The sequence below is a fragment of the Lissotriton helveticus genome, chromosome 5_1 (genome assembly GCF_964261635.1).
Source record: "Lissotriton helveticus chromosome 5_1, aLisHel1.1, whole genome shotgun sequence".
In the NCBI taxonomy this organism is placed as follows: Eukaryota; Metazoa; Chordata; class Amphibia; order Caudata; family Salamandridae; genus Lissotriton; species Lissotriton helveticus.
In genome coordinates, this window is record NC_136065.1 from 1,957,508,363 (window position 1) to 1,957,796,720 (window position 288,358).

The 288,358-nt window shown below is 48.6% G+C and overlaps 1 protein-coding gene and 1 long non-coding RNA gene across 2 annotated transcripts; one reads left to right on the forward strand and one right to left on the reverse strand.

The window, feature by feature from the left end:
• Positions 1-19,736: 19,736 nt before the first annotated feature.
• On the reverse strand, positions 19,737-35,254 carry RPL23 (ribosomal protein L23). The gene is made up of 5 exons (XM_078645623.1): positions 33,026-35,254; positions 31,390-31,473; positions 29,449-29,577; positions 21,982-22,095; positions 19,737-19,862 (listed from the first exon to the last, which is right to left on the reverse strand). Exons 1-5 carry the CDS (start codon positions 33,036-33,038, stop codon positions 19,780-19,782), a joined length of 423 nt encoding a protein of 140 aa, XP_078501749.1. The 5' UTR covers positions 33,039-35,254; the 3' UTR covers positions 19,737-19,779.
• LOC144756095 (uncharacterized) lies at positions 33,301-238,775 on the forward strand. Its single transcript, XR_013595074.1, has 5 exons — positions 33,301-33,432; positions 129,141-129,202; positions 130,461-130,505; positions 238,175-238,243; positions 238,581-238,775. It is a non-coding gene; the product is annotated as an uncharacterized LOC144756095 (long non-coding RNA).
• The last annotated feature ends 49,583 nt before the right edge of the window (positions 238,776-288,358 follow it).

Sequence of the window (288,358 nt, forward strand, 5' to 3'; positions counted from 1 at the left end):
CAGATACGATTTTTCGTGTTTTTTATAAACAGACATAAGAACGGAGACTGAGAAAACCTATAACAATATAGAACGTTCTAGTTATGTAACACTCAGGCAAATAGGGACAAAGAAAATTACCTTATTCCAGATCAAAATAAACACAGAACGATCTAACAAAGGGTACATCTTACAACACGTGGATTACATAAGATCCTAAGACTGTCTTTGATCAGAATGTACATGTATATATGTATGGTATATTATAGCAACCTTAACATGACCAATGGTTACAAAAGTTACAACTATGCATCTTATTCATACATGTATTCACAGTCCACTTAACATATATCCTGAACAAGGACCCCTTCATAAGCACACATGACCAGAAATCCATCCGCACTTGACACCATAGGAATATCTAATTGACAGCTTTTGATATATATAAATCTCCGGGAGTTACACGGAATGGACACACACTGCCAATAACAACATTTAGACACCAAAACGTTTTTTTGATAAATAAAAATAACATCTTCAGATTTTCGAACCGTTACAATATTCAGCGTTTATCTAATAGTCCGGTTATTATGGATATACAATAGTTTCAGATGAAAACTAGGTAATCAGTTTACTTCAAACACCATCTTAAGATGGCGGCGATGTAACAAGTTAGGTTCCACCGTTGATGGGTAGTCCGTTATTTGTGGCTACATAGCGAGACGCCGACTTATTACGATCACCTCATAGGAATCCAACACCTTCGTGAACGCGAAAGCTGCAACCCAAAATTAAACGCGGAGACAACGTTTTTTAGTTAAGCTTAGAAAGTTTCGTTCTCGCATGGTAAGAGGGCATAGTCCGTGTTTGAGTACATGACGAAAACTTGTTAAAATGAGTTTCGAGCGTAATATGATCCACCACGGTTTTCTAGAAACACTGGTAGAGCTGTGAACCTGATCTTAAGAGCGGTCTCTTGTATTTTTCCGCAGATCCCTAAATTGGAAAAATCACAGGTATGCGAACGAGATCATTATTTCTATACAAGCGGGACCTTCCACGAGTAAGAAACTAATATTGTTTTCACACGATCTCTTGTTGTTATTCGGGTTAGAAGCAGAGAGCAACAGGCACAGGTAGGACATTTAGTCTCATTAGAGACAGTAAATCAATAAGATTCTAATGTTGCAGAGATCTATATCTTGGCATTACGGGATGAGATTATCTATATGTATTTTTTTTATTACAGCACATACGTTGATACACTTCTGAAACGTATCGTTAAGCTATCCATAAATATCAGTTAGGTTCAGCCGTCGTTCCATAATCAGGAACACAACACTGACCTTGATATGTATTCATTATAGATTTCACACGCAAAACCCCAAAACTCACTAGGTATGATTATATACGGTGAGTTATTAAAACTACATGAGCATCCATGTGCATACAAGACAATCACTATGGTTTTTAATTTTTTTCTTGTAGTGAGGCCCCTGAGGAAGGCACCAAGTGGGTGCCGAAATGCATCTGGCATGTGATTAAGATATGTTATGTGCTTAAAAGCTGGTTGTAAATTACGAATAGGAAACATGACAATGTAAAGTGACTGTTCAATAACATGTGATTTAAAACATGAATTATTTGAGATATTAATGAAGAAATAAATGAAAAGCAATTGATTAAGCATCGATTACGCTGAAAAAAATATAAGGTGTGGGACATCACCAAGTGAACAGTGTGTGACTGGACTGACACTCTAGTTGGTCTAAACTCTTATCATACAAAGGACTGACAACCCTTATCAGTCTCAGCACCGATAGACTAGTAGGTTAACCCAAAACATACTAGGAGTGCTCCCCACGAACCTCATAATAACTTCCCTCTTCAGACCACAACAGATTGCTGACAAGGAAAAGAGACTGGTGTCAGCCCTGACAAACGAGGGGGCAAGAAGCTTTGTTTGCCAAGCAACAAAAGCGAGAAGTGCAAAAGAATTGAAAAAAAAATCCTGCATTTATGTGAGTCATGCTGAAAACAAAAATGTGTTCATAACGTTGACAGTCTACAATGCCAGATATTACGGCCTAAAAACTTCAACACCAACCTCTACAAAAAGAACGACTAAATGAGTTTTATTACAGGAAAACGAACCATAGAAATACGGAAACACGTGTATAGGCATTGATGTGGACAGCTGAAAGAAAGACAAGGTAAAGTAACAGCGTTTGAGCCTCAATGTTTACTCCATGCAATGGATAAAAATCTTTGAAACGAAAAAAAAGCAGCTGCAAAAGTGAAACCGACAGCGTTGTCTTTCGATGGTAAGATGATCCAAGGGAAGAATGCAGATGCCACAATGCACGCCGCTGCTCGCTCCAGTCACCAAAACGCTATGGGAGTGAACATTTAGACAAAAGGAGGGGCAAACGCACACCTTTAGCCAATTGCGTGCTTTCATTTTTGAAAGACACATGCAATGGCCAATGAAATTGGTGGGAGTTTCCAACATATCAGACAATTTTAGGGGAAGTTTTGAGTGCTCACAAGAAGCCTCCCACAGAGCAGAGCATGCGCGCTGCGCTAGGCTTGACCTAAAACTGAATGATAAAAAAGCTTCATTGACACTGTTCTATCATTGGTTTGGGTGCTCTGTTATTTCCCCTTATACCAGCTTTTTCTAATTACAACTGTAACAACATTACAGTCTTGGAGTGAAAAGCAGCATGGCTGGTGTCAAAAGCATTGAAGGGTAAAATGTCCCAGGTTTTTCATTTGTGAATTTAAGAGACAATTTTCTGCCTGCTTCAAAATGGTGGTGTTAGTTCTGAAGGCAGTTTCTCCGTAAAAACAAAACAAAATATTAAAAACATTAAATATATTCTGCTGTCAGGATTGCTTCATACTAATCAGTTTGGGCATTTTAAAGCACAGCCACCTTCAGATTCGGTGAGTAGTGTGGCATCTTGTGTTTCATCAACTAGTGACAAGGCCCAAAATAACAGCAACAGCTCCTCCATTAGGGCAGAGGAGAATAGCCCCACTGCTGAGAAACAGCAAATTCAAACATAAAAAAGATAAAAGAATAAAATTGTATTTTATATTTCATCCTGCCGCAGGGAGGGGGAGTGGTGGGCACTGCAAGTGCGCATGTCTGTTTGTCCAGCTCTGAAAACAGCCAAACCGACAAGCACACTTCGATCTCTCCAGAGTTGTGATGCACAGCCTGGTGGAGAACACGTTCTGGCTCCCAGCCCCTGGGTGAGCCCCTAACCAGCCCACTCAGATTAATCGGGGCGCTTCTCTCATACTGGGTAATAGTATTACCAGCATGATACCAGCATCTGGATTGGAGTAGGGGAGTCTGTGAGCCTGTGCACCAGCCCATGGACTACTAGGACAGGAGAAGAGCAAAGAGGGAGCAGCCTTTAGGTAAGGAATCTTTAGTGTTAGTTCTCCCTCGTTTCCACCCACCCCTTTAGTTTTCAAGAGGCTGGTGCCTACTGCCACAGAATTGCATAACTGACCTATATCAAATTCAGCCTTTTCACCCTAAGGCTATAAAACAGTCAGACCCCAAAGTTCTCATCACCAAACTGACCACCACAAACAAAAGCAAACACCTGACTGAATGGAAAACTCACCAAAGGCACATCGACTATCATGAAAACGGTACAATCTTGGCACCTACAAATCCATGCCCCCCTCCCCCATACATCGGAGGACCACCAATCAATAGGGCCCTTAACCATATTATCAACACCTCCATTACATATGCCATTTTCCCAGAAGACTGGAAACATGCAGCAGTCAGAGCCCTCCTCAAAAAACTATTGGCCGATCCTAGCGAGTTGAGCAACTTCCTTCCCATCTTTCTGCTCCCTTATTCAACCAAAATGATGGAGAAGGCCATATACAGACAACACTCTAGTCACCTCCAACACCACAACCTAATGGGCTACACGTAATAAAGCTTCCGGAGCAACAGGGCCGAAACAGCATTCACCATTGCCACAGACAGCATCTGCACTATACTGGAGAGGAGAGAAACCACAGCCCTCATCCTACTCAACCTCTCTGCAGGCGTCGATAGTCTCCCACTACACCCTCGTCAGGAAAAATGCACAACATAGGCATCCAAGGACCAGCTCTCAACTGGATAGGATACTTCCTCACAGGAAGGACCCAGCCAGTCAGACTACCAAAGTACACATCAGAATCCAAGTAACTAATCTGCAGAGTCCCTCAAAGTTCATCACTTAGCCCAACCCTGTTCAACATCTACAGGACCCACTCTCCAAGATCTTCAGATCCAAAGGCATCATGATCATATCCTGTACCAATGACATCCAACATATCCTTTCTCTGACCAACAAGTCCACCAACTTCTTCAACTGCATGATAAACATAGCAGACTGGATGAGATTGAACTGCCTGAAGCTCGACTCCGAAAAGACGAAGTGCTGACCTTCTGGAACAAGAACTCTCCATGGGACTTTGGTGTCTTTCAGTGCTGAGACCAACACCCACTCCAACGGACCATGCCAGAAACCTAGAAATCACCCTGGATGACAAGCTCAAATTACAGCAGGCCAGCCCCCCCCTGCCTCCCTATTCTTTGCATACTCCAAAAGATAATCAAATAGCTACCCTTGAACACCAGATGCACATTCATGCAAGCCCTTATAACTAGACTACAGCAACGCACTACGCCACGATCTCCAACCACCTCCAGACAACCCAAAATGCTGCGAGGCTCATCCTTGCCATCCCACTGGCTACTTATCCACAAAAGCAGACAATGTAAACTCCTAACACACTCGTACAAAGCACTGCACACCATAGGACCCGCATACCCGAACCACCTGCATTTCCAAGCAGACACCTGTGCTCAGCCACACTCATCCCCGTAGACAAGATAAAAACAGAAATTGAGCATTCTCCTACATCAGACCCAAGACGTGGAACAACCTTCCCCAACACATCAGACCCACCTCATCACACCATGAATTCTGCAAAAAGCTGAGGACCAGTCTCTTAGACTAATTTCTGTGGCGCTGGACACCCGACACCTTATTCCCATGCGTGCTCCATCACCTGGATACCATCATGGGTGATTAGCTCCGCCATACAAATGTACATAACGCTCCTAGGTGCATGCATATCAGCCTGTTCTACCACAAATCCATCTTTGCTCTGTCAAGATATCTCAAGGTCTCTGAACACTGACAGACTCGTACTTTGGTGTAAACGCAGTGCACTTTGGCCGCAGCAGAGAATTCTAAAACGATCTCACACATTTCACCTCTGCAGCAAAGATTAATTTTATACATGTACAGGTCAATACATATAGCACTTCACACTGTTGATAGTTTAGTCAAACAGCTCTTACACGGATAATATGACCCAGGTAGATGAAGTACACAAAAACGTGGTGGCTTGAATTCAACTCAGCCACTGGTAATTACTCGGGCCACATCCCAATCCATCCTTAATTTGACAATTTCACAGTGAAAGTGTATCAACACAGTACAATTAAGTTCATAAGTAAGGATCAATTATTCTTGTAGGTGGAAAGATTTAGTCTTTATGCTAATTTTCTTTAAGTCAAAAGAAACCAGCCAACACGTGTTTTGTCTCAAATGGAAATTAATTCCGCGACATCCTCGGGCTGAATAATGGATACAGTAATGTTGGTAGTCGCTCCACCGGAGATAATTCCAACCCGGCTGCCCAGGATAAAGTCCCAAAATAATGGACCGCTTCAAAATTAAGGATGAACCACAGGAATGATGATCCGATTGTTATAATATGCCGTGAGACCTCCGAACACAGTGCGTGGTTCCATGCGCGCTTAGGGTCTTCACGTGCAAAAACCCGATAGAGGGAGATGCAACCCCCAAACAATAGCCAGTGCCTGAAGTTAGTTTAAGCATTCCATCAATCATATTGACGTTATTCTAGGTAGGTGAAGTTACTTGCTCAAGATAAAATGTAGTAAAGAGCAATTATGACTTAAAATATAAATCATTTGAAAAAAGTATGTATGAGTGCAAGGGGTAATGTGGAGGTTGTATCATCTTAGTAATTACCCATCATTTTTAGCATTACACCAGATATTTTATATATTTTTTTTAATTATTCCTCCTACTGAACATTGCCTGCTTTTTCAATTTTCAAAAGTAAAAAAACACGCATTGGCAAAGCCAATAGGTCTCACCTGTGCAAGAGCTATTGGTTTTGCCAATATGTTTTAGACATGTTGTACGCCAGCAAGGCAGCTGTTCAGCATGGCGAAGTTAGTGAGGTAGAGGAGAGTGATCTAGATAAACTAGCTTTATTCGATTTCTATTTAAGAGAATCATAAAAGCACATAAAAACATACCATACAAATCACAATCATCTCATTGTTTAACGAACTATTAAAATCTTAGATCACTTACTTCCACCTTATTGTTAACGCTAGGCCATTATAGTTTAGCCATCACGGTATTATCGATTTCCTACATTTTACAATACTTTTCAGAAACATTGATAAAATCCATATCATATGATCATTTTCTAAAAACTGTAAAACTAAAAACACAGGGCGACATGGTCTCAAACCAAGCTTCTTTTAAAGAGGTAATATCCACTTTTTTCATTGTGCCTTATACAATTTACAAAAGAGAACCGCATGTAGTGTCTGCTGCTATCATCAAAGGGGCAAAATTGTATCAACCTGGTCCAATCAATCACATTTGGTTAACAAATTATTCTGTGTAGTATCCAGAGTTTAAATCTGGTCAGCAGTGATCTACCGGGGTAGGACGCAACCACCTCAGATGCATACTACTCAACACCCGCCCGGCCCACAAATACGCCATCGAACTATGGGACCTACTCGACTCATCCTCCCCAGATGTCGCCTTCCTGACGGAGATCTGGATGAACCCCTCCTCAGCACCAGACATAGCCATCCCGGACGGCTACAAGATCACCCACAGGGACCGCACCAACGGAGCAGGAGGAGAAATCGCCATCGTCCACAGGAACACCCTCAGAATCTCAACCAGCACTGATGACTCCCTCCGTGCCGCCAAACACCTGCACTTCCAGATCCACATCGACCCCAACACCACCATCAGAGGAACTCTCGTCTACAGATCTATAGGACCCCGGCCACAGTTCAGCAAATCCATCGCCGACTTAGTCAGCACGCATGCCCTTGCATCCATGGACTACATCCTCTTCAGAGACCTGAAATTCCACCTTGAGAACACCAACGACCGCAACTGCACCACCCTGTTCGACAACCTCATACTCAAACAGCTCGTCCTGACTCCCACCCCCTCAGCCGGACACACGCTCAACCCCATCTTCTCCGCCAGTAACCACGTCACCTTCAGCCACACCATCGAACTCCACTGGACTGACCACCGCTGCATCCACTTCACCTTTGAGAAACCCACCACCACACACACCGGACCCCCCCGCCGCAGCTGGAGCAAAATCACTGAACAGCTTATTGCTACCCTCGCCCTCAATCCACCAACTGACACCGTCGATACCGACACTGCCACCCACAACCTCAGGCAATGGATTGACTGCGCCAACACTCCCGCCCCAATCAAGAAACCCTCAAACAGACGCACCGACAGAAAAGCCAACTGGTTCACCGCCGACCTCCAGGCAGACCTGCCGAAGGATCAAGAAGAAGTGGCACCACGAACAGACACCGGACAGCAATTCAGCCCACAAGAGTGACATCTGCAGACACCAACTCATCCGAACCGTCAAAAGGACCTCTGTTGGACCCGGTCCTTTGGGCAGGTTCACCCCGAGACTTTTTTGCTTTTTCCCAGCCTGTTTTTGGAACCTGGATTGGTGTTTTTAGGCCTCTGCGCACTTTTTCACTGTGGTACAGTGTAAAGTGCGTGTGCTCTCTGTGTATGTGTGGTGAGCGACCTGCCCACCCATAGGAATGAATGGGGAATATGTATGCCCATGGTAGATTCCTGATGCGTGGGGAGTGCAGGGTCGAGTTTGATATGTGTGAACTCATGAGAATGAATGCTGCATAATGGTATATGCGGCATGGCTGTGTCTAGTCTAGAAGTGTCACTGTTAGAAGTTGGCATAATTGTGTAGTGAGTCTGCTGGCACGTGATTGGCTGATGAGCCTGGCCCAGGAGTGTCTGGGCCTGCTGGTGGATGGACTGTCTGTTTTGAGTAGGACGGGGTCTGCAGGGCCCCGGAGGAGGGGGTCTGAGTCAGCCGTAGATGAAAGGCCCCCATCTGCTGTCAGGGATGGGAGGAAAGAGCTCTGGTGGTGCCAGGCTGTGCCTGTCGGCCCACCATGCTGGCTCTCCCTCCTGATGGCCCACTGTCACCTCTGACCTGAGGCTGACAGGAGAGGGAAACCAGATACACCCAGGGCTTAGGGCTCGCTTACACAAAGACTTCAAAAGACTTCAAAGCCTTTTCTGTGTATAAGAAGGGGCTGTGTCCCCTTCCAAAATGTTCTTGCTCTTGAGGCGGACTTGAATCTACCAGGGGTGGGCGCTGTCCAGCCCTTGGATGCCTGGATCCCTGGACTCCTGGGGGACCCCTCTGCCCTGCCTGGGCTGATGGGGGGACTTGGCTTTGCCCCACCCTAGGAAGCTTTGGGACCGTTGCAGCATGGAGGAGCTGCATTTTCCTGGGGAGAGCGCTGGAGCTGTATTTCTAGCGCCTGGAGGCGCTGCGCTTCCCCCTGAGCGCCTGGGAGCGCTCTGCCTGTGTTCTAGCGCTTAGGAGCGCTTAATGCTCGTTGATAGCGCTGGACGCGCTGAGGTGTCTGGCCCGTATTTATTTAATTCACAAGAGCCCACCTCGCTTTATTATTCACTTTGATCGAGAGCCCACCTCGATTTCATCCCCGTGATCGCCGCCCGCCGGCCTGTCTGGATCGGGCCGCCGCGCTGCCCGCGGCGACCTGGAAGTGATTGACCGGCCGGCCAATCCTGTCGCGGCCGGAAGTCCCACCCCCGCAGTCGGCGGGAAGAAGAAAGGAAGGCGCGGGAGATGGCGGCCGGCTAACAGGGCTCCCGTGTGCCGAGGGAGCCCTGCAGCGAGAGAGGGAAGCCAGGATGTTTTCCTTCCGGTCCCCCGTGAGGAGAGGGAGACCAGAGAGGCCCGCCGCCGAGAGGAGGAGAGCGGCGAAGAGCAGCTGAGCGTGCAGGCGGGGCCCCGTGGTGGAAGAGGAGCCCCGCGCTGCCCAGAGGAAGAGAGGAGAGAGCGTCGCCTGCTGCTGGGGCTCCCGTGTGCCGAGGGAGCCCCGGAGAGAGAGTGATGGCTGGCGTTCCGCATCGGAGTCCCGGTGAGTCTGACTGAGGACCGGGCAGAAGAGAGGAGGGGCGCCGGGACACGTTGTCGGTGTCGGTGGCGCGAGCTTGCGCCTGTTGCCAGTGCAAAGCCACGAGGGCTTCAAGGGCGGCCCCAGTTGGCAGTGGGTCGCCCCAACGTGTGTGAGCCCAGAGAAGCTCAGAGGGGCCATATTTTGTTTAAGAGCCTGTTTGGCTCCAGAGAGGCTCCCCGTCCACAGTTGTTCTAAGAGCCTGCTAAGCTCAGGGGGCATATTTGTTCGGAGCCTGTGTGGCTCTGCTTTGGCCAGTTGTTTGAAAGTTCCACGGAGGACTTGGGGGTAGAGGTATTTCTAGAGCCAGATGGCTCCAACGCCCCACAGCTGTTTCAGAGCCTGTGTGGCTCCAACTTTTTGCGCAGTTTTGTTCTAGGGCCAGTGAGGGCCCGGCGCAGTTTTGATTCTCCAGCTGCCCAGCAATTAGTGGGCAGCTGCACCGTTTAGGCGCAAGATGGAGAGAGAGTCCCTGAGAGGGACAGAGAGGGCACATTGGTGCCAGGCCTTCCCAGCTGCGCAGCACTTAGTACCAGCTGCAGCATTTAGGCCCTTGTGAGTGTTCCCAGGTGCCCAGCAAGTAGTGGGCACCTGCATCGTTTAGGCCCCTGACATTGTGACTCAGGGCGTTCTAGCCCCAACAAGGCCAGTTGGCCTAGGGACTGCCACAGGTGGTGGCTTATGTGAGGTTTTGCGCAATTGTATGGTTATTGCACCTCTGAATGTATTCTCTTGCATCATGTGTTATTCCTGCACCTCTGAATGTTTTAGACATCATGTGACTTTTGCGCTACTGTAGTATTCTGGTACCTCTGAATGTATTTGTATTGCATCATGTGCTTTATTCTTAACACCGCTGAATGTGTAGGTTTATGTATTATGTGTTTTTCTTTACTACTCCTCTGAATGTGTTTTATACATCATGGGTAACGTGTTCTTTCTTAGACCCCTAAATGCTGTGTGATACTTAGGTGGTTCTTTTTAGTACAGGTGGTCCTAGTGAGGTCCTGGTCCCCTGCGTGACAATCTCCTAAGGGTTTAGTGTTGCGTAGGTGGTACTTACCTGTCCCCAGTAGTTACTGGATGTGATCTATAACTGTTACTTTGTGTTACAGTGATTTTATACCCTTTTCTTCTAAGTTCTATCAGTACTATTTCTAAAAGTGCTGATTATGACAGTAGCCCATGTGGCCCTGTCCTGTGTAAATAATCCCTTGTGAATATTGCTGTGTCAGTTGGCACAATGTACATGTATGATTTCTATCCGATATCTTTTGACAATACAAAAGTTATTTTAATATAACCTTGTGTGGAGTCTCTTTTGTGGTGTACCTAATATGTTGTTGCTGTTGTGCGCTGGCGCAAATGCTTTACACATAGCCTCCGAGTTTAGCCTAGACTGCTCGTGCCAAGCTACCTAGAGGGTGAGCAGGGGTTATCTTGGCGTGTGACTTCCTTGCCCTGACTAGAATGGTGGTTTCTGCCTGGCTTTGGCATCAGCCTTAGCCTACCAGAAATAGCCGGTTCTAACATTGGTGGGTCAGCGGTGCGGATTTGGACGTGTGTTTGCGCAGTGCCATAGCAACAACTGGCTACATTACAAAACTCTGCATTTTTCAGATAGTCACATGTTTGGGATTATTGTTTTGATTTTGTTTTTCCTCAAGAGTGTCATTTTCAGATGGTGTTCCTGCGCTTTATGTTTAGTGGCAGATGAGAGAAAATGACAGGGCAGGACGCCAGTAGAGAGGGGAGGTTCCCATAGATTAGGAATATCTTGCTGGGTCCAGTGTCCAATTCCTGTTCCTGTCCCTGTGTGGGTAGATGGAAGAGAGGGCGTGTGGAGGAGAAATTGCTTGCTTGGGAGGGTGGTTATCCCCTGAGTGTAGTGTGTGTGTCTGGATTCAACAGTATGGTAGGATCCAGTGGTGGCAGCTTAAATGTGTCCAGTGCGTGAATTCCCATTCCCAGTTCCAAGAGTATGGTGCCTGGTGCTCTGTAAGAGGGTGACAGGTTGAGAGTCAGAGGCAGTGAGGAACTGTCTCACCAGTCTGGAGGGGGAGTGCGTGGATGAGTGCTGTGTTGAACTGGGGGAGTTGGTGTGAGTTTTTGTTTTTTTTAAGGAGCTTGCACGTGAGGTGTACCTCTGGTGGTGTGCTGGATGTCTTACAGAGACATTAGGGAGTGATTCTAAAAGTAGTGGCTTGTGTATCTGATGATCCTGTGTAGGTGAAGAGGTTCATGTGTAGCCCAGCTAGGTCCCATTAGTATGGTAGGGGTGTAGGGGCTCACGCCCTGTCTCAGTGGAGGCGGAGTGAGTGTGGGACGGTGTGTCCCACGGTGGCCCGAAACCCTGTCTCAGGGCCTGGAGGGTTCCCTAAGGGAGCGCCAGGTCAGGGGCCTAGGCTGTACTTACAAGTCATTTGAGGAAAATCTTCCTGTGTCTAGAGGACGGGGAGTGTCTGTAATCAGAACTCCGGCGGTCCTGGTGTTGGGCAGTACCGCTCCTAAGTGGAGGGTGCAGAAGTCCTGGTTCGCTGAGCATTTGACCGTCTAGAGTGCTTGACCATTTGTGGGGCCTCTGGAGGTTGTTCCCAGAGGAGGGGGGAGGCCAGGTTCAGCCTGACCTGGAGGGAAGGGCATCTGTAATCAGTGTCCTGACCGGTTGTTGGCTTCCAGGGGTACCGCTCCAAGGTGGGAGGGTGCAGAACTCTGGAGGGGGGTGCAGAGGGACGGTGTCCTTACTTCTGACCCCGGTGGGAGGAAAGTGTGTTGCTGATACGCCGCCGGCGTGTGCTCTGTCTAGCCTGGAACATACTGAGAATCACACTGATAGGGAGTACTGGAGGAGAGTGTGTCGCTGCTACGCCGCTGGCGTGTGCTCTGGCTAGCCTGAGACATACTGGGCCTGTAATCATGGAACTGGAAGGGGGTGCACAAGGACGGTGTACTTCGGACCCCGGTGCAACTTGAGGGTTTAGATCCTAGGTTGGGAGATTAGGAAACTTCTAGGTCAAGAGGAATCTCTACCCAAGTAGATCAGCTGAAGAGACTGAGGGGGCTGCCCTTGCTGTGTGTTCTGGGGCCCACCTGCAGTTTGTTGTTTCCACTAAGGTAGAGGAAAGGGGGCTTTGCTGTGTGCTGTGCCCCCCCACCTGCTTGAAGAGGGACTGTGCTGTGTGCTTGTACCTCAGAAGTGAAATAGTTTCCAGGTGGTAGACCAGTGACGGAGTGAGGTCCTGATCTGGTAGGAGAGTTGTGTTCTGGTGAGTGCTTCCCTGTGAGGGTTATTCCTTCCCCCTGACTAGAAGCAAGGGTCCCTACTTGGTCTAAGGTACTTACCTCTGCCAACTAGAGACCCCCAGTTCTAACCTTGGTGGAATAGAGGTAGGGTGGGGCATTCTTGCCGTGACCTCTGGTCAACCTGAGGGTGTGGTCCCAAGGTTGTTGGATCAGTGGTAGTGTAGCTACCCTGAGAGAGAGAGTGGAGATTGGCTATTGTGTGCCAGGGGTTACTGCCCCCACTCTGTGGATTGGTTAGGACCTGTGATATTTGGATGGCCTAGGGCCTGGTCCTGGCTGTGGATGACTAGTGGGTACCAGTGGGTATCCTAGTTGTGTCAGAGCTTTTGTTGAGGGAAATCTATGTGGGTTCAGAGTGGCGAAAAACCGGAAGGTGGCCCTGCCGTGCAGGCCCGTGTCCCGTGTTTTGACGCCCAAAGCAGTGAAGCCCATCAGTGTAGTGATTGGTCTACCCTGCGTTTTGGCTGGAAGGGGGATGTGTTGGACCCGGTCCTTTGGGCAGGTTCACCCCGAGACTTTTTTGCTTTTTCCCAGCCTGTTTTTGGAACCTGGGTTGGTGATTTTTAGGCCTCTGCGCACTTTTTCACTGTGGTACAGTGTAAAGTGCGTGTGCTCTCTGTGTATGTGTGGTGAGCGACCTGCCCTCCCATAGGAGTGAATGGGGAATATGTATGCCCATTGTAGATTCCTGATGCGTGGGGAGTGCAGGGTCGAGTTTGATGTGTGTGAACTCGTGAGAATGAATGCTGCATAATGGTATATGCGGCATGGCTGTGTCTAGTCTAGAAGTGCCACTTTTAGAAGTTGGCATAATTGTGTAGCGAGTCTGCTGGCACGTGATTGGCTGATGAGCCTGGCCCAGGAGTGCCTGGGCCTGCTGGTGGATGGACTGTCTGTTTTGAGTAGGACGGGGTCTGCAGGGCCCCGGAGGACGGGGTCTGAGTCAGTCGTAGATGAAAGGCCCCCATCTGCTGTCAGGGATGGGAGGAAAGAGCTCTGGTGGTGCCAGGCTGTGCCCGTCGGCCCACCATGCTGGCTCTCCCTCCTGATGGCCCACTGTCACCTCTGACCGGAGGCTGACAGGAGAGGGAAACCAGATACACCCAGGGCTCGCTTACACAAAGACTTCAAAGCCTTTTCTGTGTATAAGATGGGGCTGTGTCCCCTTCCAAAATGTTCTTGCTCTTGAGGCTGACTTGAATCTACCAGGGGTGGGCGCTGCCCAGCCCCTGGATGCCTAGACTCCTGGGGGACCCCTCTGCCCTGCCTGGGATGATGGGGGGACTTGGCTTTGCCCCACCCTGGGAAGCTTTGGGACCGTTGCAGCATGGAGGAGCTGCATTTTCCTGGGGAGAGCGCTGGAGCTGTATTTCTAGGGCCGGGAGGCGCTGCGCTTCCCCCTGAGCGCCTGGGAGCGCTCTGCCTGTGTTCTAGCGCTTAGGAGCGCTTTATGCTCGTTGATAGCGCCGGACACGCTGAGGTGTCTGGCCCGTATTTATTTAATTCACGAGAGCCCACCTCGCTTTATTATTCACTTTGATCGAGAGCCCACCTCGATTTCATCCCCGTGATCGCCGTCCGCCGGCCTGTCTGGATCGGGCCGCCGCGCTGCCCGCGGCGACCCGGAAGTGATTGACCGTCCGGCCAATCCTGTCGCGGCCGGCCGGAAGTCCCGCCCCCGCAGTCGGCGGGAAGAAGAAAGGAAGGCGCGGGAGATGGCAGCCGGCTAACAGGGCTCCCATGTGCCGAGGGAGCCCTGCAGCGAGAGAGGGAAGCCAGGATGTTTTCCTTCCGGTCCCCCGTGAGGAGAGGGAGACCGGAGAGGCCCGCCGCCGAGAAGGGGAGAGCAGCTGAGCGTGCAGGCGGGGCCCCGTGGTGGAAGAGGAGCCCCGCGCTGCCCAGAGGAAGAGAGGAGAGAGCGTCGCCTGCTGCTGGGGCTCCCGTGTGCCGAGGGAGCCCCGGAGAGAGAGTGAAGGCTGGCGTTCCGCATCGGAGTCCCGGTGAGTCTGGCCTGAGGACCGGGCAGAGTGGGGCAGAAGAGAGGAGGGGCGCCGGGACACGTTGTCGGTGTCCGCCCCCCCCAGTGGCACGAGCTCGCGCCTGTTGCCAGTGCAAAGCCACGAGGGCTTCAAGGGCGGCCCCAGTTGGCAGTGTGTTGCCCCAACGTGTGTGAGCCCAGAGAAGCTCAGAGGGGCCATATTTTGTTTAAGAGCCTGTTTGGCTCCAGAGAGGCTCCCCGTCCACAGTTGTTCTAAGAGCCTGCTAAACTCAGGGGGCATATTTGTTCGGAGCCTGTGTGGCTCTGCTTTGGCCAGTTGTTTGAAAGTTCCACGGAGGACTTGGGGGTAGAGGTATTTCTAGAGCCAGATGGCTCCAACGCCCCACAGCTGTTTCAGAGCCTGTGTGGCTCCAACCTTTTGCGCAGTTTTGTTCTAGGGCCAGTGAGGGCCCCGGCGCAGTTTTGATTCTCCAGCTGCCCAGCAATTAGTGGGCAGCTGCACCGTTTAGGCGCAAGATGGAGAGAGAGTCCCTGAGAGGGACAGAGAGGGCACAGTGGTGCCAGGCCTTCCCAGCTGCGCAGCACTTAGTGCCAGCTGCAGCGTTTAGGCCCTTGTGAGTGTTCCCAGGTGCCGAGCAAGTAGTGGGCACCTGCATCGTTTAGGCCCCTGACATTGTGACTCAGGGCGTTCTAGCCCCAACAAGGCCAGTTGGCCTAGGGACTGCCACAGGTGGTGGCTTATGTGAGGTTTTGCGCAATTGAATGGTTATTGCACCTCTGAATGTATTCTCTTGCATCATGTGTTATTCCTGCACCTCTGAATGTTTACATCATGTGACTTTTGCGCTACTGTAGTATTCTGGTACCTCTGAATGTATTTGTATTGCATCATGTGCTTTATTCTTAACACCGCTGAATGTGTAGGTTTATGCATTATGTGTTTTTCTTTACTACTCCTCTGAATGTGTTTTATACATCATGGGTAACGTGTTCTTTCTTAGACCCCTAAATGCTGTGTGATACTTAGGTGGTTCTTTTTAGTACAGGTAGTCCTAGTGAGGTCCTGGTCCCCTGCGTGACAATCTCCTAAGGGTTTAGGGTTGCGTAGGTGGTACTTACCTGTCCCCAGTAGTTACTGGATGTGATCTATAACTTACTTTGTGTTACAGTGATTTTATACCCTTTTCTTCTAAGTTTTATCAGTACTATTTCTATTTCTAAAAGTGCTGATTATGACAGTAGCCCATGTGGCCCTGTCCTGTGTAAATAATCCCTTGTGAATATTGCCGTGCCAGTTGGCACAATGTACATGTGTGATTTCTATCTGATATGTTTTAACAATACAAAAGTTATTTTATTATAACCTTGTGTGGAGTCTCTTTTGTGGTGTACCTAATATGTTGTTGCTGTTGTGCGCTGTCGCAAATGCTTTACACATAGCCTCCGAGTTTAGCCTAGACTGCTCGTGCCAAGCTACCTAGAGGGTGAGCAGGGGTTATCTTGGCGTGTGACTTCCTTGCCCTGACTAGAATGGTGGTTTCTGCCTGGCTTTGGCATCAGCCTTAGCCTACCAGAAATAGCCGGTTCTAACAACCTCCTTCAAGGAACGCATTGACAACAACGCACAGCAGCAAAGAGCTCTTCAACATCGTGATGGAACTCTCCAACCCCAGCTCCAACTCATACATCTTGCCATCGCAAGACCTCTACAAATCCCTGGCCACCTTCTTCCACCTCAAGATTGCAGACATCCACGACAGCTTCAACAACCACGCCCCCCCTGACACCTCAGACTCACCAGCTCCCAGCCACACCTACCACCTGCTCTCCTGGACCCACTTCAACACCATCAAAATCGTGAACACCATCCACTCCGGCTCACCATCAGACCCCTGCCCGCACCACTTCAACAAAGCAAGCTCCACCATCGCACCCCACCTCCGCAAGATCATGAACTCCTCCTTAGAGACCAACACCTTCCCGGAGAGCTGGAAGCAAGCAGAGATAAACGCCTTATTCAAGAAACCCAAGGCAGACCCCAAGGACTTCAAGAACTTCCAGCCCATCTCCCTACTCCCATTACCGGGGAAAGTCATAGAGAAGATTGTCAACAGGCAACTGACCCTCTTCCTCGAGGAGAACATCCTGGACCCGTCCCAATCCGAATTATGGAGTGATGTGGAGCAGGGTTGAGTGGCATGGACTGCCATGGAATGGTGTGATAGAGGGAGTAGTGTCGTAGATTCCGCAACAACCACAGCACCGAAACTGCCCTCTTTGCCGCCACCGACATCAGGACCCTGTTGGACAACGGAGAAAGCGCGGCCCTCATCCTCCTGGACCTTTCGGCCGCCTTCGACACAATCTGCCACCACACCCTATGCACACGCCTCCACAACACAGGGATCCACGATAAAGCCCTGGACTGGACCATTTCCTTCCTCACCGGCAGAACCCAGAGTGTCGGCCTCCCTCCACTCCGATCTAAAAACCCCAAGGATCATCCCTCAGCCCGACACACTAACGTCTACATGGCACCTCTCGCTCACATAGCCAGACATAAACATCATCTCATACGCTGACACCTAACTGACCCTCTCCCTCACCAAGGCTCCCACCAACGGCAAAACCAACCTCAAGAAAGGAATGAAGGCAGTTGGCGAATGGATGTACAGCTGCATGAAACTGAACTCTGACAAGACTGAGGTCCTCATCCTTGGCTCCACCCCCTCTGCCTTAGTACGCCTCCTGTTGGCCGGCCACGCTGGGAGCTGCACTGACACCCACTCAACCTGGGGTTCATCCTGGAATCATCGCAGTCAATGACCCAGCAAGTCAACGCCGTTTCCTCCTCCTGCTTCAACACCCTCCGCAAGATCTACAGATGGATCCCCACGGGAACCAGAAGGACAGTCACCCAGGCCCACGTCAGCAGCAGACTGGACTACAGCAACGCCCTCTACGCAAGAACCTCTGCCAAACTCCAGAAACTACTACAATGCCTACAGAACGCCTCATCCAACATCCACATCACACCCCACCCGAGACCTCTGCACTGGCTCCCCATCAACAAGAGGATCACATTCAAGTTCCTCACACACGCTCACAAAGCACTACACCAGACCAGCATACCTCAAACGACACCTTCTACACCCCAAACCGCCAGCTTCACTCCGCTGACCTCCCCTTCACCACCATTCCCCGCATACAAAGAGCGACCACTGGCAGCAGATCTTTTGCACACCTCGCCACCAAGAACTGGAACACCCTCCCCACCCACCTGCGGCAGACCCAGGACCCGCTGACCTTCAGACTTCAAGACCTGGCTGTTTGAGCAGTAGCAGTAACCCCCTCCTCCCCCCACCGTACCTGGAGACCCTCACGGGTGAGTAGTGCACTTAGATGCATAATTGATTGATCATAAGTGACACAAACTAGAATAAGGTATGGCTGAATACTATAGGTGGTCAAGATCAGTTGGTTATGCAATACTGTAGGCTTAGATATTTCCTCTGCTACTTTAAGTGATTCAAGTAGGGACAAACGTTTAGCCTTCAGCTCTTTTCTTGACAGTCTACTCATTGGGCTTGGTTCATTATAAACTCTGGATAACCCAAGTCATACAGAAAGCCCTCACACATACTTCAGCCATTTCATAGAGGAGTGTCATAAAGTGGAGTAGATTGTGGTGTTATGGAGTGATGTGGAGTAGGATTGAGTGGCATGGACTGCCATGGAACGGTGTGTGATAGACTGAGTAGTGTCGAAAAGTGGAAGGGACTGGAGTAGTGCAAGTGTGTCCTGGAGTAGAGCAGAGTGGCAGATAGCGTGCTGCATGGAGTGGCATAGAGCGGAGTACATTGTCAGTGTCGATATAGAGGTGGAGGAGGGATGTAAAGTCGAGTGGCGTAGAGCATTGTGGCAGAGTGGAGTAAAGTGGTTTAGATTGAGTTGGACCCTTGTCCTATTGCTATAGTTATTTTTTCAAACTTTTAGCGTGTTTTTAATCTTGACACTAGGATAGCTTTCATTAAATTCAATTGTGTGTCCTAGTAGTCATTTTTAACTTCTCACTTTTCCTTGCAATACAAATCATCAGCACCACTGTTCGAGATTTCATCTTGGCTGGACTGATCACTTGTTGCAGATTGAGTGCAGTTTGGTTCTGCCTTGAGAGTGTGAACGGCACTTACTCGTATAATCCTGTCCACTCCCAGATGACGATGCTCCGCCAGTGAGGTGGGCTGATGGGGTTCATCTTAATTCAGCGAGGCTGAATACAAATTGCTCTATGGTTCAAGTTATCCTCATCTAATCTTCTCTGTCTCTGGTTTCTTTGACCGATAGTCCCCTCTTTTGTTGTTGGAGTATTGATCGGGGATCCGAGACTATTGGGCCGTTATCTAAATTATCCCTAGGACCCTCTTTTGTAAATATGTGTTTTTGTTTGTGAAGAATTACCATAAAAGTACTCATTTGTGGGCGTTCACAAACTAACGCAAACAACTGTTTGGAATGGCAAAGAATGTCCCGAATCCCCAACCTTTGAGTGGTATAACCGGTTCAGAGATTGCGCACTTGCGGCACAGAGCTCTGTAACCATCAAAAGGTGTATGTATGCCCATCAAAAATCTTTGTGAATTCCTGGCTGGTTGGTATAGGATATTTGGTTGTAAAGTTACATTCACAATAAAATGTACGTTTGTGAATAGGTCCCATACTCCTGTCTGCCAGCCAGATTCTGCACAAAGCTGAGAAAACCACTAGAAAAACAATTAAGAGGGAAGCTTGCTTACAACATCCTTGTAGGGTACATCTTGGGCAAGTTGATTTCATGTATAGTAATGAACAGGAGCACAACAATCAAAACTTTCAAACAAAATTCTCCTTCGGGTAGCTGTGCGCTTTTTTTTACATTTCATTCATCCATCCATCCATCCATCCTTGGGGCCTTCATTCAATGATACACAGCTGAGAAGTAATCCAATGGCTGTGACAATGTCAGATGCTATCAGAGAGATGTCCTCGTTTGGTCGGTACTCAAATAGCATCTGGAAAAAAAACACCAATGCTAAGAAGTTGGTGGAACCACTTTTTATTTTTACAAGCAGGAAGGCAAAGTTTATGCAATGCTGCCAGCGTTGGAGGCTATCCTCGGCCAAAGATCCGCACATTCCTTTGCAACAGGGCCCGTGATTGCAGAACCTGGAGGGGAAGAGAAGGTCAGTCTTGAATTTCCACAATACCAGACTTGACAAGTCATATCAAAAATAAATCAGTGAGACTAGTACATCAAGTCAGAGCCCACAAGCTATGTTTTCAGCATTCGTAGAAAATTAAACACGTGTAGAGCACTACTGGGTTCTTCTAATTAACAAGAGTCATTGCGGTTTGTTATCACGACACTGGGTAAGAGAACATCGGACTACCCAGTGTAGTGGTAAGGAGTGGTTTGTATTTAAATGTAATAATGGCCCGGAAAGGATGGGACTGACATTTAATAATAAACAAATTAATGGCCCGGAAAGGACGGGACAGACATTTTTGAATAATGTGTGGATGTAAAGAACTTCGACCCTTGCCTCGATGCCCTGGGGTACGTGACCTGTCTATCGCTTGGTCCAATGAAACAGTCTTATGGAGACCGGCATCGTTCGTTTATCTGGCATCAGTACAGAGTTGTAACTGTGGGTTTAATGTGGAGATTTAAGAGATGCTAAATTGCAGTAGCAAAGATTAGCACACGATATACCCAGGAGCAGGGAGGAGCATGTGGTAGGTGCATGTTTCTTATTGTGCTGTGAGGCGTATGTACGCGCGAGACGGAATACGATGCAATGGCTGCCTGGTGACCTGTGCTATCACAGGGGACTGTGGTATTTTAGTCTTCAGAGTACTACGATAGAAAATAAAAGAATCTGCACATTTGAATGAATGATGCTCCGCTGATCCATGCAGCATGTTATGTCCTCACTCCTACATGTGGAAGACAAAACCGCTTGAAGCACATTAAAGCCTGATCTGTCACGCTGCGGATTGAGGTCAACGGCACACGCAGCAGCCACCTCACCCAAGAGCAGGGTTATTTCTTTGCCCTTCCACGACAACTCACTGAGGCCACTGCAGAGGCCGAGCAAGTGCTTTTTAGAAGGGATCTGAGAAGATGGGATCATTTCCAAAGCTCGACATAGACCATGGTAAAGAGTTTATCCGCTAGGTAACACTGGTTTAACGTGTATGTGCCTTGTGAGTGATAATTTAAGAAACCAGCTACATGCCAGTATTAGTACCCACTGAAGGAAACAGAATTAGAAGCACGGGCCTCAGTCAGAACAATCCTGGGCTTTAAAGCTTGGTTTCTAAAATATTAACAAAATTGGCTTTTTAGCGTCTTTACAGGACTTATTTATTTATTCAGAGTTTTATATAGCGCGAACAAGATCTTTACAGATATCAGAGCGCTTCACATAAACAGGGGGGGTGACGATAGCATGAGGGTGACGCGACATAATATTGGGTGCAATATAAACTTCAGTAGCATGATCGGATAGCAGTCATGTTCTAATAGAATGTCAGTAAACAATCAGATAAGCGAAAATAAAAGACGATACTGAGTCTTACATACAACTACGATAAAAATCAGGAGAACTTATACTACAAGTATCTAAAAGTTACAGGGAGCAAGGGGAAGGGGCCTCGATATACAGTAGGCTAACATGAATAGTCTAATAATAGATATTTAGTGAGTAGCATAAAAGGATCGACTGACCATCATGTACTTGTGGCAAACAAGAGGAATAAACAAATCTAGATCATGCAAAATATGACATTATTTGACATTAGACAATCATGAAACCAGTAATACCCAAGCGGCACGAAAGTCAATGAGGAACAGACATTAAGGTTCAGGTGAACTTAGCCATGAGGATGGCTTTCACCTCTTTCTTAAAGAAGGCCGTGGAGGAGATAAGCCTGGTTTCGGGAGGGAGTGAAACCCAAAACATAGTACCCCTATAATGAAAGGCGTTCTCACTATACAGGGACTAGTTTGGACTGCACACTTACCTAGTGAAATGTTTAACTCCCAACAGTGCAGCTGTCCCATACTAATGCAAGGTATGCACGCCATTTCATTACAAATCCCTCAACTAGAACATGGGACAATATATAGGAAAGCTTTTGATTATAAACAAAATTAAATTCACCACTAAACAGGGTGCTTTTGGTCTACTTTATAAAGTCCATGGTTCTACAAACCACTTTCAGATCCCAGAAGATCACCCCAGGGTGTACTACTCTGCTCATACATAAACAGGCAGCATACCTTTCATTTCTCCTTTGTTATTTACTATCACCCCTGCATTGTCTTCAAAATATAGGAATATGCCATCTTTCCTCCGATAGGATTTCCGCTGCCGTATCACCACCGCCGGATGCACTGAGAAAGGAAACAATGTGAATTGTAAATATTATGCATCGAGGACAATGGAGGTATTAGCTAACAATACTGACTAGGGTACTCACCTCCAATTACAGCTATTCACTAAAACTGCACGAAAGAAACCCCCTCTCAATAGTTGTTAATCTAAGATTGCTAAAAAGAGTTCCTCCGATAAGTAAAATCAATAAATAAAAATTTCAAACCCACAACACTAATATGAAGTACCTGCAAAGCTTTTGATGCGAATGCAAATGGGATGCGAAAAATATAAATACAAATATCAACACAAAATCTATAATCTCTAGTATTGAGAATATGCTAACTTTTGGTAAGCGACCCCATGCACAGAAGGTCATGAATACTTCGGTCTGATCGCAGACCAGCTAGTTTTCATATACATTTAAGTTTTTAACCCCCACGGACTCCCTAGCCTAGACTGAGCAGGGTGTTTTTTCTGCCGCTCAGACCAATCCTTGTGCTGCAGGATTGGCTGGGAGTCTGTTCCAGGGGCTTCTGGGACCCAGGAAACAGCCAGCAGGAGCAATCAAACACTGGAGGTAGCGTCAAGTACGCATTTAAAATTATTAATGCCCCCGCAGTCCCCCACCCTTTGTTACTGGGGGTCGCTACAGAGAGACAGCACATTGATAGTTCATAACAGACTTAGCCTTGTGGTACAAAAATAGAGCATTTTTACATATGATGGTAACTCTTTATTTTCTGAAACCACCATGCATGTTAATGTTTGTCGTTTGAATTGTTAATTGTGGCGGTCTTAATTAAGTTGCATTAAATTACAGACCTTTGAAGAGAGAAAATATACATATATATCACAAAAATAAACCGAGCCTCCACATCAGCTTTTTTTGTTAAGCGCTTGTTAAACAAGGAGAGTATTTCTTCCATGGCATTGGCATCAATGCAGCTACCTCTCAGTCAGAATGATACTGGAGGGCTAAAGGCCCTGTAAGGCATTTGTTGGGCACAGCGGGCGCTGAAATTAAGAGGCCTCTCATATACTGCTGGTGGCCACTCTGCACACAGTGCAGCAGGAACTACTGACACGTCCGGATGACTTTTGATTGTAGCCACATTCAACATAAAACCCAAATCCCACATAACAGCAGCGGTTGGGTCCGCCTGGATTCCCCATCTTTCCAAAGACTATAAACAGGTACACCTAAATCCAATCAACTGCTCCCACGAATATCCAGCATGTAACGCTACAATTTCAAGCACTCAGTCCATGTGTCTTATTTTAAAATTATGAACGAGTCCATTAAACACCCACAAAGATATCCTTAGTCTCTTTACTGCAATATAACCAGGGCCACAGGATTTAAGCTGCAGGGTTGACTAAATTATGCAACATCGTTTACAGGATTAGTTTTTTTTTTTACAACTATTAATACTGCCTGGGTAAATATTTCACTTCATTAGTACCAGTTTAACAACTAAATACAGAAATATTAACAACTAAATACAGAAATAAGTAACTGAAAGATGACAAGTTAACATTTGCAAAGGGCCTTCCACTGTGTGCCAACATGTCACCATGTTTTTAGTAACTTTTGATCCATTTGAGCTACAATTTTGTTTAAGCCTGCCAATTATGCAGCAGATAGGTCATGTGACTAATGCAGCAAATCTATAATTATGCAGAAAGAGCTGTGACAGCAATTCCAGCGGCACTGAATATAAACGACAAGCTGATTAGCCACTAAATTTCAGGGCAAATAATGTAGCAAATAAAAATGAATAAATTCATCAAGCGCCTAGACACCCATGGGTATACGCGCGCTATACAAATTTAATATAACATAAAGCAGTTTTCTTTTAGTACTATTTGATTGACACACCAAGCAGTCCGAGATTTCAGCTGGTTGTGTGCTTCCCCTCCCCAATTTCAGAAAATTTAAGAGATAATGTAATATTGTTTGGCATCACTAATTAGTTAGGAGTATTAAGTGTGAAGGCGCCCCAAATATAATTAAGATACTACTGCTTATTCAGAACGTTGTAATACATAAAAATTATCCATTGACTGTTCCAAGTAAATGGATTCATCATCATCATCATCATCATCATCTTTTTTATTCGGCCTTTCAATAACACCATAAAAGTACAATATTAAAAATATACAAACATTTCTTTAAGGGGAACATCCACTATAATACATCTCACTTAGTTCATCAGTCATATATAAAAGCAATGTTTTCTCTCTGCCCTTTAAATCAAAGTGTTATGGTATCATTTCTCCCGTTCCAGTGGTAGCCCTTAATCTAACTGAGGTTCTTAAAAAATTTGTCACAAAATAGTCAGGGGATCTCTGGACACTTTTAAAAATACAAGGGCATCCTTCACAAGTCTGAGGTTGGCCTTTTTAAATAGATCTACTAAAAAGCGACGCCTGGGCATTTGATAAAATGGGCATAATACAAAATGAATGGTATCCTGCGGAGATCGATGATCGCAGCTGCAGGGACCCTTTGACTCAACTAAATTAGTGAAACCCGCAGGCTCAGCTAATAAATGATGGAAGAGGTTGAGTCTAAAGCGTGTTAATAAAAACCTATCCTGGGGATTATATACAAGGGCATGGTATGGCTCCAACCCGCTGCAGGACCTTACTACAGTGTGTGCCTGAACTGACTGCTTATTTCTCACTTCCACTTCCCTTGCTGTAGCTTTATGTTTAAGGAACATCTCATTTACTCTGGCTTGATCCTGTTTAGTAATACGAAGTGGGTTTAAAAATAGATTTGCACAACCAATACTCTCAAGGCCCACCTTCACATATTTCAGCCAGGGAATAGACATTCCTTTCTCCCTACCCATACAGTCTGTAATTATCTACGGAGTCAAATTGGCTTCCTGATTGACCCATATCTTTACCAGGCAACAAAGGGCCTGTTCCTCACCCTATCCTCCAGATGCTTACAGCCTAGTTCCTCGTGTACAATGTGTGATGATACGCATTGGGGGACTTTAAGGAGCCTCCTCAGGTATTTATTTTCCTCTATCTGTAATTTAGTTATATCCGCCATCCCCATCAGTTCTGCCCCATATGCAACTTTGGCGAAAGTGCTCGAGTTATACATAGTCAGCATTTGCTCTGGGCACCATCGTCCCAATCTGCGGCCGAAATTCATTACAGCTCCTGAGCTAGATGCAAACTTATTACAGTGTTCCTCGTTCAACGGTTTAAAACTCAGATTCCTATCAGATAAAATGCCCAAATATAAAAAGGTATGTACCTTTGCCAAGCTTGTTGAGCCTATTCTATAGTTAAAAAAAATTCCTAGAGTGTTTTGGACCCACCTCCATAACATATGATTTAGTCAGATTAGCAGATAAATCTAGACTATTCATAAACTCTACAAACCCATCTATCAGACGCTGCAGTCCCAATGGTGTGCGAGCCAACAGGACCGCGCCATCCGCGTAGAGCAGGACGGGGACTAATCTGCTTCAAATTCTTGGTGAGTCCACTTTTAAATTAGTTTTAAAACTTTCTAAGACCATTAATATAAACGGAGAACAGGAAGGGTGCCAATATGCATCCTTGCCTGACCCCACTCGTGCATTTAAAAGACTCAGTTTGACCTCCCTCCAAGTTATACCTCACTTTTGCAGTTGTGTTTTGGTGAAGGGCTTTCAGGATATTAATGAGACCAGCATCGACCCCTAGACCAGACATTACGGCCCACAGTCTTACCCTATTCACACAATCGAATGCTGCTGCCAGGTCCATGAAAGCTAGATATACTTTTTCATTACTAGCTACTGTATACTACGTGACCAATAAATATAAATTTAAACACTGGTCTGTCGTGGATCTACCAGCCCGGAAACCATACTGAACATCTGTAAGGATACGGTTTTCCTCTTCCCAGCTCATGACACGGTTCAGGATAGCCCTACCCATTACTTTAGCGGTTACATCTATCAAAAAGATGGGCCTATAACATTGGGGGCTATCCCTACTAGCCTTCTTAAATATTGGTACAATTGTGGCCGTCTACCATGAGCGGGGTAGGCCCGAAACTGTGGCCGCATTTATAACTCTAGTTAATACCGGACCCCATAGTTCTACATTACTTAGAAAGAGGTCCAGCGGAATCCCATCTGGACCTGGGGCTTTATTTCGAGTGAGGCCCTTGATACCCCCCTCAATCTCCTTTAATGTGAATACTGTCGCCACTGAGCCAACTGATTGTTGGAATCAACAAAACACTTCATAGGACTTTCAACCTGCAGATTGAGGTAAACAAATCACACAACCCCCATCTCGCCCAAAAACAGTATTTGTAGGTATTGCCTAGGCAGCGCTTGCGGGCTCTTCAAGACATGCTGTATTCAGGATATGGGTATGAAGCTCTGCCCATTTCTTTATTGGCCCGTCACTGTCCTTTATAAATGGTGGCTTTTCATTGGTCAATAGGGTTGGTAGTCCCTCCTTAGTACCGCCTTTTCTCTTCTTGTAACCTCCCATGAGTTCACTCCCAGTTACAGGTGTTGCTACTCAGTACCTTTTAACTATAGCCTTGAGGTAATATTTTCTTACATGCATTTCTCCTGCCTGCGACAGGTTCTCCAGCAGCCCTTTTTAGGTCTCGCCTGTCAATGCGCATGCGCATTGAGCAGAGCGAGACTATAGGGCTTTAAACAAAGTTTACCTAACTGCGGCGATTTGGTGCTGTGCCCGTGGCTTTTAGGTCAATGCGCTTGTGCATTGACCTAAAATGCGCGTGCACATCACCAAATCGCCGTCTGTTCCCTCAGCCGCATTCCTCCCACACCTTTTGAAGTGAAGTTTAGCTTCACTTCAAAGGCCCCGGCTGCTTCACACCCACATGCCGCTCTCCCGCTCCGCCCCCTCCCCGCCGTGTCGCATTTCTCCTCCCCCCCTCCCCACAGCAATGCCCTCCGCCGTCTCTCGTGTTTCTTTTGACTCGTTTTCGTTAGGGTTGGTGCTGTCTTTTCCTGCTGCTTCACACCACCTTTTGCAACAATACTTGTGTCTTGATTTGGGATTTTATCTTTTTACACCGAGTTGCAATAGGTTCGTGGTGAATTCACATGTTATATTGTTCAGCAAAGTGGATTATTATTATTCCAATCTGTAAAGTTGCAAAACAACCCCCAGTAAGAAACGTGAAACTGTAACTCGGGTCAAGAACTGCATCTCCGTCATTACCGCATGCGTTCATGCTTCACCGTGTCACTGATTAAGGTAAATCAGCAGTTAGCTGTATCTTTGAATTTGGAGCAAAATGTCATTGGCAAACCTCTATTTTTTTTATTAGACTGCATCATCTAAAGAGCTCCTATGCAGAGCGAATAATCAGGTTATGCCGCCTCTCCCGATACTAATTTACTGGAAGTTTCTACTAGACAGCTTTGACTATCTATCCCAGCTGATACAATGTCAATCAGAAAAGTGAGCGAGTCACGGATTTTAATCATAACTATTTTTATAACCCTTTTAACAAGACACGGTTTTATGGGCAACTCAACATTTCATATAAAAAATAGGAGATTAAATTCCTGCTGCTTCACACCCTCATCGTCTACACACACACCTACAAGCATTCCTCCAAGTTGTCTCTCTCTCTTCAATCATGTGTGTTGTATCCTGCACGAGCGCCGCGTCAGCTGTGACCCCGCTCTGTGCATGTGGACGCTGTGAATGTCCCTGCGTGTGCGCTCCACTCGTGTCTTTCTATGCAGGCTGCCTTCTGCTGTGTGCATGCGTCTGCTGTACTCGCAGACTGTATGGGTGCCTATTTGGGACTATGCCTGCAGGCGTGCGCCATGTTTTGTATACTCTAAGTGTGTGTTCTCTAAAGGAATGCATTTACTGTTGTAGGCACAGTTTGTGTGTACATTCACTTCGTCATCTGCTATGTAGGTATACCTTATGCACGCTGTGTGCGTGAGCCTTCTGCGATTGCCGTACGTGCAGCCTCCTGTGTGTGTTTGCGCCGTCTGCTCTGTCCCTCACCCTCAACCCCTCACTCACCCTCAACCCCTCCCCCTCACTCACACTCACCCTCAACCCCTCCCCCTCACTCACACTCACCCTCAACCCCTCCCCCTCACTCACACTCAACCCCTCCCCCTCACTCACACTCACCCTCAACCCCTCCCCCTCACTCACACTCACCCTCAACCCCTCCCCCTCACTCACACTCACCCTCAACCCCTCCCCCTCACTCACACTCACCCTCAACCCCTCCCCCTCACTCACACTCAACCCCTCACCCACCCTCAACCCCTCACCCACCCTCAACCCCTCACCCACCCTCAACCCCTCACCCACCCTCAACCCCTCACCCACCCTCAACCCCTCACCCACCCTCAACCCCTCACCCACCCTCAACCCCTCACCCACCCTCAACCCCTCACCCACCCTCAACCCCTCACTCACCCTCAACCCCTCACTCACCCTCAACCCCTCACTCACCCTCAACCCCTCACTCACCCTCAACCCCTCACTCACCCTCAACCCCTCACTCACCCTCAACCCCTCACTCACCCTCAACCCCTCACTCACCCTCAACCCCTCACTCACCCTCAACCCCTCACTCACCCTCAACCCCTCACTCACCCTCAACCCCTCACTCACCCTCAACCCCTCACTCACCCTCAACCCCTCACACCCTCAACCCCTCACTCACCCTCAACCCCTCACACCCTCACTCACCCTCAACCCCTCACTCACCCTCAACCCCTCACTCACCCTCAACCCCTCACTCACCCTCAACCCCTCACTCACCCTCAACCCCTCACTCACCCTCAACCCCTCACTCACCCTCAACCCCTCACTCACCCTCAACCCCTCACTCACCCTCAACCCCTCACTCACCCTCAACCCCAACCTCACTCACCCACCCTCACCCACTCGCCTGTATGCATTTTTTTGTTAATTTATTTTGGTTTACAATAGCACCACCTGTGGTTTAACTTTAAGCATCTTAAGCGAGAGTGCCGTGCTCGTTGCAAAAGTAAAGTGTTAGGAATGTAATTTTGCATGTTTTCCATTTCCTTACTTTTGAAGCAATCTCGGCAGCCGCGTTTTAGCTTAAGATGCTTAAAGCTAAAGCAAGGGTGTTGCAATGCATTTGGAATGCATTAGCTCTCACATTTCTGAAGCCTTGAGCTATTTGCACTGCATTCCTATTAGCAACGCCAATAGCTCAAACTTTCAGGATTGCGCGACCGATTGCATTGCTTATGTTTTTGTTAACAAATCACTATGTTACTGAAGAGAAACCAGGCAAGTGTTTTAACAAAAGGGGTACGAGCAAGGTCTTACAATTTTGATACACACTACTGTGTTCTCACCCTTTTTTCTGAGTTCTGGTTTTCCTTTCTTCACTGTGGCCATCACCATGTCACCAACACCCGCAGCTGGCAATCTGTTCAGGCGACCCTTTATTCCTTTAACAGAGATGATGTACAGATTCTTGGCCCCTGGAAAAGATCATGTGTCAGACAAGCAACATTAAAAACTCTAAACTCCATCGACCATAACAATTACACAGCACATCAGTAGACAGATTATGTGTACAATCTATAAAGAAGCAAATTTATGGGCACATCCAAAAGAACTTTATCCAAATGTAGAAAACGTATCCCGTCACTGATTGAGGTCAACAGCACATGTAGCTACCACCTCACCCAAAAGCAACGTGGTTTCTTTGCCCTTCCACGACAACTCACTGGAGCCACAGGAGAGACTGAGCAAGTGCTTTTTAGAAGGGGTTTTGATCATCATCAACAAATGCAAGTTCATTTAAAACCACACAATGCAAAATCCAAACGCATACCAATTTGAACAAGAATGAAGCTACTGCACATTCGTAAAGCTTCTGGCTGCTATCGACACTTCAGACTTCATCTCACTCTTCTCAATCTACAGAGCTATCCTACTGACAACCCCAAACTTCTTCTCTGGACCAACTCTCGCCCCAAACCCCTATTAACTATCCAAAACATTAAAATGGCAATAGCAGTTAATATTCCTGAAAGTAAGACACTGATACAGCAAATAAGCTAGCATGCTGCACTGTAGATTCAAGACCTAAAGCTAAGATTCACAAAGACTATTATGGACCAGGACTGCCTCAATACAATATATTTTCTTAAATGCCACTGCAGGAGCCATACAATACTATTTTACAAAGGGCCGGCTCCACAATGATGCTGAATACCTTTGTAGGCACCCCCTTTCATAATCACACCTGGAAAAGATAATGTGCTAGACAAGCAACATTATAAACTGTTGAGTATTTCTAAAGTTGTAAACACGGATGCAACTGTTTTTGCACAATAGCACCCATTGTACCGAGCTAAAACTGCTCTTGTTGATACGAGCATTGCAGATTAAAAAAAGGGGCATAAATATGTAGGAGTAACTCATTACACGTACCAAATGAGCACAAAAACAAAGTTGTTCCTCTGTAGAGTGAATGAATAAATTTGTGTGGTTACTCAAAACCATTACATTAAAACCGAAGTACAAAACTACAAAAGTTAAAAAAAAGAATCAGAGAAATCATCTTCTTTAAAACAAGTCTGCATGCTCAAAATCTAGGTGCTTGTGAGCAGAGAGGGTTAGAGTCTGTTTTCTTGCGGAACATGCATCGGTTAAGGCTCTGGGCATTTCAGCTCGTGATGGCCATCAACTTGGAACGAGTCTGTTGAATGAATTTGCCAAAAGTAGCCATCTGTTTAACTGTGTTCAGTGTGTACAGTTGATAGACCGCCTCCTTCGTGGTTCGCGTCCCCAGTTGTAGGATGATGGGCCTGAGGTAGAGGAGACGGGCTGTGCGCAGGGCCGGGCAGCAAAATAGGAGGTGGGCCAGGGACTCCTGTTTGTAGTTACAGAGCCTGCATTCCTTATTCCCTGAGCCTGTTCGTTCAGTGGGGTATAATTCTTTGAGGGGCAGGGGGTGTAATCTGTAGGCTAGAATTTTATATAAAGCTGGGCGGCCCACTGCCTGCGTAAGGTGTTGTTTAGCGTTATTCGCCGTGTGCAGCAGGCTTTGGGTCTCATGGAATCCTCTTTTTACCAGGGACTCCAAGTCCAATGCACGAGAGTAGAGGCGGACTTGTTTTTTAATTGCGTTTTTAATAGCAGAATAGTGGACTAGCTCAGAGCCCCAGTCCTCTGTAGTGTGCGCACCAAACAATATTCCGCACAGAATAAACTCTCACATTCTCTTTTGGAATTAGACACTGCGTCTTAACGGCGCTTAAACAGTTGCTTTCACCGGGACTTACCTGTGTTATCTGCACAGTTGATCACGGCTCCCACAGGGAGCCCAAGTGAGATGCGAAACTTCGCACCCGACGAACCACCACGTCCTGAAGAAAAGAAATAAGAATACAAATTTTAAAAAAATAGGCCACAGCAGTAATTTTATACTGAAAATATCACTCCGATCTCCATGCAAGTTTTACAGCACAACTGACTTCAGGCACTTTCACTGAATTTACAATAAAACATCGAGGAAGTCACACTCACTCATGCAAGGCTGTCACGCAACGGATTGAGGTAAACTGCACACAGCAGCCACCTCACCCAAACGCAGCGTGGTTCCTTTGCCCTTCAACGACAACTCGCTGAGCCACAAGAGTCCCAGCAAGTGCTTTTTAGAAGGGGGCATTCAAAGTACCAGTTGTGTGCGTGTCGGGCTATCAACACGTCCCTTTCTATTGGAGTCAATATCTAGCACAAGTTAATGTGAGGGATTAAGCACACAGATCAGATTTAACATCGCTTCCGTGAAAGAAACGGAAAATGAGGTAGACATGATGTGGTGCAACAACTGATCGAACTTCACAAAACAATAAGTACTGCTGCACGGTTTGCACTTTATCACAGATGCAACGTGTTTAAGTTTCCATGGGCAAAGCATTTTAAACATTTCTGGTGCTGACAACCAGTGTTATGGGAGAATAAAGCATGTATGGTCGAGTGACTTAGTACCAGGGCAAGTTCAGTGTGGCAGACGTTGCTACATTATCTTTCTAATGGTGGTGTCTAAGTTAAAGAATAACGTTGGCTTGCAATTCAACTAACCTGTCCGACATAACCATATAACAATTTCTAAAACACAGAAAACACAGCCTCTCTGGAAAAGGTCTCAACGCCCCATGAATGGTCATAGAAGTATAAGGGATCTAGGTAGTAAATGCAAAATTACTCATTGCTCGCACAAAACATTGAGACTTACTTATCACTTCCCCTCAAAGTCTAACCTGCCATTAGGACCGTGACATTCCCCAAAACATGTCCAGTAGGTTTAGCCCTAACCAATCAAGTAATTCATTAAAGTTCAGTCATAACCCAGTTCTTAACAAGTTAACAGAGTAAAGTACTTTGCTAGCTGTCCCCTAGTAGCTCATCAAAACGGCACAATCAGTAGCTAGTCCTGACATTTCTAATAATAACACAGACATGCAACACGTTTCGGTCAATTCCAGAGTCATTCGACTGCCGCTACACAAGCGCTTGCATTAAAGCAGGTATACTTCCAATACGGTCTCCCGATAACAAACGTACAGACTCATATTCAGCTATCTCCATCCACGCTGTACCCCAAAACTGAACGGCCCCAATATTGTGTTAAAACCACCTCAAACACACGCAGATTTTTAAAAATCAAACTTAACCCGTTCCCCCCTCCGTAATTCCCGGATCCCCATGGGTTAAACATGGCTGCACGGAGCCCAGCACAAGAGCTTACATCGGTTAGCTGCTTTTCATCTCTGGCTGCAGCGTTCCGTAAACATATGGGCTCCTGGGGATGGTAGATGCCCTTCCCTAGCAGCGCACGCCATTACTTGCGACATTCGTGTCCCTCCCGCAGGAGATGGCAGTAGATAGCACAGCGCAGAATAAAGTTTCCCTTACCTCTCTTAGACATTTTGGTTCCCGGAAAGAGAAACCGAAGCGCAAAGGACGCTGGGATATAGAAGCGGTCGTGTTGCAGCCCGCGGCGGGCGCATGTTTGATGACGTCAGTGGTTGGAAGGCACTTCGTAATGACTCTGCCAAATCGCCAATCTTCCGGACGGAGGAGTGTTTATCACGGTGACGAACGATTGAAATGGCTATTTTTCCATTATATAGCGCGAAATAGACCCGAAGCTATTAGAGCGCATTTCATGGGCACCAGTTGCATTATAGAGGGACACATTCATTTTTTTGCACAGGGAGATTAAGGGATTTGACCTGAATCACAGGATGTTTGATCCTCTCGCCAGACTGGTTCCTCAGTTTCAAAGTAACATCGGTCACTGTAGAGAAGACAAGATGCAGGTAAGTAGTAGATCCTTTATTAAATGTAATACACCTGACACCAAGGTACGTCTGACCGCTAGACTCAGAGGCTACAACTCACCCAACTGTCAGCCTGCCGGTGATCAGGTAGAACACCCTGACGTCATAGTGCACCGGCAGGCAGCGCGTGCAAGGAACATGCTGCGCGTGTAAAGGGAGCAAAGCAATAGTTAAATAAACACTACACATCTCCCTTCCTAACCAGCAAGGGACCCAAAGGTAACAAGAGTGATTGCAGATGGGAAGAGCATAACCCGCAGCTAATCACACACGTAATCTTGTAATTTAGCTGGAGGCTTAACTACTCTTCCAAATCGGCTTACACTGGGTTCCTCCACACAATTGTCGTCCTGAGACGCAACATCTTCATAAATTGAATCTTCGGAATCTGAACTAATATCACTGTTGGTCAGACACCTGTACTTTTCTAATGCTACCTTGCTCTGACCACTACTGCCGTCTTCCAACCGTGACGTACCTGAGTTGTCCTCAACCTCAGAGAACACCTCGTATGTACCCAAAGATACAACGTTGGTACCCTCTGGTCGGGACCCCTCAGCTCCACAACGGTCCAGAATCCAATCGTGGTCCTGAGAACAGGAAGCTTCATTGTCTTCCATAACAGAATCGTAAACACACTCCCCACCTCCCTCCTTGCATAAGGACAAAGCAGAAAAATGCCATGACTTCCCATCGCTTAAGAGGGCTGAATTACAAAACACTTTTTTTACTTCCATAGGTTGAGAGTATTGTCTTTTTCCTTTCCTGGTGATCCTTGCACTTTTCACCCTCACATAGTCGCCTTCTTTAATGCTGATTCTCTTACTAGCATGTTTACTGTCAAAGTACTTCTTGCAAATTGCTTGTGATTTTTTTACATTTTCCTGTATTATTTCCGGAGACCACGTGACTCTTTCTGTTTTGGCCCAACTTATGTTATCCTTTGTGATTGGTGTTCTTCCTCTCAAAAGTACAAAAGGACTGGCACCAGTTGAAACACACGGTGTAACTCGGAATGACCAAAGATTCTTTACTATTTGCTTCCTCCATGACATGTTATTCTGGTTTGCCAGTTGGATTATTCCTTTAACCACTCGATTAAACCTCTCTACAGCACCATTACCAGCCGGATGGTACACAGATGTAGTTTTGTGCTCAATACCATGTTTCTTCAGAAACTCCTTGAATTCTTTAGAAATTAACTGTGGGCCGTTGTCCGAAACGATGCATTTTGGCAGTCCCTCTCTCAGGAAAAGTTTGCGCAAAAACCCTACAACACTTTTTGCATCAGCTTCCTGCACCACTTCTACCTCTGGCCACTTTGAGAAATGGTCTACCAGAACAATCAAGTACAACAGTTCATCTCTTTCTCTAATCGGACCACACAAATCAATACCCAGTCTGACCCATGGCATGTAGGGACATGATAGTGGTTGAAGAGGTGGTCTCAAAGTTTGTTTTGTCTTATCTGAATTTTCGCAGGCCGTACAATCTCTTACCCTTCTTTCAATATCCAAGTCATACCCTGGCCACCAGTAAGAATTTCTGACTCTACTCTTGGTCTTACCAATTCCAAGGTGTCCTTCATGACAAATGTCTAAGAGTTTCGGACGTAAATCCCTGGGCGGAATCATCTTTCCACTCCTTAAAACCAGTTCACCTTCCACTGACAGTTCATTTCTGAGTTCCCAAAAAGGACGTAATTGAGCTGGTATTTTCCTCTTGTCCGGCCAGCCCGCCCTTATGTATTTCTTTACTTCAAGTAAAGTCTCATCCTTTTCCATCATTCCTGCCCATTCCCCAACCGAAATACACTGCACCTCCTCCAGAATGTTTGCAATACAGAAATTGTCTATACCAGAAACCTGTTCTTCATCATACGGTAGGGGCAAACGGCTTAGACAGTCTGCCACCTTGTTTCTCACACCAGGAAGGTATTCCACTTCATAGTTATATTCTAACAATTTCATGGAAATCCTAGATAATCTAGGGGAAGCAACCAGGAGTCCCTTCGTGGACAACACCTTTATCAAAGGTTTGTGATCGCTCCTAATGGTGATGTTATACCCCCAAATGTATTGTCTGAAATGGTTAAGTGCCCACGCACACGCTAGTGCCTCTCTCTCAATCACGGAATACCTCACCTCCGTGGGAGTGATTGACCGAGAGGCAAAAGCAACAGTAACCTCTTTACCCTCTCCATTGACCTGCGAAAGAACTGCACCCAACCCCTTGTTGCTAGCGTCTGTGGTAACTATGCTCTTCAGGGAAGGGTTAAATCCTTGAAGGGGTGGAGCACCACAAATGTCTTCCTTTATCTTCCTAAACGCCTCATCACAAGCTGCATTCCATACAAATTTATTATTTTGCTTAATGAGTTCCCTTAAATGTAAGGTTTTAGAAGAAAAGTTTCTCACAAACTTAGCATAGAATTCAGATAACCCTAAGAATGCTCTCACCTCATCTTTATTCTGGGGCGAAGGCGCATCCCTAATTGCTGCCAGCAGTTCTTCTTTTGGTCTTATACCATTTCCATCAATTTCATGCCCTAGATAGGTGACCTTATTGGCAGCAAGTTTGCATTTACGTAGATCTGCCGTGAGCCCATGATGTTCCAGCAACCCTAGGACCCTGTTCAATTTAGCATCATGGTCACCTCTGCTTTTGCCTGTTATCATGATGTCGTCCTGGAAAATCAATAAATCTTTTTCACCTTTAAAGAGCTCACTCATTAATCTCTGGAACATGGCCGCAGCAGAAGCCAGCCCAAAAGGTACTCTCTTGAATCTATAACACCCCATAGGGGTCACAAATGTAGTGAGACTTCTGCTATCGGGATGCAATGCCACCTGGTGGTAAGCAGAGCTTAGGTCAATTGTTGAAAACCATTTAGCACCATTTGTAAGGGACAGCATCTCACTAATCTTAGGCAAGGGAAATTGATCTACCAAAATGTTTTTATTCAAATCGCGAAGATCAATGCAAAGACGAAGCTTGCCATTTGCCTTCCTCGCGACCACCAATGGCGAAACCCACTCTGCAGATTCCACCGGTTCAATAATTCCCTCCCTCTGCAACTTTTTTAGTTCATTCTCCACTTCACCAATGATAGATGGGGGCTCGTGCTCCAAGGGGCAAATGTTCGAGTTATATTGCTGGTCAAAGTTACTCTAGTGGCCGGGGCCCGCCTTCCAGCGGACCCAGACGCCATTTTGAGGCCCTACAGGGGCCACTCTCGTCGAGTTTGCAAGAGTGGGAGAGATCCTTCGGAGTGGAAGGAAGAGGTCTCTGTTTTGTGAAAGCGGGACGTTCGGCTGGGGTGCAGCTGTGATGCCCCCACCTGGGGGGCGAGGGAGACTGGTTCGCATCGTCTCCTTCTCCCGGTGCACTCCAGGCCGCTCCTTTTCATCGCCCCGCATGAAGGTTTCTCCACATCCGGTGTTCCCCAAGACCTGTGCTCGGTGCTGTGGGAGTATGGCCACCATTGTACGTTCAGGTGCTGCGCAAGTACTGGGGTGCCACCATGGTGTGTTCGGTGCTGTGGAAGTATTGGCACCATCGCCTGACTGGGGGTGTTCGGCGTCGGGCCGGGGGCTGGGAAACCTCCTATCGGTGGAGGTGGGAGAGGCTCGTCCGCGTCGCCTCTCCCTCCCAGCCCAACTTGGACAAATTGTTGTGGAGGTACGTGCAGGACATCCCGCCGTCCAGGGCTGCTGCGGCTGTGACGGAAGAGAAAAGGAAGAGGTGCCTCGTTCTTCTCTGGACATGTGGCGGGACTGCTTAAGTCTATCCAGGCCCGTTGCGGCTGGCCGAGGAGACATGTGGCGGAACTACCTACAACTGTCCAGGCTGCTGGCTCCTGCCTCTCCTCCGGCTCCCCCATACGTTAAGATTTCCTGACCAAGAGTTGGCGGCCGGGCCCGCCTTATATGGGTTGCCGTTGGTTGGGCGTAGCCGTAACCCTGCCCTACTTTGGAAGGTTCCAGGATGGGGGGGGCGAATGTTCTGTTTGACTTTCATTTTCTACAGTTTACCGTTATTATTCCTTGTTTGTTGTGCTAAATTAAAAGTTCAAGTTCATTAATGGTCTACGGATTTTGTTTTACCATTTCTTTCTTTTCAGGTTGCTTTTATGCTAAGTTTCTGCTAACAGAGGTTGAGTAACACGGAAACACGTGTAGAGGGATGACGCAGATTTGTACATTACATACACATAAACTCAGACGGGGGACAGTACAAGTACGACATACAAAGACCCAAGACGAATATAAAACAGTTATTGGTCATAATTATCTCTTTCCGTCTGTGAATTTGAAACGAGGCTGGGTTCCCGTCTTGACGTTGCCCGACCTAGGAGAACTTGAGCATGCCGCTGAAATTGTCCTGGCGAAATCTGTGCCATCGGGCATAATCAAACGTGGTGGTTCTGTCTGGTCTGTCTATGTAAGTCGGGTTCTTCTTTGTCTCGCGCTTTTTCTCGTACTGCCGGTCTGTCGTTCTTGTCGGCCCTTTGCCTTTACTCACGCTCAGTAGAGTCGGGCATTGGGCTTTCCAGTGTCCGACATACCTACAAAAAGCGCATTGGTTTTGCCCTAAGTCTGGTCGTCTTTTGCATAGTGTCGGGGGATAAGTTGTGGGTAGCGGTGTCCTGGGGTTGTCCTGTCGGTATGTTTCTCTACTTGGTTTGTCCTCGTCTTTTCTCTGTCGTTGCATAGCCTCTCTGCGCCACATACCGAGACTGTCGAGCATAATCGGCGTTGTTTTATTATTTCGAAGGGCTATTTCTAACGTTTCTATTTTATCAAGGTCAAAGGATCCTGCCAGTGGCCACTGTTTGTTTTGACTATCTTCGGTATACCTGTGCCACAATTTATTATAGGCTATGGTGACTAATCCATAGTTTATGAACATGTCCTTATTAGGGGTGCCTTCTAGTGGAGCTATATGGTCCACCTCTAATACACGGTCCGGGCTAAACAGGCTATTAATCAGTGGGGAGAAGACAGACATGACGGCTCGTAACGAGGGACTAAAAAGTCAGCACTGCCTATCTTATCACTAGGTGCAAAAGACCGGACAGAATATTTCTATTCAACGTTGTTTGCAGGCAGTGAATACCTCATGGATCAAAAATAATAAAAAGACCAATAAATAACAATGGGGAGAATGAGTAGGTCCGCAAAGATCTGCGTTACCTACCCTTTTCACTATCTGCAAAAAGGGTGGTCTCTTCCCTGTTTGCAGACAGGGAATCTCCAGGAAACAATAGTTTTGCGAACAACAGTTCAGTTTCAAGTAATTATTGAGTGGGGGAGAAAAAATAAGCACGGCTGCTGCCCTACCTATCCTCCACTGCTTGCAAAGAGAGAGCCCGTTGTTTCTCCGTTTGTAGACAGTGAATCTCCAAATAAATAAAAAAAAAAGAGCAATACTAGTATTTTTAAACAATCAAGCAATCAAGCAATCATTTCGCAACTTGTCGTGATTACACGACCTTACCCGGACCATGTGGACAGTTTCTTGTCTTCCGAATCCAGCGCCCGATCGTCCTCTTTTTCTCGTATTTCTCACGGCACTCCTGATGGTCCCCAGTCAGGACCGTAGATCACTCGAGAGAGGTCGGTTCGGAACTAGTGAAGTTCGGATGATCGGCTGCCAGACGAGGGTCTATTGGGCAAGAGCTCTCCCGATCGTTGCAGTCGTTCACTCTGTCGTCGGGACCTCTCCCACTGGATCCACGAGTCGCTGATGGGCCCCACGCTTGGGACGCCAATTGTAAAAACCTGAGGCGGGTCGGGGGCAATCGATATTTGCCCGGCGGTATTGCCTCTGTGACCCTCTAGTTATTTAATCAATGAAGAGGCAGGCGCTGGAGACTGGAAAGCAGGAAACAAGGTTTTTTTTATTCTCTCCGGAGGAGAACACAACGAAACGGACAGAAGGTATCGTTCTGAGGTGCTCTAACTGCATCCCTGAGGCCTGGCCTCTTATACACAAGTTTATGACTTTATTGTACATTACACATTCATGTTAAAGCTTTGATGTATGAAAAAGACATTCCCGGAACTCCCTTTGAGCCCGTTCCCACGCACATTTACAGTCGAAGTCCCCACCCTAGTCACAACAGGTGATGAGTATCACGCAGCTGGATATTCCGCCGATTCACGGAATGTGGGGGTTTGATCGGATCTCATGGAGTGGGGGCTTTGATCAACCCGGGGATCCTTTGATGGGGGAAGCTTTCTATTGTACGGGGAGGGGCAAGGGATGGTATCGGCAGAGCTGGGTGTCGGCCTGGGAACGGGGAAGACAAAACGGGCACACAGGGAAAAAAGGGGGTTTGCATCTAAGGGCCGGAGATCATGAAAGGGAAGCAGGGAGGTGTCGCGCTGGGAACAGGATGAGGGCCTGGGGCAGAGCAGCGCCGAAGAGGGGTTTATGACTCAAGGCAGGTGCAAGCAGGGGGTGGTCAGCGTGCAGGCTTAGTGAAGGCGAAAGGCTATGTCAGGGGCCAGCGGCATGCAAAAGGGTTCGTTCTGATCGGGGCATCTAACAAAATGGCGGGCGCGCACGACAAAAGTGTGGCATCAGGGGGAGAGGCAAGATGGCGCAGATAATGTTCACCGAAACGTACTAATTTTCAACAGTACTGAGTGTGCTGTAATGCTCTTACCTGCCCAAAGATTGTATCAAACCCAAAAAGGAATCCATGGAATAAAAGTAATATACGAACCAAAAGATGGGTAGATACTTTGGTCTCTCCAGAGAAATGAAATAGTTCCAAGTGAGAGTTTTTTCTGGTAAATAGTTCTGAATTACCTCCCAACTAGAAGTGTCCAACAAATAGAATTGCAGGTAAGCGATAATCCTCGCTGAGCAGGCAAAACACAAACAAAGGTCACCAAAGAAAGTCTGTTCACAGACGTGGGCGTTTCCACAAAAGTAAAGTAAACCGGCTATTGTCACCCGGCTTACCTTTGAACCAAAAGAAACAAGAGAGGAAAATACGCGTCAGCACTTGTCTTAGATTCAAACAAAATGCCAAAAAGTAGCTGCAGACATCCACAGCGTTCGGGTCCGAGGGTGCAGGGCAGCAGAGGAGTGGCTCACGGGACAGAGTAACGCTTCCTAGCGCCACACCTGTGAGCCGTTAAGACGGCGGAGGAAACCAGTTTCAAATACGGCGCTTGCAGCGGCAAGGGATTCATGCACGAAATGCCGTAGAGTGAAAGTCCTTAGAGTTGACCGCAAGAACCCAAGCGGCTTCGCGTAGCTCTCGCTCTGGGAGGAATGAGGAGGAACCAGAACACAAGTCCAAGGGAGCAAAGGAAAGTATCGAAGATACTCGGGTCGGGACCCAGGCAGGAATCCAAACGAGAAAACCAAGCACCGCCAGGAAGAGGGAGGAGGCATATGAACCTCCCAATCTGCATCTGATTGGTGCAGAAAGGAGCATGGTCTCCCTAGAACGCCTCAAGGCATTCTGGGACTTGAAGTCCCGGTTAGGCTGAAATCACACTACAACACACTCAGAACAGACACTAAAGACCTAGGCCCTCCCTAAGAGCTCCGGGTTCTAACACTCTGGCTCCTCTGGACCGTGATGGTCTCCCCGGAGGCTCATAGAAGGATAAAAGAGACAATAGTGGAACCGTCAGAATGGGGTCCTTAAGATTAGGATAGGTTATCCCTTCACCACACTGTTGTGCTCTTGTCTAAACTCTCCGGTATGTATAGAGAGATTTATGAGAAACAGAAAACAAAAGAGCTCCCCTAAAAGTAGTTCAGAAATAAAGATTCAATGGTTGTAAACCTTATGTGCCTAAGGAATAAGATACAGCGTGCAAAAACGTGCAGAGATCGACGACCAGTATGCACTATACACTTTGTATCCGTGTACAATAACGGTAGAAGTGTCCAGCTGTTAGCATTACAACCGTGGTGTCCCTCCCGCTTCCTTAAGCAAGCAAAGACCGTCTAACCAAAATTTGTGACCTGCCCCCCCCCCCTTATCTGCTTCTTCCCCCCCTCCTCTCTCCGTGTGACCCCGAGCCGTTTACACTCACCGGCTCTGCCGTAACTCTCCTGAGTTACGGCCGCTCTACAGCCTCCTCCAGACACCACCAGTCCTCCGACCAGCTTTTCTCTCTGTCTTCTGTGTTCCCTGGCGTTCTGGCGTCCTCTGAATCGGGTCCCGCTTCTTCTCTGTCACCCACGGGTCCCGTGTCTTCTCTATCTTCTTCTTCTTCGCTCCGGTGTCCTACTCCTTCATTCACGCCAACTCTCTGCCTCTCCCTTTGACCCTGCGCGCATTTCATTGGTTCGCGCTCGTCTCTTCCGGGTTGTGGGGGCGGAACTTCCGGGTCATGCCTGTGGTCCACTTCCTCCTGCGAAAACACGGTAGATGAACACGGACGTTGTAGTCCATTGGGGCGCTGTGGATATTGTACTCGTAACCGCGGTCCCCCCCCTTGGTGCTGCTATACTGGTGAGTGTCGGGTCCTTCTCACATCCAGTTTGAAAGATTGTTGGGTCTCGGAATTAACTGGTCCAAATCGATGGTCTTTCCACTCACAAAGTACACTAAGGAGGTTGAACTCGATTTCCCATTGTCCTGGACCTCTGATCCCGTAAAGTACCTAGGAGTACGGGTGCATCGAGACCCCACAGTGGTGGTTACTGAGAATTATGGGCATACGATTACTCGCATATCTGAGCAGGCTGAGTGGTGGTCCCACCTCCCCTCTCATTGACGGATAGAATAGCAATCGTAAAACTTTTTGCCTAAGCTGCTATATTATTTTGATAATATACCCATTCGACTCAACATAGTACTGTTCCGCACCCTGCAATCGGCTCTTTTGACATTCGTGTGGTGAGGGAAACAGCCTCGATGCCGATGGGATCTCTTAGTGCAACCATTTCACAGGGGGGGGGGGGGGGGCTTTGAGGCTCCGGACATACGGTTATATTATTTATGTGCGCAGGCTCACTTCGCACACTACTGGCATTTCCCAAAGCGTTTTCAGCCGCATGTGGCTATGGAAGCGGATGCAGTGCTGCCTGTCTGGCTGCAGGCGATGGTCCTGTCGGGCGGCTCTGGTGGGCCAAGAATAGAGATAAACCCTCCACAGTGCACGTCTTGAGCTTGGCGCGCGCTGGCAGCCAGGGCTCAGCTGCCCTACCTGTATGCCCCACTGTTACCTCATGCATTCCACCCGGAGATATCAGCGGCGCGTGAACCAAATGCCCTGAAGCAGCTGTCAGCTGCGGGCATTACTAGAGTGGGGGATTTATATTCGGAGGGCCGCTTTAAGACGCTACGTGAGGCACAAAATTGCGTGGAGCGTGGTTTCATGTTTAATTTTTCATATGCCCGTGTACGCCAAGCTGTTCGGGCGATATACCCTGATTATCCGGCGGAGCCAACTGCGCTTCGTGCACTACAGGCTCGTCGGGTGAAGACCGCAAGGGACTCATTACTAAGCTTTATAATTCCTTGTTGCTGGAACGGGATCAGGAAGAGTGCTCCTCGTGCCTGCGCTTGCAAGCTGCGATAGGCCAACTGATCCTTCCAGAGATCTGGACGGTGTGCTGCCAACTCACAGGACGACTCACGGTCAATTGCAATCTCAGAATTATTCACTTTAAATACCTACATCAGGTTTACTACTCTCCTGTGCAGTTATACAAATATGACCCGAGAGAATCGGCGAAATGTATGAGATGTGGGGCTGCACATGCAGATTTTTATCATGTTGCATGGTGTGCGTGGTGTGTTTGTTTTTTGTACTTCGGTGGTCCGCATCCTGTCGGATATGGTGTTGGAGCTGGTGAGCTGTACGCCTGAGCTGTGCTTGCTGGGATATGTAAAACAGTTGAAACCGGCTAGCAGACGTATTGTGGCGATCTCCACTTTGTTTGCAAAACGGGCAGTGGCGCAGCGCTAGGGATCCAGATCAGAGCCCACTATCAAACAGTGGCTCCGGGATCTAGTTTATTGCAGGGATCAATTGAAAGTGTATGAGGAGGAGATACCCGAATCCTCCCGCCCTAAGGACTTTTGGGCCCCTGTCATGTCCTACTTGATGTCTAACCCTGATGTACTCTGAATGTCATATCTCATAAACTAGTTCTTTCTATCCACTTTGGACTGCTCATGTATGGGACAATGTGCTGCGCCTGGCCTCCCTCTGGCAGACAGACATTAAGGCGATTTTCCTGGGGCCTGCCTTTCATTTATTGATCATTTTCTGGCATGCAGACCATGTGCAGCTATATCTATGTGTAGAAGTGATTATGTCCTGGATAATGACTGGGAGAGGGTTGGGGGTGTGGGTCGGGGTGTTGGCTTTCTTTGGGAATGTAAGTTCCGATTCTGCATCTGTGTTTTCTGGACATCTTCATTGTATGACCTGTTTGAAAACAATAAATAAATTAAAAAAAATAAAAAGTGCTCAAATAACTTCTCTTCAGGGTAGATTTGAGAAAGGGAAGTCTTTCATAAGTGCCTAGGGAAATGCAGTTAGGTGAAAGGGGAATTTTAACCAATGTACGGTTTCTCAGAAAACCTCAGAATTACAAATAAATGAGGCCACACGGAAACAACCTATTCTTTATATGCCCCACATTCAAACTAATGATGCCACACGGTAATAACTTGTCCGTTCTATGGCCCACGGTCAAACTAAGGAAAAGAAACAACGGACAAACATACGGATACTCGTTTGCCCATTCTAGCGGTCATAGATGGTCTTGCCACAAACTAAAAATGATCCTTCTACCGCATTAACCAAAGTAAGGATACTGTTGTAATTTACCTTTTACTCAATGCACTCTCCCTACAGAAGTTCTCTCCTTGCTGCTCAGCCTATGATGAGGTCAGATAGAATGTTGATTGTGTTTGGATTGGAAGAGTGAATCAGTTGGTGTGGATGGGCTGAACAGTGAAGAGCCTGCTCCTGGTGGGGCACTTTAAAGGATCTTACTTGTAATATCTTATACCTGTAACTAAGAAGTGATCCTGTGAATAAAGCTGAGAACTTATCTACATCACCTGGTCTATGCAGTATTCATCTTTGTAACAGATACATTACTCAAAGAACCCCTAGTTCCCTACCCGCCTCCCTCGTACTACCCTGCAGTTCCCTCGAGACGCTTTCACTCACCTTCGCTCCCCAGCATCCTCCGGAGGGCACCACCACTCCTCACACCAACGCTCGTCCGGCTCCGCATCTACTTCTTCCACAGCATCTCCCCTCCTCGGGTCTTCTTCGCTTGTCCTCCTGCAGGGTCCATCTTCTTCGGTCTGTTCTCCCGACATCGTTGCTGCTGTTTGCGCGCCACCGGTCTGACTAGCCTCCCCTTAGTTTTCTTCTCTTTTCATTGGTCCAGGCAAGGAACTTCCGGGGTTACACCCGCCCACTTCCGGGTTCACGTCGGCGTCTCTCTGTGGAGAGACAGGATAGTGGAATGGATTTCGCCTTTTCTCGTGATCCTGTATGTCCCGACCCTAGAGGGGCATATGAGCTTTAAGGGGGAGGTCCGCCCATGGCGATACACGGTGAGTCCCTCATCACAGGGTCCTTGGGGGCCAACTACACCTCCCATTACATCCAGTAAGTCCCACACAGCTGGATTGTCCGATGCATTTCTGGACCTTATCGTCCCTTCCTCAGGGGCAACATTAATAGAAGTAAAAACGTGGTGACATATCATCGTGTCAACTACCCTCTGCCTCCTCATACAAAGTCCCAACAATCCCCGTCAAGGTATCGTTGTTCGTAAGTATAAAACCCCGCTTGAGGATGCCAAATCCTTCGTTTCCAGTTTAGTAAATGTCTAAGCCCGAACCGCCCCGTTGGGAAAGTCAGAATCTAAATGTGCTCTTCTAACGCCGTAATGAAAAAAGTGTACAACCACCTCGAAAGGTGTTCGTGTTTTAAAAGAAGATAACAAAAGAAATGGGACCGCCGTGAACAAATATGCTTACGAACAACAATACCTTGACAGGGATTGTTGGGACTTTGTATGAGGAGGCAGAGGGTAGTTGACACGACGATATGTTGCCACGTTTTTCTTCTATTAAGGTTGCCCCTGAGGAAGGGACCATAAGGTCCCGAAATGCATTGGGCACTCTAAAAATGTTTATGAAGAAACGTTGTAAAACATTATGTTAATTATCAATAGATTCTAGCTTCTGTTATTATCTGAGACAATATGAATTGTCATGAATGATTTATGTTTATTGTATTGATTCAGGTCTGTTGTATTAAGAATATAAAAAATACACAGTTTACATGCCATAATCTAAGGTTTATAGTTCATTATTTGGCTGACCAAGAATAGAAGTAAAATTACAGGGTTTGTCTATAATCCAGTGAACAGTGCACAGTGTACACAAGCATTTTGGCTTTTATTCCTTCTGCTCCTGTCAAACCATAGCAAATTCTGCTATGCTTAAAGCAAGTGAAAGCAGAAAATGCTTTTGATTGCTGAAAGCGGAGCATGTGCCTGTTTCCCTGCTCGCTGTCAAGAAAACAAGGAAACAGAAAATTTGCTGTGAGATCAAGAGAGCTGCATGTTTAGCAGCTACCTGGGTCTCAAAACAATGCTTGCTCCCGCAGGGGGGTCCTCCAGACTCCCCCTGCGATCCCCAATATGAAAAAACTGGGTGCCAGTGGTGGGACCAGGACCTAGTACTGTGGCCAGGCCCTAGGGGATTGGCCCCCACTGTGGCCAGGCCCTAGGGGATTGGCCCCCTGAGGCCAAAATCAGCCCGGGTGGGGGGCCATGGGGCCCTCCTCCCTTGTTTTATAAATTAAAAAATATATAATATTAACGGACAGGCCCTGGGGGATGGGGCTCCTGGGCCAAAATCACCCCCAACTCTTGATTTATAAATTTAAAAAAAAAGAATATGGCAGGCCCCTGGGGATTGGGTCTCGAAGCCAAAATTGGGCAAGGGAAGGGCGACCACGTGCCTCCCTCTTTCCTTTATTAAAAAAAAGAATTAAAACAAAAAACGCTTGGCCCTGTGAAAATGGGGTCCCCAGGGCCATAATCGGCCCAGGGAGGGGTCCAGTGACCCTTCTGCCAATTCTAAAAATGCCTGACCCCAGGGGATGGGGTCTCCGGGCCAAATACGGCTCAGGGAAGGGGGGCCACACAGCCCCCTTTCCTTTATAATAAGAAAAAAGAAAATTACTATGGATGGCAGATCTGGTGGCTCAGTGGACTAAAGCGTCCTCTTCAGGGGCCTGTGTTCAACCTCATGGTCACAGGTTCAAATCCCGGCGGGTCCACTCAGCCTTTCATCCATCATCCATCCATCAGAGGTCAATAAAATGAGTATCATTGGGTAACAATAAACATCTGTTATTCTGCATCTAGATACCCTTCTGGGTGAATGTGTGCTTTACCAATACACATATTATATTATGTATGTTATTCTTGAGGCACGCACCCTTTCTGCACCACTATGCAATCACACCTCCTTGCATGCTGCTGGTTGGGGATGTAGTCCTCTTGTCTGCTGAGGGCCTTTATGGGCCTACGAGACCTCCTGTTACCCCCAGTAAGTCCCATAATGCTGGATTGCTGAGAGGTGGTCGCAGGCCCAGCCCCCTTTCTCCACCACTCTGCAAACGCCACTGCTACTACTTAAAAAAACATAGAAATTCACAGAAAACATTTGCATTAGTGACTGTTGTGAGGCATTTGGGAGTAAAATGTGATACCTCACTATCCTTCCATCAACAAGCTCTCTGTGTGGCCGGCACATGCTTCCATCTGATTAAGTCTCTTAAAAAGTGTTTTGATCTGTTACCAGGTGTGGCTAGAAAGACAGTTGCAGTTGTTCCGATCATGTCCAGACTAGACTACTGCAATAGCTTATAAGCAGACGCCAATAAGGCTGTCCCGAAGAAACTACAGATAGTTCAACATGCAGCAGCTCACCTGGTTTTAAAAACTACCTTGAGGGTTTTCAGCCACAGCAGCCTTAAAATCCTTACACTGGCTGCCCATACATGAAAGAATCCACTTCAAGATCCTGGTAATTACTTACAGAGCTTTCAGGTCATTAGGACCCATGTACCGTGGGACCAGAATCAAACTGTATGTGGCGCAGAGCCACTTTAGATCCTCATCAGGAAATCTCCCCACGCCACCCAGCTTCAATCTAGTTGCCAGACGGGGCAAATCAATGGCAGTCCTAGGGACCAAAACCTCAAACTCTCTACCTATCCATCTCTGGCTCTCTCAGACAGAATCCGTTTTCAAGAAATCTCGGAAAATGTGGATCTTCGGAGCCTCAGACAATTTCGTTTTCTCACTCATCTGATCTAGAAGAATCATTCCGCTGCTATCCTCTCTTGTCTCGTTTCTGCTTTAGTAGCATGATGCTCCCCGGAGTGATAGTTGCGCTCTATACATTTCATCATTCATTCGTTCATTCAAGGTTTCACTAGATCCAAGTGAGAGAACTGTAGGGGCCCATACAAATGAGGGCTAAACTGCTTATTTGCTGTCCATAGCAAGTAGGGAGGAAGCAGGTAGATAGAGCCCAAATTGCCAGTATGTTTAGAGAGGGGATGCTGTCCCCCTGGATCTAAGACAGAGGCATCACTTTATGCCCCTGTACTGAGTCTGTTTAGACCTGCAAACACTGCATGACTTTACATTCTCTTGCAATGTGACATCATGATATATTTGAGAGACCATCCTCTGATACCATCTGCGAAAATTGGCCAGGCGGGGTTTAACTGTGAAGGATTGATGGAACTGCACAAAATTAACCCACCTTTTAAAGAGGCGGAATGGAGGGTCCTTTTATGCTTTAAAATTGGTGATATATCGGAAAACTGTTAACCCTTCAATGAAATGTGTTAGTCAAATAACTTTAAAGTATGACACTTAATTTCAACCATTGTTAATTAAAAAAAGAGAAGGATGCTCACACATTGGAATCATGGTACTAATATGCACTATCATCCACACAGAAGAAGGACTTGCACACTTCTAAAACTAGGGCATTGTGAATGCTAAATACCTGCTAGTCACTGCATGACTTGTATGTTTGTTTTTAAGTTGAACAATGGTTTTATCCACTTTAAAACCATCCCAAAACGCGAAACAAAATACATGGTATAGAAATATTAACATATGAACTCCAAATGTAGACAAGCAAAAACACATCTTAACTAACAATGGACAAACTTAAGCAAAAAAAGCAACTACGCTCCCTCTGTTATGTAGATGATAAGGTTTCTTTGATTGTGTGCAAGTAACCTTCTCTGGCAAAAGTTATCATCTAAAGGCACCCCGGTTCATCCTTTAAAAGCCACACAGTTGCTGTACACAGAAACCTGGGCAAAGATGCGAATTGGAGATGGTTCCATTTTATCCATGAAAATAAAAACGTTCCAGGGCCTAAAGCAAGGTTGTGTATTGGCACCATATTTGTTTCTTTTTTAATTAGCTGACCTATCGTCTATTTTGGATGCAGTAAATTCCCACGCCACTAAAATTGGTTCCATGCACATTTCCAAATTTACTGTATGCGATGATGTGATCTTGTTTAGCCAGACAAAAATTGGGCTGCAACGACTTATAGATAAACTATTCTTATTATCTTCAACCAATGATATGACAGTGAATCTAAAGAAAACAAAGATTATGGAAGTTTTTTAAAGAAACGTCACAAATGGTTCTTACATGGTGAAAAATTGGAGCTGGCAACAACCTTTAGATATTTATGAGTACTTTTTGATGATAGCGGCTCCTTTCAACAGTACAGAAAAGATTTAGGGATAGATGTGCAACGGTATTTAGCATGCGCAAATGAGTTTTTGACCTGTTTGCGCCTGCTAAAAACCTGTGGCAATGTACAAACACTATTTTGTGAGTTGCAAATAAATTGCGACTCGCAAAATAGTGTTTAGCGACTGGCTATTAGGAAGGGGCGTTCTCTTCTTAATAGCGACAGCAAAGCCATGTACCAATGTTTTGCGTCCACAATTGCGGTCGCAAAAAACGTGCAAATTATCGCAAATGGGAAGGGGTCCCCAGGTGACCCCTTCCCCTTTGTGACTGTCTCAGAAATATTTTTTAAGGGCAGGCAGTGGTCCCAGGGACCACTAGCTGCCGTTAAAAAATTAAACGAAAATGTTTCATTTTTTTTAAAAATGCATCCTGTTTTCCTTAAAGGAAAATGGACTGCATTTTTTTTAAAAACTGCTTTATTAGGATGTATGACGTTACAACGCATGCTTTTACCACGCATGCTGTTACAACGCAGTTTTTACAACGCAAACCTTTACAACGCATAGCGCTTTGGGGTGCTGGATAGTGAATAGCTTAATTTACTATTCCAACTCCAGTCCCCGTGGACACTAGGGAAGGTGTCGGATAGTAAATGAAATCTATTCCCTATCCTAGAGCGCCCCCCAGCGCAATGCGTTGTAATGGTTTTCGTTGTAAAACCTGCGTTGTAAAAGCACTGCATTGTAAAAGCTTCGTTGTAAAGGATGTTTCCCGCTTTATTGGAAAGCAGTACCAGACATGGATGCCTGCTGAGCGAAACACGCCACCGTCCCTACAAGGGCCAGCCATTCCCAATTGGGTCGCAAATTGCAAGTGGCTCATTAATATTAATATGCCTTGCATTTTGCGACCCCATTGGGGATCGCTAACAGTGTGTCTGACAGTGTTGTACATTTGCTTTTGTGACTCGCAAATTGCGACTCCCAAAAGCAAATGGTTGTAAATTTGCCCCTTGATGAGGAGAGGTAATGCTTTGATCCTGGCCTTCTGCACCTTACAAAGAGCTTTGTATGGACCAAGTTTTCTACCTCTACTGAAAGTAATACTGGTAAAACCTTTTTTGAGTGTGGCGTATGGAAGCATAGCACTCCGGGGCAGAGGTGCAGCACTGATAAACTCAGTTTCATCTAAAGCATTTTGATTGTTGTTTCGCCACCCACCAAATGTCTCCCCAGCCCACATAAAACTGGAGTTTGTACTATTAACCTCATCACTGCGGCGCGAATTCCGCCACAGTGCTGAACATTCCGATGGCGGGCCTGGTCATGACGGCTCCCGGCCGTCATCAGCACACACCCACCGTGACTCATGACGGCCGGGAGCCGTCATGAGCATGGAAGAGGTTAAATCAGCAAGGAAAGTTGATTACATAAAAACCTGGAAAAGGATCAGGTCTGCCTCAGGAAGTCAACTGCACCAAGCTCTTTGGCAGGAACTGTAAATGAATGAAACTACACCTTCCCGTCGTTAATTTGACCTGGCCATTAAAGATCTAGGGATTCACACAGTATGGGAAATTTCCCCCTCTCCAGCTGTCTTTAAAAAAGTGGTCAATGTTATTATGAAGAAAACATCTGTGCTTAAGTATAAAAATACACATGCAGAGTGCATGCCTGGTAATTTCTTAATGAATTTAAGATACTTGAGTGCCAGTCTTACATAGAGGCCGGGTGGTCAAGACAATTAAAAATGTATTTCATGCATTATCACTTCGGCCTTCAACCAGGAGATTTCAACAGAAAATCGTGGAAAAGGTGTTTGCAAAGCAGTGTTGCAGATTGTGTAATTCTGCAGAAGAAAATATTATACTTATTTGTGCCCAGCTTTATTACAAGAAAGAAGACAGTTGCTGAAAGTTCCTTTTAATCAGTGCAGAAGGGGCGTGGCCAAGATGGCGGAGTGAGCGGACGTGTCTCGTTCAAGCTCTATCCTTGCCGGTCGTAAGCATAGACACGGAACCCTAGACCTACCTCACAGGCTTCCCCACTACTCAAGGGCTTTGATCCGCTGCCGGGGGTAGCTCTTCCCCGCCGCGCAAGGGGATTCGGAGAGACAAGCCCCGCACATGTTTGTGGCTTGCAGAGCTTGCGGCCGTCCATGCTGAGAGGAGCGGAGTGCTTTGGATGGGCTGCCTGTGACGGCGCCTGTGCCTAAGCTGATATAGGGACGGCGGGGGGTTCTTTAACGGAGCCCTTACCTTCAGTGTGCAATCGTGAGGAATCAGCAAAGCAGGTCACTGGACTATGAGGAGGTAGACCGCGACTGCGGTCGCTGCGACTCTGGGCCCGTGCACCATAATTAGTGCACGTTCTCGTGCCGTGGCTTGACGGTGTACATGGCCTGATGGAAAACGCGGCCTCCTGCTTTCCTGCTGCCTGGGGCTGATTTGGCACTGGGTCCCACTGGAGACTTTGAGGGCGCCTTACTGAGCTGACAGTGTGAGCCTGCTGTTTTTGGTGACCGGAGAGTGAGAGGGCGGTGGCAACCCACTGAGAGTGGCATGTGGGAGCGGCCGATGGTGCTTCAAGCGCTCAGCATGGGTGTCGCCTCAGCCTATCGGTGAGGAGACCCTGTACCCTGTTGCTTCCCCTGCCTCCTGCGAGTCCTTCCTGAGCCCGGCGTAAGAGAAGGGCTTCCAGAAGATAACACCTCAGGGACTGCATCATGGAGAAGATAGCTGACCCGTCCTGGGGTGCTGGCCCGTCCTGGCGTGGGCCCGCCCTCAGCAGCCCTGCGATCGCAGAAGGAGTAGGGGAGGCTGAAGATGGCATTGAGGCCCAGTAAATATGAGAGCTCCTGGAGGCCTCTGTTTAGGGGACTGCCCACTACTTCTCTGCTGGAACCGACCGATATTGACTCACTGGGAACCAGCCTAACCCTGTCCTGTTGTGGGGTATAGCTTTGCTCAACCCGCTGGTGGAGAGGAGTGACTGTCTGCTGAGTCTAGCATTTGGAGGGGATGCAGACGCTGAAAATTGCAGGGCCCGGGCCAGTCTTCCTGATCCATGGACAAATATTCCCCCGCGCAGGCGGGGTCCGGTTTAACTTTGCCCCTGGTCCATTGAGGTCGTGTAGCAATACTGAGGGTCCCGACGATTTGTTCCTTTGACAGTGGCTACCATTCACATACAGGGTCACGATTGGCACACAAATGTATGACGTTACTACGTCATCTATTACCCAGCAGTAGGTTACAACGCGGACGTTACATCGTCCGCATTGTTACCACGCATGGCTTTACATCGCAAGTCTTTTCTACGACTTGGGCTAGATGGCGCGCTGGACTTAGGATCAGTATATATTTCTATTCCTACTCCAGTTAGCGCAACGTGTTGGATTTAAAATCCTTCAGAAAAGGGGGTGGTGATGAACAGAGTGTCTGAATTAAGCAGACCACTCTTACCCAGTCCAAAGATCAGGGCTTGATCCATCACCGTTATTTAGCTCACTACCCCATCCCAGCTCAGAACCTGGCTATATGCAAATTAGTCTGTCCCTGGCCCAGTGCATCATGGCAACAGGGCAGACCAAACTACCAAGCCAATTCTTCACCAGAAAGGAGACAAGCTTCCGGGGACCGGTTTCTGCCATTTCAGGCGTCGTCGGCCCGGCTTGCTTGAATCCTGATGGAGCAGTGAGCAAGGGACTCATGTCTGAGTATACCCTTCCACGCTTATGGTGGACAAAATGATTCAGAAAAGGGGGTGGTGATGAACAGAGTGTCTGAATTAAGCAGACCACTCTTACCCAGTCCAAAGATCAGGGCTTGATCCATCACCGTTATTTAGCTCACTGCCCCATCCCAGCTGTGGTAAATAAATAAATAATACCTCTATTTTTGACTGGATATATAATAACAGATAGCTCAATAAATAAGAGTCAAGATTCGAGGTAGTAGGAGTTTGCAGGTTTTAATACAGCATAAAGGACAGGAACAGGACAACCTGCACGGGCAAGATCTGGGATGGCTAGCCAACGGGGGGGCCCCGACAGCTGTCGGGCAGGATCTGGAATGAGCGCGCTGGCTTTTAATAACAATACACAAGTATATATACTAAAACAAAATACATTACAGTACATACAGTAGGTGTGACAGTGGGTGGGGCCTGTAACAGTCGCGAGAGATAAGGGTGAAAGTAGGTGTAACAAGAGGCGTGAACAGGGCGTATACATAGACATGTGATGTAAACGTAACGGAATATGTCACAAATGGGGCGGAAACATGGAGGGGGCTACCTGAGGAGCCGGGACCTCTAACCTAGTGGTGCGCGCAAGCTGGCAATGACGTGTTACTAGGGAGAAGCTGGGGGCTATGACTTCTGAGCTAGAAGGAGAGACGAAAGTCTGGAGAGTCAGAGCGACATGTACCTAAACACTATCTAGTATCTGATGTTTAGAGAACATGTTGATAGAATCCAAAAGTTATCAGGGCAAAGGCTAACAGACACTAAGACTGGTGCATGCATTATTCTACATGTAGTGTGTGTTGAGGAATATTAAATGACCATAAATACAGTATTTCTCTTACATGGAGACGTAAAGGCTAGACGATGACTGAAACTATTGATGCGATTCAGTAGCTTAGGAATGCAGAGAAGGAGAGCTGGACTGATAACTGGAATCATAACATACTCTTGGCAGACTGGCAGGCAGAGCCAGGCCGAGCCGGGCACTGTGAGGCAGGAAGTAAGTGAAGGGTCAGGGATACAGGTGGGGGCTGTATCGCTCCTCGGAGAGGGTTCAGGAGACAGGAGCTGAATCTGAGTCCGGGCCCTTTTGAGGCCTAGAAACGGAGACTTTTCAATGAATTAAACGTGCACACTGTAAAACGTGGCAACATAACTTTACATAGGCCTGATGCTCGTTGTATTCACGAAAACTAGGAACTGGCATACTAGAGATGGACACAACTGTAATTGCGTCTTTAATCGATCATGGGGAATACATATGCATATTAATCATGCACATACAGCATAGGATGGGGAACACGTAGGGACACAGAACATGGCAAAATTTACTTTTCCACATTCCCTCCTTGTCACTACGTTTCCATCAGGAAACATCAATATTCATGATACCATCTATCATTTCATACAGTATCATTTGCTCGTCTCGAATTTTCTTGGAACGGGATCTAGGACGGGACTTGGGACTAGGAATACAAGAGGTAGCACAAATGCCGCAAATCGCAGGGCCACATTGTATACAGAGGCAGCAACTGAATATGATCGCTACTGCAATACCTAGAAGTGACAATATTTTCCATCCCCAGGCAGAAATAATACTCCAAAACCAACCGGACCATGTCCAGGTGCCTGGATCCTGGTGTAACTGATGGGCAATTTTATGAAGTCTGGTTATAGCTGAATAAACAGACGGCGCGTTATTTGGAATGAAAATGCAGCAACTAGATCCGATGACTCTACATGCTCCTCCTCTATCGGCCAGTATGACGTCAAGAACGAGACGATTTTGGAGCACGACAAATCTCATAGCAGATTGCTCTTCGGTTAAGTTACCTAGGGCAGAAGCAGTCTCATTCACTACTGCTTCAAGGGTTCTGGTCAATCTACGTATTAGCTTACTATTCTGGATAGGTCCTATAAAGAAAAAGAATCCTCTATTGAAATCTGTATACTGTTCTAGAGCAGTTTCAGTTTGGTCGACAATCGGGGACTCGATCTCCCTTCTATGTCTAATGTGTACTAGATGTGTGTTTCTGTGATAATCAGATGGGGCTAGGAAAACTGGTGGCAGTAGGAAGGCAATGTAACAGGTTCCATCCCAATCGAGGGGCAGACGAACATATGCGGTCTGACCACAAACAAAATAAGAATGACGTGAAGCTTTGAAAATAGATTTCCCACTGTCACTATACTCGACAATAGTAGTACAATCACTATGTCCTACATGTATGGAACCATTATTTCTGACACATAATTCGCCTTTGACTGGTAATACTGAAATAGCAGGTAAGTCTGGAGTAGGATCAGACTGAACATTCAGAACCATGAAATTCGAAGAATAATTACCCAAATTATAAACTTCATTTTCTAGATCTAACCCTGTTCTGTGGGGAAGACCTTGCTTGTCTGGAAAACATGTACTGTTCAGAAGGGACATATCATTTGAGGATGACGTTAACATGGACCAGGCTCCACATGAGCCATTATGTGAGAACGGATAAGGAAACAGTGGCAGAACTCCCTTCGGTGTCTGGAAAGGGGGGAGTCGACCACACACCCAACAATTAGTGGCATTGCTGGTCTGGTGTGAATAATGTAACATACGGATAAATGAATTGTTGCGCATAGCAAGACGATAGGATAGTTCATGAGGAGGTAGATCACTAAACGTGTGCTCTACTGTAGCATTAGAAGACTTATTTACATGAGAAATTGGAAAACATAAATGAAATGCATAACTCGTGCAGGTAACCATCAGGCTGAGAAACAATATAAAACTTAGAAAAACGATACATCGGATTGAGTTTTGACTAACTCTCTCACTATGGGGGTCTATTTCATACATGTCAGATACCTGTCTAACCGTTTCACCTAGGGGAGGACTTAGACAATTAAACTGGCTGACTTATTTTACTAGACCGTAACTTCTTTTTATACTCCTGCTGCGGAGTTTCCTCTAACAGGGGAGGCTTGGTATCAATGTCATTTGCGGGACAGTCCTTGAGAATAGTATTTTGGCAGTCTTTAGGTAAAATGCAATCCTTGGCAAAGTTCTTGGAAACAGTTTGTAGTCGGGATCCGTGAAATTTCTTAACATGAGACAAATGGACCCACCCCTTCCTGCCTTCCAACTTGACGGCAGTACGGGTGGTTAGAAGGACCAACTTCGGCTCCTTCCAGCGAGGCTCCAGCGGACTTGAACGATCAAAATTGCGGACGAGGACCAAGCTTCCTGGAACGATTTCATGCGGTTTCACCTCGGTATTGTCTGGAAATGCGGCGGCAACCTGTGAACGACAAGAGTGTAGGGCAGACATCAAGGAAGCTAGGTAATCTGTCAGCATATTACTGGAAACATCTGTAATACTTCGGGGTCTGGGTGTACCCCACACGTTCGGGGGACGGCCGAATACGACCTCATAAGGGGACAGACCTGATCTGGAATGTGCGACCATGCGCATATAAAACAGAGCGACTGGCAAGGCAACTAACCAGTCTACACCTTTTTCTTGACAGATTTTGGCAATGCGGATTTTCAAGGTTTGATTATGTCTCTCTACGAGACCGGCTGCTTCTGGATGGCGTACACAATGGAACTTCCACTGGTACCCTAACAAAAGGGAAACGTGCTTCATGAGTTCAGATGAGAATGGCTGGCCGTTATCAGAATACACGACCCTAGGGAGTCCATAACGGGGGAAGAATTCACGAACCAACTGCTTGGCAGTGGTCGCGGCTGTGTAATCTGGGACTGGATATGCTTCTGTCCACCTGGACAAAGCGCATACAACTACAAGGACATACTTGAAACCTCGACATCGCTCCATCTGAATATAATCCATCTGGAGGACTTCAAAAGGGTGGTCAGGGGGCTGGAATCCACCTTGTTCCACCGGGACACTTTTACCTGGATTGAACTGACAACATATCATACAAGTACGGACTTTCTGCTTGGCTGCAGCTCGTAAATGCTTGTTAAACCAAATGTTCTGGATACTGTCTATCATGGCTTTTTCTCCTAAATGTGCAGGACTATGTGCGGTATTAATAATGACTTGAACCATTGAGTCGGGGAGAAACCATGTGGCTTTTCCCTTTGTCACCCATCCCTGATCTGTCTGGACCCCTCCTTGTTCGGACCATTTCTTGATTTCTTCGGGAGTAGCATGTAACTGGATATCTATGACATCTTGAATAGGGTCCTTAACTGTCATACAAGTAGTCTGTTCTAGAGTGGATGTCGGTGTCTTGTTAACTGGTATGTCTGGTGTCTGTGCTGTAAGCTTGGCTGTTCGATCTGCTAGATCATTACCTTGGGAAATAATGTCTGTAACTTTCGTATGTGCTTTGCACTTCATGATAGCAATAGATGTCGGTAAATGTATGGCATCTAACAGAGCTTGAATAAGGAGACCATGCTGAATCTTGGTTCCATGAGAAGTCATGAAACCTCTCTCCTGCCAGAGCACTCCGAAGTCGTGTACAACTCCGAATGCGTAGCGTGAATCTGTGTAAATATTAACTTTCAGGTTCTTAGCGTGTATGCAGGCTTGTGTCAGAGCAACTAGCTCTGCTGCTTGAGCAGACAGGGTGTCAATACGGTGTGTTTCAATAACTTCAGTGTCAGTAGTCACTGCATACGCGGCTACTAGTTCTCCTGTACTCGTTCTCATACATGAACCATCCACATAAAGTGTCAGGTCGGGATCTGGTAATGGAATATCTGTCAGGTCTTGTCTCGGCTTTGTCATAGTGTTAACAACTTCCACACAGTCATGTGTGGCAGGATTTGAAGTAACTGACGGTAACAGTGTAGCAGGATTTAGAACGTTGCAGCTTCTGATTTCTATGTGTGGCTGGAACAGTGTCAGTTCATAACCTGTCAAACGTGCAATTGTCAAGTGCTGAGTCTGTGTTCGGTTTAAAAGAACTTCCACGGAGTGTGGAACTTGTACTGTCAGGGAGTGTCCTAATACTATGGAATCACTTTGTCTGATAGCTAGAGCTGTGGCTGCAACTGACTTGAGGCACGCAGGCAGCGCCTGGGCTACTGGATCTAGTGTGCTCGAAAAATAAGCACAGGGCTTGTATTGTCCGGCTTGATCTTGTGTGAGAACAGATAATGCAGTACCATCACGTTCTGTGACAAAAAGTGTGAAAAGCTTACTGTAGTTCGGTGTAGCTAGAACGGGTGCTTGGCATAAAGCTTTCTTTAACTCATTAAAACTAAGTGTATGTTCAGATGTCCAAGGGAGAACAGTCGATACGGCTGCCTCCTGTGTCGTTAACTGTATCAGTGGCTTGGCTAGAAATGCATACTGAGGAATCCATTGTCTGCAATAAGAAGTAAGGCCGATAAAAGCTCGTACCTCCTTCTGTGTCTTGGGCTGAGGAAGACTCGCTATTAACTGGATGCGATCGGGTGTCAACTGCCTACCCCACTTGGACAGTAAGTGGCCTAAGTAGATCACTTGCTGGACACAGAATTGAAGCTTTGAAGGAGACACCTTGTGCCCCATCTCGGCTAGGAAATACAGAACTGTAAGTGATGCTCGCTCGCAAGCACGTTCAGAACGGGCTGTGATCAGTAGATCATCGACATACTGGAGCAGGGCAGTGTCAGTTGGCATGTGAATGTTGTCTGGTTGTCTCTTAAGTGCTTGACTGTAAATACTAGGACTTTCTGTGAAACCTTGAGGAGCTCGTGTGAACTTATAGCTCCTTCCATTTAAACAAAAACCGAAAAGGTACTGGCTGTCTGGATGAATTGGAACACTGAAAAATGCGTTTTTGAGGTCTATGACTGTGAAAAATGTAGCCTCAGAATCAATGGCTGTCAATAGGGATGAGATATCTGGAACAACTGGATACTGGGGAATGATACATTTATTAAGTTCTCGAAGGTCAATCACTAATCGATATACTGGGGGTGCATTTGGATCAGTACGTTTCATGACTGGAATGATAGGAGAATTACATACATTGGAGTCAGTTTCTACAACTACTCCTTGAGCAATGAGCTTGTCAATAATTTTGGATAAGGCTGCTACAGCCTCAGGTGGCAATCTGTACTGTCTGATTCGTGGCAAGACTATACCTTGCTTGAGAGTCACACGATGGGGTGTGATTTGCATGAAGCCAACATCAGTTGGACCTTGCGCCCATAGATGCTGCGGAACATTAGACAATCTTGGATCAAAATCTCGTAAAACATAGTGACCCTTGAAGTCACGTAAAAACAAACGTATTCCCTCTGGGGAACAGCAAATAACTGCACCTAATTCTTTCAGTGTCTTAATGCCTAACAAATTTTCTCGACATGACTTTGTAAGCAGTAGATCAGTAGTTCGGGACAATGGACCTACTTCTAGAGTAACTGGTTTGGAAATCTCGTTAACAATTGGCTTTCCTGAAAATCCAAGGGAAACATTTCTAGAGCCTGAGAGCGGAGCCCCTGGAACCTCGTCGTGACTAATAGTCGTCCTACTTGCCCCTGTATCAATCAGAAACTTTCTGTCTTTCCCTAATACTTGACTGTGAACATAGGGACCCTCTTGATCTACAGGAATCTCGATGAGAGGCAAGCCTACCTCCCTCTCTAGGCTGTTTCATGAATACGCTTGATACTCTGGATACTCTGTCTGTGCATACTGGTACATCTGCTGTGTAACATGCTGTGTTGCAGCAATAGGCTGCGGTGCTGGAACTGTCTGTTGTGCATTCTGTGGCTGAGAAGTCTGTGAAACTTGTTCTTGTCTAGGCGGACGTGGTCTTTCTTTAGTTTTACCAGTGGCTACGTTGTGTTTCAGAACTGCACACTCGTTTATAAAATGACCTGGCTGTTTACAATAATTGCATGTCCCTTTAACGGGAGCTGCAGGATGACTGGCTTGATTCAGACCCCTCTTCTGACTGTCCTGAGGAACAGATTGTGCAACTAGTACTTTCATTTTCGTGTCTTTCATACGTCTCCTTTCGTGTTCTTGCTCTTCTCTGATTCTATTCTGGTGATACTGGAGCATTTGGAGCATCTGGGACGGGGTACTAGCTTGCCATGTACTTTCGACTTTCAAAACTCGATTCTTAACTTGTGGACTTGAATTCTCGACTAATTTAGTAACAAAAAGATGCGGGTATGACTCGCTACTCGTCTTCAAACCACTGTTTATGATAAAGCATTTCTCAAATCTAGAATAAAAATCACTAGTGTCTTCGTCTTGTTTCTGTTTACAGGCTGAGATTGCATCCCAGTCTTCCTTTTTAGTGGCTAATAATCTAGGCAAAACTTGTATTAACAGTTCTGGTAATTCTTTACATTTATCTCCAAGACCGGTACCTGGTACTCGTATCTTATCTTCAGCTTCTAGAGCTGTCCAATCGATCTTTTTCTCTCCCACCTCCCAATCTTTTTCCTTGAGTTTTTCGTATACCCCTGCGGGCAACAGGACTTTTAACATTTTAATAATATCTGGATACGTGTATTCTCCCATACGGAGCAGGTCTTTTAATTCTCGGTGGAACCCTGCTGGATCTTTGTCGTGACAGGGAATTAATTTCTTCATCTCTAAGAGTTCCATCTTTGTAACTGGGGTATAAACAAATACTCGTTGCATTTCACCATCTGGTGTCCTAACTGGGTGTACTTCTCGTAACGGATGCTGCCTGTCTATGTAAAACGGTTTACTTTCTGGAGGTGAGACATGAACAAAATGCGGGTTCAAAAACGTTCTATATTTGTGGCGCTGTTCTAGAATGACACTAATTAAATCGGTACCTAAACCTTTCCATCTATACTGGAGTAACTCGTTCAGGACATCATGTAACGGACCTGGATCAGAATGTTGATCCTCATACAGTGTAATGAGGTGTTGGATCATATACATACCCACCAGTCGTTGCTCGGCTGGGGGCAGTTTCAGAAACATTTGTGCCACTATTTCGTCTGGAAAAGTGGTAGAATCAGTAATCCATCGGACTGCTGATCGGGCTAGTTCTTGTTCATGCATAGTACTTAATTCACTGTAACCGATTCGTGATTTCAGAATTTGATCGGTAGCTTGAAATACTTGTTCTAGAGAACCTTGTTCCGGTGCTGGAAGATGAAAGACTTTCTTGTGTTCTAGGCGTAAATGTCGGTCTGGAATTCTAGATTTACCTACATACGCTATTCTGGCGGGATTCTCGTCGTCTACCTCTTCAGTAGAAGAGTCATTTTCTTTCTCGCTTACTTGTGCTTCTTTGCGTTGTTCGTGTAACCTTATTATTTCTTTACGTATTTTCTTGTACATACTCTCTATACTATTGAGTGTCTTGTGCTTACCCTCGGCTATATCATCACTCCACTTTGTCAGAATTCTCATTTCGGTCGGATCTTTAGTCGGGGAATCTTGTTCCCGTATTAAACAATTGATCAGAAACTTTAATAACATGAACTGGATCTCAGCTTTCCTGAGAGACATGACTTCACCAATACTTTCTGGATCTTGTCCTGTACGAATGAAACGATACATTCTGTCTAGATCTTCTTTCATATTCGGTAGGGTGACCAAATACTCGGACACCTGCCTTATACGTACGGAATATATAACCATACTATCCTCGCCTGGGACTGGATCATAACAGCATTCAGTAAGAAGTCGCCTGATTTCTGCAATGGACTTATATTTAGGCGTACGCTGTAACGCCCGTTCATGTAACTCGACTGCTCCTAGACGTCTACTTGGCGGCGGGGTACCAGGAGGACCTCCTCCCGCGGCCCCTATACTGGAATCGTCGACTGATACTCTTCGTGCTGGCAGAGTGACTGATGTGGCGGGAATTTGTACTACGGGCTGGACCGGGGGTACCGTAGCAGGTACTGCAACAGGTGCCCCGGTGACTGGAGGAGCAGGATTTACATTATTTACAGGAGCTAGCGGAGCAGGATTTGCATATTCTGGGACTGTGTCGTCCAAATAGGACGAGAGAAAAATATCAGCTGCGGTCGGGTTGTGACGTAGCTTGGTCGGAACTAAGGGTGGCGGAAAATTACATGGTGCTTCCGGGGTTGCTTTTGGCAAGCCCTCGGCAAGAAGAGGATACATACCCTTAATGAGGGCATTCCTCTGTCTGTCTGACTGTTCGGTTTTAACTCGTTCACCTATTTCAATTAATTCCCTTTCTTGGGCTCTTTCTAAGGATTCCCTACTTAATTCTGACTTTCTGATTTCTTTTTCGGTTCTGTTATGAGATTCTTTGCGCCATAACTCGATGGCATCTTTCTGTGACTGTCTGGCTTTCTTTTTCCATAATACTTCTTCTACTTGCATGATGCACTCGGCATCCCATGTACCCGATACGGGCCATCTATACTTTTCTTCTAACTGTTTGGTGTACTCCACCCACAAATCTAGATACAATATGGCGCTTATGCCATGCTTTTGATACATAAAATGACCTGGACTGTCCCTAGGCGGGACAGGAACTGCTTCTTCTAACAGACCTTTTCTAGTTTTTAACTGACGTAACTTGGAAAACAATGGCATGACTGGGCTGGAGTCTAGACACAATACAATACACAATGAACACGATAATTACACCACTTCCATACCACGACATTGAAATACATGAATGACATTTAAATTAACAGTTTTGACAAAATACTACCTGGAATACTGAAAACAGAATACATGAATTTCTCGAGAACAGAAAGGACTAGAACAGAAACTAGATGCACTGCTAAAACAGTACGAAACTTACCGGTCTCATAAAGAGACACGTCAGGACCCGCATCCACCTAAGTGGACACTTCGTGTTGGATCTGTGTACCCCAAACCCACGGACCAGAGACAATGCAATTGACCCTGTCTAGATACTACCCCAGCAACGGTACTCACCGGGCAGCAAGAACGGAAAGCCTCGGACTGGACTGGACTGCTACGATGACGGACGGACGAACTTCGGACTTCTGTTACGGGTGGGCCTCCGGATACCTCGGACCTTGGACTCTCGGCTTGGGCTCTGGTCGGGACTCGCCGCGTTCCTCCACCGCCTCGTCTGGATGCTGGACCGCAACCTCCGTCTCCTCCGTGGGCCTGAGGGATACTTGAATCAGAAATATCTGCACGTGCACGGTATGGTTCCGTCACGGCTGCAGAGGATCAGGGGGCTTGCGTGGCTTCACCGGCGCGTGGGGAAAGGGCAAGTCCCTGTTCGGGCGCCATTATGTGGTAAATAAATAAATAATACCTCTATTTTTGACTGGATATATAATAACAGATAGCTCAATAAATAAGAGTCAAGATTCGAGGTAGTAGGAGTTTGCAGGTTTTAATACAGCATAAAGGACAGGAACAGGACAACCTGCACGGGCAAGATCTGGGATGGCTAGCCAACGGGGGGGCCCCGACAGCTGTCGGGCAGGATCTGGAATGAGCGCGCTGGCTTTTAATAACAATACACAAGTATATATACTAAAACAAAATACATTACAGTACATACAGTAGGTGTGACAGTGGGTGGGGCCTGTAACAGTCGCGAGAGATAAGGGTGAAAGTAGGTGTAACAAGAGGCGTGAACAGGGCGTATACATAGACATGTGATGTAAACGTAACGGAATATGTCACAAATGGGGCGGAAACATGGAGGGGGCTACCTGAGGAGCCGGGACCTCTAACCTAGTGGTGCGCGCAAGCTGGCAATGACGTGTTACTAGGGAGAAGCTGGGGGCTATGACTTCTGAGCTAGAAGGAGAGACGAAAGTCTGGAGAGTCAGAGCGACATGTACCTAAACACTATCTAGTATCTGATGTTTAGAGAACATGTTGATAGAATCCAAAAGTTATCAGGGCAAAGGCTAACAGACACTAAGACTGGTGCATGCATTATTCTACATGTAGTGTGTGTTGAGGAATATTAAATGACCATAAATACAGTATTTCTCTTACATGGAGACGTAAAGGCTAGACGATGACTGAAACTATTGATGCGATTCAGTAGCTTAGGAATGCAGAGAAGGAGAGCTGGACTGATAACTGGAATCATAACATACTCTTGGCAGACTGGCAGGCAGAGCCAGGCCGAGCGGGGCACTGTGAGGCAGGAAGTAAGTGAAGGGTCAGGGATACAGGTGGGGGCTGTATCGCTCCTCGGAGAGGGTTCAGGAGACAGGAGCTGAATCTGAGTCCGGGCCCTTTTGAGGCCTAGAAACGGAGACTTTTCAATGAATTAAACGTGCACACTGTAAAACGTGGCAACATAACTTTACATAGGCCTGATGCTCGTTGTATTCACGAAAACTAGGAACTGGCATACTAGAGATGGACACAACTGTAATTGCGTCTTTAATCGATCATGGGGAATACATATGCATATAAATCATGCACATACAGCATAGGATGGGGAACACGTAGGGACACAGAACATGGCAAAATTTACTTTTCCACACAGCTCAGAACCTGGCTATATGCAAATTAGTCTGTCCCTGGCCCAGTGCATCATGGGAACAGGGCAGACCAAACTACCAAGCCAATTCTTCACCAGAAAGGAGACAAGCGTCCGGGGACCGGTTTCTGCCATTTCAGGCGTCGTCGGCCCGGCTTGCTTGAATCCTGATGGAGCAGTGAGCAAGGGACTCATGTCTGAGTATACCCTTCCACGCTTATGGTGGACAAAATGATTCAGAAAAGGGGGTGGTGATGAACAGAGTGTCTGAATTAAGCAGACCACTCTTACCCAGTCCAAAGATCAGGGCTTGATCCATCACCGTTATTTAGCTCACTGCCCCATCCCAGCTCAGAACCTGGCTATATGCAAATTAGTCTGTCCCTGGCCCAGTGCATCATGGGAACAGGGCAGACCAAACTACCAAGCCAATTCTTCACCAGAAAGGAGACAAGCTTCCGGGGACCGGTTTCTGACATTTCAGGCGTCGTCGGCCCGGCTTGCTTGAATCCTGATGGAGCAGTGAGCAAGGGACTCATGTCTGAGTATACCCTTCCACGCTTATGGTGGACAAAATGATTCAGAAAAGGGGGTGGTGATGAACAGAGTGTCTGAATTAAGCAGACCACTCTTACCCAGTCCAAAGATCAGGGCTTGATCCATCACCGTTATTTAGCTCACTGCCCCATCCCAGCTCAGAACCTGGCTATATGCAAATTAGTCTGTCCCTGGCCCAGTGCATCATGGGAACAGGGCAGACCAAACTACCAAGCCAATACTTCACCAGAAAGGAGACCAGCTTCCGGGGACCGGTTTCTGCCATTTCAGGCGTCGTCGGCCCGGCTTGCTTGAATCCTGATGGAGCAGTGAGCAAGGGACTCATGTCTGAGTATACCCTTCCACGCTTATGGTGGACAAAATGATTCAGAAAAGGGGGTGGTGATGAACAGAGTGTCTGAATTAAGCAGACCACTCTTACCCAGTCCAAAGATCAGGGCTTGATCCATCACCTTTATTTAGCTCACTGCCCCATCCCAGCTCAGAACCTGGCTATATGCAAATTAGTCTGTCCCTGGCCCAGTGCATCATGGGAACAGGGCAGACCAAACTACCAAGCCAATTCTTCACCAGAAAGGAGACAAGCTTCCGGGGACTGGTTTCTGCCATTTCAGGCATCGTCGGCCCGGCTTGCTTGAATCCTGATGGAGCAGTGAGCAAGGGACTCATGTCTGAGTATACCCTTCCACGCTTATGGTGGACAAAATGATTCAGAAAAGGCGGTGGTGATGAACAGAGTGTCTGAATTAAGCAGACCACTCTTACCCAGTCCAAAGATCAGGGCTTGATCCATCACCGTTATTTAGCTCACTGCCCCATCCCAGCTCAGAACCTGGCTATATGCAAATTAGTCTGTCCCTGGCCCAGTGCATCATGGGAACAGGGCAGACCAAACTACCAAGCCAATTCTTCACCAGAAAGGAGACAAGCTTCCGGGGACCGGTTTCTGCCATTTCAGGCGTCGTCGGCCCGGCTTGCTTGAATCCTGATGGAGCAGTGAGCAAGGGACTCATGTCTGAGTATACCCTTCCACGCTTATGGTGGACAAAATGATTCAGAAAAGGGGGTGGTGATGAACAGAGTGTCTGAATTAAGCAGACCACTCTTACCCAGTCCAAAGATCAGGGCTTGATCCATCACCGTTATTTAGCTCACTGCCCCATCCCAGCTCAGAACCTGGCTAAATGCAAATTAGTCTGTCCCTGGCCCAGTGCATCATGGGAACAGGGCAGACCAAACTACCAAGCCAATTCTTCACCAGAAAGGAGACAAGCTTCCGGGGACCGGTTTCTGCCATTTCAGGCGTCGTCGGCCCGGCTTGCTTGAATCCTGATGGAGCAGTGAGCAAGGGACTCATGTCTGAGTATACCCTTCCACGCTTATGGTGGACAAAATGATTCAGAAAAGGGGGTGGTGATGAACAGAGTGTCTGAATTAAGCAGACCACTCTTACCCAGTCCAAAGATCAGGGCTTGATCCATCACCGTTATTTAGCTCACTGCCCCATCCCAGCTCAGAACCTGGCTATATGCAAATTAGTCTGTCCCTGGCCCAGTGCATCATGGGAACAGGGCAGACCAAACTACCAAGCCAATTCTTCACCAGAAAGGAGACAAGCTTCCGGGGATTTAAAATCCAACATATTCCATGGTGTTGCATGCCATCTAGAGCAAGTCGTTGAAATGACTTGCGATGTAATGCCATGCGTGGTAACAACGTGGGCGATGTAACATCCGCATTGTTATCTACCCGCGTGGTATTACCAGCGTTGTAAATGCTGTTTCGCTTAGCACACATCATGATGTCGGCCAAAACTAACAAGCATTTACAATGCAACGGTCTCGCCTTTGCAAAAGTTAGAGCTATTGGCATTGTAAATGACAAAATTTTTATTTATGTGTTGGTTTTGAAACAGATAAATAAATGGCATTGTCATTTACAATGCCAATAGCTTCTATGTTTGCAGTTTATGTTTGATCTTTGGGGAAAACAATAGCCTGTGATAATGTGGAATGCAATGATCCTAATATCCACACATTAAAAGAGGGACTCTATGTTTGCATATTATGTATGACTTTTTGGGAAAACAATAGTCTGGTGAGACGCCTACAGCGGAATTCAAAGGCGAGACGTAAAAAATGTTTGGTACAGTCTGATTCTGCACAAGTATAAAATATATATATTCAACGCACTTAACAGAGAATCATTCTGCTCATTTTGTGGCAGCCTCTCTCATATGTATACAGCCAATTTTATACTGTGTGCAATTCGATTTAAACTTTGGCAACCTCTTATACTGTGTGGAATATATATTTTTTAATGAGTTATATTCAGTGTTTTCTGTTACAGGCTGGAACCTCCTTGCACCATAAATACATTTCATTATTGCCCAGTGCATCTTCAAGTACTCAAATCAGTGACCCTCTAGTTACACGGACAGACATCTGATGTTATTGCATTAATAAACCAAGCTTTCCTAGCAGAACAATGTATTTACCACAGTTTTACTTGTGTGTATTACTCATTTTATATAGTTACGTGCAAGCTGTAAATGAAATGCCTAGAATATAATTACATACAGTGCATTTTGTTATTTTAGCCACATCTCTGACCTCCCTTCCCACGCTTCCCGAGTCCTCCCCGTCGTACTCGCCATTGCAGTTACCATACCCTTTAGATTCGACCGCTGATCTCAACCCCCTGCTTGTTTACTTATGAGATGTAGAAAAGGTGCCATTCGCATCAGTTATTTCCAAACGCTAGTACACCCCGTGATTAGCAGGCAAGTAGTGGTGTACAGACCGACTGCATTGTGTATATGTATAATTGAATAGAGTAAAAGGTGACATTAAAGTTGTTAGGGCTTTGCTGTCAGACAGAAAGCCTTTACTGGTTTCCACAAGGAAGGCAATTGCAACTACCTGCGTTGCAATCACTGACAGCCACCCGAGGACAGATCTGACACCGCCGTACTCTAACGAACCCTAGCCCCACACCAGTAGTGTGTTTAGGAAACAAAAGTCCAAGCCGCAATACTCCCGTTACGTACATAAATCGGTTAACATGAGTCTTATAAGCAAGACTGCGCGAGAAATGTAAATAAAACAAACAGTACAAAGGAGAACTTTAAAACAGGCAAAGGGCCGGAGGCGCTGCTTCTCGCACAACTGCCTGGTTGGAAATGGATCCCTGGTGGTAGGTACTGAGCTCTCCTCACCTGCTGCCTCTGTTGATGACACAAAGGTGAAGTCCCCGTTGTGAGATGGGTATGCAGGGGGCTGCATGATGTCCTCGGGGCGGGCTCCACGGCCCCTCTCTACAGCTGGGGGCTCGTCTGCCTCCCTGGCCCTGCCTCTGCGTCTCCCAGTGACTTACGCACAGGGGCGGGTATCTGTTGCTCTGTTTTCCGCCTGCATTTTCGAGTCCACGTAGCGACAATATATTTGGCTTCCTAGTAGCTTATAAAGGTATTTTGGACGATGAGAGATTTAGCATATGTATTATAGCCTTTTGATCATTAGTTACAATGTCATAGATACTTTTAACATACACTATTCCTGCATCGATCTATGTGAAGCAAAAAGAAAACAAGTCAGGCGGCACACTATGCTAACTGCAGCCAGCCTGTTTATCAGTGCCGGCCCGTGCGCCTCGTGAACAGCGCCGCGCACCCTCTGCAGACTCCCCCTGCATTCCAAGGGAACTGTTCACGAGGCGCGCGACGCGATCCGATTCTTTCTGCCATGCAGAAAGCAGCAGAAGTTCACGTGCGCAACGTTATCCTATGGGACAACGCTGCGCGCGGCCAGGTCTTGTCTCCCTTCGTAGGTCTCAGACTGCTGAGACGACGACTATAGTTCTCGCTTGCGAGAACGCGCTTTCAGCGCGTTCGTCGTAGGCGAGCCCTAAAAAGGAGCTCTCGGTGTGCAAACTTCTTAAGTGATCCACAAGGCGCTGGTCAAGCAGCCACTGGAGAAGGCGCCCCGCTAATTCTTGGAATCTCTATTCACCTTGCAGCGAGAAGATATCCTGGCCATAAAAACGGACCTACAAGCACACCTGAGAGAGGTGCTGAGAGATATTGATGCGGTAGGTGAGAGAGTGACGGCCTAAAGGAATCCACAATGTCTAGAGATGAAGAAATCGCAGCTCTCCAGCAAGAGGTCATCCGGCTGCAAGATCAACAGCTTGACCTTCAAGCACATTTAGATGACTTGGAGAACAGGTCAAAATGGAACAATGTCTGTATCTGCTCCGTCCCCATAGGTGCAGAAGGCAACGATCTAGAGGGGTACGTTCAGGCTTTGTTCCAAGCGGTTCCGGGCACTCCTGCAGAGAACACTGCCAAAATAGACCGCTGCCATCGGGTGGGGCCCCCCCGACAGCCTAATCTCCCTCTGACAGATATTCTGGTCTGTATAAAGGACTTTAGAAAGAAGGAAGCAATTCTTAAGGCGGCTCGCTCCAACCAGGCGTTGCAATTTAGAGACCACTCTCCGCAGCTTTTCCAGGACCTGGCTGCCAGTACTCTACAGAAGCAGAAAGACTTCAGGCCTGTGACCAGTCATCTGCGTTTGGCTGGAATTGCCTATTCCTGGGGCCATCTGTTCTGCATCATATTCCGGTTTGAAGGCAAGCTCTAACAGCTTTGCACCCTAGTGGAGACCTGCAGGCTTTTGAATTTGGACCCTGATAGCCTGGCTTCCCAGTCCTCTTCCTTGGGGAATGGAGCCCCATCTGCCCGCAGGGTTGTGACTTGACCGCTTGTGCCCTGAGCCCCCAACGATAGTTAAAGAGCGATCTGCAATGATTCAAACTCTCTCCCGCGCAGAAGGGGACTCCCTGGTCTCTACCGAATGAGGTACCAATGAAGGGTTGAGGTGTTTTGCATGATTGTGCCAGCTGGGAGGGGTCGATTACTACAACGTTGAGAGATGTCTCTTGCTCTCTTGGCCGTATTTCCTGGCCCCCATACAGGACGGACATTTACAATATTTTTTCCCTTTTCCTTTGTATTTGGGTTGTTGTTTTGTTTGGGTTGTTTATGGGTGGGTAGAGATCCCTCTCCAATGATCATCTTAGAACATTCCCTTTAAGTATTGTCACTGATAATCACCGTAGCTAGACACCACACTTCCTTGTCTGTAGAGACTCAGCAGTGCAATAGCCACACCTACATAAACCTGCTGTCCCCACCATGTATATGGAGACTAAAATAATCAGCCTCAATGTTTGCGGTCTTATTAACCATGTTAAGATGAAAGCAATACTTTCCTTTCTTGAGCACTCTGTGGGAAATACATGTCTTCTACAGGAGAATCACCTACTTTCAAAAGACACACACAGAAGGCAGGCCATAGGGTTCTCATGTCAGTACTGGTCTTAAGGGAAGGGCAAGAAGGGGGGAGTGGCTATCTTGTTTTCCAGGCATTTCAGGGGCACGGTGTTGGGCTTGGTGGCCGAGATTAAGGATCGTCTACTGGCTTTGTGGGTACAGATGAGTGCCCTTCATATTACACTGTGGCTTCAATCTACTCTCCTAATGAGCATCAAGAAGATTTATTGATGGAGGCTATTGCCAAGGTGCTTCACACACCCGACCCAGCAGTTTTGGTGGTTGGAGATTTAAATTTGGTGATGGACTCGGTGATAGATCGCTCTGGTTTGAGGATGGGTGGGGCGGGAGCCCTGTCCTTAGCAGGTTGGGAATGGCTTGAGGAATGTGGGTTAAGAGATGTTTGGCATGGCTTGCACCCTGGAATCTGAGATTATACCTATTACTCTGCGGCACACAAGACCTATGCTCATTTGGATCACTTCTGCTGCCTGGTAACATACACGGGCTGCTACTATCGAAGCCTGTTTGCTCTCATTTCACATGCATATCACCCTGACCATGCATACTTCTCCCCCTTCATCTTCAACACCACAATGGCATCTTAGAGATTTGATGCTGTTGTCCCCGATAACTGTCAAGGCACTATGGACCACATTGAAGGATTATTTATCACTTAACAATGTTGACTCCACCGCCCTGTCCTCGGTGTGGGAGGCACTTAAATTGGTCGCTCGGGGGGGGCTTTGATTGCTAAAGCCGCACACAAGGGCTAAGAAGTAGGAGCTTGAAACGAGAGTGAAGGAACTAGAGGCAATTCGCCAGTGCTTCGGTGCACCCCGGATCGGGAGGCAACTTGAAAAGGAACGGCTCCACCTTCGGCACCTTGATTTGGACAGAGCAGGACACGCCGTAATGCGCATGAAGCACAAATATTTTGTAGGAACGAATAAGGGAGAACGCATGCTAGCGCATTGTCTGCGCAGAAAGAAACACGCACAAGCAGTTAAAAGGGTGCAATGGGCCCAGGGGGTGGAGGTGACTGAGGACCTTGGAATCGCTGATGCCTTCCAGGCCTATTACTCAGAATTATATTCTGGAGATCACTCGATCTCCTCAGATCCACATGCCAATGTAAATGCAGCAGCTGTATCCCCCTCCCCACTAGGGAGGCTGAAGATCTCGAAGCGCCTATACGTATCGAGGAGGTGATCTCTGTGATTGCCCGACTGATGCCATTGCCCTGACTGGCGCCGGCGCCATCAGGCCCCAGCACCGTTGAAGACGCCGGGGCCTGATGGGTTCAGCACAGGCTTTTATAAAACTTTCTGCGCTGAGCTAGCTCCCTTACGCAATGGTTTAATTCCTTTGCTGATACAGGTACACTCACAGAAACGATGCTCCAAGCCTCGATCACCATGATACTTAAGCCCGGTAGGGACCCCTCGCTTTGCAGCTCATATAGCCTGATCTCGCTGCTCAATATTGATGAGAAACTATTCGCTAGTATCCTAGCCCAACGCTTGAATCTTCTGATGCCCGGACTAGTGGAGCCGGACCAGGCTGGATTTATCTCCGGCCGGCAATGCGGAGACAACACTAAACGGATCTGTCACTTGATCGATAAGGTACAGTGGTCCCACGAGGAGGCCTTGTTGCTAGCGGTAGATGCAGAGAAGGCCTTTGATCGGGTGCACTGGCCTTATATGTTCGCTACCTTAGAGCTCTCCGGCTTGGGCACATGTTTTTGTAATTGGATTGTGAGCATTTACAGTTTTCCTAGCGCCTCCGTAAGGGTGAATGGAGTTTGATCAGGTGGTTTCGCAATCGGCAGAGGTACAAGACAGGGTTGCCCCTTATCACAGCTGCTCTTTGCCCCTTATATGGAACCCCTCACACAAAGACTTTGGGGCAACCCTAATGCTAGGGGCATTCCGTTTGGCGCCGACCAACACTTGATTAGTCTTTTTGCCAATGACGTTATTTTTTCCATCACTCACCCTTTGACCTCTCTTCCAGCCATTGTGGCAGACGTGCGTGCCTTTGGCAAGGCATCTGGTTTTAAGATCAACCTGCAAAAGTCACAAATACTGAACTTGACATCTACCCCACATACTGTGGGAATACTGCACAGTCAGTTTGACTTTGACTAGGTTCCAGAGGAGTTAACATATGTGGGTATGGCCTTCAATAAGAGTCTAGCAAAAACCGCTGATGCAAACTATTCTAACTTACTTGCACATATACTCATGGATCTCACACAATGGCAGCGGCTCCCTTTGTCGTGGCTAGGCTAACTGCTGTGAAGATAAACGTCTTGCCCAGGGCACTATATATTTTTCAGACTCTTTTGCTTTCACCGCCCCCGGGTGTTCTTTCTAAAATTCAAAGGGAGATTGAACACTTCATATGGGGATCGGTATCCCCTAGGTTACAGAAACATCTGTTGCAACAACTGAAGTGGGATGGTGACCTCGCAATGCCAAACGTGTCTCGCTACTATCAGGCATCACTTTTACGATTTTGGTGGAATGGAATCGCCCGCGTATGGAGAAACATTGGGTATTTATGGACCAGACGGTTGCTGGTCACCATATTTGGAGGGAGGTGTGGATGCCTAGATCTTCCTGAGCTTGGGGGCTCTATTCTTTTCCTGTAACGTGACCAACCTCCCAGGTCTGGGATAGGGTGGCCTCATCTGTGAACCTCACAACATTCCCGTCACCCATGTCCCCAATATTCTCAAATTTGGACTTCCCTCCTGCCATGGCCAAGGGGGCGGATGCTCATTGGGTAATGGGAGGCTGTAAATGACTGGGCTGCATTTTTGATCATAATGGCCCTATCCCATTCACACAACTTGTGGCTGATTATGACTTATCTACCTCGGATCAATCCATCCATTCACAAATGCTGCATTGGGTGCTTCCACACGTCCCCTTGTAAGCAGACCAATGTTTCCATTCGAAAAGTGGTTATTCCTTAAGAAAGACGATACAAAACTCATCCCTGAAATCGATTTATTTCTTAACTGGAGCACCGCAAAGTCAGATCAGTGGGTCAGAAGCGTTTGGAAGCGGAAATTGGCCTGGCACTTTCGGACAAAGAATGGGAGGACATTTTTTATAGGACTCACCATACTGCACACACCATGGAACATACTGAAATGTCGTACAAAATTATTTCATACTGGTACTACACTCCCTCCCGAATAATGAAGTAGAATCCTCAATGTGACGGTCTATGTTGGCGGGGTTGTGGTAGACCAGGCACTCTCCTCCATCTTCTATGGAATTGCCTAAACTCACATGATATTGGGATAAAATACAAGAAGAAATAGACAAAGCCTTTGACACTACCATTCCTAGTTTCCCCGCTTATACAATTTTGGGTTTGCCTAACACACTAACCTTTCCTCTTCACTCAATAAAAGGCAGGCAGATGGCCCTGGCATTCAATGTCGCCCATTGGGTGATTTTATCTTGTTGGGAGACTGATAGAATCCCGGAGCACACACAGTGGCTTCACCAGCTGTGGTCCCTTCTAGGCATGGGAAGACTATCAATGGCCATCTCGGAGGATAAATCCGAATATACAAAGATTTGGGCCCCCTTTATATCAATACTCTCCTGTGAATTTCGAGAGCTGACCTGCCCTGTCTACCTGCGCATTTTGATACTGACACCGGATCCGCAGGAAGGGACTGAGGCCTCTGCTTCTGGATGAAGATCATGGGGGTGGTACCACCTAGATGTTTCCCTGCAAGACTTACCCCTTGTTTTCCTTGGACTTCTGGCTTATTCGGAGAGGGATAGGGTGGGATGGGAGGGGGATTGTTGTCTTTTTTGTGTGCATGTAAGGTTTTTTTTGTTGTTGTTTAGCTGTTTCAAAATGGCAGAATTGAGGGCCTAATAACAGCCTCTTTCACCTAAAGTTACACTCAGTGGGCACCAAGCATAGTTGACATTTTTTTCTCCTCAATGACCGATTGTGAGATATGGCTAGCCTCCCCCAGCTTTTCCGTTGATGCGGCCGGCCTAAGTTGGGTTGTAGGCGGCTTTGTTGTGTAATTTACTTCCATAAGCAAATACTAAAATTACTTGCTTCATCTCCTTGGTGACCCTAACGCAGCCGGCCCACTGGATTGTGAGCAATTTGCAGCGTATTGTTTTCAATATATGCTCTGCTAATAAAACCTGCTTTAATTCTAATCAGCGCAGAATTCGGACCAGCAGGCAGACAGTAATGGCAAGATTAAAATCTACAGACCCCATGCTGAGCTGTCGGTATGCAACATTTTTAAATATAACAGGAAGAAACTGATTGCCATCAATGCTTTGCAGTCTTAAAAGAAATTTGCTTCCCTTCCTAGCTTTATATTAAAGTTATGAAATTTATATTTTATTGGTATTGTATGATTTTAAAGGGTATGTTCTGCACTGTATGATATATTTGTTTCATGCCTAATGTTGAAATGATGCAGAATGCACTTTTGATAGATGTATCTCTTTGTAACTTTTAGGGCCAAATTAAAGGATGCAGCACCTGATATGATAAAGTACCGATAATAGGCTTGGATAATCATCTGCCTTTTATATGAATTTGTTGAGTTTATAATTGCTATAAAAAGAAATTGTATCTGTATTGAATGATTTTTTAAAGTTTCTTTTTAACAAAATAATTGTAAAGGTTTTAATTACCTGTACAATAACTAATTTGACTTGATGCCTTAACTGGGGACCCATGTTTTAAACCTGGGACTTCTTGCTCTTCAGTTAAATGCTCTACCACTGAACTGAATTCCCACCTCTAAAGTAAAAAAAGAAAATCGGCAGATTTCCTTCACTTACTCTAAATGGAACTGTGAGTGGAAATAACTGTTTTTTTTATTTAAAAAATGTAGAAAATGGATGAATTGTGAGAGAGCAGCTGGAGACGCAACAGTAATAGGGTAGGAGAATAGAAGGGAAAAGTGAAGGAGGTAAATGGGAGAATAATTTTAGTGCGGATGTCTAGTAAGTGGGACTTCTGGATCTGTGACTCATTGATATCATGATTATTGGCTCCTGCTCATACCAGGAACACTCCCTGGACTGCAGCACAGGTACACTTCTCTCTACATTAAGGAAAAGGAACAGAAATATTTTACCAACAGATCAATCAAATTATTGGACAATTAATGTGACCATTGTTTTCATTTATTCAAAAAAGAGTACCCAGGCTTAAACTATCAAACGTCTTACTTGTGGTTCATTGAATTACTAAAGCAGCTGTTCCTAACGGATGTATGACGTTACAACGCATACTTTTACCACGCCTACCATTACCACGCAATTTTTACAACGCAGGATCCATTACAACGAATACCATTACCACGCATGTATTTACAACGCAGATACCTTTACAACGCATACAATTACAACGTAAGTATTGGTAAGTATATAATATTTTTTAAAATGTGATTTAATTAAAATTAATATAATGTAATTTAATTTAATTTAAATAATTTAATTTAATTAATTTAATGTCATTTAATTCAATTAATTTAATTTAATTTAATTTAATATTTTTTTAAAATGTAATTTAATTAAAATTAATATACTGTAATTTAATTTAATTTAAATAATTTAATTTAATTTAATTTAATGTAATTTAATTTAATTAATTTAATTTAATTTAATTTTTTTTAAATGTAATTTAATTAAAATTAATATAATGTAATTTAATTTAATTAATTTAATTTAATTTAATTTAATTTAATTTAATGTAATTTAATTTAATTAATTTAATTTAATCACTTTAATTTAATGTAATTTAAATTTAATTATATTTAATTTATACCCTGTACCTTTTTACCCAAAAACCCAAAACTGACCCTGAACCCAAAAAATACCCCTTTACCCAAAAACCCAAAACTGACCCTGAACCCTAAAAATACCCCTTTACCCAAAAACTCAAAACTGACCCTAAACCCTAAAAATACCCCTTTACCCAAAAACCCAAAACTGACCCTGAACCCTAAAAATACCCCTTTACCCAAAAACCCAAAACTGACCCTGAACCCTAAAAATACCCCTTTACCCAAAAACTGAAAACTGACCCTAAACCCTTAAAATACCCCTTTACCCAAAAACTGAAAACTGACCCTGAACCCTAAAAATACCCCTTTACCCAAAAACTGAAAACTGACCCTGAACCCTAAAAATACCCCTTTACCCAAAAACTGAAAACTGACCCTGAACCCTAAAAATACCCCTTTACCCAAAAACTGAAAACTGACCCTGAACCCTAAAAATACCCCTTTACCCAAAAACTGAAAACTGACCCTGAACCCTAAAAATACCCCTTTACCCAAAAACTGAAAACTGACCCTGAACCCTTAAAAATACCCCTTTACCCAAAAACCCAAAACTGACCCTGAACCCTAAAAATACCCCTTTACCCAAAAACCCAAAACTGACCCTGAACCCTAAAAATACCCCTTTACCCAAAAACGCAAACTTATAATATTTTTAATAAAATAATATACTTACCAATACTTACGTTGTAATGGTATGCGTTGTAAAGGTACCTGCGTTGTAAATACATGCGTGGTAATGGTATGCGTTGTAATGGATCCTGCGTTGTAAAAAATGCGTGGTAATGGTAGGTCGTTGTAAAAGTTGCGTGGTAAAGGTTGTATACCGTTCCTAACCACTGAATGACTATTGGAAGCAGGAGACACCCGTATAAGCAATTTTTATGATTTGAACTTTAAAGCAATGCACTCAATAACAGAAACAAGTACACGTCAAATAAATGCATACATTATGTAAATGATGAAATATTTGTTTTAATTCACAAAAACAACTACAAGGCCAATCAACCACATAAAAGTAAAAATAAATGCATTTCCGTTCTTGGCTTACTGGGCAGGCCGACATATTTTATTGTTTTGATTATCAAAGCAGCCATTACAACATTTATTCATTTATTTATTTATGTATGCATTTTTATAAAGCGCAGACTTTACCCGAAGGGGTCAGAGCGCTGGGTGGTTGCTGTAGGCACTGCCTTATTTCTATTTTAGCAATGGATGCCTACATAATATAAACATTTGAATAGAGATGATGAATTTCTCCCCATTATTGTTTAGGCTTATTGGAGCTACAGTGTCTCCATATCCTGCATTGTCTTATAAATATTGGTGATCAAATCTTATTTAAAAAAAATAACATTTTTAGAACATAGTGAGGAGGCGAACTTGACACGGATGTAGATGAAGATGGGGGCACAGCACCAGATTAGACCTTAACTGCTAGCGGCCCGGGTAAGACTCCTGCGAGGCTCTGTGAAGCATTCAGCCTTCATTAACTGGTACTTGGATTGTTTGTTCTCAAACACACAAAATGTCCTTGCATTGGTGCTTAGAAATAGCAGGCAAGGTATTCCAGACTTCAACAGACCATGTTGTCCCAAATCATGTATGAACATTTCCTCTGAAACTCAAATAATAGGCGTTTTATTTACTGATTCTACTAGAACTAGCATAGCGCTTAGAGGTAGCACAGCCGGGTGTACTAGGACTACAAAATTCAATGATCATTTTACAATTTTCTTTACTGTTTTTGCAGTTCTTGAAATGCTTTTCTGCTTTAATTTCTATCTTTAATTTCTATCTTCTGTGATGTTACAATTCAATATTGTGTGCATTAGAGGAGTAATTTTAAAATAAATATTTAGGTGGAGCAATGAACTAAGTCTAGCCAGGAGCTAGTGATCTGACTGTTGCGGCTTCGGGGAGGGAGCGGGGCAGCGCTTGGTGGAGCTCCAGATCATGCCAAGGGCCTGATGGAATTCTCTTAAGGAATAGCAGCTCCGTAACCTGAACACCTCAACTGAAATACTACACCCTCTACCGCACCTACTGTACTCCAATCTCAATATAGGTCCTCTCAAATGTCCATTCTGCACTCCCCCCGTGCACTCTCCCATCTCCACCCCCACGGTCTCAGCAGCACTTATTAATGTACGTTCACTCCCCAAACACAAAACTGAAATTCGGGACTTCATCGAGTCACACAACATAGACCTCTTATTCACGACCGAAACATGGGGTGATGACTCATCAGGCCCAGATTTCAAAGCAGCTATTCCTGAGAACTACTGCGTCTGCAGAAGAGACAGAAAAAAACGTAAGGGAGGAGGTATAGCCATCATATACAAAAACCATTTCAAAATCAAGCTTACAGACTCTAACCTTAGTGACTGCGAGGCTTCCTCTTTCTCCATCAGTATCTCTGACACCCAATCATTTACAGGCATCCTAATTTACCGCCCTCCGGGGCCCAGATCAAAATTTCTCAACAACCTCAACCATCTAATCGAGGCCTCTGCAGGCGCCCCACACTTCACCATACTGGGAGATTTTAATTTTCATCTTGAGGCCCTAGCTGACCCTGACACCATGGCGCTAACCAATGATTTAGCAGCCGCCGGTCTACAGCAAATTGTCGCCCACCCCACCCATATAGCCGGTCATTCTCTTGACGGACTATTCACTAGCAGTCCACACATTGAGATATCAAATGTGACCCCCCTCATATGGACGGACCATTCAGCAGTCTTTTTTTCAGTAAAATTGACAACCTTGCCTTCCCATTCATCCTTTCGTTCTCCTATCACCATCAGGAATTGGAAAAACATCGACCCTCTTCACCTCTCCTCTTTACTGCTCGACAGCTTCACCATCTCTGAGCAGGACCCCTCTTTGGCTTCAATCAATTACCTTCATAGCCTAAACAAGGCTTGTCACACCCTAGCTCCTCCCAAAACCATCTACCGCACTAGACGTTCAACTTCAGCCCCCTGGTTCTCAGAATCCCTTCGACTACAGCGACAACAGTGTAGAAACCTCGAAAGACGCTGGCGCCGCCACTACAACGAATCGGATAAAATCAACTATAAAAGCGCTCTCTCGCGATACAAAGATCTTATAGTTACGGAAAAAGCTTCATATTACACCTCCCAAATTATCCAGGCAAAAAACTCATCGAAAGAACTGTTTCAGGTGGTTACTCATCTCTCCAACCCACCTTCCCCTTGTTTCAACGGAACCCAATCCCTCTGGGATTCTATCGCAAATTTCTTCGAGGAGAAAGTCACAAATATTTTCTCAGCTTTCACCCGGATCCCTTCCACTACCTCCTCCAATCCCTCTTCCTACAACAACTCACCAAGTCTCCCATTCTTCGAAGCTGCTACAGAGGAATAAGTCCATCAATTCATCTTGGGCACCAAATCAGGATCACCTCTAGATCCTTGTCCCCCAGCCATTCTCAACCAGATCCCGGTAGCCATCTCCCCGGTTCTGACGTCCATTTGCAATGCCATGTTCACAACAGGCACCTACCCCTCAGTTTGGAAGGAGGCCATCATCAAGCCTCTACTAAAAAAAAACACCCTCGACCCCCTACTCCCTGCCAGCTACCGGCCCATTGCTTGTCTCCCCTTCCCAGCGAAAATATTCGAGAAGGCTATGAACATGCAACTATCCAACTACATAAACAAAAATAACCTGCTAGATAAGACCCAATTCGGTTTCAGACAGGGCCACGGTACCGAGACCGCGCTCCTAAAGGCTGCGGATGAAATCAGAATGACCCGGGATAATGGAGGAGCCGCAGTACTGATACTGCTGGATCTATCCGCAGCTTTTGACACGGTCGATCATGCCATCCTGATCGACCGTGTCTCAGCCATAGGAGTCAAAAACAAAGCGAGAGACCTCCTCGCATCCTTTCTAGCCGACCGCCCCCCAAACTGTCAAAATGGCCCAATTTACTTCTCAGACCTTTACCATTCCTTGTGGCGTCCCACAGGGCTCCTCGCTAAGTCCGACACTATTCAACATTTATGTTTCGGACTTAGCGAGGGTAATAAAATCCCACGGAATTGCACTGACAACCTACGCTGATGACACCCAACTTGTGCTTTCTGTACATAGTAACGGCCCTACAGTGGCCGCAAACTTCCAATCTGCAATGAGGGCCATCAGCTCCTGGATGTCATCTAACTGCCTCAAATTAAACTCTGACAAAACAGAGGTGATGACATTCGGGAAGCTGGACCCCATCTGGTCCCCTCATTGGTGGCCAACAGAGTTGGGAGAACCCCCGCAACCGGTCACCAAGGTCCGCAATCTGGGAGTCATCTTCGATGACAAATTGACATTTCAGCACCATGTCAATTCAGTGGTCTCTTCTTCTTTCTATATCCTAAGAAGAATCAAGAAACTGCTCCCTTACCTTCCATCATCGGCCGGCAAAACCTTGGTCAGCACCTTGGTTTTTTCCAAAACTGACTATTGCAACGCCCTTTTCCTGAATGCTCCAAAAAAATTATCAACCAACTCCAACTGGTCCAGAACGCGGCAGCCAGAGTTCTTCTAAACATCCCCAAATTCACTCCCATCTCCTCTCATATACGCCAACTTCATTGGCTACCAATTAGGAGCAGAACTGTTTTTAAGGCCCTCTGCATTACCTACAAAGCAATCAACAACGTGGGTCCTCAGTTCCTTAGAGCAGCGTTCTGCCCGCGCGAGTACTCTAGAACACTCCGCTCCTCTTCTGAACACCTGCTAAAAGTTCCTCGAACAAAGAAGGTCAACTGGGGTGACAGGTGTTTCACTATTTCATCTTCCAAACTCTGGAACACACTGCCCCTCCATATCAAAACTGCCCCGACCCTCCTCAGCTTCAGAAAAAAACTAAAGACGTGGCTATTCCCAGCATAACCTTCCCCCTCATCGATGGTTCAGTATTTAAGCGCCGAGACACCCCCGGGTATTTGCGCGCTCTAAAAATGGCATAAACATAAACATAAACAGATAGAGATGGAAATTTACACAGCAATTTCTTTTGGAAACTAGTTAATCGCATCACAATTTGGGATACTCCAGCTGCTGATCCCAGGTGGATCTTCTACAGCAGGGTTCAGAAGGCAGAGGGGTGTCATAGAAAGAGCGTCAGACTCCGTGGGCACAGAAGCAGTCAGATTAGTAGGACGTCTACATCCTATGGCTCTGCATTTATAAATTCCGTACCCCAACGAAGCAGCCCGCAACTTCACACAGTGGCTCACCAACTGCCCCGCATACACCACCAGTTGATCCGCACCACCAAAAGGACAACATTCAAAGAACGACTGGACAACAACACCCACAACAGCAAGGAACTCTTCAGCATCGTCAAAGAGCTCTCCAACCACAGCGCCGGAAACAACGACATCACACCCTCGCAAGACCTCTGCGACTCACTCGCCTCGTTCTTCCACCGAAAGATCGCCGACATTCACAACAGCTTCGGCGCACAGACCCAACCATCGAACCAACGTCCCCCACCACCACCCTCTGCAACTGTACCCCGGTCAGCACCGAAGACACCACCCACACGATGAACACCATCCACTCCGGCTCCCCTACCGACCCCTGCCCCCACCACGTCTTCAACAAGGCCGTCTCCAGGCCCGGACTGGTGAGTCCGGGCACCGGGCAATCCCCAGTCGGCTGGAGGGTTTTGGGGGCCGGTTTCCGAAAAGGGGGCCGGTTTTGTGTCTGGGGGCCGATTTTGCCCCTGGCAGCGTGCGTCACGACACTCACTTTGTTCACGGCCGCACTCGCACATCATCCTGTGTCTGACTCACTCTATGCATGCAGGTCACCGTCTGCACCGTGCACGAACACTGTCACTACCCCCCCCCCCAAGCGCTGCAACTGCAAGCCTCAGTATGTGCATGCAAACCGGGCCGTTACCTAACAATAAACAAATGGAGGATGAGGGGGGAGGTGCCTGTGCGCAGCGCGCAGAATTATGCCTGCCCCCTCCTCTGCCGCGTCTGCGCTCGGGCCGCGGCGCGCCTCTCTAGGTGCGGCTGGTGTAATTCTCCTCCTTCTCGCATGCCCATTGGCCGGCCTGCGCGTGACTGACGAGAGAAGTCTGCAGTCGCGCACGGAGTTGGAGAGTCCCACCAGGCCCAGGCCCATAAATTAATTTTATTCTAATGGCTGGCTTCTGGCAGTGGACTGGCTACTAGCGCCGCCGCCTAGGCCTAGCCCGACCCCCCTCTGCCACAGTGCCTGTGCCACCGTCCGTGACCCAACACTGACCGACCCCACCACCAACAGCAGTCAGCAGACACTGGACAGCAGGCCGCCGGCGCCGAGGTGAGTGAGTCAGTCAGTTTTAATTTCTGCCCGGCCCTGGCCCCCCGAGAAACTTGAAAGTAAAGAAGCAGGCAGCGCTGCGCTGTTTGCTTCTCCAGCGCTACGTCACGTGACCACCAGGCCCTGGTGGCAGTGTGGACATGACTGACTCATAGCTGCCAAGGTTTCAGATTAGTATGTGTGAGTGTGACCAGGATTTTGATAATTGCACTGAAATTATGTGTGACATTTCAACGACTATGAGTGACACTTGCTCGCGGACAAAATAAAGCAGTGAAGAAGAGGGAATAATAAATATCAGAAATAACAATCATTTGAGTAAAGAGAGAGTTTACGTTAGCTGCTAGCTTCACAGCATAAGAAATAATAGTTAAACAACTAATTTATCAGACTGCAGCCAACATTGCACAGCGGGGTGGCAACCCTCACACCTCCAGCCCTCGATGACCGGCTGTTAAGAGGTGCTTCGAAGGTGACTGAGAGGGAGGGGGGGCAACCCTCACACCTCCAGCCCTTGATGACCTGTTAAGAGGGGCTTCCAAGGTGACTGAGAGGGAGGGGCTGCAACTTCAGGAGCAGCGACATCTATTCACATGCAAACAGCCCTGAATGTGTCATGTCTCTGCTATTTAGAGGGGGGCTCACACATTCCATTTCTACCCAGGGCCCCAAACATCCGAGACTCGGCCAGATTACAGCCCTGATTACACCGAGGCAGCACGTGGTTCTGAGCGTAATTACTGTCACTAAATTGTAAGCGAACCTCGGTTCTTCAAACATGCAGTCTATAATGTAATAAAATAAAGAAATGGCACAATTGCACCCACACTGATTAACAAAGTATGGAGGACAATCACGTTCAATCAGTTCTCTTAGAGTATCTCCTGTAAGTACTGTACATCACAGTGGGAGATGGCATTTTGGACAGAGAGCCTGTCTTCTCGTTGTCTTGTGCAGGAGGGGGCGAGGAGCCCAAGATGATACTAGAATACTGCATGCCCACCCCTGTGCCCACCCTGGTGGATCATGTTCCCCCTCCTGTGATGGCTCCTGCCCTCCCCTCAGTGATGGCTCCTGTCCCCCCATGTGGTGGCTCCAGTCCACCCCCCCACTCCCTCCCCCGCCTGTGATGGCTCCTGTCCCCCCCATGTTGTGGCTCCAGTCCACCCCCACCTGTGATGGCTCTTGTCCCCCCCTGTGGTGGATCCTGTCTCCGCCCTGGGTGGCTTCTGTCCCAGTCCTGGAACGGCCCCTGCAGCAAGGGTGACGTTCTTGATGGGCCTCTTCTCAAAAGGGCTCAGCTCAAAATTAATATGGAAAGGTGGGCGAGTAAGTAAGTGAAGGGTTGGGTGAATGGCTGGATGAATTAGTGAAAGGGTGAATGGATGAATGAAAGATTGAATAAATGGATAATGAGAGAGGATGGATGGATTGATGAGTGAGGGAAAGGATGGAGAGAAAATGGTAAATAGCTGGATGTATGGGTGGAAGGGTAGCTGGATGATGGATGAGGAGAAGGATGGATGGATGGCTGGATGGAGGGGAAGGATGGATGGATGAGGAGAAGGATGGATGGATGGAGGGGAAGGATGGATGAGGAGAAGGATGGATGGATGGATGGATGAGGGGGAAGAATAAATGGATGGGATGGATGGATGGATGGGTTAGGGGAAGGATGGATGGATGAGGGGAAGGAAGGATGGATGGGTGAGGGGAAGGAAGGATGGATGGGTGAGGGGATGGATGGATGGGTGAGGGGATGGATGGATGGATGAGGGGATGGATAGAGGGGAAGGATGGATGGATGGGTGGGTGAAAGGATGGATGGATGGATGATGAGGGGAAGAATGGATGATGAGGGGAAGGATGGATGGATGAGGGGAAGGATGGATGGATGAGGGGAAGGAAGGATGGATGGGTGAGGGGAAGGAAGGATGGATGGGTGAGGGGATGGATGGATGGGTGAGGGGATGGATGGATGGATGGATGAGGGGATGGATAGAGGGGAAGGATGGATGGATGGGTGAGTGAAAGGATGGATGGATGGATGATGAGGGGAAGGATGGATGGATGGAGGATGGATGATGAGTGGGTGGGTAGAAGGATGGATGGATGGATGATGAGGTAAAAGGATGGATGGATGATGAGGGAAAAGGATGGATGATGAGGGGAAGGATGGATGATGAGGGGAAGGACGGATGGATGGATGGATGATGGGTGGGTGAAAGGATGGATGGATGGAGAGTTGGTGGGTGAAAGGATGGATGGATGGAGAGTTGGTGGGGTGAAAGGATGGATGGATGATGAGTGGGTGGGTGAAAGGATGGATGGATGAGTGGGTGGGTGAAAGGATGGATCAGTGGATTGGATGGTGGGTGGCTGAAAGGATGGATGAGTGGGTGGGTGGATGGTGGGTGGGTGGATGGTTGGGTGGATGATGGGAGGGTAGGTGGATGAGTGAAATGATGGATGGATTGCTGGATTGATAAGTGCAAGGGTGAATGAATGGACATATGAGTGAAAGGGTGGATGTAAGGATGGATGAGTGAGTGAAAGGGAGGGTAGATGGACAAAAGGATGAATAGATGTGTGAAGGAGTGAAATGATAGATGGGTGAGTGATAGGGTCAATGGATGGATTCATGAGTGGATGAGTAGATAGATGGATGGGTGGATGGATGGATGGAAGGAAGGATGGCTAAGTGAAAGGGTCGATGGAGAGAGAAAGGGAGGATGGGTGGATGACTAAAATAGTGGATGGGTGGAAGGATTAGTAAGTGAAAGGATGGCTGGATTGGTGAAAGGGTAAATGGCTGAATGGATGAGTGAATGGATGGATGGGATGAAGAGTGGATGGATAAGTGTACAGATGGATAGGGTGAAAGGGTGGATGGATGGATAATGGAGGATGAGTGAAAGGATGGATGAGGGGATGGATGAAGGGATGGATGAGTGAAATGATAGATGGAAGGATACATGATGTATAGGTTTGCAAATGGTTGAATATGTTTGGAAATGGCTGGGCTTACTTATATACTATTGCGCGACCTCTGATGTGTCTGTAAAACGTACCTATTGTCCTGAAGTTTTGTCCTGAATTTTGGCCTGCTGTCCTGAATTTGTGTCCTGAATTTTGACCCTTTGTCCTGAATTTTTACACTCACCGTCCTGAATTTGCACCAATGCCAGTTGGTCACCCTACCATAGGGTTTTAACCAAATGCATGTTACATTTTCCTGCCTGAGAAAAAACGTCCAGGATTCGTGCACAACAGGAGTTACTTGTTGAAACACAGCATGTACCAGACGTGACGTTCGATGACCAATGTACAGAACATTCTCGCAAACTTGTGTCTATTTTTGGTGCTCTCTGAAAGAATGCCTATGAATACATATGACTGGGTGGGTAACCTGATGTTCTTTAAGGTCATCATCTACTGTTTACTGTGCTTTGAAAGTTGATACAATTTAAATATGTAATGAAAAATATGCTGTAAAATTCACCATTTTGGTCTGTCGTTTTTCAAAATTTTCTTGGGGGGAGAACCCCATCAAACCCCCCTAGTGGCCGTCGGGCTCGCTCGCTGCGCTCGCTCGCTACGCGCTGGACGGGGGCTGGTCTGCTACGCGCCGGACGGGGGCTGGTCTTGCAAAATTTGCCAGGGCTGCTTTCAGTTCCCAGTCCGGCCCTGGCCGTCTCCATCATCGCACCCCAACTCCGGGACATCATCAACATCTCCTTCACCACCACCACCTTCCCGGAGAGCTGGAAGCATGCCGAGCTCAGCGCCCTCCTGAAGAAACCTACAGGGGACCCCACAGACCTCAAGAACTTCTGCCCCATCTCGCTCCTCCCTTTTCCTGCCAAAGTCGTCGAGAAGACCGACAACAAACAGCTCGCCGCCTTCCTCGAGACAAACGGATCCCTCGACCCCTCACAGTTCGGTTTCCGAGCTAACCACAGCACCGAGACCGCCCTCATCGCAGCCACCAATGGCATCAAATCCCTGCTTGACAACAGGGAAACAGCTGCCCTCATCCTCCTGGACCTCTCTGCAGCGTTCGACACAGTATGCCACCGCACACTAATACAGCGCCTCAGCAACACCGGAATCCAAGAGAAGGCACTGGAGTGGATCATCTCGTTCCTCGCCGGAAGAACCCAAAGAGTCCGCCTCCCCCCGTTTCTATCCGCGGCCACCGAAGTCATCTGCGGCGTACCTCAAGGATCCTCGCTCAGCCCCACCCTCTTCAACATCTACATGAGCCCCCTCGCAGCCATCGCACGCCAACACAACCTTAACATCATTTCCTACGCCCACGACACCCAGCTGATCCTCTCCCTCACCAACGACCCCGCCACCGCCAGAGCCAGCCTACACGAAGAAATGAAAGACGCCGCCGAGTGGATGAAGAACAGCCGCCTGAAACTGAACTCAGACAAGACGAAGTCCTCATCCTGGGATCATCCCCCTCCGCCTGGGACGACTCCTGGTGGCCCCCTGCCCTGGGCACCACCCCCAAGCCGACGGACCACGCACGAAACCTGGGTTTCTTCCTTGACTCCTCCCTCTCGATGACCAAACAAGTCAACGCCGACTTGTCATCCTGTTTCAACACCCTGCGCATGCTCCGAAAGACCTTCCGATGGATCCCCACCGAAACCACAAAGACGGTCACCCAGGCCCTCGTCACCAGCCGACTGGACTACGGGAACACCCTCTACGCTGGAACCACAGCCAAACTACAGAAAAGACTCCAGTGCATACAGAACGCCTCCGCACGACTCATCCTGGACATCCCCGCCACAACCACATCCCTGCCCACTTGAGAGACCTGCACTGGCTCCCCGTCAGAAAGAGAATAACGTTCAGACTCCTCACCCACGCACACAAGGCTCTCCACGACCTGGGCCCCAAGTACCTCAACAACCGCCTCACTTTCTACACGCCCACCCACCAGCTGCGATTGACCAGCCTCGCCCTCGCCACCGTCCCACGCATTCGCAGAGCCACCGCCGAAGGAAGATCCTTCTCCTACCTGGCGGCCAAGATATGGAAATCCCTCCCCATCCACCTACGGCTGACCCAGGACCATCTCTCCTTCAGGAAGCAACTCAAGACCTGGCTTTTGAGCAGTAACGGACCCCTCCCCTCCCAGCGCCTTGAAACCCTAGCGGGTGAGTAGAGCGCTTTATAAATCTGTTTGATTGATAAATCTGTTTGATTGAATTCCCACCTAAATGTAACCAGCTGTTCTGTATCTGCAGTGAATATGTTGCATGTTCTGCGTATCATACTTGGCAAGGATTTTTCTTGGCATTCTGGTATTTGTTCTGCTTTTAGAGTTGGATAAACAGGACCACAGTCCAAGACCACAGTCCCAGTAAGCAAAGTAAAAACCTGGATTCAACTAGCTGCTCAAGTGAAGACCTGAAGAACTTGAGAGACTTGTGCATAGGCTTTCAGAAGCTTTGCAGTCATTTCATCCATGACATTGCACAAAAATGACTCCAATTCGAAAATCCGTCTCACTGTATGGATATAATTGTTTTGTTCTACTTACTATAAATGGTCACTCCAGGTGTCACACATATAGCATTGAAATGTCACACATAAGCACACTCGAAACATGGAAACGTTTCACATATGCAATTTGAAAACTATGCAATAATTAATTTAATCGAAATACTTATTTAGTTTTTGAAACTGGTTTTGTCTAACAATAAGCCCTGTTCTTCGACTGCTTTCATTCAAACAAACACTTGATTTTCTGAAAAGTCCCTTGCGTTTCTGTGGCAAATTCATCTGTTGGAAGGTAGAAGTGTCCTCCTTTAATAATATTTAGTTTCATGTGAGGAGGCGTTGATTTTAGCCAGCCGTTTAGCACCTATCCATTCTGGAAACAGTAGTGACAGTTTAAGGCAGGACAAAGTGGTAAAAGCCCCACCTTTTATGGCTCTTTTGATTCAGTAGATAGAACATAACTGTTAAAGAAACAAAAGTATTGTCTTTTTTACTCTATTATTAGTCTGTGCCTCTCTGAGGGGGTTTTCAATGTTTGTCAATCTGCTTAGTGCGTATTTCCCGCAACATAACTCCAAGCACAGCCAGAACTATGACAACTGCGAGTTACAGCAATCTGTGGTATGGCGGAGTACTGAATCATGACTTTTGTTCCAGCCTGTATTTTTATTTATCAGAGCTTGGTGCAACAATGAGCTTGAGCTTGTTATTCCTACAGGAACGAAAGAGTGCGAGGGTAAGTCTCATATTGGAAGGATTACTGGTGTGTTGGTGTCCCCACTTCACAGAACTCTCCAAGCAGCCCCATGCAGTGGCTTATTTCTTGCACGTGTATCTTATGCTGCCTGGGGTTTGCAGTTTTGTAAGCTGCACTCTTGGTAACATATTTCTCCATTACACATCATAACTGCACTTTATAAACCTTGAATGAAGTATGTGTGCCTTGTGTATCTTGACAGCCGGTACATGAATCAACGGTACTGTCTTAGAGATACCACTTGGGCCTGTTGCTTTTCTTAATCAAACTGACCTGTTTACTATTGTATTTAATTAAGTGCATGCATTATTCTTTCTGCATGTTCTGTCTTATGGACTGTCCCTGTAATTATAGTCTGTACATTTGTGTCATAATGTACAGCCAGTGACACCTGGAGTCAGGTCTAAAGCACGAAATCAATAATAAATATTCAAAAAATCAGCCAATATACACTTGTTAAAAATAAGTGAAGCAAATACATGTCTTCAATATAGCTCTTCTAATCTAGAACAGCTTTAATCATTTCAAGAACATTAAACACTGCAGTGAAGATATGTAGACAATAAAATGTAGGTTTGCCTAGTAATCTAGGAAGGAAAGACTTAATTTTATTAAAGACACGTAGGCAAGTATTATGCTTCTCTAATCTTGCAATTTATTAAGAGCAGCAGCCAAGAATTCAAACAAACTACAAAGCCCATAAGGTCTAGGGAAGACTAGCTAATGGGAAACAAAACAGAATTACATCCAACCAATGGGATAACAGTAACACCTATCTCACTCCACTTGATACGAACAGCTCCTGTTTTCTTGTGCGAGAAGTCAATGATGGTCCATGAATAGAGAAAAATTAGATGAAATGATGAAACAGGCAAAGGTAAATGTAAAAGGTTCCTGGCAAACGTCTTAGAATCTGAGTGCCAAAGAAGAAACAGGATTGCCAGGGAAGAACACTCCAGGAAGGTCCGCAACAGGAGAAGTGGAAGATGAAGAACCAGAAGAAACTGGAACGTCCTTAAGATGGTGGAAATGCTGGAGCAACTACCCTGTGGGAAAAATACCAAGGTTATACAGTGTTGAGGTGGGATAATACTCTCTTCCATTTCTTTAATAAACTTAAGACTTTCTTCATAAATGACTAGGAAAATCTAAATTTGATTGCAAGACCGCAGGCTTCTATTATGCTTCTTCAGAGTAGGTAAATTACAACAGAAGATGCAGTGTGAACAGGTTTACAATAAGACATACGAAATACATTATCATTAACTAATAATCAGCTAATCTCAGAATGTCCTCAAGTCGGGAACCATCCCAGAAAGCTTTAGAGGCCATAGCACCTCCGGAGGAATAGGCACCAAAAATAGAGGTATTGATGCCAGCAAGAATCATAACCCATCAGACCCAGGGAGCCATGGTAGGAGAAGAAACAGGTTTGTGGGGTTTTCTGAAGGAAATAGGAAGTTGGGAGTGAGAAGACATTCTGAGGGCAATTGTTCTGTGTTCGTACACTTTTAAACATTGCCTAACACAACGTTTTGGTTGATCGGGAAAATAAGGGTTTATATTTGTCTTTGTACTTAGTAGACTGAGAAAGCATACATGTGGGAGTAAATTGAGAGAAGTACCATCTAGCGCTTTGACATCGGAAAGGCGTTTTATATAAATAAGGCATAACAGCATTGTAAGTTTTGCAGACAACATTTTTTGTGCGAGGTCAGAATTTTCAGGCCAAGATATAAACTTCTTCAAAACAACATACATGTCCCACAGTTTATTGTATTTCGGTACAGGAGGATTACAAAATGTTACTCCCTTCAAAAGATGACAGATGTGAGGATGATCTCCCACCGGTTTCCCGTTGATGTATGGGTGATTCATGGAAATGGCTGATCTGTACAAACTGATGGTACAATAGGTCTTATCTCTGCTAGCTTAATTTGCCAAGAAGTTTCCAATGTAAACTACATCAGCTGAAAAGGGATCATTAGATTTTCTCATACATCAGCTTTCCCAAAGAGAGCAAGCTGATTTGTAAGCCTTGGTGGTACAGGAGGCCAGGACTTGGTAATGTATTCTGAAGCTTCTGACAAAATGAAAGAGCAAGACTGGGCGATCCCGCTATTTTCCAAGCTGAAAGAGTGAGGGAGTTGTCTAATACTAGGTTGTGAGGTTGTACCTGTGGATCTAGAAGGAGGCTGGGAAACGACAGTAGGAGGATTGAATAGTCTATTGCTAACTCTAATAGAGGAAGGAAACAATCCTAAGATTGCCAGACAGGAACTATCAGTATTAGGGTTGCCAAATGACTTATGGTCTGAGCAAAAACCCTGTTTATAATCAGAAAAGAAGGGAGAGCGTAGTTGGTCGTGTGGGCTCAGTCCTGTAATACAGCATCTATAGCTAAAGCTAGGTGATCTGGGACCCAACTGAAGAAACTTGGTAGTTGGGAATTGAGCCTAGTGGTGAATAGGTCTATGTGGAAAGTACCCCATTTGTGCATACGCGATCTGAAAACCGAAGTATAAAGTCTCCAATCGCTTGAATCGCGGAGATGGCGGGAGAGCCAATCTGCTATTGTATTGACATCTCCTGGCAAGTATTGTGCACAAACCTAGCTGTTGTTGAGAAGACTGAACTCCCAAAAGCTCTTTGCCAGCTCTGCAAGTGGCCTCGATCCGGTGCCGCCCAGATGATTGATGTATTGGACTGTAGTAATGTTGTCCATGCGCAGAAGGATGGAACATTGCACTGTTTTATGCTGTGCTTTTGATTGCAAAGGAGCCTGCAAGCATCTCTAAAACATTGATATGCAACCTGTACTCCTTCAGACACCATGTACCCAGAGTCAAGATTGGTCCACATCGAGCGCCCCAGCCCATATGGCTTGCATCAAATTCTAATACTAGATTGGGGGCTGTCGCAAATATAGTCCTGCCGTTCCAGGCATCTAAATGGTCTATCCACCACTGTAGCTCTAGCTGGGATTCTGGTTCTAGAGCGATTACGTTGGAGTAGGCGAGACCTTTGCTTAAGTGACAAATGTTTAGCCATTGAAGGGCCTGATAGTGGATGAGACCTCAAAAGATGGCCTATATGGAGGAAGACAGGAGACCCAGAATGCTTGCTAGGGATTTCAGAGAAAAGAGGGAACTTTGGAGAGTCTGAAGAATCTCTGGTTTATGGTTTTGGCTTTTGACAAAGGAAGATGAAGAGTGGCACTGGAAGCTTAGAAATTGTATCTGCTTTGATAGGGTTTTTACTGACTTTTCTTTGCTGATAAGAAAACCCAAATCTGACAGAAGGGAACAAGTGAGCTGTAGTTGCAGTCGAAGAGTTTGAAGGTTTTGGCACATCAGATATTGTGTAGGTAAATGATGCGACCGATCTCCCAAGATCTGAGGTATACAACTACTCATTTTATTAGTTTTGTAAAGCACCATGGAGCTGAAGATAGACTGAAGGTAAGGAAGGAAAAACAATATGTCTGTCCCTGTCGTTGAAACTGAAGGAATTTTCTGGAACCGTGATGGATGGTTTTCATAAGATAAGCATCTTGGAGATCTAACCTGACCATTCAATTGCGTTGGAGTAAAGAGTCCCTGAGATGTTGTATTGTTTCAATTTTGAAATGACGGTATACGACAAAATGACAGACGGGTCTCATCCTTTTGTTTTTCTTTAAACTAAAAAGATGGAACTGAAGTACCCCGGCGGATCTGGGTGGAAGTGTTTCCTCTCTTGTCCATTCCTCATGTTTTGATTCTGCTAGTATAAGTAATTAAAGGCTTAAGATCAATTTTTTTTGTCTGGCTTCAATAGATACACTGATTTTGCTTTTGCTTTTGATTTCTAGATGGTATCACCTCTATGAATTTGATAGTGATTACAGGCTTCTTTCTGGGTCAATTTATGGTGTTACGGTGCTAAACGCAACATGAAGACATGCGATTGGATGCTGTTTTTGTCTGTGAACTGGCCAGGTCACCTGTTTCCGTCCTGGTCTACATTAAGATATGTTTTTGCTTTAAGATACATAAAGGTTTTTCAATGGATGTTGTTTGTGTCCAATGACTGGACATGCTGACCTGTTTCCTCTCTGGTTCACATTCAATTTATTTGCGCTTCAAGCATGGGAAATATAGAGGCTTAGAATTAGATGTTGTTTTTGTCCAATGATTGGCTAGGTTCACCTGTTTCATCTCTGGTCTTATTCAAATGTTTTGTGCTTCAAGCATTGGACATTTAGAGGCTTATGATAGGAACTTGCTTTTCTCCAATAGGTAAGCTAGAAGTGAATGGAGGCCCAGAATTGGCCAGCACTTTCATCAAATGAGTGTGTGAATTATTTGGTGCTCTCTCTGGTCTGGTCACACTTTGGATTTTTTGAGTAATAAATTACATTGGTTGATTTTAAATTCTGGACCTGGTGATGGACATACCTTTCTATAAGTAGTTAGGTAAAGAGTTTTATGGATACGATAAGCATTTGTATAGATGGGATTTGGTGCCATTCTTAATGTAGCAGGTAAGAAGAGCATGTAATTTGGAACTTGTAGGCTGAACATCAACTGAAGGAGCTAGAGTATGGTGTTTTTTGGCTTGTGGGGATTTGTGCTTTATTATTTTAAACATAAGGACTACGATCACATATTTTCTTCATTTATTCAAGGCTAGGATGATTAAACACAGGGAAATAGCCTTTATGTTATTGTAGAATAATATACTAGTTGTTAATATATTAAGGCTTTCACTAATAGAGTGCCAGTGTAGAATAGTATACTCGTTGCTAATAGAGTAAGGCTCTTATTATTAGAGAATATTTGTAAAAAATATGTGCCTTAGTTTATGACAATACTGGATTGGAGATATGTGTACTTTATGTTAGAATGAGATATAAATAGGAACTTATGGTGGAACATACATCTTGCCTATCTCATCAGGTCCCACTGGAATACATTCACTCTACGCCTGTATTTATATGGGATATCTCTATCCAGAAAAGTGTCACTAGAACCGAGAAGAAAAATTATTTTTCTAATGTGAGCAATTATAATCGTCTTTTTAGGTGACTTAAATAAACTCAATGAGAGTTATTAGTTGATAACTCTTTTTGGTTCTGAGAATGGACCTTAATGGTTTGACTACTTTTGTCCATTTTAAAATGTTTGGATAGGTTGCTTTATATTAACTGTCTAGGGAACAAATGTTACTTTGTTCATATTATCCCACAAGGAAGTATTAAAGATGGATGACATGTTTTTGAAATTACTGTCAATGTATAATGTTACAAACGATGTGTAGTGTTTCAATGGATATGTTCCTAACAGTAAAGGGTAATCATTGATGTTTTAATATTTTGTTGTAATACGTGGCAACTGATGTTTTATGTGGGTGTTGGGAGCCATTGTATGTATTTTTAGTGTACATTTGATTTGCACATGCTGGCTTATTATATGAATTTAGATGTTCTGTATATGTATGTAAATATATGTATTATTTGGTTTACAGCCCTGATTAAGTCCCTTTTAGGGACGAAACGAGTTGGCTGGGTTGCTGTTGGATTTTGTAAAGAATAAGTTTGCTTTGAAATATCATGCCTTGGCTCCTGTATTATATTGAAATCTATGAGAAGAATCTCGGTGTTTGAATGAGGGCAGCTGATTCTGGCTATCCCAAGACAGCTCCATCAACGTTGGGAACCAAGCTTGAGTTTTCCAAATTGGCATGATCATTACTAAGGATTCTGCCTGCCGCCAAACTTGGGCTGCTACTCTGGGTATCATCATGAATGAGGGAAACGCATAAGGATTCTCCATTGACCAGTCTTGGAGAAAGGCGTCCACTGGAGTGGCTTCCAGGTCTGGTCTCCAACTCACAAATCGTGGTAGTTGGTAGTTCAATCGTGAGGCAAAAAAGTCCAGACTGCAGGGTCCCCATCTGTCCATCAAAGCCAGGAAGACCGCATGATCAAGTTGCCAATCGCTGTAGTCAGAGAAGTTCCTGGAGTTCGAATCCGCTATCATGTTCTGCAGGCCGGGAAGGTACTCCGCTGTGACTGAGGTGTGTTTCTGGAGGCAATAGTGCCAAAAGTCCTTTGGCAGGTTGGATAAGACCTTCAATCGAGGACCACCCAGTCGGTTGATATATTGGACCGCCGAGATGTTGTCCATCCTCAACAGGATGCAACAAGAGCCTCTGTCCTTGGTGAGAGATTTCACCGTGAAGGATTCCACCAACAACTCCATGTTGATGTGTAATTGTAAGTCCTCCTCTGACCGTCTGCCTCCCATCAAAATTTCTCTGCATCGGGCTCCCCAGCCCAATCTGCTGGTGTCCGACTCTATCACCATATCGGAGGTTGATCCGAAGATCGCCCTCCCGTTCCAGGCTGCCATGTGGTCGATCCACCACCGGAGGTCCATCCTGGTTTCCTCCATCAGGGAGATGATTGCCGAATAGATAAGACCCCTCCGTAGATGTTGAGCTTTCAGTCTCTGTAGGGCCCTGTAGTATACTGGGCCCGGGAACATGGCCTGGATCGAAGAGGAGAGAAGGCCCACTATCCTGGCCAGCTGGCATAGCGAGATTCTGTCCCTCCATAGGACTTTAGAGAGTTCCTCCTTATCTTGGTCACCTTTGAAATTGGCAAGCTCAGGGACGCTGAGTCTGAATCTATGAGAAATCCCAGGAAGATCATCTGCTGTGCTGGGCACAGTTCCAACTTTTGTCAGTTGATGACAAAGCCCAGATCCTGGAGCAGTGCAATAGTCATGTTCACTTTGCGGGTAAGATGCACCAGAGACTGATCCATAATAAGGATATCATTCAGGTAGATGATCATTCTCTCCCTCCTCTAGCGGAGCGTCTCCACCAATAGGTGCAACAGCTTCGTGAAGCACCATGGGGCTGAAGAGAGGCCGAATGGCAGAGCCCGAAATTAAAAAATCTGGTCCTTCCAACCGAACTGGAGAAATCTCAGGTGAGGAGGGAAAATGGGGACTGCTAGGTAAGCATCCTTCAGGTCTAGTCTGACCATCCAATCCCCTGACAGGAGGATGTCCCGGAGCAAGTGTATCCCCTCCATCTTAAGTGGCGACAGACCAGCCACTCGTTGAATTCCCTCAAATTGATAACAGGTCAGAAGTCCTTGTCCTTCTTCTGTACTAGGAAGCGATTGCTTAGAAACCCGTGTGGGTGGAGTACCGACCTGCAAATAGGTCCTTTCTTTAGGAATTCCAATATCTCGAATTCTATCAGAACCTCTTCTGCTGGAAAGACCAATGGTCTGGGGCGTACCTCCTGAGTAGGGATCCCGATGAAATCTCTGTGGAAGCCCCTTACATTCTGCAACACCCACAGGTCTGTTGTGATCCTTCCCCAATTGTGTGAGAAGTGTAGGAGCCTCCCCCTAGATCTTGTGGGGAAGAAAGGGTAATTCTTACCAGAGGGTCCCCATGGAGCATTGGCGCCTCCTCTGTTGTTCCGTCCTTTCCCTCTGCCTGAACCTCTGCTAGGATAGAAGGTCCCTTGGTGGCCATTGTTCCAGCCATTATTCCTTCATTGTTGACCTCTGTTGGAGGGGCCTTGCTGGTGGATGCGGCCGGAGGAGCTACCCCTGCCTCTTCCAGCCCCGGCAAAAACCCGCCCCAGAAAAATCTTTTTTATGGAGGCCTGAGCCTTATCCAGGGCTGAAAAGGTTGTAACAAACTTGTTAAGTTCCTTAACGAAAGGCTCGCCAAAGAGCTTACCCTGAGCTAGGGGCCCCGCCTCAGAGGTAGCTAGGTCTCCTAATTTGTGGTCAATCTTTATAAGGAGAGACCTTCTTCTTACAGCTGCCAGGGCCCAGTTCACATTGCTAAGGAGGCATATTGCCCTTTGTGCCCTACCAGCAACTATGTCCGTAGACAAAGGGGATCCAGAAGCTTTTGAACGTTCCGCAAATTCTATAATTTGGGTCAAGGGACCCACCACATCCAGGAGTTTGTCCTGGCAATTTCTCCAGGACCTATCTATTCCTTTTTTGCGATCCCTCATTTATTTAGAAAAACATTTGCATAGTTTTTCATCTATCTCCGGTGTGTTCGCCACCTTCCCCTTAAGCGAGGGCTGGGGGCATTCTCCCCTCAGCTTAGACCTGACTTCCTTCTCTAGTGGTTGATGGATTTTTCCTGCAACATACTCTGCCACTTTGGTGTTAGGGATCCACTTTGCCAATCTAGGGTGGTAAATCTGAATAGGGTCGAACATATCTGAGTGGCCCCCGTCCCCTTCTGTGGACTCAGAGGAGTGGGAACCTGGACGCCAGGGGCAACCCGAATCCTTATGCTCATCGGAGGAGAAATCTCCCTCCAACACACCTTCCGCTTCAAAGGGAAACCTGCCATCGGGTTCAGAATTTGGGCTCCTTTTCCTCCCGACAGGGTGCATGTTTTAGCGCTTGCGCACTTTTAAGAAAGGTTTCCCTGAGTTTATCAAACCCTTCCAGGTACCCCGCGTGATGCTTCGTGGCCCTTTTATTTCCCACCTGGTAGTCACTGGGACCCGCCTCCGCATGGTCAGGGTCGCTGAATACCCCTGGGATGCTTTTTGTCAGCCTATCCACCTGATCCCTAATTGGAGCCGGCGCCCTAGAAATAGCCTGCGACAGAGCCTGGTCTACCACAGGTGGAAGGCATTGAGGGGGACATTCCCTTGACATTCTGGTAGGTCGCTCCCCCCTGCTGCAGCTCCGCCTGCACCCCCGCTGTCGCTGCTGCCGCCGGAGTAGTCGAGGCCCTCCACCACCCGCAGGCTCCACCTGCGCCTCATCCCTGGTGGCCAGTGGTGGCCTTAGGTATGTTCTCGCTGCCGCCTGTTGTCTTTCCTATTTCTGTCTGTGCCCCCTGCCCCCCGCTCGCCGCTTTGCTCTGTGCCCCTTTTATTCTGTACCCCTCGCCGTCCTCTTTACCCTTGTGCTGATTCTGTGCCCCCATGAACTTTGTGCCTGTATCTGTTCTGTGCTTTGTGCCCCTTTATATTCTGTACCCCTCGCCGTCCTTCGCGCTGACTTTTGTGCCTCTGTGTCCCGAATTGTACACTTTCTCTTCTGTGCCCCAGTCTCCGATCCCCATCCCCGCCGCTGCCTCCCCTACGGCCCCCCCCTCCGCGCCCATTCGTCAACCCGTCCCTCGCCTCCCAGCTTCACCTCCCTCCCCACCTTCCCAGATATATGGCGGGCGCTGCGCGGTGAGGAGAGCGACCCTTGACCTTCTGGTAGGTGGCTCCCCCACCTGCTGCAGCTCCACCTGCACCCCCGCTGTCGCTGCTGCCGCCGGAGTAGTCGAGGCCCTCCACCACCCGCAGGCTCCACCTGCGCCTCATCCCTGGTGGCCAGTGGTGGCCTTAGGTATGTTCTCGCTGCCGCCTGTTGTCTTTCCTGTTTCTGTCTGTGCCCCCTGCCCCCCGCTCGCCGCTTTGCTCTGTGCCCCTTTTATTCTGTACCCCTCGCCGTCCTCTTTACCCTTGCGCTGATTCTGTGCCCCCATGAACTTTGTGCCTGTATCTGTTCTGTGCTTTGTGCTTTGTGCCCCTTTATATTCTGTACCCCTCGCCGTCATTCGCGCTGACTTTTGTGCCTCTGTGTCCCGAATTGTACACTTTCTCTTCTGTGCCCCAGTCTCCGATCCCCATCCCCGCCGCTGCCTCCCCTTGCCTCCCAGCTTCACCTCCCTCCCCACATTCCCAGATATATGGCGACCGCTGCGCGGTGAGGAGAGCGACCCGTGACCTTCTGGTAGGTGGCTCCCCCACCCGCTGCAGCTCCACCTGCACCCCTGCTGTCGCTGCTGCCACCGGAGTAGTCGAGGCCCTCCACCACCTGCAGGCTCCACCTGCGCCTCAATCCTGGTGGCCAGTGGTGGCCTTAGGTACGTTCTCGCTGCCGCCTGTTATCTTACCTGTTTCTGTCTGTGCCCCCCGCTCGCCGCTTTGCTCTGTGCCCCTTTTATTCTGTACCCCTCGCCGTCCTCTTTACCCTTGCACGGATTCTGTGCCCCGTGAACTTTGTGCCTGTATCTGTTCTGTGCTTTGTGCCCCTTTATATTCTGTACCCCTCGCCGTCCTTCGTGCTGACTTTTGTGCCTCTGTGACCCGAATTGTACACTTTCTCTTCTGTGCTCTGGTCTCCGATCCTCCGTCCCCGCCGCAGCCTCCCCTGCGGCTCCGCCCCCTCCGTGCCCATTCGTCAACCCGTCCCTCGCCTCCCAGCTGCTCCTCCCTCCCCACCTTCCCATATATGGCGGACGCTGCGCGGCCGAAGGCGCGCCTAAGGCAAGCCCGTCTGCGCCAGTCCGCGCCTTGACTGCGCCAAGCGCCAGAACCCTTGGCCCCCGCAGAAGTCAAGATGTCCGCCTCCGCTACGACGCCAACACTCTCATTGGTCTCAACCCAGGAAGGACCTACACTTGCTGCAAGGCCACCCCAAGGCGCACCCACGGCCACTTCACCTTCCGGAACTGCAGCTTCTCCTGCCACGACAGCGCCAAGACACCCACCACAGCGGAAGCCAACCAGCTTAGATGCATCCTGATCAACACCTGCTCCGCACACAAACACGCCGTCGAACTCTGGGACCTACTCGACACCACATCACCGGACGTCGCCTTCCTGACCGAGACCTGGATGAGCGAAGCCTCCTCACCTAACATCGCCATAGCCATCCCAGACGGGTACAAGATCACCCGCAGAGACCGCACCAACAAGGCCGGAGGAGGAATCGCCATCGTCCACAAAAACACCATCAAGATCTCAACAAACACCAACGACACCCTCAGCACCGCCGAACACCTGCACTTCCAGATCCACACGAACCCAAAGACCACCTTAAGAGGCACCCTCGTCTACAGACCTCCAGGACCCCGGCCTCAATTCTGCGACTCCATCGCCGACCTCATCAGCACACACGCACTAACCTCCACCGACTACATCCTCCTCGGAGACCTGAACTTTCACCTGGAGAACAACAACGACAACAACTCCTCCACCCTGATCGACAATCTCGCCAACCTCGGACTGAAACAGCTCGTCACGTCGCCGACCCACAACTCCGGCCACACGCTAGATGTCATCTTCTCCTCAAGCCCCCTTCTCTTCAGCCACGCCTCCGAACTCACCTGGACAGACCACCACTGCATCCACTTCTCCTTCCGAAAACCACCCACAAACCACCGCACCCTACAGACCCCCAGCTGCCGCTGTGGCAAAATCACTGAAGAACAACTACAGACAAACCTCGCACTCAATCCCCGACGACCCCAACCAACCTGAATGAAGGGGCACTCACCCTCGAACGCTGGATGAAAGACTGCGCCAACCCCGTTGCTCCTCTGAAAAACCCCACCAACACAGACACCAGCAGAAGAGTCAGCTGGTTCACCCCGGAACTCCTCAACTCCAAACGCACCTGCCGAAAACTGGAAAACATATGGCACAATGAAAAGACGCCAGACAGCCGCACTGCCCACAAAGACGCAATCTGCAACCACCACCACCTCATCAGGACCGCCAAAAGAACCTCCTTCACGGACCGGCTTGACAACAAAGCACACAACAGCAAGGAGCTCTTCACCATCGTGAAGGGATTCTCCCCCCCAATCTCCAACGCCAATGACACCCCACCATCGCAAGCCCTGTGCGACTCCCTCGCCACCTTCTTTGACCGGAAAATCACCGACATCCACAGCTTCAGACTCCCCCTACTGACCACACCGCACTGAACCCACCACACCCCACCGCCCACGATACCCTACCATCATGGGCCAACGTGAGCATCGAGGACACAATCAAGACCATGGGAACAGTCCATTCCGGATCCCCATCGGACCCTCTCCCGCACCACATCTTCAACAAAGCCAGCAACTCCATCGCTCCCCACCTGCACAAAATCATCAACCTCTCCTTCAAAACCGCCACTTTCCCTGAGATCTGGAAGCACGCAGAGATCAACGCCCTACTGAAGAAACCCAAGGCGGACCAGAGCGACCTCAAGAACCTCCGGCCCATCTCCTTGCTCCCATTCCCAGCTAAGGTCATCGAGAAGATAGTAAACACCCAGATCACCCAGCACCTCGAAGGCAACAACATCCTAAACCCGTCCCAATCAGGATTCCGCAGCAACCACAGCACCGAGACCGCCCTAATCGCCGCCACAGACCACATCAGGATCCTACTTGCCAATGGTGAGACAGCGGCCCTCACCCTCCTGGACCTCTCTGCCACTTTCGACACCGTCTGCCACCACACACTACGCACACGCCTCCACGACGCAGGGATCCGTAACAAGGCCCTGGACTGGACCACCTCCTTCCTCTCCGGCAGAACGCAGAGAGTCCGCCTCCCCCCGTTCCGATCGGAGGCCTCCGAGGTCATCTGTGGCGTCCCTCAAGGATACTCCCTCAGCCCGACGCTGTTCAACGTCTACATGGCACCACTAGCACGCATCGCCCGACAGCACAACCTCAACATAATCTCCTATGCCGATGACACTCAGCTGATCCTCTCCCTCACAAAGGACCCCCTCACCGCCAAATCCAACCTCCACCAGGGAATGAAGGCCGTCACCGACTGGATGGAGGACAGCCGCCTCAAACTGAACACAGACAAGACGGAAATCCGCATCCTCGGATCCAACCCCTCCGCATGGGACGACTCCTGGTGGCCCACATCACTGGGGTCCCCCCCGGCCCCCACCGACCACGCACGCAACCTGGGAATCATCCTCGACTCAAAACTCTCCATGATCAACGCAGTCTCCTCCACCTGTTTCAACACCCCCCGCATGCTCCGCAAAATCTACAGATGGATTCCGACCTACACAAGGAAACCAGTCACCCAGGCCCTAGTGAGCAGCAGACTCGACTACGGAAATGCCCTCTACGCCAGAGCCCGGTCCAAGCTCATCAGCAGACTACAGAGAATATAGAATGCCTCTACACGCCTGATCCTCGACGTCCCGCGCCGCGACCACATCACCCCCCACCTGAGGAACTTGTACGGGCTCCCCGTCGACAAAAGAATCTCCTTCAAGCTCCTGATCCACGCACACAAAGCACTCCACAAAACCGGCCCAGCCTATCCCAACAGTTGACTTTCCTTCTACGTACCCAACGTACCTTCTACGCTCCCATCGCGCCGCCAAGACCTGGAACACCCTCCCCCTCGACCTGCGACAAACCGAAGACCTGCTGACCTTCAGGAGACAACTCAAGACATGGCTCTTCGACCAGTAACAGCACACCCCCCCGCACCCTCCCCAGCGCTTTGAAACCCTACCGGGTATGTCGCGCGCTTTACAAATTATGTGATTGATTGATTGATTCCTCTTCAGCCTCCTGGAATGAGGAGTAAAAATGGTCTTCAGACATTTCAACTATGAGGATGTGAACACAAAGAAACACACTTTATATTTATTGGGCAACCCCCTCGCTGGTGCTCTAGCAGCTAATCTGAAACTGCCTTGAGAAAGCTGTCAGACTGCACTGGATGCTAATATAGCAGTCACCACCAGGCAGCACTGCTGTCACCCGTTCATGACTGTGTGATGAGGAATAACCGTGTTGCGGTGTCAGTGCGGCGAGGGGTGGATAGGGATAGGACCGGCCACAGGCTCAGAGTCCTAATCCCTACACAATCGCAGAGGGCCGGCGGAAGTGCGCGACGGAGCTGCCTCACTCAGGCTATGCACACCTGACAGAATCTCCACAGAGCACGTGCGCCCAGCGGGAGGTCAGCGATTGCGGGGGAAAGCGATTGGGCGAAAGCCTGCTGCTCAATGAATAAAACGTGATATATATTATCACAGAGCAAAAACCACTACACAAATACAATCATAAATACATCAGATAAGAGAAAAGAGCTAGGAATGTCACTTAACTGACAAGCAGTGAAGAAAGAGGAAGCGGAAGGGAAGTCACATGATTATATGTTATGGACTGTTATAGGATTGGACTATGGTTACCATGGAGACTTCTCCCCCATGGTTCATGGGATGTGTAGTCTGTAATGTTTTGACAGGTTTTTATTTAATATTCGTTAAATTCTGCTATGCAAATAAAGTGAAGAAAGATATGCATAATCCTCGCCTCTGTCCTGACATAGAATTGAATTGAGGTGTTACATGTGGAATGCATAACTATGTTTATCATTGTGATTTCTTCTGTATTTGACATTGGTACGTGCCTCCCTCATTGTTTCTTGTATTTTATTTTTCATTGCATGGTTGGCGCCCAGGTGCACTGTTTGCTGTGTTATTTAGAAAAAGTTGAAAAACCACTAAAAAACTAAGATATTTATTTGTTAAAATTGATATTTTAATAGATTTTTGATTGATGTAATAAAATATTATATTTTTATTTTTCTCGCTATCTGGGTGAGTTTATAATTTTATATTAATTTATGTATACTTAATTTCTTATATCTTTTGATGCTTTTTGATAGTTGTTATTTTCAAGCAGTTTATTGCTGTTTCCAGGCAAGGGGGTTTCTTTTAGGAAGTCTATGTAAAAAGATAGAAGCTGGAAAGTATTTTATTAAATATTTGTTATTTTTAAGTTTAATAACAATTACGTTTTATTGTAAATGTAAGTTTTACTTATTTGGTTAAGTAGTTGTTGAAATGTATATATTTTTTTCTGTAATGGTTTGGGGGGAAAATTCAGCTGAGTTTCCTCGTCTTCCAGCATTTAAGGTTTTTGAAGTAGTTAGTTGTTTAAATTTGCGTGCCTTTTATATTGTTGATTTAATAGTTTGTTTGATTTTATTGGTTAAAGTTGCTTATAGTTTTATTGTATGGGTTGATTTAGTTTTAGTTTGAATTCTTTTGTTCTTTTTGGTCCTTCTATGGTAAATGCTAATACAGGTATTATATTTGTTGAACATAAACTGTCCCAGAGCAAAATCAAACAAATAACAATTCTTTAAGAAAAAAGAAAGTTCAGATTCTTTTCATTTCATATATTCAATAAATCAGTTCCTTTTATTTTCTTTTTTTCTTTTTTTCTTGTTAACTGTCAAATTTCCATTAGATCTTCAAACAATCATACAAATGTAGCCAAAAAAGGTAAAGCCGACACGTGTTTCGTCACGGGACATTCATCCATTGACTTCTTCAGGGCAAGAAATAATTTCTCATAGAGTAAAAGGTCACGGTTCAGGAAAACTGTCTACAGAACAGTACAGAGTCACTCTGGAATAATCTATGCAGCGTCATCCTCTTTCCATGTAAAGGTCCACTTGTCCATAATTATTAAATTCAATATCTTCGAATTCTTAGTAATCCAAGTTAAAGGAGTATATATATTCTCGGCGAGTGCGCCAATCCCCAACAGTCTTGCCTCGTAGAAAAAGGAGGGACTCTCCTTTTACTACGAGGCCTCTGAACACCTCTCTGCAACGCAGCTCCCTGGCGCATACTGGAGGTACCTGGTGGGCTAGTTGGCCCCCAGGAGACCTCAGGATTCAAGGGGACTTAATCCCCCAAATTAGAACGCGCCACGGTGGTGAAGGTAGAGGGCGGGGCCTGAGGTGATATGTGTGCAAACACACCCTGTGGTGCGTTTTTAGTTGGGGGATTGAGTCCTCTTGAATCCTGAGATCCCTTGGCGGCCAACTAGCCCACCAGGTACCTCCAGTAAGCGCCACAGAGCTGCATTGCAGAGAGGTGTAAAAAGGGGCGTGGCCTCAGAACACCTCTCTGCAACGCAGCTCCCTGGCGCATAATGGAGGTACCTGATGGGCTAGTTGGCGGCCAGGGGACCTCAGGATTTAAGGGGACTTAAATCCCAAACTTAAAACACGCCACGGGGCACGCTTGCACAGTGGTGAAGGTAGGGGGCGGGGCCTAAGGTGATATGTGTGCAAACACGTCCTGTGGCGTGTTTTAAGTTGGGAAATTAATTCCTCTTCAATCCAGAGGTCCCCTAGGAGTCAACTAGCCCACCAGGTACCTCCAGTAATCGCCACGGAGCTGTGTTACAGAGTGTTGTAAAAAGGGGTGCAGCCTCTGAATACCTCTCTGCGACGCAGCTCCATGGAGCATACTGGAGGTACCTGGTGGGCTAGTTGGCCACCAGGGGACCGCAGCATTGAAGAGGAATTATTCCCCAACTTAAAACGCCCCACAGGGCTGTTTGCACACCTGTCACCGCAGGCCCCGCCCCCTTCCTTCACCATTGTACAAATATTCCTCTAAAATCAGTCGAACTACGAATTCCGATTTACTCACCTGTTATCAGGAGAGAACTCAGTGCTGCATCTTTTAGCCCAGCACTGACCCTGAAAAGTCATTCTAAGCGTACTTACCAGTAACTTGTATTTCCTTCCATAGGAATCCATTGTGTGGTTTTCAGCAGAAAAGTTTCTAAGTGTCGATTTTTGAAACATACAAAAATTCTATAAAAATCAGCAGAACTACGAATTCCGATTTACTCACCTGTTATCAGGAGTGACCTCAGTGCTGCTTCTTTGAGCCCAGTACTGATCCTGAAAGTAATTCTAATGGTACTTACCAGTAACTTGTATTTCCTTCCTTAGGAATTCATTGTGTGGTTTTCACCAGAAAAGTTTCTAAGTGTCTATTGTCACAAACTAAAAATATTCCTTAAAAATTGCCTGTATTACTTAAACGCATTCTTTCGACTTTTTACAGGATCCACCACTGAGTAAGAAAAAGTAACGTTAACACTACTTACCTGATAAGTGAATTTCCTCCTATAGGATAACATTGGTGATTCTATGTGAAAAAGTGTCAACTTTTAAAATACAATAATATTCCTTAAAAATCACTACTGTAACCAAAACGTTTTTACTCAACTGTTTACAGGAAATATCCCAGGACTGAATCTAGGATCTAGTCTTGTGGTTAGAAAAGTAATCCAAAAAGTAACTAATTGCATTTAACTAGAAATTCACATTGAGCTCAATGTTGCATTGTGTCTGAAATTGTGTTGCGCATTACAACAACTGTAAATGCTGTACTTAAAAGTCTATTGCCTATTTGCAAAGTATTTAAACTAAAGTATTTCATTCTGAGAAAGTATATTTTGTAATGTAATGTATAATGTATTTAAAAAAATAAAATATCTAAAAATAAATAGTTTAAAAAAATGTAGTAAATCAGTATCAAAAAAATAAATATTAGAATTAATACATTTCAAAATTGTCATTTACAAAACCTTTGAAATTCACTGAAAAAAACATAGGTTTCAGACATGTTATAGTTAGGAATTAGCATTTGAAAAACCTTTGAAATTCACTGAAAAAAATATAGGTTTTAGGGTTGTTATAGTTAGTTGGACATTTCACTCGTACAAAACCATTGAAATTCCCCGTTATAGTTAGTTGTACTAACTATAACTTGCACGCCCGCAATCTACTGCTGATGATGTCACATATTACATCATTCATGACATGGTCAGTGACATCACTGATGACATCACTGATGACATCACTGTTGACAAAGTACAATAGACAAGTTCACGGGCCTGGGGGCCTCTGCAGTGGCGTCAGGGGGACGCCTAGTGATGTGCCTGACAATGCCGACTTCATGGACGCCATCACCCAGTTGAGAGACGCCCTGGATGCCAAGATTGGGGTGGTTGGATCCGACGTCATGTTGCTGCACCAAGATCTACGCAACACGGTGGCACGGATCACGGAGATTGAGATGAGGGTCTCTGGGGTGGAAGACGTGGTCGATACCCTGCAGAAGTGAGTAGCCTCCCTGGAGACGATCCAACGTGGGCTGGCATCCCAGGTGGAAGATGCTGAAGGGAGGGCCCGGCGCAACAACCTTCAATTCATTGGATTCCCGGAGGGGTGCGAGGAGGGTGGCATGGAGCGGTTCCTCACCTAGTGGCTGGAGAGTTGCCTCCCTCCGGGGTTACTGTCTAAGTGTTCCGTGGTGGAGCGCGCCCACAGGGCACTGATCCAGAAGCCCCCACCTGGGGCCCGCCCGAGCCCTGTTATTGCGAAACTACTCAACTATCATGACCGAGACATTATCCTGAAACAGGCTAGGGCCAAGGAACCACTGCTGTTTGACAATGCCCGTATCCTAATATTCCCCAACTATACTAAACTGGTCCAGCAACGACGGCAGTCTTTAATGGCGGAGAAGGCCTGTCTCCGAGAGCTCAAGCTCCCCTCTGCCTTACTTTTCCCAGCCAGACTGCGTGTGATCTATCGATCCCGCTCCCACCGGAAGAGGTCTTCCAATGGACAGATGAGACAGTGCATCTTTGCCCGCACACACCACCCCGGAGGGACTCTGATTCCTCGTTGAGCGAGATGGTGCGGATACAACCTACGCAGAAGGGGAACAGACCCTCCAGGTCCAGAAGCAGGTCTTGGTCTTGTGGCACCTCATCCCGAGCTGCATCAGCCCAGCGACTGCCTACCTCATCGGACTAACTTTTGGGGGCCGCGTTATTTCAATAGTTCCTTGATATGTTTGCCTTGACCAGGGTAGCACAATTGAGGGCCGATATCCTTGCAACACATCAGTTGACAGGGAAAGGGCCTGCTGACAATGGGCTGTAATTTGGGGATCCATTGGCAGGCGGGGGGCCTCCTGTTAGGGTCTGTCACTCATGCTCGCCGCGACAGATACTTCATTTTTTTTTAGATATAGGGTGGGGGTGTGTGGTGTTGGGATGTTTGGGGGGAGGAGGGTTTTGTTGTTTGATCGCACTGACCTACATTGCTTCAGAGTCACCTTATCCAGATCACATATTCTTGTCTAGACCACATTCATACCTCAAACCTTCTCAAGGCAGGGTCTTCTAGCGATAAGCGGGATCCCTCTGGGGCCCTTCAAATAATGAGTTGGAATGTCAGGGGAGCGCTGGACAAAATCAAGCGAGGCACAATACTCAAACAGGCGAAGCTAACACATGCAGACATTCTCATGCTGCAAGAAACACATCTTATGGGAACTAAGGCGCTATGCTTTCAACGCTTTGGGTACATGCATGTCTTTCACTCTGGGTTTGTGAGGGTGTCCCGGAGAGTTGCGATCCTGATACATATAAGGGTTACATAGACACACATGAAGACATGGAGGGACACGCAGGGTAGATATTTATTTCTTCAGGGGATAATAAGGACTGACTCTATAGTATTTTTATTTATTTATTTATTTTAACGATTTATAGAGGGCGCAAATACCCGTGGGTGTCTCGGCGCTAAAGGATCGTGGACTAGTTCAAATATCAGGGAGCCGCTGGCTGAGTAACTGGTTCTTGTCTTTCTTCTATTGGTTGAATAACCAGGTTTTGTCTTTTTTTCTAAAAACCAATAGAGATTGGCTGGATCTAATCTCTGCTGGTAAGGTGTTCCAGAGTTTTGCAGTGGCCACGGTGAAGCATATATCTCCCCAGGTAACAGTTCTTGTGCGGGGGATCGAGAGGAGATTAGCTGTGGAGGACCGGAGGTCTCTAGAGGGAACATATGTTTCTAAGGCATTGTTGAGGAAGAGGGGGCCAGCTTTTCGGGATGCCTTATAGGCAATACACAGAGCTTTGAACTTTATGCAGTTTCTTACAGGAAGCCTATGATAGTGTCGGATGATGTGCGAGATAGATTGTCGTTTCGGGGTTCCAGATCGCATTCTAGCCAGGGCGTTTTGCACAAGTTGAAATCTGCTAATGACTTTAGTTTGGGCGTTCATAAAAAGAGCATTTCAATAGTCGATGGTAGACATTACTAAAGTGCTGACCAGTGTTTTCCCTGCGTTTAGGGGTAAGAATGTGAGTAGTTTTTTTATCATTCGCAGCTTGAAGAATGAGGATGATACCACAGTATTTGCGTGAGGTGCAAAGGATAACCTGTCATCAAATATGACACCCAGGTTTCTGACTTTGGTGACAGGTACGGGGGGTGGACCCTGTGACGTAGGCCACCAACTGGGTGACCAAGTAGGCAGTAAATTACCAAATATCATGACCTCTGTTTTCTCAGAGTTCAATTTGAGACAGTTTGTGGTCATCCAACTGCTGATGGCGAGCATGCCCTTCTGAAACTTGGCTGCTACTATGTCACCATCATTATGTAGCTTGAGCACCAGTTGGGTGTCATCGGCGTAGGATGTGAGTCCCATCCCATGTGATTTGATGACTTTCGCTAAGTCCGACACATAGATATCAAAGAGTGTCGGACTTAGGGATGATCCCTGGGGGACGCCACACGGGAGGGCTAGTTGAGAGGAGTTAAAGGGGCCGATGTTTACCGATTGAGTACGGTCGGTAAGTAAGGAAGATAATAAAGCTTTGGCTGTCTGCTGAATGCCCATATGAGAGACACGGTCGATCAAGATGGTGTGATCGGAGGAGGAGCCAAGATGGCGACTGGGATGGTAGCGTAGGCCCCCGGCTCCGTGAACCTCCACATCCCGCACGGATATCCTGCATGAGATCCTGAGCCTGCGCTACATGCCCGTGATGGTGGTTGAGAGCGGCAACCGATCGTGTGCTCCTGAGGTTTCTGACGGCGGTACCGCCGGAGAAATGTTCATTTGCAGTTTGCGGCCTGTGCAACCCTGGAACCGGGACCTCGGGTGGACAACATGGCCGGGTACTAGTTCAACAACAGCGGCCATTGGTGACTGGGTGGAGTCGGACTACCGGAGTGGTGCGAATATTGGCCTGAATTTCGCTGTGGTCACTCCTACCACTGAGCAGAGCGGATCGAGTGCATCCCCGAGGTGGCAATTCCAAGATGCTTCTGTAATTGCCTGAGCCCTCGCCAGTGAGCTGCTCGTGACTCGTCCCGATTTTCGCGGGCCACTCCCGAATTGTCCGCTAGTACTGATCCAGGGTGAGGATGGTTTTACCTGTGACCGCACACTGAGCACATATTTTGCCCGCCCCCTGGACTCCTATTTGCAGTAACATGGAACTTGATGCGCTTGTGCCTGAGTCCTGGTCCCAATCTAAGGTGGAACTACCCTACGGCCATCTTGATAGGGTGGAGTCTATCATCCTGTTTACTGGGTCCCAGCAAGGTTGGGAGTGCGTGGCTAAGAGAAGCATAACGGAGCGGGCGCAAGGAGCTATGCTGGCGTATGGTGATCTTCTCGCAGCCCTCGGTGCCCTTCATTCCACCCTGGATCACGGCGCCCGAGTGTTGGGGAGAAAGCTTGATGATATTGTGTCAACGTCGAAACAGTTGAGGTCGGCCTGTCCCCAGGTACACAAGGATTTGCTTCACTTCACACAGGAGGAGAGTGTCGTGGCCGCCCCTGTGAATAGGGGAAAGCTGGAAATTTTGGACTATGTGGTCGGCTGGCTGTAGGTTTGGACTGTTCCGGAGGTTTTAGATTTGAGCAGAAGATGGTGACTTTGTCCCACGCACAGCCTCCGGCGACCCAGGCGATATTCCGGCAACGGTCGGCTGCTCTGGCTTTTTCCTCCTTCTTAGACCCTGTGCGCTTGGTGTGGAACACGTGTCCTGGGGCAGAACCGGGAAAGATGATACTCCATGATGATGACTGTGTTGGTGTCCAGCGACGTCCAAATTACACGTGTGTGTCGCTTTTTGGTTTCTTTTGGACGCTCCTCTTCCTCGTAACATCAGACATGGCAATGGGTCGCCGGGTATGCATTGGTGGATTCGCAAAGAGAGGCCAAGGATAAGGCTGATCCTTCAGGGGTTGTCATTTAATAGGCGGGCAGGCACGGGGGATGTGTGCTCTCACGGCATAACTGATAGTGTAGTAGGTGAATAATGCTCCCCATTTCTCTCTGACATGCTCGATTTTTGTTGTTTACTGTTTACCTTGGGGAGGAATATATTGTGCGGGAGGGAGAAGCCGGGGGCATGTTTGAAGGCCCTCCTCCAGTTTATTAATAATTTTATTATTTAGTGGATTCTTTGTCTTTCTCTTTCCCTCTCCTTTGGGGCAGTTCCTGGGCGACAGGCACGCTGTTAGTGGGGTAGGCCGTAGCCATTACAGTGGTGTAGGGTGGCGGGTGTGGGGGGGGGTTTGTTATTTTAGTTTGTTTTGTTCTATGGTCCCTTTCTTCTTTTTCCGTCTGTCTTTGGGAGGGTTCTTTACCTCTTTAGTAGGGTTGGCTGTCTTTCTTTCCCTTTTTCCTTTTCTTATGAGGCTTCTACACTCAACTATGCCTTTAGGTTACTGGGGGGCGGGTTTTCAGAATGGTGCTCTGCTATATTGCTTGCTGTTGTATTGTTTTTGCTCTAGGTCCGCCTCGGCGACTGTATTGTTTTGACAACTGTATGGTTCATCAACTGATTCTGTTTGCTCTGCGGGGTACGTCCCCCCCCTTACCTCTTCTTATTTTATTATGTGGTGTGACGCCATTGCTCCTGCAGCCGTTCCTACTCTACATAACTTTAAAAAAACGAAAACCTCATATAGCCTTATGCTTTGCAGTGCGCACTCACACATGACGTATCTATGATATTGCCTTTTTCGGTCGTGTTCTTGTTTCTACATCCTGATTCATTTGATACGCTTGCGGCCGGCCCCTGTGGTTGTGGGCTTGCGCATGTAATACTTTGCAAGTTTCAATAAAGGTTTTAAAAAAAAAAAAATTTAAAAAAAAGATGGTGTGATCGACCTTGTCAAAAGCTGCTGATAAATCCAGCAGTATAAGGACAGGTGTTCCTCCTTGATCAAGAGTGATTCTTAAATCCTCTGATGCTTTAATTAACGCAGTCTCTGTACCGTGGCCTTTACGAAAGCCAAACTTAGTATCATCCAGGAGTCGGTGATCTTCAATATATTTAGAGAGCTCTGTATTAATCACTTTCTCAAAAATTTTGGCAGGGAAAGGAAGACTTGCTTTTGGCCTAAAGTTCTTGGGTTCATTCATATCTAAATTAGATTTTGGGATGTGTCTATGCCCCACTGCCCCTTTCTTGGGGCATGGTGGAAAAACTCATGACCCTGTAGACAGACATGCCTGATGGGTTAGCTGCTGTGGGGGTGGGATTGGAATGAGGTGCTAGACCTGGTCGGGGCTCATTGGACGCAGGTAGGCCTACCAAGCTGCATTCACCGGTGACGGGTTTAGATTGGGTGGACCCTTGGTGACGTCTACATTGGGCGGCGCAGGGCTATACATACCTGTTGGCCGTCCATGGCTCCTTCTCCCGCCTTGATTATATCTTCATTCCCCGAGCATTAGACAACAGAGTGATTGCCACCAAAATTCTTGCGCGTGGACTCTCGGACCACTCGCCGATCACTCTCACATTACGTGTGGGCTGAGCACAGCAGCTGTTTCTGTGGCGTCTCTCGGCGTGGAACCTCCAGAAAGAAGATTATAGAGATCATATGGAAGGTGCCATTGGCCAACTTTTGTCATCTAACTTAGGGACGGTAGAGGGAGCTGACTGCCTTTGATAGGCGATGAAGCCCACGCTCCGGGGTGTGGACATTGTTTTCCGCAGCAGCTTGCACATTGCCTAAGGAGTCCCTCGTTCAGGCGGAGGCAAAGCAATTTGAATTGGAATCTCGCAGTAGAGATAGTGCGGATCAGCAGGCTTGCCGCCATCTCCTATTGATGCAGCAGGAATAGGCCAATCTTCTACTAGACGAAGCCCGGCAGGCGTGGCTGGCGACCCACAGTAGGATCTACCAGTGGGGAGATAAGTCCAGCAAGTTATTGCATAGGTTATGTCAGAGGTCGCTATACTCCCAGGCATTTTAGGAAATGGATGGGTCCTCTTTCCTGGGCCCCTCCACGATTGCTGTAAGCATTTCTATGTACTATGCAGACCTCTATGCCCCCAAGGAATGCCTCCCCGAGTTATAGTTGGTCGCTTCCTTGATGATCTCCCACCTAAGGCCCTTTCTGACGAAGTGTGCAAGGAGCTGGATCTCCCACTCATGGAGGAGGAACCAGGCGCGCCGCTGGGTGAGATGCAACCTGGAAAGGGCTCGGGAATGAATGGCTTCCCATGTGAATTTTTTAAACGCTATTTTCTGCAGTTGGGGCCCCATTTTTGTATAGTGGTGGAGGAGGCCAGGGAGCAGGCTCGCCTGCCTCGTGATTGGAGACACACAGAGATTGTGGTGTTCCACAAGCCCGGAAGACCTCCAGATCAGCATGCGTCATATCGCCCTAAATATATTCTTAATGTAGTGGGCAAAGTTCTGGCTAAGGCACTGGCCAATCGCCTCCATGCCCATAGTACATCTTTGGTTCATCCCGATCAGCCCGAGTTTATGCCCCAGCGGGCGACCCGCCACAATATTCGGCACGCACATGTTGCAGTGGCCACTGTCTATGGGTTGGGGGAGTGGGCCGCACTATTACTTGCGGACATGGATAGGTCTTCTGACTCCCTTAGTTGGGTATACCTATTCACACTTCTCCGTAGATTAAATTTTGGACCACGCTTCTTGTCCTACCTGACCCTCCACTATATAGACCTGACTGCATCCGTACGGTTGGCGGGCTCTGTCTCCTCCACGTTCTCTATTGGACAGGGCACCACGCTGTCCCCCTATCTATTTGCATTTGCAATGGAACCCTTAGCGTCCCGGGTGCGGATTGACGCCCAAGTGACTGGTCTTGAGTGGGCGGCGGGTCTGTCGGATCGTATTGTTTTGTACGCTGATGATGTACTTTTTTTTCTTACAAATATAGCTAAGACAGGGCTGCACTTACTGCGCATTATGCAGATCTTCGGGGAGACCTCGGATCTATACATAAACCCTTGTAAATCTACTCTATGGGTACTTGGGGGAGGGGTGGGCCCCTGCTCCTGGTCCTCCTGTGTTCAGGTGGCCTCTGGGGGGTTGAAGTATCTGGGAGTGTTTTTATCGCATTCGTCAATCACATCTTGGGAAAGGAATTTAGTCCCTGTGTGGGGTCGTGTGCGGGAGGATCTTAAAATCTGGTCCCATGTGCCCTTGCCAATATACGGCCAGTCGGTCATCTTTAAGATGGTATCGCTTCCCCGCCTCCTTTATCAATTACAAAGCCATCCCTATCCGATTCCTCCCAGATAGTTCCACTTGTTAATACGGCCTTGGGACAGTTTCCATGGGCTGGTGGAATGGCAAGGGTGGCCCTGCGGACTTGCTTCCAGTCCACATATTGTGGGGGACTGGCAACCTCTGATATCCTGTCCTATTATATGGCCTCCCATCTGCCAGTTCTCAATGAGTGGTGGTATGGGGACAGGGCGGACCCAGCCTACGCGGTCGAGAGGCAATGCATGGGAGATCCCACCCTACACACTATACTCTACTCGGCGCCGCTGCGCAGGTTACTTGCCACCGGCTACAAAACTTAACTTTCAAATGTGGCGACAGGCGATGCAGAGGACCGGGTGGTGGAATAACTTGACACAGGAGACTCCTCTTTGGTATAATGGGCAACTCCCGCAACTGGCTGCATAGTCTGGTTTTCGGGGCTGGGACTGTATCGACATCTCTACTTTTGGGAACGTCATGCGGGGATCGGTTATGAAGTCTTTTCAGGATCTACAAAAGGACTTTCAAATGCCTAAAACCCATTTTTCTGATATCTACAGTTCTGACATGCCATCACTCCCTATGTCGAGGGGTTGGGGTCCTATAGTCCCTGGCTGAGTTTAGTCCCATAGAGGCAAAGGTATTCATGGGGATCTCCATGACCACGAGATCTCCAAGATTTATCAGTCCCTGGTCACACATAGCTCCCCCACACTGCAGCGCCTTAGGGATACCTGGGAAGGAGACATAGGCTTCTTGGAGGAGGAGGACTGTGTGGAGGCCTTGGCCTCCCGCGGGGGTCAGCCATAGCTGTAAGCCTTCCCTTATCCAGTTTAAGTATCTCCACCCAGTCTATTTCCCTAGGGTTAGGCTCTGGAGGGCGGGATTGGTGGCCTCCCTGGTGTGTCTTCGATGCGAACATGAGGAGAGTACCTTACTCCATATTATCTGGCACTGACATTAGCACGATTTTGGCGGGGGGTTCTGTCGTGCCTCTCCGAGGTACTGGGCTGGGACCACCCCAGCTCCCTCAAGTTGGTCCTGTTGAATGTTATGGACGATATAGGAGGTAACATATACAAACGCCATCTTATGCTATTAGGGTTCACCTTGGCCAAAAGGGATATCACTAAAGCCTGGAAGGCTCCGAGGGCGCCCTCGGTATCTGTGTGGAAAAATGGCATGGATTTCTGTGTAGGGCTGGAGATCCCCATCTTTGTGGGCAGGGGGTGCCCGCTTAAACATTATAAAATCTGGCGGCGATGGGCAGAGTATCGTGGCCTAGAGCTGGAACCTGTTTCAGTAGCCAAGTCTCGTGGAAAAGGGTGGTGCACCGCCTGTTGTTTCTAAATCTTTTACTGTGCTGACATGGGAATCACTCCCCTCCTGGAGTGTAAAGTAGATAACTAAACTGGTAGCACCTCTATGAGCCCATAGGTGTGTCTCCCATGGCACCAGTGTCACTATTTGCTGTACTCATTAACAGCTCAGTTCGTGAGAAAAAACGAGTTTACAACATAAAGTTCTTTGTTTTCAAATGAATTGTATTTGTATATTCCATCCAATATTCATGACGTGTAACAACTCATATTAGTTCCAATGCATTTCGGTGTTTATATCCACCTTCGTCAGGGAACGTCTGTTAATTGAACAAAAATATATACAATGTAACGGTTCATCTTATCTACATATTAATTCATATGCTTTACTCAACATTCATACCTGTTGTTTTAATTTTAAATCCTTTTAACTCCTTTTAAATGCGCTTTAAATAATGCGGGAGAAGCTCAGGTGATTCGTGTTTATAAAGCGGCGCGCCCCTTTAAAACAAACGGTCATGAGATTGAATATGTACCGCTTCCTTTCATACAGTTGCTTAAAGTCGCGTTTATGCTGGTTGCTCGAGGGTGCTTGGCCTCTCTACAAGATTACGCTGCGTTACGCTCGGTTTAACCAACTACGTGCGCCTGCTCACCTTACTTGCTGTTAACGCTTAGTCCCGTCACTCTGTGTGAGTTCCAAACGCGGTATGCGCTTTCAGTCTTTTAAGAAAAACTCCCTCTGACGCTGCGCGGTGTGTGCACATGCGCAGAGTGTAACTTGCACTTTTTTTTAACAACTGATAGGTTTAACATAACGAAACTTTAACAATCCTACTTGTTTAACATCATAGACATTTACAACATCGCGTGTAAAGAGAAATTAATCGCGACCTCACTTTCTGAACATTTGCTCGTATGTAGTTAACAGTTTTCTCAGCTACAATGTCCAATTTGATCCAATATAGTGGTATTAGTAAAATGTTATTCATAAGTAACATAAAAATTCAGTACGATCATTTAACCCATGAGGTTTAAGGCTGTTCAAATGATAAATCCAATGGTTCTCGCGTTTAAGTAAGTTTTTCTTGTTTAGTGTACCTTCTTTCCTGGGAATAACCTCCAGAACACAAGCTCTCAGTTGATTCAAATTGTGGCGTTTTTCTGTGAAATGTACGGCGACTGTGGATTTAGTGGAGTGAGTCCTAATGTTACTTTTGTGTTCTGTTAATCTCACTTTTAACTTCCTTTCCGTATGTCCTACATAGACATATCCACAAGGACATTTCAACAAATATACCACATTGGTGGTATCACATGTGGCATTTACTTTCAAGGGTATTTTGTGTCCTTTCATGGGGTGACTGATATTTATCCCCTTCATGATGTTGTGACAATTTGCGCAATTTAGGCATGGAACAGTTCCTCTAAATGTCTGATGTGGGGTGGTTCGCTTAGGTTTCTTCAGTAGTTCCCCTATATTTTTTCCTCTTGAATGTGCAAATAAAGGTTCTTGGTCGAAGATCCCATTGAAATCCGGTTCCATTTTCACAATCTGCCAATTCTTGTGTATAATTTTTTTGAACCTGGTACTAACATTAGAAAACTTACTTACGCACGTTATTCTCTGTGTTTTGCAGATGGTTTTATAGGTGAGCAGCTCCTGTCTCGTTTTACTCTGTGCTCTTGCCTGAGACTTCTTTATCATTTCATCCGGGTAACCTCTTGCGGTAAACCTACTCGCCATCGTTTGTAGTTGTTCTTGGCATACGTGATCCTCAGAAACCACTCTCTTAACCCTGAGAAATTGCGTGTATGGAAGATGTGCCTTCAATGATGGAGGGTGATGACTGGTGTATTGTAACAAGTTGTTCTTATCAGTTGGTTTACGATATAGGTTCGTGGAAAGAATTCCATGATTTAGGGTGATTTCCACATCCAGGTATTGAATAATATTATCATTGATGTTCCACGTGAATTTGATTCTCTCATTTTTCTCATCCAAATTTTGCAACTGTTGTTCTAATGACTCCTTAGACCCTTTCCATATGATGAACATATCATCGATGAATCTCATGTATGTTAGTAGGTGGGAGGCCCACTCCTGATTATTGTAAATGTGTTCCTCTTCGAAGGCTCCCATGAATAAATTTGCATACACAGGTGCTGCGCAATTTCCCATGGCTGTTCCATTGAGTTGCATGTACCAACGTTTGTCATGGGTAAAGTAGCTGTTCATGAGCGTGAATTCCATCAATTGCATCAAGAAGACTTGTAATTCTTGAGGATAAGTGCTGTGTAATAATGCTTTCTCAATGGCTTCTAAGCCTTCTCTGTGTGGTATCGCTGTATACAACGTCTTTACATCTATGGTAGCCATGATGCAGTCCGTTTCCATTTTCACAGTTTGTAACTTAACCAAGAAGTCTGTTGTGTCCTTGATGTACGACAAGTTTTTAATCACCAGTGGTTGCAAATATTTGTCGATGAATTTTCCGACCGGTTCATGGATGCTCATCTTGGTGGATACTATTGGCCTGCATGGAGGTTTTTTTGGATCTTTATGTACTTTAGGTACTAGGTACATGGTTGGGCTCTTTGGGTTCTCTTGTGTCAGGTATCTTTTGGTTTTTTCGTTTATGGTACCGTTGTCCGTTGCTTGTTTCAATATTATTTGCAATGTTTTACAAATTTCCATAGTGGGGTCTTGGTCAATCTCCATGTATGTGTTTAAATCACTTAGATGGGTCTTCATGGCTTCATCATAAAACTCCTTGTTCATAATTACTAATGCCCCTCCCTTGTCGGCTTTTTGGCAAATGATTTGTGGGTTATTCGCTATGCTTTCAATTGCTCCAAATTCTTTTTTTGTCATATTCGGATTTTTGACCCTTTTGTTGGTGTTTATTTGGCTTATCTCTTGTTTACATAGTTTTTCAAATAGGTCTATGGTTTTATGTGATATTGGAGGCATGTAACTGCTGGTAGTTTTTAGTCCTTTCAATTCATCTTCTTTAGGAAGTGGTTGGTCAGTGATGACGTTCTCAAAAAAGTGTCTTAGTCTCATTTTGCGTGTCAACTTAAACAAACTCACTTCTAATTCAAGTTGGTTGGTATGAGTGCTTGGTACAAATGATAATCCGCGTTGTAACGTGTTAATCTGAAATTCATTTAAATTCTGATCTGAAATATTCAAGACTAAGTTCTCTGTTGTTATCAATGGTGTTTTTTTCTGTCTTTCCTGGTCGTCGCTGTTCTCGTTTGTGGTTGGTTTGTTTCTTTTGTTTTTGTTGCGTCCCCTCCTGGGTCTTCTATTGGTGTTTGGCCTGCGTCTAAAAAAGGCTCTGAGGTGGATGGCTTATCCGAAGGTTCTGTTCTAGTGGGTTGTCTTCTTTGTCGGTTCGTTCACTGTCCGTGGATGATGTGTCTGTTTGGGATGTGTATTGTTTGGTTTGACGTCTTCTGGCGTATACTTCCGCCCATGTATAAACCTCTTGTAATTTGTAATCAAGGGTATCCCTACGGTATTTCCTAAGTTTGCGTTCGTTGACTTCCTGTGTGTGCTGGGCTAATTGAGACTTGATATCATCTAGGATTTTCTGTAACTCTTCACCGGTTACTCCTTTTTTCAATTCCTCAGTTACCGTTTCTATTTCTGTTTTCAATTCTTCCAATATCTTAGCCAGTTCCTCTATAATGAGTAATATTAAATCCAGACTACATTTGTTCAATATAGCGAACCACCGTTCTGTGAATGGTTTTGAATTTTTACAAACTAAAAGGTGAAGAGTTACAGAAAATCCTAGATGATATCAAGTCTCAATTAGCCCAGCATCCCAAACAGACACATCATCCACGGACAGTGAACGAACCGACAAAAGAAGACAACCCACTAGAACAGAACCTTCGGATAAGCCATCCACCTCAGAGCCTTTTTTAGACGCAGGCCAAACACCAATAGAAGACCCAGGAGGGGACGCAACAAAAACAAAAGAAACAAACCAACCACAAACGAGAACAGCGACGACCAGGAAAGACAGAAAAAAACACCATTGATAACAACAGAGAACTTAGTCTTGAATATTTCAGATCAGAACTTAAATGAATTTCAGATTAACACGTTACAACGCGGATTATCATTTGTACCAAGCACTCATACCAACCAACTTGAATTAGAAGTGAGTTTGTTTAAGTTGACACGCAAAATGAGACTAAGACACTTTTTTGAGAACGTCATCACTGACCAACCACTTCCTAAAGAAGATGAATTGAAAGGACTAAAAACTACCAGCAGTTACATGCCTCCAATATCACATAAAACCATAGACCTATTTGAAAAACTATGTAAACAAGAGATAAGCCAAATAAACACCAACAAAAGGGTCAAAAATCCGAATATGACAAAAAAAGAATTTGGAGCAATTGAAAGCATAGCGAATAACCCACAAATCATTTGCCAAAAAGCCGACAAGGGAGGGGCATTAGTAATTATGAACAAGGAGTTTTATGATGAAGCCATGAAGACCCATCTAAGTGATTTAAACACATACATGGAGATTGACCAAGACCCCACTATGGAAATTTGTAAAACATTGCAAATAATATTGAAACAAGCAACGGACAACGGTACCATAAACGAAAAAACCAAAAGATACCTGACACAAGAGAACCCAAAGAGCCCAACCATGTACCTAGTACCTAAAGTACATAAAGATCCAAAAAAACCTCCATGCAGGCCAATAGTATCCACCAAGATGAGCATCCATGAACCGGTCGGAAAATTCATCGACAAATATTTGCAACCACTGGTGATTAAAAACTTGTCGTACATCAAGGACACAACAGACTTCTTGGTTAAGTTACAAACTGTGAAAATGGAAACGGACTGCATCATGGCTACCATAGATGTAAAGACGTTGTATACAGCGATACCACACAGAGAAGGCTTAGAAGCCATTGAGAAAGCATTATTACACAGCACTTATCCTCAAGAATTACAAGTCTTCTTGATGCAATTGATGGAATTCACGCTCATGAACAGCTACTTTACCCATGACAAACGTTGGTACATGCAACTCAATGGAACAGCCATGGGAAATTGCGCAGCACCTGCGTATGCAAATTTATTCATGGGAGCCTTCGAAGAGGAACACATTTACAATAATCAGGAGTGGGCCTCCCACCTACTAACATACATGAGATTCATCGATGATATGTTCATCATATGGAAAGGGTCTAAGGAGTCATTAGAACAACAGTTGCAAAATTTGGATGAGAAAAATGAGAGAATCAAATTCACGTGGAACATCAATGATAATATTATTCAATACCTGGATGTGGAAATCACCCTAAATCATGGAATTCTTTCCACGAACCTATATCGTAAACCAACTGATAAGAACAACTTGTTACAATACACCAGTCATCACCCTCCATCATTGAAGGCACATCTTCCATACACGCAATTTCTCAGGGTTAAGAGAGTGGTTTCTGAGGATCACGTATGCCAAGAACAACTACAAACGATGGCGAGTAGGTTTACCGCAAGAGGTTACCCGGATGAAATGATAAAGAAGTCTCAGGCAAGAGCACAGAGTAAAACGAGACAGGAGCTGCTCACCTATAAAACCATCTGCAAAACACAGAGAATAACGTGCGTAAGTAAGTTTTCTAATGTTAGTACCAGGTTCAAAAAAATTATACACAAGAATTGGCAGATTGTGAAAATGGAACCGGATTTCAATGGGATCTTCGACCAAGAACCTTTATTTGCACATTCAAGAGGAAAAAATATAGGGGAACTACTGAAGAAACCTAAGCGAACCACCCCACATCAGACATTTAGAGGAACTGTTCCATGCCTAAATTGCGCAAATTGTCACAACATCATGAAGGGGATAAATATCAGTCACCCCATGAAAGGACACAAAATACCCTTGAAAGTAAATGCCACATGTGATACCACCAATGTGGTATATTTGTTGAAATGTCCTTGTGGATATGTCTATGTAGGACATACGGAAAGGAAGTTAAAAGTGAGATTAACAGAACACAAAAGTAACATTAGGACTCACTCCACTAAATCCACAGTCGCCGTACATTTCACAGAAAAACGCCACAATTTGAATCAACTGAGAGCTTGTGTTCTGGAGGTTATTCCCAGGAAAGAAGGTACACTAAACAAGAAAAACTTACTTAAACGCGAGAACCATTGGATTTATCATTTGAACAGCCTTAAACCTCATGGGAAAAATGATCGTACTGAATTTTTATGTTACTTATGAATAACATTTTACTAATACCACTATATTGGATCAAATTGGACATTGTAGCTGAGAAAACTGTTAACTACATACGAGCAAATGTTCAGAAAGTGAGGTCGCGATTAATTTCTCTTTACACGCGATGTTGTAAATGTCTATGATGTTAAACAAGTAGGATTGTTAAAGTTTCGTTATGTTAAACCTATCAGTTGTTAAAAAAAAGTGCAAGTTACACTCTGCGCATGTGCACACACCGCGCAGCGTCAGAGGGAGTTTTTCTTAAAAGACTGAAAGCGCATACCGCGTTTGGAACTCACACGGAGTGACGGGACTAAGCGTTAACAGCAAGTAAGGTGAGCAGGCGCACGTAGTTGGTTAAACCGAGCGTAACGCAGCGTAATCTTGTAGAGAGGCCAAGCACCCTCGAGCAACCAGCATAAACGCGACTTTAAGCAACTGTATGAAAGGAAGCGGTACATATTCAATCTCATGACCGTTTGTTTTAAAGGGGCGCGCCGCTTTATAAACACGAATCACCTGAGCTTCTCCCGCATTATTTAAAGCGCATTTAAAAGGAGTTAAAAGGATTTAAAATTAAAACAACAGGTATGAATGTTGAGTAAAGCATATGAATTAATATGTAGATAAGATGAACCGTTACATTGTATATATTTTTGTTCAATTAACAGACGTTCCCTGACGAAGGTGGATATAAACACCGAAATGCATTGGAACTAATATGAGTTGTTACACGTCATGAATATTGGATGGAATATACAAATACAATTCATTTGAAAACAAAGAACTTTATGTTGTAAACTCGTTTTTTCTCACGAACTGAGCTGTTAATGAGTACAGCAAATAGTGACACTGGTGCCATGGGAGACACACCTATGGGCTCATAGAGGTGCTACCAGTTTAGTCAGTAGCCAAGTCTCCAGACTTGGCTTCCCTCCAATTCTAGTCGACATGCAATATTGCCCCTTGGATACTGATGTATCATGTCTGGATAGATGGAACTGTTCTCTTGTGGTGCTGCTCTGGGGTAGGTGTGAGTGCGATGGGGGTGGGTTATTTTTTTTGTTTATTTTCATTTTTTTCTTAATATTTCAAATGTATTGCTCTTAAGTTGTCCTATTTTGCTATTGAAATTGTCAAAGTCAATTCAATGTACATTCTACATGCATGAGTTGCTGGGTTACAGTGCTCTGCACTATATTTGTTATTTGACAAATAAAATCTGTTCTTAAAAAAAAGATTAGAAGCATAAAGGGGCTTCCGAGGTGACTGGATGTCTCATACCTAAAACTGGTTGCGGCGTTAGACGTTTCTTGCTTGATATCCTTGTGTGATTCCTGTTTTTCCCTGATGTATCGCACAGAATTTTCAGTCACCATGTGAAACACCCCAACTTTATTGTAAGTCAGGAGTACATTCTTTTTAGCAGATGATACTGCGTATTCCTCCTCAATTCCTGGAAACACCTCTGATGTTTAGCCTTGTGAGTTTCAGAGCTGGATCCGCGAAAGCTAAAGTGGAAAAGAAAAAAGATCTTTGCACTTCACAATTCTAGTTTGTGCAAGTTCTAGCTCGACCGCCTCTGGCCTGAAACTAGATGTTACATTTCAAGTTCAGTGACTATTAAGAGGTGTCTCCCATCACAATGGATGCTGAGAAATTGTAATAATTATGGAATGACTCCTCGCCATTGCTGGAATATTGTGGGCAAATACCCACCCTTGATATACTATTGGTCCTAATGTATCAGTTGGCATTAATGACATTAAGTGAGCATCCATTCAATGAGATGGTGTTGCATGAGAATGCAAGGCAGAATCTATCCGTATGTGGCAGCAGAACGTGTGAGCACTTGATGAAAATGATAAATTGATGCATTTTCTAGAATGGAAACCTTGTATTCTTTTCTTTTCTTTTTAAAAAATGTTTTATTTGTATTTTGCCAGAAACAAAAATGAGAAGAAACCAAAACAGAATCGGTTACAGTCGTGCAGAGACATACATATACAATCCATAACTCATATTACCCAATCCCCCCCCCCCCCCCCCCCAGGACGTCGTGAACCTGCAAGTCCCACCAGTTCACATATTTCCGCTGTAGTGACCCATGTTTCCTCACCATCTGGAATGCTGTTGTGCTAGGGAGTTGGGACCTATGCTTAGAATTAGAGGCAAGGGCCCCCACAGGACCCGCTAACCATCCCCCATGCCCCCCGTTTAGGCCGTAATAAGTCCTCCATTTGGAAATCTTGTATTCTTAAGAGAACTACTTCGTTTTTCCATGAAAATAATAGGAATTTGTTTGGGTACATTTTAGTTTGTTTTTCCTAAATGAAAAGCATGTTTTTCATCGCAAAATGAGTGCGTTTTTGTACACTAATTACCTGACGTTTGAAGACAAATGTTTTATATTCTCAAAAACAACACCTTGTCAGGGATGGTAAGCGCTATGTAAATGCCTCTTTTGTGGATTATACCAGGTTTGTTAGATATCAGTCCGGATAGGGTGTTGTTGATGATCAGTAGATGCCAATGTTTTTGTGATATTTTGTATACCTGGCTGCTGCAATTACTCTAAGGTATGTCGAACGAGATTCCAATTCCTATCAGTATTTTCTTAGACTTCTTTTTAAGTTCCCCCGATTTTTTTGTTTAGCTGAGTCTAACACCTTCATCAGGTAACCCCTAACTAGGAATCTTTTCTCCATTAATGTAAGTTATTGAAGTAAAATGTGGTCATCATTACAATTTCTTTGCAGGCGTGTCATTTCACCCAGGGGCATGGTCTGCACCTGCGGTGGGGGTGACAGCTCGTGGCAAGTAGCAAAGGGCTGCAAGCAGTAGGTGTTAGTATATTTGAATCTAATGTTGATATTGTAGGTATTATTATTAAGGTGTCTAATGACATTTTGGAAGGCACCAGCGCTCCCTGTCCAGATCCAAAAAATATTGTCAATAAACCTGCCCCAGTAAAGTATTTTATGTGTTGGTTCTAGTGGGCATAGTGCCCAGATGTGCGTGGTCTCATCCCATCCCATAAACAGATAGCAACCGACAGGGGCATTTTCAAGCCCATTGCCACTCCTTACGACTTTTAGTACTTGCAGTCATTGTGTAGAAATTCAATAAATCCGCTTCGACCCTCCATGAGTTCTATACAGATTTTGTCCTAGAACCTCAATGGTCTGCACGTAAGACCGAGAAGGGACAAGATTTTGCAATATCTTGGGAACTCCCCTGCGCAGGTCATTGTTCTCCAGGAAACAAACCTACTTAAGGAAGAGATTGTTTGCCTTCTTTAGAATAAAAGATGGGTTGGTTCCTATGTTAGTACTAACCAGTCAGCAAATATTAGAGGGGTTTTAATTTTATTTAAAAAGTCTGCCAAGGCTCGGATCCTATTACAGTTAGTAGACCCATGTGGCAGATGGGCCATAGTGAAAATTATTATTTCAGGGTTCCATTTTACCTTGGTCGGCTATTACGGACCCAACCAGGATGATCCCTCCTTTCTTAAGACTATCTTTTCTCACTTGCTGGATTTTCCTGACCCGGTAGTCTTAGCAGGAGATTTTAATATTGTATTAAATTCTTCATTAGACAAGTCGCCAAATAATAGGGTTAAATTCCCTTCCAAGTCTCGTTTTTTTTAAATTAGAGATGATGAAGCAAACCGCCCTTTCTGATATTTGGAGAGAAAGATCAGGCCTGCAGTTGGGAGTTTCCTATAGAAACTACAAGTACCAGCATAAATCAAGAATAGATTATGTCTTGATTAGCCAATCTCTAAGAGGTAGAGTTACAAATATCTCCTACTTGGTATCTCATCGCTCAGACCATTCTGGCATTTTATTAGATATACAGTTACCACAATCTAGCCAAGCCAGGTCATGGTCCTTTGACCAAGCCTTTATTTTTGGAGGAAGAGGAGATTCTCTTTCTATCTCAGGAAACTGAACATTTTCTGAGAATTAATATAGACTCAGCTTCGATATCAGCTGTATGGGACTCTTTAAAGGCTTTCTTGAGGGGGCAAATTACAAGCAGGTCGAGCTACAGGAATGGAAAATATAAAGAGGAGATCGCATCAATCGAAGCCAAGCTGAAGGCAGCGGAGGCCGCTTTAATTAGTCAGGCTAATTAGTCAGGCTCCACCTGAAATTCAGCAAGAACACCAGTCTAATTTTAATAAATTGAAAGGTCAGCTGGAGAGTACCCTGCATACTAGGCTCATTCGAAAATGGGAGGCAAGCAAGAGTGCTCATTTTGAATATGGGGAAGGGGCAGGAAAGCTGCTTGCATGGAAAACCAAATCGGACCGTGCAATAAATCAGATTAAAGAAATCAATAGTGAAGGTGGGGATATCACTCTTTCTTCGGATGTGAAAATCCAAGAGGCCTTTTTTTTAATTTCAAGATATCTATCGAGAGGACAAAGTGGTGGATAAATCCAATGTCAAAGGCTGGCTGGATAAAATCTCACTCTCTTCCATGATACTTGATCAGCAGGATCACTTAGATCGGGAATTTACCGAAGAAGAGGTTAAGAAGGCTATAACACTCTGTAAGAACGATAAGGCCGCGGGACCCGATGGGCTCCCAGCTGAGCTCTATAAACTACTATGTGATATGATTGTTCCTACCTTGACAAAGCTCTTTAACCAGATACGACAGGAAGGCTTAAAGCTCCCAGTTTCATGGAATGACGAAACAATCATCTTAATCTTAAAACCTGGGAAAAGTCCATCAAGTTGCGGGTCATATAGGCCCATTTCGCTTTTGAATGCGGACTATAAGATCTTTTCTTCAATTTTGGTGGCCAGACTGGGACTTGCGGCGGGCGATATCCTCCATCTTGATCAGAAGGGCTCTGTCAGGGGAAGACAACTATCCGAACTTACCTATGATCTTATAGGGGCGATTGATTTGGCCTCCACCTATTCACTGCCCTTAGCGGCCATCACCTTAGACGTAACCAAGGCTTTTGACAGGGTCAATTGGACCTACCTGATGGAAGTCTTGGGGAAATTCAACCTAGGGAAAAAGTTTTGTCACACGGTTCAGTTGATATATCAGGAACCAACAGCCAAACTTTTGGTTAATGGTAATATCACTGAATCCTTTAGGATCTCCAGGGGACAAGGCATGGCTGCCCACTCTCCCCTCTCCTCTTTGACTTATATATTGAGCCACTTGCCCATCAACTTAGGGAAGATCCTAATATTCAGTCTTTCAAGTATGGGGAATGGGAGAGGAAGGTCGCCCTGTATGCAGACGACATCTTTGTCTTTATGGCCAACCTGTCAACAGCACTCTCAGCAGTGATCGGCCTGGCAAAGAACTTTGGACTTGTCTCAGGTTATGAGATTAAAGCCGCAAAGACAGAGATTATGGTTTGGAATCCTGGGGGGACCCAGCATCAGCACTGGATCCGTTCTAATATGAGATACTTGGGGATTAATATCGTGCAACATATAACAAAGATAGCTGAGGTAAATCTAACTATGGTGGCCAGGGAGTGTCAGAAGCTGATGAAATCCTGAGCTGAACTCCCTTTATCTATTCTTGGGAGGGCGAATCTGGTTAAGATGTCGATACTCCCCAAGGTCACCTTTCTCTTTAATTGTATCCCTCTCCACTTCGAAAAATCAGCTATTGACAAGCTACAGCGGGATGTTAATTCCTTTGTCTGGGCGTACAAATCAGCAAGAATTGCTTGGAAAAAGTTGAGGCGCAGGAGAGAGAAAGGTGGCCTTGCTCTGCCAGATCTCCAGTTTTACGCTTGGGCTTTACAGCTTACACATTCATGTATGCTTCTGAAAATGCGGTCAGCAGGGGGGATGTTTCTCGCCATGCTTAGGGGAGCAAACTTACCCGGATATCTGTTTAAATTTGGTGACCCAAAGTTTTTTAAAAAGGTTAGCTGAAGGTCCTTCAGAGTCTTGCTAAAACTTGGGCCAAACTTAAATTTGCAGTTGGGCTCAGTTATTTGTCAAGCTTGGCCCTGCTTTGGGACTCCCCTGCTGCCCGGAGGGCCTGAGAGACAGTCTGGCAGTACCTCTAGGAGAAGCTGGGCTGACGGTCTGGGGGGACATGGCTTTTGAGGGTACTCTTATTTCATAGGAACAACTCACGGATAAAATCAGAGGAGGCCTGTCAAGGTTTAATTACTTTCAGTTGAATAGCTGGGCCAAACAACAACTAAAACGTAAGTACCCCATAGGGGGTGGCAATTTCATAGAGCATCAGCTTGTGGCTGAGCCACCTGGGAGGAAAGAGGTTTCCTTTTGGTATCAAGCCATAGTCGAGTCTGCAGACGGTGAATTTAAACTGGCTGAGAAGTTGTGGGGGGAATCTCTACCTGACGAACACTGCGACTATCTATGGCAGAACTCTTGTAAGATCCTACACGATGCAGTCAAACCAGCATGGTTGATAAAGAACCACCTGTTTACATCCATAGGGTCTACTTCTCCCCTCAAAAGCTCTCTAAAATTGTCAATGGTCCACCAGTTAGCTGCAAGAAATGTGGTCTGGCCCAGGCTTCAGATATACATATGTTCAAACAATGCCCTGCCTTGACTACCTTTTGGGATAGTGGTGGCAAATTTTTGGCGAGCACCTTGGGGTTTCCTATTCAGATCAATCTAGCCTTAATTATTTTTGGCCTCAAACATCAAGTTATGGGTCCATCTAGATCGCTGCTCTTTTACGCTATCCTGTTAGCCAGGAGACAAATATGCAAACGATGGACATAAACCACTCCGCCCTTTTTCTCAGATTTGCTGACTTCAGTGGTGGCGACCTCTAAGCTGGACCTAGCCAGATCTTGCAGGAGAAAAAAGACAGCATTATGGGACTTGCTGCAGTTAAGATTGATTTCAGACTTAACAAGTTAGATTTTTTTTTCTTCCCTTTGGGTCCCATGATTATGCTGCCTCGATAGTCGTCGGCTACTCCCAGTCTTTTCTGGAAGTATTACGACAAAGGTCATCAAGCTCACTTGAACTTTGCTGAAGAGTTATCTCATCCGGTTTCATTAGCACCCAAAGTCATGATACCTGTAGGCGGATCTTCCCCAAATTTCCCACTTCTGACAGCCTACTTTTCTCAGCATTCTGAGAATGGGTATAGACAGCTTGAGTGCGAATTGAAGTGAGGTTGGTGGCGAATGAGGATAACATTTTTTTTTTATTTAAAAAAATCAATACATGAAAAAATTGTCTAGGACAAGGGCAATCATGTTGATAAGCATATGTGTATGCTCAAATAGTGTGGCATCATTCTAGGACAATAAGTGCTGCATGGCATCTGGTTCTTTCTTCCTAGGGATGCCTGTACACAGTGAACATACATCCAAGGTTATAAAAGTAAGTTCATCTGATCATTGAAAGTCGTTGAGTTTCTTAAAAAAATCTTAATGTTCCTGTATATAAGCAGGACGATTCTGTATAAGTAGTTGGAGAAAGGAATCTATGTATTAAGATATTTCTTTTGTTGGAGAAACTATTCCTGAGATAATAGGCCTGCCTGGAGGAAATGGCCCGGGCTTATGCACCTTAAGAAGAATGTAAAGACAGAGCACAGTGGGAGATGAATTAAACATATTTGTATTCCAGATTAGTAATAAGGCATAAATAACGCCATTCTGATAGCATTTGCTCTAATAAGGTTGTTATTTTGTTCAGTGGCTTGTGATCTAGTTTGATGTAGGGCTGGTTATCAGTCAATTGTCAATCTGTTTCACCAATGTAGTCATTTTTTTTCATTATCACTGCATTTCTCCCCTTTTCAGCCTCCTTAATGACAATGCCAAAATCCTGAGTAAGGGATTTCAAGGCCCTCCTTCCTTCATAGGTGAGGTTGTGATTCTTTGATCTTATTTTAGTTGAATGTTTATCCTCTAATTTGTAAAGATCCCTGGTGACGAGTTTGTAAAACATGTCTATGGTGTTGTGGTGTTGAGGGTACAAAAGTACATTTAGGTTTTAAGGGGAAACATCCTTTACAATGCAACTTTTACCACGCAGTGCCTTTACGACGCAACTTTTACAACGCAAACCATTACAACGCATTGCGCTGGGGGGCGCTCTAGGATAGGGAATGTGTTTAATGTACTATCCAACACCTTCCCTACTATCCACGGGGACTGGAGTTGGAATAGTAAATTAAACAATTCACTATCCAGCGCCTAAAAGCACTATGCGTTGTAATGGTATGCGTTGTAAAAACAGCGTTGTAAAAGCATGCGAAGTAAAAGCATGCGTTGTAATGTAATACATCCGGTTTTAAGCCACTGTCAGTATTAAGATTTGGTGAAATGTCTAACTCCATTAGCAACTCCAAAATTGATGGCGCTGGTGGACCAGAATCATCTATAGATAATAGTAATCGCAGATTCTGAATATCCTTATAGATCTCTTGCATTCTAAAACATTGGTTGTATGGAGAATGGTTGTAATGTTTTTTCATGAAAGTATTTCTTCAATTTGACTTTGCATACAAACGTATACATATCAATGTGAATCTGTGTAAAGTTGTTCTCAACAAACAGAAACCACGGCCTTTGTGCAACACATTTATTTCATGTTGGTTTAGTGAATGGCTTGGCAGATTATTGATAGAAATGTAATTGGTAGGAATATTTGTTTCATCAGCACTCCCATCTGTATCATTTAAAGGAACCTGTGCCATACTTAGTTCCTTAGATTTTTTAAGGCCGCCCGTATCACAGCCCCTTGCTTTATGGGCATCTCTTGACCTGGTTTTGCCCCTTCTTGTGGAGTTACAGTGGGACCCTGTTTCTTAAAATCTACTCTGCTGCCCATTCGGTACATGTGGACTTCCTCCAAACAAGAGGAAGTTGAGGTTGTAGGGGTCAGTCACGCCTACTCTAGAAGAAAGGTCATCACTAGTGTTACTAAACTAAACCAGAGTGATCTAATTTACTAGTTGAGCCAGAAGGCATGGTGTTATCATTTTTTGATTCTTGTTAGTCTGTGGTATAATATTATCAAATCCATGTCATAAGCAAATATTCTTTCATTCTTGTAAACATTTTCACTTCTTTTTAATTTACGCATTTTCTTGACCTCTTTATATATTTAATGTTTAGCAAGGACATCCATCAATATCTTATCATTTTTCTCCTTGGCCTCTGGTAAGTTCAACCCTTTAATTTCTTCCTCCAGTTTACTAATTTCCAGTAATAGTGTGTTCTGTTTATGTTCAGCAAATCTATCTATTATGAATACTGCCTACCCCTTGCTAGCTGAACTTATAAACCTCTGCAAACAGAGCAATAGCACTGCTGTATGAATCTGGAAAAAAATATCAAGAGCTGCTGTACTGCTGAGACTACAATATTTGTATTTTTTTTCACACTGCCTCTTCCAATGCAATTCTCAGTCATACTGTATAATTGAAAATCTGCTTTGAAAGGGCAAAATTAAAAAAAAGTAGAAAGAAGTGAAATATTGAAGTGTAAGTAGATGGTGTGGTAAATGGTAGGCATGCACATTCCACTTCTTGAGCTTCCTATAACACCCATGGATCTTTAAAGGTTTTTAAGGCCATTCCAGTGACAATTCCACTTCTCCCTTAAAATCCTCAGTTAAGTTGATGTCAGAATATAAATGAAAGCACAAAAAAGCAAAGCGGGACTTCATCCAAGCCAATCTGGTTCCAAAGAGAAGACGCAAGGGTTTGAGTCACTCTCCCTTGATATTAGCAGCCTTGGAACCAATGCCTCAGCTGATGTGCCTCTGACAGGCTGGTGTCAAACCCCCAGCAAACTAAGCATTCAAAGAGGTCATGCTGCAAATCTTTGGGGAGCTTCTGGCTCCCTCTGGTGTGTCATTGGGTACCATGTGACTGCAGGGGCCTCCAGTAAGGTTATCACCAGTGGGCCCTCCCCCAATGCTGGTTATCCCTATGGGTCCCATTACCAGGCCTGTGCAGACTCTTGTATACACTTCCATTCTGGCTCCAAGATACACTCGGGTTCCCGTCACTGATACCGACTCCATCAGTGTCGATTGACGACCCGGTGCCAGCACCCATGTTGGCTCCCAAATGGACATCATCCTAAGCTTGACCGATGTCACACTACAAAATCATGAAATTGCAACTAGTATGCATCTAACTCTAAACTGGTGGTTCTACCACATCACAGATATCAGCAGTGTCCTTTTTACTTTGTATTGCTTAGCTGATCCAGTGCCAGACCAGGGTGCATCCCAAAGTACTGATGAAAATGTGAGTGTGATGACTTGCTCCCCCTTCATTAAACTTATGATACCTTGTACCTTAAATTACAAAATGCCAGTGAGCTTGACACCTACCCTGAAGCCTAGCATGACTCACCCCATGTGCCACCAATGGAAGAAAACCTCTCATTTGCAGTGTGGTTCGGAGAGCAGCTAATGTAGCAACGTTACAGATGCCCTGTGTTAGCCACATTGAAGTTCTTGCTTCCATTCAGTGGCACATTCATGGATGCCTTGAACGCTGCCTGAACAAAATTATGTTCTTGCACACATATTAGTCAGCAGGTGGCCAGGCAACACAAGCATGTGCTTCAAGAATGACATTTTCTTATCAAGCACCCTACTCTGGACAGGCACATTGCACAGGCTTTGACAAATAAGGTGAATCCTAACTCATTTCCACCCAACGCCTCCTTTTGAGAATCCAAAAGGATTGATGCTTTTGGCTAGTGGCACGCGCCCTTAGATCGTCCTCCCTGTTTAAAATGACTCTTCCTCGCTTTAAGCGGACTAGATTAGGGGGACAGTCTATAGCCGTGGTGGCTGCCAGGGTGTGGAATGCCCTTCCCCTTCACCTGCGCTCCATTCAGTGCGTGGGTCAGTTTAAGAAGAGGCTGAAAACTCATCTGTTTACCGGTGCGGCATAAGCTGGTCCTCTCGCTGTCTTTCTTTGCCTTTCTCCACCGCGCCAGGATACTCCCAAGTAATAGAGCGCGCTATAAAATGGTTTTATACATACATACATAGCGAATGTTTTATTCCACCAGCTTCGCACTGCCATCCAAAAACATTGTGTGTCTACTAGGCTGATATGTACATGCCCTATGGGACATGACCAGCAAGATTTTGCTGATAGTTTCCACCCCATATTCTTCCCCCACTAGAATTTCAGAGGAGCATCTGTTCATCCTACTTGAGGAGGTGCACCTCTTGCTCTCCAAGGGTGCCATACAATGGGTACTGGAATTGGAGAGTGGGAGGGTTGTTATTCATGTTCTTTCCTCTTCCCAAAAAAAGACAGGACTGTTAGGCCTATCCTGGAACTTCAACCTCTGAATGCCTTCTGGTGGAAATTCAAAATGCTTACATTTAGTCACATTCTATCTGCTGTGGTCTCAGTAGACTAGATGGTGTCCTTTAACTTGCAGGGTGCTTATTTTCATATGCCCCACTTGTAGTCCCACATACATTGCCTGTGATTCAAAGTGAGCCAAGAACACCTTCAATTTCCCATGCTTCCCATCTGCAACAGTGGGTGTTCATGAAGGTGATGGCAGTAGGTTCTGTCCGCCTTATGACCTTGGGAGCTTCAACACTCCCATACTTTGATGACTGATTGCCGAAAGAGAACTTGTTGCAGTGAACCATAGACCACTTCCAGATGACGTTGAGCTCCTAACATCGTTGGGGTTCACCATGAATGAACTGAAGTCTCATGTGCTTCCCTCTTAGAGTGTTCCGTCCATTAGGCCAGTGGTTCCCAAACTGTGCGCCGTGGCTCCCTGGGGAGTCATCAAACCTATCCAGGGGAGCAGCGCACCAAGCACTTTAATGCATTTAATGTTGAAGGGTCTGTGGGCTTCAGTTAAACTAATTAGACTTAAACGCATAATGTCAATGATTTGTAAGTGACATGCCTAAAGCTGTAATTGTAGTGCTTAATTGATGGCATTTCAAGGGAGATGACCTCCATATTTCACTGGATCCCCACGTTCCAACACTCCCAATGTAAGCAGAAGATGCTGGTTTTATTTTGTTAGACTTGTTAATAGTTTCCTTTTTTCCAAATGCATTTTACACCAATGCAAGTTATCAGGAAAGTACAATTATCCTGTCTATTAAATACACTAAGTATTATTAAGTATTGACATTTGTACTTAACCCATATGTGCTCATGACGAGCTCAGCTCGTCATGAGGCACAGTGCTCGTGTGCTCATGACGAGCTGAGCTCGTCATGACCACACCCATATCTATTATGGTCCAGCACAGCAGGCAAATATCTCAAGCAGCCAAGGTGTTAAATCATAGGTACTTTCAGTACACATTTTTTTAAGTAGATACACATTTTCAGACAGGCCTGCTCTCTCATTGAGCACAGGGAAGTAAAATACCATGTACGGCATAATGCCAACATTTAGAAGAAAGAAAGAGGGACATTAAAAAAAAAAATCCGAGGAATTTATTTTACTTGCATTGATTTGGAGGCAATTTTAGGGAGGAGACAGCAAAAATAAAGCTGTATGTGGTTAAAAAAATCGTGAGTCGCCCTGCTGAGACAGGTGTGTTGGCACGTATGACATGGGTAGAAATGGAAGTGCATGCAAATATTCTTCAAGCACAGAAACGCTTTGGCAATGGGCCTACATGCATAGGTGTGCTATCTAGCACTGTAAGTGGGATAAAAAAGTTTGAGAGGGTACTCTAAAAAAGGCATGGGCAAAGAAGCTTAACTAGGAATATTTTATTAGAGGCACTGCCTTTGTAATACGAAACACTCTGATTATATGATAATAATACCTTCATCAGCTTCATCCCAATTATTTTCAGGGAGAAAAATGCAAGTACTCCTGAGGCCGGGCTTACATCCGACCCACCCTAAAAAAAAAAAATACCAGTGGGGAGCCACGGGAAATGGCCAATGGGCCAAGGGAGCCACGGGTCGAAACAGTTTGGGAACCCCACTGCATTAGGCCAATTGTGTTTAACCCCTTCGATGCTCATGACGAGCTCAGCTCGTCATGAGGTATACCTCTCATGTGCTCATGACGAGCTCAGCTCGTCATGACCACACCCATTTCCATTATGGCCCAGCACACCAGAGGATCTTCTGAAGCAACCAAGGTGTTAAGGTGTTTCCTCCCTCATAGTGATTCCATGACATTTGACTATGATCCTGATACTCTAGGCTCAGTCCAGGATCCCAGTGAGGGTGGCTCTGAGGCTCCTTGGCCTCTTAACCTTGTGCATTCTCCTTGTCAACTGCACCAGGTGGCACACATGTGAGTCCCACAATGGAACCTGAAATCCTGCTGAGTCCAGCATCAAGGATTACCTTCAAACCCCATACAGGTCTTGGCTGAGATGGTCATAGATCTACAATGGTGGCTGACCAATCACAATTTGTCTTATGGAAGGCCACAAACTCTTCTCTGCCCAGCGATCACAATGGTGGCGGATGCATTAGTACTTAGTCGATGTGGTCATTTAGGGGATATAGAGATCAGAGGCCTCTGGGGTACAGCAGAGGGCCAGCTCCACACTAACATACTGGAGCTACGGGCTGCCTGAAAGTTTTCCTGCTTTCCATCAAGAAGAGGCTTGTGTTTTTTCTCACATACAACACTGCCGCTCTGTGTTACTGCAACAAGCAGGGCGGCCTGGAGTCCTGTGGCCTGTACAAAGAGGCTTAGCATCTTTGGCGCTGGCTGGAGCAGCAGTACATCTTTCCAGTCGCCAACCACCTGGGGAGGTCCCCGAATGCCAGAGTGGACGAATTGACATGATCCTGCAGGTCATGAGTGTTGTCTGCATCCTAAAGTGGTGCAGGACATATTGGATCAGTAGGAGAGCTCTTGCTAGATCTATTTGCCAAGAACGCACAATTAAGACAGTTTTCCATGTTAGAGTTTCCAGAAGATGTATTCTAACTGGAATGGACATAGGGACCCTCTACTCCTTTCCACCTCCTACTCTAAGTTCTGAGAAAGATTAAAAAACATCCAGACCCGGTTTATCCTAATTGCCCTGAATTGAATGAGGAGAATGCGAGACCTGGAATCCCTGAGCATGAGCATCTCCCCTTTTATTAGGCTACCTACTCAGAAGGACCTTCTGTTTCAGCTGCAGGGCATGGTCATCCATCTGAACCTCTGCAATTTATACCTCCAAGGGTGGAGATTGAGCAACAGCAATTGACTACATTTGATGCCATCTGAAGTAGGTGATGTCAGCCTTAATGCCAGGCATGTTTCCACAAAATCCATTTATTGCAAATTTTCTTAGGCAAGCTTGCAAGCTGGTTTGTACCCAAGACCCTGACCCCATATAAGCGGTGCTGTCAGACATCCTTTTGTTTGTTCTGTTTTTAGTGCAGCAAGGCCTTGTAATGAGCAATGTAAAATGTTATTTGTCAGACCAACCATCCTTGTTCAAATCACCAATTGTTATGAGGTTTATTAAAATGTTTGATGCAGATATTTCCTCCCAGATTTTTTGTAATACCTCAGTGGGACCTTAACTTGGTCCTGATATTTCTCATAGTTGCTCACTGCGTCTCTTAACTCTGAAAACTGTCTAATTGTGATGAAATCAGTTTGTCACGAGTGAATGCATTTATTTATTTTGATTATTTTAAGTTTTATTTACAGCTCATCCCACCAGACTAGCATTAAGTTACTTGAGATATACATATATAACAGTGCAACATGTCATAAGTTGCTTTACCAGGCTCAATAAAGGGAAAAATAATATAACAGCATAATGATGCAACCGAGGGTGTAGGGAGGGAATGAGGAGGGTAGAGGAGAAATCTAGGGGGGAGGACAGGAGGAAGAGAAATTAGGGGAGGGTGTTGTAGTTAGACTCTGACTTCAACAGGTTAACTTGTGATGAATGTATTAACACCAACCCTGCAGTGGTACATCATAAGCCAGCCAGCCTAACTGACTCAATCAGGGTTCACTGAGAGCCTCACAGATAGTAGAAATAAAGGCAGACTACTGCAAAAAAGGAAAGGAGAAAGATAGTAAAGTCAGAGGTGAAACATACTACTAAGTACCAAAAACCTAAAAGGAATGTAATCACCTTCAGAACATTTCCTGGGTCAGATTAAGGATTATGGCTCCCCGGCAGGCAGAGAGCCATGCCAGAGGTATTTAGGGGGATCATGGAGCTTGGACCTTCAAGGTAAAATCTAAATACATGTTAGGTGTTGTTCTCAGGTGAATTGGTAGAGGATTCTAGGAGCTGCTGGCGGAACCCAAAAAGTATTGTTTCAAGAGAAGGGAGGATCTGAAATTCAGTGTTTCTCGGATGAGAGAGCTCTAGCTTCTTGGTCTCTAGAGAAGGTCAGGGTAGCACTTGGTAACTGAGAAAACATATTTTGAAAGTTGACTCCTACTTCTAGTGGGAACCAATGAAGTTCTTTCAATATTAGAGAGATGAGGTCAAACCTTTTACTCTGTGTGATGAGGCCTGCTGTGCAGTGAAAAACTGCTTTTAACGAGGATAATGTGGAAGTTAGTAGGCCAGCTAGTATGGAATTCCCAGAATCTATTCTGGTTATTAGGAGAGTGGGGACAGCAGTTGATTTTAGGAGAGTAGGTGTTTTATTTTCTATAGCTGATGCAGGAGGAAGTTGCCGGATTGCTTTAACAGCGAAACATAGCAAGGAGTTAATGGTAAATGCTAGAGATTCAACACTTGCTGAGACAAACCCACACTCAAATAGTTCCAAGCTATTTTGTAAATGGATTTACGAGATGAAAGCAGGAACTCACATTTTGGGTGGTTCAGTTTCGAGCAGTGAGTGTTCATTCAGTTGTGTTTTGTCTTAAGGCCATTTAGTAGAGTGTGGATATGGTTGACAAATGATAGCTATAAGTACTGTTTGTTGTATGTCATCTGTGTGCAGGTGTAGTTTTAAGCCTGACTTCTTTAATAGTAGGCCTAGTGGTTCCGTAGATCATTTGAAAAGGATCAATGATAGCATGACTCCCTGAGACACACCACGTGTAACCTATCCTGGGTGACATGTGTATGGTCCTAGCTTCGTTATTAGTGGTCTGCCTCTAAGGAAGGATTTGCACCACTTTAGCACAACGTCTCTGAATCCCATTCTTTGTGGCAGGGTCTTTAATAGTAAATGATGATCCATTGTGGCAGCCAGCAGGTCTAGTAATTGAAGGCATGCTTCTCCATCATCCAGGATGTGGTGAATGTCCTCTATTACTATTAGTGTTGCCGTTTCAGCACTATGTCCATCTCTGAAGTCCAATTGGGAAGTCGACAGTAGAGCATTGGAAATATTATAGTTGTTTCATTGGATTTCTCAATGGTTTTTCCACCAAGCCAAAGAAGATTGATAATAGGTCAGAAGATCTCGAATACTTCAAGGTTAATATTAGGTTTTTTCAGAGTGGGAGAGATGTGGCCTACTTTTAGATTGTTGGGGAAGGACCATGGTGACAATCAGGAGGGAGGTCTTGGTTTGAGGGCCCTTCCTAAGAATGGGTATCAGTGTGGACTTAGTTTGTAGCCACATAATTGCAGCATTCCATAATGCAGCGCAGCAGTTATATAGTTACAGGTATTCACTATCAAGTAATAATCCTATCAGGTAGGCTATGTGGGGACAAATTATTAGTAGGAATAAGCATGCCGCCTTTAAGTATAACGCTTTTAGGGGCATATTACCAAGGCAGGGTATATGAAATTATAGCGGCGATAATTTCATCACCCTATTAGCAACAGCTTTTAGGTGAAAGCAAACGGTTTGGGGCCCGCTCTGCCTGTCAGCGATTTTTATCACTAATGACATGCAAAGTGGCTGTACCCAACCTGTTAGCGACTGAAAGCAATCGCTAACATCGCTATCGCCTATTGTCAACGCAGGCTTAGCGACAAAAAGATTAGCGCTAAGCGCGAATATCGCTGAAAACTAACGCCTGCTCAGACCAGTTTTTAGCCTGTATATCCAATGGGAGGTGGATATTCAGGCTAAGTCCCTATTAGCGATAATGCCTGAATATCGCTGGATTTCCAGCGATATTCACGCATTTCACCGCTATCGCCGGATTTTTTATCGCTTTGGAGATAAACGTTGCTAATAGCACGTTATCTCTGTGATGAAATCCGGCAATGCGCGGCGATAAAAAAAAATTCGCTAAGCTTATTTAGCGATAAATATCGCTACTTGTTGATAATATGCCCCTTAGTTCTGTAGTTCTGTAGCTTGGATGCAGTACATCAAAGTGGCCACTAGATTGCAGTAGTGTTGTTTGAGAACAGACCACTTAGCCTTTACATGAATAAGTATCTGACTGTAAACTTGTAGTTTTCTCATTGAAGTTGTGCTTTCAGATAATTTAGATGAAGATTGCCTCTAGTTTAATGTGGGGATTTGTTTGGAGTCCCATGGTTCAAAGAGCCTGCTTGTTAATTCTGATAGCGAAGCACCTTTAAGATGTCTGTCGAACTTCACAAAGTAAGTAACCTGAAGCAAGTGATGTAGCGCTTCCCCCCTGGTCTCCAATCTCAAGCACTACTGATGAACCAGGAGCGGTGTTAATCCTCTAAAGATTGTGTTACTCCACATCTGGACTTAGTCAACATATAAATCAAATATCAAATAACATTTCAGAGTTAAATGTAAAGCTCACTAGGTTTCACAATAAACACTGACAAGTATTATAATGGAAACCATGAAGATTTATTAAAAGTTTAAAGACACTACATAAAGCAAATAAGTGGCATAGAGTTAGTGGGTAGGCATGCATCATGTAAAAACATGAAACTCAGAAAAAGGGCAAATCAAGTCAATTCAAGTCAAAGATAGCTTTATTCGATTTCATATAAAACCATAAAAGCACATACAAAACAGTTTGAACAATTTAAAATTCAGTTATACAATAAATACAAAACAAAATACATAACAGGATAAAAAAATGCATACTCGGACTTCATCTATAATACATTTAGTACAACTATACTACTCATGAACGAGAAAAACACTACAGCCTCATACTAATATCCTGTTTACAGTACAGAATTTCATTTAACCCATAGTTGATCTGCATCTAATTGTAAATTTTAAAAACTTTGATACAGCATTTATAGTCATTGCATCCTGCAGCAGAAGGATCTTAAATAGGGCCGGGCTACATTGTCTTAGGCCCCAAGTCTTTAACAAGGGTATTAAATATATTGTCCTTCCCCATGCATAGAATTTGCAGAAAAGGATACGATGAATTGTTGATTGTACGGAAGAGTCGTCACATGGGCAATTAATTAGGTTTTTAGACCAGTCATTAATGACTGGAAAGGTAACCAGCCTAAAGTAACTGCCCATTCTCAACTGAGCTAATAACATTCTATCATAGCTAGACTGCTCAGGGGATAAGTAGAACTGCAAACCAGGGCCCTGCAATAATAAGTGATGTTGAATAACAGAGGCCTTCTTCCCCTCCACTAGCCAGCGTTGATCATCCAAAAAAGCAGAACATAATTCATTCAAAGCTTTTTTAGAGATAGAGGATAACAGTACGGGCGAATTAAAGAGCTCTGGATGCCCTAAATTTGTTAAAAAATCCTTAATGTAGGCAAGCTACTGAATGTTTTTAGACCTCTCAAGTTTCATACAGTCCGCAATGATTGCCCTGTTAAAGACTGTTTCAGTAGAAGTCCATATCTTGTGCCAAAGCAGCACTGGACTAATCCTAATTAAGTCCAATACATATACCAGGGCGAGTTCTTTATGACAGACATGGGTTGAGGTAGACTTAGGGACAGCCAACAAATATCGAAGAAAAGCATTTTCTTTTACTTGGATATCCTGACAGTTAGCAATGCCCCAAATGCCGGCCCCATATATGGCAGTTGACACGCATTTGGCTTTATAAATATCAAGCAAAATGCGTGTTGGCCTACCTCCTAGCTTATTGGCAAACTGTTTTAATGCACCAATAGCGCGTGAAAAAGCTAGATTCCTAGTGGTAATAGCTGTAGTCCAAGTTCCTTTTTTATTAAAAACAACCCCCAAATAAGAAAAAGTATCGGTGGTTTCTATCCTAGACTGATCTAAAAAGGTGTTACAGGAAACATTATTTTTTGATGAGCAGCACATGGTAAAAGTTTTCCCAATGTTAATCTTAAGGCCCCTAGATCTCATATATACAGAGAAACTAGCTAACGCCCTTTGGAGGCCTATTTGGGTTCTAGCCATGATAACCGCATCATCAGCGTACAGTAAAATCAGGACTGCGGCACCATCAATTTGAGGGTAGTCCACATCTAATTTAAGTAGGTGTTCTGCAACACTATTAATATAAAGGTTAAAAAGAAAAGGTGCCAAAATGCAACCTTGTCGTACGCCTTTCATAATTGGAAATTTTTCCGTGCATTCGCCTTTCTTGCCATAGCGCACCTTTGCCCCTGCGCCTCTATATAATTGTTGGACCCGGCCTCATGGCGTGGTCCTACCCCCCCGCGTGGCGGGCCCCGAACGACATCGGCCCTCCGCTGGGCATCGGGCGGCCCTTGCCCGGCCTTGCACGCCCCAACACTGCTGGTCCGGTTACCACCCCGGGCCACCACTACCGGCCTAACTCCATCCTGGGCCATCACGTCACGAACCACGTCCTGGGCACGAGGCCTCGCCCGACTCCATCTTGGACCCACCACGTCACGACCACGTGGCCTTGGCCCCGACCAAGGCCCCAGCGAAGCCCCGACATCGAGGCACCAAGATCCACCCAGGTGGTCGAGTGGCCACTCAACAGATCCCAGAGGAGGGAAGTTTCGATGGGCCTCCAGTCGTCCCCGGACGCCTGGTATCGATCGCCCTCCGGCCTCCCCGGGCGCTGACTCCACCCCCCTGCTGGGTGTCTGGACACCATCATCCCGGCCCCTCTGACCCCCAGGCGCGAGGGTCCGGACATCAAAGGACTCCAGTCCTATATCTGGGCCAGCCCCGGAGTAGGACAGCAGTTGTATCCTGGACTGGAAGCCCTGCTGACGCTGTTGCGGCCGACACCAGAAGAACTCTTTTGCCTGTAACCTGAAGAGACCCTGAGAGCCTGCTGGCGCTGCCGCGGCCTACCTTCTCTGAAAACCATCTTGGGAACCTGCTGGCGCTGCCGCGGCCCCCCTTTGCTGAACCATCTTGGGAGCCTGCTGGCGCTGCCGCGGCCCACCTTTGCTGAACCATCTCGAGAGCCTGCTGGCGCTGCCGCGGCCCATCTTCGCCGAAACCACCTCGAGGCCTGCTGGCGCTGCCGCGGCCTCCTCTCCGTAAAGACCACCTGTCGAGTCCTGCTGGCGCTGTCGCGGCTCGGCCTCTCGGAACCCCCGGCTCGAGGATTGAGAGCTGTGCGCAGGGTATCCCTTCCTACACCCGTACTGAGACTGTCCCGCTACCCTGTCCCTTCCTTTACGAGACTTTACAGATCCATCGATCTGCCTGTATATATCGCTAAGAACAAGCAACCTTTACTCTTGATAAAGCCTAAGAACTATCTTCTTGTGTGGTGTCCGTTTGTAGTGTTGTGGTTACTCTGCTGTACGATCCTTGGAGAGGGCCCTCACCCAGGAGGCCTCTCGGTAACGCTCGGCTACTTCTCGGCGGAGAGGTGGACCTAGGGGTGGTCAGTCAGACATCTTCTGCCTCCCCCGGGATCGCCTTTCTAACAATAATTCTTTAAGAAAGTTAAGAATATTTACATCAACCCCAAGGCGTGTTAGAGTGTCCCACAAGACGTCGTGACTAAGACAGTCGAATGATGAACTAAGGTCAACAAACGTCATAAATAAACTGCCCTTTTTTGCCACCATATATTTATTTGTTAGCATTGATAGGTTTAGCCCTTGTTCAACGGTGCCCAGACCTGGCTTAAACCCATACTGGAATTTCGATAGTATGCCTTCGTCCTTGGCCCGTACCTGTAATCTGTTCAATAGAACTCTGCCTGCTACTTTCATTAGGGAGTCAAGCAGCGAAATGGGCCGATAACATTTCGGGTCGTTATGATCGCCTTTCTTGAAAATGGGCACTACAATCGCATCCTGCCAAGTGGAAGGAAAACCTCTATCATTACAACTATTGAGCACATTTGTCAAAAGCGGTGCCCATAGGGTAATATTATCCTTATAAATGTCAATTGGAATGCCGTCTGGGCCCGGGGCTTTGCTATTTGAACTATCTGTAATGGCCAATTTCACCTCCGACATGGAGAAAACTATCTCCAGCGGAAACAAATTAGGAGGGGCAGTTTCTGTGGCTACCATCTGATCAAAATTTGGACTTTCTATACTAACCAGGTCGTCTTTTTTATAGAGCTCAGTAAAATGATTGACCCATACAGTCTCCTCTATGGCAATCTCTATTAGGTCGCAGCTCTTCTCAGAGAAAAAGGGGGCATTTACCGCTCTCCAGAAGGCGGAGTTATCTCTCAAGGAACATGCCTTAAGCAGGGCTTCCCAGGCAGCCTCTTTTAGTTAGTTTTTCCGTTTCTGCACAGCAGATTTGTAATATGCTCTAGCAATCCTTATCTCAGACATGTTTTTGGGCGTTTTTTTTACTGTTTGTTTCAATTTAGAGTGTGCCTTACTACACTCAGAGTTGAACCAGCCCTCAGCCTTATGTCTCACCCCTTCCCGTGCAGTTCCTGTTAGTTTGCTGCAAATATGCGCAATAATTCTCTGGAAAGCTGCAATAACCTCAGTTTGATCAGGGTTTTCCGCAAGGCAAATCATAAAATCAGAGAGGTGGTCCGTTACTAAGCAATGCAGAAAACTTTTAGGATCAACTTTACTCCATTTTAGTGAGTAACCATTAGTTCTATTCAGAGAAATCTCGTGACTATATAGGTTTTCAACTGCATTTGATACATGTCTGCCACTCAACCCGCTAGCGAATTTTATGCTAATCGGGAAATGGTCACTAAATGCAATGTCCTCTGTTTTAAATGAGATAACATTGCAATGATAACTTGAGGTGACCAAGATATAATCAATAACAGACTGTGATCCCCGTCCATTGAATGTAGTTTGAAAATTAACCTGGGGATCACAGAGCTCATTTGCAAAACCTGGTAAACCTGTGAAGTATCTATGGCAAATGATGAAGGAATAACCTTAGGTTTACCGTCTATCTGAGCCACGGATGCTGTGCAAACGCCTGTGCCCCCTATTTCTTCGCCTGAGTGATTAAGCTGAATCAGCGCTTTTCCTTCCTCATCTCCAGTGTGGTTATCAATCAAGACATTTATATAGCGCACTACTCACCCGTAGGGTCTCAAGGCGCTAGGAGGGGGGGGTGCCGTTACTGCTCGAACAGCCAGGTCTTGAGCTTCTTCCTGAAGGAGAGGTGGTCTTGGGTCATGCGCAGGTCGGTCGGGAGGGAGTTCCAGGTCTTGGCGGCCAAGTAGGAGAAGGACCTTCCTCCTGTTGTCGCTCTTCGGATGCGCGGGACGGCGGCGAGGGCGTGGTTGGTTGATCTGAGGTGGCGCTTGGGAGCGTAGAAGTTGATTCGGTTGTTGAGGTAGCTCGGGCCTTGGTCGTGTAGGGCTTTGTGTGCGTGGGTGAGGAGACGGAAGGTGATCCTTTTGTTGACGGGGAGCCAGTGCAGGTCTCTCAGATGTCCGGAGATGTGGCTGTTTCGTGGGATGTCGAGGATGAGTCTGGCTGAGGCGTTCTGGATCCGCTGGAGTCTCTTCTGGAGCTTGGCGGTTGTTCCGGCGTAGAGGGCGTTGCCGTAGTCCAGTCGGCTGGTGACGAGGGCCTGGGTGACAGTCTTCCTGGTCTCGGTGGGGATCCACCAGAAGATCTTCCGTAGCATGCGCAGGATGTTGAAGCATGACGAGGAGACGGCGTTGACTTGTCTGGTCATGGAGAGGGAGGAGTCCAGGATGAAGCCCAGGTTGCGTGCGTGGTCCGTCGGTTTGGGTGCGGTGCCCAGGGCGGGGGGCCACCAGGAGTCGTCCCAGGCGGAGGGCGAGGAGCCCAGGATGAGGACCTCCGTCTTGTCTGAGTTCAGTTTCAGGCGGCTGGTCGTCATCCACTCGGCTAAATCTCTCATCCCTTCGTGCAGGTTGGCTCTGGCGGCGGCGGGGTCGTTGGTCAGGGAGAGGATCAGCTGGGTGTCGTCGGCGTAGGAGATTATGTTGAGGTTGTGTTGGCGTGCGATGGCCGCGAGGGGGCTCATGTAGACGTTGAAGAGGGTGGGGCTCAGCGAGGATCCTTGAGGGACGCCGCAGATGACTTCGGTGGCCTCTGACTTGTACGGTGGTAGGCGGACTCTCTGTGTTCTTCCGTCGAGGAAGGAGGTGATCCATTCCAGTGTTTTCTCCTGGATTCCGATGTTGCCGAGGCGCTGCACTAGGGTGCGGTGGCAGACAGTGTCGAATGCCGCGGAGAGGTCCAGGAGGATGAGGGCCGCTGTTTCTCCGTTGTCCATCAGGGTTCGGATGTCATCGGTGGCAGCGATGAGGGCGGTTAGTAATTATAATGTCAAGGCTATCTATCTCCTTGGCTGTATGACAAAGTGTAATGAGGGCTACAATTTTATCTTTATCCCTTACCTCGGGTGTGGAATTAATATTACCATTTCCCGCCTGTTCTTGTCTACTGGTAGACATAGTAGAGCACATCCACCCTCTCTTCTGAGATTCATTGTTCGTTAACCGTCAGTCAACCATCTCGAGACAGCTAAAACTGTTGGCCAACGGGATTCCTCCCCAGTTGTCCCTGAGAGCTAGGCCCCTACTATGGTTACCCCCCCACTCCCCCCAGGCTCCACCCCAATCTCGATGCCCTACTCTACGCCAGTTCCCATCCAGATCTAAGTCGTGGTTAAGACAGCTCCTAGGGGGATAGAAGAAAGAGAGTCGTTTTGTTTCTATGCCATCATGTCTACCTTGCATGTTCCATGAGCATATATATTCGACCGTACGTGGATCTTCAAAGTTAATCAGGACACAATCACCTTGTATAATTTTCCTCTCATGTCCCACCCAGGCCACTCTGTGTACCATTAGGATCTTACTTGAGCAATGAGGCGGCAGTGGCCGACTTAAATTAAGCCAATGTTGGACCTTGTTTTTTAAAGACCAACTAGGTTCTTCCACAGCGTCTACAAGTTCTGGGACCCCCGTCATAACCACCAAGTAAGAGCTTGCCTCAGGCAGAAGATTGATCACATGTCTCCTTTCTGGGGCTCCCTTATTCTGATTCCCTTTAGGGTGCAAGCTAGAGGCCCTAGGTGAATTAACCTTCTGTCTGATAGGCGCGGCAAGATCTTTAGTTTTATCCGCAACCTTCTTAGCTGGGACTGTGGTAGCCTTTGGTTTTGCACTAGCCATTGGGACTGGAGGGTTTGTTGTTACTTGTCCTGCAGGTTTGGAATTGCTAGGTTTGTTATCCCCTGCTTTTATTGTCCCGTACATTTTTGGATTCTTGGAGAAAGCGCATAGATCGGCTAGCTGTTTTTCAATATGTATTAATCTTGTCTCAATCGGGCAGAGGTAATTTTTAAAAAGCTCACCCATTTTTAAGAATAGTAGGCTATCAACCTCATCAGTTACGTTTTCCCCTATCAGGCTAGGACTAGCGGAAGCTTCTACGTTTCCTATTCTCGTCACCTCCTTTATCACTTGAATACGGGATTGGTCATTCCCTGTATGTAGAATGTCATCAGATCCCTTCCCTCTCTTTTTATGTGGGGCAGTTGCCTTCACCTTTTTTGTCTTGGATTTTTTTGGGATAGCCCCCTCCCTTCTTCCCCTCAACTGACTAGTGCTTATGTCATCTGGAGTAATGTTAATAGCTAGTTCAGGAGTCTTTTCTAACTCCAGACTTAGTTGAGAGTCAGTAAATAGATGGGACGTGGATAGATCCACCATGTTTGGCAGACTATGCACATCGGCGTGAGCTACTAAACGGTCCACTTCCCTAACTTGTTCGGGGGTTTTAGCTAGTGCAAAGTGACCCATCGACGATCTTTTTGCCAAAGCGAGATCTTGGGATACTCTGCACTCCATAAGGGTAATGCCTTGGTCTATGACTGAGTTTGCCCTTATGATAAAATTATCTAGCGTGCCTGTTAACAAAGCCTCCCCTGCAGCCGTTTTACTTCTACTTCCGCGAGTAGACATAATAGAAAAGATGAAGACAATGGACAGTAGCAAGTCAACACGATTGAAATATGACTACAGTAAGACTTTAACATACATACAAAATCAGGCGATGACAGGAGTTAGAGGGGGGTCCGGTCTCTATCGGTCTTTAACGGGCTTAAACGGGCCCGCCCTTAGCCTGGGCTTCGCCCGGCGCGCACCCGCACGCGTTCCGCGGGGCGTGGGGGGGCCGTAAATAAGTACCACAAGTAGGCGGGGAGAGAACGAGAAGAGGCACCAGCTGCAGGTGATTAGGGAATGCTGGTCCTCGCAGTCCCTACCTCCCGCTCTGTAGGCCACCAATGTTCCAATGTTCCTCGGTTGCACCAATGGTCCGGGTGAAAGAATAACAGCTGCGGGCAATCCTAAGTGCTGAAACTGCTGCGAGCGGCTCCCGCGAAGCGGGGGCCGCGAGCAGTTAAGAGCAGGCAGGTACAGGTAGGCGGGGAGAGAACGGGAAGAGGCACCAGCTGCAGGTGTTTAGGGAATGCTGGTCCTCGCAGTCCCGACCTCCCGCTCTGTAGGCTACCAATGTTCCTCGGTTGCACCAACGGTCCGGGTGAAAGAATAACAGCTGCGGGCAATCCTAAGTGCAGAAACTGCTGCGAGCGGCGCCCGCGAAGCGGGGGCCGCGAGCAGTTAAGAGCAGGCAGGTACAGGTAGGCGGGGAGAGAACGGGAAGAGGCACCAGCTGCAGGTGATTAGGGAATGCTGGTCCTCGCAGTCCCGACCTCCCGCTCTGTAGGCCACCAATGTTCCAAAGTTCCTGGGTTGCACCAACGGTCCGGGTGAAAGAATAACAGCTGCGGGCAATCCTAAGTGCAGAAACTGCTGCGAGGGCAAATAATAAAATAGCAGAATAGAGTTTAATGAAGTGAAGTAAAATAGGTCGTAAATCAGAGATCAGACCAACAGCGTGTCGCCTTCTAAAGAGCAGGGGAGAGTGAACCCAAGGTTCATTTTATGGGGTGAAATATAATAAGGTTCATATATTTGGGGTGAATGTGCAAAGTCCTAGAAAACCCACCCAACCATATTACAGAAAGAACAATACAGTTGAAAATCACATTTGTCAGCACTGTCCAGCAGATTCATAAAATGTGGTTCCCATCCCTGTGCTCCTGTTACATCTTATAGTTAGTAACAGTCAACGTTAAGTTCTCATGAGAATCATACCTTGGTCCCAAATCGGTGAGTCCCTGGGAAAACATTAAGTAAGCTATGTAGGAGAGTAGGGTCTGCTTCCTATGGTCACCCCCACTTTTTGCTGTGATTTACTGTTTTTTTTACTTTAGTGTGGCTGTGGGCCTGCTAATCAGACCCACAGTCCAGCTGTTCTCTCTCTAAACTGATACCATGTACTTTAGGTACATACCTGATTGGGTATTGGGTCACCTTTGTGTGCCCCTGTATAGTGTACCATAAATACCCAGGGCATAGGTGCATCCAAGGCCTACCAGGGGCTGCAGCATGTATTATGCCACCCCTGGCTGGCCATCCAAACTGACACCACAGGCTGATCACTCAGCTTGGGGTAAGGTGGTGTAATCACCCCTTACTTGGATATAGTGTATCTATATCTACCTTATATATAGACACATAGTAACCTATAAGTCACTCCTATGGCAGGCCTTAACAATCCTGGAGGCAGAGGGCTTGGTTTTATGCGAGAGGGTGCCCTAGCATGAGCTGAGCCCCTCTGCAGCTTTCGGAACCATGTCCTTATAGCTGTTCTATGATATAGCCATACCATATACTCTTAAGTGCATTATAATCCTCGCGGTTAATGCTAACTTTGGTTTGGCTTCATCAAAACATGTTGTGTAAGGTGTCAAACACTTTGGAATACTACCCCCCCCCCACCAATTCTGGCGGCGGGGGTAGCATTCCACCCTTCTAGAGGATGAAGACATGTTGGTTACTGTTTTACCCGGTTAAAGTTAAACAGAGCCTCAGCATCACAAAATAGATGCTGCTGCCACAGACAAGAGTCTGACCTCCTGCTGCTGGACGAAACTCCGGCAGGGGAGGCCTGGACAATAGGTTTCCTGCCTTGGGAGGTGCTAGCACCTCCCCAGACAGGCTTTGCATTGGGGCAGGGAGGGCTGCAAAATGAGACACTGCCTGGGGCACACAAGCTGCTCCATGCATAGCCCGGTTCAAACCAGTTGCTGGAGCACTCCAGCCCCAGCTCTGGCACGAAACTGGACAAAGAGAAAGGGGTGTAACCACCCCCTTCTCAGGGTCCACCCATAGGAGGGACCAAACAGGTAATCCAGCCCCTTAGTTTAGTATAAAGATAGGAGCTGTGTCTAGAGACATTAGATTATCCTGGAACGAAACTACGAAACGGAACTCTTGGACTTCGACATTCTATGCTGACTAGAAGACTGAAGATATCTCCCTTGTGGTCAAGGAGGGACCACCCTGTTCAAACAGGCACCACCAGTAACTTGCCGGTGTGCTTTGTCAACGCTCCCGACGGAACCCGCCGACTCTGCTACTCAATTCGCAGATTCTCTGATGGCAGTAATACAATGGTTTCTCACAGTATGTTTGAGCATCTCAACTGATACTTTGTATGTCAATAGCATATGGCAGTTGAAATGTCCTTGATTTGGTAAGTGAGAGAAAGTCTTCTGGGAATACTCTGGTTATTATTGTATTTTAAGCCTTGCAATTTCTTTATTTAAAACAAGAGGTACACCAATAGTCATTACATGATATATTGTGAAATTGGTGCAAGGTGGAGGATAGTGTAGGATAGTAGAGTGTCTTACAATTTGCTTTAAATTTCTTCAACATTTACATCAAGTCTCTTTCTCTTTCTTCCTTTTCTTGCTGACAGCTTCTTATACTGACAATCCATACCTTTTCATGATGAAATTCCTTTGCAAAACTTAAAAAAGATAAGCACACATGCAATGCAAAATAATATGATCAAAAGAGCAGTTAGTAGCAATTTTAAAATGACCCCACCTACACTACCAAGCCACTCTCCTATCTTAGCAAATCCATTACCAACAGATCCACATATATATCCTAACCCTTCCCAGGTACCTGACTCTTCCTACTCAGTTAATTCATGCGTTATGTTTGTAATGTTAGTAATATAGCTGTCAGGCTGCTTATCTATGCTCAGTATGTAAGGACAACATTCCCCACCATGAATGACTGTGCAAATTCCACCTTCCTTTGCGAGAAGTAAATCCAACGCAAGGTGATTTAGCATATTCATGGCTCTTATTGCAAGCAATTTTTATTAATTAAGGTTTAAGCACCTTCTGTGTTAGTGGCAAGCTGATCAGCTAAAGTAGATACTTTTCTGATCTTTACATCTTTTAATGTCACCCTTATAGATGGTATAAGTGCTCCAAAATATGTAGCTAAGGATCTGTTTAAAGCTACGTTTACTCTTCCTTATATATTGCTCAAGAGGAGAATGTAGCTTGTTAGTATGATAAATCATATGGAAAACAAAAGCTACATAACAACTACCTGTCCAGTTGTATGATAACTGAATATAAGCTGTTTTACCACACACATATAGATACCCTTTATACTTACTCCCAAATTTGAAAAGTGTTTTCCCTTAACTAAATAACTGTGCTCACATTTACTCCATCCCAATTACTCAACAGTCTCATTACCCTCAGACTGGCTTCCATAAAGATCCTTTCTTGATGACATCCAGGCCTAATCTTAGGGGTGGTTTCTTTAGAATCTCTTTGGCTTTCCCAATGGTGTATTCCACACTTGTATTTCTCTACCCTCTTTCTTCATCTATCCTTATCCACTCATTCAATTAATCTACAAATCCCCTCTCATTTTTGCAGGTTACATCATACATGCTCCGGTTAGTAATGCTCAAGTTGGTCACAGGGGTAAAGACTTTCATCTTATATTCACACTGATCCTCTAGCTAAACCCTTTGTCAGAGCGAGAAGCATGTTTAGTAGCCCACAAACATAGATTCTCACCACAGACAGTACATTTTTTATGGTTGGTACTCACCAGTTTGCTCACGGTATCATCATTGGTCACTTTCATAACCATAAGGAAAGGAAAATATTGTGCCCAAATTTTATAAGAGGTGAAAAAGAAACTGTAAAGAAGAAACAGAATGTGATTACTGGTAAGTACCAACCAGCAGCTCCTTTGGTTTTGCTCTCGTGAGGTACTTTCTGACCTTTCACACCCTTTTTTTTTGGTTTTGTCTATGAGATGAGATGATGTCCAGTGGATTGACAAACTTTATTAGAAGTAGAACACTAGGAACTGGGTTCAACTGGCATTCTGGTGAAGCCAGCCTTTGGCAGGGATAGATTCAGACTGCCCCTGCTATTCTATAAGTGCACAGTGTTCATTCATAATCAGGTCATTTTGTGTATGGCTCAGTGAGTGGAGGGCGACCTGGTTATTTTCCCTCTATTGCTCCCACCTTTATTGAAAACATTTTCTAATGGACCAACAAATCTGAATGAAACAGTTTGATCAAATCCTCCTGATAGAAAAGATTCAAGAAGAAAGAACACAAAAAGGAGTAGGATAGGGGAAGCTGAAATACCTTTGGTTGCAGAGGCTGGAAGATAAGAGCAAACAATTAATCAATCAATCAATCAGGGGATTGTAAAGCACGGCTACTCACTCGAGAGGGTCTCAAGCCGCTGGAGGGGAGGGGATGCTGATCAGTCAGGTGTGGAGCTACAGCTGAAGAGCCAGGTCCTGAGGTCCTTCCTGAACTGGGTCAACGACGCAGATTGCTTGAGATGGAGGGGTAGAGTGTTCCAGGTTTTGGCAGTGAGATAGGCAAAGGATCTTCCTCCAGTCTGGTTTTGTGGATTTGTGGGACAGAGACCAGGGTGAGTTGGGTGGAGCGCAGTTGTCTGGCAGATGTATGGAAAGCGAGGCAGAGGTTCAGATATTCTGGTCCTGCATCGTGGAGGGCCTTTTAGGCATGTGTGAGGAGTTTGAAAGTGATTCTCTTGTTGATAGGAGCCAGCGGAGTTGTCAGAGGTGTTGTGTAATGTGGCTGTGGCGGGGGATGTAGAGGACCAGTCTGGCTGTGGCATTTTTGACGTTCTATAGTTTCCTGAGCTGTTTCTGGGTGACGCCGGCATAGAGTGCGATGCTGTAGTCAAGTCTACTGGTGATAATGGGGCATGGCTTGCGGGCAGCGGAATGGCTGCTCTTTGAGTGTGCTTCACCGGCCGAGAAAACATCCTGCATAAATCCGCACATGTTAAGGGGAAGAATTTCAGTTCCCAGCGCCCTCTGAATGTCAGGGGAACCGTGGCAACAAGCGTTGCTAGTTTGGGGTGAATCTGAAGCTGTTACAACCACCTCCGAGGCTCGCAAAGTTGTGAGCGAGGCGCAGGATACTAGGCTGTGGGCCCGGGTCGAGGCCGCTCAGAGAACCTGAGCACGTGGCTGCATTTTGAGCCTGCAGAGGCCTACGATCTGTTCCGGCGGAATTGCGGCAAGCTCGGCCTGGAGGACTGTCAGGGCAGAGGAAAGCTGCCGCCACCATTTACCAGATGAGGAAGTGCCCCCATGTCGTGGAGGGCGAGACTGAACGGGACCCTTGCGGTGGCAGCCGCCATTTTGCTTGACGGTGAAAGACTGCTGAGAGGGATATGGCGGCGGCGCTCCGAGAAGGAGAGAGGTCTGATTGAGGGGGCTGCCCGCGATGCGAAGATGCCGCTCATGCGAGGGGGCCCAGGGGCAGGTTATTGCCTGCAAGTAGATATTTGAGGTGGGCATGCGGTAAAAGACACTGGATGTGGACTGGCCACCACCTTAACGTAGGGTGGAACTGAGAGGCCCTGGAATTACATGTGATGGGGCTTCCCCTAAGAAAAGGTGATTTCAGGCATGCACATATTTGATTAAATAGGCTGAGGCTGCGAGGCACTGTACAACAATCTACCAGTGCAATTGATAGAAGACTGATGGCTGTCTGTCTGATCCTGCGGCAGATGGTCACTCCCTGACTAAGGTATGTGCTGTCTGTCTGCGGAGCCCTGGAGAAAGTGTGGTGGAGAGTGTAAGAGGTGACATACCCACACCCTGGGGGATTGGGAGAGCTGATTCCAGCGAGGGCAAGAGGACACCGCCCTTGGGGAAACTCAAATCTCGACGCCTGCAGAGGAACAGTGCCAGGCATACGCTACGACCTGGGATGCCTGAGTTGTTGCATCCTCATGGGGAAACAGGATGCCAAGCAGCCCAAGATCAGCTTCGAGCAGCGACGGTCGACTAGGCAAATGGAACCAGACGCAGAGTCGGCACCTGGAGGGGCAGCGTAGATGCAGCAAGAAGATCATGGTGAAGACATGCGCACCCTTCTGCTAGAAATGTGCTCCAGCTTGCGCACCATTGACTCAAAACTGGACACGCTGACAACCCAGATGGAATCTGTGAAGACCCAGGTTGGGAACACAGATTGGATGTTCTCGAGAATAAGCATTCTGACTTCCATGATTTCCAAGTCGAGACCAAGGACCAGCTATCGCAAATGGATAGACTCTTGGGTGTGATCCGAGCGAAGAACGAGGATTTGGAGGCACGATCGCGCCACAACAACCTACGCATTACGGGAATCCCGGAGACCACGGCGATCACTAAGATGGAAAGTTATGTTGCTGACCTTCTGAAAGACCTGTTTGATGAGCACTTATCACCTATGTTTGCTGTAGAAAGAGCACATCGTACCTTGGGAGATTGGCCACCGGTTGGGGCTCCGCCACGTCCTATTCTGGCAAGGATTTTAAACTATCAGGACCATGATGTGGTGCTACGTCAAGCTTGCATTAAGGGACCACGACGCACCAAGGAAATCAAGTTGCTTTCTATCCGGACTTCACTCCGGCGGTTCAGGTTGCCAGGAGAGAATTTTTGGCAGCGAAACGGATCCTATTGCAAGCTCAAATTCCTTATTCCTTGCTCTACCCAACCACACTTAAAGTGTCCTAGGTTGGATCCGCTCATTTCTTCACGGATGCCAAGTCCACTCTGAAATTTGCTAAACATGTAGGAGGCAAGAGGAAGAAATCTGTCCCTTGCTCTGAAGATGCTACTGAAAATCAGCTAAGTGATAATGACTGATGTATATGCTATGTCACTCCACTTACTATGCTCTACCTGCCTCTGTATGTTATCAGGAATTTTATTGTAGTTTGGTTTCGATGGTGGGTAAAAGACTCTGCACTGATATAAACTCTGATAAATATGTAGCATTGTATTGCCTTCGTCGGCTGTGATTAGCCAAATGCAAAATGTGTTTATTTGAAGTACTCTGTTGCTACGTTATTGAAAATGTAAGTTGTGTTTTGCCGATCCGACAAATGATGGGAGGTACATGATCGTAACAGCAAGGGAATGTGGGAGGAATTAATGCTGCTTGAGCCACGGGTTTGTTCTATTTATGACAAAATGCAAATTCTCCCTGCAGTTTCTTGGCCACCCCACTTCAGTAGGGGGTGTCGTTCGGTACTCACATGTCCCCATGGAAAGTTTCCCAGATGTGTCTTTTTTGTTGTTTTGTACGGGTGCGGGTATACTTCAACCTAATTGGGGGGTTGATGTGGATGGGAGGGTGGTATTGGGGAAAGTTTCATATTGGGTTGATAATGTGTGACCATGCTATAGTTGATATGATGCGCGGGACAAAGAGGCATTTGTGGTTGTGGTGGGGATGCATGCTGAGACTTGTGGTCGTGCCCTGACACACACAAGGCTAAAATAAATTGTATGACCTGGAACATACGCGGACTCAACAACAGCAGAAAAATCTGTATGGCACATACATATCATGCACGACACAATATTGATATATGCATGTTGCAGGAGACCCATCTCCGCTCCCCGACATCTGTGAAACTTAGACATAATAGATGGGGATCATCCTACACCTCAGTATACTCCAACTATTCCAGGGGGGTGGTTGTGCTGGTGCGCCAGCGACTTGACTGGAGAGAGCGAGAGGTTTATACAGACCCAGATGATACATTCTTCTAGTGGGATATCTGAGTGGCACTATTTTGACACTGGTGGTGTTATACGGCCCCAATGTAGATGCACCTGAATTCTTTCAGGAAATGTGGGCCAAGGTGAGAGCTACTGGATGTACCACGAACCTTTGGGGGGGGGGGACTTCAACGCCATTCTCCATGACGACCTAGATAAACAAGGCACAGCACGAACACACCACCCTGCGGCAAGTAAAGTTCTCAATGCTCTGCTGGACGATGGTGAAATGGTGGACATCTGGCGACTGCGAAATCCATTGACTAAGGATGGTACACGTTTCTCAGAACATCGCCATGCCTGGTCTCGTCTAGACTACTGGCTGATGTCCAGAGATATGGACAGTTGGGTGGTCGGGGTGCCACACTTGGCTAGAACCATATCTGACCACTCTCCGTGTCTACTGACTCTCTCTCTACCAAACACTACACGTTGTGCGTTCACATGGGGACTCTCCCCACATGCGCTTCTGGATGAGGCATTCAAGGAGGAAATCCGTAATGATATATCGGAGTCCTTTGCGTTGAACACAGGGTCTGTAGACACAGAGGCCTCATTGGGAAGCCTTTAAAGTGGTCATCAGGGGGAAATGCATATGTAGGCAAGCTGGAGTCCTAGAGGCGATTAGGACCACTCTGGGCAACATAGAGTCTCAAATAAAAGATCTAGAGACGTGCATACACAGTGGGGGTTAATCGGCCCTAATTGTGGATTTGAAGAACAAACTGTTGGAATATGAGGAGGAAGCACAAAGGGAAGTCACATTTTTAGGGGAAATATGCTCGTAGATATGGAGAGGGGGATAGACCCGGGCGTACGCTTGCCGGTATGCTTAGAGCTCCGCGCTCCATGGCCTTTGTTCCCGAAATTATTGACGAATGGGGTACCCCACTTAGAGGATCCCCGGCTATTTTAGATAAAATCTCATCGTCTATGCAAACCTATATACTGCAACTCAAACAGACTGCCCAGAAGGTATGCAGGTATTTTTAGACTCCGTAACGTTGGCTTGGTTCAACGATCGGCACAGAGAATATATGCATCTGCCTGTTACCGTTGAAGACGTCACTGATGTAATCAGGAGTATGCCACTAGATAAAGCCCCTGGGTCGGACAGGCTGATGACTGCATTTTATAAGGTATATGCTGAGGGGCTTGCGCCCAGGTTATTAGCAGTGTTTGGGGAGGCACACGAAACGGGAATATTGCCTCAATCTATGCGCGTAGCTATTGTTATTATACTATTAAAGCCCGGGAAACCTGAAAATGAGCTAGACTCCTATAGGCCATTATCACTTATAAATGTAGATGTCAAAATATTGGTAAACTGCCAGAAGCAATGTAGTTCCAATGTGGATCCCGCTTGAAGCGGCATGGGGGGTTGGGGAGGGCTGTGGATTATTGTCGACGTTTCAAATGTACTCACTTAGGATGACTCTTTCTAATGTTTTACAGGTTACAGGTTTCTTTTTAGTTTGCTGATGATTATGACACACGCACTGAAATCTGAAGATTCTTAAGACTATGCGCTAAAACAGACGTTCAGTTGTATAGCTAAAAGATTTGGCGCACTCATGCATTAGTCGCATAACATTCGTAAGACTAAATGGTGTTAGGCATGGTTTGCAACTGCACATATGTAAGGAAAAAAAAGTAGTATCATCCTGAAAAGACTCTTATGATTGTAATATGTACTTGCATCTTCAATAAAAAGTTTTTCAAAAAAAAAAAAAAAAAAGAAAATATTGGTAAACTGATAGCTAACAGACTGCAGCCTATGCTTCCTATGATTGCTCTACCGGACCAATCGGGCTTTATCACCGGTAGATCCACCTCCCATTATCTTTGTACGTGTTTTTTCAGTACTACACTAACTCCACCCTGATGTGCAGGCTGCGGTGGTGTTCCTGGATGCCACAAAGGCCTTCGACTCGCTCGAATGGCCCTACCTGTTTAGAATTCTGGAGAGGATGGGATTTGGACCACTGTTTCTCAGGTGGATAAAACTGCCAGGGTGCGAGTAAATAATCTTATCTCAGACCCGTTTCCGATCACGCGAGGCACGCGGCAGGGCTGGCCGCTGTCTCCATTACTATTTGCCTTAACGATGGAACCCCTGGCCGCGTGCATTCAACAGCACCACACTGACAAATGTATTGGGTTTAGTGCTCGGAGTCTTTTGATATAGCTATACGCTGATGACGTTACCCTGTACATATTGAACCCGGACGCAACTTAGATGTAGTGCTGAGGGAATTTATTAAATTTGGCGGCCTGTTGGGAATATCCATAAATTGGAACAAACCAGTGATATTTCCCAGACCCCCCAGGATATTGCGGCATGACTTAGCAAATTTAGCGGCACAAATATGGAAATTTAGCGGCACAAATATGGAAATTTAGCGGCATTTTTGCGGCACTTTATTTCACTCATAATCATTCATTTTCAGCCTGAAATCAATGGAAACTGTTTTAGCAGAGTATTCCACTTTGCAATAGGAATTTTTAAAGTGTCTGCAGCTCTATGGAAGCACTGCTCCAGTCCTAAACTCGTGGGAGTGAGCTGTATTTCTCCCTGGGATGTTCTAGTGCCCATGTATGCACCCCTGCCGGGGCACCACTGCCTCCCGGATCTAGGAGGCAGGACACCTCTTCCTCAGGCACCTTAGGGCGCAGGATCGTAGTGGCTGATCCAAATAAGTGAGACAGACTGCATAGGGAGGTCACCTCTTGCTTACCTGGTCCAGTCGTCATAGGTCAACTTGAGCATACACCAATAATGGCAGAGAATTAACAAATGGTCAGCTCCTCCACAATGCCCATCCTAACTAAGACACCAAGGAAGGACCCTTAGCATAGACAAATTAACTATTGTTGGGGTTGGTCATCCAGTTTGAGCAGTGTTTGGTTTCCTCAGACAGTCCATGCCTCCTCTAAGGACACTGTTTCCACACTTACTTGCCTGTGACTCGGACCAGACACATTTCTCCTTTGGGACTTAAAAGGAGACCTACTGGTCATGGAAAAGGAACTGAGGCTTGCTGGTAATAGCAGCAGGTATTTAATCCTCAAATGTTAGAGTTTCTGCTTTACTTTAAGGAAAATAGTTTATCTGTGTTGAGCTGCTGCTGTATAGTCAGGGGATATCCTGACCATGTTTTCCAACAGGTAATGCCCAACCCTTCTCACTCTTTACAAAATCACATCTCTGTCCCTGTAATTTATGAGTCAAGCCACCACCAGTTCCAGTGGTGCTAAGCAGGAGGTCTTCCGGGCACTCTGTGCTCTCTCAACAGTACAGAAGAACAGGCCTTACAACCCAACTGTCTGCCTCAGTGATGCTTCTAAGTAAGCTGTTAAATATTCAATGCTCTCCATTTTCTCTGGCAGCCCCACCGCATGCTCATGATTGTGCCAAGATCTTCAATCCAAGTCCTCAGCCATGTACTTTGAAAAACGGACTTGCTGAGGGAGGTCTTTCATTTTCTTTCTGAGTTAGGGCTGCAGTCAGTTTAATATGACTCAGCTCAGTTTCTGTTTATTTCTCTCTGTACGCGAGTATCCTTTAGCCATCCAACAACAAACGTACATCCTCTGCAACTGAGTCCATCAAGGAAAGGAGGGCATCCCTTGTGTAGTGATGGCCACAATTATTGTGCCAAGGGTATCATTGGCCATGCTTTTTTTTCCCAGAGCTAATTTCCATCTTCATGTCAGCTGGGCCCACATTTGACTGGGCGAAGTGAACAGGTTTCTTTGGACAGCCCCTGTGGTTTAATCGGGTTCGGTTTACCCATGTTGTGGAGCTGTGCACTGTATTCTCCATGGCCTCTGGTATTGTACTGAGGTGCTCTGCACATCTCTTAGCAGTCTCTTCATTGATAAGGACCTGTCTAATGGTTTGTTGGGCCTGCTCATGTGGCACCTCCATCTTGCCATCAACTACACTTTTCAATAGAGGTCTATCCTTACTCCAACTATGATGTTCCTTGCTCCAAAATAGCGAATTGATCACCCCCCGCTCACAACCACCAACTACGGGGTTCTCTATGCTAGGGAAAATTGTCACCGTTCAGTTAAATAATCTATATTCAATCTTAAGAAGATCATAAAAGTGCAGGATAAAAACTGTATAATAAAGCATATGAATAAAAAATAACTATCATGAATAAAGACCCTTAATAACATTCTCAGTTCATTCCTATTAGATAAAAATATTAAAAGCAATGTCAGTCTACGAGGATGGTGCATCATAAGAACAGCTACAACTTCTTGACGTAACACCTCTGAGCAATGAAGCGAAGACGAGGTTGCTAAGCAACATAGGGCACCATGCTGCATCTCCAGAAATGCCATTGTGCCATGCAACGGAAGTAAAAGATGAACCCTATTATTTATTCATTTATTCAAGAGTTTTATATAGCGCTGGCCAGACCCGGAGATATCAGAGCGCTTTACATGAGGTTCAAAAAAATTACATTACAAGATTAAATCAGTTCCATGTAACAAAGTTCTCTGAAAGGCTTGAGCTCTGATAAGTTAAGAATTTCAAATAAACTAATTTTAGGAATTTTTCTTTTCTGTGATAATGCATTAAAATAGCCCCTCTATTTATGGATATGAAGCAAACTTTTCCATTTGGGGTTTATCCTCTAACACGTGTCTCAACAGGCATTTTACCTACAATTCTCCAGTCTCCACCACTAAAGTCAACATTCACTTCTCTGCCACCCAGTTTCGCTTGTACTTTGAAAAATGAACTGCAAAAAGTGGGGAAAAAATATTAAACTAGGCTGTGGTGAATTATAAAAGCTATGTTTTTTTATGCAGAATCTTTAAGCTTTGCTAGAAAACAAGAAATGTAAAACAGGCCTGTGCAGTAATCCTTCTACGTCAAGATGTGAAGGCTTTCTGAAAAATACTTCGGTCTTTATTATTCAGCAGTTATTCTTGGAGGTTACATTTAAAATCATGCTTGTGAGACAAAACGTTCAATAATTGCTTGGCCTGCAGCGTGTGACGTGCATGCATAATATTGTGTATAAATAAAATGCGCTGGGGGAGCAGCAAACGTATTATTAAATATCGAGATGTGGCCGGGCCGAGCAGCTCGGTGTCTTCCCTCCGACGCCGGTGCATCCGCGCTGCTGCTGGAGCGGCTGCATTCGTTTTCTCGGCCCAGGAAGGAGAAAAGGCTCCGTTTCGAGCGGTCCAGGGACTTGTGGGGGTGCGGCGCCTTTATGAGGGACATTGCAAACGATGAAGTGGGAGTCTTTGAGCGGGTGATTTCGCCTCTCCGCTATGTGCCCTCCCGGCATAGCCGTTTCGGAGTTCATTTATGTGAAGCACAATGATGTAAGCCAGGGCACAAACAATCACACAATTTATTGGAAGAGACCTTTTTCCGAAGTCATTAGTGATTCAGACCTTCGCTGGGTGCATCGTTTGGTGACTCTTGCGGCAAGTTTTATTTTTTTATTTTTTATTTATACAAAATTTATAGCGCGCTCAGTTACCCAGGAGCATCCCGGCGCGAAACAGAAGAAGAGAAAGACAGCTGCTCAAGGCTACACGGGGAACAAATGAGTCTTGAGAAGTTTCCTGAAAGGAAGTTACCTGCCGGTAGACACTTTTTTTCTAAATATCGCGGCCAAAATTGTTAATATCGCGGCCATCGCGCTAGTCTGCCGATTTTGCGATTTTTTCGTGAATCGCGAAATCGCGAAATGCTGGAGGGTCTGTGTTGGACAGGCCACATGAAGGGCTCGCTCCCTCCCCGCAGGACAGGGCCCGGGCCACCGTCAGCACCATTGCCCGGCCCAGCCGCCATCTTGGACACGGCACCACGCGGCCGCGCGGCCTCAGCCCGACCCCAACCCTGGGCCTGGCCAGGCCCCGACATCCCGGCACCACCCTCCACCCAGGAGGTGAACGGACCACTTGGCAGGTCAATGGGAGTAAGAAGTGTCGATGGCTCTCCCCCGCCAGGTGCCGAGCACCCCCAGCCTCCTCGGGCGCTGGCTCCACCCCCCTGCTGGGTGTCTGGACTCCCTCATCCCAGACCTCCCGACCTCCAAGAGCGAGGGTCCGGACATCAAAGGGCGCCAGACCTATAACTGAGGCCGCCCCAGGACAGGAAGGCAGTTGTATCCTGGAGTCGAGAGACACCGCGACGAACTCATCCTTGACGGACTGCTGGCGCTGCCACAGCCCTGCCTTGTGGACTATTAGCCTGCCTGCTGGTGCTGCCGCGGCCCTCTGCAACCTTCATCCTCGTGGGACCTGCTGGCGCTGCCGCGGCCCTCTGCAACCTTCATCCTCGTGGGACCTGCTGGCGCTGCCGCGGCCCGTTGTAACCTTCATCCTCGTGGGACCTGCTGGCGCTGCCGCGGCCCGTTGCAACCTGCATTCTCGTGGGACCTGCTGGCGCTGCCGCGGCCCGTTGTAACCTTCATCCTCGTTGGGACCTGCTGGCGCTGCCGCGGCCCGTTGCCACCTACGACCTCTTCGGGACCTGCCGGCGCTGCCGCGGTCTGACCCATCCGAACACCGAGCTCGAGGATTGTGAGCTATCACCGTTACACCTCCGTACCCGTGGGTACCAAGACTGTCCCGCTACCCCCTTCCCTTACTAGAGACTAGAATTGAGAGGATCATCGTGTCCTAATCGCCTTGTATCGTACCACTCTACTACCAGAAGTGCCTATAAAAGGTGTTACCCTGATCTTTGTGTGGTGTCCATCTGTGGGGGGGAAGTTACCTGTCTGTGCGATCACTGTGCTCGGCCGACCCTCCAGGTCCCCGTCTAACATTGGTGGCTAGCGGCGCGATCCGAACCAACGCGTACCGTACAGACAGTAACTCACCCTACGACTAAAACCACAATGACGACCAAAGAGAGCGGATCGGCGGAGAAGTTCCAGATGGAAAAGCTGGAAGAATACAACCACCGAGAGCTCAAACAATTTTGCATGGACTTAGGCATTGCTACCACCGGGCTAAGCACAAAAGAAGACTTCAAAAACGCCCTAGAGGCCTGGACAGAGACAAATACCGCAACCCCCCGGGACCCCGCAGCCCCGGAAGTCAACACCACCCGGACGGAGGAACGGAGAACAGGCCCTTCCCGTGAAGAGATCCAAGAGCGGGAAAAAAATAGATTACACGAGTTAGACTTGGCACGACTCAGATTAGACGGAGAATTGAAACTGGCGGAACAAAAAATAAACTTAGAACACTTACGGCTCAGAGAAGAGCGAGAAGAAAAACAGAGACAGAGAGACCTCGAAGAAAAAAGACTGGCATACGAGCACGAGTGCAAACTAGCGGAGATAGAAATACGCAAACTGAACAAAAACCTAGGGGTGCCCGAGCAACCGCACTCCCCGGGTCCTACCGAGCAGAAGGTCCACATCCCCAAGGATGTGGTCCGAGAATATCACCGGAACGACGACATACAGCAGTGGTTCAAGGCCTATGAGATTGCCATGACCGCCCACCGGGTCGCTCGAAGTGACTGGGGAGCCGGTCTATGGGGGAGATTCGTCAACGAGGGTCGTGATGCCCTGCTGCAGCTTCCGGACCATCAAATGACGTCCTATGACCACATGAAGGCCGCCCTCCTCAGTCGATATGGGCTTACACCCGAAATGTACCGCCAGAGGTTCCGCAACTGCACCCGGATCCCAGGTACAACGTGGTTGGAATACGTGAACTATTTCAGCCGAGCCTTCGAGGGGTGGATCAAGGGTAACAACGTAACCACTTACGAACAACTCTTCAATCTCATTGTGTGGGAGCACCTCTCCAACAACTGCTTCGTCGAGCTCAGGCAGCACCTCCTCGACAGTAAATTGACTGAACCCCGGCAGCTCGCCACCGAGGCTGACCGGTGGGAGAGCACCCGAGTGGCCCGGAGTGGGCCGAATGAGCAGAACAGAACCAACCAAGGTCATCATCGTCCCCGAGGAGGAGGAGGAGGCCCGGGCCGGGGCAGAGACGCCGTCCCGGCCGCGCCCACTAACGCCACCCCGGCCCCAGCAGGCCGGGGAAACCCCCCGATGCGCCCGGGGTTCCGAGCTAACGTGACGTGTCATCGATGCCAGCGAGTCGGCCACTATGCCAGTGACCCGACCTGCCCGAAGAACCAGGTCCCCGGGCCCCGCCAGATGGCTGCCGCCGCCCTGGGAGAAGAACAAGTCTCCGAAGACACGGAGACCTATGAGTCGGAGCAGTTCGAGTGGGAACCCGCCGCCATGACCCTGGCATGCCTGGGAGGAAGAGACATGGTCCCGCGGACTCCCCTGCCCGCCAACACTCGGAAGTACAGCCAATGGGTGAGCATCAATGGGCGCCAGGCCGAGGCCCTGCGTGACACCGGGGCCAGTGTGACGGCCGTCCGTTGTCACCTGGTGACCCCAGAACAAATCCTACCAAACGTACTTTGCCCCGTCCGATCGGCAGATAACTCGGAGAGCCTGTGTCGGATGGCCTGCGTCCCCTTCGAATGGGGAGGAGTGTCCGGCATGCTGAGAGTAACTGTCCGCGACGATGCCCCCGTGGACTGCCTCCTGGGGAACGATCTCGAGAGCTCCCCGTGGGCCGCTGTGGAAAAAGGAGAGCATCTGGGGATGTTGGGTCTCCCGGACTGGGCGTGCGTAACCACCCGGTCCATGGCCACCCGCACCATCCCAGGACCAGAAGAACCAGAATGGGCAGCACCTCCGCCCTCGATCACTCCAAAAGAAGACTTCCTCCAGACCGACCACCCGGACCCCACCACAGAGGGGTCCACACAGCCCCCCGAGCTTCCCGACCTGGCTCAGTGGCGTCAAGAAGGGGGACCCACCCAGGAACAATTCCGGCAGGAGCAAAAGACCTGCCCCTCCCTCGAGGGATTGAGACAGCAAGCGCTCGCCCAGAGCCAAGGAGACACCACCGGGGCCCACTGGGTTTATTGGGAAAATGATCTCTTGTACAGCGAGCAGAAAATCGCAGAACTGGGGGCCGGGCGAGTGCTGGTGGTGCCCCTCCACTTCAGAGACTTCCTGTTGAACCTAGCCCATGATGTCCCCCTGGCCGGGCACCTGGGCCAAGACAAGACCTACCACCGCCTGGTGACTCACTTTTTTTGGCCCAAAATGAGAAATGACGTCTCCAACCATTGCCGGTCCTGCCCGACCTGCCAGGCCAGCGGGAAGAGCGGCCGCAAACTCAAGGCACCCCTACAACCATTCCCCGTGGTGACCACCCCGTTCGAAAGGGTGGGAATAGACATTGTGGGGCCCCTGGACCCCCGAACAGCACCGGGGCATCGCTTCATCCTGGTCCTGGTGGACCACGCCACCCGCTATCCTGAGGCGGTCCCCCTTCGTACTATAACAGCCCCAGTAGTGGGTCGAGCCTTGATGGGGATCTTCTCTCGAGTGGGCTTCCCCCGGGAAGTCGTCAGCGACAGGGGTACGAACTTCATTTCAAAGTATATGAAATCCCTCTGGCAGCAGTGCGGAGTCACTTACCGCTTCACCACCCCCTATCACCCCCAGGGGAACGGACTGGTCGAGCGGTTCAACCGCACCCTCAAGGGGATGATCATGGGGCTGGAAGAACCCCTATGCCGCCAGTGGGACGTGCTACTACCGTGCCTCCTCTTCGCCTACCGAGAAGTCCCCCAGAAGTCCCTCGGCTTCAGCCCCTTCGAACTCCTGTACGGACACCCCGTTCGCGGGCCTCTCAGCCTAGTGAAGGAGGAATGGGAAATGGCCCCCCTAAAGACCCCTCCGGACGTCTACAAATACCTCCTGACCCTCCGAAATCAGACCCGGAAATTCAGGGAGATCGCTAAAGCCAATCTGGAGGCCAGTCAACAGGACATGAAGAAGTGGTACGACCAACATGCCTCCTCCATCGAGTTTGAACCGGGTCAGCAGGTATGGGTGATGTCCCCCATCGAACCGTGTGCCTTACAAGACAAATGGACGGGGCCCTTCAAGGTGATCGAGCGCAGGAGTCCCGTCACCTATCTCATCGACCTGGAGTCCCCCCGGAACCCCCTCCGGGTCCTCCACGCCAACAGGCTCAAACCCCACTTCATGCGCTCAGAGCTCAGCCTGCTGATGGCGACCGACAGTGGCACAGAAGGAGACTCCGAGCCCCTCCCTGACCTACTGAGGACTCGGGAAAGAGATGGCTCGGTGGACGGGGTCCGACTCTCCGAGGCCCTGACCCCAGAGCAGCGTCAAGATTGCCGGGCCCTCCTGCTGCCGTTCGCAAACCTGTTCTCCCTTGCACCCGGAGTCACCTCCGGGTGCCTGCACGACGTGGACACGGGGGACAGTCCTCCTGTCCGACACCGGGCGTACCGAGTACCGGATCGGGTACGTACATGCATCCAAGAAGAAGTCTCCAAGATGCTCGCCCTCGGGGTCATCGAGCCTTCGGACAGTCCCTGGGCCAGCCCGGTCGTCCTGGTCCCCAAGGCCGCGGCACCGGGCACCACGCCGGAGCTCCGATTCTGCATCGACTATCGGGGGCTGAACGCGGTCACACGAACCGACGCTCACCCTATCCCCCGAGCAGATGAACTAGTCGACCGCATGGGGGCAGCCCGCTACCTAAGCATCTTTGACCTGACAGCGGGCTACTGGCAGATCGGCCTCACCCCCAGGGCCCAAGAACGTTCCGCTTTCTCCACCCCGGACGGGCACTACCATTTCAGAGTGATGCCCTTCGGCATGAAGAACGCTCCAGCCACCTTTCAAAGACTGGTGAACCAGGTATTGGCGGGCCTCGAAGAATTCAGCGCCGCCTACCTGGACGACATCGCGGTATACAGCCGCCACTGGGCAGACCACCTCCACCACCTCAGAGCGGTCCTGCAGGCCCTCCAACAGGCCGGCCTCACCATAAAGGCCAGCAAGTGCCAAATCGTCCAGGGGTCCGTGACCTACCTCGGACACCAAGTGGGGAGCGGTCTGGTGGCCCCCCTCCAACTCAAGGTAGCTGCCATCCAGTCCTGGCAACCCCCCGAAACACAAACAGAGGTCCGAGCCTTCCTGGGGCTCACCGGATACTACCGGCGGTTTGTGAGGGACTATGGCAGCATTGTGGGGCCCCTCACGGAACTCACGTCTAAGAACAACCCAAAACGAGTCAACTGGACTCCCGACTGTCACGCGGCCTTCGAGACGCTGAAGGCCGCCATGTGCACCGCTCCGGTGCTCCAGGCCCCCGACTACAGCCGCGAGTTCATCGTGCAGACCGATGCCTCCGACCATGGTATTGGGGCCGTCCTCTCCCAACTGAACCCCGAAGGAGTGGACCAACCCGTGGCCTTCATCAGCAGACGCCTACTGCCCCGAGAACAGCGCTGGAGCACCATTGAGCGAGAGGCCTTCGCAGTGGTATGGGCCCTCAAGAAGCTCCGGCCGTACCTCTTCGGAACCCATTTCCGGGTACAGACAGATCATCGGCCCTGCAATGGCTCATGCAGATGCGGGGGGAGAACCCCAAACTATTGCGATGGTCCATCTCCCTGCAGGGGATGGACTTCACTGTGGAGCATCGCCCTGGCCAAGACCACGCCAACGCGGATGGCCTGTCCCGCTTTTTCCGCCTCGACGAGGAAAGTCCCCAAGAAGATGGGTGACTCTCCCCGCCTTCAGCTGGGGGGGACGCATGTTGGACAGGCCACATGAAGGGCTCGCTCCCTCCCCGCAGGACAGGGCCCGGGCCACCGTCAGCACCATTGCCCGGCCCAGCCGCCATCTTGGACACGGCACCACGCGGCCGCGCGGCCTCAGCCCGACCCCAACCCTGGGCCTGGCCAGGCCCCGACATCCCGGCACCACCCTCCACCCAGGAGGTGAACGGACCACTTGGCAGGTCAATGGGAGTAAGAAGTGTCGATGGCTCTCCCCCGCCAGGTGCCGAGCACCCCCAGCCTCCTCGGGCGCTGGCTCCACCCCACTGCTGGGTGTCTGGACTCCCTCATCCCAGACCTCCCGACCTCCAAGAGCGAGGGTCCGGACATCAAAGGGCGCCAGACCTATAACTGAGGCCGCCCCAGGACAGGAAGGCAGTTGTATCCTGGAGTCGAGAGACACCGCGACGAACTCATCCTTGACGGACTGCTGGCGCTGCCACAGCCCTGCCTTGTGGACTATTAGCCTGCCTGCTGGCGCTGCCGCGGCCCTCTGCAACCTTCATCCTCGTGGGACCTGCTGGCGCTGCCGCGGCCCTCTGCAACCTTCATTCTCGTGGGACCTGCTGGCGCTGCCGCGGCCCGTTGTAACCTTCATCCTCGTGGGACCTGCTGGCGCTGCCGCGGCCCGTTGCAACCTGCATTCTCGTGGGACCTGCTGGCGCTGCCGCGGCCCGTTGTAACCTTCATCCTCGTTGGGACCTGCTGGCGCTGCCGCGGCCCGTTGCCACCTACGACCTCTTCGGGACCTGCCGGCGCTGCCGCGGTCTGACCCATCCGAACACCGAGCTCGAGGATTGTGAGCTATCACCGTTACACCTCCGTACCCGTGGGTACCAAGACTGTCCCGCTACCCCCTTCCCTTACTAGAGACTAGAATTGAGAGGATCATCGTGTCCTAATCGCCTTGTATCGTACCACTCTACTACCAGAAGTGCCTATAAAAGGTGTTACCCTGATCTTTGTGTGGTGTCCATCTGTGGGGGGGAAGTTACCTGTCTGTGCGATCACTGTGCTCGGCCGACCCTCCAGGTCCCCGTCTAACAGTCTGATTAACAGACAACACCAAGGCAGTAACTTCGGAATTCCCGCTAAAGTGGAACAATGACACAGTAAAACTTTCTAGGTTTATGGATTAGCTGAGATGTACAGGAACTCTGGAACCTCAATATGGCAGGATGATCAACTGGTTGGAGGACAAGGTGGCTTTGTGGAGCAGACTCCCATTGTCCCTGGCCGGGAAAATTGCGTTAGCCAAAATGATAATTTTACCTAAGTTTTTGTACTTGTTTGTAAACTTGCCACTCATACTCACTCAGTCCTTTTTTAAGACTTTGAGATCGTTGCTGATTTCGTTGGTGTGGTCGGGCGGCCAAGCTAGGATGTCGTGGGGAACTGTTGTCGTTACCAACCAGGCAGGGAGTGTTGGGTGCCCCGGACATGAAATTATATGCACTCTGTGCGCAAGCACAATTTCTACAATATTGGGTGCATCCGACGCCGTTTCAACCACATGTAGCTGTAGAACAGGATGCGGTGATGCCTATTCCACTGCGAGTGGCAGTCTATCAGGAACATAAACGGCCCACTGATGGGATCATAACGGCGAAACGCTCAGATGGACGTGGAAGGGTTTGCGAAGATGGGCGGGGATACCTATATTGTATGCTCCCTCGATCCCCCTTGTACAAAATCCTATGTTACTTAACGTCTGGGACGAGATAAGTAGCAAGATTGCACAAGCGATGACACTTAATATTTTTGCGGACTTATACCCAGGAGGGAACTTCAGGGACTATATGACAGCAGAGGAGGGAGAGAGGGTTCCTTTTGGGGAATTATTTCTATATCATAAACTCCGTGCGGCCTGCCGAAAGCTGCATACAGATTTCCCATCTCAACCCCCTACCCTAAATGCCCTGAAAAACGTACTGACCAATCCGTCCCCACGTAAATTGATCACCAGACTGTACACACATATGCAGACAGATGCACCTGGGGTGACTTTGAATGCTTGTCTTAAATGGGACACGGAGTTGCATGTCCCCTTGACAGACGATGAATGGACATACTGTTGTGCTCAAATTACTGATCTCTCACCTAACTATAAACTCAGACTAATCCATTTAAAATGTTTACACTGCTATTACAGAACACCTATTAGCCTACACAGGATGGGATTAAGAAAAAACAACTGTTGTTGGCGGTGCGGATGCTGAATTTCTTCCTCCATATGGCTTGGGAATGTCCTGCCATTAGTGTGTATTGGTCTCGCATTTTTGAATCTATCAATCAAATCCTGGACCTCAGGGTGCCCCTTTCCCTCACACGCACATTAAAAAAAGCAAATTGCACGTGCTGCTTTAGTTATTTGCCAGGCGACAAATAGCAATAGTCTGGGGGAAAAGAAGGGCGCCCACAATTAAAGAATGGCTGAGGGAAGCAACATGTGGTCAAACACAACTAGCGACGTACTGGGAACTCATGCCACCGACCTCCCGGCCTAGGGAGATATGGGAGCCATTTATTGAATGGGCTCGGACACATGTTGTTGACTCAGTTAATACTGGGGAGGCCGGGGATATAGAAATGCCTGTGTGATCTTCAGACTGCAATATGTAAAACAAGGTCACATGGAGGTTACAAGAAAATATTGAGTGTTACAAGAAAATAATAAGTGTATGTAATAATATATTCCCAGTGGATTTTATATATTATCTAACTGTCAAGTTGAGTCATATTGCATGGTGTATATCTACAAAGTTGGTCGATCTCTCTGCAGGTCTATAATGTCGCCGCTATCTTCATGGCCACGCATCGCTTGGACAATTGGGTGTGTCACATGTTCCCGCTCTGTATTTGATTGATTACACACCTCCGAACTGTTATGTCCTTGGTATTGTACTGTACCACTCTTTTGAAAATCAATCAATCAAAAAAAAAAGTATACTAGTGATGAGGGCGTGGGTGAACTGGATTCTGTGGAGAGCCATCTGAAAGTCTTTCGAAGCAGACGTAGCGGGTGGAAACAGGATGAGGATACTGCACTGATTTGGCCGTTCATAGAGAGCGAGGAGTCCAGTATGATGCTGAGGTTGCATGCGTGGTCCACAGGGGTGGGAGGGGTTCCTAGTACCGCGGGCCACTAGGAGTCGTCCCATGCTGAGGGGGGGGGGGGGGGGGGTGGTCCCAGGATCTATAGTTTGGTCTTGTCTGATTTGAGCTTAGCTGTCTTGCATCCAGGTGGCAACTGCCTTCATTCCATTGTGAAAGTTGGTTCTGGCGGCTGTGGGATCGTTGCTGATGTAGATGATCAGCTGGGTGTCATCAGCGTAGGAGACGATGTTAAGTCTGTGGCTTCTGACGATGGCTGCAAGGGGATCCCTCTAGACATTGAAGAGGGTGGGGCTCAGGGAGGAGCCCTGGGGCACTCCGCAGCTGATCTCAGTAGGTTCAGAGAAGAACAGTGGTAGTCTGACTCGCTGAGTTTGGCCAGTCAGAAAGGAGAGGCTCCAGTCCAGTGCCTTGGCGTGGATGCCGGCTTTGTGGAGTCTTGTGATTAGGATGCGGTGGGAGACGTTGTCGAAGGAGGCCAAGAGGTCCAGCAGGATGAGGGCTGTGGCTTCGCCCTGGTTGAGGAGGGAGTGGATGTCTTCAGTGACAGCGAGGAGTGCGGTCTCAGTGCTGTAGTTGCTTCAGAAGTTTGATTGGGAGGTGTCCAGGACATGGTTCTCCTTAACCCCTTCGCTGCTAGGCCTTTTCCCCTCCTGTGCTGAGGCTTTTTTTGGCGTTTTGGAGTAGTGCGCGCTTAGGCCCTTGTAACTTTTTGACCACATAAGGTATCCACGCCAAATTTGCGTCCTTTTCTTCCAACATCATGTGGATTCTAAAGGCGCCCAGGGTTTGTGGATTCCCTTGGAGGGGTCCCATAAATTAACCAAAATATAGTGATTTTTTTGTTTTTTTCAGAAAAATGGGAAAAACGGGCTGCAAATGAAAGCCTCTGGGTTTTTCCCTGAAAATGGTATCACAAAAGGGTTTGTGGGGCTGAAATCTCCATTTTCTCAGCTTTCAGGGAATGACAGACTTTTGTCAGAGAACCGAAATTTTTCACTCAGTTTTGGCATTTTTCTGGGACATAGCCTATTTTTGCTATTTTTAGAGCTTTCCACCTCCTTCCAGTTAATGGTAGAAATGAGTTTGAAAGCAATAATGGATCCTGGAAAGCTTTACATTTTCGAAAAGTAGACAACATTCTGAATTCAGAAAGGGGTCATTTGTCTAAATCCATGAAGGTTTCGTTATAGAAACTAACAGTTAGATATTGGAATATTTGAAATTTTGTTGAAAAAAACAGCCTTTTGTCTCAACGTTTTCACCTATAACTTTTTCTAATTTTGACAGCTCTTGGAAAGCAATATACCGTTACATTTGTTAGACCTTCCTGGTTGTGGGGATATATAGGACTTGTAGTTTCACCAAGAACCCGACGAACCCAGATCCAAAAACTGAGCAGCAACTTGCAATGGTATTTTTTCATTTACTGGGTATAGTGCACTTTGTCTTGGAAAATGTATACATGGAATAATCTGTATGAAAGACACCTATGTATTTCTGAATTGGGTACAAATTATAGAGTTCAGAAACAGTATATAATTGCAAATTTTCAAAGTTGGGAATACTCATACTAGCATGAGAATTATTGGTCATTTTTCATAAAGATTTTTTTTTTACACAATGTCTTTCATTCAAAGGGAGAAATGCATGAAAGCTCAATTGGTAATAACAGTTGATTTACAAACTGAATTACCCCAAGTGTCCCGATAAAAACGGTACCTCACTTGTGTGGGTCGGCCTTGTGCCTGCGACAGGAAACGGCGCAAAATGCAACGTGGTCACACCTAAATTTAGCAGTTACAAATTGACCCTTTTTTGGCAAAGTGCCTACCTGTAGTTTTTGCACCCTAGCTCTGCCGGCACCTAGGGAAACCTAGCAAACCTATACATTTTTGAAAAGTAGACACCCAGGGGAATTCAGGATGGGGTGACTCGACTGCCTACCACCAGGTTTTGTTACCCAGAATCCCCTGCAAAGCTAAGATTTTGACAAAATAAACACATTTTCCTCACATTTCTGTGGTGGAAAGTTCTGGAATCTGTGTGGATCAACAAATTTCCACCCACCCAGCGTTCCCCCAGGTCTCCCGATAAAAACAGTACCTCACTTGTGTGGGTCGGCCTTGTGCCTACGACAGGAAACGGCACAAAATGCAACTAGGTCGCACCTCAATTTCCCAGTGAAATTTTACGTTCTTTGGACAAAGAGACTACCTTTTGTTTTTGAGCCGTAGCTCTGCCAGCACCTAGGGAAACCTAGGAAACCTATACATTTTTGAAAACTAGACACCCAGGGGAATTCAGGATGGGGTGACTCGTCTGCCTACTCCCAGGTTTTGTTACCCAGAATCCCTTGCAAATCTAAAAATTTGACCAACAAAACACATTTTCCTCACATTTCTGTGGTAGAAGGTTCTGGAATCTGCGTGGATCAACGAATTTCCACCCACCCAGCGTGCCCCCAGGTCTCCCAAAAAAAATGGTACCTCACTTGCGTGGGTAGGCATAGTGGCTGCGACATGAAACAGCGCAAAACGCAGCATGGTCGCACCTCAATTTCCCAGTGAAATTTAGCACGATTCGGACAAAAAGACTACCTTTTGTTTTTGCGCCGTAGCTCTGCCAGCACCTAGGGAAACCTAGCAAACCTATACATTGTTGAAAACTAGACACCCAGGGCAATTCAGGATGGGGTGACTCGTCTGCCTACCCCCAGGTTTTGTTACCCAGAATCCCTTGCAAACATAAAACTTTGACCAAATAAACACATTTTCCTCACATTTCTGTGGTGGAAAGTTCTGGAATCTGCGTGGATCAACAAATTTCCACCCACCCAGCGTGCCCCCAGGTCTCCCGAAAAAAATGGTACCTCACTTGCGTGGGTAGGCATAGTGGCTGCGACATGAAACAGCGCAAAACGCAGCATGGTCGCACCTCAATTTCCCAGTGAAATTTAGCACGATTCGGACAAAAAGACTACCTTTTGTTTTTGCGCCGTAGCTCTGCCAGCACCTAGGGAAACCTAGCAAACCTATACAATTTTGAAAACTAGACACCCAGGGCAATTCAGGATGGGGTGACTCGTCTGCCTACCCCCAGGTTTTGTTACCCAGAATCCCTTGCAAACATAAACATTTGACCAAAAAAACACATTTTCCTCACATTTCTGTGGTGGAAAGTTCTGGAATCTGCGTGGATCAACAAATTTCCACCCACCCAGCGTGTCCCCAGGTCTCCCGAAAAAAATGGTACCTCACTTGCGTGGGTAGGCATAGTGGCTGCGACATGAAACAGCGCAAAACGCAGCATGGTCGCACCTCAATTTCCCAGTGAAATTTAGCACGATTCGGACAAAAAGACTACCTTTTGTTTTTGCGCCGTAGCTCTGCCAGCACCTAGGGAAACCTAGCAAACCTATACATTGTTGAAAACTAGACACCCAGGGCAATTCAGGATGGGGTGACTCGTCTGCCTACCCCCAGGTTTTGTTACCCAGAATCCCTTGCAAACATAAAACCTTGACCAAATAAACACATTTTCCTCACATTTCTGTGGTGGAAAGTTCTGGAATCTGCGTGGATCAACAAATTTCCACCCACCCAGCGTGCCCCCAGGTCTCCCGAAAAAAATGGTACCTCACTTGCGTGGGTAGGCATAGTGGCTGCGACATGAAACAGCGCAAAACGCAGCATGGTCGCACCTCAAATTCCCAGTGAAATTTAGCACGATTCGGACAAAAAGACTACCTTTTGTTTTTGCGCCGTAGCTCTGCCAGCACCTAGGGAAACCTAGTAAACCTATACATTGTTGAAAACTAGACACCCAGGGCAATTCAGGATGGGGTGACTCGTCTGCCTACCCCCAGGTTTTGTTACCCAGAATCCCTTGCAAACATAAAACTTTGACCAAATAAACACATTTTCCTCACATTTCTGTGGTGGAAAGTTCTGGAATCTGCGTGGATCAACAAATTTCCACCCACCCAGCGTGCCCCCAGGTCTCCCAAAAACAATGGTACCTCACTTGCGTGGGTAGGCATAGTGGCTGCGACATGAAACAGCGCAAAACGCAGCATGGTCGCACCTCAATTTCCCAGTGAAATTTAGCACGATTCGGACAAAAAGACTACCTTTTGTTTTTGCGCCGTAGCTCTGCCAGCACCTAGGGAAACCTAGCAAACCTATACATTTTTGACAACTAGACACCCAGGGCAATTCAGGATGGGGTGACTCGTCTGCCTACCCCCAGGTTTTGTTACCCAGAATCCCTTGCAAACATAAACATTTGACCAAAAAAACACATTTTCCTCACATTTCTGTGGTGGAAAGTTCTGGAATCTGCGTGGATCAACAAATTTCCACCCACCCAGCGTGTCCCCAGGTCTCCCGAAAAAAATGGTACCTCACTTGCGTGGGTAGGCATAGTGGCTGCGACATGAAACAGCGCAAAACGCAGCATGGTCGCACCTCAATTTCCCAGTGAAATTTAGCACGATTCGGACAAAAAGACTACCTTTTGTTTTTGCGCCGTAGCTCTGCCAGCACCTAGGGAAACCTAGCAAACCTATACATTGTTGAAAACTAGACACCCAGGGCAATTCAGGATGGGGTGACTCGTCTGCCTACCCCCAGGTTTTGTTACCCAGAATCCCTTGCAAACATAAAACTTTGACCAAATAAACACATTTTCCTCACATTTCTGTGGTGGAAAGTTCTGGAATCTGCATGGATCAACAAATTTCCACCCACCCAGCGTGCCCCCAGGTCTCCCGAAAAAAATGGTACCTCACTTGCGTGGGTAGGCATAGTGGCTGCGACATGAAACAGCGCAAAACGCAGCATGGTCGCACCTCAATTTCCCAGTGAAATTTAGCACGATTCGGACAAAAAGACTACCTTTTGTTTTTGCGCCGTAGCTCTGCCAGCACCTAGGGAAACCTAGCAAACCTATACATTTTTGAAAACTAGACACCCAGGGCAATTCAGGATGGGGTGACTCGTCTGCCTACCCCCAGGTTTTGTTACCCAGAATCCCTTGCAAACATAAACATTTGACCAAAAAAACACATTTTCCTCACATTTCTGTGGTGGAAAGTTCTGGAATCTGCGTGGATCAACAAATTTCCACCCACCCAGCGTGTCCCCAGGTCTCCCGAAAAAAATGGTACCTCACTTGCGTGGGTAGGCATAGTGGCTGCGACATGAAACAGCGCAAAACGCAGCATGGTCGCACCTCAATTTCCCAGTGAAATTTAGCACGATTCGGACAAAAAGACTACCTTTTGTTTTTGCGCCGTAGCTCTGCCAGCACCTAGGGAAACCTAGCAAACCTATACATTGTTGAAAACTAGACACCCAGGGCAATTCAGGATGGGGTGACTCGTCTGCCTACCCCCAGGTTTTGTTACCCAGAATCCCTTGCAAACATAAAACCTTGACCAAATAAACACATTTTCCTCACATTTCTGTGGTGGAAAGTTCTGGAATCTGCGTGGATCAACAAATTTCCACCCACCCAGCGTGCCCCCAGGTCTCCCGAAAAAAATGGTACCTCACTTGCGTGGGTAGGCATAGTGGCTGCGACATGAAACAGCGCAAAACGCAGCATGGTCGCACCTCAATTTCCCAGTGAAATTTAGCACGATTCGGACAAAAAGACTACCTTTTGTTTTTGCGCCGTAGCTCTGCCAGCACCTAGGGAAACCTAGCAAACCTATACATTGTTGAAAACTAGACACCCAGGGCAATTCAGGATGGGGTGACTCGTCTGCCTACCCCCAGGTTTTGTTACCCAGAATCCCTTGCAAACATAAAACTTTGACCAAATAAACACATTTTCCTCACATTTCTGTGGTGGAAAGTTCTGGAATCTGCGTGGATCAACAAATTTCCACCCACCCAGCGTGCCCCCAGGTCTCCCAAAAACAATGGTACCTCACTTGCGTGGGTAGGCATAGTGGCTGCGACATGAAACAGCGCAAAACGCAGCATGGTCGCACCTCAATTTCCCAGTGAAATTTAGCACGATTCGGACAAAAAGACTACCTTTTGTTTTTGCGCCGTAGCTCTGCCAGCACCTAGGGAAACCTAGCAAACCTATACATTTTTGAAAACTAGACACCCAGGGCAATTCAGGATGGGGTGACTCGTCTGCCTACCCCCAGGTTTTGTTACCCAGAATCCCTTGCAAACATAAACATTTGACCAAAAAAACACATTTTCCTCACATTTCTGTGGTGGAAAGTTCTGGAATCTGCGTGGATCAACAAATTTCCACCCACCCAGCGTGTCCCCAGGTCTCCCGAAAAAAATGGTACCTCACTTGCGTGGGTAGGCATAGTGGCTGCGACATGAAACAGCGCAAAACGCAGCATGGTCGCACCTCAATTTCCCAGTGAAATTTAGCACGATTCGGACAAAAAGACTACCTTTTGTTTTTGCGCCGTAGCTCTGCCAGCACCTAGGGAAACCTAGCACCTATACATTTTTGAAAACTAGACACCCAGGGCAATTCAGGATGGGGTGACTCGTCTGCCTACCCCCAGGTTTTGTTACCCAGAATCCCTTGCAAACATAAAACTTTGACCAAAAAAACAAATTTTCCTCACATTTCTGTGGTGGAAAGTTCTGGAATCTGCGTGGATCAACATATTTCCACCCACCCAGCGTGCCCCCAGGTCTCCTGAAAAAAATGGTACCTCACTTGCGTGGGTAGGCATAGTGGCTGCGACATGAAACAGCGCAAAACGCAGCGTGGTCGCACCTCAATTTCCCAGTGAAATTTAGCACGATTCGGACAAAAAGACTACCTTTTGTTTTTGCGCCGTAGCTCTGCCAGCACCTAGGGAAACCTAGCAAACCTATACATTTTTGAAAACTAGACACCCAGGGCAATTCAGGATGGGGTGACTCGTCTGCCTACCCCCAGGTTTTGTTACCCAGAATCCCTTGCAAACATAAAAATTTGACCAATAAAACACATTTTCCTCACATTTCTGTGGTGGAAAGTTCTGGAATCTGCGTGGATCAACAAATTTCCACTCACCCAGCGTGCCCCCAGGTCTCCCGAAAACAATGGTACCTCACATGCGTGGGTAGGCATAGTGGCTGCGACATGAAACAGCGCAAAACGCAGCATGGTCGCACCTCAATTTCCCAGTGAAATTTAGCACGATTCGGACAAAAAGACTACCTTTTGTTTTTGCGCCGTAGCTCTGCCAGCACCTAGGGAAACCTAGCACCTATACATTTTTGAAAACTAGACACCCAGGGCAATTCAGGATGGGGTGACTCGTCTGCCTACCCTCAGGTTTTGTTACCCAGAATCCCTTGAAAACATAAATATTTGACCAAAAAAACACATTTTCCTCACATTTCTGTGGTGGAAAGTTCTGGAATCTGCGTGGATCAACAAATTTCTACCCACCCAGCGTGCCCCCAGGTCTCCCGAAAAAAATGGTACCTCACTTGCGTGGGTAGGCATAGTGGCTGCGACATGAAACAGCGCAAAACGCAGCATGGTCGCACCTCAATTTCCCAGTGAAATTTAGCACGATTCAGACAAAAAGACTACCTTTTGTTTTTGCGCCGTAGCTCTGCCAGCACCTAGGGAAACCTAGCAAACCTATACATTTTTGAAAACTAGACACCCAGGGCAATTCAGGATGGGGTGACTCGTCTGCCTACCCCCAGGTTTTGTTACCCAGAATCCCTTGCAAACATAAAAATTTGACCAAAAAAACACATTTTCCTCACATTTCTGTGGTGGAAAGTTCTGGAATCTGCGTGGATCAACAAATTTCCACTCACCCAGCGTGCCCCCAGGTCTCCCAAAAAAAATGGTACCTCACTTGCGTGGGTAGGCATAGTGGCTGCGACATGAAACAGCGCAAAACGCAGCATGGTCGCACCTCAATTTCCCAGTGAAATTTTGCACGATTTAGACAAAAAGACTACCTTTTGTTTTTGCGCCGTAGCTCTGCCAGCACCTAGGGAAACCTAGCAAACCTATACATTTTTGAAAACTAGACACCCAGGGCAATTCAGGATGGGGTGACTCGTCTGCCTACCCCCAGGTTTTGTTACCCAGAATCCCTTGCAAACATAAATATTTGACCAAAAAAACACATTTTCCTCACATTTTCTGTGGTGGAAAGTTCTGGAATCTGCGTGGATCAACAAATTTCCACCCACCCAGCGTGCCCCCAGGTCTCCCGAAAAAAATGGTACCTCACTTGCGTGGATAGACATAGTGGCTGCAACAGGAAACGGTTCAAATCGTACGGTGGTGAATTTACATTACCTCATTGCAAAACTACCTTGATTTTGGGGGGGGGGCATCTGAGTTTGTGGCCCGGGGCTCGGTGGTATTCTTTGCAAAGTAGCAAACCCAAACAGTTCTGAAAACTAGACACCCGGGAGAGTCCAGGGAGGTATGGCATGTGTGGGTCCCCCAATGTTTTCCTACCCAGAACTCTTTGCAAACCTTAAAAATAGGTAAAAATAGCACTTTTCCAAACATTGTGGCGTGGGATCGCCGTGCCGGCAAAAAAGTCCTATCACCCTGCGTTCCCCTTGTTCTCCCGAGTAAAAGGATACCTCACTTGTGTGGGTGCCCCAAAGCAGAACACGGCAAAAATGAATTTTGAGAAAAGTAGTTTTTAGTCATATTTAAGTTTTACAAATTAAGCACCCCAGCCTGAGTCACATGCCTTTGGCCCACCCACACAAGTGAGGTATCATTTTACTCGGGAGAATAAGGGAAACGCTGGGTGGTAGGACATTTGTTCCGGCAGCGAGATCCCACCCAAAAAAGTATGGAAAAGTGGGTTTTTGGAACAAAATTTCAGGTTTGCAGGGGTTTCTGGGTAGGAAAACATTGGGGGACCCACGCATGCCATACCTCCCTGGACTTCCCAGGGTGTCTAGTTCTCAGAACTGTTTGGGTTTGGTAGTTTCCAAAGATGCCCGCCAAGCCCCGGGCCAAAAGCTCAGGTGACCCCCTCAAAAAATAAGATTATTTGGCTAAAGGTAATGTTTTGGTCGCCACAGTATGAATTGGGCCTTTTCCTAAAGCAGCCACTATGCCTACCCAGGCAAGTGAGGTACCATTTTTATCGGGAGACCTTGGGGAACGCTGGGTGGGTGGTAATTTGTGTGAGCCTAGTGATGCCACGCTTTCCCACACTAAAACGTGTGAAAAAACTGATTTTTTCCAAGTACAAAATGAGGTTTGCAAGGGATTCTGGGTAAAGGAACGTTGGAGGATCCACGCAAGCCATACCTCCTTGGAAGCCCCCGGGTGTCTCCTTTTCAGAAATGTGTGGGTTTGGTAGGTTTCCCTAGATGTCTGTCTCGCACGGGGCCAAAAACCCAGGTAACCCCTCTTGCAAAAGCTGGTGAACTTAACATTTTCACCATTGTTCCTCAAAGACACACACATACAGGTTGGATTTGGCACGAGGGCGAGGGATGGTTCAGTACATAAAATTTTATTAACAAGATATTTCAAAAAAATGAAATGGTCTGTCAATAAATAAATGCATAAAAACCGAACCAGTGACTCGCAACTCGTGAGCTGTAAAGCCACGACAAGGCACCAACCATTTTACAGGCCATTCACGCACCTTTCATACCTGATACAAACCAGACCATTGACAGCATCCGAATGGAAAAGCAACACATTACAACAATCACAATAAGGGACAAGGTACACCCTAATGCAGAAAGAGAAAAAAAACAACTATTACTGCACACCCATCTAATCCGCAAGCACACACACATACTGGTTGGATTTTGCACGAGGGTGAGTGATGATTCAGTACATACAATTGGATACGCAAGTAATTTCATCAAAAATGAAATACACTGCGTATAATTGAAAGTATGATAAACTGAACCACTGACTCACAGCTCGTGAGCTGTAAAGCCACGTTAAGGCACCAACCTCTTTACAGGCCATTCATACACCTTTCGTACGCGTGACACATACAAAACATTCACACCGCCAGCCGCGGACCCATCACATTTCAACACTCACACCAGCAAACAGCGCCATTCAAGGGCCCATCACTTTCACACGCCCACATTTCTGACACTGCAACTACACAAAATGATGGACTGTGTGGAGTGTCACTCAACTAGCAGTGTGTGTAGTGACCAACAGAAAGTAACGACTCACACACCGCCTGCCGAGCGCCAGTCCACCCACACCACCATCCAAGCACCAGACCATGCACACTGCCAGCCAAACACCACTCAGCGCACACCGACAGCCAACTACCACTCCACACACACCACCAGCCAAGCATCACTCCACGCACACCACCAGCCAAGCGCCACTCCACAAACACAACACCAGCCAAGCACCACTCCACACACACCGCCAGCCAAGCATCACTCCACGCACACCACCAGCCAAGCGCCACTCCACAAACACAACACCATCCAAGCACCACTCCACACACGCCGCCAGCCAAGCACCAGACCACGCACACCACCAGCCAAGCGCCATCCACTCACACCACCAGCCAAGCACCTAACCATGCACTCCGCCAGCCAAGCAAAAATCCACGCACCCCCCCAGCACAACTCCAATCCATGCACTATGCCAGCCAAGCACCAGACCACGCACACCACCAGCCAAGCGCCATCCACTCACACCATCAGCCAAGCACCTAACCATGCATTCCGCCAGCCAAGCAAAAATCCACTCACCCCCCCAGCACAACTCCAATCCATGCACTATGCCAGCCAAGCACCAGACCACGCACACCACCAGCCAAGCGCCATCCACTCAGCACCTAACCATGCACTCCGCCAGCCAAGCAAAAATCCACTCACCCCCCCAGCACAACTCCAATCCATGCACTATGCCAGCCAAGCACCAGACCACTCACACCACCAGCCAAGCGCCAGTCCACGCACACCAACAATCCAAGCACAATCCTGCACACACCACCATCGAAATTAGAATTTTTTAAAGAAATACCACAAATCAAATGTAGAAACCTACAAATCTGCTAACACAAATTAAAAAACTAAATGCTTTGCACTAATGCAAACCTAAAAGCAAACTAAAAAATATTACAGAAAACAGACCAGACAGTACACTTACAAGCTCAATGAAACTCCCAAAACTTCTTTTGTGTGTGGTACGATTTAAAACAAGCTGGCACACACAATCCAGGATTTGAAGGACAGTCTGGACAGTGCATACGAGACTCCCTCCGCACTTCTCTTCGCCAACAGACTCTACATCTTTTAGTGGGATTGTCTTTTGCAGTTGTGGGAGGAATGTATTCTGGAAAGTGGCGATCTTTCAGTCTAGCCACTTCCTCCACCACTCCAAATCTTGGCACACTTGCCTGTTCCACTAGTACAAGGCTGCCTATTATAGTCTCCTGAAACTTAACAAAAGGCATCTTTGACTCAGGACAAGATTTCTGGAAAACAACAAAAGCATTAAAGGATGCCAAGTGGAAAAGATGGATAGCCAACTTCTTGTACCAAACGTAAGCCTTTCGAAGAGCAGCATAAGGTTCCAACCTCTGATCTACTCTGTCAACACCACCCATGAGCCTATTATAGTCTAAAATGCACACAGGTTTACGCACTTCAGCAGTCTCACCCCGAACTGGCAGAGCTTCAGTGCTTTCGTCATGGATAGTAGTCAGCATGTAAACATCTCTCCTGTCTGAAAACTTCACAGCTAGAAGCTTCCCACATCGCAATGCAGTAGACTGTCCCCGCACAAGCCTTTTGCAAACAAGTTCTATTGGGAAACCTTTCCGGTTACTGCGCATCGTGCTACATGCAACAGTGCCCACTTTGGCCAACTCCTTGAACAAACGCACACTAGTGTAGAAGTTATCTACATATAAATGGTGGCCTTTGTTAAATAATCGTCTACCTAGTTCCCACACAATTTTCTCAGTCACTCCAAAAGTGGACGGACAAGCAGAAGTGTTAATGCTGGAATCCTTACCGGTGTACACCCTGAAATTATAAACATATCCAGTCTCACTGTCACACAGCATATACAGTTTGATGCCATAGCGTGCCCTCTTACTAGGAATGTATTGCCTAAAAACCAAGCGGCCCTTGAACAATACCAAAGACTCGTCCACAGCTATTTCTCTTCCAGGTGCAAAGATCTCAGGAAAATGATCAACAAAGTGATCAAGGACAGGCCGAATCTTAAAAAGACGGTCACAATCAGGGTGATCGCGTGGCAACGCTAAATCATTATCAACAAAATGCATCATGCGAAGAAGAAGCATATATCGATCACGAGTCATAACTGCTGGAAATATAGATGTTGCCATCAAGGGACTAGTGGACCAATAAGAAGACATTGATGGCTTCCTTAGCAAGCCCATCAAAAAAGTTAATCCCAAAAACTTCTTCATCTCTTCAACATATGTGGGAGACCAATGGGTAGCTCTAGAATGGCGCTTAAGGCTGGCACTGTGGTCCCTCAAATACTGCTCTGCATACAAATTAGTTTGCTCCACAATCTCCTGCAAAAACTCATCGTCAAAAAACAACTGAAAAAATTGAATTGGCAAAAAATTGTCAGTATTCACTCTACACCCTGGAACACCAGTGAAGTCTGGCAATTCCGGCTGCACAATGCCAGGGGCAACCCAGACGTCATCACTAACATCAGGAGAAGAAGCCACCCTAGCCTGCAGGCCAGATGCCTCTTGCTGCACTACATCAACGGGAACACTAGCATCCCCAGATGCCTCTTGCATCACTACACCAACAGGAATACTAGCATCCCCAGATACATTTTGCATCTCTTCACCAACAGGAGAACTCACATCCCCAGCTGCCTCTTGCATCTCAACATCAACAGAAGAACTCGCATCCCCAGATGCCACTTGCTGCTCAACAACAACAGAAAGACTAGCAGCACCAGATAACCTTTGGCGCACCACAGCAATGTGAAACCTTTTGGGCGCAGCCTTTACCACACTTGCCTGTTCCCGACGAGAAAAAAAGGGAAACCTTGAGGACCTAGGCTGCCGCTCACATGGCTCTTGCCCCTCTACCGGCACATCAATGTCCCTCTCTACCACAGGCACTTCATCAGCACTAGAAGAAGAATCATCATCCGATGATACCATGCGAAGAGAAAACTCACTGCCTGAATCTTCTGCACCTACCTCATGCTCCGAATCGGAGTCAGTGTCTGGACCATGGTTAGAGGAAGACTCAAAAAGCAAACTAACAACCTGCTTAGCAGTAATCCTGCGAGCAGCCATTATCCTTACAAATCAAGAAGACTACACACACAAGTGAACAACAACCTACACTGTGCAAAGTAAGAAGTAAACAAGGTAGAGTCTTCACACAAAAATCAATACACTCAAAAACAATTCAAATCTAACCAAATATAAGAAGACTCACCAGCACCTACTCTGCTGAAACACAGCAAAAAGAAAGGAAATCCCACTGGAAAGAAAAAAAAAGTATAGATTAGACAAAGTACACATCAAGCAGCAATACAAAAAAAAGTTAACAATCAAGAAACACAAAGCCACACAAACAGCAATAACTTCACTTTTCATAAAAACACATTTATCTAGGAAAAATAGTACAAAAAACATTTACTTACCAAGCACATGCAACTACACAAGCTGCAAAACCAGCATTAACCGAACCACAACCTACACCAATACAAACAGCAAAAGCCTGGATCAAAAACAAAGAAGAAAAAAAATTATTTAATACTACATTTCACAAACAACATAACAAATGAATAAACAATACACAAATTTACCCCCAAAATCACATCCACACAGATGGGCCATCAAAAAGGGCAAAACGGACAAAAGTACGGGTTGATTTGCCCACCGGGGGGGAGGCCAGAAAATCTAAATTTAAAATCCGACCCACCTGAAAGCGACCCTTGCCCAATGGGTCACTTCCTACAATCTAAAATAAAATCCCTGGTGCTAGTGGGGGCATTTCCACCGCACAATCGCAATGCTGTGCGCGACCGTGAGCCAGAAATGCCCTGCAAAGAGACATCAGAAGAGAGGAAATTCACTTACCTCTCCCCTGATGCCTCTTTGCAAACCCCCCCAAATATCTCAAAACCAACCTAACACCTCCAGGCGCAGGAAGCAAATGGCTTCCCGACCGCCTGGGAATCCCTGAAGATGTTGGCGCGTGCTGTGCGCGCTGACGTCATCAGGGATTCTCATGGGGAGGGGGACAACAGAATTACTGTGGTTAACTGTGATGCTGGACAGAGGCACTTGCATCCTTGATTTTCACAAGCGCAATCCAAAAACAGTTCCTATGACCAGGAGCTTCTTTCTCCCCATCTGCTGCTCTCATCAGTCTCTGACCATTTATACACATAAGAGGCATGTGAACTCACACAAAAGATCCCCGTTTGGCAACGCCCACCAACTAGCGGAGTGCACCATCTTTCCTAAATTTACCCACTATGATGGACAGCTCACTCAAGGGACCTGTGCACACATTGGTGCGATGGCATAGTAACACACACGGTCACTGGAGACAAAGCAAGCGCTCGAGTTGCAGCACAAATTCAGGGAAACATTCATCAGCCCAAAAACATTTGTGACCTTCCCACTATGATGGACAGCTCACACAAGGGACCCCTGCGCACATCTGTGCAATTGCATAGTAACGCACACATGGACACTGGAGACAAAGATGGCGCTCGAGTTGCAGCACAAACTCAGGAAAGCAATCATCAGCCCAAAAACATTTGTGACCTTCCCACTATGATGGACAGCTCACACAAGGGACCCCTGCGCACATCTGTGCAATTGCATAGTAACGCACACATGGACACTGGAGACAAAGATGGCGCTCGAGTTGCAGCACAAACTCAGGAAAACAATCATCAGCCCAAAAACATTTGTGAGCTTCCCACTATGATGGACAGCTCACTCAAGGGACCCCTGCGCACATCGGTGCAATGGCATAATAACACACACAAAGGTCACTGGAGACAAAGCAGGTGATCGAGTTGCAGCACAAATTCAGGAAATCATTCATCAGCCCAAAAACATTTGTGACCTTTCCACTATGAAGGACAGCTCACACAAGGGACCCCTGCGCACATTTGTGCGATTGCATAGTAACGCACACATGGTCAATGGAGACAAAGATGGCGCTCGAGTTGCAGCACAAATTCAGGAAACAATCATCAGCCCAAAAACATTTGTGAGCTTCCCACTATGATGGACAGCTCACTCAAGGGACCCCTGCGCACATGGCATAGTAACACACACATGGTCACTGGAGACAAAGCATGTGTTTGAAAAGCAGCACACAAAAAAAAACATTAATCAGCCCAAAAACACTAGTGAGCTTTGTCTAGGCAGCACAGGTGTGTTTTTCAGCCACTTCAGGTACACAAAAAATAAAAGAGATGAAGGACAGAGGCACTTGCATCCTTCAATAAAATCAGCACTACATTCACATTTTGAAAATGGCCCCATCTGGTTTTTTTTTCAACAAATGAAAATTTTTTCATACCAGAGGCATGAAAACAATTCAAAATTATTGTTACCCCAAAAAGGGGAGCGACCCTTCCCCAAGGGGCCGCTCCCCGAACAACGAAATTGACCACAAAAGAAAAAAAAAAAACTCCCTACCATTCCAGCTGCACGATCGCACGATCGTGCAGCAGGAATGCTCTAAACTTGCAAAGAGTGAAAGGAAAAGCCTTTCCTTTCACTCGATGGCCTTTTCAAAACTTTCCCCCCTGCCCCAGCCGCAAAACAAACCTCTGATTCCTCCGACGCGCAGGAAGCAAATGGCTTCCCTGCGCGTCGGTAAACAACAGGAACCCCCAGTGACGTCAGCGCGCCTCGCGCGCTGACGTCATTGATGACGCGGGCGGGGAGGGCGGGGGGAGGCAGGGGACGGTCTTCCCCTGCCATCCCAGCAGAAATCCTAACGATCGGGCAGACTCGGTGGGAGCGCTGGCGCTTCCCCCGAGGGTGGGGCTCATGACGAGCTGGGCTCGTCATGAGCGTGCGAGCGCCCTACTCCATGACGAGCTCAGCTCGTCATCAGCCCCGAAGGGGTTAAGAAACACGGAGAGTTGAGTGTTGATGGCCTTCTCAATGACCTTGGCTGCTAAGGGAATGAGCGAGAAGGGTCTGAATTTCTTGAGGTCTTTCGGGTCAGCGGATGGTTTCTTCAGCAGAGGGTTGATCTCAGCATGTTTCCAGTTGATGGGGAAGGTGGTGGTTTCAAAAGAGCAACTGACAGTGCGGCAAAGCTGTGGGGTGATGGAAGCGGCTGCTCTGTGGAAGATTTGGTACGGGCAAGGATCCAATGGGGCTACTGAGTGGATGCTCTTCATGGTCCTCAGTGTGTTGTTTGTGGTGAGCAGAGTCCAGTTGAGCACGATCTGTTGGGGTGAGGCGTAGTTGCGAGCAGTGGTGGTGGGCATAATGCCGGGCCCTGGGGTGTAGCTGTCGTAGATCTGCCTGCTCTTGTGGTGGAAGAAGGTGCCAAGTTTGCTACAGAGGTCTTCGGAGGGCAGGATGTCTGTGGTCTCGCTGTTGAGTCTGGCGAACTCCTTAACGATGGCAAAGAGTTCTTTGCTGTTGTGAGCATTGGCATTTATTCTGTGCTGGAGGGCTGTTTTCTTTGTTGTTCTGAGGAGAAGGTGGTGTGCGTTGATGGCGTATTTGAAGGTTGCGTGGGTTTGCGGGGTTTTGTTGTTCCTCCACCTCTATTTGAGTCATCAGCAGGAGCGTCTGGACCCATGGAGGCAGGAGTGAACCAGCTGGCTTTCTTGGAGTGTTGCTAGCCTGGTATCTTCTTGAATGGTGCCAGAGTGTCGGCACAGGTGGAGATCTATTGGTGAAGGTTGCGAGTTGCGGTGTTGGAGTCTGTTGGTGCGGGTGGAGTGGTGGTGCCAAGGAGGTCAACAAGATGTTCTTCAGTGGCCTTGTTCCAGCTGCACAGGGGGGCGATGAGGTCGGTGGTGTGCGTTAGGCATGGTGAAAGTGAGGTGTACGCAATGGTGGTCGGTCCAAAGGAATAAGGTGGTGTGGCTGAAGGTTAAATTCCCGCTGGTGGAGAAAATAAGGTGAAGGGTGTGTCCGGATGTGTAGGTCAGTGCGGTCACTAGCTGTTTGAGTCTGATGTTGGCAAGGTTCTCTAGTAGGGAGGTGGTGTTCTGGTCATTTGGGTTGTCCTGATGGAAGTTGAGGTCTCAGAGTAGGATGCATTTGGTGGATGCGAGAGCCTGGGGTGCGATGGGTCTACAATGGCATCTGTGAAGGGCGGGCGGGGGCCGGGAGGCCTGTACACAAAGGTGCAGCGTAGGGAGGTTTTGGGGTTGGTATGGATCTGAAAGTGGAGGTGTTCCATGGTTGTCATTGAGAAGTTTGAGTACATTTTCAGTGGGAGGGTGTTCTTGAGGACAATGGCGAGGCCTTCTCCTAGTTGGTTGGTGTGATTCTTGCGGGTTATTTTGTAGTCATCGGGGATGGCGATGTCCGGAACTGGGATTGATCGAAGTTTTCGATGTAGAAGGTGCTGCAGGAGAGGCTGCATCAAGGTGGTCCTCGATTTCTGTGGCATGCTTGTGGAGGTATTGCACTGTTGGAACCGGCCTCATGGGGTGGCCCTAACCCTCCCGCATGGCGTGACCAGGTCGACATCGGCCCTCCGCCGAGCCTCGGGCGACCCCTGTTGCCCGACCCTGCACACCCCAACACCAATCCTGCTGGTCCGGTCACCATCCCGGACCCTCACTACCGGCCTGACTCCATCTTGGGCCCATCACGTCACGAACACGTGGCCTCGGCCCCGGCCCAGGCCCCAGCAAGAGCCCCGACATCGAGGCACCAAGATCCACCCAGGTGGTCGAGTGGCCACTCAGCAAGACCCAAGAGGAGGGAAGTTTCGATGGGCCTCCAGCCGTCCCCGGACGCCTGGTATCGATCGCCCTCCGGCCTCCCCGGGGCGCTGTCTCCACCCTCCTGCTGGGTGTCTGGACACCCTCATCCCGGCCCCTCTGGCCCCCAGGCGCGAGGGCCCGGACATCAAAGGGCTCCAGTCCTATAACTAGGCCAGCCCCGGAGGGGGACGCTAGTTGTATCCTGGACTGGAAGCCCTGCTGACGCTGTCGCGGCCGACACCAGAAGAACTCATTTGCCTGTCACAGGAAGCTACCCTGAGAGCCTGCTGGCGCTGCCGCGGCCCACCTTCGCTGAACCATCTTGAGAGCCTGCTGGCGCTGCCGCGGCCCACCTTCGCTGAACCATCTTAAGAGCCTGCTGGCGCTGCCGCGGCCCACCTTCTCTGACCCATCTGGAGAGCCTGCTGGCGCTGCCGCGGCCTTCCCTCTGTAAAACCCACCTGTCGAGTCCTGCTGGCGCTGCCGCGGCTCGACCTCTCGGAACCCCCGGTTCGAGGATTGAGAGCTGTGCGCAGGGTATCCCTTCCCGCACCCGTACTAAGACTGTCCCGCTACCCTATCCCTTCTTTCTGAGACTTTATAGATCCCTCGATCTACCTGTATATATCGCCAAGAACCAGCAACCTTTATTCCTGATAAAGCCTAAGAACTTATCCTCTTGTGTGGTGTCCGTTTGTAGTGTTGTGGTTACTCTGCTGTACGATCCTAGGAGAGGGCCCTCACCCAGGAGGCCTCTCGGTAACGCTCGGCTACTTCTCGACGGAGAGGGGGACCTAGGGGTGGCCAGTCAGACCTCTTCTGCCTCCCCCGGGATCGCCTTTCTAACATTGGTGGCAGGCGACGGGATCCGAGCCGACGCAGGTCGTACAGAGAGGGATTCACCCACTACCGAGAAGAACACACTACGACCATGACTACGCCAGAAATTAGACCGACCACAGAATTCCAGAAAGAGAAAATGGAAGATTACAGTCACAAAGAATTAAAGCAATTCTGCAAAGACCTAGGCATCGCTACCACGGGCCTAAGCACCAAGGAGGACTTTAAATCGGCCCTACAAGCCTGGGTGGAAGCCGGTGACACGCCACCCCAGAACGAAGATAACCTGGGCCCGAACGGACGTCCGGAGACCGACGCGCCCCCAGCGGGAGAAAGACCCGCAAACCTAGACGCGGGCCTCTCCCACGAAGACGCCCGAGAACGAGAGAGGAACCGGCTCCACGAATTAGAGCTCGCCCAACTCCGGCTAGATGGAGAACTACAGCCGACGACGAAAAAGATAGCCCTCAAGCAACTACGGCTAGAAGGAGACCTAGAGGAGAAACGGAGACAAAGGGACCTCGAGGAAAAGAGACTCATGCTCGAGCATGAGCGCGGCTTAAAGGAGCTAGAAATCAAGGCCAAAACGAACGATGCCAACGCATCCGGGGGCAAGACCTCACCCCCTCCTATGGACACGAAGGTGCACATACCCAAGGACATCGTCAAAGAGTACTACAAGAACGATGACATCCAACAGTGGTTCAAAGCCTGCGAAGTAGCCATGACCGCCCATCGAGTACCCCTCAAGGACTGGGGCGCCGGCCTGTGGGGGAAGTTCGTCAACGAGGGGAGAGACGCCCTACTAGAGCTCCCCGATGCCGAGATGACCTCGTACGAGCACATGAAAGCCGCTCTCCTCACTCGCTACGGACTCACCCCCGAAATGTACCGGCAGCGGTTCCGAGACTGTAAAAAAATCCCCGGTACCACATGGGTGGTGTACGTGAACTTTTTCAGCAGAGCTTTCGAGGGGTGGATCAAAGGCAGCCAGGTCGCCACCTACCAGCAGTTGGTCGACCTCATTATATGGGAACATCTTTCCAACAACTGCTTCATCGAACTCCGGCAACATCTCCTCGACAGCAAATTGACAGAGCCACAAAAACTCGCTGTCGAGGCAGATAGATGGGTGAGCACTCGAGTCCCCCGGAGCCCGATGGGAGACTACGGCCGGGGTTCCCCGGGAAACCACCGACCACGAGGCGGAGGAGGAGGCCAGAGCAGGGGCCGAGATCCCCCCACGGGGTACTCCCCTACCTCCACTTCGCCATCCCTGGGCCGAAGGGGGGCCCCTCCAGCGAGACCAGGGCCCCGCCCAAATGTTACATGCCACAGATGCCAACGACAGGGTCATTATGCGAATTACCCCCTTTGCCCGATGAACCAGCGAACCAGCACCACCGGTCCTCCGAACCGCCAGATCGCGGCCGCCGCCCTGGGTACAGAAGGAGGCGCGGAAGAAGACAACGACCCCGAGCAGGCCGAGTGGGAGCCCGCCGCTATGATCTTGGCATGCCTGGGTAATCGAGACATGATCCCCCGAGACCCAATCCCAGGCAACACCCAGAAATACCGCCAGTGGGTCACCATCAATGGTCACCGGGCCGAAGCCCTCCGTGACACTGGAGCCAGCGTGACGGTGGTCCGCTGCCACTTGGTGACCCCAGAACAGATTCTACCCAATATCCTGTGCCCGGTACGGTCGGCGGACAACTCCGAGAGTTTGTGCCAGATGGCCCGTGTCCCCTTCGAATGGGGAGGGGTGTCGGGTATGCTGAAGGTGACCGTCCGAGATGATGCCCCCGTGGACTGCCTCCTCGGGAACGATCTGGAAAGTTCCGCCTGGACTCACGTCGAGCGGAGAGAGCATCTGGGGATGCTAGGCCTTCCTGAGTGGGTCTGTGCGACCACTCGATCCATGACCGCCCGGGCCTCCGCCCCGATCGAAGATGCCCTGCCGGAAGAACCGGAGTGGCCCGCACCTCCACCGCCCACCATCCCCGAGGACGCCGACCCCGAACCCGGCCCCCAGGGGCCCAGCCAGGAAGACCTTACCGAGCTCGGCCACCTTCCCGAACTAGCTCAGTGGCGCCAAGAAGGTGGCCCCTCCCGCGAACAATTCCAGCAGGAACAGAAAACCTGTCCCTTCCTCGAGGGAATCCGACAACAAGCAGCCACTCAAGCCGCTGGAGACCCCTCAGGGTCCCACTGGGTCTATTGGGACCACGACCTTCTCTACAGCGAGCAGAAGATTGCCGAAATAGGGGCCAGCCGGGTGCTGGTCGTTCCCCTCCGATTCAGAGACTTCCTTTTAAACTTGGCACATGACGTGCCCCTTGCCGGGCACCTGGGGCAGGACAAAACTTACAGCCGCCTGGTGACCCATTTCTACTGGCCGAAGATGCGCAACGATGTGCACAACCACTGCCGAACCTGTCCGACCTGTCAAGCCAGCGGGAAGAGCGGGGGGAAAGTCAAAGCTCCACTCCAGCCCTTTCCCGTGGTCACCACCCCCTTCGAGCGAGTGGGGATCGACATAGTGGGGCCCTTGGACCCTCGCACCTCCCAGGGGCACCGCTTCATCTTCGTTCTGGTGGACCATGCCACCCGCTATCCTGAAGCCATCCCCCTCCGAACCATCATGGCCCCAGTAGTAGGCCGAGCCCTAATGGGGATCTTCTCCAGAGTCGGCTTCCCCCGAGAAGTCGTGAGTGATAGGGGCACGAACTTTATATCTAAATATATGCGGTCCCTGTGGCAACAGTGTGGGGTCACGTATAAGTTCACCACCCCGTATCACCCCCAAGGAAATGGACTTGTGGAGCGGTTTAACCGAACACTGAAAGGAATGATCAAGGGCCTCGAGGAGCCGCTACGACGCAAATGGGATGTCCTGCTGCCCTGCCTCCTGTTTGCATATCGTGAGGTACCCCAGAAGTCCCTGGGGTTCAGCCCCTTTGAACTATTGTATGGGCACCCGGTCCGAGGCCCTCTCATCCTGGTCAAAGAAGGCTGGGAGACGACTGTCCGAGGTGCTCCCCCAGATGTCTACCAGTACCTCCTGACACTCCGCAACCAGACTCGGAAGTTCCGGGAACTTGCCGAGGCCAACCTGGAGGCCAGTCAGGAGGAGATGAAACGCTGGTATGACCAGAACGCCTCGTCCATCGAGTTCGAGCCGGGCCAACAGGTCTGGGTCATGTTCCCGGTCGAACCTTGTGCTCTACAGGACAAATGGACGGGGCCCTTCAAGGTGGTGGAGCGCAAGAGCCCAGTCACTTACTTGGTGGACATGGAGTCCCCCCGAAACCCCCTCCGGGTTCTGCACGCTAACCGGCTCAAGACGGACTTTGCCCGCACTGTACTAAGTCTGCCGCTAGCGACCGATGACGGAGCTGAAGACGACTCCGAACCTCTACCAGATCTCCTGAGTACCCGCGAGAGAGACGGCTCCATCGAAGGGGTCACGCTCTCCGCTACCCTGACCCCCGGACAGCACCAAGACTGCCGGAAGCTGCTGGGGCAATTTGCAGATCTATTTTCCCTCACTCCTGGGGTCACCCGGTGGTGTGTCCACGATGTAGACACCGGGGACAACCCGCCTGTAAGACACCGAGCTTTCCGGGTGCCCGACCGAGTTCGGGCCTGCATTCAAGCCGAGGTGGCCAAGCTGCTAGCTCTGGGGATAGTCGAACCCTCCGACAGTCCCTGGGCCAGTCCCGTTGTCCTGGTCCCTAAAGCCGCCGCACCCGGCGCACCCCCGGAGCTCCGGTCCAGTGTCGACTACCGGGGACTGAATGCCGTCACCAGGACCGACGCCCATCCCATCCCCCGGGCGGATGAACTGATCGACCGCCTGGGGGCCGCAAAGTATCTCAGCACCTTCGACCTCACGGCCGGATATTGGCAGATCGGCCTCACCCCTGGAGCACGAGAGCGATCGGCCTTCTCGACCCCTGATGGCCACTACCATTTCAAGGTGATGCCCTTCGGCATGAAGAACGCCCCGGCCACCTTCCAGAGACTCGTGAACAGGGTGCTGGCCGGGCTAGAGGAGTTCAGTGCCGCCTATCTAGATGACATTGCAGTGTACAGCCTCCACTGGGATGAGCACCTGACCCACCTCTGGGAGGTTCTGACGGCCCTCCGACGGGCCGGACTGACAATAAAAGCCAGCAAGTGCCAGATAGGCCAAGGGTCCGTGACCTATCTGGGGCACCAAGTAGGGAGCGGCCAGGTGGCTCCCCTCCAGCCAAAGATGACGCCATCCGGGCCTGGGAGCCCCCGGTCACCCAAACAGCAGTCCGAGCCTTCCTGGGGCTCACCGGATATTATCGGCGCTTCATAAAAGACTATGGAAGCATTGTGGGGCCCCTCACAGAACTGACCTCCAAAAGGTTACCCTAAAATGTGCGCTGGACCCCCGAATGCCAGGTCGCCTTCGACACACTGAAGACCGCCATGTGCACCGCCCCTGTGCTCCAAGCCCCCGACTACACCCGAGAGTTTGTGGTCCAAACCGACGCCTCGGAGCACGGCATTGGGGCGGTCCTCTCACAAGTAAACCCTGAGGGGGTCGACCTTCCCGTTGCCTTCATCAGCCGGCGGCTACTGGCCAGAGAGCAACGATGGAGCACCATCGAGAGAGAAGCCTTCGCCGTCGTGTGGGCCCTAAAGAAGCTCCGGCCCTACCTCTTCGGCACCCACTTCCGGGTCCAGACCGACCACCGGCCCCTGCGGTGGTTAATGCAGATGCGAGGAGAAAACCCGAAACTGTTGCGATGGTCCATCTCCCTCCAAGGGATGGACTTCACTGTGGAGCATCGGCCCGGCAACGACCACGCCAATGCTGACGGCCTGTCCAGATTCTTCCGCCTCGGCGAGGAGAACCCCCAAGAAGATGGGTGACTCTAGCCTGCCTTCAGCTGGGGGAGACGCGTGTTGGAACCGGCCTCATGGCGTGGCCCTAACCCTCCGGCATGGCGGGCCCAGGACGACATCGGCCCTCGGCCGAACCTCGGGCGACCCCTGTTGCCCGACCCTGCACACCCCAACACCAATCCTGCCGGTCCGGTCACCATCCCGGACCCTCACTACCGGCCTGACTCCATCTTGGGCCCATCACGTCATGAACACGTGGTCTCGGCCCCGGCCCAGGCCCCAGCAAGAGCCCCGACATCGAGGCACCAAGATCCACCCAGGTGGTCGAGTGGCCACTCAACAAGACCCAAGAGGAGGGAAGTTTCGATGGGCCTCCAGCCGTCCCCGGACGCCTGGTATCGATCGCCCTCCGGCCTCCCCGGGGCGCTGTCTCCACCCTCCTGCTGGATGTCTGGACACCATCATCCCGGCCCCTCTGGCCCCCAGGTGCGAGGGCCCGGACATCAAAGGGCTCCAGTCCTATAACTAGGTGAGCCCCGGAGGGGGACGCTAGTTGTATCCTGGACTGGAAGCCCTGCTGACGCTGTCGCGGCCGACACCAGAAGAACTCATTTGCCTGTCACAGGAAGCTACCCTGAGAGCCTGCTGGCGCTGCCGCGGCCCACCTTCGCTGAACCATCTTGAGAGCCTGCTGGCGCTGCCGCGGCCCACCTTCGCTGAACCATCTTGAGAGCCTGCTGGCGCTGCCGCGGCCCACCTTCGCTGAACCATCTTGAGAGCCTGCTGGCGCTGCCGCGGCCCACCTTCTCTGAACCATCTGGAGAGCCTGCTGGCGCTGCCGCGGCCTTCCCTCCGTAAAACCCACCTGTCGAGTCCTGCTGGCGCTGCCGCGGCTCGACCTCTCGGAACCCCCGGTTCGAGGATTGAGAGCTGTGCGCAGGGTATCCCTTCCCGCACCCGTACTAAGACGGTCCCGCTACCCTATCCCTTCTTTCTGAGACTTTATAGATCCCTCGATCTACCTGTATATATCGCCAAGAACCAGCAACCTTTATTCCTGATAAAGCCTAAGAACTTATCCTCTTGTGTGGTGTCCGTTTGTAGTGTTGTGGTTACTCTGCTGTACGATCCTAGGAGAGGGCCCTCACCCAGGAGGCCTCTCGGTAACGCTCGGCTACTTCTCGACGGAGAGGGGGACCTAGGGGTGGCCAGTCAGACCTCTTCTGCCTCCCCCGGGATCGCCTTTCTAACATGCACGTTGAGAAGGATGAGGTTGAGTTGTTTGGATGTGCTGTTGGTTAGCCAGAGGATCTAGCGTGTTGCCGTGGTTGAAGGTATGGCTGCAGTTCAAGCAGGTGAGAGGCCCATTGGTCTCCTTCAGCAACGCTAGGTGGCAAGCGGTGTGGCGTCCTGGGTTAAGGGTAAGAAGGGTGCTTGCGTTGTAGTGGTGGAAGGTCCGGTAACCAGGCTTCCTGGCCTTGGGCGTGGTCTAGGCACGGACGGACTTGCCTTTGGCGCACCAGAGGTGCAGCTGCCATTAATATTAAGTAGCACTGCGGGGGTTGCTGGACAGCTGGGAGGTGGGAAATCACAGGAGCTGGAATGGTCACTGGAGGGAGGGGGCAGGACTGGGCCAGGGGGGATTGCAGGGGCGACGAAGGATGAGAACAGGCGAAACAAGCATTGGAAATGCAATAGGTCTCGGATTTATTTGAGCTAGAGCTAATGGCATTGTAAATGGCAATGTCTTTTAGCCATGTGTTATGGAGTGTATGCATGTGGTGTGTAGTGGAATTATGTGGGTTGGATTGGAATTGTAGCAATGGTGGCATGCTGCGCTTTAGATGAATATGTTTAAAAGTAAAGTGCATCATACTGCGATTGCTACAATAGTTAATTGTGGATGCGTTAACAATTGATGTGTGCACTGATGGCTGGTGGTGTGTGTGCCTGTAGAAATTGTGCACTGATGGCTGGTGGTGTGTGTGCTTGGTGGAAGCGTGCACTGCCGGCTGGAGGTGTGAGTGCCTGGTGGAAGTGTGCACTGACGGCTGGTGGTGTGTGTGCCTGGTAAAAGCGTGCACAGACGGCTGGTGGTGTTTGTGCCTGGTGAAAGCATGCACTGACAGCCGGTGGTGTGTGCGCCTGGTGAAAGCATGCACTGACGGCTGGTGTTGTGTGTGCCTGATGAAAGTGTGCACTGATGGCTGGTGGTGTGTGTGTGTTTGGTGAAAGCGTGCACTGACGTCCGGTGTTGTGTGCCTGGTGGAAGGCTCACTCTGCACTCACACTCACACTCACTCTGCACTCACACTCACTCTGCACTCACACTCACTCTGCACTCACTCTGCACTCACACTCACTCTGCACTCACACTCAGTCTGCACTCACTCTGCACTCACTCTGCAGTCACACTCACTCTGCACTCACTCTGCACTCACTCTCACTCTGCACTCACTCTGCAGTCACACTCACTCTGCACTCACTCTGCACTCACTCTACACTCACACTCACTCTGCACTCACTCTGCACTCACTCTCACTCTGCACTCGCTCTGCACTCGCTCTGCACTCACTATGCACTCACACTCACTCTGCACTCACACTCACTCTGCACTCACTCTGCACTCACTCTGTACTCACTCTGCACTCACACTCATTCTGCACTCACTCTGCAGTCACACTCACTCTGCACTCACCCTGCACTCACTCTCACTCTGCACTCACTCTCACTCTGCACTCACTCTGCACTCACTCTGCACTCCCTCTCCACTCACTCTGCACTCACTCTGCACTCACACTCACTCTGCACTCACTCTGCACTAACTCTGTACTCACACTCACTCTGCACTCACTCTGCACTCATACTCACTCTGCACTCACACTCACTCTGCACTCACTCTGCACTCACTCTGCTCTCACTCTGCACTCACACTCACTCTGCACTCACTCTGCACTCACACTCACTCTGCACTCACACTCACTCTGCACTCACACTCACTAAGCACTCACTCTGCACTCACTCTGCACTCACTCTCACTCTGCACTCACTCTGCACTCAAGTGTGGCTCATTGGTTAGAAGCGGCAGACCCTGAAGCAGAGGTCGGCCCGGGACCAGGGTTCAATTCCCGACGCTGCAGGGTCTTGGATCAATGTCCGCGGACTCGATAATTCTCGCCTAGGTGCCTACGCTAACCATGGGTCCCACTCTGCAACTCTGGGCAATAGCTTGCTTAATCTCCACAACGGCCCTATCAGCGCCGGGGATGCTTGGCTTCACCTTGGGGGTGCCCAGGAGGGACCATCTCACAGGGAAAGCCAGGACGGGTTCCCTAGCGGTATTCAGCGCCAGGACGCCCCGAGATGGGGTAACAGTGCGCTTTACAAGTATACATACATACATACATAATACTGACTCTGCACTCGCTCTGCACTCGCTCTGCACTCACTCTGCACTCATACTCACTATGCACTCACACTCATTCTGCACTCACACTCACTCTGCACTCACACTCACTCTGCACTCATACTCACTCTGCACTCACTCTGCGCTCACTCTGCAGTCACACTCACTCTGCACTCACTCTGCACTCACTCTCACTCTGCACTCACTCTGCACTCACTCTGCACTCACACTCACTCTGCACTCACTCTGCACTCACTCTGCACTCACACTCACACTCACTCTGCACTCACTCTCACTCTGCACTCGCTCTGCACTCACTCTGCATTCACTCTGCACTCACTCTCACTCTGCACTCACTCTGCACTCACTCTGCACTCTGCACTTACTCTGCACTCACTCCACACTCACTCTGCCCTCACTCTGCACTCACTCTCACTCAGCACTCACTCTGCACTCACTCTGCACTCGCTCTGCACTCACTCTGCACTCACTCTGCACTCACTCTGCACTCACTCTGCAGTCACACTAACTCTGCACTCACACCTACTCTGCACTCACTCTGCACTCAGTCTGCAGTCACACTCGCTCTGCACTCACTCTCACTCTGCACTCACTCTGCACTCACTCTGCACTCACTCTTACTCTGCACTCACTCTGCACTCACACTCACTCTGCACTGACACTCACTCTGCACTCACTCTGCACTCACTCTGCAGTCACACTCACTCTGCACTCACTCTGCACTCACTCTCACTCTGCACTCACTCTGCAGTCACACTCACTCTGCACTCACACTCACTCTGCACTCACTCTGCACTCACACTCACTCTGCACTCACTCTGCACTCACTCTGCAGTCACACTCACTCTGCACTCACTCTGCACTCACTCTCACTCTGCACTCACGCTGCACTCACACTCACTCTGCACTCACTCTGCACTCACTCTGCACTCACACTCACTCTGCACTCACTCTGCACTCACTCTCACTCTGTACTCGCTCTGCACTCGCTCTGCACTCACTCTGCACTCACACTCACTCTGCACTCACACTCACTCTGCACTCACACTCACTCTGCACTCACTCTGCACTCACACTCACTCTGCACTCACTGCAGTCACACTCACTCTGCACTCACCCTGCACTCACTCTCACTCTGCACTCACTCTGCACTCACTCTGCACTCACTCTCCACTCACTCTGCACTCACTCTGCACTCACACTCACTCTGCACTCACTCTGCACTTGCTTAATCTCCACAACGGCCCTATCAGCGCCGGGGATGCTTGGCTTCACCTTGGGGGTGCCCAGGAGGGACCATCTCACAGGGAAAGCCAGGACGGGTTCCCTAGCGGTATTCAGCGCCAGGACGCCCCGAGATGGGGTAACAGTGCGCTTTACAAGTATACATACATACATACATAATACTGACTCTGCACTCGCTCTGCACTCGCTCTGCACTCACTCTGCACTCATACTCACTATGCACTCACACTCATTCTGCACTCACACTCACTCTGCACTCACACTCACTCTGCACTCATACTCACTCTGCACTCACTCTGCGCTCACTCTGCAGTCACACTCACTCTGCACTCACTCTGCACTCACTCTCACTCTGCACTCACTCTGCACTCACTCTGCACTCACACTCACTCTGCACTCACTCTGCACTCACTCTGCACTCACACTCACACTCACTCTGCACTCACTCTCACTCTGCACTCGCTCTGCACTCACTCTGCATTCACTCTGCACTCACTCTCACTCTGCACTCACTCTGCACTCACTCTGCACTCTGCACTTACTCTGCACTCACTCCACACTCACTCTGCCCTCACTCTGCACTCACTCTCACTCAGCACTCACTCTGCACTCACTCTGCACTCGCTCTGCACTCACTCTGCACTCACTCTGCACTCACTCTGCACTCACTCTGCACTCACTCTGCAGTCACACTAACTCTGCACTCACACCTACTCTGCACTCACTCTGCACTCAGTCTGCAGTCACACTCGCTCTGCACTCACTCTCACTCTGCACTCACTCTGCACTCACTCTGCACTCACTCTTACTCTGCACTCACTCTGCACTCACACTCACTCTGCACTGACACTCACTCTGCACTCACTCTGCACTCACTCTGCAGTCACACTCACTCTGCACTCACTCTGCACTCACTCTCACTCTGCACTCACTCTGCAGTCACACTCACTCTGCACTCACACTCACTCTGCACTCACTCTGCACTCACACTCACTCTGCACTCACTCTGCACTCACTCTGCAGTCACACTCACTCTGCACTCACTCTGCACTCACTCTCACTCTGCACTCACGCTGCACTCACACTCACTCTGCACTCACTCTGCACTCACTCTGCACTCACACTCACTCTGCACTCACTCTGCACTCACTCTCACTCTGTACTCGCTCTGCACTCGCTCTGCACTCACTCTGCACTCACACTCACTCTGCACTCACACTCACTCTGCACTCACACTCACTCTGCACTCACTCTGCACTCACACTCACTCTGCACTCACTGCAGTCACACTCACTCTGCACTCACCCTGCACTCACTCTCACTCTGCACTCACTCTGCACTCACTCTGCACTCACTCTCCACTCACTCTGCACTCACTCTGCACTCACACTCACTCTGCACTCACTCTGCACTCACTCTGCACTAACTCTGTACTCACACTCACTCTGCACTCACTCTGCACTCACTCTGCTCTCACTCTGCCCTCACACTCACTCTGCACTCACACTCACTCTGCACTCACACTCACTCTGCACTCACCCTCACTAAGCACTCACTCTGCACTCACTCTCACTCTGCACTCACTCTGCACTCAAGTGTGGCTCACTGCTTAGGAGCGGCAGACCCTGAAGCAGAGGTCGGCCCGGGACCAGGGTTCAATTCCCGACGCTGCAGGGTCTTGGATCAATGTCCGCGGACTCGATAATTCTCGCCTAGGTGCCTACGCTAACCATGGGTCCCACTCTGCAACTCTGGGCAATAGCTTGCTTAATCTCCACAACGGCCCTATCAGCGCCGGGGATGCCTGGCTTCACCTTGGGGGTGCCCAGGAGGGACCATCTCACAGGGAAAGCCAGGACGGGTTCCCTAGCGGTATACAGCGCCAGGACGCCCCGAGATGGGGTAACAGTGCGCTTTACAAGTATACATACATACATACATAATACTCACTCTGCACTCGCTCTGCACTCGCTCTGCACTCACTCTGCACTCATACTCACTATGCACTCACACTCATTCTGCACTCACACTCACTCTGCACTCACACTCACTCTGCACTCACTCTGCACTCACTCTGCAGTCACACTCACTCTGCACTCACTCTGCACTCACTCTCACTCTGCACTCACTCTGCACTCACTCTGCACTCACACTCACTCTGCACTCACTCTGCACTCACTCTGCACTCACTCTGCAGTCACACTCACTCTGCACTCACACTCATTCTGCACTCACTCTGCACTCACTCTGCACTCATACTCACTCTGCACTCACTCTGCACTCACTCTCACTCTGCACTCACTCTGCACTCACTCTCACTCTGCACTCACTCTGCACTCGCTCTGCACTCGCTCTGCACTCACTCTGCACTCACACTCACTCTGCACTCACACTCACTCTGCACTCACTCTGCACTCACTCTGCACTCACACTCACTCTGCACTCACACTCACACTCACTCTGCACTCACTCTCACTCTGCACTCGCTCTGCACTCACTCTGCACTCACTCTGCACTCACTCTCACTCTGCACTCACTCTGCACTTACTCTGCACTCACTCTGCACTCACTCTGCCCTCACTCTGCACTCACTCTCACTCAGCACTCACTCTGCACTCACTCTGCACTCGCTCTGCACTCCCTCTGCACTCACTCTGCACTCACTCTGCACTCACTCTGCACTCACTCTGCAGTCACACTACCTCTGCACTCACACCTACTCTGCACTCACTCTGCACTCAGTCTGCAGTCACACTCACTCTGCACTCGCTCTGCGCTCACTCTCACTCTGCACTCACTCTGCACTCACTCTGCACTCACTCTCACTCTGCAGTCACACTCACTCTGCACTCTGCACTCACTCTGCACTCACTCTGCACTCACACTCACTCTCACTCTGCACTCACTCTCACTCTGCACTCGCTCTGCACTCACTCTGCACTCACACTCACTCTGCACTCACTCTGCACTCCCACTTGTTATGTTATGTTATAAAAATTTATAACGCGCACAGCTGCTCCAGCAAAGGAGCGTCCTGGCGCTTGACAAGGTGACTAACACAACACAACTAAAAAGGCAACAGACTAGGGAACAAACAGGCTCAAAGGAATAAGAAAGTCTTAATGGCCCTACGGAATGCAAAGAGATTATCCAGCGCACGTATCTTTAAAGGAAGGGAGTTCCACAGGGCCGCAGCCCGAACTCGAAATGAGCGGCCTCCCGCTCGGCTAAGCTTATATCGAGCTGTGAGTTACTCTGCACTCACTCTGCAGTCACACTCACTCTGCACTCACCCTGGACTCACTCTCACTCTGCACTCACTCTGTACTCACACTCACTCTGCACTCACTCTGCACTCACACTCACTCTGCACTCACACTCACTCTGCACTCACTCTCACTCTGCACTCACACTCACTCTGCACTCACACTCACTCTGCACTCACTCTGCACTCACTCTGCACTCACCCTCACTTTGCACTCACACACACTCTGCACTCACACTGCACTCACTCTCACTCACTCTCACTCTGCACTCGCTCTGCACTTGCGCTGCACTCACTCTGCACTCATACTCACTGTGCACTCACACTCACTCTGCACTCACACTCACTCTGCACTCACTCTGCACTCACACTCACTCTGCACTCACACTCACTCTGCACTCACTTTGCAGTCACACTCACTCTGCACTCACTCTGCACTCACTCTCACTCTGCACTCACTCTGCACTCACTCTGCACTCACACTCACTCTGCACTCACTCTGCACTCACACTCACTCTGCACTCACACTCATTCTGCACTCACTCTGCACTCACACTCACTCTGCACTCACTCTCACTCTGCACTGACTCTGCACTTGCTCTGCACTCGCTCTGCACTCACTCTGCACTCACACTCACTCTGCACTCACACTCACTCTGCACTCGCTCTGCTCTTGCTCTGCACTCACTCTGCACTCACACTCACTCTGCACTCACTCACACTCACTCTGCACTCACTCTGCACTCACTCTGCACTCACTCTCACTCTGCACTCACTCTGCACTCACTTTGCACTCTGCTCTTACTCTGCACTCACTCTTCACTCACTCTCACTCTGCACTCACTCTGCACTCACTCTCACTCTGCACTCGCTCTGCACTCACTCTGCACTCACACTCACTCTGCACTCACACTCACTCTGCACTTGCTCTGCACTCGCTCTGCACTCGCTCTGCACTCACTCTGCACTCACTCTGCACTCACTCTCACTCTGAACTCACTCTGCACTCACTCTGCACTCACTCTCACTCTGCACTCACTCTGCACTCACTCTGCACTCTACTCTTACTCTGCACTCACTCTGCACTCACTCTGCACTCACTCTCACTCTGCACTCACTCTGCACTCCCTCTGCGCTCACTCTGCACTCACTCTGCACTCACACTCACTCTGCACTCACTCTGCAGTCGCACTAACTATGCACTCACACCTACTCTGCACTCACTCTGCACTCAGTCTGCAGTCACACTCACTCTGCACTCGCTCTGCACTCACTCTCACTCTGCACTCACTCTGCACTCACTCTCACTCTGCACTCACTCTGCACTCACACTCACTCTGCACTCACTCTGCACTCACTCTGCACTCACTTTCACTCTGCACTCACTCTGCAATCACTTTCACTCTGCACTCACACTCTGCACTCACTCTACTCACTCTGCACTCACACTCACTCTGCACTCACTCTGCACTCACTCTCACTCTGCACTCACACTCTGCACTTCTTTCTTACTCTGCACTCACACTCTGCACTCACTCTGCATTCACTCTCACTCTGCACTCACACTCTGCACTCACTCTGCACTCACTCTGCACTCACACTCACTCTGCACTCACACTCATTCTGCACTCACTCTGCACTCACACTCACTCTGCACTCACTCTCACTCTGCACTGACTCTGCACTTGCTCTGCACTTGCTCTGCACTCACTCTGCACTCACACTCACTCTGCACTCACACTGCACTCGCTCTGCACTTGCTCTGCACTCACTCTGCACTCACACTCACTCTGCACTCACTCACACTCACTCTGCACTCACTCTCACTCTGCACTCACTCTGCACTCACTCTCACTCTGCACTCACTCTGCACTCACTTTGCACTCTGCTCTTACTCTGCACTCACTCTTCACTCACTCTCACTCTGCACTCACTCTGCACTCACTCTCACTCTGCACTCACTCTGCACTCGCTCTGCACTCACTCTGCACTCACACTCACTCTGCACTCACACTCACTCTGCACTTGCTCTGCACTTGCTCTGCACTCGCTCTGCACTCACTCTGCACTCACACTCACTCTGCACTCACACTCACACTCACTCTGCACTCACTCTCACTCTGAACTCACTCTGCACTCACTCTCACTCTGCACTCACTCTGCACTCACTCTGCACTCTACTCTTACTCTGCACTCACTCTGCACTCACTCTGCACTCACTCTCACTCTGCACTCACTCTGCGCTCACTCTGCACTCACTCTGCACTCACACTCACTCTGCACTCACTCTGCAGTCGCACTAACTATGCACTCACACCTACTCTGCACTCACTCTGCACTCAGTCTGCAGTCACACTCACTCTGCACTCGCTCTGCACTCACTCTCACTCTGCACTCACTCTGCACTCACTCTCACTCTGCACTCACTCTGCACTCACACTCACTCTGCACTCACTCTGCACTCACTTTCACTCTGCACTCACTCTGCAATCACTTTCACTCTGCACTCACACTCTGCACTCACTCTACTCACTCTGCACTCACACTCACTCTGCACTCACTCTGCACTCACTCTCACTCTGCACTCACACTCTGCACTTCTTTCTTACTCTGCACTCACACTCTGCACTCACTCTGCATTCACTCTCACTCTGCACTCACACTCTGCACTCACTCTCACTCTGCACTCATTCTCACTCTGCAATCACACTCTGCACTCACTCTGCACTCACTCGCCCTTGTCAACAAATAACTCCATGGATCCGGGGGTATGACGTGGAGCGTGAGTGGAGGAGGGAGGTTGCACTTTAAGCAGGGGCGGGGTGGGGGAGCACGCACTACAAGGGTGTTTCACACCTGTGAGGACTCCGTACTGGCAGTGGGTCGGTTACATCACAGGAAAGGGGAATTTCTGGGCATTCACTACACATTTTGAAGTGGAGTCCTGTCCTTTCTGGTTACGTCACCAAAGATGGCACGCACCAATTCAATGCAAAACATGCAGTGCAATTCTAAGAGCTTCCATTTCTGATCTGACACCCAAAATTTCAAGAACAACAAAGTGTACATGGCAAATCAACAGGTATTTTTGAACTGTTTCTAAAATTGAGAAATAATTAACAATTTGCGTTGTTAAGTGTCCTTTCCTTCAAATAGCTATGTTGGACACGGCCTCGTGGCGTGGGCCTACCCCTCCCACATGGCGGGCCCCGGACGACATCGGGCTGCCGTCGATCTGCTGTCGACCCCCCTGACCCGAACATTCCCGAACCCGCAAGGAGGGCCGCCCCCTGGCAACCTACGGCTCTCCCTCTTCCTGGCCCCCGGCGGGCCCTGCTCGCCAACACCACCGGTCCAGCAACCATGCCTGGCCCCATCTCTGGCCCGACTCCATCTTGGGCCCATCACGTCCCGAGCACGTGGCCGCCGCCACCCTGGCCCCGGCCCCAGCGCAGCCCCGACATCGGGGCACCAAGATCCTCCCAGGTGGTCGAGCGGCCACTTGACAGATCCGAGAGGCGGGAAGTTTCGATGGCCCCCCAGCCGTCCCCGGATGCCTGGTATCGATCGCCCTCCAGCCTCCCTGGGCGCTGGCTCCACCCCCCTGCTGGGTGTCTGGACACCTTCATCCCGGCCCCTCTGACCCCCAGGCGCGAGGGTCCGGACATCAAAGGACTCCAGTCCTATATCTGGGCCAACCCTGGATCAGGACGGCAGTTGTATCTGGAGTCGAAGCCCTGCTGACCTCGTCGTGGCTGATCCTGATCCGAACTCTTGCACCTGGAACTACCTTTGAGGCCCTGCTGACGCTGTCGCGGCCTGTCCAAGCTGAACTACCTTTGAGGCCCTGCTGACGCTGTCGCGGCCTGTCCAAGCTGAACTACCTTTGAGGCCCTGCTGACGCTGTCGCGGCCTGACCAAGCTGAACCACCTTCGAGGCCCTGCTGACGCTGTCGCGGCCTGACCAAGCTGAACCACCTTCGAGGCCCTGCTGACGCTGTCGCGGCCTGACCGAGCTGAACTATCTTCAAGGCCCTGCTGACGCTGTCGCGGCCTGACCAAGCTGAACTATCTTCGAGGCCCTGCTGACGCTGTCGCGGCCTGTCCAAGCGGAACTGTCTCCGAGGCCCTGCTGACGCTGTCGCGGCGCTGAACCCTTGACCTATCCCCGCACCAGTGGGTGCCAAGACTGTCCCGCTACCCCCTTTTCCCCCGAACTCAAGACATTACGGATCCCTCGATCCTTGCCGCTATCCTGCCAAGAACTTGCTTTGAGTACTTATATAAAGATTCTTGTGAACCTCCTTCCTGTGTAGTGTCTATCTGTAAGTAGTGTGATTACCCTGCTGTTACGATTGTAGGAGAGGAGCCTCGCCAAGGAGGCCCCCCTACGGTGCTCGGCCTATTCCATACAGAGAGGTGGGTCTCGGGGCGGACAGTCAGACACCTTCTGTCTCCCCTGGGGTCGCCTTTCCAACATTGGTGGCAGCGGTGGGATCCGAGCCCACGCAAAATCGTACAGCGAGTAACACGTCACTACTGACAGAGACCCACAGCCACGATGACTACTAAGGAAGCCGGAACGACCGCAGAATTCCAGAAAGACCTGTTAGAGGAGTATACCCATAAAGAACTTAAACAATTTTGCAAAGACTTGGGTATCGCTACCACTGGACTAAGTACAAAGGACGATTTCAAAGAAGCGCTGCAAACCTGGGGGGAGACCAGAGAGACCGCACCCCAACCGAACGATGACATTGTACGAGAAGGACCTGTGAGTACCGTCATAGCCCCCATAGAGGAAAGAACCGCCAACAGGGACCCGGGCCTCTCCCACGAAGATGCCCGGGAGCGAGAGAGGAGTCGGCTCCATGAACTAGAGCTCGCCCGACTCCGGCTGGACGGAGAACTCCAATTAGCAGGAAAAAAAATGGCCCTTGAACAACGGCGATTGGAGGGAGATCTGGAAGAGAGGCGGCGGCAAAGAGAATTGGAAGAAAAAAAAATCGCATACGAACACGAGCGTGGCCTCAAAGAACTCGAAATCAAAGCCAACCTCGAAGGAACTGGCGCCACGGTAGCCCGGAACCCCTCACCGCCTGCCGACCCAAAGGTCCACATCCCGAAGGATATCGTAAAGGAGTACTACAAGAATGACGATATCCAGCAATGGTTCAAGGCGTACGAAGTTGCCATGACCGCGCACCGCATTCCGCGATCCGACTGGGGTGCCGGCTTATGGGGGAGATTCGTCAGCAGAGGAAGAGACACCCTGCTGGAGCTGGCCGACGACGTAATGTCCTCCTATGACCACATGAAGGACGCCCTGCTCGTCCGGTATGGCCTCACCCCCGAGATGTACCGGCAGAGATTCAGAGACTGCAAGAAAATCCCCGGTACCACGTGGGTCGAGTACGTGAACTTTTATAGCAGGGCCCTGGAAGGATGGATAAAGGGCAGCAAAGTGTCCACCTACGAGCAGCTGTTCAACCTCATCGTTTGGGAGCACCTCTCCAACAATTGCTTTGTCGAGCTCCGACAGCATCTACTCGACAGCAAGCTAACCGAGCCCCGGAAACTCGCCGTTGAGGCAGATCGATGGGTGAGCACCCGGGTCCCCCGAACACCGATAGGAGAAACCGGTCAGGGCGGCCGGGGGCACCCCCGCCAGCGGGGAGGCGGAGGAGGACAGAACCAGAGCCGAAGTTTCCCGCCGGCCTCGGGCCGGGGGCCCCCTCCCGGGTCCCCCCCGAGTAACACTTCGCCGTCCCTGAGGAGGGACCCCCCAGCACGGCCGGGGCCCCACCCGAACATTACTTGCCACAGATGCCAGCGGACCGGTCACTATGCCAGTGACCCCCTCTGCCCCATGAACCAGCGTCCCGGCACCACTGGGCCTCCGACCCGCCAGTTCGCTGCTGCAGCTCTGGGAAGAGAGGGAGAAGAAGACGTAGAGGTCTACAAGGAAGAGCAAATCGAGTATGAACCGGCCGCCATGGCCCTAGCCTGCCTGGGCAATAGAGACATGGTCCCCCAGGCCCCGCTACCGAGCAACACTCGAAAATACCGTCAGTGGGTCCACATCAATGGACGACGGACCGAAGCCCTCCGAGACACGGGAGCCAGTGTGACCGCCGTCCGCTGCCACTTGGTGACCCCCGAACAGATCATCCCGAACGTACGCTGCCCCGTGAGGGCCGCCGACAACTCCGAAACTCTATGCCAGATGGCCCGAATTCCCTTCGAATGGGGGGGAGTGTCGGGCACCCTCAAGGTGACCGTCCGGGACGACGCCCCCGTGGACTGCCTCCTTGGGAACGACCTCGAGAGCTCTCCCTGGGCCCAAGTCGAGCGGAGGGAGCACCTAGGAATGATGGGACTACCAGAGTGGGTCTGTGCGACGACCCGATCTATGGCGGCCCGAGCCCCGGCAGCGACCGAGGCCGCCCCGACCGAAGAGCCGGAGTGGCCCGAGCCACCACCCTCGGCCATCCATGAAGAATGCGACTCCGAGACCAGGCCCTCGGAGCCCGAAAGCCACCACGAGCTCAGCGACATCCCCGAACTCGCCCAATGGCGCCAAGAGGGTGGTCCCACCCGAGAACAGTTTCGGCAGGAGCAGAAGACCTGCCCTTCCCTCGAGGGGACCCGCCAACAAGCCGCTGCCCAAGCTACCGGGGACACCTCAGGGTCCCACTGGGTCTACTGGGACCACGACCTCCTATATAGTGAACAGAAAATTGCCGAGCTGGGGGCCAGCCGAGTGCTAGTGGTTCCCCTCCGATTCAGAGACTTCCTTTTGAACCTGGCGCACGATGTGCCCCTCGCAGGGCACCTGGGGCAGGACAAAACTTACAGCCGCCTGGTGACCCATTTCTACTGGCCCAAAATGCGCACTGATGTACATAACCACTGCCGCACCTGCCCGACATGCCAAGCCAGCGGAAAGAGCGGGGGGAAGGTGAAGGCCCCGCTCCAACCTTTTCCAGTAGTGACCACCCCCTTCGAGCGAGTGGGAATAGACATTGTGGGGCCCCTGGACCCTCAAACTTTGCAAGGGCATCGCTTCATACTTGTCCTAGTGGACCACGCCACCCGCTATCCTGAGGCCATCCCCCTCAGAACCATCACCGCTCCCGTGGTGGGGCGAGCCTTGATGGGGATCTTCTCCCGAGTAGGATTCCCCCGGGAGGTCGTGAGCGATCGAGGCACGAACTTTATATCTAAATATATGCGGTCCCTGTGGCAACAGTGCGGGGTCACATACAAGTTCACCACCCCGTATCATCCCCAAGGGAATGGACTTGTGGAGCGGTTCAACCGGACACTCAAGGGGATGATACAGGGCCTAGAGGAGCCACTACGACGCAGATGGGACGTCCTGCTGCCCTGCCTCCTGTTTGCCTATCGGGAGGTACCACAGAAATCCCTGGGGTTCAGCCCCTTTGAACTCTTGTACGGACACCCTGTCCGAGGTCCGCTCAGCCTGGTCAAAGAGGGCTGGGAAACTACCGTCCAAGGCGCACCCCCGGATGTCTACCGATACCTCCTGACCCTTCGAAACCAGACTCGGAAGTTCCGGGCCCTTGCAGAGGCCAACCTGGAGGCCAGTCAGGAGGACATGAAACGCTGGTACGACCAGCACTCCTCCTCCATCGAGTTCGAGCCGGGCCAGCGGGTCTGGGTCATGTCCCCGGTCGAACCCTGTGCCCTCCAGGACAAATGGTCGGGGCCCTTCAAGGTGATCGAGCGCAAGAGCCCCGTCACTTACCTCGTGGATATGGAGTCTCCCCGGAACCCCCTCCGGGTTCTGCACGCCAACCGGCTCAAACCTCATTTTGCCCGCACAGAACTGAGCCTGCTACTCGCTACCGACGATGGGACCGAAGACGACTCCGAGCCCTTGCCCGACCTCCTAAAGTGCACTGAGAAGGACGGCTCCGTCGAAGGGATCTCTCTCTCCCCCGACCTGACCCCCGCGCAGCGTCGAGACTGTCAGGAACTGTTGGGACAATTCACAGATCTGTTCTCCCTCACCCCCGGGGTTACCCAATGGTGTGTCCACGATGTCGACACCGGGGACAGTCAGCCAGTACGACACCGGGCCTACCGGGTCCCCGACCGAGTTCGGGCCTGCATCCAGAAGGAAGTCACCAAGATGCTGGCCCTGGGGGTAGTCGAACCCTCCGACAGTCCCTGGGCCAGCCCAGTGGTCCTGGTCCCCAAGGCCGCCGCCCCTGGCACCCCGCCAGAACTCCGGTTTTGCATCGACTACCGGGGGCTGAATGCTGTTACGAGAACCGATGCACATCCCATCCCCCGGGCCGATGAACTGATCGACCGCCTGGGGGCCGCCAAGTACCTCAGTACCTTCGACCTCACCGCCGGGTATTGGCAGATCGGCCTCACCCCTAGCGCCCAGGAGCGCTCAGCCTTCTCCACACCCGACGGCCACTTCCAGTTCAAGGTGATGCCCTTCGGCATGAAAAACGCCCCGGCCACCTTCCAGAGACTAGTAAACAAAGTACTGGCGGGGCTAGAAGAGTTCAGTGCCGCCTACCTAGACGACATTGCGGTCTACAGCCTCCACTGGGCTGAGCACCTGAAACACCTTTGGGAAGTCCTGACCGCCCTCCGCCGGGCCGGGCTAACTGTGAAGGCCAGCAAATGCCAGATAGGCCAAGGGTCCGTGATCTACCTGGGACACCAAGTGGGGAGCGGCCAAGTGGCTCCCCTCCAACCCAAGATCGACGCCATCCTAGCCTGGGAACCCCGGGCCAACCAGACCGCCGTCCGAGCCTTCCTGGGGCTCACGGGGTACTATCGGCGTTTTATCAAGAACTATGGGAGCATTGTGGGGCCCCTCACGGAACTGACCTCGAAGAACCGGCCACAGAAAGTGCAGTGGACCCCCGCGTGTCAGGTGGCCTTCGAGACCTTGAAAACAGCCATGTGTACCGCCCCTGTGCTCCAGGCCCCCGACTACAGCCGAGAGTTTGTGGTCCAAACCGACGCCTCGGAACACGGCATCGGGGCGGTCCTATCTCAGATGGACCCCGAGGGAATTGACCATCCAATCGCCTTCATCAGCCGGCGGCTGCTGGCCAGAGAACAACGATGGAGCACCATCGAGAGAGAGGCCTTCGCCGTCGTGTGGGCCCTTAAGAAACTCCGGCCATACCTCTTCGGCACCCACTTCCGGGTGCAGACAGACCACCGGCCCCTACGGTGGCTGATGCACATGCATGGCGAAAACCCGAAGCTGCTGCGATGGTCCATCTCCCTCCAAGGGATGGACTTCACTGTGGAGCATCGCCCTGGCAACGACCACGCCAACGCTGATGGCCTGTCCCGATTCTTCCGCCTCGACGAAGAGAGTCCCCAGGACGATGGGTGACTCTCCCCACCTTCAGCTGGAGGGGACGTGTGTTGGACACGGCCTCGTGGCGTGGGCCTACCCCTCCCACATGGCGGGCCCCGGACGACATCGGGCCGCCGTCGATCTGCTGTCGACCCCCCTGACCCGAACATTCCCGAACCCGCAAGGAGGGCCGCCCCCTGGCAACCTACGGCTCTCCCTCTTCCTGGCCCCCGGCGGGCCCTGCTCGCCAACACCACCGGTCCAGCAACCATGCCTGGCCCCATCTCTGGCCCGACTCCATCTTGGGCCCATCACGTCCCGAGCACGTGGCCGCCGCCACCCTGGCCCCGGCCCCAGCGCAGCCCCGACATCGGGGCACCAAGATCCTCCCAGGTGGTCGAGCGGCCACTTGACAGATCCGAGAGGCGGGAAGTTTCGATGGCCCCCCAGCCGTCCCCGGATGCCTGGTATCGATCGCCCTCCAGCCTCCCTGGGCGCTGGCTCCACCCCCCTGCTGGGTGTCTGGACACCTTCATCCCGGCCCCTCTGACCCCCAGGCGCGAGGGTCCGGACATCAAAGGACTCCAGTCCTATATCTGGGCCAGCCCTGGATCAGGACGGCAGTTGTATCTGGAGTCGAAGCCCTGCTGACCTCGTCGCGGCTGATCCTGATCCGAACTCTTGCACCTGGAACTACCTTTGAGGCCCTGCTGACGCTGTCGCGGCCTGTCCAAGCTGAACTACCTTTGAGGCCCCGCTGACGCTGTCGCGGCCTGTCCAAGCTGAACTACCTTTGAGGCCCTGCTGACGCTGTCGCGGCCTGACCAAGCTGAACCACCTTCGAGGCCCTGCTGACGCTGTCGCGGCCTGACCAAGCTGAACCACCTTCGAGGCCCTGCTGACGCTGTCGCGGCCTGACCGAGCTGAACTATCTTCAAGGCCCTGCTGACGCTGTCGCGGCCTGACCAAGCTGAACTATCTTCGAGGCCGTGCTGACGCTGTCGCGGCCTGTCCAAGCGGAACTGTCTCCGAGGCCCTGCTGACGCTGTCGCGGCCTGAACCCTTGACCTATCCCGGCACCAGTGGGTGCCAAGACTGTCCCGCTACCCCCTTTTCCCCCGAACTCAAGACATTACGGATCCCTCGATCCTTGCCGCTATCCTGCCAAGAACTTGCTTTGAGTACTTATATAAAGATTCTTGTGAACCTCCTTCCTGTGTAGTGTCTATCTGTAAGTAGTGTGATTACCCTGCTGTTACGATTGTAGGAGAGGAGCCTCGCCAAGGAGGCCCCCCTACGGTGCTCGGCCTATTCCATACAGAGAGGTGGGTCTCGGGGCGGACAGTCAGACACCTTCTGTCTCACCTGGGGTCGCCTTTCCAACAAGCTAAAAATGTATTTATTCTCAGACATTGGTTATCCTTGGACAGGACAGTCCCATCCGATGGATGGCACCTAAATGTAATTAATTTCGTAATGCACGCTATCTAACAAGCACACACATTCAAACAACGACGGACATACCCCACTTCCCAGACCCTCAAAAAAAAAAAGCTCGCCAGTGGTGCGCGCGCGCCACTGCCAGCATATGTTTTGAATTATCGTGGCTGTCAAGCCGTGATAATTCAAAACATATGGCCTCTGGTGCGCGTAACAGACACCAATAGGCCATAGGCGGAGATACGCGACCGCCTATGGCCTATTGCGTGTTCTGTTTAAAAACAGCACGCACCCGAAGGCCAATGAAATTGGACCTTGAATTCCACAAGGGCACGAGCGTTGTGGAATGCAAGGTCCATTTCCAAAACGCCGAGAAGAGGACTCTGGGCTACGCCCACACTGCTTACGCAGTGTAGGCTAGGCCAGAGACCTAAAAAGGAAAAAAGCAAAAGGGCATAAGCAAAAAGGCAGAGGCAGGAGAAAATAAAAGAAAAAGAAAAAAAAACAGAAAGAGACAGACAAAACAATCCTCCACTTTCATTACCTTCACATATTCAGCTAACATTTGATGATATACATTATAACTATACACAATGTGTGTACAAGTGATACTTTACTGTCATGTTGGTACGGTTTACATACAGGTTCAAGAGTGGAGTTTGTCAGAACATGAGGGATATCTCCTCCAAACAAATAAATATCCAGCCTTATTATTGCTACCCTATTTTGAAAGCTACTGGGATTTTTATTGTCAGCTGGAGTCCTAAAGGATCTATTGTCCTCTGACCGTTACCCTAACTTTCTCACCATTCTTTCAATGTTTGTCGGTAGCTCAATGTGAATAGGCTCTCATTGTGGCTTGTCTTAGTCTTCAGGGACGCTCGTCAACGTCGGTCAGACAGTCATCGGAGTCAAATCTGATTTTGGAAAGATATGTACAGTCTGGGCCTGTATACTTCAGATTGATCTTTATCTCCCTCTTTGGCACTGGTAAGTCCAAGCTCTCATCCACAATGTCAGTTTGGTTGGTTTGCTTTGGTTCTTCTAACTCGACTAATAACATCTGATCTCTACTTAACTATCAACAGTCTTTTTGGAGCAACTGTAGTTTTAGGCCAGCTTTCCTCAGATTAACTCCTGACCCTGAAAATGCTTGAGATCTCAGTTTTTGATGAGGCTGATCCACTCTCTGAGTGGGAGCTTCCTTTTCTTGCACCTACCTCTACATCTTGTGACCTATGCTGCATTAGATTAGTTTGGGCCTTCCATGAAGTCACTGTTACTGTGAATGTGAATTTCAATCAAGTGGTCAGTATCACAGTGGGCACTGGAACAACAACTCTCTCTTCAGTCTTTTGCTCTGGATTTTGCTCGTCCCATGGAGACAGTGGACCCTCAGCATCGTCTTCCTATTCTTTTGAAGCCTCAGACACCACAAACCTGGGGCGACTCAAGGAATTAGTGAATGTTGGCTCCGCTTCTTCCTCTTCATTCCTTCCCCTCTTAGTATGGGAGGCGTGTATCCAATTTGGCAGACCAGCACACTTTTTTTTTTTAAGACTTTATTTTTCAGCAGAATGAACAATACTTCCCCCCGCCCCCCCAAAATTGGCATCAGTGCATAAAAAAAAATACAGGTATACATAGTTCACATCCCCAGCATGGCGTCCACAATAGCAACCAGAACAGGAATTGCAAGAGACAAATCCACGGGATACAGTGCAAGTATAGAAACCGACATAAGGGAACATGTGCGCAGTCAACAGGGTAGCACCTCAGCCCCTACACTCCCTCCCCATCACCCTCCACCCCTTCCTCAGGCCCGATTCCTCAGACGAGAACAATGCAGCACTAGTAGCATCGGAGTCGCTGTCAGCCAACCCCACAGCACACATCATACGCCATGCGAGCAAGTCCTCCTGTAGCCGCTCATCTCTACGCGTATGTTGCATGTGCGTTTCTTCGGCTAATGTCCATTCCCCCACATCCCGAAGCCATAATGTCATATCTGGTGCCCTTTGTCCCATCCAGGTGATAGCGACCCGCCGTCTAGCCAGCACTAAGAGTAGCTGCAGCATCTTATATGACAAATTCCTCCTTCTAGGCTTGGGGACCAGGGCTAACAGGCAATGGAGCGGGGTCAGGTCAAGACGCAGTCCCGTGACCCCCCGAATGTGGGCCACTACTACCCTCCAGAAGTCCCCGACCAGTGGGCACTCCCAGGCTAAATGGAGAAATCCGGCCCCTACCGACCCACAGCGAGGACAGGCATCCGATTTATCCGACGCAATGCGTCGCAGAGCAACTGGGGTTACGTACGTACGGTGCATGAAGTTAAAATGAATTAATTTGAAACGCGCGTTGCACGAAACCTTCTTTGTGAGCGTCCCTATCCGCCCCCGCTGTCCCGGGTCCAAGGCAACCCCTAAATCCGCCTCCCACGCCGCCCAGGACGGAGACACCGGAGGCGCCGAGTCGCGTCTCATTGCTGTATATAAAAGCGTTATCAATCGCCGTCCCGCGCCGCACGATAGCAAGATATTCAGAGTATGGGACACCTGGGGCGCTTCAGGGAACTGTGGCCACGTCCCTCTCGCCATGTCCCTCAGGCCACCATAATGAAGGTATTGGCCCCCAGTAAGACTGAAGGCCTCGACAGCTCTCTCCAGGGTCACAAAGGACTCGTCCGGATATAAGTCAGCTAAGGTGTCGCAGCCGCCCTCACGCCATTCTCGAAACGACATGTGCTCTTCCATTAGTGTGACCGGCGCCAATATCCATATTGGCAGCTCCCTATGAAAAGGGGCCCGTCTCAACACTCTTTCCACCACTCGCTGCCAGATCCCCGCAGTATGCCGAACAATATACGACAGGTTGCCATCCGCTCCTCTGCCACGCATCAGAGCCAATTGCAACGCCTTCTCATCTGCGCTGCCAGCCAGAAGTCGCAATTCCCAATTTTCCGCACCCGCGAACCAGCGCGCAGCCGGTATAAGTTGGGCCGCGTAATAGTAGAGATCAAAGCGCGGGGCCTCCAAGCCCCCCTCCTCCCATCGTCTGACCATCGTACGCAGCGCAACTCTGCTGCGTCTGCCTGCCCAAAGCAGGGAGGTAAGCATCGAATTAAGCTTGTTGAAAATTCGAGGAGGAAGAGGACAGAGGGTATTCTGCAGGATATACAATATTCTAGGCAGCATCACCATCTTAGAGACGGCCAATCGTCCCATGAGAGAGAGCGGAAGCGTATTCCAAAAGGATACAGATCGCTGTAGGGAACTAAGCACACGGTCGGCGTTTCGGGCCAGCAATTGTTCATCAGAAACAGCCACCTGAATACCCAAATAGCGGAAGGCCTCCATCTCCCACCGTAGCCCCAGGGGCGGGAAACCCACACGAGGGTCGTCACCGTAACCCGCAAGGGGAAAGATCAGGGATTTCTCAGGATTAAGACGTAGCCCAGAAGCCGCACCAAAGCGTTCCAAGTGGCGTAACAGGATCGGTAGCGACTCCCGCGGGGAGGTCAGGTAGAACAACGCATCATCCGCATAAAGCGAAACCAGGTGTACCACATCTCCCACTCGTATTCCCCAGGGTGCCATCTCCGCGCGTAGCGTCACTGCAAGGGGCTCAATTGCCAGAGCGAACAGAAGCGGTGACAGGGGGCATCCCTGACGAGTGCCCCTGCCCAACCGCCACTCCTCCGAACGGGCCGCTCCGAGCCTGACCCTGGCCGTAGGTGCGCTGTAAAGGATACGAATCCAAGTGCAGAAAAGGGGCCCCAGCCCCGCCAGCCGAAGCACCTCCGACAGGTACCCCCAACTAACTGTATCGAACGCCTTAGCCAGGTCTATCGAGACCAGGACCTGAGGATCCTCTCTATCTCGCACCTCATGAAGAACATGGTTCAGGCGCCGGAGATTCATGGCGGTGTTGCGGCCCGGAATGAACCCGCACTGATCAGAATGGACCAAGTGCGTCATATGTGGAGCCAGCCGGGTGGCCAAGATCTTAGTAAGAATTTTGGCGTCGGTATTGATTAAAGTGATCGGCCGGTAGGCCGCAGGATCACATCCATCCCCCCCCGGTTTCAGGATCATGCAGACCTCACCCTGCTGCATAGTGGGCGGGAGTGCGGCTCGCTCCATCGCTTCATGGTAAACCTGCAAGAGATGGGGCGCGAGGGTATCAGCAAACGCCTGGTAAAACTCTGGGGGAAAACCGTCCCCACCCGGCGACTTAGCCTTCGGCAGGGCGGCCACCGCCACCTTGACCTCATGAAGCGTCACCGGCGTGTCCATGTCCTCGGCATCCTCTTTAGAGAGGGTCTTAAGGGGCAAATCCCGGAGGTATGGCTGATAGGACGCCTCTGTCACCAGGGGGTCAGCGGTATAGACCTTCTGCAGATGTGCGCGGAGCACCGCAAGAAGGTCCCGTTCCGAGTGTACTAGGACCCCAGCGGGGTTTCTCAGTGCGACAATCCGAGCAGGGGCCGACTCCCTTCGGAGAATCCAGGCGAGCAACCGGCCCGACTTGTCTCCCTCACGGTGAAGGCGTTGGCGATATCGACCAAGAGTGAACCTATCTAGCCGGTCCAGGATATCATGGACGCCTTCTCGGGCTGTCCGTTCAGAGTCCACGTTTGACCCATCCGGGTCCGGCTGGGACTGGCAGTGGCTGAGGCGCTCCTCAGCACTCGCGAGGTCACGGAGCAGCTGTTTGCGGACTCCATACGTCAGACCCATACAAGCGCCCCGCACGACTGCCTTAAGGGCATCCCATTTGGTCGCAAAAGGGATATCACCCACAGCCCAGTTCAGGTCCAGATAAGTACGCAGGGACGTCTCCACATGGTCCCGTCCCACCGGATCCTGTAGAAGATCCCCTGGCCTCCGCCAGGTCCTGGGGCGGGATGAGCGGTCAACCCACTGTACCGTGCACGTCACGGGCGAATGGTCGGACAAGAACCGGGCCTGATGTGTGACCGATAAAACAAGGGATGCGCCAATGTTAGCCGCAAGGACCCTGTCGAGCCTGCTATGCGTGTTATGCGTGGGGGTATAACATGTGTAGAGCTTCAGTCCCGGATTGCCGAGGCGCCAGACATCTACAGCACCCAAATTATCCATCACCTCCCGGAGTCGCGTCGTCATCCGAGGCTTCGTACCCGTCCGGGGCGGATGCCTGTCCAGTTGTGGATCCAGTACACAATTAAAATCTCCAAACCAGAGGAGGGGGGCATCCAGGTCCGTCGCTATAAGCTCCTGCAGGCCGGTAAAGAAACTCGGGTCATCTATGTTAGGTGCATAAGAATTCACCAGCAGGAAGTCCCTCCCATCCAGTTTCACACGTATAAGAACATATCTGCCCTCAACATCAGCTTCAACATACTGGACTGCTAGGGGAACCCCTGGAGCCACCCAGATCAGGACCCCCCTAGCATAGGTAAAAAAGGAGGAATGAAACACCTGACCCCTCTACTTCCTTGCCAATTTAAGAGCACCCTCCTCATTCATATGTGTTTCCTGCAGGCAGGCCACTGATACTCCATGCCGACGAAGGAAGGATAGCACCCTGTGCCGCTTGGAGCAAGTACCCAGGCCACGCACGTTCCAAGTTAAAAATTTGAATCCCATAAGCGTTGGTCCTGCCCATCCGGGCACCCAAGTGGAACCTCTGTAAACAGCCCCCTAGGGGTGCAAACCGTAGTACACACTATGCCAAAAACAAATACCCCCCCAACTTCCCCCAACCCCACAATACCCGCAACCCCTCAGCCCCTGAAACAGTCCCCCCCTCTTCCCCACCCATGAGCAGAAATGACTCCACAGGAAAACACACCATCCCAGTCATCCCGAGCAAGCGCCAACCAAAAACAATAAGACGCAACACCCCATCAGAACCAGTCTCCCCCCCCCCACCCGCGAGCAAAAGGACAGCAACAACCAAGAACGCTACCCTGCCCTTCCCCTGCCAGTGCCAGGACGTGCACAGCCACCCCATACACCACACACACCCCACAGTCACACACAACCAACCAAAACCACCCACCCTCCCCCCCAACTCCCCGAGGACCCAATGTTCCAGGACAGTCTCTGGCAATGTTCATGAAAGTCAGTTCCAATGCAGGGCGACGGTACGCCATAAACTCTTGGACCTCGCACCACATCGCCTCGGCCAACCCGGCATCCATCCTCTGTACAGCCCACCAACAAGGGCTCCCAGCGCCAGGCAGCGACAGCACTGGGCAGGGAAAAACCAGGAGAGGCGACTTACCCAACCCCCCAGGGCAGCAACACTTTAACTAGACAGTACCTCATAGCAGAGTTCACTCAGGCCGTGTTTCGGAGAGGGCAGTTTCTGGCACCACCGGGGGAGCAGAGTGTACATCCAGTAAGGTTTCCTGCAAGGTATCTGGGACCAGGATCTCACCAGGTGCAGGGGCCTCAGGTGACTCCGGAGCGGCCCCCGCCGTCGATGGCCTAACGTGTAGCGCCCTATCCTCGCCTACGGTAATCCGGGGCTCAGGAGAACCCCGGGATCCAGACCTGCGTCTCCCTCTGCCTCGACGGCGCCTCTGGGGGCGGGTCCCCCAGGTCTCGCGGGGGCCACCTCTCTCACCAGGCGGTAGGTCGTCTCCCCGAATCTCGAGCCACTCCCACACCTCCGTCGGGGACTCGAAGAAGTGAGCGCGTCCTTGGGAGAGCACCTTGAGTTTGGCTGGGTAAAGGAGCATGTATTGTAGCTTCATGTCCCGAAGCTTCCGCTTGACTCCCAGGAAGGACTTCCGTTGCTCCTGCACCTGTTGAGTATAGTCAGGGTAGATGGAGACTCGACTATTTTCAATGGTGATGGACTCCATCTCTCTCGCGGCCCGCAGGATACAATCGCGATCCTTATAATTCAGGATCTTTGCAATGATGGCTCTAGGTGACTCGCCTGGGCATGGAGGGGTGACCAGGGCCCTGTGTGCCCTCTCGATGACAAAGACACTGGACAGTCCGGTCGGGCATAGCTGGGTACGGATCCACGTCTCCAAGAAGCGTTCAGCGTTTCCCGCCTCAAGGTGCTCCGGCACGCCCAGGACCCTGATGTTGCTCCGACGGGCCCTGCCTTCTGCATCCTCCGCTCTTCTCTCGAGCGCATGGGTAGTGGACGTCAGGTGCGCGACCGACTTCTGCAGGGAGGCCACTTCAGTTTGCAGTTGTACGATGTTGCCCTCCGCGTCCGAGACCTTGTCCGCCACCTTGCGGAGATCCGTCCGGAGGAGGTTTACATCGATCGACACAGTCTCGATCTGCCTCTCCAAAGCAGAATGGGATCCCTGGATCGCTTTCAGGATCTCCGCTCGGGAGGGTTCATGCGGTTCGTCGCCCCCATCGTCCGGTCCCGTCTGCCGCGTGATCCTCTGCGACGGCAGTCTCGGGGTGGTATACTGCACAATGGTGTTGGGTTGGGAGGATTTCGCAGTCCTATCCTTGCGGGTCGTCATCCCGGGAGGCAGTCCGGGAGCCCCCCCGAGGCGTCGAAGCTAGGACTCGCCTGGTCCCAACGGTCAGGCACCGGTGGAGGGGACAATTCAGTAGGGTGCACCAGGCAAATCCGGCCTAAGCGACGACCCCCACCACTAGCAAAGAGAGAGCGGGACAACCAGCGGGCAAGATGCTGTTGCAGGGTTTCTGTACTCACACAGAACTGTGCACAGAGGAGTGGAACCTCGGCAAATTAGGGTGTCCCAAAACTTACCTTAGCAACCAACTCACCCCTTACCGAGCTAGCTACAGTGTCTCATTGGACATATCAAACACCCAATGTTTAGACAAACCAGAACATGAACTTACAGTACCTCAGGGTACGTGGGACTCATGAACACTCTTTCGTTATATTATCATTACAAACCAGAACATGGAGTAAAGAAGACACATGTGCATTTGAAATGTTTATTTACTAATGCCGTCTTCTCAGGCGCAGTATCTTTGATAATACAAGTATACTTATTATCAGTAGCAAAATTATCAGCATAGTTACTAAGACATAAAAAGCGAATGGTGACAGCATGTTAACATGCTGTAATGAATAAGAGTTAACAACACTTATATCTCACCCTCCCTAACACATATATTATATTATTATCTAAGAAGGTCTCTTTGGGTTGTTTTAGGGCGGGCCCATACCTTAGTGTCCTAGCATGAAGGAATCACATCAGCATACACCAGCTCTCTCTGCATGTGCACCGCATCAAGTGTGTTAACAATTCTCGTGCAAAGCAATATCAATCCCGCCTCAAGCCCAAGTTGGCAAAGGCTGCACTTGTGTTATGACTATGAAGGCGTGGAGATCAGACCTCATAACAATTCCATATCGTGTTGCTCCTGAAACTTCAGCACTCTCCGTGCAGACATGGTTTATTAAACAAAACTGATATCAGAGCAATAACATATTATTCTCACATACACCACGGCAAACCACTAGGTTGAAAGCTAAGTCAACAATTAAGGGTCGTGTGCAGAAGTTGCAAGAAAGGAAAAATGGCGTTTAAATCTCAAATGTACCTATGCTAACTTAACACGATATAAGGATATATAGGAGCTATACAACACCCCCCCATGATCCGAGAACGGACTAAATAAGATAACAGAAGTGCCATCACATGAGAGCAGAATCCTTTTATAAACGAGCATGAATAAAAATTCAATTATAAAAACTAATGCTAAAAAAATAGCCCACAAGTATAATGTGGCTCAAGCCAATAGGCAAGCAAAAAAAATGTCTTGACCAAAAGTCAATAAAATCAAGGAAATGCTATCAATCAGCATGTCAATTTGAGGCAGTGTCTATGATAAGACTGTATATGAAAAGTAAGCTGCAACAGCCTCCAGGAGGAAGTCACTGTCCTCATCCGAAAACAGTTCAGCCATCCAATTTAAAAGATGAAAGGAACATACGTGATCTTCCAGCACCGCATCCTCTATAACCATCAGAGGATAGCTCGGTGGGTTTTCAAGAAAACTTCGTCCCAAGAAATTTTGCGCTGCCGACAACACATCCCAGGGACCCATTAGTCCATGTGCCACCGCCAAGGCCATAATCCTTTCGTCAGAACAAACCAACTCGTGAGCAATGATAGGACTCATCAGTTGATCAAAATCGACGTCAGAAGATATTGGTCCGCAGAGACACAAATCAATGGCCCAAAGGAAATCACAGGTCAGGCAGTGAAATACTGGCTGGACACAGGTGAAATAGGAGAACCGAAAAGATAATCCAAACGCCGTGCTTAGAGTCGCCAACGGCAGTGTGCCATAATAATCAAGCATGCGGTTGCGAAACCGCGTCAGTAGCAGCTGAGCGTGGTCTTGCACAGGAAGGGCATCCATATTTAAAAAGGCAGAAAACCACCAATGCGCCAGCCGCTAATGCAAGTAAAAACGGGAACCCTCCAAACAAGGATGAAAAAATAGAATGGAAGAAGGCAGGGATGACTCCAAAAATCTTCTCAAAGGAAGTCACGAGACCACCGCTAACAACTTTAAAAAAATGTGCTAGGCCCGTTGTGGAGGACGCGTTAAAGATAGAACGGACCATGGCTCCGAAATGCAAGGGCAAATCAGTGTTTAAAAGAGCCTGAACCTCCGTGCGGGTGTTAGCAATGTGAAGCACGAAAGTTTCACGGGCCGAGCTCAAGGCCACCTCTTTCTGGGACAATAGAGCTCTTATTCTAGCCATGCCGCTGAATTCTGCTCCCAAGGTCGGTATCTGTGGCCAAATGGAAGACTCCCTATGTTCACGTGTGGGAGGATAAAGAACATTTCTGCAGCAAATAACTCGCTCACTAACCGTTACTATGAAAGCTATACCTTTAATTAAACCACAGCAGTTTTCATTATTGAGCATTAAATAACTACCATTCTCTAACAATTTAAACGTGGGGATGATAGCAGGAACTGGCGTGCCCTGTAAAACGCAAGCCATATTCGGTCTGTCCCTGTTACATGAACCGTGTAACTGTATGTGTCTACACATTAAAGAATGATCTGGCGTCTCAGTACACTCATCCCCTGTTAGATAAACCTCTTGTTCATCCTTGAAACATCTGTATGTGTATGGGAGTGACCAGACCTCATGAAGAAAACCGCTACCTAAGGGTTCAAAACGACCTATTGGCACATATTTCATACAATTTGAAAACTTATATAAAGCAAAAGGCAGCGTTATTAAACCGTGGATAAGCCACGTAGCAGCAGTGGTCTCTGCCACAGAAAAAGGTAAAGATTCCAATCTTTCAATATGGAGCATAGAAAAGGAAGCATCACGCATTGAAAGCAAGCGTTGTTTGTCTGTCAAATTAAATGGTGCAAATAAAGAGGAAACGTTCATGTATCCCCAGGGAACTTTACCCATTTTTAGAGTCTGTAGTGTCCATGCAAACTGCATGATTGAACGTAATTGATTTTGACCATGGTATAATACAGACACTTCATCATGCACAATATCAACAACAGACGACACAATATTATCTAATGTGTAAATTCTAGAGGAAAGCACGTTAATGCTATTGTCAACCACTGCAAGCACTTTCTCAAGATTTGCCTGATCAATAGCCCTAAGGCGTGAAGCAGCCTCAATCTGTGAGAGTTTCCAAATTTCATTGTAAACACCATATAACCACCTTTTCGACCTGCCACTAGCTGGGCCCTTAATGAAATCATTCAAATCCACGTCTGCATTCAGTTTGGAAAGGTGATACTTAACCGCAGGTAAAGTTGAATGTTTCAGCCAAGCTTGACACAACTTGCCAACAGAGTAAGAGGTGACAGTATGACTCAAATCAAAACGGGGATCAGATCTAACAGTCTTAAAACCGTCAGTTATATTTAAAAATCTCTTTTGGCAAGAATCAGCACCACGGTGCCAAAGCAGCCAACCCTTGGGATTCATACTGGAAATGTTAAAGGAGGAATTCAGAAGCAGAGCCTGTATATCTCTAATGGACAATTTAGTAAAATTACTCCAATTCTCATATTCCTCCAACTCCGGGAAAGACGGGGTGTTTAACCTTTTAGATGTAGCCAATCCAAAGCACGTGGTCTGGGAAATGGTTTCATTTAAAAACCACATATGATTTGGGATGAGACATGCACGGTGCAAAGCCTCAGTGCCTTGTACCTGCCAGGCCCTTGAGCCCCAAACTGATTTAAGGTCTATGGTATCCTTCCATAACTCATACCCTCCAGTAACTAATTGATCCAGGAAAGCCTTTGAATATAACAATTTTGTATTTGTAAGTCGAACCTTGGACAGTGGCTGTTTGTGAAATTTAAAATAAAAGGACTCGGGATTGGACTGATTAAAGTCAGTGAAATAAGTATACTTTTTAAGAAACGTTTCTGAACTCCCTTGTGTTGGTGCTGGGCAATGTTCCCACTGAGTAAAATTAACCGCATCCCTTCGGGAAGATGTCTTGTGTAAGAAGTGATTGCCATAATGTTGGTAACAGAACAATTCACCATAATTAGCAGATTCTAAATATAAATCCTCAGCATCAAAAGCAGCATAATATTTCAAATCAGAAAACAAACTTTCCACAGCATTAACATCCCAATCATCAGAACGAATGTTTTGTTTCACCACATCCCCCATATTAACTCTTAGTACATTAGGGACATTAACGACTTCCGTTGGACCATGAATCTGAAAACGAACTGCATCCCACGCGATTCCATCCAGAACAGGCCACGCTGTGATGTTAACCAAAGTCAAGTCTCTTTTTAATCTGTGTGTAGAATGTGAAGAGGAAAGTGGGGCCAAAGTTCCATTCAAATGAGTAATGCAAGTTCTCTCCTCGACATAGTGTCCATTCATAATCCGAAAAAAATAAAACACAAAACCAATTGACATAAAAAGGTAAACTGAAAAAAGGACCAGCCAAATGTATATCCAAGGAGGTATCAAAAAATGTTTTTTAAACAGGCTAGCATATAATGCAATTTTAGAGGGTTTTTTCGAGGCAAGGGAAGCAGAGTCAAATGAAAATCTGGATTCCGTGGCTAAACGAGCTTGCAGGTCAGGCATGGACAAATCAGTGGGGTATGTATAGTCTGTCTCATCAAGGTTAGTTCCTGGTAAATTATTCAATAATGGAGTGGAAACAGCAGGTAATTCGATGGCCACCTCAGGTTCATTATTATAAGCAGTGGGCATAATTGAATTTCTCACAATGGAAGGACAGGAAACAGCCGGTGTCATGCTAAGAAGAATCGGCCACTCTGTGTATCTTGACATTGTCAATAGAAATAAACCTGTTTTCCTTACGACCTGGAAGTGGTGGTAAAATGACTGTTCTTGTGCCCTTCACTCCAAGCACTGGGACCGGAGCTCGATAGGAGGGACCAAACTCTTTCTTGTTGTCGATCTTCTCTCGAACCAGTTCTCCAACTTGGGGTAGCCAGCCAACTACCGGGATCTGCAACGCATCATCCGACGTGGAGGGCAAATGTTCCTTTGCAAGAGTGTCTCTCGTCTTTTGTAGATTCTGTAAAACATTGCAATGTTCATCTGCGTCAAAGGAAGTGGCGCGAACCACCGAGTCTAGACCGTCAAGGTCAGGGACGAACATCTTGATGCCAAAGAGCATTTCGTATGGGGTCCGCCCACCCAGAGACCTTCTAGGGAGATTATTAAGAGCACGCTGCACGCCATAGAGGTGAGCCAGCCAATTTCTGCCAGTGCCTATAACTCGGGCTGTCAAAGATTGCTTTAAATCACGGTTCATTCGTTCAACTACACTATTACCCTCGGGTCTGTAGGGTGACGAAAACTTGACTTGGACCCCCATCGAAGTCATGGCATCCTTATACGCCTTAGAGGCGAAAGCCGGACCCTGATCCGAATGGAAGGTACCACAGGCAAAAATCCCTATAAAGATACGCAAATCTCTGATGACAGTCCGGGAATCAGCGCTGCGATGTGGCCATACCCAAACAAAGCGTGTGCATGAGTCAACTGCTACTAAGATGTATTTATACGCAGTATCAGATGAAAATGGACCGCAGTGATCTAAATAAACACAGCCTAGTGGTTTATTAGAAATGTACAACTGAGTCTGAGGCGGACGCGTAGCAGTTGAAGGTTTAATCTGCTGGCATATGTCACAAAGAAGGACATAATCACGCGTCTGTTTGTACAGTCCCCGCCACCAGAAACGTTGTTGTAGTTGCGTTACAGTGGCTGAGACGCCCGCATGCGCAGACGCCACACCTTCATGAGCCGCTGTAATCAAGTCTGTTCTGCGATCCGAGTTGGGAATCAGCCGTTCCCCAACATCAGGAATTGTCACAAAAGGAACCTTTTCGGGACTTAAGTGGTATTTATACTTCGAAGGGAATCCCGAAGGATGTTTACTTCCCTTCTCAGAGGCAGCAATCGCTGCCAAGATGTCGCTATCAATCTTGGTTTTAGACCTAGTAACTGCTGCAACTAAGTATGTAGATACTGCTGATTTCGCTGCTTCATCAGCAAGCGAGTTGCCAAAAGCGTGAACTCCCACGCGCTGATGACCGAGAGTATGAATCACATAAACGAGTGGCAACATAGCCTTAAGCTCTGCCACTCGAACCCAGATCATTTTATGTTTTATTGTGCTACCCTTGGAATCATGAAAATCATTTTGAATCCAAAAGAACAAGTTTTCATTGTAAGACTGGACACAGTAGTAAGAATCACTTACAATTAGAGTAGTAACACTTGGATCTGCGTACTCCAAAGCTAGTAAGAGAGCACGAAGCTCTGCCAATTGTGCGGTGCAATCGCCCAGGGGCAACGTGTGTACCTCCCTGGAAATGAACTCATCATTCAACATAGCACCGACCACAATGGCGCATGCGGAAACGTAGGCATGTTTAGAGCCATGCGCAACCTGCGCCGACCCATCAGTGTAAATGATGCAATGGAAGTCCTCCAAAGGTCGCATCGCCAGAGGAGCAGGGTGAACGAATTCATACTGCAAGAACTCCTGCGACCGTAAGGAAGCGTCAAAAATAAACATGACATCCGAGGATGACAATGACGCAGCCCACTGAATCCACCGAGGGTGCAAAGCTTTCGAATTTGGTACACTGGCTTTCGTGACTGCCTCCAAATGAGGACAGGGTGTTACCACTAGCATGCGTTTCCCCTGTGACAGAGCTCGTTCCTTTAGAATAGCCATCTGTACAGCAGTTAAAACCTTTTCTATGGTGGGAAACCGCATCTCAGCCGAGGTGTACAAGTGTGACTTGTAAGCAATAGGTACTGTGTCACCTTCATTAAAAGTGAGGTAAGTGAAACCCACCGTCCCAGGAATTATTCTTATGACCAGGTTGGTGTGGTTATCACGAGTCAGTAAATATTTAGAAGCGAGCAGATCAGCCTGCAAGGATTGCAAAATGGCTGAATGCTCAGGCAGCCAGCATGATTTTGAGAAAGTTGGTTGTATCAAAGCATACAAAGGCTTGATACGCTGGGCATATTCCGGAATGTAAGTTCTGCCGAAATTCAAAAAGCCCAGTAAGGATTGTAATTTTTTCAGAGTTGTTGGTGCGCGCAATTGTGCGCACTTCTCCAAGAAGTGAGGAGCCAAACCTCTACCTTCATTGTTGAGCTCATAGCCCAAAAACAACACTGTGTGTTCAGCAATGTGCGATTTTGCAAAGTTGAATTTGTAACCCATGTCTGCGAAGTTGCAAACAAGAGAATTTACACGACACAGATGCTCCCAAATATCGTCGTCTGTGAGATATATGTCATCCACATACGAAAAAGCATCAGGGTCGAGTGCCTCCAGAATAGAGACAATTCGAGCGGTAAATACACCAGGACTATTCTTGTAGCCCATTGGAAGACGCCGGAATTGCTTTTGCACTCCAGCGCTTGTAAAACTGGTCCATTGGGAGCTAAAGCTGTCCAATCTGTGGGCATAAAAACCATTGGATATGTCAAGCGTTGTCTTGAAACGCTTACGCACGAGACTATCCACTAGGGCAGAGCCGTGGGTATTCTGTACTGCACAGTTACGGCAATGCGAGTTCAAATGCCGGTAATCCAAAACCAAACGATATGATCCGTCAGGTTTATTCACAGTAAAAAGTGGATTATTCATCGGTGACACACACGTTTCAATAACTCCCTGATATTCCAATTGTTCAAGGATTTCCGCGACGGAAGATTTTGCTTCACGCCGAATGGGATATTGAGGTTGAGGCTGCGGCTGAGACCGCAACGGAATTTCGTGGCAAGGCGACAATTTATCCCAACCACATTGGTTACGGTACAGAGCCGGCGCGAGAGCCCGAGCCCACTCTTCTGCAAAATGCTGCGCATGCTCTTTCGAGACAGTGTTCGCGAAACTGGGTAGGATTACCTCCTCCCCTCGCGGCGCCGCGAGCACAAAAGGTGGGGGCCAGTCAGCCTCCGAAAGTAAAATATCATATGTAGAAGACAGATTCTCCCAAAATACACCTTTAACGGTACGCTGTATGTCACCTTCAATTAACAGGACAATTTCATATAGTCTTTCAGGGGGAGCGAGTCTAGTATCCGCTGTTTCTATCACAACGTAGACATCAGTCGCTGTCACCCTCAGTAGTGGACGCAGCGCCTCTCTGACTATGGTTATCTCCGCCGCGCTGTCCAGCAAGGTCAGAGCCCACGTCAGATTCCGAAGCCGCGTTCTCACTATCTGTGGCATATCGATGCGCTGTTAAGGCTGCGACTTTCTTTTTCGCAAACTGCGGACGCCTAGGCGTAGAATCCTCCTGCTTCACTGCGCCGTCCGTCTGGCGGGACTGGCCACGTCCTTGTTGGCCACCACGTCCACGTCCACCCCCTCCTCCTCCACCGGTCTTCGGGGCCGATGTGTCCTGAAAGGAACGAGGAGAGCGTTGATCAGAACCCTGAAAACGATCAGGCGATTTAATCATCGCGCGGTCGCGCAAATCATAAACTTTTTCGGGTGGCGCAGGAGCTTGTATTGCAGGAAAAGTACCCTGAGTCTGCGTTGTCTGCTTCCCCTGTGTCTGTTTTTTAGGCCAATTTTGTTTCTTGGACTTGGGCTGGGCATCTGTCACTGCAGATTGTCCCTGTGGTTGTTTTTTCTCCTTCACTGGAAAATATTTCAGACCTCTACTTGTGCGGCCAATCGTTTTATAAGCGGCCACCACAATTTTTGCTAACTGGCGGGGTTTGTCGGCATCGGGCAGAGCAGCCAAAGCATTCGACACCTGAAAGTTAACTGCATCTCCTTTAACATTGGAGAGAATGAGATCACTTACAATCTCAAAAGAACCACACAGGCGCATACCCAATTCAACCGCTGCCTCTGGACCGTGATCATTCTGAACACGTCTAACGATTTCAGGCAGGGCAGTCATAGACGGGGTGCCGAAGCACCTTGTATAAACTGCCGCAAATGTTTTTCCCCAGCTGTCACAGTCAGCAAGTTCAGGAGTAATATCCTTCGGTAGAGTAATCGTCAACATTCTATGTTTATCAGCAGGAGTAGAATTCGGAAAAACCGCCTCCAGTTGATCAAACTTCTCTGCTAGCCAGAATGGGAAGTCATCGTTGTCAACCGGACGCGCACCAAAAACCGAATTTACCATCACTGGATTGAGACGCATTCCGCCTCGTTCCAGGGGAGCGGCCGCACCCCCCTGGGGACCACCAGGAAGATGTCGACCGATGTATTGCACTAAAGAATGAATCACGGAAATGGAAACTACATGCAGCCTGCGAATTTCTGCCAGGGTGCAAGCCCCGTGATTCGGGTGCGGGGTAAAGCCACCCAACGCAGGCCAATTAGTACCTGGAATTGAGAGTGGGCCTAACCTCGCAGGGGACATAGAGTGGGGGAGGGCGCCATCAAACCAAACTCGATGCTGCCAATGATCAATAGGTATTTCCAATGCCCTGTACGGCGTATATTCAGCCGGGACATCCGAGGCGGTGTAGGAGTGGAACAAACCAGAATTAGCGTCCACAGCCGGAAACGTAACCCAAGAGTAAAACAACTCGTAAGGAAACGCCGGATCTGCACATACCACGAAAATCACAGCCATCCCATCTACTGGGACTTGGTACGTCTGAAGATGGTTGCGTACCGCTACGCGACTATGCTGCGCAATAGCCACCGCTGCCGCCATTACAGAATTGGAAATAAGAAAACACAAAGAATACTTTGTAGCACAACTGGGTAGTAATTCAAAGAAACCGTTTAAGAAAGAATCAAGCTTGAATAAAGACCTATTTCAAAAAATAGGTAGGTTTCACCGACACCCCGTTTTCCGGAAACGGACGTGAAGGGGTTAAGGCATGAACGATAAACTACTCGAGTGTCATGATATAAGACCACCGAAACCGTTGGGCGCCATGTTGCAGGGTTTCTGTACTCACACAGAACTGTGCACAGAGGAGTGGAACCTCGGCAAATTAGGGTGTCCCAAAACTTACCTTAGCAACCAACTCACCCCTTACCGAGCTAGCTACAGTGTCTCATTGGACATATCAAACACCCAATGTTTAGACAAACCAGAACATGAACTTACAGTACCTCAGGGTACGTGGGACTCATGAACACTCTTTCGTTATATTATCATTACAAACCAGAACATGGAGTAAAGAAGACACATGTGCATTTGAAATGTTTATTTACTAATGCCGTCTTCTCAGGCGCAGTATCTTTGATAATACAAGTATACTTATTATCAGTAGCAAAATTATCAGCATAGTTACTAAGACATAAAAAGCGAATGGTGACAGCATGTTAACATGCTGTAATGAATAAGAGTTAACAACACTTATATCTCACCCTCCCTAACACATATATTATATTATTATCTAAGAAGGTCTCTTTGGGTTGTTTTAGGGCGGGCCCATACCTTAGTGTCCTAGCATGAAGGAATCACATCAGCATACACCAGCTCTCTCTGCATGTGCACCGCATCAAGTGTGTTAACAATTCTCGTGCAAAGCAATATCAATCCCGCCTCAAGCCCAAGTTGGCAAAGGCTGCACTTGTGTTATGACTATGAAGGCGTGGAGATCAGACCTCATAACAATTCCATATCGTGTTGCTCCTGAAACTTCAGCACTCTCCGTGCAGACATGGTTTATTAAACAAAACTGATATCAGAGCAATAACATATTATTCTCACATACACCACGGCAAACCACTAGGTTGAAAGCTAAGTCAACAATTAAGGGTCGTGTGCAGAAGTTGCAAGAAAGGAAAAATGGCGTTTAAATCTCAAATGTACCTATGCTAACTTAACACGATATAAGGATATATAGGAGCTATACAACAATGCACTCACCGAGCCGGTCGGGAGGACCTCAAAGAATCGGAGCAAAAGCAGGCCACCGCCAACCAGCACACCTCAGGCGCACCCTCTCCAGGGCCAGGTGCAACAGCGTGATTTCCAAGGCTCCTGGGGTAGCCCAGTCCAAGCTCCAGCACCACACAGGGGAGGGGCCGCTCCGGCAGTCGGGGAGAACAGCACGCAGTTGATGTGGGGGCCCCAAGTCGCCCGTGTCCCTAAGAAGTCGACACAGCAGGACGCCACTAGGCACAGCGCCAGTGCAATTTCCACTTGGGATGGTCTCCGGAGCCCTCCGCAGTAGGGACGGAGGCCGCAAACGCCACAGCTGCAGGGAAACCACAGGGGATAGGCCGCACAGGCCGCACCGGCTCCCAGTGCAAATGCGGGCCTTAATGCCACCAGGTCCGGCAATCAGAGTCCAGCACTCGGCCACTTCACCATTTCAGGCCCCCAGGAGTCGCGTAGGGCCCCAGGCCCCAGGGGAAATACTCACCCTGAGCCGCTCTCCGCCGCCGGGAGCTCCGGTTTAGAATAGGTCCGGTGGGGGGAGGGGCCAGCACCTCAACCTCCTGCACAGGTCCGCGGGAGTCACCGGACCCCAGCTCGGCCCTCCACTGGCCTCACAGGACGTCCACTACAGGTCTCCGACCGTCGGGCGGACCGCCGTGGACTCGAGCACTGCCCCAGCCAGGATACTTCTGCAGGAAGCGGGCCGCCCCCACCGCTACTCTTTCGCGCAGGCCCAGTCCGCGGTCTCGCGTAGAGACAGGCGGAGCCCTCTGAGCGCCGCTGTGTTCTTAGGCGGCGAAACAGGACGCCAGAGGCTCTCCAGGCGACTTGTTGGTCCCAGACAGGACTAAGAGGGATCCGGACCGTCAGCTCCTCTTCAGAAGGTCCAGCAAGGATCTTTTATGCAGGATATTAAGGGTCCTCGGACGGAGCTGGTGAAGCTCACGTCCTGTCGGCCATGCTGCTTGGCCACTACGTCGGCAGACCAGCACACTTGACCAGAATCACCTGATAGGGCCCTCTCCAGCACTCTTCCAAACAAGACTTGCAGGTGTGCTTCTTGATGTGAACCCATTCACCAGGGTTCAGGTCATGTACTTGAGAACTGCAGACAGCTGGAGTAGCAGCATCAACCTCATGAGAGATAGAATGCACCACAACAGGAAATCCCTTGCAGTACTTGAGGACCAAGTCATCTGTGATATTCATTAAAGCGGCTGCTGGGACAGAGGGGATTTGCATAGCTCTCCCCATAAGCACCATGAGGTGACAATCCAGTTCTTTTACAGGGGTACTTTGAATGCTCATTAGCAGGGGTACTGTGAATGCTCATTAGTACCAAATAAAGAGTGTTAGGCCAATTGAGCTATGTGGAGGCACAGACTTTATCCAGTTTAGCTTTTATCATCCTGTTCAGTCTTTCTATAATACCTGAAGCCTCAGTCCTGTAGCTACAGTAAAATCTGGTCAATCCCTAAGGCTATACATAGCAACTGCATCTCATCACTCTTGATTTGAATTCCTTAAAGCGATTTAAGATGAACTGACATCCCGAAACATGGTATCATTCCAGCTGCAACAGTTTGGTGACTGTTAGGCTGTCATGTATTCAAGTGGGATATCTCGATCCATTGTGAGAACAAACACACGCTAATGAGGATATATCTGAGTTGTTCACATTGGGCTTCTCCACAAAATAAATTTGGAGACAGCTGAAGGGATGATCATACTTTCCGATGTGGCCACGGCTCTTTTGGCCACATTTTGTTTTAGGCATGTGATGCAGCGCTGACACAGATTGTTAGCCATTGAGCTGAAATGAGGATTATACCAATATAATAGGAGGATGGACACCATTCCACCCCTGGTCACGTGTTGGATCATGCATGTGTCGCACCATCGCCTTGCTGGAGGGAATCATGGAGATCTGGCTTTCTCTCACTGCATACCCAAATGTCACTGGCATCCCTTACACATCGCATCCTTTCCCGTTTGGCCTTCTTTAGCTATGGGGTAGTATGTTACAGTTACCTCAGCTCATTGATGTTTTACACAGTATTCAGTAAAATATTAGACACAGTTTCACATTCTGCATTAAATGGTTCATCTAAATGGAAGTTGCTGGACTCAAGAGGGCAGTATTGATCAATTTCATCTGCATGACGGTTGCCTCTGGTAACAAAATCACTGACACTCTTATGATCAGCACATTTCACTACAGCAATTTCCTTAGACATTTGCAAAGCATCTAACAAATTTCAAACATCCAGACCATTCCACATGGGGTGGTACCAGCAGAGGTCCGTAATCCTCGCTGCGACCATACCTGGCCAAATCCTGCACAACTCTGAAACCATACTGGCTGTCGGTATAAATGGTAATGTCACACACATAAGAGGGCTCGGAGGAGGTTTAAGGACCAGTGTGGAGGCACTCCCTACTAATCATATTCAACTCACAAAGAGCCCACGGATCCAGAGTATGAATCTGCTGAATATGTGGAACAAATATACCAAACATCAGATAAGGACGAAGTGGAGCGGGGTAGGTATCCCTTTTTAAGGACGGTTCCCCTCACACACCTGAGGTGTCATGCTTCATCATGGGGTGCCTCCTCGTGTCAAGAACCTGGTGTTTGCTCGGGCTACAACCCCCTCTCTATGAGGGGTGTGCTCAGGGATAATTACTAAAAACCCTGTGTGAGCGTGGTGTGTGAATAAATGTGATGTGCAGTGCTAGCGTGAATGTGAACGTGAGTTAAAACCGCCTACAGAGCTAGCTATCAGAAACTTTATTCAGCTACCATGTGACAGGTTTAAAAACAATAATCTGGGTAATGAGACTGTCAGAATTCAAGACAGCTACATTGTTAACTACACATCACATGTATTCACACTCCACGCTCACATAGGGTTTTTAGTACAACCCCTGTGCTCAAATTGAAAAAAACATCCCTGAGGAGATTCATACTCTGGACCCTTGGGCTCTTTGTGAGTTGGGTGTAAATGGTAACTCTAGAGCCTTCCGAAGTACAGCAGGCTCTGCTATAGGCAATAAGTTCAGCTACTTTATCCACGCAATTAGGACCGATCCGGTCTTCACAGGGTGAGTAAAAAAAAAAACTCCCTCTCTGTCTCGCTCTCTCTCTCTCTCTCTCTCGATCCCCAGATCTCTATACACCCCAATCAAAATACATGCTGTATGGAGAAATGGGGAGGCAGATGGCTTTTAGGGGTGTCCAGTGGACAACAAATTGGGAACTGGAACGTATTATGTTACAAATTAAGCACTGTAAAATACAGATCTCGCCAGGTGGAATATTTATTGGGTGCTGTATTTCCACTTTATTCTAATTAACACAACTCAGAATGGCAGGCGAGGGGGCTTATTTCGAGTAAAACAGAGGTTTCATGTCATAACCAAGATTAAGGAGTGCCTACCTGCTACCCCCAACTACCCAATACATATATTCTCATGGACCTTTGTGGCTTAGCTTTCAATGGTGACTGTATATACCAGTTCAGAGGTATGGCATGGTGAGTGATGGGACTGTTGCGTATACCAGTTCAGTGGTATGGAGGGGTGAGGGCTAGGACTGTTGCGTATACCAGTTCAGTGGTGTGGCAGGGTGAGTGCTGATACTGTTGTGTATACCAGTTCAGACGTATGGTACGGTGAGTGCTGGGACTGATGCATATACCAGTTCGGAGGTATGGCAGGTTGGGTGCCGTGGCTCCTGCGAATACCAGTCTGGCAGGGCAAGTGCTGTGGCTGTTGCATACACCAGTTCAGTGGTATGGCAGGGTGAGTGCAGTTTCTGTTGCATATACGAGTTCCGATGTATGGCACTTGCAGGGGCCGCTCAGTACCGAGAAAAGGTATCGACGGTCAGAGCAGGGCCTCCTCCCCTGAGCTGTAGCCAGGTAGAGGTGAGGTATCTTATCCTACAATTGAGGATAATCCCAGTAATTCCTTTGTGCCTCATTCATCAGTTAATTTGTTTGAATTACATCGTGATGTTATTTCCTTTTTCAGAAAGATTCGTTTGAAAAAATATTTTGCCTCCTGTCCTCTAGAAGAGTACACAAATGCTGATATACAAACTAGTCTCAGTCTCCCTTCCACTTTTAGCCCTGCACTAGAACAACTGGGCCCTGAGATAGCCACTTTTGAATTGGTAGTTTTAAAAAAACTGGATCAAGCCCTCCGTTTTATACCAAAACCCATTTACAATTTAAGTAAAGATGAACATCAAGCTCTAAATTCCCTTTCACAAAATAAAAACCTTACTATAAAAGGCTGCGATAAAGGTGGAGGCATCGCTATCATTGACTCCAAACTATATGAAACTAAAATGTTAGAGATGCTACAAGATCTCTCTTTTTATAGCCCTGTACAATCTTACTCCACGTTGACAATCTCAAAAGATATACGAGCCTTGACTGACCAAGCCCGTGACAATGGGCACATATCAAATAAAGAATATGATTACCTGAATTTCAATCAAGGTAAATTAGCCTGTGTGTATGGCCTACCCAAAATACACAAGGATTCAAACAACCCTCCGTATCGTCCTATAGTCTCTACTATAGGAACTGTGACAGAACCACTGTCGAAATACGTGGACAATTATCTTCGTCCCCATATTCCTAAAATAAAATCATATGTACGAGACACTGGTCACATGATTTCCAAAATAGAGGGCCTCACTTTTAATTCTGCATGTGACTTACTAGTCACCATGGACGTAGAGTCCTTGTATAGTAATATACCAATCTCAGGAGCTTTAGAAACTACCGCCTGGTTCATTGAAGAACATCACATAGAGTGTCCGTCTACTTTTTTACTGGCATGTCTAAAAATCGTACTCACTGAAAATATTTTTGGATTTGGATCCCATATTTATCGCCAAACTAAGGGAGTAAGTATGGGGGCTTCAGTTGCTCCCTCGGTCGCCAATATCTATATGGCGGCCTTTGAAAGCAAATACATACAGAATGAAATTGCCCCATTCTTTGAATCCATCTCCCATTGGTCCAGATATATAGACGACATCTTTTTTATCTGGACCGATGGGAGAGAATCCCTCAATGAATTTATATCCTGGATCAATGAAGCAGACACTAACCTGCGATTTACCACACATGTGAGTTCAGATCAAGTTGAATTTCTGGACATACTGATAAAGACTGATCAAAATAAACTTAAGGTGGATCTCCATGTGAAACTAACAGCTAGGAACACTCTCCTACATTATAGGAGTTTTCATCCTAGAACACAAAAGGACAGTATTCCCTTCTCGCAATTTTTGCGGGTAAGACGTAACTGTACGGACCTTGCGGACTTCGATAAGCAGGCCGCGATCATGAGATCCAAATTTTTGGAGAGGGGTTACCCTCACCGGCTAGTAAGGAACTCCTACAAGAGGGCTAGATATTATGACCGTGACCATCTTCTAAGAGAAAAATCGACTGACAGTAACAAACAATTGGTCTGCATCACCAAGCATTCCACCATTAATGCTAAGGTGAAACAGATCATTAGCTCAAACTGGCATATACTTAATAGTAATTGCACAGCACAAACAAAACTAGAGAAGCCACTGTTCGCCTATAGACGAAATAAAAATATTAAGGATTTTGTTGTGCATTCTCGATTTCCCAATTGTCATGACCATTCGAAAACTGTACAAAGATCCATCCTAACTAATAACCCGATTAAAGGAACTTTTCCATGCTCCTCCTGTTTATCTTGTAAAGGTATCATTACAGGCGAGGAATTTAGCTGTAATGGACATACCACTAAAGCACAAGAAATGTGGAATTGTAAATCCAGTAACGTCATTTACTTTATACAATGCCCCTGTCAACTAGGTTATATAGGGGAAACCTCAAGAATGATACAAACGCGTCTGACCGAACATCGTTCTGCTATCAGAACAAAGAAAATGGTTGCACCTATGGTCAAGCATTTTCTAGACCTAAATCACAGCCCAGAAGATATAAGATGGCGTGTACTGGAAAAAATTCAAACACCAGATTCCAAGGGTGGATCTGCAATAAGAAAGAAAAGGGAGGTATACTGGATTTTTACTTTTGATACATTTCGACGAGGTCTTAACAGTGACCTCCCTTGGGAAAATGCGATTTGCTAGTCTACCTATATTTGCTTTAAGCCCAAAAACGTTGGGATCATTTGAATTCGGCATTAATTTTACCACCTTGAAGTGAAAACACCTATAAGAATAGCCTCCTTTTCACATGACAGTTAGAAGGAAATATTTGTTGCTTGATATTAGTAACATCTAGTTTGGAATGAATTAATTTGCAGTAAATTAATCTGTAACAGGACAAAATAAATAAAATATTACTTAATATGATTATTATCATGCACTAGTGAATAAATGATTGTATAGACATAAATCCCAAAGTTTCTTTGGTTATGTCAACATCTAAACCCTCCTTCCATTTAGACTTTGGATGACGAAATAAATATAAAAATATATAGATAAGACACTTTATTCCCCCCACAAGTTGTTTTGTTTAATAATAAGTGGTTTTTCCCTTCTCAAATAATTTCCGAGATGGCACTCCTTTTAGGTTATGTACTACCGTGCCGTGACTTTTACTAATTATTTTCAGTCTGTTGTACTTGGCTTATAACTAGTTCATGATTCTGACTGTTTATTTGACAGTCCGTTTTTTAACTTTAGTTTAGGTTAAACATATTTTGTTGAAGCTGCTTATTACCAGCTTGTAACCCCTCGAGGTGAATGGATTTGTAGGGATTACTAGTCTTTCTATTTTACTCATTACCTTCTTCTATTCACATGCGTTTAGAAATCCGACTGTTTACCTGACAGTCCGTTCTTAATGTTTAACATAGAGGGCGCTAGTCCCTCAACGCTGTCCATCACTTGCATCCTCTATCGTGAGGTGCACGAACGGGTCGGGATCGCCTGTCCCTCCACTCTGTTCATGACCTCCTTCCATCCCCAGGTGTATGCACTTGCGCTTTAATTACTGCGCCGTGCACACTATATTTACCGCGAGTGTACCATTCACTTGTTGCTCCGCATCAGAGAAGCCAGAGAACCCGCGCCTCGCTCTTCAAACCTTGCAGCAGTTTTGGACAGAATTACTCGGTAAGCGCTTAATATCTTTGCCGCTTTTCAACCAGAAGCTATTTTAAGAAGTTTCAAGCTAAACTCTGAAACTTTCCATATCTTTTTCCTATTCACAGCATTGCACTGCCAAACAGGAGATCTCTTTATCAAGAAGGCTCCTCTGCTAACTACGAACTAGAAACTCCTTTTCTAATTTTATGAGGTATGTTCTATGCCTCTTTTTAACACGGTAAAATTTAGACTTACTCTATAATTATTGAGACTTTGTGAGCAATTTCTTGTTCCTTTACTTATAGATTTCACCAATATATTTTGAAGAGCGAGTGTTGCACGTTATTACACTTGATCAGGTACTCATTTAAAAGCAGATGCTTATTTAAAAGCATTCCTATATATTATTTTGACTGATGACCGCCCATAACTCTGAGTTTATTCAGCCTCATGTTATTTTCTGTCATAGGAATCTGACTGATCTTTTAATTTTACATGAACCGTCAACAAAGAACATAAAATACTGCGGTATATAGTGGTTTTAATCAGGTACTACTATATGTACTAGTCCCTTCCTCAATCACCTGCCCATCCCTTTTTAATTTTAAAAAAACAGCTTTATATTTTTCTGCTAAATGTAGTGATGCCTATTTAATAATCATATGTTTATATGTACTAGACCCTTCCATAATCACCTGCCTATCCTTTTTTTATAAAAAACAGCCTTATACTTTTTGCTTAATGTAGTGATGCCTATCTAATATCCATCCAACTGTCTAAAATATGTTTCTATTATCCGATATAGCAATCCAAATTCCCTGGCTATAAATTTGAAGCAACTATCTACGGCTTCCGAACTTTATTGAATTATTATTAGGTAAAGATCACACAGTGCAATCATTCTCTGACACTCTTGTCAGTAAACATTTTATTTATTAATTATAGAATTCTGGTATCTCATTCCTTATATTCAGATTATTGTCGTACAGAGCAACGATTCTGCATTTGATGACTTTATCCTGTGACGCTGTTGTTTTCCTTATGTAAGTATATTTTGAAGAATGGGTGCCCATCTCTCCCCGTATAAGATATTCGACATTATCCATGATAGTTTCATTTTAATATCAGTATCTTCGTTTTTCCCCCCCCCCCCTCCGCCCGGGTTTGTTAGGTTTGAAATGCACAAAGAAATGAAGGTCCTCTAAGAAGAGGCAAAAACAAAATGTATATGTTTTGAGAATATGAAAGTGATGTAATATGTAGGTTGATTTACATAATGGTTTTATAAAATTGTTTAAAGATGATAACTTTTTGTGAATAAGTTATAGGTTAGTATTATTTTTAAATTGGATTTTTTTCCCCCCCCTTTTTTGTTTTTAGCAAACAGGATACACGTGGCTACTCCAGAAGAAGGCGCTGGTCGCCGAAACGCGCGTAGAGAATTTATTAGTTAATGCCACAGTTTTATAAAGTTTTCCCATTTTATGTTTGAGAATTAATTTGTTTGAGATTTAATAATTATGTTTTGAATGTCTCTTTTTCTGATTTTATTGATTTGATTATGAAAAAATGTCTTCTCCCTTTTTAAAGTTTTTTTGATATATATGAATTGTATTATTGTATGTGTTTTACTTTTTAATCGAAATAGTAATAAAATTTGTCTTCAGACCTACTTACATTCCTTCACCTTTTGTGTAATCCTTTATCAATATTATCAATTCGTTACTCAAGTGCCTTGGTTGTTACCTTTCGCTCTGTTAATCCCTGACCTAGGACTTACAATATCAATTTGTTCAGGGGGTCCTTGTTACCTTTACGCCCCAGTAAATCCTGATACAGCCTCGCAGGATTACTGGTGTCGTAAATACTTTTCATTGCTTTTTATAATTTGAGCACTAGTCCATAAATAGCAGCAGCGCTTCTTAACATCTATTTGGTCCTGAAGAAAGCCACCGATACACATTGGTGATCACTTGGCTGAAACATGTTGACCTCATTTAGTGAACAGTTTTAAATCTATACTGTTCCACGCAATGCGTTTTTTAACCCTGCCAGTGAGAGCAACCCAATAAAAAGAAATTATTTTTGCATCTTCCAGATCACTATTAGTCCTTCTCACCTTCTTTTTTGCGCTGTAACCTCACCACACTACACTTTCACATATGGGATTTTAGCATCCTAATTACACTAGGGAACATCATTTGAAAACATCCCTGAGCTCCTCCCTCACAGTGAGGGAGTTGCAGCCCTCAGCAGGACTAGAATTTCCTGTTTGGAGGAGGACCCCATATGATGAAGCATGTCACCTACGGGTGAGTGAGGGTTCTAGTCCTCAAGGGATAAATCCCCCCCCCCCCCCCATTTTTTACACTTTACTTGTAGTGGGAACGTTACCGTTTTCACCACACAGAATACACGTGCCAAATATATAGACCCGAGGTAGGATAGTGTTTATGATTATGTATAGGGGAAGTTCTCCTCGCTGGTCTCTAAACTTAATTCCCTAGGTGTAATGCATGAGCCACTTTAGTGGTCTGATGATCTGTGATGACCCTCGATCACCACCATTGTGAACTGACTTTAGTGTGCTATGTTACTTTAGCCTTAATGTAGGATGGTCTTGCATTACAATAATCTTGCCAAAGAATAGAAGATAGGGGATGTCAAGATGCAGTGTTGTTGGTGATGGTGCACACAGGTGCTCCATAGTGGATACTGAAGGATTAAGTGCATAGTGTTATTTGAGTTAGGTGAATTATGACTTTAGCATATTGGCTTTGACGTGGTATAATAGCATTCTGCTTTCCAAGTAGTAGAGGCCTATGCTTGAGCAACTCCATATTCTAAACTGCAGCCATCTTCTGAGCCTCTGTAGGTGAGAGGTTATATTTTAGATTACATGTGTTGTTCACCGGCAGTGAACCAGAGCAGACCAGTTCTTATCAGGAGGAATGTGCCTTCATCGCATTGGCGCCATAACAAAACGCTTGGCCAGCTGCTGTTGGGTGCTTGGTGTGGAAAGGTACAGGAATCTTGTGAGAAAGGTAGGCGGGTTCTTCCAGCAGCTTCGATAGAGGATATAGTTCTATATTAGAGAAAGGAGATGCTGAGAGGCAGAGAGATGCAAAGATGCTGAAGAGATTCTGAGATGCTGAGAGCTGGGGAGATGCTGAGATGCTGGTCTGGTGATTTGGCGGTCTGATGATACATGACGGTGCAGACGTGCAGTCGTGTTTGTGCAACAGAGAGTCCGGAACCAACCAGAGAGAGAGGGAAAGAGAGACGGACCCTTCTTCAGATGGCAAGACGCCTAAGATTATGGTGAGGTGTTCGATGTATATCTAACTTTATCTAACTATGCTTTTATTTTCAGGCTCTATGTATATGTATGTGTTGGTGATTGCTATAAATGTTCACTGTGATATTTAGTTCTTTCTTTCTTTTGTCATCCTATTATCATGTAATAAAGAAACCCTAGAGCATATCATTTGTTTGCATTCCTTGTGAGGGAAGGTCGGGACCCTTTTTTTACCAAGTACTTACAGAGGGATGGGCGATTCCCCTCTAATGGGTAATTGTTGATATAGGAGGGAAATCGGCTCCCAACAGGGATGTCTAAATTACATTGCTAGGAGGAGCATGTGCTGTGTACCCTCTTTAATTAGGAGGTGTTGTGAATTTCTGCGTACCCTCTTGGATTGGGAGGTGTTGTGACTTGTTGTTATTTGCGAGCTCCTCGGCAATGGTCATATTTGTTGTCAGTGTTTATTCCTTTATTGGGTAAGTATTGTGAAATGTGGTGTCTTTCTGGAACCTGAGAAAGAATGTGGTAAGTAATAACCTGGTGACTGACAGAAGCACCAAAGCATACAGAGAAGTAGGTCGTTACACTAGGACCCTACCCCACCATTTTGTTGTTATAATGGCAGGGTTAGTGCCATGACTGTTGCGTATACCAGTTCAATGGCATGGCAGGGTGAGTGCCTGGACTGTTGCATTTACCAGTTCGGAGGTATGGCAGGGTGAGTGTCGGGACTGTTGTGTATACCAGTTCAGAGGTATGGCAGGGTGAGTGCTGTGTCTGTTGCGTATACCAGTTCCGAGGTATGGCAGGGTTAGTCCCATGACTGTTGTGTATACCAGTTCAGTGGTATGGCAGGGTGAGTGCCATGACTGTACGGTTACATAAACCAGTTCAATGGTATGGCGGGGTGAGTGGTGGGACTGTTGCGTATACCATTACGGAGGTATGGCAGGGTGAGTGCTGGGACTGTGGGGTATACAAGGTTAGAGGTATGGCAGGGTGAGTGATGGGACTGTTGCGTATACCAGTTCAGAGGTATGGCAGGGTGAGTGCTGGGACTGTTGGGTATGGTGAGTGCCGTCGCTGTTTTGTATATCAGTTCAGAGGTATTGCAGTGTGGGTGCCAAGGCTGTTTCGTATACCAGTACAGAGGTATGGCAGGGTGGGTGCCGTGGCTGTTGCGTATACCATTTTAGAGGTATGGCAGGGTGGTTGCGGTGGCTTTTGCGTATGCCAGATCAATGGTATGGCAGGGTGAGTGCTGTGTCTGTTGCGTATACCAGTTCCGAGGTATGGCAGGGTTAGTGTCATGACTGTTGCGTATACCATTTCCGAGGTATGGCAGGGTCAGGGCCATGACTGTTGCGTATACCAGTTCAGTGGTATGGCAGGGTGAGTGCCATGACTATTGCGTAAACCAGTTCAAGGGTATGGCAGGGTGAGTGCCGGGAGTGTTGCATTTACCAGCTCGGAAGTATGGCAGGGTGAGTGCCGGGACTCTTGCGTAGACCAGTTTGGAGGCAAGGCAGAGTGAGTTCCAGAACTGTTGCGTATACCAGTTCAGAGGTATGTCGGGGTGAGGCCCGGGACTGTTGTGTATACCAGATCAAAGGTATGGCGGGGTGAGTGATGGGACTGTTGTGTACACTAGTTCAGAGGTATGGCGGGGTGAGTGCTGGGACTGTTGTGCATACTAGTTCAGAGGTATGGCGGGGTGAGTGCTGGGGCTGTTACGTACACCAGTTCAGAGGTATGGCGGGGTGAGCGCTGGGACTGTCGCGTATACCAGTTCTGAGGTATGGCAGGGTGAGTGCTGGGCCTGTTGCGTATACCAGTTCAGAGGTATGGCAGGGTGAGTGCTGGGACTGTTGCGTATACCAATTTGGAGGTATGGCATGGTGCGTGCTGGTGTCTTTTGTGTATACTAATTCAGAGGTATGGCAGGGTGAGTGCTGGGACTGTTGCGTATACCAGTTCAGAGGTATGGCAGGGTGAGTGCTGGGACTGTTGCGTATACCAGTTCAGAGGTATGGCAGGGTGAGTGCTTGGACTGTTGGCTATTCCAGTTCAGAGGTATGGCAGGGTGAGTGATGGGATTATTGCCTATACCAGTTCAGAGGTATGGAAGGGTGAATGCTGAGACTTTTGGATATGGTCAGTGCCGTGGCTGTTGCATATACCAGTTCAGTGATATGGCAGGGTGGGTGCTAGGACTGTTGGGTATGGTGAGTGCCGTGGCTGTTTCGTATACCAATTCAGTGATATGGCAGGGTGTGTGCTGTGGCTGTTGTGTATACTAGTTCAGTGGTATGGCAGGGTGGATGATGTGGCTGTTGCATATACCAGTACAGAGGTATGGTAGGGTGGGTGCTTTGGCTGTTGTGTATACCAGTTCAGAGGTATGGCAGGGTGAGTACGTGACTGTTGCGTATACCAGTTCAGTAGTATGGCAGGATGAGTACTGGGACTGTTGCATATACCAGTTCAGAGGTATGGCAGGGTGAGTGCTGGGACTGTTACATATACCAGTTCAGAGGTATGGCGGGGTGAGTGCTGGGACTGTTGCGTATACCAGTTCAGAGGTATGGCAGGGTGAGTGCTGGGACTGTTGCGTATACCAATTCGGAGGTATGGCAGGGTGGGTGCTGGTGACTTTTGTGTATAACAGTTCAGAGGTATGGCAGGGTGAGTGCTGGGACTGTTGCGTATACCAGTTTAGAGGTATGGTAGGGTGAGTGCTGGGACTGTTGCATATACCAGTTCAGAGGTATGGCAGGGTGCGTGCTGGGACTGTTGCGTATACCAGTTCAGTAGAATGGCAGGATGAGTAATGGGACTGTTGCATATACCAGTTCAGAGGTATGGCAGGGTGAGTTCTGGGACTGTTACATATACCAGTTCAGAGGTATGGCAGGGTGAGTGCTGGGACTGTTGCGTATACCAGTTCGGAGGTATGGCAGAGTGAGTGCTGGGACTGTTGCGTATGCCAATTCGGAGGTATGGCAGGGTGGGTGCTGGTGACTTTTGTGTATAACAGTTCAGAGGTATGGCAGGGTGAGTGCTGGGACTGTTGCGTATACCAGTTCAGAGGTATGGCAGGGTGAGTGCTGGGGCTGTTGCGTATACCAGTTCAGAGGTATGGCAGGGTGAGTGCTTGGACTGTTGGCTATACCAGTTCAGAGGTATGGCAGGGTGAGTGATGGGATTATTGCCTATACCAGTTCAGAGGTATGGAAGGGTGAATGCTGGGACTGTTGGATATGGTCAGTGCCGTGGCTGTTGCATATACCAGTTCAGTGATATGGCAGGGTGGGTGCTAGGACTGTTGGGTATGGTGAGTGCCATGGCTGTTTCGTATACCAATTCAGTGACATAGCAGGGTGTGTGCTGTGGCTGTTGTGTATACCAGTTCAGAGGTATGGCAGGGTGAGTAAGTGACTGTTGCATATACCAGTTCAGAGGTATGGCAGGGTGAGTGCTGGGACTGTTGCATATACCAGTTCAGAGGTATGGTAGGGTGAGTGCTGGGACTGTTGCATATACCAGTTCAGAGGTATGGCGGGGTGCGTGCTGGGACTGTTGCATATACCAGTTCAGTAGTATGGCAGGATGAGTACTGGGACTGTTGCATATACCAGTTCAGAGGTATGGCAGGGTGAGTGCTGGGACTGTTACATATACCAGTTCAGAGGTATGGCGGGGTGAGTGCTGGGACTGTTGCGTATACCAGTTCAGAGGTATGGCAGGGTGAGTGCTGGGACTGTTGCGTATACCAGTTCAGAGGTATGGCAGGGTGAGTGCTTGGACTGTTGGCTATACCAGTTCAGAGGTATGGCACGGTGAGTGATGGGATTATTACCTATACCAGTTCAGAGGTATGTTATGTTATGTTATGTTATGTTAAAATGGGGTTTTATATAGCGCTCAGCTACTCCGAGGAGTGTCCCGGCGCTTCAAAACCTGATGCGGAAACAGGAACAGGCGGACAGATGATAAGTACTATTAAACAAACAGCCATGATTTCAAATCCTTACGGAAAGCTAACAGATTAACATTCCTTCTCAAAGAGACTGGCAAGGCATTCCAAAGTTGGGGCGCTAAAAGTCAGAAAGAGTATGTTGCATATACCAGTTCAGAGGTATGGATGGGTGAGTGCTGGGACTGTTGGATATGGTCAGTGCTGTAACTGCTGCGTGTACCAGTTCAGTGATTTGGAAGGGTGGGCGCTGTTGCTGCTGTGTATACCAGTTCAGTGGTATGGCAGGGCAAGTGCTGTGGCTTTTGCATATACCAGTACAGAGGTATGGCAGGGTGGGGGCTGTGGCTACTATGATTACCAGTTCAGAGGTATGGTAGGGTGGGTGCGTGACTGTTGTGTATACCAGTTCAGAGGTATGGCAGAGTGAGTGCCAGGACTGTTGCATATACCAGTTTAGTGGTATGGCAGGGTGGGTGCCGTTGCTGTTGCTTTGTGTCATACCTTTCCCGGGGGCGAAGGAAACAGCGACGGGAAAAAGGACAACATCGCGAATGCCTCGGACTACACTTCCGGTTTCGCAACCCCGGAAGGAACTACGATTCCCGTGAAGCAATGCGCGGCTCATGCGCACTTCAACAGGCAGTATTTAAGTGATGGCGGCGCCCGCGCTGTCTGAACCAGAGAATGTGCACCTGCGTGCATACATCGACAACATGTTACGCCTAGGGTTCAAACGCCCATCGAAATCACCGGCCGCTTCTCCCCTGTTCTTCATCACCAAGGCCAACGGGGGACTCCGCGTCTGTGTGGACTTCCGGGCCCTCAATGCCATCACGGTAAAAAAACGTTATCCCTTGCCTCTGATCAACGTTCTTTTGGAGCAAGTGAAAACGGCCAAGATCTACACCAAGCTCGACTTGAAAGGGGCATACCACTTAGTGCGCATGAGAACAGGGGACAAATGGAAGACGGCATTCAAAACACGGTTTGGACTGTACGAATACCTGGTGATGCCGTATGGCCTGTGTAACGCCCCTGCGGCCTTTCAGTTCTTTCTGAATGATGTTCTTCGGGACATGCTGGACGTTTCCGTCGTAGTATATATCGACGATATTTTGGTATACTCCAATAACGAAACGGAACACGTACAGCATGTGTCTAAGGTTCTGCAGGTTCTGCGAGAACACCTGTTGTTCTGTAAACTCAGCAAGTGCGACTTCCATGTCACAACAGTGGAGTTTCTGGGAGTGATGCTGAGCCCCGAGGGTCAGACGATGGCAGATCGGAAAGTAAAGGCCATAAACGAATGGCCAACGCCTCGGAACGTCAAGGAAGTACAGAGCTTCATTGGCTTTGCCAATTTCTATAGGCGTTTCATCGATGGCTTTTCTGGACTGGTGGCCCCTATCACCAAATTGTTGCGGAAAGGGCATGCCTTTCTATGGACCCATGAAGCGGAGACGGCCTTTTCTGCCTTGAAGACGGCCTTCGGAACGGCACCGGTGTTGGCTCACCCAAATACGGACATGCCGTTCATCGTGGAGGCGGATGCGTCAGACGTGGCCCTGGGAGCCATTTTGTCTCAGCGGCAACAGAGTACAGGTGAGCTACACCCAGTGGCCTTCATGTCCAAGAAACTGAACGTGGCCGAGCACAATTACCACATAGCCGAGAAGGAACTGCTGGCTATCAAGGACGCCTTCTGGAATGGAGACATCTGCTGATGGGGGCTAAACATGTAGTTACCGTATTTACGGATCACAGAAACCTCCAGTTCATGACCGCGGCCAGGCACCTCTCTCCCAGGCAGACGCGGTGGATGCTCTTCTTCTCGGGGTTCAATTTCACTATCACCTATAGACCCGGAGCTGAGAATCGTAAGGCTGATGCTCTCTCCCGCCAGTCCTCGGTGTCTTCACTACTCCCTGCACCGGTGGCCTCCATCATTCAACCCGACAAGGTAATCAGGGCGATCCAACCCGTTAATTTCCTGAAAGGGGTGCTGATGGGAGCACGTACACACGAGTGGACGACATGGCTACAACACCACCCGGAGTGCGAGTTGCAGGACGGTATTCCTATGAAAGGGAGTCGCATGCTGCTGCCTAACCTGCAACTGAGGAAACAAGCCTTCAGATGGTGCCACGAATCGCCCAGCGCTGGACATCTTGGGTCCGAGAAAACGGGAGAGTACATCCTGAGGAACTTCTGGTGGCCCAGTCTATGCCGGGACGTGGCTGCATGGGTAGCGTCATGTGAGGTATGCGCCTCCATGAAGGCCGATCACAGAAAACCCCAAGGAATGCTGCAACCACTTCCAACGCCCTCGAGGCCGTGGGAATGCATTTCCCTGGATTTTGTCGTAGGACTCCCGTTGGATCAAGGGCTGACGGCGGTATTGGTGGTGGTTGATTACCTCACCAAGATGGGACACTTCATAGCATGTAAAAGGGTACCAACGGCTGGGAATCTGGCTTACATGCTGTTGAAGGAGGTGGTGCGTATTCATGGGTTACCCAGAGTGATTGTGTCAGACAGGGGGTCCCAGTTCACGGCGAGGTTCTGGAATACATGGTGCTCCTTACACGTCAAGTCGGCTCTGTCCACCAGCTACCACCCACAGACGGACGGCCAAACGGAGAGGCTCAACCAAACACTCAAACAGTACCTCCGGTGTTACATAGAACAGGGGAAAGAGGAATGGGTGGAACACTTATGGCTTGCCGAAATAGCGTACAACAATGCCACGCACAGCTCCACGAAAGTATCGCCGTTCTACGGCAACTATGGCCATCATCCCAGGTTTCTCCCGTTGGCTCACCCAACAGGGACCAGGAGTCTGCCTGAGGCTACCCGGAGATCAGCCCATATGAAGGAACTGGTGGGGCGTACTCAGGAGAGTTTGGCCAAGGCCAAGGACAGGTACAAGACCCAGGCAGATAAACACCGGAGGCCTGGTCCGTTGTACAAGGTGGGTGATTACGTATGGGTATCTTCCCGCAACATGCACTTCAGGAAACATAGCCTGTTTTACCCTAAGTACATTGGTCCGTTCCGTATCGAGAAGTGCATCAGTCCGGTGAACATGAGGCTGTCCTTGCCCTCCACAATGAGAATTCATCCAGTATTCCACATATCCCTTCTGAAGCCCTTGGTGTCCACAAGGCCCCCTGCTCCCGTGGTGGTTCGGGTGGAGGCCAACCAAGACTACGAAGTGGAGGGTATCCGCGATTCGAAGTGGAAAAGAGGCAAGCTATGGTACCTGGTGGCATGGAAGGAGTACGGTCCGGAGGAGCAGACGTGGGAGCCCGTGGCGGGCATCTCTGCCTCCCGGTTGATTGCGGCATTCCACAGGAAGTATCCTGCGAAGCCAGGCCCGTCAGTGGGAGCCGTGTGAGGAGGGATGTGCTGTCATACCTTTCCCGGGGGCGAAGGAAACAGCGACGGGAAAAAGGACAACATCGCGAATGCCTCGGACTACACTTCCAGGTTCGCAACCCCGGAAGGAACTACGATTCCCGTGAAGCAATGCGCGGCTCATGCGCACTTCAACAGGCAGTATTTAAGTGATGGCGGCGCCCGCGGACCCTGTTGTTTATTGCTGCCGCAACGCTGAGGATTCTCCGCAAGGTAAGAGACTACGATCTCCAGCGCTTGCATTCTAGTACTTCCCAGGGGATGCACGAAGCTCCTACCCTACGGCCGCCTTGTCAGGAGTTCTGCGCCCCCGACGCGCACGGCGAACTCGTTTGTTTAACGGAGCCTCCCAGTGCTGCGGGAGACCTATCTCGGCACCAAGAAGGTGCTCGGCTACGACCATAATACTTGAGAGCAGTCAGAACTTGTTAACTGCTCCACAACTAGACTTCAACACCGGGGAGCCAGTGACGTAACTGCTCACCCACTGTAGAAAACATTAATTACCGGTGTTACAAGTGCTTCACGGACTAGCTATCTTTGGGTCCTCGACTCCCTAGTGAGTTTAACCAGAATTACTGTACCCCACGTTGGGGAGTGCCGGGACCGGCATTCTTGCGGGGGACGGTGTGTTGCAGGAAGGTCGAGTGGCATTGTCGGCCATTACATAGCACGGTGCCCTCCGTTGGAGAGTGTCTGGACGGGCACTCATGCAGAGGACGGTCTAAGGAAGTAATGAGCACCTAGGGTGGAGTTAACCCTTGTTGTACTTCTAGCGTGTATCTTACCATCATAGAAGTTTATGTATTGCTCATAAAAAACCCTCATACCTTAACCTTTGGATTAAGTCTGCTTTCTTCCGGCGCATGTGCGCCACGGTCTGAGAAATAGGTTCAAACCCAATCCCGAGGGCACTCAGGGATTACACTTTGCCAGTACAGAGGTATGGTAGGGTGGGTGCATGACTGTTGCGTATACCAGTTCAGAAGTATGGCAGGGTGAGTGCTGGGACGGTTGGATATGGTCAGTGCCGTGGCTGTTGCATTTCCCAGTTCAGTGATATGACAGGGTGTGTACTGTGGCTGTAGTTTATACCAGTTCAGTGGTATGGCAGGGTGGATGCCGTGGCTGTTGCATATATGTCAGGTGCCCCACAAGTCTTACCTTTGCTTGTGACGCGATTCCGCAGAGACGACAAGAGCACCCGTCCCTGTACCCACCTAACCCTCGTGGAAGACAATACCCAGCAGGGATGAGATGGACGCAGGGATGGTAGCCAGGGTGTAGGGTTAAAGGAAGGCGTGGAGCTGGCTGGGCGTCCCGGTGTCAGCTGGAAACCAAAGAAGATAGATCAGAGACTGAGCAGACCCAAACAGGAACCACCCCCCACACACACACACAGGACTAGGCACCCCTTGAGGACTCACCGATGCTCCCGGGAAGAAAGGCCTCCAGATGAGAACAGCTCCGGAAGGGAATAGCGAAGAAAAGGCGCTCCTACGCTTTACTGGAAAGGACAAACTAAAGAAAGCGCTCCTGCGCGTTTCACCCCAGCTAAAACAAAAGGAAGCGCTCCTGCGCGTGTAGCCGACTGCTGGAAGCAGTCTACCTGCGGTATTCCAGAAGTACAGGCTAAGTTGTTTCCCTAGCGCTCCTGCGCAGTGGGAAACCGAAAACAAAACACCCCAAAAACACAATCCAGGTCTGTAAACACCCTCAAGGCGCTCCTGCGCATCAAGGGTTAAACCCAACAAAAAACGGGCACAGTCCTGGGACCCCCCAGGTGAGAAACAAACAAGCGCTCCTGAATGGCGCAGTATTGAGGCAATGAAAGCGCTCCTGCGCGTCTTGCCTCTTTGAAAGCAGCCGAGGAGCAAAAGGTTGCCGTGACAGCCAGTTCTCGGCAGGCAGGAATCAGCCGAGGATCAAAAGGCTGCCGTGAAGCTTTGCAGCGCTCCAGCGCGGCACGTCAGGTAGGTCTGTAAACAGGACTCCGGTAGGAATCCGAAGCACAGTGCCGGCGGGAAACGCGAGGTTTAAGCGTTTCCCCCGGAAGTGCTTCCGTGCTCCCAGGTCGCCGCCCGGGACTAGACCGGGAACTCTACTTCCGGCCGGAAGTGAGTATCCCGGCTCCCGTGTGTGTGTGCGGAAGTGGCCGGCCACGGCAACGCCGCGAACCGTGACAGCACCCCCCTCCAGAACAGCACCCCCCCCCCCGGACCCCCAAGGAAGGCAGAAAAGAGAGACAGGGCGAGGGCACAAGGGAAATCAGAAAAGAGAGACAGGGCGAGGGCACAAGGGATGACTCAGATGGAAAGCACGCACCAGAACAGGAGCATGGCGCACATGTGACAAGGGCTCCCAGGACCGTTCGTCGGGACCGTACCCCTTCCAGTCCACAAGGTAGAACAGCTTGCCCTTGGTACGACGGGACCCCAAGATAGCCCTGACCTCATACTCAACATGGCCCTCCACCACCACCGGAGGCGGAGGAGACGGAAGGGAGCCTCCAGACTGGACCGCCCGCAGAAGGGAGACGTGGAAGACCGGATGGATCTTCATGTGCGGAGGAAGCACCAGTTTCATGGCCACAGGGTTGACCACCTTCTCGATAATAAAGGGACCCACAAAGCGAGGCAACAGTTTCTTGGGCCCATGCACATTCAGGTGTCGAACAGAAAGCCAAACACGATCACCAGCGCGATAAGCGGGTTCTTCTTGCCTGTGGGTGTCCGCATGCTCTTTGTAGGTGTCCTTCGCCTTGGCCAGCTCGAACCGTGCCTTTTGCCAGAGTTCGCGTAGAGTCTCATGATAAGATCGCACGGTGGGCAAGCGGCTATCCTGAGGCACCTCCCATGCCGAAGTGCGGGGATGACGTCCATGGAGGCAAAAGAACGGGGACATGCCGATGGCCGAATGTTTGCTGTTGTTGTACGCATACTCTGCCATCCAAAGCACTTCTGACCATTCCTTCTCGACCGTGAGTAGCAGACAGCGGAGGTACTGTTCCATGGTGTGGTTTGTTCTTTCGGCTTGACCATCGGTCTGGGGGTGGTACGCTGAGGAGAGACGTACGTCCATTTCGAGTATCCTGCATACCTCTTTCCAGAAACGGGACACGAACTGCGATCCCCGGTCCGTTATGACCACAGACGGGATGCCATGGAGGCGAACCACCTCTTGTACGAAGATCAAGGCCAGTTCGGTCGCCGTGGGCAGTTTCGTCAAGGGAACGAAATGTGCCATCTTGGTGAGGTGGTCCACTATAGTGAGTACCGTGGTATGTCCTGTCTTGGTGAGCGGGAGCTCGACCACGAAATCCATGGAGATGGTATGCCATGGGAAAGGAGGCACAGGTATGGACTGCAAAAGGCCAACCGATGGTTCTGATCTGTTCTTGCCGAGCAGGCAAACTGCGCAGTTCGTCACGTGTGTCTTTGTATCGGTTACCATCGATGGCCACCAAAACAGCCTTCGCACTAGATCAAGAGTCTTGTGGTAACCAGGATGGCCGGAGAGAACATGATCGTGACACGCATAAAGGGCCTTCTTCTGTTCGGGTACTCCTGGAAGATGTTTTTGGTCTTCCAAGCGCCCTGAACCGCTCCCGCTTGTCCCGCCTTCTTCGTCCCTGGTCGGGACAACGGGATCGGACCGTTTTTTGTCTGGTTCTGCCTGGCCGACGGAATCCATTGAAGCGACTATGCCCTGGAAGTGTTTCTCCGGTAAGATGGAGGCAGGCTCGTGGTCTTCGGCGTCTTCTTCGGATTCAGCCAGCCGTGACAGCGCATCAGCCTTGGCGTTGTCTTTCCCTGGCCGGAACGTGATCACGAAGTCGTACTCGTTGAAGAATAGGGTCCATCGGAGCTGTCAGGCTGTGAGGGCACGCGCTGATCGTAGAAACTGCAGGTTTCTGTGGTCTGTGTAGATGGTCACCTTGTGTTTTGAGTCCTTCAAGAAGTGACGCCACTCCTCAAATGCAGTCTTGATGGCCAAGAGTTCCCGATCAGAAACGGTGTAGTTGCGTTCAGCGGGTTGGAGTTTCTTTGAGTAAAAGGCCACAGGATGCAGTTGTCCCGTCTCGATGTTTCGTTGTGAGAGTACTCCGCCTATGCCGTCCTTAGAGGCGTCTGCCTCTACAACGAAAGGTTGCTCAGTGTCGGGGTGCACCAGTACTGGGGCTACGGTGAACCGTCTCTTCAGTTCCTGGAAGGCGTCGTCTGCGTTTTGGTCCCAACCAAAATGAACCCCCTTGCGCAACAAGCGCGTGATGGGAGCCACCATCTCGGAGAATCCAGTGATGAAACGACGGTAATAGTTGGAAAAACCGAGGAACCTTTGGACGCCCTTCACGGACTCCGGTGTGGGCCAAGACAGGATGGCTTCCACTTTTTTGTTGTCCATTTGGATGCCCGCCGGAGTGATGACGTGCCCCAGGAACTCAACTGATGTGACGTGAAACACGCTCTTCTCCAATTTCACGTACAGACGGTGTTTCTCCAATTGCTGCAGGACGGAACGCACGTGTTGTACGTGCTCTCTGGTGGTCTGAGAGTAAATCAGAATGTCGTCTATGTAGACGATACAAAAGACGTCGATGAAGTCTCTCAACACTTCATCTATGAAGAACTGGAATGCGGCGGGGGCGTTGCAGAGTCCGAAAGGCATGACCTGGTATTCGAACAGGCCGAACTTCGTCCGGAAGGCGGTCTTCCATTCGTCACCCTTCCGGACTCTGACAAGGTGGTACGCACCCCGTAGGTCCAGTTTAGTGTATATGGTGGCATTCTTGACCTGGTCCAAGAGATTGGAGATCAACGGTAGCGGGTACCGGTTTTTCACGGTGATGGAATTCATTGCGCGAAAGTCTATGCAGGTCCTCAGATCCCCTTCCTTCTTCGACACGAAGAAAAGAGGAGAGGAAACCGGAGATCTGGAGTGTCGTATAAAACCGTTGTCCAGGTATTCATCCAGATAGGAGCGGAGGTGGAGGTTTTCTTTTTCCGTGAGTGAGTAGATCCTGCTGCATGGCAACGTGGAGCCGGGAATCAGGTCTATGCGGCAGTCGAATGATCGGTGGGGTGGCAGAGTGTTGGCTCCCTTCTTATCGAACACTGCCGCTAAGTCCAGATAATCTTTCGGTATAGTTCCTTGGGAAACCGTTCCCATGCCTACTACAGGCAATGAATGTGCCTGTATGAAACGGGGACCTGCCAGGTCGTCCTTTGCATAACAGGTGCTGCTGCAGTGCTCCGATTCTAGGTGGACGGTTCTGGTCACCCAATTGATGCGGGGATTGTGCTTCACCAACCACGGCAAACCCAAGATCACCTTAAATTGTGGGGCGTCTATGACGTCAAAGCTGACGGACTCGGTGTGATTGTTGGAGAGGGACATCGTCATGGTCTCTGTTCGGTGTCGGATGGGGCCGGAAGTGAGGTCCGTTCCATCAACAGCCTTGACGGGTTCAGGTTGGGCCTTCGTCACTGTATCAATGCCCAAGGCGCGGGAAAACGCTGTATCGATGAAGCAGCCTGTCGCCCCGGAATCCAACATGGCGGTCACCACCCAGGTTCTGCCCGCCAGATTCCGTAGGGATACTTCCAAGCCGACGTGATGACTACCGTCGTATACCACAGGGATCGCAGATGTACAAGACGAAGAACCCAGAGGACGGACCCCTGTGTCTACTGGGTTGTCTCGTTTCCCGTCTTGTCGCCCTTGCTGATGGGCAACGCGTACGGCCTTCTGCCTCGCGGTCTGGAGGGTTTTGCTGGGCATTCCCTCACGAAGTGGCCGCTTTTACCACAATATAGGCACTGATTCTGCTTCCTCCTTTTTTCTCTTTCTTGACTTGACAAGGGTCCTCTTATGCCTCCGATCTGCATGGGTTCGGACGAATCTCCCGGGGGAGTGGATTCCTCTTTGGTTTTCTCGACGCCCTTGTCCCCGATAGGCAAGAAACGGTTGTCGTTGCCTTTTCCCCTGTCGGCCTTTCTTTCCTGTAGTCGGAAGTTCATTTTCACCACCATGTCAATGAAAGGCCCTATAGCTTCGGGCGGATCGGGATACTGCGAGATGAGGTCCTTCAGGTCATCACGTAACCCCCGATAGAACACGGATACCTTCTTGTCCTCTGGCCAGTGGGCCTCGATTACCAGCCTGTTGAACATGGTGATGTAATGGAGCAAGTCCTGATTGCCTTGTTTGAGGCTGAGCAACTCGTTGTCTGCGGCCTGCACGAAGGTATGGCGAGCGAACATACGCCGCATGGATTCCTTAAATGTTGGCAGGTGGTTCAGCATGGGATCGTCGTTCTCAACCAAGGAAATGGACCACTGTGCAGCATCCCCACCCATGTATGACAGTATGTAGGCGACTTTGGAAGCATCATCGGGAAAAGCCGCAATCCTAGCCATGAAATGCAGTTGACATTGATGAATGAATATTCCATACTTAGTGCTATCACCGTAGAAGCGTTCGGGTGGTGCCAACTGCACTGGGTGGGGAGTGACAACCTGGATGGCTGTGTCTTGGTTGGTGGCGGTGGAGGGCCCCCCAAAGGTGAACGTAGGTTGTCTTAACAGGCCGTCTTGTCTAACTCTGGGGCTGGGAGTGGTACCCCACGGATTAGTGACCCCTGATGCCACTTGACCCTGTAGGGCTGTTAGGTCCTGACGCAAGGCGAGGTTCTCTGTTTGCATGGCAGCCAGCATGACTGTGATATCTTGCAGAGTGACCTCCGGGTCGCCCATGTCGTCTGGGCGGAATGGTTATCGTGGGCTTCGGATTCTGTCAGGTGCCCCACAAGTCTTACCTTTGCTTGTGACGCGATTCCGCAGAGACGACAAGAGCACCCGTCCCTGTACCCACCTAACCCTCGTGGAAGACAATACCCAGCAGGGATGAGATGGACGCAGGGATGGTAGCCAGGGAGTAGGGTTAAAGGAAGGCGTGGAGCTGGCTGGGCGTCCCGGTGTCAGCTGGAAACCAAAGAAGATAGATCAGAGACTGAGCAGACCCAAACAGGAACCACCCCCCACACACACACACAGGACTAGGCACCCCTTGAGGACTCACCGATGCTCCCGGGAAGAAAGGCCTCCTGATGAGAACAGCTCCGGAAGGGAATAGCGAAGAAAAGGCGCTCCTGCGCTTTACTGGAAAGGACAAACTAAAGAAAGCGCTCCTGCGCGTTTCACCCCAGCTAAAACAAAAGGAAGCGCTCCTGCGCGTGTAGCCGACTGCTGGAAGCAGTCTACCTGCGGTATTCCAGAAGTACAGGCTAAGTTGTTTCCCTAGCGCTCCTGCGCAGAGGGAAACCGAAAACAAAACACCCCAAAAACACAATCCAGGTCTGTAAACACCCTCAAGGCGCTCCTGCGCATCAAGGGTTAAACCCAACAAAAAACGGGCACAGTCCTGGGACCCCCCAGGTGAGAAACAAACAAGCGCTCCTGAATGGCGCAGTATTGAGGCAATGAAAGCGCTCCTGGCGTCTTGCCTCTTTGAAAGCAGCCGAGGAGCAAAAGGTTGCCGTGACAGCCAGTTCTCGGCAGGCAGGAATCAGCGGAGGATCAAAAGGCTGCCGTGAAGCTTTGCAGCGCTCCAGCGCGGCACGTCAGGTAGGTCTGTAAACAGGACTCCGGTAGGAATCCGAAGCACAGTGCCGGCGGGAAACGCGAGGTTTAAGCGTTTCCCCCGGAAGTGCTTCCGTGCTCCCAGGTCGCCGCCCGGGACTAGACCGGGAGCTCTACTTCCGGCCGGAAGTGAGTATCCCGGCTCCCGTGTGTGTGTGCGGAAGTGGCCGGCCACGGCAACGCCGCGAACCGTGACAATATACCAGTACAGAGGTATGGCAGGGTGGGTGCTATGGCTGTTGTGTATACCAGTTCAGAGGTATGACAGGGTGGGTGCGTGACTGTTGCATATACCAGTTCAGAGGTATGGCGGGTTGATTGCTGGGACTGTTGCGTATACCATTTCAGAGGTATGGAAGGATGAGTGCTGGGACTGTTGCATATACCATTTCAGAGGTATGGCAGGATGAGTGCTGTGACTGTTGCACATACCAGTTTAGAGGTATGGCAGGGCGAGTGCTTGGACTGTTGCGTATACCATTTCAAAGGTATGGCAGGATGAGTGCTGTGACTGTTGCACATACCAGTTCAGAGGTATGGCAGGGCGAGTGCTTGGACTGTTGCGTATACCATTTCAAAGGTATGGCAGGATGAGTGCTGGGACTGTTGCACATACCAGTTCAGAGGTATGGCAGGGTGAGTGCTGGGACTGTTGCATATACCAGTTCAGAGGTATGGCGAGGGAGTGCTGGGACTGTGGCGTTTACCAGTTCAGAGGTATGGCAGGATGAGTGCTGGGACTGTTGCGTATACCAGTTCAGAGGTATGGAAGGGTGAGTGCTGTGACTGTTGGATATGGTCAGTGCCGTGCCTGTTGCGTAGACTAGTTCAGTGATATGGCAGGGTGGGTGCTGTGGCTGCTGTGTATACCAGTTCAGTGGCATGGCAGGGCGGGTGCTGTGGCTGTTGCACATACCAGTACAGAGGTATGGCAGGGTGGGTGCGGTGGCTACTATGGATTACCAGTTCAGAGGTATGGTAGGGTGGTTGCTGGGACTGCTGCATATACCAGTTCAGAGGTATGGCAGAGTGGGTGCGTGGCTGTTTCGTATACCATTTCAGAGGTATGGCAGGGCGGATGCGTGACTTTTGCATATACCAGTTCAGTGGTATGGTAGGGTGAGTGTTGCTCTGATGACCCTTTGGTGGATGCTCTCCAGTTCCAGGACGGTGACTGGATAGCACGTGGTCATGGACATTACAGAAACTGCTCCCATCCACCAGGGATATATTGGATCTACTGTGGTTTAGAATACGACTCTGAACAGTATTATTAATTGCTCTATTAGCACACCTTGAAGTTACTGTTCTGTAAAGAGCTTGATCTTCCTGCTGTAAACAAGATGCCAGCTGTCACTGAGCTATATTTGGTGACCATCGAGCTGAACCTGGTCATTACTGACTTGTTCCTCCACACAACTGCCTCTCCTACTTTGTAAACATCACTGCTGTTGTCACTCCACGCCTCTCATATTTCAAACTCTGGAATTAGTAACATATTTGTAGACAAAGAAAGAATTGCATTGTAAAGCAGTGGATTTAACTTTTAATGGCAGTAGATTTGCTGCAAGATACTGTCAGGACCAGGCGGTCCACACCTGGGCACTTCCTTGCAGGGTGTACAGGGACTAGGCTTCCTTTCCTTGCACCTGGCAGCCGGGCTGCTGTGGTGCTTTCAAGTGTTGATGGTGCAGGCATTGTGTTAGCATCTGTCGTTGACGCTTGGGTGCAAGGAGTAGGTTTCGGAATTTCTTCCAGGTCAGCCGGGGCACTAGAGGCATTAGGGTGGTGTTTGACACAGAAGTGCAGGCGCCATGTTGGGGAGGTGGGCCTCTCATGTTATTGATCCCAAGACAAGATGGCGATGGAAACATTTGGAATGATGGAGTCTTTATTCTTCCAGGGCACGTTTAGGCAGTTTCTTGTTTTTTAGGTATGAAAGGCATTGCATTCAGTTGGTTTTTGCTTCACAATGCCTCCGTTCTATTTTGCCAGCTGGAACTTGACCCTCCAGCATTTTTGTCCTTGTGATTTTTGCCTCATTTGTTACCTAATATTAAGTGTATTTTACCTCTGCCTTTTTCCTTCTTTGTTGTAATTAGCAGACATGTTATGAGATTGGGGTTGCTCAACCGCTGTAAGTAAGATGAGCACAGGACAATTTACCTACTGAAACTGATTACCCTTACCAAAAATCCAAGAAAACCAATATATAAGAGAGCATCAGTTGCATCCTGCAGTCGTGACATACCTTGTTTAAAAGGAGCAGAGAGCACCAGAAAGAGTGAACTGACCCCCTATAACAGATGTCGCTTTTTGCTATCTCTTACTTTCTTTCTTTACGCCTCTATGCATGAAAGTGCAAGGCGGCAAAATTAATTTAAATGTCAGCAATATGTTAGGAAATCTGCAATAAAATGTATTTACACTTATATTGTTTATAAAGAAATTCCCATGCGTGCCTTATACATTACTACATTCAAAGTCAAATAAAGAAAATATAAGATAAGTTGTAATATTACTCTGATAGGCCACTTTGACCAGAAACCAAATCTTTAGTTGCTCGGTTGTGTCACTAACAATATAACTTTATCTTTGAGTAGGTAAAATGGCATTATTTTTCTACTTTACTGTACAATGTTAAACACATTTACAACCTCATATATTTTGAATAGTTCTATATTTGACTGCTACTTAAAAATGATAACTTTCAGGCCGACTTATCAAGCTATAAAAGCAGACAATAAACAAAATATTTCTTTAATTAAACCAAACCCCGTGTTTTTTTGTTGCTTGCTGGGTACAACTGGACTGTACAGATTGTACAGAACAATGTCACAGTGATATTAAAAGACAGGAAAACGGTAATATGTCCAAGTGTGTGTTTCCTCTACATCCATTGCAGCTTCTTTTTCACTTTGGAAAATGCTCTGCAGGCCTCCTGGAAGGCCTGGGGTTCCATTTGAGCAGCATACAATTGTAGGATATTACTCCTGTTACTTTACAACATCCAGCTTTCCTGATTCTCACCTGGCTGTTTGGAACACCCATGGGCTCCATCCCAAGCACGAGTGAGAGGGTTGGGTAGTTTCTGTGCTGTGTTGCTTGTCCTCCTCAAGACACTCGTCAGCTAGAACTTCATTAGTGGTCAACTGTGACAGAGCACTTTGGGTCTGCCCTACCAAAAAGCACTGAATTCAAGAAGCGTAGTACACCATTTGACTATTAGAAGCGCTTGAACACAAGTTATGGTTCCGATAGTATGGTGCAGGCCCTCAGCGGAGTGAGGTCTTGGCCATGCAGGTGCTATGCACTGCACAGTTCTAGATACAAATACAGTCAGGATGTAAGAAAAGCAGGGCTGTGCTGGCTGGATAGCCTCTGTGTGCGGTGCAATAGATGGGTTAGGGGTTGAGACTTGTAGAAGTTCTGTGTTGATCTTCTCCTTTAATAATTCTGGCCAGGTCCTGCAAAATTTGTGAAATGGGTCTGCACTGTGAGTGTAGTGACTGAAATCCCTACATCATATGTCTTGTTGAACAGTTTGTATGCATCTTACAACCGCTGATGGTATCCTGCATCACCTCAAGCAATAACTAAAAGGAACATTCTAAGGTGAGTCACAGTTAAAATCACATTACTTAGGATGGTAGCAGCAGCCTCAGAAAGAACTGGTCATCTTTCTTGGCAGTCCTTCTCTGCTAAGACCAGAATGATCAGTTGTGGCATCCTGCAGGGTTCCGCACTCTTCCCTTTATGATTTAATATCTATGGGCGCCTCTATTGTGTCCTCTTCTTTACGCTTAAACACTTCCGGGTTCAGGTAAGGCAAGTTTATGCCATTACATCAAATTGAATCAGCATAGGAGAGAAGCCTGGGCCAACTGAATTAACGTTGCACATTGAGATTCCAGCACCTTTAGTGCTGCTGTTATATCAGACAGGCAGTGTTTAATTTGAGTGGGTGGTTTCCGGTGCTGGCACCAGAACTTAATTCTCAACACCGGCATTAATGATATTCCACCACATAGTGGTGCCATCTGTTTAATTTTGAGATGAGTGCTACAGCATCAACAACCGTGTTTATTAATTCAATAAATATTAAAAATGACGAATCTGACTATTCAAATCCATTCTTATTATAGTTTTAGGTGGGCTCCAATAGTATGAATTATGACACTTGAAGGAGTGTGATGGTTAGTAGTTGGTTTGGTAATGTTTTTGGCATCCCCGGCTGAAGAAATAAGTGGCACAGGTTGTCAATGGCCTCCTAAGAAGGGCATCTTACATTTTCACAAATTAAGTACTGCTGGCAGGGTAACATTTTTACATATATGCAGATGATACACACTTCATCTTCAGCGCTTTATAGACAGGAGAGAAATAAAGGGGAAAAATGAACCAGGCATGATAGAGATTCTGTCTTCATCTATTGGTAGAGGCCAAACAATTTCCATAAGCTGGATCCTTCAAAGGCAGACATTCCTTCCAACAGAAAAAATCCTGCCAGCTGAAATTTATTAAGATGTTTTTCCAGCTCCCCACACCCTCCTGGCAAATCATGTGCGCAATTAGGGGATATTTTCAGACAGTCGCAGATTGTGAAATGGCAGATGGTCAAAGTCACAAGCATCTGCCATTATTAAATAAAGCAGCTTAAAAGACTCCTTTCTTTTCTAGACTTGTCCCACCGTATAATCATCTTCAAAGCTCAAATTAAATCTAGGCTGGACTCCTGAATACATTTTATATAGGAAGCCCTTCTAAATTTTTGGGGAGGATGCAGCTTGTGCAGAATGCTCTAACTAGATTAACTGGAATATCTAAACATGATCACATCAGTCCTACTATCTGCTGCACCGGCTGCCAGTGAGACAATCAATCAATCAATCAATCAGGTTTCTTGTAAAGTGCGACTACTCACCTGTTAAGGTCTCAAGGCACGGGGTGGGTGGGGGTGGGGGTAGATCTACTGTTCAGTCATTGAGCCAGGTCTTGAGGTCTTTCCTGAATTGACAAAGGGTCTTATCTAAGGCCAGGATAGTACAAATGGACCAGCAGACTCGTTGAATGTTGTTTTTGCCAAATCAAAATGGTGCCAGCAGGGCCAGACTGGGAACCCAAAGCAGCCCTGCCAATTTTGTGGGACTGGCCCCCTGGCGGGGGGTGGAGGAGTGGGGGTGCAAGTCTGTAGCACTGCTGCTTTTGTTACTGGGGGCCGATATTACAGCACTGCTTGAAAACCAGCCCCCAGTAACTAAACCGGGCGCCAGCACTAATGCTTTTGTTACTGGGGTTTGATATTGCAACACTGCTGCAAAACCGGCCCGCAGTAGCCAAAACCGGACCCCACCCTTCCATCCTCCCGGGGAAACACCCGATGCCCGCTACGGGCAGTTCGGCCGTGGGTGCCAGGCCAGCCCATGTGGGATTCACACACGGCTCATCTGTGGGGGCTACTGTGTTACATATTCACACTGATATTTGTGACCGACCCTTTTTTGATTGTTGCACCTGTCTTTAGGAAAACTGTGCCTCTGCATTTGAGAGCAGAAAAGCACCTGCTAACATTTTGGAATCTGTTTCTAACATTTTGGAATCTGTTCTAACATTACTTTTTATGAAGTAATTGTGTTGCTTCCTGTGTAGTTTCCTTTTCCCGTGTTTTGATGTTTTGACAATTTTTTGTATTCTGATTGTCCTTTTATCCCTCTTCCATAGGTTTACTCCTTGACCTGTTGGGTCTGTGGGTGTAGCCTTATAAAGAAGTTGTTTCTGAAGTTTTGTGCTTTTATTTGCTATATGGTGCAGGGGATGTTTTACTGGAACAAAGAAGCTGTGCATAAGTCCTTTACACATAAAGATAACATAATTCTGTGCATATGCCACTAGTTTGCCACGTTCGGTTATCGAATTCTACATTTTATTCCACATTCAATAAACTGCAAACATATTAAAAATAAAATAGTCACATGTTCTGTGTTTGAGGAAGCTTGCACCTGTGCTGTCAACAACAAATCTCTTCTTAGTGCATTAGCCAAGCTGGAAAAAACGGCTTTCACTTTACAGTGAAACATGAATGCAGTGCTGGCACGGAGTGGGAAGCAGACAGATTTCAGACTAGCGGTTATTCTAATGTGGGAACCGGGTTCTGTGCCAGCAAATCGTCCTGACTTTCTGCTGCAGTGTGTTGCCACTAGGCCACAAGCCGTGGTCTGTCAGCAAGGCAAGCATTTATGCACTGTGGCTGTGCTGTGAGGAGCAGAAGCCTGCAGTGGCTGCATGGATGTTGGAGGCTCTTTTACCCAACATCCCTAGCTCCAAGGCCTCTTTTAACTCCTTACTGCCCAGTGTAAGAAGAATCTCCACAGTGGAGAGTACATTGGCCCAGAGGCAGGGATAGGAGCTGGACACAGCCCACAGTGGTTGGACCATTGTGTCAGTGGTTGCCAGCTCTAAGATTGGAGCACCCCAAGACTGACCCTGGTGAGGCTACTTGAGGCCTAGGGGGCTCCATGCACTGTCACGGAAACAGAGGGCGGCAGACCTGCATTCGGCAGACTCGCACAACACATGCAGATTGTGTTTCCCTTGGGGAAAGGAGGGTGGGGAGGTTGTTGTACTCCCCTGGAAGTGCTCGCTTGCCAGGCACATGTTCAACCTAAGGGTACAGACCCTGGGTTGAAGGACCAGGTTTAGGATATCACCCCTTACCTGGTGGGAGGGAGACCGAGAAAAGGTGCTAGTCACCTGGGGATTTTGCCCCATACTCTGAAAAACTTTAGAGGTCAGAGATTCCTGAACGGCCTGTGGCCTGGCTCCTGACAGCTGTCAGTTGCCTCTGTCGGTTGCTATCCCTGTGGACAGAGTTTTCCTTGGGTTAGGGACAGAAGTCAGACCAAAGGGGTGGAATGGGCCACACCACTTTGTTGGCCTTGGTGGTACTGTCTTCCTACTAGGATGCACCTGTGAGTTAAGGTTGGGTGTTGCACAGATGGCATCCACAGGAGAAGGGTGCCCCATGGATCAGCTCAGTGGCCTCAGAGAGTACAGACAAAGAGATCCAACTGGGTTCAAGGAGGTGTAGAACAGGCAAATACCTCTGCAGTAGTGGGCTCTATCGCCCTAAGCAGGGAAGTCCATCAAGGTATTGATTAGGCTACCCTGGTTTTGGGCTGGAAGGTGGTCATGTTAGAAAATGGCCCTCTCTGAAGGGTCCCCCAAACATTTTGCCTTCTTGTTCTCTTTTTCCGACCTTGTTTATGTTGCCTTCAGGACTCTGAGCACTTTGCCACTGCTAACCAGTGCTAAGGCGCATGTGCTCTCTACATTAAACGTGGTAACATTGGTGTATACATAATTTATATATTTAGTTTACTTGTAAGTCCCTTGCAAAGTGGTATGCCATATGCCCAGGGCCTGTAACCTAAATGCTAAATGCTAATAGTAGGCCCACAACACAGATTATGCCACCCACACACGTAGACTTTCAAATCTGTCTCAGACCTGCCAGTGCAGTGCCTGTATCTACATTTTACTGCCACTTCGACTTGGCATTTGATTTGATTTTTTAGTTTTCCAAAGCACTCAAATGCCTGTAGGCGTCTTGGCACTGCTTTATGCAGAAGATGAAACAAGATAAGAGCATAATACCACCAGTTGTAAAAAAGCCAAGTTTTTAAATATTTTCTAAAGGTGATTAAGTTTTGACTGTTGAGTGTGTTCCAGTTTTGCTGTTCCTGCAATGAAGCTCCTCCCCCCAGTGTGCTCTCTTTATTCTGGGGATCCCCAGAAGTTTGTTGTCAGAGGATTGTGCATTTCTATCTGGAATATACCAGACAAATTGCTTCCTGGCATAATCTGGGCCTGTGTTCTGCAGTACTTTATAGACTAGGCATAGTGATTTAAATTTAATCATGTTGGCAACCGGGAGCCAATGTAATTTGGTCAGGCCCTGGGACACCGATTGATGCCTGGGGATCAACACTTGCCAAGCCTTAAACTCCCATTTTACTACATATAGTCATCCCTAAGGTAGGCCCGAGGTATCCCTAAGGGCAGGGTGCTATGTAAGTAAAAGGTAGGACATGTGCATTTATGTTTTGCATGTCCTGGTAGAGACAAACAGCTAAATTCGTTTTTCACTACTGTGAGGCCTACTGCTCTCAGAGGTTAACATTGGGAGTTCCTTAATACACTTTTAAGCTGTATTTCCTGATAAGAACAAAGTAACTGCATCATGTTTTATATCTTTGGATTGGTAATGAAAAATCCTCTTTAGTGGTAAAGTTGGAATTAACATTACTGTTTTAGAATTGCCTCTTTCAGAAAGTGGACATTTCTCTGCTCTTACTGCTCTGTGTGCCTTGCAGCTACCTCCAATAGATGTCTGGGATGAGTGACAGCTACACTTCGTGCATTCCCTCTAGACAGCCACAAACACAGGAAGGGTGGGTGTGACAAAGAACTCATCTGCTTTCATCTACATACTGATAGCTCTTCTTGGGCAAGAAGAGAGAGGGTGAGCTGACACTTACACCTGAATAAGCAGCCCTTTGTGTTCTACACAAAGGACTGATTATCCCTTCCCCAATATCCTGGCAGACAGGGCTGGCATGAAAGGGGACCTGCTTTCAAGTTCCCCCGCTTCAACAGCAGAACTGGGTGTAAGTACTGACTGCTGTGTTGCAAGGATTGCCACTTTGCTTGACTGTTCTGAAGGAACTGCTTCTCTGCTTTGCTAAGCTGCTCTGTGCCTGCTGACCTCTGCCCTGCTGAGGACAAGGACTGTATCCATCTCACTTGAACCCATAGTGACTCCAAGGGCTTGCCCACTGTTCTGAAGTCTCAGGGTCATCAACGACTTCCTACAACCCTGCTGCTGATGGACTCTGCCATCTGAGAGTCCTCCCTTGCCTGAGGTGCCAATCCAGTGTTGGGTCTCAGAAGTTAGTTCTGCAGTTGTTTTTGCTTCAAAATTGATATGGTGATGACTTTGTGGCAATTTGAACCGACGCAATCTCCTTCAACGCAGGAGCCGATCGACATCGCATCATGAAGGGGTTCGTCCACAAAGCCTTCATCGACTGCGCTCAACGGCATTGATACTTGGCCTCTATTCATGGGATCGATAACACGGCTACTCTTCACATTAAGACTTTGACGTCGACACTTTCTCCATCCAAGGTACTTTGTCAGCAGGACTTGTCTGAGTCCTGTACTCGGCCTGCCCTCCATTGCGGTTAGCCGCAACTTCGGATTTACCCTCGACTAGCGCGATCTCAAGGAACCTTTTAGCGCTATGGATGTTTGAGCACTATTTTTGGTTTATTCTTTTAAAATTCATAACTCCAGTTCTACTTATTGGGTTTTTGTTGTTTTGATCTTGATTTTATCACAATATTTTCCTAAACCTGTGTGGAGTATTTTTGTGGTGTTTTCATTGTGTTACTGTGTGTGTGTGTGTGTGTTGCACACATTTTTACACATTGCCTCTTTAGATTAGTCTGACTGCTCTGTGCCAAGCAATCAGAGGGTGAGCACAGGTTATATTTTAGTGTGTATCTATCTTACCCTGATTAGGATTGTGGTCCCTACTTGGACAGGGTGCATACCTCTGCCAACTAGAGACCCAATTTCTAACAGCTGACATCTGTGGTCAGGATCACTGGTAGCTGAGAATGCACCTCCACCCCTTTGCAAAGAACCTGGGTGTCCATCCACCAAATCAATTCCTCTTTAACTCTGGAGAAAGAGGGACCTCGGTGTACAAGGATTGACATCTGGGGTCAAAATACTGGAACAGATGCCACAGAAGAGGACGCAAGTGTAGACAGGCCCACTGACAGACACAGGCTGCATATGACCCTGTATTTCTATATAATATCTGGCATTGTTTTTAGTCTCGCTAAATAGAGGCCTGATCAGGATCTGCGTACGAGAAATCCTTGTCTCTGAAAGAAAGGCCTCCCCCCCAAATAGGTACGAAATCTTGCTCCGAGGAAAATTCTATCCCTGTAAGGAAAAGTTGACACTTCAGGACATTAAGTAGCAGACCCAGACTGCATATTAATACTTTGTCCATTCTAGAACCTGAAGCAAGATCTCCTCTGTAGGACCATGAGAAGATTGGCCCTGGTTTCCCCCTTGACCGTCACCTACACAGCAGGACATTGGGCATAGTGCCTCCTCGTCTCCCCGCTATTACTCCTTCCTCCCCTCCCTCCTTCAAATTATTGAAACATTGTTTGTGTACTGTACCTTACTATGCTCTTGTATCTGATTTAACTTGTAACGCAACAATCCTAAATGTAAAGTGCTCTGACACCCTCTTGGGTCAAGTTCGCGCTATATAAAACTTTATAAAGACAAATACAAATGTAGATAAGGGAAGACTGGAATTCCCAAAAGATGGAGATAAGCAACAACTGGTGCCATCATTATTGTGAAAATTGTTGGAGCTGACTTTCGGAATGAAGAGCAATAATACCATGAATTGTCAGTCTTGCTTGTCCACTGCAAACCTCAGATTTTTCCAATGAGCCTTGGTAATCAAGATATGCACCTAGGCACCCCTCAGATCCAATGTGATCATAAAAAGAGAAATCAAAGGAATTATCCTCTGCAAGGTTTCCACTTAGAATTTGATGCCCTCCACATTGAGAGTCAACTGTTTCAAATCTATCACAAGATAGAATACTCTTGAAGTCTTTATCACCAGAAAGATGATCGAGTAATTTCCCTGAACTCTTTCCAGAACAGGCACTGGATGAATAGCACCCTTCTTGAAAAGGGACGCTATTCCTGGTCCCCGAAGGTTGAGGGACAGAGATTATCCTACTATGTATTGGTGCACTGCGGAATAATTATTGCTTTGCAGTACGAGTGCTCACCTTGGTGTGGCTTTGGATTAAAGTGAATTCATCTATTTTAATGCCTACTGCATCACAAACCTGTCTCTGAAGCAGTGCACTTACAGCCTGATTCATCATTCTCCCGTTTTGCGAGCCCCTAATAGCGATTCATAAGGAATCGCTATTAAGGACTTGCAAAATGGGATTCATGTAGGAATTGCTAAATAAATTGCGATTCCTACACATTCCTTATTTGCCATTAGCAAATTGCTAATCGCAAATAAGGAAGCAATTTCAACTGTAGCACCCCTGAAATGCAACATTACACAGGTGTTGCGCACACACATGTCCAAAGGACATGTGTGTGTGTGACATGCAAAAGAAAAAAATGCACTAAAGTGCTTTAATCTATTTTTTCGCTATTTACCACGAAGTCAGACTTCGTGGTAAATAGCGGCCAAATATAGCAAATTCGCAATTTAAAATTGGTTGATGAATTGCATTTAAGGAATCTCTAATAGAGATTCCTTAAATGCAATTCCTCGCACAATAGCGAATTCTATAATAGCGATTATTGCTTTTGGGATGATGAATCCCAAATGCAATAATTGCGCTCGCAAAGATGATTGCGAGATGATTTTCGTTTCATGAATCAGGCTGTTAGTTACCGCACTGCCAGAGGCATGGAATGCAGTGAAGTGCTGCCTTAACACACCTGGAGACATCTCTGCATTGGCTCATCTCTGGCCATGCCTGGAGCCCAAATGCTACAAGCTTAGCACCTAAAGAGTACTAGTATGGCACCCAAAGTCCACGTATGACGCCATTGTACGTAAAGTATGAGGCAGAGCAAAAAGTTGAGTAAGAAAGAACAAATTACCTCAGCTGCAGTCCTACAAACCTGATCAAATTGAGAGAACTTACGCGGGACGCTGAAAACGCCCTTTATTATATCTTTTTAATTAAATAGAGAGGTGAAAAATGAAGCCTGTGTAAACCATAGAGAATCACGTTGGAGCAAACAACATTTGAAGAGCAAATTGAGTTACACGCAGAAAAGGTTCTTCTTTTTTGTAAGAAAAGTAACAAAAAATGACTGTAACGCTGCGTCTATCTACTGAGGAAAGATTTCAGGCTTTAAAGCTCCAGTTTCTCATCTTAGCTTTTCAAAGGGGAATTATACCTGATTTATTGGTAGCTGCTAGAGCACGCACATGGTATGGGTGAGGTTTACTCCTGGAACAGTTTTTGCAAGCCATGCTGGGAAGAGATCTGATGAGGAGATGTGACTCTTATTGCACAGTGAGTGATGGTCTGTAATGCCACCAAGGGCCAGGGTATTCGCTGTGAGGCCAAATGTGGGGTGGGTTGAAAATGGCACCACGATTCTGAGAAGACACTTTTAAAACACTCTTTTGAAAGTATGTTTACTTTTGCAAACAAGCATTGGTTTCTGCTATGTGATGAATAACAAGTTGTTTTTATCAATCATCACCCAGGATGAAGGAAAAATCTCCCTTGCAAGTAACACAGGAGTGGAGAAGATGTGGTGCAGCAGTCAGAGCTGCTGCCTTGGAGCTAGGGATCCTGGAGACCCCGGTTAAAGTCTTGACGGCGCAACATCCTGTGATTCTGGGCAATCACTTAATCTCTCAATAAGTTGCTATATAAATCTGCTGCAAGACGGAAAAGGAAAAAGAGGCAAAACTTTATTAACACCTTGTTCCACCAAAGAAGATGTTAACAGTATTTTGGCTATGGGAAACTGATGAGATAAACTGATAAGAGAAGCAAACGAGGAACAAGAATTGGTAAATGTAGGAAACTATGCTACAACCAATAGAAATGGAGGAAAAGTAAGTGGCACGCATAGGAATCAATGAAAAGCCAGGAAAGAGAGGAGGCGGGATGTAAGCCCCTTTCAAGTTTAGAAAAAATAAATTTCACAAGCACAGCACAAGCGATGTGCAAGCAAAACTTAAAAAAGTAGTTCTTGAAAAGCAAGCACTGGAAGCAGCGATGCCATGGGAGGGACAACTACAAGATTAACAAGCTGGGGTAGCAGCGGGTGTCCATCTTGCAGTGGTATTGTAAATAGTCTATTATTGTTTTAAAGTTCAAGCATGGCTGCCACATTTAGAACCAACTCAGTTGCCTGTCCTGGAATGGTAAATAAAAAAATGACACACTATGACAACAGCATTCCATAAATTACATACTCTGCTGTTTAGAAAGAACCTCTAGGTTGTCTCTGGGGTGTGACTCATTTTAGGACGAATCCTTGGAGTGAGCCTTTTTTAATAAGAACAGATCATAGGTCACGCATAGATTTGTCTTAACCACTAAATGTTGTGCAAAAGCCACTTCAAGAATTACTAAGAGGCTATACTGAGTTCTTGAGTACAAATTTAGAATAACACATGTTCCTGGTGTTGCCAACGTTTTCCCTGTTTGGTTGTCCGACTACCTATTGTGGTTGATAGCCGAGATGAAGTTAAAGATGCTGATGGTTGGAGATCAATGGAGGGAATAGAACACTGCCCAGAGGGAGAGAGGAGGGAAGACCCCTAACCACTTCCAAGGAGGGAAAAATAATTTCCGACACGAAAGTCCATGAAGGACTCAAGATCAACGCAAAGAATGGTGGTGCGAGCGGATGGATCCCTGGATTTGGAACAATCTGATTCTGGTGGCAAGGGTAGACGGTCTCCTAGATTAGACCAAGTGATGCAACAGGTGGAGCGGGAGGCTGCCAGAGCTGGTAGAGGTGGTGACCGCCAAGGGCTCTGAGATGAGCGTGGGAGATATCGTTGAGAACACACCACAGCTGGGAGGTTCCTGAGAACTTGTGGGCAAAGCCGGAGGATGCAGAAAAATGGAGCTAACAAACTGGTTTCCAGGTGCCACCCTATAGTGATTAACATTCTCGCTGAACAATTAAATGGGTCGTAGAGGAGTTGGACTGCTCCACCCTCCAGCTGGATGATCGGACTCGGTTGGGCACAGGTACCGGATGGGTGGCTAACAATGCCCCCCTTCCTCTTCTTCTTTACTTCCTCTTCACTCTCTATCATATTGCTGTTTCCCGACTTTTCTTCTAATTTCCTTTTGCTTTTGGATTTATTTTTTTAAGTGGTTTATTACGTAATTTTGAATGATTGGGGGTGTGCCTGAGTAGGGTTGATAGCGTGAGGAGCGGGTGAGGGTGATGTCCGTGGTCAGGAGGGCGCTGCTGACAGGCACATAATGAGTCTGGGTAGCGCGCATCCCCTGGTCTAGAAGAAGATACCTACTGGATGACTGAATGAGCAGGGCGTGGCGTGTAGGCAGATTGAGAGGCATGAAGCGTATGAGGAGCGAAAGTGGGTTGATGCTTTTGTTATGGAGTACTCATGTCAGAACAGAGGAAGTATGTTTGTTCACAAAGTTCAAGGGTAGGGGTGGGAGATTCGGGGTTGGGGTTCATATGGGGATACATGCTTTGTTATTACTGTGTCTACCCGAGGGTGGGAGGGGGGGGGGGTAGGATGTTTGAAGAGTTCAGTTCAGGAACCTCGCCGGCTGCGATGGGGGCAGTGTACAGCATTTTTGCAAAATAGATAAGACAGTCTCGGATTGGAGGATATGGGACAATATAAAATTATAACATGGAATGTGAGAGGGTTAAAGTCATATGTAAAGCGTTATAGAGTACACACATATCTGCTGAGACAGGGCATTCAGATCGCTATGCTACAGAAGACACACCTGCTTGACATCGAGACATAGAAAGTCCACAGCAAGTAGAGAGGGCAGCTGTTCACATTTACTTACTCTACATATGCTAGATGGGTGGCCAAATGGGTAGCCCCACAGGTTCCGTTCAAACTGCGTAAGTACGGGGCAGATGTAGAGGGCAGATATGTCATAGTACACTGTGTATTTTACGGGAAACATCCTTTTCAACGCAACTTTTACCATGCAGTGCCTTTACGACGCAACTATTACAACGCATGTCATTATAACGCATTGCGCTGGGGGGCGCTCTAGGATAGGGAATCAATTTAATTTACTATCCAAGACCTTCCCTACTATCCACCGGGACTGGAGTTGGAATAGTAAATTAAACTATTCACTATCCAGCACCCCTTAACGCTATGCGTTGTAACAGCATGCGTTGTAAAACCTGCGATGTAAAGGCATGCATAGTAAAAGCATGCGTTGTAATGTCATACATCCGTATTTTACTCCACAGGTTCTTCTCCTTGCCTAACTCGGCACCTCGCACCCCCGCCACATAAGATCCGATGCCCTCCTCTTAGCCCCGCCCCCTTACTGACTCCCGCCCGCCTCCTCCTCGATCCTGCCCTCCCCTTCATTACGGCGACCGCTGCGGGGGAGCGCGTGTGTTTGCCCTGACCTCGGTCTAGGCAGCTCTGCCAGCCGATCACCGCCTCAGCAGCCCCAGCCGCAGAGTTCGAGCCTCGCGCTCGACTCTTTCACAGGTCTCTGCTTTTTGGGGATTTCGCGCTCTGCCTAGCGCGGGTGAGTGACATTTGAGCTTCTTGTGTATTTTACTCCACAGGTTCGCCACATGAGCTCTGACGCCCTCCTCTTAGCCCCGCCCCCTACCTGACTCCCGCCCGTCTCCTCCTCGATCCCGCCCCATCCCCTTCATTACGGCGACTGCTACGCGGTCGCGCGCAGCGGGCGCACCCTTCGGCGTGCCTAAGGCAAGCCCGTCTGCGCCCGTCCGCGCCTGAACTGTGTACGGGCCTCCCCCATCAACACTCAAGGAGCTTTCTCGTGCGCTCTCTGCCGAAGCACCTTCTAAATGGACGCCACGCACATAGCCAGCAAAGTACCGCCTACTGCCAAACCCACCAACACCATTAACTGCATCCTTCTCAACGTACGATCCCTTCACCGGCACGCCATAGAGATATGGAACTTACTCGACACTCTCGCCCCTGATGTCGCCTTCATCACGGAGACCTGGACCAACGCAAGATCCGGAACAGAAATCGCCACGGCTATACCAGACGGCTACAAGCTCAAGAGAATTGACCGCCCACCCCCCGGGGGGGGGCCTCGCCATCACTCACAAGACCTCCCTCCACCTCTCCACCTCCAGCCCTAGCAGCACTCTTCCCAAGATAGAACACCTCCACTTCCAGATCCACACCAACCCCAGGACAACGCTACGGGGCACACTCATCTACAGACCACCAGGACCTCGTATCCAACCCACTACCACCATCACAGAACTCGCCGCATCCCACGCCAACACCTCCTTGGACTACATTCTGCTGGGAGATCTAAATTTCCACCTCGAAAACCACCAGGACCCCGATTCCAACGCGCTACTTGAGAATCTCGCCAACCTGGGACTCAATCAACTGGTAAACACTCCCACCCACATTGCAGGGCACACTCTGGACCCCATCTTCGCGGAAGGGTCGAACATCCAGTTCACCCACACCACCCAGTACTCCTGGACAGACCACCACTGCATCTATTTCACTTTCACATCCAGCACCGCACCCAAAAAACCACCGCGCCCACCTCGACAGAACTGGAGTAAGATCACCGAAGACCTTCTTAACACCAGCCTCCTCCACGACCCCCCCCCTCAGCCACCGCAGACACCGACACCGCTGCCAAGGAACTCCACCTGTGGATCACCAGCTGCACCGATAAACTAGCCGCTCTCTGGCAGACAACCACCAAACGCCCTCCTAAGGCGGCCTGGTTCACCACCGAACTCCTAGAGGCCAGACGTATCTGCAAGCGCCTCGAGAAAACATGGAGGTACCAGAAGACCACTGAAGCCCACACCGACCACAAGATCGCCATGAAGATCTACCACCAGCTGAAAAGGGACACCAAAAGAACCTTCATCAGGGAAAAAATCAACACCAACTCAGCCAACACAAGCGAACTCTTCAACGTCATCAAGCAGTTCACCAAACCCTCATGCGAAGCCTCTGACATCACACCCTCCCAAGATCTCTGCAATAAGCTCAGCACCTTCTTCCACCAGAAGATCATGACCCTTTACGACAACTTCAACAAACCAACGAATACTTCACCCCAACGACCACTACCGCCGCCAAACCTACCGTCACCACCTGGAACTCCGCATCCATCAAACTTATTGCCACCACCATGAAGAAAACTCACTCAGGAGCCCCCACGGACCCCTGCCCCCCACACATCTTCCACAGAGCCTCCACGGCCATCGCTCCCGAGCTAGCCCGCACCATCAACTCCTCCCTGACCTCTGGCTCCTGCCCCATGGACTGGAAATGCGCGGAAGTGAAGCCCCTCCTCAAAAAACCATTGGCCGATCCGACTGACCTCAAGAACTACTGACCCATCTCCCTCCTCCCCTTCGCTGCCAAAGTCACAGAAACTCAACTCCGAAAAGACCGAGGTTCTCATCTTCGGACCCCGCCCTTCCGCCTGGAGCGACTCCTGGTGGCCTCCAGCCCTCAGCCAGTTTCAACTACGTCCGGATCCTACGTAAGACCTTCAAGTGGATCCCCCAGACTGCAGAAAAACCGTCACCCACGCACTCACCACCAGCAGACTCGACTACGGCAACGCCCTCTACACCGGAATCAACAAATGCCTACTACGCAAACTCCAAACCATCCAAAACGCAGCCGCCAGGCTCATCCTAGGGATACCACACCACAAACACATGACTCCACACCTGCGAGAACACCACTGGCTCCCTGTCGAGAAAAGGGTCACCTACAAGCTACTCAACCACGCCTACAAATTCCTCAACAACATCGGACCCAAATACCTCAATGACCGAATGAGCTTCCACGCACCCAAGAGGAACCTCCGTTCAGCCGACCTTGCCCTAGCAGAGGTCCCACGCATCCACCGAAGCAGAGCTGGAGGAAGAGCCTTCTCCTACTGTCATGAATTCCTGCTCCCTCCTAGGAGAAAACCGCCGTATCCAGCGCGCCGCAAGCGGCGCGGACTACAGATCCCAGAAGGCTTAGCGGGACACGCTATTAGGTAACACAGGATCTCACGCTGCAGAACGCGGTAGGACCGCCTACTTAAGGAGGAGACCGAAAGGACGCTGCGTCGGATATTCGGAAATCACACCGACATACCCTGCAGCTGAGTTTGCTTCATCGGGAACCGTGCGGCTATTGAGGAACCATCGGAGAACGGAGGTAAGCTTGGAAATGCTCGCTATCTGCCCCGTGTCTCCCAACCCATCCTAACAGCCGGAGAACTCTGCGGGGTTGCGCTCCTGACTCGGACAAGTCAGTGCAGTTCTTAGCAAGGTACAGGCGGAGGCTGGGGGGAGCGGTAGCTCTCAGCCCCGTCGGTGGGTCTGTAACCACGAACTTGGTCTACGGAGGTTGGTGCGAGCCGTCGCTCCCAGCCCCCGTACTGTGGTTACACTTGGCATTACGCTGAGATGCACACCGGGAGGTGTTTGCCGCGTCTCAGCGAAGAGGACAGAAGCGGTAGGAGGCGCGATCGAGCGGCTGCTCTCGGCCCCACTCTTCCGTATTGTTGGTTTTGGTGTTCGTTATCAGAGCACAGGAGATGCACACCACGGAGGTGTTTGCGGCGTCTCCGTGCGGCAGGGCTGTGCAGAGGGGCCAGGTCTAGAGGAACAGGTGGAGCGGCTGCTCCCTGTACTCTCGTCAGAACTAGTGGTAGAGAGCCCGGCTGGGTGACTCCCACGTCCCTCAATACCCCTACTCTGCCACAAACAATATACAACCCATCACAGCAGTCGAGCGGCATTGTCGGCCGCTAATTAGCACAGTGCCCTCCGTTGGAGTACATCGGGACCGGTGTACATGCGGAGGACGGTGGGAGCCTCCGGTGCTGTGATTGGGTATCGTATGTTGACTGGAGGTTCCAGTTGTATTACTTTTGCTGCTTTATTTGTTTTGCCTAAACCTCACCATTAAATACACTGCATTTATCTGGGTGTTTTGTGTTCTGTGGGTGTCTGTCCCCGATCCTGGGACCGCCAGGTCGTTACAGAATATCCGACCTCTACAAACCATAACTATCCCCTGGTCGGGTGACAGGCATGGCCACATTGGATGAGGTGATGGCTGCTTTGGCTACGTTACAAATCGAGCTAACGGCAACTAGGCAGGAAACCGCTGATGTGAGGGCTAGGCTGGACGCTATGCAGAGGGACCCTCTGATGCCTGGTCCTACCACCACGCCCCATGCCCCTGCGGTGATGGTAGAGTTGCCTGTCTCCATCCCGTTGGCAACACCAGAGAGGTACAGCGGAGACCCCAACACGGTGCAGGTATTCCTCACGCAGGTGGCACTGCATCTATCATGCAAACCAAAGGCCTTTCCTACCAGCCAAGCTAGGGTGGCCTTTCTTCTCTCATATTTGGCCGGGGACGCGGCACAATGGGCAGACCCTCTGGTGAGCAGGGATGACCCCCTTTTGTGTGACTGGGGGGCATTCCGCGAGGAGTTCCTCAGAGTCTTCGACCGTAGGGCGGACTCACACACCGCTGACCGAGAGATGCTAGAGCTGAAACAGGGCAACAACGACTTGTTACAATACCTCAATGCATTCCGAAGGCTAGTGGCTGAAACTAAGTGGCCTATCGCCAAACAAACCGCTCTCTTTCACCAGGGACTGTGCGATGAGCTCAAGGACGTAGTGGCCCAAATAGACCCCCAACCCAAGACCTGTGAAGGCCTCATCAGTCTGGTGCTGCGTTTGGACCACAGGCTGAGCGAGAGAAAAGTAGACCACAAGAAAAAAGGGAAGGCTCTGCCTTGGTATGTCTCGATGGGGAGCCCAGAAACCAGCTCCGCCGCCAAGACAGAGCCAATGGACATATGAGCCATAAGGGCTAGCCTTACTGCCTCAGAAAAGGAAACACGCCGTAAACAGGGTCTTTGCCTTGACTGCGGCAAGAAAGGGCATTATGTCCGCGAGTGTCCTGCCAAGCCAAGGAACAGTCGGTACCGGAACAACAGGTCCGTGACGGCAGTAGTGGACGTACCGGCGGAAAACTGATGGACTCCAGGACTATGGAAGGGGCCTCTTGGAGTCACACCTACATCCCTTCCCTGTCTAGCTCAGACCGAAAAGGGCAACATCATTTGTTCATCACGGTGCACGTGGGGGTCCAGGATCAATGGATCCCTGTGGTGGCCATGGCGGATTCAGGGGCCACAGGCCTCTTCATGGATTATAATGAAGCACAGAGATTGGGACTCACTCTCCTTCCCAAACTAAGACCCGAAGACGTATATGCAGTAGACGGGAGACGCCTAGTGACCGGACCCATCGGGCATCATTTTTTTTTTTTTTAGAAAATCTGTTTATTAGCATAGTAGGTAAAGCAGTTACAGAAATTTCCAGTCCCAGCAAAAAACAGGGTAATACAACCATAAGTGCGCTTAGAGCATATACATGCATAGTTAACTGGAGTTTTCCATTTTGTTGATGATGACAATAACCGTCACCCGATAGAGAAACCCCGGTCAACGCCATCCCTCCCCCCACCCTCAACCAACCCACCCACCCGACACTCTCACAACAACATAAGACTGAAATATCAGTAGACCGGGCCACTTACGGCATTACAAAGTAAAGCTTCATCCTTTTGTACACACAGGTGGAACGAGGCAAGTACAGTGATTCAATTTGGGGTTCCTCGCACCGCACCAGAGCGCACCACAGTTAGTATCAGTGCATGACAGTCTGACTAAGTACCCATGCATCCTATATTCGGCGAGGTACATGTATCCCCGTCCTCCTCATCGTCCCCAGCTTCGAACATACCCAGGATGGCAAACCAGTCCAGTGAGATTGGTGTTTTCCTCAGGCCTCTATATTCCTCTCGCTGCAGAGCCTCCCCCTCTGCCTTACCCCACCGCACTACCTCCGCCTTCCACAGTTCAGGATTAGGAGGTTTGGGAGACTTCCATCTCATCGTGATGGCACGCTTCGCTAGCAACAGGGCCAGGTCCGAGAAACGTGCCGCCACGGTTCTGGTGCGTTGTGAGGGCCCCAACCCCAATAATGTGCACTCCAGTGTAGGAGATCTGGACAGAGCGCCCGCTCTCTTAAGCGCATCATGAACCGTGGTCCAGTAATATCCTAGTTTAGGGCATTGCCAAAGCATGTGTGTCAGTGATGTGTCTTCAGTGTCGCACCGGGGGCAATTGCTTTTCGCATCAGGGAACATCATATGTATGCGGTGTGGGGTCAGGTAGGCTCTATGTAGTAGCATCAACTGAATAAACCTAAACTTGGGGCTCCTGGCTACTTTCTTGGGAAACTGGAGGATGCGTTTCCATTCTCCGTCCCGCAGGGGCCTCCCAATGTCTCCCTCCCATGTTGCCCGAAGGAACGACAAATCGAATGCCCTTCCCCCCTTAATACTAGCAGTGAGCCACTTTGTCAGGTGGGCGCCCGTGCCCATCAGGTAGTGCATTGTGATGAGAGGGTTTGTAACAGGCTCTTGGCTCTCAGGGGACCACTTGTGTGTTATATAGCGGCGAAGGCCCGCGTGTAGGAGGAAGGTGCCTCCAGGGACTCCATGGGTCGTTCTAAAGTCTTCAAAGGACAACAGGTGCTCTTCTGCAAACAGGTCACCTACATGCGACACTCTTGCATCATGCCATTGCTCCAGTGAGTCCGTCGTTAGAGTTCCCGTGGCCAGCGGGATGCCCAATAGCGGGATCGTGGGTGCATATGTCGACCCCGGGGACGTATACTTTAATGCCTTTCGCCAATAAGTTATCGCTAGTTTGAGGAGAGGTGGGGCATCCCTCGGTATAACCGAGTTGGGCAAAAGCAACGTGTGTATTTTCCCCATTGCATGCTCCCTAACCGTCATATCGACCTCCTGAAGGTTGCGACCCGCTACCCAGAATGCCAGCCATTGTAGCTGACACGCGTAGTTGTAAGCTCTAAAGTCCGGCAGGCCCATACCACCGGCATCGGAGGGGAGCTGTAGCTTGGACAGACCTACACGCCTGCGGCCGTGCCCCCAAACAAGTTCGGTGAGCAGAGTGTCTAGGGTCTTAAAAGTAGCTGCTGGGATCAGGTATGGCAAGTTAGTGAAGTGGTAGAGAAGACGGGGAAGCATCACCATCTTGGAGATCGCCGCTCTGCCGGGTATGGAGAGCGGAAGTGTGAGCCAAAATTGTACCTGCGATTTCAGTGCTCTGATGGACCTCCCAAGATTACCGTCAATCATCATGTCGGCCTCTCTGTAAATCTGCATGCCCAGGTACCTGAAGGTGGTTTCAGCCATCTGGAACACGTGGGGGGCGAAAGGCAGGGGAGCAGCCAAGCCTGTAATTGCAAATGCGAACCCATATGACTTGGATTCGCTTATGGTCAGGCCCGAGACCGTCCTAAAGTCCTCAAAGACCTGGGCAATGGGGCTCAAGTCGCCCCTCAGATCCCAGAGATACAAGATGATATCATCCGCATAGGCGGACACTATGTGCGCAGTCCCATGCCGTAGGATGCCATATCGGGGGGCCATCAGCCGGAGTTTACAGAGCATAGGCTCAAGGGCAAGGACGAAGAGGAGGGGGGAGAGTGGACAGCCCTGTCTGGTGCCCCGTGCGATGGCTATAGATGCTGATATATGTCCGGAGGTGCGCACTCTAGCGGTGGGGGAGGTGTACAGCAATCTGACCCAAGCGAGGAATTCGGGTGGGATCCCAAATTTAGACAGCGTGTTAAACATATAGTCCCATCTCAGGGAATCAAAAGCTTGCCTCAAATCCAGTGAAATGCAGCCTTCGGAGCACGTGTCCTCCCGGTCTCCGAGCATGAGCTGGGCCAATCGCCTGAGACTCATGGCCGTGTTGCGGCCCGAAACAAAACCACACTGGTCTGAGTGGACCAGCTGAGGTACATATTGCACGAGCCTCGATGCCAGTACCTTGCTCAATATCTTGGAGTCAGTATTGAGTAGGGACAGGGGTCTATAGTCAGCCATCTGAAGCCCCTCCTTAGTAGGTTTCAAAAGGGACGTGATTAATGCCTGCATAGACGATTGTGGCAGAGCAGTTGTCCGCAGCGCCTCTAAATAAACAGCGTGTAAACGTGGGGCCAATAGATCTATGTATGTTGCATAAAAGTCGGCCGGTAGGCCATCCGTTCCAGGGGTCTTGCCCTTAGGGAGGGCACGTATTGCCTGCCTAATTTCAGCTATGGTGATGGTGCGCTTCAGGTCTTTTATTTGCCTGTCATTGAGTTGAGGCAGGGCCAAGTCCCTCGTGAAGGCCTCGAATGCATCCTCCGGGAGTGGCTGTGGGGGGCTGTACAGCGTGGTGTAGTATTCCCTGAACGCCGTGTTAATACCGACCTGGGTGGTAGTCGGGTTGCCCGTCTGGTCCAGTATTTTCAGAATGGGGTGGTTCACCGGGGAGTCTCGTAAGAGGCGGGCTAGAAGGGGACCAGCTCTATCCGCCTGTGTATGTTGCCTGTTCGTGTATTCTCTATAATCTAGGAGCCTCAGGTCTTCCATTAGCTCTGCGTGCCTAATATGAGCCTCCTGTAGTGGTGTAAAAGGTGCATGTGTGCCTGCAGCCTCATTCTCTAGGGACGCTAGTGAGCCCTCCACCTCCTTCAGTTGATTAATCACCTCCCGTTTCCTGCCCACTCCAGCGGTCATTGCTGTCCCCCTCAGACAGACCTTAAATGCGTCCCATTCCACTTGACGGGTGCTGGCCGTGTTCATGTTAGTGGAGAAGTAGGTCACTATAGCATCGGTCAGGGAGGCCCGGAATACTGAGTCTTCGAGGAGATCTGGTGACAATCTCCAGGTGGGGATGGGGGTCAGCCGCCTACCCCAATGCCAGGTGAGTTCCACAGAGCTGTGATCGGATAGAGTTTTCCCCATGTGTTGTGCCTGGACAATTGCACCCGCTATGGAGCGAGAGCAGAAAATGTGGTCAATTCTGGTATGAAGCTGGTGTGGTGGGGAGAAAAAAATGTATTCCCTCTCCTGTGAATGTGTGCTGCGCCATGCATCTGTCAGGTCCCAGCCCTCAGCCCACCTAGTAAGAGCATCTGCCTGTTTCCTACTCTCAGTCGCTTGTAAAGGGGGATGTGACCTGTCCAACGTAACATCAAGCACAGCATTGAAATCACCCCCAATGAACCAACGATAATCAGCCCATCTCGCTAGTACCCCATTCACTGTTGCCAGGAACTCCGAATGATTCGAGTTCGGCGAGTACACACATCCAAATACAACAGCATCCCCATCTAACAGCCCCCGCACACATACATAACGACCCTCAGTATCGATACATTGTTCTAACATCTGGAAGGGGACAGAGCCGCGAAACCAAATCGCTGCTCCCCTCGAAAACGCAGAATAGGAGGTAGCAAATAGTTGTCCCCTCCATTTTCTGCGCAGTTTCACAGCTTCAGTAGCGTTCAAATGTGTCTCTTGCAGGCATGCAATCTGAGTCTCCCTGCGATTAAGCTGGGCCAATATTCGATGTCGTTTCTGCACTGCTCCCATGCCACGCACGTTCCAGGTGCATAGGTGGTAATTATTAAGTGGCCCCATAACCATCTGTGTGATGCGACCCAGTGAAACACCCGGGTACCCATGTCAATTCTGCGTAGCGATGAGGTGAGAGTGTCGTGAAAACATATAACCCCTGAACAAAAAGGTCCCCAAGCCAACATGCCCGGGAGCCAAACCATGGTGCCCAACGTGGGCACAAGTCAATGAAGTCCATGTGCATAACGGGGGGTGACAGGCCTCAGTTGGCTGTCACTGAACGGTCTGCATAGGCTAGTTAGCCCTCAACAAAGCGGGATCCCCCGAGCAACCCACCATTGATGTAAGAAAGGGGGGGGGGGAGGGTCAATTATACGTTACCACCCGGAGGGGATCATATTCCCAGCAGGTCAGAACTCCGCTGCAATTTGCGCTGTAATTTTCGTGAACAACGGCAAGCTGTCTACTGATCCAGACACCTCTGTATGAGTGTCGGTGGTGGCTGTGTGCCTTTCTCCACGTGCTTCCGCGTCATGAGCTGCAAGTGCCGCCTCTGTTAGCTGTTGCCGCTGTGTCGATGACGGGTGGTCTGCCATTCGAGTACCAGGAGGACGTGTCTCCGCTAAAGATCCATGGGAGGAGCGGTGTCCCGGGCTGGGATTGTCGCGGCGTCGATCCGGAGGGTCCCCGCGGTCGCTGTGTCCACCTCCATGACGATCCTCAAACGGGTCTTGCGAGGCCGGTGGCGTTAGAGTGATCTCCATCCATTCCTCTGCCTCTTCCGGCGAGTCAAAGAAGTGAGATTTATTATCATGCAGGATTTTGAGCCGGGCAGGGAACAGTAGTGCATATTTCATATTCCTGTCTCTCAATTTGCGTTTCACACCCATGAATGTGGATCTGGCGCGTTGTACAGTGGGCGTGAAATCAGGGTAGACTGAAATGTTTTTATCCTCAAAGCGTATCGGTGCTTTCTCTCTGGCCGCACGCAGTACAGAGTCACGGTCTCTGTAGTGAAGGAGGCGCGCGATCAGGGGGCGAGGAGGCGCCCCCGGTTTGGGGGGCCGAGGAGGCATCTGATGTGCCCGTTCCACGCTGTACAGGGCAGTGAGGTCTTCTTGGCCCACCAGTGTTCTCAACCAGTCCTCCACAAATTGGGTGGGGTTCCTCCCCTCGCTTCTCTCCGGAATGCCCAAAATGCGGACATTGTTGCGGCGCGCTCGTCCTTCGGCCTCGTCCACCCTGTCCCAGAGATGTTTGAGCTGTTTCTCCACGCCCTCCAACCTCGTGGAATGTTCCGTCTGCTGTGGCACCAGGTCATTCAGCGCTATTTTCTGCTCCGCCACCCGTTCCGCCAATTTATTGTGGTCCGCCTTTAATAGTGATAGGCCAGTCGCCATGTTGTCTATACGCGATTCCAGGGCTTCGCGAGTCGCGCGTATCTCATTGAGGATAAGGTCCAGCTTTGCGTCTTGGGATCTTTTTCCGGTCGGCGGAATGATGTCCATATTGGAGGAGGCCAGCGGGTCCTCGGAACCCGTGGATTGTAGGTCCGCCGTGGCGCCCCGATCATGGGTCTTGTCCCTGTGTTTGCCCATTGATCTTGTTAGCAGGGTGGTGCTGGAAGGGGCACAGCAGACCGCCGTCGCCCACTCACGTACTTACTCCGGGCACCGGATCGCGGCCACCGCAGAATCAGGGTGTGGTGGTCAAGAGCGGCGGTCGTGTAGACCCAGTTTTGGCAGGGAGTGCTTGGGATCTTCGATCGTAGCGCCTGTAGTGGGGGGGACAGCGTCCACCTGATGGGCCCTCCGGGTGGACGTGACCTCGACCCTCCAGAGGGAGAGAGACGGGCTGCCGCAAATGTCAAGTGAGCCGGCCTCCAGAAGGAGCGCGGGAGAGGTCTGGGCCAGTGCGTGCTGGTAGGTCCGCAATGCACGCGGTGCACACCCTTATCGCCGGTCGGAGCTGGCTGCCTGGATATTCAGGGTCGTCTGATCACTGTCCGCTGTCTGCCGCTGGACACACTGACCCCAGCCGTGCATCACTCCGTGGTCATTCCCCGTCCCAGATCCGCCGGTCGGTAAGTGCGTGGGCCAAAGAGAGACGTCTCAGCACAGAATCGGGGACGCTGTCCGTCCCGGACGCGAAGACAAAATGGCACCAATGACACTGCGTAGCAGGCCTGCAGTGTCTGGGGAGGTCCGGGGAGAGCCCAGTCCACAGCGCCGGTGTCGGGCGTCTGGCACCGCCTGTCCCACAGACCCGGTCAGCGCCCCAGGCAACAGGCGGGTCACTCACTGTGCAGGCCAGCGGAGAGCCCGCCGGCAGGTCAGGGAAAGCCTCCACACGCTCCGCAGGTCACACAGCAGGGCGGCCGGGCAGGGCTCCGCAGCTGAGAGGGAGGCCGCAGGGTCGCAGCGGGAGCAGAGTGCTTCGTAGGTGACGGCGTCCGCCGCTGGTATCCGCCGTCGCGTCCCGGTGCGGAGTCCCGAACGGACCGCGCCAATGTCTATGGGGAGGCCGGGATGATCGCCCACTCGAGCCCGGGGCTTCACCGCAACCAGTAGGCTGCCACCGGAGCCGCCGCGGCAACGCGTCCACGGGACGGGCAGAGTGGATAAACACTGCTCCGCTTCCAGCAGGACACCCCCGGGGGCCTCCGGTACAGAGTTCAGGTGGGCTGCAGGTGGGGGAATCAGGATAACTTGCTTGTGTTTAGGGCTACGGACGGAGCGCTAGAGCTACACATCCACCATCTTCGGCTCCAGGCCACGCCCCCCCCATCGGGCATCATACGGGAGAGCTGCCAGTGAAGTTCGGAAAATGGCATAAGGAAACGATCGATTTTAGCATCATCAGAGCGCCACAGTACGGAGTCATATTGGGTCTGCCATGGCTCCAAAAGCACAATCCTTCGGTGGATTGGACAACACACAACATCGAGATGACTTCCCCGTTTTGTAGACAACGGTGCGGCATGCGTCAGGAACCCCACGACACCCATCAGAATGGAAGTCATACTGTTGCCACAGCAGCCGAGAAATCCGTTACACTTCCCAGCGTCTACCACGGCTACGAGGATGTCTTTGACGAAGTAAGGGCGGAGGTGCTCCCTCCACACAGGGTATACGATTGCCAGATCGACTTGGTCCCGGGAGCAAGTGTTCCCAGCGGCAGACTGTATGCCCTGACCGAGCCCGAAAACATACATCTGCGTTCTTATCTGGACAAACTCCTAGGGCTAGGCTTCATCAGACCATCCAAGTCTCCGGCCGCATCACCCCTCTTTTTCATCCCAAAAGCCAACGGAGAATTAAGGGCGTGTGTAGACTTTAGGGCATTGAACGCAATAACCATCAAAAACAGATACCCCTACCACTCATAATCGTTCTCCTGGAACAGGTAAAAAAGGCCCAGGTTTACACTAAGCTGGATCTCAAGGGGGCATACCATCTTGTGCGAATGAGGGACGGCGACGAGTGGAAGACCGCCTTCAAGACCCGGTTCGGCCTTTTTGAGTACCTCGTCATGCCGTTCGGTCTCTGCAACGCCCCTGCGGCCTTCCAGTTCTTCCTCAACAAGGTGTTACGGGATGTGTTAGACATATACGTAGTCGTATATATCGATGATATCCTCATCTACTCTGACACAGACGAGGACCATGTACGACATGTTTCATAGGTGCTCCAGAAACTGAGGGAGAACATGCTGTACTCAAACTCAGCAAATGCGATTTCCACGTTACATCAGTGGAATTCCTCGGGGTGATGCTGTGCCCAGATGGCCAGGAGATGGCGGAACGCAAGATCAGAGCGGTGGAGGAATGGCCGGTCCCACGGGGTGTAAAGGACGTCCAGAGCTTCATCGACTTCGCCAACTTTTACAGGTGTTTTATCGAGGGATTTTCGGGATTGGTGGCCCCGATCACTCAGCTACTAAGGAAATCCCAAGTGTTTGTGTGAAACCAGGAGGCGCAAGACGCCTTCGTTGCCCTGAAGAAAGCCTTCGGTATAGCCCCGGTGTTGGCTCACCCAGACCCGGTACTTCCATATGTAGTGGAGGCGGACGCGTCTGAAGTGGCACTGGGTGCCATACTGTCCCAACGGAATCCAGAAACAGGGCTGCTGCATCCCGTAGCGTATATGTCCAGGAAACTGAACGACGCGGAGCGCAACTACCAAATCGCGGAGAAAGAACTCCTAGCGACCAAGGACGCTTTCACTGAGTGGCGGCATCTGCTGATGGGGGCCCGACACGTGGTCACGGTGTATACGGACCACAGGAACCTAAAGTTCATGACGGCAACCCGACACCTTTCTCCCCGTCAGTTGAGGTGGATGATCTTTTTCTCTGGATTCAACTTCCACATTACATATCGGCCGGGATCCGAGAACAGGAAAGCGGATGCGCTATCAAAGCAGTCGGACACCAAGGACCCCAGGCCTGTCACTGAGCACTCCATCATTCCCCCCCAGGTGGTCTTGGGGGTTAAACAACCTGATACGTTCCTCAGGGGCATCCAGAGAGGGATCCGTTCATTCACGTGGAGGAGGTGGCTCCTCAGTCACCGGGAATGGCGGTTGACTGATGGAATTCCCGTGAAAGGCCACTGTATGCTGCTACCTACACCTAGACTACAGAGACAGGCCTTCGAGTGGTGCCATGTGTCGCCATGAGCGGGTCATCTGGGGTTCGAGAAAACGGTGGCCAGCCTGGGAAGGCAGTTCTGGTGGCCAGCCATGAGAGCGGACGTTCAGAAATGGGGTTCGGCCTGTTCCATCTGTGCCTCCATGAAAGCTGATCACAGACGTTCGTAAGGGCTCCTCCAACCCCTTCCCACGCCCAACAGACCGTGGGAGAACATATCTCTGGATTTTATCGTGGGTCTGCCAGTGGATCAAGGGAAAACGGCTATCCTGGTAGTGGTGGACTACCTCACTAAGATGGAGCACTTCATCGCATGCAAGCAGGTCCCTTCGGCAGGAGAACTGGCATCGTTGTTGTTAAAGAACATTGTGAAACTGCACGACCTGCCCAGTGTGATCGTGTCTGATAGGGGGTCACAGTTCACCGTCCAGTTCTGGAGGACATGGTGTTCGGCGTTGCACGTCAAGTCAGCCCTATCCACGAGCTATCACCCCCAGACGGACGGCCAAACGGAACGCCTGAACCAGTCGCTCAAACAGTATCTACGCTGTTTTATGGAGCAGGGGAAAGAGGAATGGGTGGACATGCTGTGGATCACGGAAGTAGCCTACAACAACGCCACACACAGTTCCACCAAGGCTTTCCCCTTCTATGGCAACTACGGACACCACCCCAGGTTCTTGCTGTTTGTCCACCCTGTCAGGGAAGACAAGTTACCCGAACAGCCGAGAGGGTGGCTCACATCAAGGAAATATTGATACGTTCCCGTGCTTCACTGGAGGAGGCCAAGGCACGGTACAAAACAACGGCAGACAGGAGAAGAAGGCCTGGGCCTGTGTACAAGGCGGGCGACTATGTCTGGATCTCCACGAGGAACATGCGATTCAGAAAACGTAGCGTGTTCCATCCCAGATTCATGGGTCCTTATCGTATCACCAAGTGCATCAGCCCTGTGAACGTGAAAGTGTGCTTGCCCCAGTCCTTACGGATCCACCCCGTTTTCTACGTTTCTTTGTTGAAACCCTCGACTTCTCCAAAGCGGGTGTCACCTGTGCCGGTGAGTGTGGATTCGGAGGTGGAATACGAGGTAGCGGGCATCCTGGATTCTAAGTGGCGTTGGGGCAAGCTGTGTTACCTCGTGGAGTGGAAAGGGTATGGCCCGGAGGAGCAGTCATGGGAACCGGCTGCTGGGGTTCACGCGCCTCATTTGGTGTCTTCCTTTCATCGCCGTTTCCCTTCCTGTGCTGGCCCTGTTGGGAGGAGTTGATGGAGGGAGGATGTACTGTTATGAATTCCTGCTCCCTCCTAGGAGAAAACCGCCGTATCCAGTGCGCCGCAAGCGGCGCGGACTAAAGATCCCAGAAGGCTTAGCGGGACACGCGATTAGGTAACACCGGATCGTCAACAGACAGCTGACCGCCTTCCTCGAGACGAACGGATCTCTCGACCCCTCGCAGTCCGGATTCAGAGCCAACCACAGCACCGAGACTGCCCTCATCGCAGCCACCGACGACATCCGGACCCTGCTCGACAAAGGGGAAACAGTGGCCCTCATCCTCCTGGACCTCTCCGCGGCGTTCGACACTGTCTGCCACCGCACCCTAGTCCAGCGCCTCAGCAGCATCGGTATCCAAGAGAAGGCACTGGAATGGATCATCTCGTTCCTCGCCGGAAGAACACAAAGAGTCCGCCTCCCCCCGTTTCGCTCCGAGGCCACCGAAGTCATCTGCGGCGTCCCGCAAGGATCTTCACTCAGCCCCACTCTCTTTAATGTCTACATGAGACCGCTTGCAGCCATCGCACGCCAGCACAACCTCAACATCATCTCTAACGCCGACGACACTCAGCTGATCCTCTCCCTCACCAGAGACCCCGACACCGCCAGAACCTGCCTACACGAAGGGATGAAAGACGTCGCCGAGTGGATGAAGGACAGCCGCCTGAAACTGAACTCGGACAAGACGGAAGTCCTCATCCTGGGATCTTCGCCCTCCGCCTGGGACGACTCCTGGTGGCCCCCAGCCCTGGGCACCGCACCCAAGCCAACCGACCACGCACGCAACCTGGGCTTCATCCTGGACTCCTCCCTCTCGGTGACCAGACAAGTCAACGCCGTCTCCTCATCGTGTTTCAACACCCTGCGTATGCTTCGCAAAATCCCGACCGAGACCAGGAAGACTGTCACCCATGCACTCGTCACCAGCCGACTGGACTACGGAAACGCCCTCTACGCCGGAACCACAGCCAAGCTACAGAAAAGACTCCAGCGCAATCAGAACGCCTCCGCCCGACTCATCCTGGATGTCCCCCGATGCAGCCACATCTCCAGCCACCTGAGGAACCTGCACTGGCTCCCCGTCAACAAGAGGATCACGTTCCGGCTCCTCACCCACACACACAAGTCTCTCCACGACCTGGGCCCCAAGTACCTCAACGACCGCCTGACCTTCAACACGCCCACCCGCCAACTACGGTCCACCAGCCTCGCCCTCGCAGCCGTACCACGCATCCGAAGAGCAACCGCCGGAGGAAGATCCTTCTCTTACCTGGCTGCCAAGACGTGGAACTCCCTCCCCATCCACCTTCGGCTGACCCAGGACCATCTCGCCTTCAGGAAACAACTCAAGACCTGGCTGTTCGAGCAGTAGCATACCCCCTCCCCCAAGCGCCTTGAGACCCTCCCGGGTGAGTAGCGCGCTATACAAATGATTTGATTGATTGATTGATTGACCGGATCTCACGCTGCAGAACGCGGTAGGACCGCCTACTTAAGGAGGAGACCGAAAGGACGCTGCGTCGGATTTTCGGAAATCACACCGACGTACCCTGCAGCTGAGTTCGTGTCATCGGGAACCGTGCGGCTATTGAGGAACCATCGGAGAACGGAGGTAAGCTTGGAAACGCTCGCTATCTGCCCCGTGTCTCCCAACCCATCCTAACAGCCGGAGAACTCTGCGGGGTTGCGCTCCTGACTCGGATGAGTCAGTGCAGTTCATAGCAAGGTACAGGCGGAGGCTGGTGGGAGCGGTAGCTCTCAGCCCCGTCTGTGGGTCTGTAACCACGAACTTGGTCTACGTAGGTTGGTGCGAGCCGACGCTCCCAGCCCCCGTACTGTGGTTACACTTGGCATTACGCTGAGATGCACACCGGGAGGTGTTTGCCGCGTCTCAGCGAAGAGGACAGAAGAGGTAGGAGGCGCGATCGAGCGGCTGCTCTCGGCCCCACTCTTCCGTATTGTTGGTTTTGGTGTTCGTTATCAGAGCACAGGAGACGCACACTACGGAGGTGTTTGCGGCGTCTCCGTGCGGCAGGGCTGTGCAGAGGGGCCAGGTCTAGAGGAACAGGTGGAGCGGCTGCTCCCTGTACTCTCGTCAGAACTAGTGGTAGAGAGCCCGGCTGGGTGACTCCCACGTCCCTCAATACCCCTACTCTGCCAAAAACAATGTACAACCCATCACAGCTGTCGAGCGGCATTGTCGGCCGCTAATTAGCATAGTGCCCTCCGTTGGAGTACATCGGGACCGGTGTACATGCGGAGGACGGTGAGAGCCTCCGGTGCTGTGATTGGGTATCGTATGTTGACTGGAGGTTCCAGTTGTATTACTTTTGCTGCTTTATTTGTTTTGCCTAAACCTCACCATTAAATACACTGCATTTATCTGGGTGTCTTGTTTTCTGTGGGTGTCTGTCCCCGATCCCGGGACCGCCAGGTCGTTACACCTACACCGCAGCCACAGCATGGAACACTCTCCCAGTAGAAATAAGATGCTCGCCAACCCTGCACACCTTCAGACGAGCTCTCAAGACCTGGCTTTTCGACTG

Excerpts from the sequence above, each read along its gene's own strand:
- RPL23 (XM_078645623.1), bottom strand. Across the intron at positions 22,096-29,448 it reads ACCAGAACTCAGAAAAAAGG|TGCATCCGGCGGTGGTGATA; the intron begins GTGAGAACACAG and ends TTCCTTTCTCAG. Across the intron at positions 19,863-21,981 it reads TAACAAAGGAGAAATGAAAG|GTTCTGCAATCACGGGCCCT; the intron begins GTATGCTGCCTG and ends CTTCCCCTCCAG.